Genomic DNA, 287,314 nt, shown 5'->3' on the forward strand with positions numbered 1-287,314 from the left:
CCAGGAATCTTTCTAATTTGCAGACAGATGACTAAAGGATTCCTGCTTTTTACGTGGATCCTCTTCCATGGCTGTACATATGCTGATCTTAATGGAACAGTAACACCAACAAATGAAAGTGTATTAAAGTAATTAATATTTTATGTACTATTGCCCTGCACACAGTTATGTGTTTGCTTCAGAAACCCTACTATAATTTATATAAACAATGTTATATTCACCAGTACAAGGCAACAGTACATTATATTTTAATTACTTTAAAACATTTTCATTTTTTGGAAATGTTTAAAAGCCCTTTAAAGCCCTGCTCAATACTGACGAGCCCCAATACTGATCTGTAGTTAGGATCTAGCCAGCAAAACTTGATTTCCCTTGACTTTAAATACAAATGAAGACAAGGTCTTCTCACTAAAAATGCTTTTCATGTGGATCCATTTTCCTTGCTCTACGTTAGTGATCCCCAACCAGTGGCTCAGGAGCAACACGCTCCTCCCCAACCCCTTGGCTGTTGCTCTCAGTGCCCCCAAACCAGGTAGTTATTTTTGAATTCCTGACTTGGTGGAGTTTTGATTGGATAAAAACAAGATTTACTACCAAATAATGCCTCCTGTAAGTTGAGTGTGCATAAGCCAATCTTAGCCCTTATTTGGCACCTCCATGAACTTTTATGATGTTTGTGTTGCTCTCCAAGTCTTTTTACATTTGACTGTGGCTCACGAGTATGAAAGGTTGGGGAACCCTGCTCTACATGTATCAGAAAACCATGCACTACACTTATTAATCCCAATAAGGCTGAAAATGGTATTTGGGTGTATTTGGGATCTGATCAGAAACTACCCAGTGGATGCCTCTAGCTCTAAATGCTTTTCACGTAAGGCCAATACAAACAGATAGCTACAAATGAGATTTCTGCTTTAGCCAACAATTTATGTTTTTGGGCAGGGTACAAGTTAATTAATAGTCAGACAATTTGCAATACCATAGGTCACCAATAAAATTCAGTCTGACTGAACATTTACTAAAATAATCAAGAATTGCCAGCATTGTACCAGTCTAATAACGGAACCATATTTTTTCGAGACAATTTTTATTTTCCAGCAGCCAAACAGATGCCTAACCACAGAGCTAGACTGAACCTTAATAGCAAGAATGTGTGGTTATAAAAATGAAAACACTTAATTTATTATAGCTTCTTCCACTGGAAAAAATCTTTGTGCTTCATCAGATATACTTAGACTTGTTACAACATATCCTGTAGATTAATTTTGTCCTCATGCATTTATCTTTAGTTACAGTATTGTATTTCATAACCTATTACAATACCAAAGAAACAGATTGTCTTGTATGAGATTACATATATAGAGGCACCCATATTTATATATGGTTACTGTGTTTCAAGAAAGAGCAATGAAACAAAAGGAGATGCATAACATCAGTTTATCTACCAACAATAACGTTTTTAAGATAAATAAACGTTTGACAGGTTTTGTTTATTGACAGGAGACTGGGACACACAGTGGCAGCTGAAACTATATTTTTGCTCCTCTTTATTATCCAAAAATAGGTTTCAAACATAACAGGGTAACAAACAAAAGTTTTTCTTCTGTAAACCCAATTTTACAGATAAGGGGCCCTCACTCAGCCCTTCAGAGAGTCACCTTCTTTCTCACCAGCCGATACACTGTGGGAGCACTCCAAGGCTAAACTTCCATGTGGGCAGTCTTCTCCTTTACAAGCCACAAGTTGGTAAGGATTAAGCCTGCAGAACCAAGCTGTGGTCCTGGCAATCTGTCTCTATAAAAGCTAAATGCATGGGGGTGGACTAAGCCCTCTCACTCAAACCAGCCCCCAGGTCAAGAATGGTATCAGTGCATGGGAGTGCCAGCCTTTGAAAGATATGACCAGAGGTAAATAGATAGGACCACCATACGGTGTTTACCTTGACGTGGTATGGTGGCTTACCAATCTTATGATCATAATTTTGTAACTAAAAACCCCTGTTTTTTGTAAATACATGCAATAGCATAGACAATTTACTTATGAAACAGGGGACCAGGGAATGTACATTGATCAATCCCCCTCTCTTTTTTGTATTCTTGTAGTTAATTTGGCCATATCAGTCGCATTTCCATTGTATTTGTATACTCTATTTAGCCTTGGAGTGCTCCCACAACCCCCTTCTGTGTAACAAAGGTAAAAACTATCCTGTGACCTTGCATTCTTTCTTTTATTCTGAGCCATCTACTTTAACAGAGAATGATTAGTAATAACTTGAACTGTCTACCCAACAGATAAAGCCATAGGGATCTAATGTCCATTTAATGGACCGACACTTACTTTTCACTATGTAATAGTTCTTGTCTGCCTGAGTTCCTGCTGGGGTATACATGGAGATCTTTTCCATTTAATACCTGTGACAAGATAATTCATAATCTGATGCTGGGGGCATTTGTATGTACCATAAATTCTAAAGTTAGGTGTCATTAAGACTTGCCTCTTACACCAAATGTCCTTCAGGAAGCTCTTTCTGCTTCCTTATCCCAATTAACTATATAATTGCACGTGGCACCTTTTGTGAGATCAGACAAGGGGTTACCATAGTGGTAATGTTGGGTACAAATTTCCTATAATGACCCACAATCCCCACAAAATGCTCTGACCGGTTTTTGACACAGACTTTGCCCAGTCTTTTTCAGCCTCAATAGTATGTATTTAGGATTTTATAAGTCTCCATCCAGCATTATTGCACAGCTACCGAGCATCCACCAAACCTATTGCACACGTCTGGGGGTTAGCTTTTAGCCTATGCTACCTTATGTAGTCTAAGCCTGTAGCCTGGACAGATGGGAATACCATTCAGAACTGAAAACTACATCATCATCTAAATATGCCGAAGTATATTCTTTGTGGTGTTTTAAAATATGGTCCATCAATCTTTGTGTTGTTGGTGCACCATGTAAGCCAAAAGGAAGGATAGTATAATGAAGTATAGAAAAGGCTGTTTCACCTTAGCCATGTTTGTTAAGGAAGCTTGCCAATAGCCTTCAGTGAAATATATCTAGCATTGCCCAACCTTTCAGTTAACTCATGTACCCTTGGCATGGGATAGGCGGCAAACTTTAAAATTTCATAAAGTATTTAGGCTGCCATCCGGAATGACGACTATGGCACTAAACCACTTACTGTGGGGTTCCTCTATCACCCCTACAGATATCATTTTTTAACATCCTCAGCAATTGCTTGAGTTGGAGTTTCCAGCACTTGATAGGGTCACAAGCTGACTATTTTAGGAGTATAACAAACCATACATTTAATAAAACCATAAAAGTTAATAAAACTATATATCTCTCCATGAATTTATAAGGTTCACATATGTGGTTTTCTTTTTTTTTTTTTTTATAGTTCATCTCACCTTTGCATAAATCTCAGGGATCCTGCCAGTTTTTGAGAGAAAATGTACTAACATTTATTTTGGCACACTAGTGCAGGTAAACATTTGGAACAACTCTTGAACAATAACATTTGATATAGTATTCCTGAGAAGTATTGCTTCTGGGCATTGGGTTTTGTAATCTAGCACAAGCAGTATAGACTGGTGTCCCCTGGCAGTCTTAGGGAGAGGTCCAACAAGATCTATGACAATCCAATCAAAAAGAACTTCAGTCATAGGCAAAGGAACTAGTGCAATGTGGTTGGGGAGCATTAACTTGGTATTCAGGGCAAAACTTACAATAGTCTTCTACAGCTTAATATAATCCTAGCCAAGAAACCTCCATTTAGTCTCCATTTAATATTTTGTTTTTTTCCATTCCTAAAGGTCCCCCCAAAATATGAGAATAGGTGAGGTCTAGGTTCATTTTTACATGTGACTGAATGGCTGTTCAGCTGTTCTATTACCTCTATCTGTATTTATCTTCATCTGCATCTATATATATATTTACCCTCTACAGTTAGTAATATCTTTACCCTCTACAGTTAGTAAGGAAACAATATTAGCCTTCTAGACTCTTGAATTACTTAATCTATTTCCATACATTTTCAAGAATTAACTAATTTGAGGTCTCTGAATTCCACGCTTTCTCTGGAAATCAGACAAATCTATCTCAGGAGAAGTTTCCTGTGAATCCTCAGCAATGATCTCTAAATAGAAAGTATCAGTGACATTTAGTACTAGCACCACAGCATCAGCTTTTGTCAGGTTTTCCCCTGATATAAGCAGTTACCCACTTTATTTTTGTAGCTTAAATCTCTGATTTTAACCACACCCACTTCATGTTATATAGCCCCATAAGGATGTTCTAAAGATATAAATGAAATTCAAAAGAGGCCAAACAGCCCACAGAGACCCAATTAATAGTAAATATATTTGGCATCTTACAGCAGTCCCTCTGGTTTTTGCCCAAATGTACAAATTGTCAGGCCATTTCAGCTTGGCACCACTGCCACAGCATCTGTGCTCTGTCATTAGGTAAAGAGGCATGTTTAACGTCATGCAGTCTTTTGGACTATATGTAAGTGCTTCAACTTTCCTTTAGAGGTGTGTTTCTCCCCTGTATAAAAGTCTTACCAGTAGCTGTTGTTTTGGCACCCCTAGTGGTTACATTTCTTAGAAAACAAATCCTTGAGAGATTCCTCTGTGGCTGTATAGCAGTGCTGTCCAACTGGCGGCCCGCGGGCCGCATGCGGCCCGCGACCCCCCTCTGTGTGGCCCCCCACCTGTCTGGCTGCTTTGATGGCTTACTCTTGTGTAAGCATTAAATGGTATCAGTACTGTGATTAACTGGCCCCCTGCATTGCTCACACCTCAGATTCAGGCTGTAATCAGGCTGTATTGTTTAAACATGTAATCCCCTGTGTTGTTCACACCTTTTAATCTCTGCATTGTTCTACCCCTGCAGTGTTCACACCTCAGGCTCAGGCTGTTATCACCCCCATTGTTCCCCTGTTCACACATCAGGAGCAGTAGAAACCCACAAATAATCCCTGCACACTACAAAAGGAACATATACTGAGGTGGTACTTCAATTAAAATGTTTTTTAATATATAGTTATTGTGCAGACTGTAGGAGCAGTGCCAGCATTGTGTCACTGTAGGCTGCCTGTGTGTGAGTATGGCACACACAGGCAGGGTAGGGAAGGCAGAGTATGGCACACACAGGCCAAGTATGGCACAAACCAGCCAAGAATGGCACACAGGCAGGGTAGGGAAGGCAGAGTATGGCACACACAGGCAGGGTAGGGCAGGCAGAGTATGGCAGGTTTTTGCTGTACTACAACCATTAATATGGGTATGGTCATGTAATAACATGGGTGTGGTTTCAAGTGGGTGCGGTTTCAAAAAGGGGAGTAGTCAAAACTGGCTTCCATTATCGGCCCTCCACCACGTAGGTCGGAAAAATTCCGGCCCTCGGTACCACAGAAGTTGGACAGCACTGCTGTATAGCATTGTAATTTAACCAGCCAGATTCTGACAATATGATCACAGACCACCCGTTCAACAATCTGAGCTGATGGGAGAACCTATGGTAACATGAATTGGGTCATACAACCTTCAACCTGCTGCCTTGACAGAATCATAATCCCTGGTGTGGACATGTAGTGCTCATTTCCCCCTTGGCATATACTTTATCATCCTGTACCTTTAAATCATGGTAAGCTTTTTGGGATTTGCTCATTAAGAACAAAGCCAGTTACATCTTCCCATTTGTGCTTAGACAGTTTCTCACATTCTGTAGCTACTTTAAATACACTAAAGTAGGCTTCCCCGTCATCTTCCAAGGACAACCGGGATTTTAATTCGCAATTAATCTCTAGCTGTAATTAACTGACCTGCTGTTGGCTCGCAACAGCCAGCACAAACTGTTTTACAGTGTCTTCTATTATTTCCCTTAGAAGAGAAATGTCTTCATAAGAAAGCAAAAAGCCCATCAGTTACAGTCTGGTAAATGAGCAAATCAAGACACATGGAGCTACTGGTAGCAGCTACTTGCTGTGGCTACTCAAACAGGCAATGCTAATAATTTACTGATAATTGTCTCTACGTGTGTTTTAGCAGGCAGTATAAACTCAACATGGTATAAATTCAAATTAAACTCGATCATTGTTGTATTTACAAAATTTCATAGTTTTCATACGAGAATTTGTTGGTGTTGGTGTTCAAAAATAACAAATTTTTCAAGCCCAAAGCATTTTTAAAACTCGAAAAATTAAAGTTTAAAGCACATTCTATTGATTCTTTTTATTTTTCCTAAACAGGAATTGCTCCAGTAGCCATTTTAGGAGCATTGGTGCTCATTCTTAGAAAACAATAATGGATTTAAGTTTCACTTGAAACTGGCTGAAGTAGAACACAATGATGGGAATAACTTCCCTATGAAAATGTGTGAAAATAGAAAACAATGATGGGATTAATTTCCCCAGAAACTGGGTGAAATAGAGAACAATGATGGGATTAACTTCCCCTAGAAAACAATGAAATGATTAACTTCCCCTTTGAAAATGTGCCAAATTTCTTTTGCCAAAAAAACTTCACCAAACGGTAATAAATCTATAATTATGGGAGTTTTTTAATAAAAAAATCACATTTTTGGGGGGGAAATTTCCAAAAAACTCATATTTTTCAAGAAAAATATCAGAAAAATTGAGTACTGGCAAAAACCCATTCATAAGTATCGAAAATATCTAGTAAGTAAAAAAAAAAAAACGACTTTTTCTCAAAATTGTTTAGTAAATGTGACCCTTAAAATTACTAATTCAGTTATTAACATTATTACTATTTTGACAATAGATATGTGTGTATGCACATTTTGCATGACCTGCACTGTTCCAATGGAGGAGTGTTCCCATACCCCTGTCTCAGCAGCAGGTATGTAGCAGTATGTAGCAGGAAATGATGCAAAGGCAGTTCCAGCTCTGCACATTCCCATTCCATTTCATGCTCATATACTGTACATAGTATGAACCTTACTGCCAGCAAATAAAATTCATGCTGTACTAATGACCGTAGAATGAATTAATCTAGAGGGTATAGTGCTGAAGCAAAGCAGCCCTTTCATTGGCCAATTGGTATCAACTGACTGTAGATTGAAAGGGTGGGGGCTACAATATGGAGCTGAGCACTGCTCCTGTATAAACTATAGCAAAAAAAGGGAAAGGAAAAACCATTGGGTGGGGGTGCAATAAGACAGAAACAAAAGGTCATCTGCACTCTGCATCCCCCATAGACTCAATTTAGTAGATCCAAATTTCAGAAAAACCCAGGTCCCCTGAGCATTCTAGGTTACAGGTCCCATAGATAAAAATAAATAATAATATTAACACATAAATTGCCCAAAGTGTTTATTGCAGTGATAGCTAAAATACTTTTTTAAAGTGTAACAGTTACAAAGATCCTCCTTATCGTAATGTTACAACAATGTGAGATATGTTATAGTATTGAAAGGGCTGTATACACTCTTGTTCAACATACATGCAATGGATAGGGCTTGTGCTGAAAAGAATTTTTGCCTATTCTTTTAATCATGAAAATTCAGAGGCATTGAAGCTACTCCATGTTTGATCCTTGCAGATTATTTAAAATACGCTGTAAATATTTTAGTGTATAATGCCATGAGTATTTAGATTATCTCACCACAGAACACGTAGGGTCCAGGTGCACATGACCCAGACCTACAGCAAAAGAAGGATCATTGCACAGATGAAACAGCAGGCACTTATGGATCCCTTAACCAAATATTATAACCTTTTCTTAGCAGGAGTCCATTATGCAGCGGGATTATCTATGCACTGGTAATCTAACTATGTACCTTGCAAGGTCCAAACATGGAGCAGTTTCAGTTTTTTGTTTAGTTAAAAAAAAAACCATTGATGTTTTGTGATTAAAACAAGAGGCAAAACGTATGTTTGACACAAGCCCTATTCATTGCACTCATGCTAAGAAATGGTGGCCCTTTAACAATAAAAAAACACAAAAGAAGATCAAGGAATGTTTGTTTGAAACTATAACCTGATTTAAAAAACGTAAACAAGATACAGTATAACTCCCCTGCATTCATGTATCCTCTCACTGTTAAAGAATTCTTTTAAAATGAGAGCATTACAAAACCTACACATGGCAGTTTCAAGGGCAATCGTTGTGTTTTTTTCCATCAATTCTAGCATTGTTGCATTGTTGCAGTGTTTGCTATCTGCACCTGATTCTTTAGGTACAAATGTGCTGCACTTAGAGACACTGGGCACAAAGGGAACCCTGGAGCTACAGCCTGACTCAGAATATCACTTTCTACATCACAAAAACTACTCCTTTTACATTTGTCCTAATTATCCCACACATATGTTCATTCATTGGATTTAGTTTGAGCACATTTACACAATTCTACACAATTCTGTGTAAAAAATGCATTTAAAAAACTGAAAATAACTGTCTGTACTGAGAAGCTTGGGAACACTTATTTCAAGTTTGTGTTTTATTTCAGAACATTATTTTGTTTTTCCTATCCCACTATCACAATGGCTTTTCGAAGCATAGTAATGAATGGCATTTTATATTTTTCTTTTCTCTTAAGAATGTTTGACCCACCCACTGTAAGTTCTTTGCCTTTCATCCCCCTCATTTCTCAGATCTGAATTCCCAGCTCTCCCCATGCCTTTCCTTTGATTTGATTGTGCTGTGTGTGCTGGTGACGTATATCAAGTTTCTTGAACACAAAATATTTCAGTCAGTCTCATTTCACATAGAGGTTTGCTGTTCTTTTTTTCTTTCACATTAATATTTGTCATTTAGAAGACAGAAGACATGCTGTGACTAAATTCTGTATCTCTATATCAGTATTTAATAAGTAAGATAGGAATTACCGTAACTGAAATTACCACCTCTCTCTTCTCCTAACCCTCCCATCTGTCAATGTAACCATATGAGTCAGTTCCTAAAAAGTTCCAAGTCATAAAAGTTTTCATTTATGACAAGAATTTGTGAAAATAATGTTGGAAGCATATTGATATATTTTTAATTTGGCATATTTGAATATCATTGTTACTTTTTCCTTACTTATCATTATGTGACTGTATTATATTTTGTACTTGAGGGGTTGCTTTTCCCACCAGTTTGTGATTCACAGTTGTTTTCACAATTTGGATTGTTTGTGATATTTCTCTTTCTGCCACAACCGCTATAAAATAATTTTACTGCCTTTTTGTCATTTTTTGGCAATCCCACATTATCTTTCTTTAGTTGTGAATATATTTAGGCTCATTCTTTTACTAAAAAAAACATGAATTATGAACAGACATTCAAGGGTAGCATAATCGGTGACAGGATTTAGTTATCTGATAATGATCAGTGTAATGGAAACAATAATTCATAGTATTACACAAAAGATAAAGAAATGCATGGAAAACAAATAAAAGATTGTTCTGAAATAGAGGTTATTGTTAAACTATATAAGTTAAATATTGGTGTTGTTGACTGGGCCAGGGCAAGCTAGAGGGGTGCCACAGGCAGCCTGCTCTTGCCCCCCCCCCCCCCCCTTGCATGCAGAGAATTGCTTAAACTGCTGGGATTTGAGATCTTCAAGGGCAGAAGAGGTATGGGATCTGTGCCCATTGCCCACTAAGCATGCCACTTTAGCCTACACTTAGTACCGGCCCTGGGGTTAGATAACAAACTAGTAAAGAATTGCAGGCTCTTCTAGTAAAAAACACCAACATTTTGCTTGGCTCCTAGAATATAGGATATTATACAAAACAATGTTAGAAGGGTAACTATAGACTGAGAAATTATCCACAAAATGCTGAGCCTAACAAGGAATATTATTATGCAGGCATTAAATATGAACTGGCAAAGCTGTCATTAAAAAATGCTGGGATAATGTTAGATTATTGCAAGTGTAAGAGCAGAGATAACTAGCAACATGTCATGCCAAGTATCTGAGAACTGAGGCCATGTCACACAACTTGGCAATGGTTTAATAAAATCTAATTAACTAAACCAAAGCAAAGTGCAATATACAGATCAATCCATATTTTAACTCATAATACAGTCTTTTCCCCAGAATTCCCACACAATAGCAGGCCCCTTATAAAAACCTTTGCTGCAACTTAAGCTTTATTACTAATGCAGATGCAAATTAGTGCCTACATAAGGAAATTGTCTTCAAATGGCAGGCAGGGCAAGTTTTTGTTAACAAATGTGTGTGTGAATAATGTTTCTTCTAACAAGTGGCATCGATAAGTATCGAAAGTATTTGCACACCATTCACTAAGTGGGTTGTGTGTGTAGGTGCAACATGCTTTGGGGAACCCTTAAAAAAACAGCTCCTCAATGCAGTTGTTAATTCCAAGGCTTGCTTATGCCCATGCCTCCTGTACTCTGCATTTGGAAACAATTTATCAGAAGTACCTTTGTCAATAGAGTGGGCAAAAATACAATATCAAATGTCCAGAGGCAGGTGCCAATATCAGGAGGAGAGGGCAGTAAGACTTACATGGCACATGTATGTAACAGAGTCCCTTTATTGTAATTGTATTGGACCATTTTAGGTGTTTTCTCAAATTACAGTAGCTGGTTTTATGCACCTTTGGATATACATCATTCATATATATAAGTGTGTTTTTCATCAAGGAATCTGCATTGCTTACAGTAACATTACTTGAAATAGCAGTAATATAATAAACAGGTAATTGATAAACAATGTTTGTTCAGTCCTTAAGGCATGATTCCCTGTTATACATTGATTGCAGTCATCATTGCAGAAAGAACAAGGTGAAACTTGCTGCATTACTTCTGAATTGTAGCTTCTGATTGCCCTTTGTCCTTTTAGAAATACAGACAGTAGAAATGGTTAGATCTTATTTACCACAAGCATATATAATGTGTTCTTTGTGCCCTGACAAATATTTTATCCATTGCAAATAAACTTAAAAATCAGCATTTTGCACTGTATTTATTAACTATATTAATAGATGTTGCTAACTTTGCCAGATATGAAGGTAAATATGTCAACAGCTCACCAAAGTCAGGAGGAGGCCAAAGTGCACTGCCCTGAATCTTCAGCTAGGGGAGCAGAAACAACTGTATGTGTGAGGAGGCACTCAATGAGCAGTCCTCAAGGCAGAGGTGTAAAATTCAAGTAGATTTATTTAATTACCAAAAGCAGAGACAGCCTTACGTGTTTTGTGTTGTCATAACATGGGAATGATCAATTATTAACATCGAAAATTGTGAATTTTTCATTTTGTAGCACAAATAAAAAAAGCATCTGAAAACCTGGAAAACCATGAAGCAAAGAATTGTTCTGATTTGCCTAGGACAGTTCCCATAAACTTCTATATGACCTTGACAGCTTTTAGATGGCGTATTTTACTTTTGGATACGTTTTTATGCATAGTAAATGACCAAAAAATTGTATATGAATCGTGAAAAAAAAATAAAATACAAACGTTATTAAATGCCCCTCCTTGGACATAGGCACTAAATGACTAAGGGGAGATTTATCAACGTTCTTGTTAGTTTTTTTTCCCTACAATTCAAGTTTTTGTGCACTAAAAAACCCCTAATTCAAATTATGTTTCAAAAATTCAAATGTCTGGTGCAAAAACCCCAAAAACTCAAATGTTAAAATTCACCATCTAAAAGCTTATAAGTTGTCATTGGTAGTTGTCTTAGGCAAAATCAAGCCGCATTTGCAAACTTAAATTTTTTTAGTTTTTTATTGAAACGAGTTTTCCTTATTAATATATAAGCAAGCATTCGATATGCAAGTTTATTCAATTTTGAAAAGGCAAACTCGAATTCACAAACTCAAGAACTGATAAATAAGCCCATAAGGGTTATGACAACAGGAAAACCTGCCTCTGCAGTTGGCACTTCAATAAATCTACTTGAATTTTACATGTCTGCCTTAAGGACTGCTGATTGAGTGAATGCACACACACAGGTATGGATACTGCTAACTTTGCTCCAGTAAAGTTCTAGCAACCTGCAACAACCAATCAGCAAGTATCATTTACTGACCTGTTGTTTGAAAGCAAATATTTGATTGGATAAAATGAGTTAACAGACGTACTGCAACTTGTGTGCATGTTATTACATTATCCTATTTTTTTCTCAATCAAAAGAGTGCTCTTGTTGGATGATTTATTCCTGGACAGTTGAGAATAGCCAAACAAGCATTAATACAATATTTATAATATTATAATATAATTAATTTATAATATTATTTATGAGTGCAAAATTTCACTATGGATGACTTTTTTTACTTTTTTTTTACTTTTTACATATAAATATGTAAGAAATTATTTAAGAAATATACAGTATATCTTTGCTAAAATGTCCTCCCATTTACTGAACATTTACAGGAAAAGAAAGTAAAATAAAATCACTACTCTTATTTATATAAATTGAATACATTTCCCCTTATATCTTCCCATGTTGTAAGCATATAATGTTACAACAGTGTTTTCCTGTTGCCTAGTAAAATATGTCAACAGCATGTGAATAAGTGGCCAAAGACACATGTAAAAAGGTGCTATTTCCTCTGGATTTCTCCCTTGTGCAATATTTGAGGTCCATGGAGTCAGGGTTAAATAGGGAAACACGTTCTCTGCTAAGTTAGTCCTGAATACTAGCTGTTGGAGTGTTCTGGAAAGAATGGTAGGGTAAGACACTCCATCCCCTGGGTACAGTCACAGACTGCATATGACTCTCCTAGGGATTGTTTCTAAGGGAAAGCATTTTAAAATTATGAGACGCTCAATTCCCTTTATCAGTGCAGAAAGTAATTTAATAAGGAGTCTTCTGTGGAACCTGAGAAACTGTCTGTGTCTGCAAAAGCTGAGCAAGTAGAACTACATAGATTTGACTAAAGGCAGGAAGATGCTCCAACACTTACAGGAAAAGAAAAACATCTTACTTTTTTACTTACGTTTTGAACTTAAGACTGATGTGTCAGTATGGAACTTACCTGGATCATAGTAATCAATTACGTATACAAAAGCTTCTTGGGTGTATCCAACTTTAAAATCTCTAGTAGCTGGGATGTTTATGCAAACTTCAGTTTGGTTCAGCTAAAGAAGAGAAGAGATTTGATTTTTTTTTATATTTGTGCACGGTAACCACATTAACAATAGTTTTCAATTTTAACTATGTAAACCCCTGTTCCAGTGAAAGGAACTACAGCTGTTGGGCAATAACATACCAAGTGGCATAAAACAAGCAATTGCAGTGGGATAATCTTTTGACAAACTGACAAGTGATATCTGATGTGACAGTACTGTTAGAAAATAAAAAAAGAGTAAGAAATGCATTAACTAACAAAACATTATTCAACTTACAGAGTCAAGGTAAATGTTGATTTTCCCTTCATTATAATCCACTTTTTTGATGGGGTATTTCATTGGAATGCCTTCAGGAACCAAACTGAACCCACTAAGTAAGTCCACTTGCATTAGAACCATCCCAGTCTGGGTAGAGCCATCTCTTGGTATGCTCCTAAAGTGAATTGAATTAAGGATATTAACATAACACGGAGATGCTTAGTTATCAAAAAAATGTTTTTAGAATAAACTCTAAAACTTATCAAACTCAAAAGTTTGCTTATTTGTTAAAAAAATGAATCTAATCAAATATCGGGACTTTGGAAGGACATCAACCAACTAATACAAAAAAAGAAATCCAGAAAATGGAAGGAAGAATGGAAGGCGGCCACCACAAACTTCCAAAATAATAGCCAAAATCCAGTAGATTTCTACGAAGGAAAAACTGACTGCACTCATTCACCACAAAATGGAGACATACGAAAAGATATGGTCCCCATGGACCTCATGAACTGAAAGCCAGCATATTCAACCCACCACGCCACCTAAGAATTGCACTAAGTAACAAGAAGACAATCATACCCAATAATTGATAAACCCTGGAAACAAAGGAAATGTATATTTGCTATAATAAACAGGCGAGAGTCCCTTTTCTCTCCCCTCTCCTCTCCTCTCCATGATACCCTTTCAACTCTATTTCTCTCTGTCTCTTATTTTCTCCGTATACGATTTGTATGTAAATGATTCTTTTATAAAACAGTTAATAAACACAAAGTTTAAAAAAAATGAATCTAATAAAAACTTGATTGAATTAAGCCATAAAGAAAAATCTCGAACGCAAACAAAATAGTTTAAAAAAACTCGAATTACAAAATATTGCTTTAATTTTGCTAGGACAACTCAGCGCTGCGGAATATGTTACAGCGCTGCGGAATATGTTGGCGCTTTATAAATAAATGTTAATGTAACTCCTATTGACTTCTTCATAAGTTGCAAGCTTTTAGATGTTTTTTGAGCTTCATAATTACCAAACTTTTGAGTTTTGGCAACTCTAATTTAAATTCGTTTTAAATTCAGATTTTTTCTTACTTCTAAATGATTTCGAGATTTACAAGTGGGTTTTCACCAGAACTCGATTTTTTCGTTATTATTCCCAGAAATTTTTTTTTAGAAAATAACTCCCATTATTCCTGATTTATTAATGTTTAGTTAACTTTTTTGTAAAATAAAAAATTGACAGGTTTGATCTCTTGAGTCCTATGGAGGCTTAGGGGCACATTTACTAACCCACGAATACGAATTGGAAAAATTCCGATTGGAAAACGAACATTTTGCGACTTTTTCGTATTTTTTGCGATTTTTTCGTTGCCTTTACGACTTTTCGGAAATTGTCGCGACTTTTTGATTACCAATACGATTTGCGCGAAAAAACGCGAGTTTTTCGTAGCCATTACGATTCGCTCGTATCTTGTCGCAACTTTTTCGTATTGAGCACTCGTAAGCGGCAGGCGAAACTTTCAGACTTAGCATGATTTTGGAAGCCTCCCATAGGACTCAATGGCACCCTGCAGCTCCAACCTGGCCCAAGAAAAGTCACCATACTGAAGCTTGAATGAATCCGAATCTTTCGTACTTGGCACGAAAGTTGCGAAAAAGTCGCGACTTTTTGCACAAGTAGTAACGCTATGAAAAAATCGCAACATTTTGTGCAACATTCGGAATGGCTATGAAAAAGTCGCAACAATTTTCCGAAAAATCGGCAAATACCGATCATTACGAAAAAAACGCAATCGGACGCATTCGGCCCGTTCGTGAGTAAGTAAATGTGCCCCTTAGAATAGCAGAGGAATAGAATAGTCAGTGACAGCCTGTCCTAAAAAGGGATCTTAATCTCCTCATTGTTTTCCGTTTCACACCTTTCAAGGGAAAGTTAATGCCATCATTTTTTTCAATTTCACCTAGTTTCAACTGAAAGTTAAACAAATTATTGTTTTCCAAGAATGAGTGCCAATGGCACTCCTAAAATGGCTGCTGGAGCAAATCCTGTTTGGGAAAAATGAAAAGGATTCATGGAAACGAATGCCTGTTTTAACAATCCTTTCAACTGAAAAAATTGGGGATTTTCGGGATGTAAACTCAAAATTTTCGTCCGATCGATAAAAGCACTTTCGTGATATTTTAGAACATCAGAAATTATCGTGGTTACTCCGAATTTTTACCATACTGTGTTTTAAGCCCCCCAAAAAATCGGATTTTAGTAAATGTGCCCCTTAGTGTAAAAAAATTGCAATTGCAAACAGGAATTGAAAAGTTGATAAAACAGTCCCTTATATGCCAACATATTAAAAAAAAAAAAGAATCACAAAAAAATTGATTGCAACAAAACTAAAATATTTAGGGAAAACCTTTAATTGGGTTAAATTTAATTGTGTAGTAAATAAGTCAATCACAAACAAAGATCACATTGTTCCATCGATTGTTGTAAAACTTTAAGATCTTGACTGTTTTAAAAAATTTCAGGAAAAAAACTTGCACACTAACTTGTTTGAATTCTTAGGGAAGACACAATACTGAGTGAAAATATGCACCTGAAGCAAAACGAGAAGAAAATAAAGATGTACTTACCTTGTGCAAATGTTTAAAGAGACAACATTTAAATTATCTTTGTTGTCAAGTACAGTAATACCTAAATCAAAAGCGTCCTGACTTGATATGGATTTGTACCTTCCAGGAACTGAATTTTTTAGATTGTAAATAGTGTGAAACTGAAAAAAAAAAAAATATATAATGAAAAAGAAACAAAACATACCAGTGTATATTATACAGACAAGTCCACTAATATTGCTAAGCACCAGTACCCTGCATTCACCCTATGTGAATGAGAGGTGGGTATCCCTAGGAGTAATTAAGCAGAAGAAAACAAGGAACAATGTTACACGCTACTGCTGAAAGCCAGTAAGCCATCAGTGTATCATAAAATCAAAAGGCAAAAAGGAATCAAACATCTCCAGGCAGCATTTGAAAACTGCAGTGAATTTAATGGCAGTGTCAGCACACTACATGTTTCAGGCAAGTAAGCCATCAGTGCCCTTGCAAATAAAATTTATTTTGATATGAGCACCCAGAAAATGTGTATATATAGAAAGAGAGACGAAAAATGGAAAATGCCATTTTCAAAAAATTCCACAACTGGGGCATTTCTGATGCAGAGAAGTCCACATTATGATAAAAATGTAAATCATACCATTAGCATTTTTGGTAAAGCAATAACACTGTTGGTTCTTATGCACCGGTATCTTGCACAGAGAGACTGTCTGACTGAAAACTGAATGCAGCTGATTTTATTGTTCCATTGTGCAATATGTATCTCTCCACTTTCTCCCAATCTTTCTCTAAAACACTTTTATTTAGAGAAGTGTACCCTCATTTAGTTTAACATAACCTCAGTGTGCTGCTAAAAGCAATACCCTGTGCTACATCTCTTACACTGCTTAACTTGGATCTTGCCCATTCCAACACCTTGGGGCTGATTTACTAACCCACGAATCCGACCCGAATTGGAAAAGTTCCGACTTGAAAACGAACATTTTGCGATTTTTTCGTATGTTTTGCGATTTTTTCGGATTCTGTACGAATTTTTCGTTACCAATACGATTTTTGCGTAAAAACGCGAGTTTTTCGTATCCATTACGAAAGTTGCGTAAAAAGTTGCGCATTTTTCGTAGCGTTAAAACTTACGCGAAAAGTTGCGCATTTTTCGTAGCGTTAAAACTTAACGCTACGAAAAATGCGCAACTTTTCGCGTAAGTTTTAACGCTACGAAAAATGCGCAACTTTTTACGCAACTTTTGTAATGGATAGGAAAACTCGCGTTTTTACGCAAAAATCGTATTGGTAACGAAAAATTCGTAAAGAATCCGAAAAAATCGCAAAACATACGAAAAAATCGCAAAATACCGATCATTACGAAAAAAACGCAATCGGACTCCATTCGACCCGTTCGTGGGTAAGTAAATCAGCCCCCTTGTGTCTCAAACCTTTCTCCTTGTAGATTGTAAGCTCTTTTGGGCAGGGCCCTCTTCGCTTTTTGTATATGTTATTGGTTGCTTTGCATGTAATTATGTATGTCCAATGTATAAACCCACTTATTGTACAGCACTACGGAATATGTTGGCGCTGTAGGTACCCATAGGGTTAAGCTCCCCTATGGTTTTAAACCCTACCTCTTTACATATTCACTGTTACTGGGCAGAGCCCTTTGTATCAGTTTTCAGTTATGTCACTATACCCTATTGGTTTAGTCTGGTTGTTCACACCCCCTGCAGACTGATATAGTGTCTAGCAAGGAGGTGTGACTTCCTCTTTGGCTACCTCTGCTTCCCAGGTGAAGGACCACTGAGCCTGGGAGCAGAACATAGGCCCCAGTCAAGCCATCTATCCCAGATGATACCATTCCCTCTGGAGAAGTCGGGGACAGGGCCCCGTGAACGAGGTTAGGAGGGCATAGCAGATTTGTCATAGCACTCTCTAGGAGGAGTGATATATTGAGCTCTAGTAAGCAAGGGCAGTTTTATAGCCCCACCAAAGGAGACTTAGTTCTGGAAGTATCCCTCCATTCGGCATTGTTGACTCAGTGTAGGGCCACGGAGTAGAGATAGGAGACAGGCTAGAATAAACCCTGATCCCTACTCAACAGGAGGACTCGTACACTAGGGGGCTGATTTACTAACCCACGAATCCGACCCGAATTTGAAAAGTTCCGACTTGAAAACGAACATTTCGCGACTTTTTCGTATGTTTTGCGATTTTTTCGGATTCTTTACGAATTTTTCGTTACCAATACGATTTTTGCGTAAAAACGCGAGTTTTTCGTATCCATTACGAAAGTTGCGTAAAAAGTTGCGCATTTTTCGTAGCGTTAAAACTTACGCGAAAAGTTGCGCATTTTTCGTAGCGTTAAAACTTAAAAGGTGCAAAGTTTTGCGTAAGTTTTAACGCTACGAAAAAAGCGCAACTTTTTGCGCAAGTTTTAACGCTACGAAAAATCGCCAGATTTTACGCAACTTTCGTAATGGCTACGAAAAACTCGCGTTTTTACGCAAAAATCGTATTGGTAACGAAAAATTCGTAAAGAATCCGAAAAAATCGCAAAACATACGAAAAAATCGCAAAATACCGATCATTACGAAAAAAACTCGGACTCATTTCGACCCGTTCGTGGGTAAGTAAATCAGCCCCTAGGGGTTATCAACCTGAGGAACAAGGTTCTATCCAGACTATCTCCAAAGGGGTATCAAGCTGAAAGGTACATTTGCCTTGCCCAGACTCTACCAAGAGGTGGGATAAAACAGGGTGCACCCCCCCTTGTCCTCAGAGTGTACAAGTAACATCCACATCTGCTTGTATCGTGAGTATGTAATCTAACCCTGCATCATTTCGATTGTCTGGGACAATAAACTTAAGAACCTTTCTGGCGTCCATCTTTAATAATCTGCACTACACAGCTACAGTTGTGAGTTGTAGTTGTACTATACCCTTGCTCGGTCAGGTCTCTTCCACCTAAGCGAAGGCCCATCCTGTTTAAGAGAGTCAAATGTAACCCATGCTCTCACCTTAACATTAGCCTGGGTTTTGTCTAAATATAGCCAAACAAGTGTTACAGCGCTTTATAACTACATGTTAATAAATACAATAACAAGAAATGCTGATATCCATGTCATATTAATATTTCAGTTGTGGAAAGCGACAGACAACGTTGATGCTTGTCCATGGGTTGACTGATTATAGTGCTTGTAATTGGTTCTAATCTAAACTGCAAAGAAAGCTCATATGTGTATGCTCAATATAATAATACAATATACAATACAAATGTGCTTTTTCTTTAACAATATATATATATATATATATATATAAATATATATATATATATAATTATATAGCTTTGAAAACTGTCCGTACTGAAATATATATATATTATTATTATTATAAAATTGAATACACAATCCAAACATTGGATACACAACTATGCTGAATAATAGATACTGATTCACAAGAAATGGAGTGCTGGTCCATATAAACATTTTTATAAAAATAATTTGTTATGTATATCGGCATGCAGTAGCATATGAAATATGATGGCATATATATATATATATATATGTATATACATTTTACAGATAAAACATAATATAATAATAATCTGGCAAATATAAACTGCTTATAAACAGTAAGGCATGATGTCATCAGATCAAACCGGTGCTTATTGGTATTACTTGCATGTACAAAGTATAAACTTGTGTTCAATGACTGTACAATAGCACTGAGCATACAACCTTGTGTCTTTACACATGGTCTTATCCATAAATGGGAAAGTACACAGAAGTATATTTTAACTTCCAGATAAAATTATCTGCAATAATGATACATTTCATATGTGTTTAAAATGTCTGATTAAAAAGTTTAAAATGGCAAAATCTAAAAATAACACAGATTTATAAATCTGTTGACCATTCAAAATAGTATTCAGTCATAGTCTAGCAAACAAAACATTGAAAAATTACAATGTTGCAATTTATATAAATTGTGTTTTTGAAAAGTAAACATACAACTGTTAAATATTGGTCATAGAAACAAAAGCAGTAAGACAAACTTAAAAGAAACCATGAATCAATACTGCCATCTGGAGTTTTTTACCTTTGTTGCAAATACAGTAGCAGTGATAAGTATATACATTATGTAGTCCTTGAATTGTCTGTTAAACAATGGTTTGTTAGCTCTAAACAAAAATTATTGAACTGTTATCACACAATATTGTAACATTTGACTAAGAATTTTAGTTAAATAATAATATTTATTATTTAATATTAATATTTATGTATAGCAGCCAAAGTCCATAGACAAAGATCCAAATTAGGTCACTGCCATCTGCTACTAAACAAATTATATCTGTTCCTAAAAGTAACAAACAGAACCATGGACTTAAAACCATATCAGTTAAGGCGAATGTCAACTAGAATGTAATTTAAAACTCATAATTGCACTTATAGTTAAATGTATAGCATTCAGTAATCAGAACAGAAAAATAAATCATATTTTAAAGTAATATGGCAAGAAAGTCTCTGTCTTCTCTAGCAGTTTTTATAGACTTCTATATCATTCTTTGTCCAGCCTAACATTTATTTATGTCTATGCAGAACCAAAAATAGAAGTTGGAAGGATTGTTCATTTCAGGACATTGCATTTGAATCCTATGTTATAAAACATTTTATATGATGATGGACAGGCCTGACCCCCATACATTATTCATCCTATCAGCCAGCACTCAGAACTGACATACACGGTATGGCCACCTTTCTATGCTCTGTCACTGGGCTTCTCTTCAGCTACATTTCTGCTGATGCACCATACACTGGCATATAAGCTACATCGGAAAATTATATTTTCAAATCTGCCTAATCAACAAACAGACCAATATTTGTAGTATATGTATATCTGTTGGGATTATCGCTATACACATACAGAAAATTCTATGTTTATCAGTACTAGTGATGAGTGAAATTTTTCGCTGCATGGATTTTAGCAACTGGTTTGCATCAAAAATTCAGCGAGTGAGAAAAAAAGTTGCGGTCACTTAATAAATGTTGCATGCGTCAAAAAAATTGTGCCTTAGACGCATTTCGCAAATTTTTATGTAGCGACAAAATCTATAGACTGATAATAAGAATATCATTTATCCCTGGGCATATGGTGTGCAGACCTTTTAAGTTTTAGGGGGGCATTTATTAATGCTTGATTTTTTAAATTTAGGTTTATTGTTGCTGGAAACTCAATGACATTTATTTTAGTGAATTTCATTCAGGGAATTGAGTTTAGTCATAGTTTTAAAAATATATAAAAGCACAAAATTTGAATGTTAATAAATCCCCCCCCCCCTAAAGTGGACAGAGCACAAATAATACAGACAAATCTGCGCACAGATGCCCAGAGTGAGTAAGAGGACTGACAGGAAATAAAGCTGAAATATAATATTATTACTATTATTTGCAGTGCAATAAAAATACAAATTCATTAATTTGATTAGATTTTGTCAGGGACTGGAAGTGCCGCAAATATTTAATGTCATCTAAACCAAAGGCAATGAATTGGGGATGGTGAGTAGCCTTTACATAAATTAATTTAATAGAATAGAAGAGTGTCAGCCTGTATTACACTGTGCATTTGATATTGCCTGTACCACTTGCCTCTGAGAAGCCTGAGTAAACCCTGTGGATGGTCAATAAACTCTTTGTTTTGTTGTTTGCAAGAACTTCTGGCACCCTCTGTCTTAATTTTTCTGTAAAGCAATAAGAGGGGTGTAGTTAAACAACACCCTCACCTTTCTCTGCTTCTTAGCGAAGGCCCATTCTGGGTGAGAGAGTCCATGTTTAACTGGTACTAGTCTGGGAAAGTAGTTATTGAACTGGAAAAGAGGTTACAGCTGGATAATATATGCACCTATATACGTAAATATATGTCTAAATATTAACTTCTCTAAAGAAAGAATAATGGTTCTTTAGCATTTGGCTTTTCTAATGCTGCTGCTGAAGAATAGCAGACAGACTGGGAATAACTGTTGGGGGGGAAAAGAGTTTGTGTTACCATTTCCACCACCACGCCCTTATCGTATGTCATATGAGCTTTATTTGATTCCCCAGCTTTCCGCACACTAACAAAATCGTGACATATTCTACATAACTCTTCTTCGCAAATTGTCCATAATAAATGCTTCTATCAGTCTCAGTCATCTCAATAAGCACAGCTCTTTACCCACCTATTTCTTCAAATTCATAATCCCTGATGAGACCAAGATGCAGCAAATGTTTGCATCAGTATTTAGTTAGCACTAAATGAGAGTGTGATAATATGTGTGATAATATGTGTGAGACATCAAGGTACAGATTTATTATGCAGTTTAAAAACCGGTGACAAAATTCGGCACACATCGCCAGGCTCCGTTGCATAAAACGGCATAATTTTTAATACATTTTTTTGCACCACCGTAACTTGCGTAAAATAACTACGTAAAATCTGGCATTTGGATGACAAACTTCTCCATTTATATCACAGGCAGGCCCAGATTTGTGGCGAGGCCCAGGCCTAGGGCGGCACAAACATAGGGGCGGCATGCCGCCCCGTCGCAGGCAAATTTTCAAACTTTGCTCCCATACAGAGCAATGGGGACCTCTCCCTACTGCTCTGTATGGGAGCTTTAACTTTGGCGCTTGTGCATTCGCGCCGTGGGGGGGCAGTTTGCGCATGTGCATTCATGCGGGGGGGCGTCGCCGAATGGGGGCTGCCTTGGGGCGCCACCAGTTGAAATCCGACACTGATTACAGGTATGGGACCCATTATCCAGAATGCTCGGGACCTGGGGTTTTCTGGATAAGGGGTCTTTCCGTAATTTGGATCTCCTACTTTAAGTCTGCTAATAAAATTATTTAAACAGAAATTAAACCCAATAGGATTGTTTTGTCTCCATTAAAGATTCATTATATCTTTGTTGGGATCAAGTACAAACTACTGTTTTATTATTATTGAGAAAAAGAAAATCATTTTTAAAAATGTGAATTATTTGATTAAAATGGAGTCTATGGGAAATGGCCTTTCCGTAATTCTGAACTTTCTGGATAATGGGTTTCCGGATAAGGTGTCCTTTACCTGTACTCAGTTTAGGCGTATTTCATTTTACACAGCATAATAAATAGGCCCCATAGTCATCTGACAGAATCAAAGCAATAGTTAGTGTAAAAACATAGATGTGTTTGACACCTAAAACCCAAAGAACTGATTCAAGGGCCATAGCTTTTCTACAGGCTTAGTGAATATGAGGTTATATAGCTGAAAAATACTTTCCAAATCAAACAGATTTGGAACTAATAATATTGTAGGAGGCCGTATATAACAGTGCAAATACATTTGACTAAAGAATGTACTAATTGGATGCTTCCATTGTAATGTAGGAAAACTTGGATATGTATTAATTAGAAAATAACTGTATAGTCAACCAATATCTATGGACCTTTATGCTGGTACTGACACTAAAAACTATTCTTTCAAATTTTAATGTACATTAAAAGTTGCCTATAGGGCATGTTGATCATTTTTCACTGATAGGGCTGCTTTTGTAAGTAACTGTTACTTGTTCCTAAACCTGACTGTCCCTTCTCAGCCTGTGAGTTATAGCTTCTAATGCTAACGAACTCCTGCTGCTCAAATATGGCAGCCCCCTTATAGAGGGACATGGGGGATCAGATAGGTAATATAAAAGCATCAGGCAAATATTTTTATGGCAAAATTTCCAAGGTCATGAAAAGACACTGTTATGATAGATGTAAAAAGTACTGGTGTCATTATGTCTTTAAAATAAACCATGTTGATGATGTTAAATGGGTTTACATTAATTAATTTATTAATAATAAGTATGTAGTGAGTGATATTCTGAAACAAATAGCAATTGGTCTTTGTTTTTTTACTATTTGTGATTTTTGTTTTACTAATTTTTTGGCCATTGTGGTCAGTGACCCCCTTTTGAAAGTTGAAAAGATTCAGAAGAGAAAAGCATACTTAAGAATACTTAAAAAAACGATTAATAAAGACTAATTGAAAAGTTGCTAAAAACTGGTTATTCTATAACTGAAAGTGAACCACCCCTTTAAACAAGATACATTTTAAACACAATTTAATTTAACCACTGTAATTAGCCAAAACCTCATAAAAATGAAATTCAGTAACTGCTGTTCAAACGGTTGAGTTTTCACTGGTTTATACCCCATGGCGGGTATTAATGATATTTGATGCCAATTTTATTAATTGGGAAAAACAATACCAAGGATATAAAGGGAATTTTTTTAGAAAGGCTGCATCCCTATAAAAATATCTTCTAATAACTGATATTTTATTTTGTTTTTAATTAAAGAAGCCCCTCTCTACCTGTACACCATGGTAATAAATTGCTTCTCATTTGTAGCAACTGTTACGTTCACAAACTGTTGTAATTGGAAATGGCCCTCCCAGGTTTCATAGCACAGATCCATTAGTACAAAATGGCCATGATGAAAATACTACTACAGTATATTCTAATAGTGATGAGTGATTTTTTTCAACAGGCATGGTTTGGCAGGGAAATTCCGAATTTACCATTGGTGAAACTTCACCACTAAAATTTGCTGTCACGTCAAAGAAAGGAGCGGACTTTGTGCGCAAGAAAAAATTCGTACTCCACCTGCGTTTCACATTTTTATTGCAGTTTCGCAATTTTTTTTAGCAATGTAAAAAGGAACAGATTCGCTCATCATTATATACTAACTATGCAATTAATTACTAACCGCACATTATTAAGAGACACAATAATCTCTTACCTGTAAAATGGCAAAACCAGTACCCTCTGCATGTACAGTGAGGTTCATTTGCTGCTGAACAGCAAGCTGTAACAACATTGGTAACCAGCTGTTAGTACTTGTACAGTTTGATAAACTTAGCATTTCTAAATATCTCCTAAATGCTGTGTTTCTTACTTGTTTGGTTTGAAGAAGAATGCGGTTGTTTGAGTCAATTTGAAAGGTTGCAGTAGAATTCAGGGGATGAGAATCCACTGTAATTGCCAGTATTTGTTTGTTTATTGTATACACAGATGCAAATGAAGACATTGCTTGCAGAGCTATAATAGTGTCCTTTCAAAAGCAAAACATGAAAAATATAAGCCACTTTTCATTGACATTGCACATCAGCCCCCGAAATGAGCATCCCCAGGGTACTACTGCAGAATAAAGGCTACATGAACTCCTTCACATACAATAAAAGGTCATCTGCATTATAATTATCAGAACACCAATGTATTCTTTAAACTTATCATTTACATTGTGACTTTGCTTGTAATTTGTTATGTCAGAGCTATAAACCATCTGTACAGATACACACTTTTAAGTATGGATTTACCAAATCGAGGATTCAGTTTGGAATTTGGCCAAATTCTACACTTTTTTACAGGATTACATGCTGCATTTTTGCCCAAAATGTCAGCATAATTGTGGCCATGCACACATTTTTGATCAAGCAGTTGTGTTTGATGTATAAAAATACACACAATTGCACTTGCACATTTTGATAGGTACAGCAAAGAAACTTTTGTGTTGTAAAGATTGTATTGTTTCCAACATTCAAATGGCATCTTCTTGTGAGCAAATTGCTATAGTATGATTGTCACCGTTAACTTACCCCTCATAATTGTGTATGGGGCCATTTTTATTCCAACTTGTTTAGTTTAGGTTTTTTTTTACATATATAAATCCTATAAAGAATAGTAATTACAAATATATTTAATATTAAAATATATGCACTTTTTTTGAAGTTACGGATCAGTGTCCATGAAAAAATTACAGACAACTGTAGTTACTTATTTCTGTGCTGTTCTAGGTCAATGTGCAAATTGCAAATTCTGGCTCATGCTGTGTTCCAACCTTAGGAATGCTGGCTGAACTTCACACTTGTACTGATATCCTGGTTCAAGAATAACAAACCTGAGTAGAGGAAAAACCTCCGAGATGGCTTCGTTGTTGGCTTAACCATTTCATCACTGCCATCCCTTCTGCAATTCGATTCTGAACGACATAGGACAGAAGTGCATAGGCAGAAATCACTATATCTGTAGAACATGGATGTTGGCAACTAGATATTGAGGATCTCCAAAATCTTAATTGCCCTGCAAAAGTGTTTCACAACATAAATTAGAAGCAGATTCTTTCCATTAGAAATATCTTTAAAAAAAATACAGTTTTGCAGTATATAAACATTACGTTACCTAGTAACAAATATTGAAGTACAGTAGAGTAGAAACTTATTAACATTCAGATTTTCATTGTTTTTGAGGTTTTTGAAACCACAACTAAACTAATTTCTACTAAAAGCATGAATGTCATAAAAAATGTGTTTTTTTTTTCCAGAAAAAAATGAATCGTGAAAAAAAAGAAAATGCCCCCTTAATGAAAGGTTTGTCCAGCTGCAGTAACCCCTATTAAAAAGCAAGACATTTGCTTTTAAACAGCTGACCGGTAAATGCTTCCTGCGGATTGGTTGATATAGATGACTAGACCTATAGCAAACTTTGCACTAAGGCTAATGCCACACGGGCATATTCTCGGCAAGCCGAAAAACGTTTGCCAAGAATACACCCCGCTACTGTCAATTCGGCCTACCTTGTGCCTGCACCTGAATGAATGGAATCCGCTTGGGTATTGTTTAAATGCACTGATTAAACAACATATGACATTTTGCTTACAAAATTAACCAAAGATTAAACAAAATTAACCAAAGCACTGGGAAGACTTATGCATATACTAAAGTGTGTTATTCAGTACCACAGGTTTAGCTAACATAAATGGCCCTGTTTTTTTTTCAACATTCCAATAGCCCCAAATATTTCTCTTTAACGGTGAAGACACACAGCGCTAGTAGCAGCAGCTACAAAAACAGACAATACTGATCATTTACTGAAAATTGTCTCTACGTGTGTTTTAGCAGAGGCAATTCTCAGTATTGTCTATGGCAGGGTGTTTTCTGCCATTTTGTAGCTGTGGCAAGTAGTTGCTACTAAGTAACTCTGTGTGTCTTAGCCCTAAGATTACAAGAAACTTTTAAAATCACCTTCTTGCTCCGCTCTCATGTTTAGAAGATCCAACCCTTCTGTTGCTTTGCTTCTTCCAACCAATGAAAGTGCATATGTCACAAGGCTAAGGGTGTAATTGTCTGAAATGATTTCATCCATTTGTGATTCTAAGTAATCTGTTGCAGCTGCCACTTGAGAGGAGTTCTAGAAAAAGAATTATTTCAATGAGTAAATGTGTTTTTATTCCTACATAAAGAGGAATTCATTTCATTTCGGAAGCAAATCTAAACATGTGCTTACTGTTGCAATAATCCTTAGGGTATGCAGTTTTCATAAGATAAAACTCAAAAGAGATCCAATTAATTATTAGCTGTCACTAGTGATGGGCGAAATAATTCTGCAGGAATGGATTTGCGGCACATTTCTGCATTTCACCATTGTTTAGCAAAAGATTGTCGCCTGTGTCAAAAAAATGTTTTAGTGCACATAAAAAAATTGATGCGCGCCAAAAGAAATTGTCACACGCAGTGTTCTTTTGACTTGCACAGCATTTTTGCCATTTTGCTAATTTTTTAGAGCACTTTAGTGTGTTACTGGCACCTTCCTTACTTTCCAGTCACATGTTGTTCACGGGCTCTGACATAATAAGGCACATAAAAATATGTTCCAGACATTGTTCTTAAAGCAAGGACACTACTGGGGGTGATTTATCACAGTTCATATTCAAAATTTTTCCACAATTTGAATTTTTCAGTGCTGAAACTCCCAAAATTCGAATTATGATTCAAAAACTCGAATGTTCAAGGTTTTTTTATTCACTCAAGTTTTTCATATTTGAATTTTTTCATAAATGAGCAAACATTTAAGTTTTTTTTACAATACGAGTTTATTCAAGTAGAAAAAAACCTTTCCAATTCACAAACACAAATATCATTTAAAATGATATAAGCAAGACAGCTCTAATTAGATAAATAAACACAAAGATACAGACAAATACAGTCTCTCTCATCTAGAAGATAAAATGAATGTAAACCCTTTTTGGTGTACTGGGACCATGAAAATGTAACCACTAATTAATCACAAAATTATCTCATACACTACAATGGAATACCCAATGAGAAAACAAGTTTCTGTAAATTGATTCTTATATATTAATATAATGATCATAATGTCAGATTTAATAAAAAAAAAAAAATAAGCTGTTCCTACTTTAAATATATTATACAAATAGAAAAATTATTGAACATCAGGTGTTAGGTGGAAACTACATGTGTAAACTGTTTTTACACATAGATATGTAATGCAGTCTGTTTATATGAAGAGCAAGGTATATTCTTTACCTTTAGTCCTGGGTATTCAATGAGAGCGGCCATGATGTAGGCAGTTAGAGTAATTGCACTGTGATGGCCTCCTTGAATCTGGGAATAAATCACTGTCCCAGGTTCCCAGAATTCACCATTTTTCCGCTGGTGTTTCAAAAGCCATGTTAGTGTATTATGCAGTACCACTGGGTCAACTAGTATAAATGGTCTTGCTTTCAAAAAACATTGCAGAACAAATGCCGAAAGCCTTAACAAAAAGAAAACAAATAATGGTGTGTAACTATGTCATATTTTCTCATTATTTATTTTTGCCAATCAACTTAAAGACTCACAAATTAATAAAAGATTTTCTTTTAAGTTACACAAAACACTATTCCTATTAATTGACTTCCTTAATAGATTAGCAGAATACTGACCATGTGCAATGAAGTGTGGCAGTTCCTACCAAATACATAGAATTAGGCATTGTATGTCAATATATAAAAAAAAGAACGTCAGAACTCATAACGAATTATCCCTCAAATTATAGCTTCAAGCTATTGAGCTACCACCTGGTCTTGAACAGGAAGCAAGAGGAAGACATTGGCTGCAAGAGCAACTATGCACAACAATACGATTTTTTCGCGAGGCGACAAAATAGTCGCTAAAATACTGATCATTACGAAAAAAACGCATTTGGACGCATTCAAATCGTTCGTGCCTTAGTAAATCTGCCCCCTAGTGTCTTCTTCTGAAGTGAGACTGTATAAACATGCATACCTTTATCTACTGTACAGGCATGGGTTTAAATTATAGTTTATATATATATATAAACTAGGAAGGGAAGTTTGAGAACAAATTTCATGTTGGTTTGAAAACCAGGAAGTCACTGAATAAAATCTGCCTGTTGTTGGCTCCACCCAGTTTTTTTAACCTTGGATCACAATTATATAGTAAAAACCGCTGTGCAACGTTTGGGGACCCTGGTTTTAATGGTGTCTGAATGGCAGCAACTTAATTTCCCCACTGGAAGTCAATGAGTGACATATGAGTGGCGGTTGGTGGCGCCGCCCATTTTTTTATAACCTGAAAATGCAGTCCCCTAGTGACCCTGGTGTTAATACTGTGAGGATGGCAGCAGGTTGAATTTCCCCATTGAAAGTCTATAGGTGAAATCTGGTTGGCTGTTTTTGGCCCCACCCAATTTTCTAAACTTGAAACGTAGTCACCCATTGACAAACTGTGCAAAGTTTTGGGACCCTGGAATCAAACATATAAAATTCAATAGGTGAAATATTGAACATTTTTAAAAACCTTGAGTACGTAGTCACCCAGTGACTGACTGTGCAAAGTTAGGGAACCCCGGCATCAAACCAATAAAACTTAATAGGTTAAATCTGATTGGCTGTTTGTTGCTCCGTCAACTTTTTCTAACCTTGAACCACAGTTACCTGGTGCATAACTCTGTGAAGATTTTGGCAGCCCTGGAGTTATTACTGTGAAAATGGCAGCAGGTTGAATTTCTCTATTGAAAGTCAATAGGTCTGATTAGTTGTTGGTGGCCCTGCCCACTTTTTCTAACCTTAAACAACAGTTACCTGTTGACTAACTCTGCAAAGTTTGGGGACCCTGGAATTATTACTATGAGAATGGCAATAGGTTGAATTTCCTCCACTGAAAGTCAAAAGGTCAAAAATCTGAATGGCTGTACATAGCTCCACCTACTTTTGGGCATCCAATAAATATTATATTTTCATTCAGGCTGACCCCATGACTATATTTTTCATGTTTGGGGAGTGTAGCCTCAAAGCTGTAAGATTGGCAGCAGTTTCAATTTCCCCAATAAAGTCAATTGGTGAAATTTGATTGGCTGTTGGTGGCTCCTTCCACTTTGGGTAAGCCAACATATGTCATGGGTGACCCCATAATTATGTTATTCAAGTTTGGGGGGTGTAGCTTCAAAGCTGTAAGAGTGGCAGCAGTTTGAAAATCTTCCCTGTCAAAGTCAATGGAAAAATTGGGGTGTTCGGAGCGGCGCCACAAAAAAACGGGGAACGGGATCACTTAGAAAAGCACAAGCAACCTGCTCCGCTATAGGGTGAAGAAGTGTGGACACTTTGGGTGTTGTACCCCTAAAACTGTAGGAGGAGAAGCATTCAAAAAGTCGAAGAGCAGTATGTTCGGTTTTTCAACCCAACATAATTATAACAGAAAGGGAATAATGCATTACCATGTACTTCCAAAAGGATCCTTATTTCCAAAAGCACTAAATGATCCATCTTCCCTTTGATAGACAAGCTGTCTCTGGTAGCCTAAGGAAAAAGAAAAATATGGCTGATTATGGTCTTTAAATGTGCACTTACTGTATATAGGATCTTTGTTAGACAGCAAGCTTGTTTGGAGAGAGCCCTCTTTACTTCTGGTATCAGTTATTGGTTGGTTTTGTGTGTAAATCTGTAGACTCAATGTAAAAGCCCATTTATTGTACATCACTGCAAAACATATTGGTGCTGTATTATTATTATTAACATTTAGTTATAAAGCACCAACATATTCTGCAGTGCTGTACACATGTGATAAAAATAATTATAATAATTATGTGGGATGCTTGGGAATTGGGAATTCGGATCAACATTGTCTAGATGCATGTGACATGAAAAATTTGTCGACTGCAACTTTTTCATTAAAAAAATTCACTCATCACTAGTAAAGTTCATTGATAACAGCATAGCTATTGAAAAAGGAGCAAGAAGAGGAAGAAATGTGGGAATCTGGTGATGGCTGGGAAAGAGACTTAAGTTTAAACTTAGGGAGAAGTTTTGCAAGGTCAAAAGCAAATTTGTATGTGACTGAAACCATAAGCCCACAGCAAAATGCAGTAGACACATGGGAGAAGTAGTAGGTAAAGGAGTTAGATTTTGCAGAAGTGTATACACAGAAGTGGCAATGAAGATATTTTAATAAAACAAGGACAGACACTTTTATATTCATGTTAAATATAGTATAGACAGCAATATAATTAGACAGTATAAAACAATTAGCAAATTCTGTCATTTTGGGTTTTTCTTTTTTGCTGCCCAGAAACTTTAACAACCACATAGTATTTGCAATACTGCAATAATGGTAGATATTAAAGAATAATTTCAAATAGTGATGAGCGAATCTGTCCCGTTTCGTTTCGCCATCAAATTCACAAAAGGGCAAAAAAATCGCGAAACACATTTGATGCACGATTTTTTTTGCCGCCAGCATCTTTTTTTGTCGCCAGTGCTTTTTTTTGCCGTGACCACGCCCTTACTTTGCTGCAACCATGCCCTTATTTTGATGCGACAGTGCCCAATTTGACGCATGGCAAAAAATTCCGCACACCAAATTTTTTCACAGCAAATTTTTACTGAAGTTTCACGAAACAATGGCGAAATGCGGAAATTCGCTGCGAATCCATGCCTGGTGAAAAAATTCGCTCATCACTAATCTCAAATTGTTTCTTGTAGAAGACGCTGCAGTTGCTTGATAGGGTGCTATAGGTGGTAAGGTTTATATCCAGATTAACAATTAACCAAAAATATCTACTGCCCCCAATCAGGTATAGGAAAATGATTTAACAACAAGTCAAGTGGAAATGAAAAATGTAAATTAAAAACACATTGTCAAGGTATTAATTGATTAGTGGGTAATGGGTAAAATAAAATAATTTATTTTCTACTATTTACACCATAGAGGAGCCAATTTCTGAAGAGCTTTAATAAAACAAGATCCAAGATATTAAACGCAGAAGTTCTAAAGAGAACTTGAGATCTTGATGGGAAATAAAGCACCAGTCTCATAGCACATTTATCTAGGTAGTAGCAGAAGTAGCTAGAGCATTAGGAATAATCAGATGAGATTGATTGTTGTCTGCCAAATTATCAGGGGATAGGAAAATGCCACCATGGTATCCTAATTCACTAGAAAAAATAATTTTTGAGGTAAAAGGAATAACCCTGCATGATGTATACACATTATTCTATTGGCCCTGCTGCCATTTTCTGTATAATAGAACTGAGTGGGTCATCATAAGGTAGTATGGCGCACACAGGCAGGGTATACTTAGGGGCAGATTTACTAATCCACGAACGGTCCGAAGGCGTCAGAATGCGTTTTTTTCGTAATGATCGGTATTTTTTGCGACATTTTCGTTGGCATCGTGACTTTTTCGTATATTTTCCGCTACTTTTTCATATATTTTCCGCGACTGTTTAGTCGCCGTTGCGAAAAAATTGGCTTGGTTTTACAATCGTTTACAATCGCTCAATACAAAAGAATCGCGACGGCGACAAAATAGTCGCGCAAAATACGAAAAAGTTGTGACAAAAAGGCAACGAAATTTTCATTTCCAATCCGAATTTTTCCCTTTCGGGATTCGGATTCGTGGATTAGTAAATGTCCCCCTTAGGGTCTGAGGTGTAAACAATGCAGGTGCTTATAGCCTGGATCTGAGGCATGAACAATGCAGGGGCCAATGTAACCGTGTAACCGTGTTTAAAGCATGCAAGAACTTGAATGAAGATATACCTTCAGATATGGTTCTTTCCACTGAATAACCACAGACGTGGTGACAGGTAAACAACTAGTGCTATAATTGCCAAAAGCTTGCTTAACACTGTCAATGATCCAATTTCAATGTAAGAAAGATTAGTCTAGAAGCAAAATCCCAAAGAACATTGTTTATTGGAAATGTATAGGTGTAAATATCTTTACACCTATACACCTATGTCATTAAAAATTTGTGTGCTGTGGTCAGCTTGCACATGGTCCTCTCTTTAAAAAAGGCTTTACCAGCTTGCATTTATATACTAACTTACCATTTTTAATAAATGAAATAAGTTTATGGGCAACGTCTTCATTCAGTTGCTTTGTTCTGGATAGGTATTCCATAATGAAAATGTTAGGAGCAAATCTTATCATGTTCTGTTCACCACATCCATATGGCATTTGAATTAATGACTTTATGCTTCTAATGGAAAGCCCAAGGTGATCACCTGGGAAAAGAAAACTTCTGTATTTACAACAGCCTATTCCCAGATCACAAGAATTCCCAAGATTGTACCAAAGTTCTTCCCAAACTGCAATTCCACTGTTTCAAATCAATCTGTCAGCTCTTTTACGATTACTTTATAGACTGTTTTAATTATAGGCATCAATAATCTTCCCAAACTTTAAGATAACTACCCAGGACAACACCCTTTTCTCCCAAAATGTTTTATCATGAACAGAGAAAGGTTTATTTAATTTCAGCCACTTCTGTGGTTTAAATGAAAAGGAACATCATTTTGGCATTTTACTGCCAATAGATTAGCCAGATTAGTGCCACCTAGAAAACCATATTTATTCTGTAGAAAGCTAAACCATACCTGAGTAAAGAGCCCTGAAAGCTCCCTCTGTTTGTTTAAGATAGCAGCTGCCATTTTAGTGTGGTTTTAGTAGCTTCCTGCCGCAACTTTAGCTGTTGGTAGCTCAGATAACACATTCTGATAGGAGGGGGAGGGAGTTCTTATGCATTCTTGTGGGTGGGGGAGCAGAAGAAAGGGAAAAAGGAGAGAACTGTGCAGACTCCTGCCTAGGAATAAGGGATTTTTCTGAGAGAGGAAGTCTGATAGCGAAGAAAACACAATGAAATCCTGTGTTTCTTTTGACAGAGTTTCTGTGAGTGCTTATGGCTGTATTTACATACATGATAAAACTGAGTTTTTACCTTTCCTTCTCCTTTAAACAGTGCATTTAATTTGCATTCTATCACTCAGAATTCCACTGACAAGTAAAATATTTTGCTACAATTAAATAATGCTCTTTATTAAATACATATATAGTTAGCACGCCGGTTCAAGTTAGTCAGCATTATAAATTCTCTGGAGTTCATTTACTAACACAGTGTAAACCTGCAACTGGGCAGCAACCTGTGGCACCCATTCAGCCAGCTTCAGGTAAATATTTGATTGGTTACCCGGATTACTGCCTAGGTGCATATTTGCCCAGGGTTAGTAAAAGTGTTTCCTCCCACTATAGTTTCAAAAACTTGAGCAGATCCTCTGTGAATATGGGCAACTATCCAACCAGAGATAGTACTGATTTTAATTTTGTCATGCTTCAATCATTCAATAAATGTATGTTTTAACATCACAATGCAAAAACATCAATTTTAAGGTAAAGAAAAGATTACTGGCCAAATGATAAGCAATAATTCTAAAGATTAGAAAATGCTTCTGTTTTTTCATTACTTTGTCGTACAAACAGGCATCTTTGGAATTTACTAACATAGATGCTAATTTGCATGAGTTCAGCTATGAATACCAGTCTACAATTAGTTTTGAACAGTAATGCTTTGAGCCATATGGTTTATCTAGCAGTTAATTTAGTCATACTTATTCTAGCCAATGTAATACATATCATTTCTGATTCAATTTCAAAAGCTATTGTCACTATTGCTTCTCTGCTATTCATATGTCTGTTCTAGTCTTAATAACAAGAAAAGTGACTAAATTGCTGATTCCAGAGCAGTAGATGAGTATAACAGTTTGTATGTGGTTCAGTCTCCATGCACCTCTCTGTCAGTTTTCTTAAGCTGGCACAGCCACACTGCTTTGGCATCCAAAGGAAAGGGTAACTATCTACACACCTCACATAATCTCACTAGGGTTTTAACCTTGTATAACATTAGTATTGGACATAGACAAGAGGAGAAAATCACAAAAGTAGAGTAACTGAGATTGGAGCAAGGAATATTACTGTTGTCCTTAAACAAATGTCGAATTCACAAAAGCCTTAATTTCATGATTTTTTTTTTAATTTTGTACACCTTGCTGTTAAATTTTTATTTCAAGGTGGAGTATGAAATTACTCAATACAAATCTGAAGCAAAACTTAAGACAATTTGAAATTGGTGAAACTGGTTGAATAACAAATTAGTTGGTAAACAAATAGTTTACACTAATTTAACGACAAATTTATTTTAATGCAACTTATCCCTCAAGGTAACACAGAAAGGCTGAGGAAAGACAAGGATCAGATCTATGGATGACTTTCTAAAATAGTGTGTTGCTGAACATATCACATTTTCCAAAAATACCTCTGCCTTAAGCAGGCACTTATACTGCCTACTCTTGCCTACCCATTCATTCCCCTTCCTACAGTTCCTATCAATTGTGCTGAATGAACACAGCAATGTGGCCCATTAACTGCCTAACTACTGTGGTAAAGGTATGTGCTTGCTAAAACAATAAAATATTGTCTCTGAACATCATTCCACATCACTGAATTGACATATAGAAGACCCATTGCCTACTTAAGCCTCCTGTAGTAAAACAGATTAGTACTGCAGCTATGACCCTTCAACATTTTCATTATCTCATCCATCCATCAGAAATTAAAGTAGAAAAGTGGATGATAACCCCTTCTCTTCACTACCTACCAAAACACTGCATAAGAGGATAATTAATAGAGACCCTTATAATATATAACAAATGAATGGTGAAATAATAGATGCCTGAAGAACCCCAATCATAGGTATTAAATGGAGCTGGGAAAAGGAAGGAATTTAGGAAGCAATTTTTTTACTGTATATACAATATGTATGTATTTATTTATATATATATATGTAGGGACACATAGGGTTAATGTGCCTCTATGGCTTTAAACCCTACCTTTCCTTTTCTTCTTGTTACTGGGCAAGGATTCATTTATCTATTTTGGTATTTAAATATACCTCAGTTATTGGCCCATAGCTAAACTATACCCTACCACACTCCTGCTCCCACCTGACGGCTACTGCCAGACATGGTAAATTCTCAGTCTGTGGATAAACATAGGTTAAGTATCTGCCCCTACTCTCTAAAAAGCTTCTTGATGTACCTGCACCTGGAGCCATTGCTTCTGCCCTGGTTAAGGCATTAAATTTTGACAAAACTGCCAAAATACACTCTGTGTGCATGCACCAGGGCCGCAGGCAGAGAATCCACCATGTCTAGCAGTAGTCCTAGACTTCGATAAACAGATCTATCCCCAGGTCTGTATTTCTGGTGAGGCCACAAAGGACCAGGCCTAGGGTGGCACAATGCCGCACAGCAATTTTGCTCACATACGGAGCAATGGGGACTTCTATGTGAGTTTAAATGGAAGCGCTAATGCACATGTGCGCGGGGGGGGGGGTCGCAAATGGGGGTGGCCTTGGGGCACCCCAACAACAAATCCGGCGCTATCCATTCCTACCATTCAAACTGTTGGGGAAATACTAAAACCAGCATCTTCAAATAAAAAGACTTCAGAAGAATTCTCTCACAAGCATGGCCTCCGACCTAATTTTTTCTGTTTAAATTAGTTTATTAAGTTATTAGTTATAAGTTTATTCCATTAAAAATGGAGTTTATTCCATTAAAAATGGTATGCTTCTGTTTTTGCATTGCTTGTAGTTCCTAAAAGATTTGAGTTAAAGTTCAGTAACAGGTGAAAGGTTGCACGTTAGACATTTTTAGACATAATATTTGTAAAATGGTATATGTTCAGTACAATAAAAACTTCATTATCCCAGGCTGACAGATTTTTCATGTCATTTTTCTCATTCAAAACCATTATAGTAATATTTTATAAAATGCATAATAATAAATAGCCATTGTCAGCATAGTCTAATTCATATTTGAAAAGTAAACAAATGAAGGTGCATGTAAAATATTAATATTTGCTGAATTTGAAGATGCAGTTTCTTTCAGCATCCATTTTGTAATTGCATAGAGCAAATTTTCATCCTTACCAACAACAGTAATAAATGCCTTTTCACTGCCACTTACTACATCAGGAGGGAATGTAAAATTCAAAGTCTGTGAAATAGATTTTGGTTTGTTGCCCATCAGATCCAAAAGGAGTGTCTGTGAATGTGATTGTTGAACTCCTTCTGCCTGTTAAAATAAAGTAATAAATTATATTACTATAAGTCTATAAAAAATACATTTATTAAATAAATGGGCAAAACCAATAGATTACTACTTAACAATAAGCCCTGTGGCTTCTCCAGGCCCTTGTTGGTGACTAAATATGGACAGTCACCAGCATTACTGTTTTTGGACTATATATTACATAAACAATAAACACTGAATTTTTTCATTTAAAGGGACAATATACATCTTTGTTTAGCAAATAATCAGAGCCTGTACTGAATATTGTGGTTTGCCTTATATTTTAATTTAGGGAATTTATATTTTCTTAATTTTTTTATATAAAGACATTAATAAATCACTAATTTGTTTTACTAATTACTGCCAACTCATCCTAAACTGTCAGAGGCTTTCAATAAACTAGATAATTAGCCCTGTACAAAAGTACCCCTACTGTCCATAGTTTCTGTCTACAGTATATATGCCATTAAATATTGTCTCATTCATTTTACATTTCATGTAAAATGATAATTCTTTTACTAGCTAATGCTCACAATTAATTATTATTATATTAAGATATTGTAATTAATGTATTTCCAGTTTTCTGCATACTGTACCAGTTTTCAAGTTACAGTATACATAATATAAATCATTTGGAGCCTTTCAGCTAAGGGTGAAATTAGCTCTCCTTTCCTATGCTTTTTGCTTTTTGCATTTTTATTTTAGTCATGTGGTTATGCCTTTTTCCCCAATTATCTATGCATTGGAGGTGCTGGGACAGATATATAAATGATAATAAAATAGCAGTGACCCTGTAGACTCCCATCTTCTTTACAGGGAAAAATGTAAATGGGCCAAAAACACCCAGGCTTTGAATCCCAAGTTGATGTACTGGTTATGACCAACTCATCTTAGTCTTTCAGGTCCTGCTAGCACTGCTTCTAATGCTTGTGTAATGCTGGAGCAGTAAGGACCAGCATAGAAAGGGTTAGGCATTCAATTTAGAAAGTATTTTTAGAATTTGCATTTGAAGGAAACCCCTCACAATAGGGGGTAATTCACAAATACCCCCTAAAAGACGGTGAAGACGGCCTGTCTGGCTAGGGGACTAGTATGTGTGAAGAGCCAGACAGGGCCAAATGAATCAACAAGGTAACTAAATTATCCTACCTGTGCTACAGTGGAATGGTCTATCTCATTATTTTAAGTTTTTCTTATTTTATAACATTTGCAACCTGTATGTCATTTTGTAATATTAACTGTTTTTATATAATATATGCACTGTCCACTTTGGATTATTAAATATAAAATTGAATAAGTTTGTCTTTGTTGCTCTAAATGAACATTGTTCATTGGCATTGTTGGCTGGAGTGACTGTTAGAGTTCTTAGCTAGAAAGTCTAGGGTGATTTGCCTCTGTTAAGCGTCAGTGTGCAGCAGAGAGTTTAGACTTGGGTGCTTGCGGCCCTTAAACGTGGTGGTGGCAGATTTTATGTTCTGGCATGTTGGGACTGTTTGGGTTTGACCGCACGGGTTAGCAAGAAACTGTATAGTTGATGTGTTAACCCTTACAGCCGCACGCTTGGTCATGTACATATGTGGTGGTGGTTCATGACAGCTTGGTTATGACCATTTTAGTGTTATGCTTTCTTTCCTTGTTTATTTGGTTTCCCTCACAGATGCCTACATTTGCCTCTAGCTGTGTAGCTCTACTCCTATTTAATGCTTCATGAGGGAGCCTGTGACATATTTTAATCTAAAGCCTAGTAGGACTCAAAAAACAGATGGGTTCTCCTAAATCCAACTGTTAAATGCTAAAGATCAGTTCCTGCTAGTATTCCCAAGCTTCCCTTTCTGGTACCCATACATGATGTATGATGAGCTTGGCTTACCTTGGTTACAAGTGCATTTTAAATCTAAAATATATATTCAATATATTTGCAGTTAATGACACTGTGAGCTCAAATTTAAATCTGTACAGAAACTGCATACTTTACTGTTTTTTGCTAGTTGTAAACTACTTGCACAATCGTTTGTATGTATATATAGTTCTTAAAATGTGCAGGGGGGTTTGAGAAAATCTTCACTGATAACATTTATTACAGTGATTTATTCTGTTGTTACCTCTGTTAGGTTGGTGTACAGTGAGGCTACATTCTAAAACTATCCTATTTACCTTGTGTGATTTTCCAAACATATATTTTTCGGAAACCTAGACTCTTTATGTGATTGTTCTCTGAATTAAGTTAAAAAGTAACAACATTATGGGTATTATTTTCTACTTATTCTTTGTGGTATATTACTTATAAAATCAGGTACCGGGAACCAACTACACTGATCACCAAACACTTCCTTGATCTGTAAAACATTTTAGACATCTCAAAGAATATTCTATTAGTTTGTACTATTTGCATTCAAATTGTTGCCATAAGACAAATTTAGACGGTACTGTGAAAGTATGCCTGTTTACCTTAACTTGTAGTTTCTGAGTTACAGCATCTGAAGCAAGAGCGGATATGGCTTTCACAGTAATAGGAATCTCGCCAAGATGAATTGGTTTGATTGGAAAGAAAACAATTTTTCCTTCTTGGCTTGGGACTGACACAGACTGTTGGCTTTCACTTGCATTTACAAATGCTAACTGAATTTCAAAAGCATCACTTTTTTCAAGTGTTACAGACACCTTAGGAAAGAAGAGTGCATATAAATTTTTGAAATGTAGTATAAAATAAGCATTTGAGAATATTTAGAGCAATGCATATCTAAGTGAGACAATCTTTTGTCTTAGATTTTATACAACCATAAGGCAGCCATACAGGGCCACCTGAGTACACACTCCCCCTTGTTGACTCCCAAGCAAAAAAGAAAAGAGCATACAAGGGGCCACACACAGTGAAACTCTGTTTCATAAAATATTGTGGGTACGCATATGGCCAGCTTCAGCAAACCCCCACACCGAATCTCCAATGTTACTAAAATGATGTACTATTTTTTGTGCAACTGAGGGCTATTTATTAATACCATATAAAAGTCACTATTTCTCTGAAGAATACTGTGAAAAACATCTACATGAAACTTAAAGGGCCCGTCCCCAAGTAAACATCTACATGAAACTTAAAGGGCCCTGTCCCCAAGTAAACATCTACATGAAACTTAAAGGGCCCTGTCCCCAAGTAAACATCTACATGAAACTTAAAGGGCCCTGTCCCCAAGTAAAAAAATTATTACACCAATTTCTCTAACATAAGTTACTTAAGACTGGACTTTTCCTTAGTGGACCCATCATGCCTGCAACACATTTCTTTAACAAAAACCAGGCTAATACAGTGTTAAGGCCTAAAATAACCCAAATATTCAACCAATAGCATAGCTTTATGATTATGATACATATATATCTGCATACATATATCCATTATGTTACGTGCAATATATTAACAGCTTTTTACTGTGTGGTTTAGATATCAGATATTATCCAGGGGAAAAGAGTAAATTAACAGCTTTAGAAATATATTCTTAGAAAAGTATGAAGCTTATAGAAATTTTCCCTAGAGATAATGCTAAATTAACAATCACAGTAAGCCCCATGACAATGCTATGGTACCAGGTTAATAAAACCTATTGTAACGGTCAGTTTGGGAAGAAATCTCTCCAGCCTACCGAATGCTCTTGTATTATACTACAACTCACTATACTACAGAATCAAAATTAGGCAACATCATGTTAAGAAGCTTCCCTCAAACTTAATAAGAGAGACACAAGCTAAACTAAAAGAGTGCAGGCTAAAGATGGCCATACATGGGCCGATTGTAGCTGCCGATATCGGTCCCTTGGACCGATTGGGCAGCTTATCGGCCCGTGTAGGGGCAGGAACGAGGGACATGCCTGACCGATATTTGGCCTGAAATCGGCCAGATATCGATTATGAAGGTCAAAAGATTTAGTCGGATCGGGGACTGACTTCCCCATTGCCTCCATTATAATTCGATTGTTTGGCCCCAGGGCCAAACAATCAAATTAGCCTACATGTTTCCCGATATCGCCCACCTGTAGGTGGGGATATCGGGAGAAGATCCGCTCGCTTGGCAACCTCGCTAAGCGAGCAGATCTTTACGTGTATGGGCACCCAAGAGACCCCCCCTCAATGAAACTAACTTGCACATTTCTACACATGCAATACATCAGCTAATCACTCAGAGAAGCAGTAGCACTTTCAATATATAGACATATAATTGATGACTAGAGCAAATAGTGCCCAACATTTTTAATCTCCCAACCTACCTTCAGTATCTTAGTTAATAAATAAGGATAATGTTTATCTTTCCTTGTCTGCCAACCCAACCTTGCTATTATAAACTACTGTCTATACTGAATTCTCAAGTGTGGACAACTTGTCACAAATGTCTTGTAAATTATTGTATCTACTGTAAGAGAATGACTAAAGGTAAGTGTTAAAAGGCAAGTTTTGCCTTTAAGTTCTCCATAGTGGGAGATGTAAGCTCCAGGGAAAGTATTTCTAAAGAAAAAACATTTTCACTGTTCTCTGCTTGCCCTGGAAGCTGAAGTGTTCTGTAAGAAAGGAACAGGCAGACCATTTCATTTGTCCAGTTCAGTTACTGGAGCAGACATTACACAAAAAGGCTGTTCTTTTGAAAGGCATAATTGTATTGAGAAAGTGAGTTTGGTCTCTCTGAACCTTATACAGTGCAGGAAGGTTACCTGGCTGTGGAAGTGCAAGAGTGACCCTAAACCTGTTTGTTTTTGCTGACAGCCTACAAGGAACCCAGTGTAATGAGAGAATGCACCAAATGTGTGAGGGTACTGCCCAGAGAGCAGGAGTTACAGTACTTTCATGGTTTTGCATGCTGAAATAGGCACCGCTGGGTATAAATAAACTGCCTTAAAAGTAATTAAAGTGTCTGTTGTGGATCTTGCAAGCTTATACTACTTACAAAAAGTTAAATAACTAAAAATACTCAGAAATTATACTTTGCACTTCAGTAAACTAGCACCTCATAACTTCATCACATATTCTTCACAATGTTTTACCTCAGTTTCTTTCTGCAAATAGTTGAAGACAATTACTTCCAACACAAATTGTTCTCCTCTGATAACATAACTGGGCAGATTTAAGGAAAGAAAGAATGGCTGAAAGGCTTCCAACTGAAAAGAAAAAAAAAATAAGGTAATTAAACTGGATTTGCAGAAAACTTAAAGGGATTCTGTCGTGGTTTTTATTGTATATGTTTTATTTCTAAATTAAATTACATTGTTTATATGGCATATAATTCACTCACAAATGTATAAATTGTAATATTGGTGTGTAGGCAGCCATCTCAGTGCATTGTGCCTGAGTCTGAGCTTTCAGAAGGAGCCAGCGCTACACATTAGAACTGCTTTCAGGTAACCTATTGTTCCTCCTACTCCCATGTAACTGGATGAGTCCCAAGCCAGACTTGGATTTCTTACTATTGAGTGCTATTCTGATATCTACTGGGAGCTGCTATCTTGCTTAGTTCCCATTGTTCTGCTGATAGGCTGCTATGAGGGGGGTGATATCACTCCAACTTACAGCGCACAGGTCACATGGCTATGGCACCCTGGGAAATGAAGAATATGGCTAGCCCCATGTGAAATTTCAAAATTAAATATAAAATATGTGTTTTTGAAAAACATTTAAATGAAGGATTCGGCTGGAGAAGCTTTATCTAAAACAGTTTTTACCATGACAGCGTTCCTTAAAACAAAGTGACATTTAAAACAAGATATCAGCATTCAAAACAATGTTTCTGACCAGTTATCCAATTTTTAATTTAGTTTATTACAAATACAAACTGCTCACCCAAAAGCCTTTTTATGTAGCCAGGGATAAGAAGGAAATAAGCCTATGATTAAGTGCGCACGCGCACGAAACGCGTTAGGCATTCAACGTTTTAATGAATCAATAAAGGATCGTTTTTAAAGCAAAACCTTGGAATCCGGAGCGCTTGGTGTTCTTCATGTGACAGATAAGAGGGAAATAGACCAACTTTTTTTTTTAAATGTAAAACTATGCATTGATGTCTAAAGAAACCACAACTTTGGCCACCAGGCATGCCACAAACCAGCATAAACAACTTTCATGTGGCCAGCATTCACTTTATTTATATATGCAATTTGTTACATTTGGTAAATATCTGGCAGATGTGTTGATAATAAAAAAATAGCTGTGGAACATAAGCACAAAAGGCACAGTTGTAAACTACTAAACTGTAAGCAATGGTTTCTCATTTAATAATATTTTTTTTAAAATGAAGAGGGTTAATGGCTGTATGGGTAGAATAAAATGATCTTTGTGTAGTGGTGGTGGCAAAACAGAAACATTTATTTAAGGAATGTACAGTAATGCCTCTCTAACAACTTCCTCCCCACTGGAATAGAAGCATAATTATTCTCTGCTTTGATTTCTGAGACCACCAATGACCAATTTTGTCCCTCGTGCTATGGTGGAGAGTTGTGATAACTATATCATCATAAAGACCACTCCTTCCCATGTGCTTTTGGGTAGAAGTAGGAAGTAACTATTTGGAGAATTCCTTAGCAGACCCTTGCTTCCACTTCTTCATGGGGTTGGGAATTCAGGGGTTTGTTGACTCAGAACCTACTTTCTTGGAAAGGCAAGATCTAAGATGTAACTGTCACCCACAAAATATTTGGCTAAGAAAACCTTACAGAAGTTACAAAATATAATATTTATAAAGTAAATTTTAGCTACGCTTTTCTAGCATTTACAGACAAAAGTCTTACAAAAGAGTGCCAACCCAAATAAGTTGCTTTGCTGCCATTTTAATAAAATACATGAAGAATTATAGCAGAGCTGAAGTCCAGCTTCTGGTCTTGGATAGATTTTATGAACTTTGTGTTTTCTGCATTTTAGCTTAACCAAGGATTCACATAATTTACATTTGTTTCTGTTTAATCGTAGACCCTCTATTTTTATTATTACAGTTCTGCAATATACTTGGAACCAGCATGTTGGGCTGGTTGTGCATGCCAGGGGCGGTGGTGGTGCTTGTTTGTTTTAAACCAATGACCTAAAATCATAGTTTTCGCAAGAATGTTTGCGCACTTACAAACAAAAAAAATCACAAAAACCTCTTAAACCACAAATTGAATTTATTACAGTTTGCCTAAGACAGCTCCGATTGACTTCTGTGTGATCTCAACAGCTTTTATATGGCATTGTTTTGTCTTTTTTTGCTTAATAAATCATGTTTTTTTTGTAGTTTTCATGTAATATAAAATTTAACAAACATAAGTAAATGCATCCCACAGTTCAACTTTTACTTTTTGGTTTTACTATTGTAATGTGTTTTTGAGTTTTGGCATTATTGTATAATCAGTAACTAGGTTATCAGTTCCATTTAGTCAAAGGAAAAGATAAACCAATCAGCGCACCAGAGGCCACCCCTTTAGATTAGAGGAACGGAGCTTCCATTTGAAGCAGTGTAGTTGGTTTTTCACGGTGAGGGCAGTGAGGTTGTGGAATGCCCTTCCTAGTAATGTTGTAATGGCAGATTCTGTTGATGCCTTTAAGAGGGCCCTAAATGAGTTCTTCAGGGCTCTCACCTTCCAGGGTTACTTCCACACTCTGGAACACTCAGGCTTCACATTAAGCCTTGCTGACTCCTCTCAGCACTCATCCACCTGGGGAGAACTCCCTCTGCTCCTCGTTGTGGCAGGTGGCACCCCCAGCTCCTTTGGGACTTCCTAACACAGGCAGCCCACCTGCTCTGTGCCCCGCTCTGAGAGTGACCTCCTGAGTCAAGAATCAACCTCCAACTCAACCCCCTGTGTAATCACACAGCCCTTTTATTTTCTGCTCACCTGCAGCCTAATCAGGCAGCTCCCTACAGCTGGCCAACTGAAAATACTAAGTGGAGTATGGAATGGAGCATCTTTCCTACTCTCCCCCCATTCACTCCAGGGACCTGTTGATTTGGCTTTTCCTAAGCCAGTAATATAAACCCAGCATCACCTGTGCAACCAGGCATTTTCCCTGGTGCCCTTTGTATCCCACCATTAACAGTGGTGGAAATACACTAAATAATGATATTTTCCCATTGCATCTCTCACAGTATATATAGTTTAGGTAGTGAATAGATGGGTCGGTATGGGTCTGTGTGTGTACACTGGGGTTTCCTTGGCAGGGTTGAGCTTGATGGACTTTTGGTCTTTTTTTAAACCTTAATTATGTAACTATTTACTATGATACAGCAGGAGGACAATCTTTCATTAAAGTGCAATCATTATACTTGTAACTCTGACTGTACTATGGAAAGTAAAAATCATAGACTGCCATACAAAAAAAAAAAGTTGTCTCTAGAGAGAAGAAATATGAAAAAATTAAGAATCTTACGTCATTATTTCTATGAAACTGTGGGTGTCATTGTTTGCAAGGAACAAGTGAAATATGAATAAAGTAAAGGAACAGCCTTTAAGATTGGCAGTAATTCTAGGGTCCCCACTGTGGACTATGTCAATAGATGCAGCAGACATGTTCCTAACAAATCACATTCAGACATTCTTTGTAAATGAGCCCCAGATACTTTCATCCACTGCTAACTGTGATGCACTCAAAATATTATTTGAAACATAACCAGAATATTATTTTTTTGAAGCAAATCATTTTATTTTACTTTTATTACCTGCTCTGGGGGTGCCAGCATTCCAAATCCGAAATTCTCAGAGATCACATAAGCGCTAGTGATCCAAGTAGTGATGACATCTGGCACCTTCAAGTCAAGTGTCATATGTGTTGTGGATCTAAGAAATGAAAAATCATTTATGCCACACTTGCAATTATAAATGATCTGTTAAGAATAAGAAATGCAAAAAAAGTTTTTATGCTCTTAATTTGTGTTGAGGTTTGGGATTCCAGTGTTACACCCATATAGTATAGAATTGAAAATCTATGCGCAATTGTAGCTCAAGTCAAAGCAATATTTGGAATACTAAATTCTACAATAGAATTTAAAGTAGCAACAGGCATGCAGAAAATCTGACTGTAGGACCTAACCTGTAGTGTGGCAAAGTAAACTTGCACAGATTTTGCTCAACTTCGGTCAATGTTACTAATAAATGTATTACTGGCAACCGGTGGCAACCGTTAGGATACAAGATAAGATTTACATTGTTGGCACTTTGGACATACTGAGCCAGGGCCATTTTGATTGTTCTATTACAGGAGAACTTAAGATTAACTAAAGAAATAGGCTTGAAATATTGTACATTATGTTTTGAGCTTCTGTACCAGCCCAAGGCAACCACAGCCTTTTAGCAAGGAAGATCTGTGCCTCTGAAGATGCCCCAGTAGCTCCCCATCTTCTTTTATGCTTATTCACTGCACATATTCTGTGCTGCTGTCACTTACTGATATTAAGGACAAACTTACAATATACTGTATATATAGAATATGAATGTAACCGTATACGGCTGAATAGTAATTCATATTCACATTACATGGCAGCTCTGAAACCAGTGCACTTAGCAACAGAATTTAATAATTAGCCCTGTAGCATCAGCTTATATTACAGACCAACCTCATATTCTGCTTTATAATTTGCAATTAAACCTAAGCTCAGCTTCTCAACAACTGCTTAGAGCTCACTGAGCCTGTGCACTGTCTGGAATCCAAGATAAAAAGCTCCTGTGACAATTTAAAAGACTTTTGACTAGTGCAATCAGTTTAGTATAAAAAATATATATACTAATATATTTTCCTAAATATTCTAATATATGTAAATTCTCTAACATAATTTATTACTCATGTTACTGTATAAATAAATGCATGGAAGATGCATTACATTGAAATTAATGCAATGTTTGCCTTTTTCAGAGGCTTACACAAAATGTTAATGAATGTTATTAAATGGGAGCTAAAAGTAAATCCTTTCTATTCATAAATTAGCCTCATAGTGTTGCCAATTTAAGTGAAAGAAAACTCTAATTTACTGGGGGTGTAAATTAAATAGTTAACATTTTTCACAGTCCAACAATCCTCTTCAGTGGCCTGTCGCTGGTAATATCCTGCATATTCATGGCAAAAGTGCCTCCAGACCAAGCTATTTCTCTTACCAGTGTTGTAGCTTTTTATAAGGAGTCATCTCAAAGATGATCACATTTAGAGGCATATGATGCACAGGGTAATGAATTGTTCAGGGGACCCAAAATAGGAAAAAAGATGGCTAGTTATAGTTACTATAACCATGTAGGTTTTACCCTGATATTAGCAATATTTATGTTTATAAATGTTGACAACAAATTCTTGTTAAGTTATGCACTTGAAGAAAAGGAATTACTGGTACACCATAGGGCCAGAGAATGTGCATTGGGTAATACTTTGTTTTCTATAGAATTTGAAAAATGCAAATGCTTAAAAGACATGTCATCTATTTATTTAATTAGCCCAAAATAGGTGAAATATCATTTTGGCTCAATCATTTCAAATTACTTCAGGCAAAATAAACCTTGGGTTTACTATGCAAAATTTCAATAATGTCTTCAACGCCCTGGGCCACAATCAATTTGTATTGATGGGATAGCTTACTTTCAAATTAACTTTTAGTATGATGTAGACAGTGGTCTAATATTATTTGCAATTGCTCTGTTTTATTTCTCTGTTCTTTTGAATTGTTAACTTTTTATTGTCGCAGCTCCCAGGCTTGGAATTGTAACTGCTGCATGGTTACTAGGCCTCATTTCCCTTTTAATCAGGCACCAGAGCCTGAAACATATTATTAATAATAAGCATTTCAGTTGCAAGCCAGAGGATGCAGAATTGGAAGGCTAATAATTCACAAAAAATAAAACAAAATATGAAGAACAACTGAAAAGTTATATAGTATATATCCATTTAAAGTTTTATAAAATTTACCAAAATGTTGTTTAAATACACACATCTCCTTTTAATTAGGTTTTTTAACATTAATATTTATCTTAAATTGTCAAACAAATTTTACCCAGTTTTTAAATGTTTCCAAATCCACGTCTCTGGGAAAAGAGATCTTATCCGAGGGCTGCCAAAATTAACAGGAAGTGCCCCTTGTACTGGTATATCGAAGCCTGATTCAAACACTGAAAGAGCAAAAAATAAATAAATAAGATAAATAATCAAAAGTTACATCTGTAGCATTTCTTGGTAATAAAATATTAAAACACAAATAATAAATATCAAAATGTATAAATAAACTCCTAAAAATTCTGTTGTACTGAGGCTTAGGGGCACATTTACTAACCCACGAACGGGTCGAAATGAGTCCGATTGCGTTTTTGTTCGTAATGATCGGTATTTTGCGATTTTTTCGTATTTTTTGCGATTTTTTTCGGCGTCTTTACGAATTTTTCGTTACCAATACGATTTTTGCGTAAAAACGCGAGTTTTTCGTAGCCATTACGAAAGTTGTGTAAAATCTGGCGATTTTTCGTAGCGTTAAAACTTGCGCAAAAAGTTGCGCTTTTTTCGTAGCGTTAAAACTTACGCGAAACTTCGCACCTTTTAAGTTTTAATGCTACGAAAAAGGCGCAACTTTTCGCGTAAGTTTTAACGCTACGGAAAAATCGGGCGATTTTACGCAACTTTCGTAATGGCTACGAAAAACTCGCGTTTTTACGCAAAAATCTTATTGGTAACGAAAAATTCGTAAAGACGCCGAAAAAATCGCAAAAAATACGAAAAAGACGCAAAATGTTCGCTTTCGAGTCGGAACTTTTCCAATTCGGGTCGGATTCGTGGGTTAGTAAATCAGCCCCTTAGATTTAATTAATAAACAGGATGGTCTGTAGAATGGCAGAAATGCTTCTCCACACAAAACAAAATCTGGTAATATAACATGATGGACAGAAGGACTGCCCTTTTTTCAATTAGTCCTTTTTATAAACAATAAAAAGTTATGGATGAGAAGAAGCAAAAAAAAAAAATCATTATTACCCAAAAATTAGACAGACTAATCCTAACCAGTAAAGTAAGCATCAACTATTGGCTATTAAGTGGCACATTAGACTACATGGTGAAATGGAGATATTTTACTAAGTAATTGCTGCTGGTGAAACAGTTCATTTCACTTCAAAACTGTACTGGGCAAAAAAGTCAGCTCATACACTAGCATGAGCACTCATACACTCGTGATGAGCAAAATTATTCGCCAGGCATGTGTTCGCTGTGAAATTCCACATTTTGCCATTGACAGATTTTTTAGCGAAACGGGCACAAAAATTTAGCATGAAAAAAAATTCACAGAGTGAGGAAAAAGTTGTGCTCACGTCAAAAAAGTCAAAGTCTCGTCAAAGAACAGTTGTGGTTGCATCAAAAAAGTCACAGGTGTGTAAAAAAAAAAGGGAACAAAAGCCACGTTTCACAAATTTTTCAGCGTTTTGTGAATCACTACAGCAGACATCTCTGAATGATATATATCTACATTTGAAGTTGAATAAGACAAGTATTGCAACTTAAGGAAAGACAAGTAAACTAGGGATGTCTAGGAACAAAAACATGGCAATAATATAATAAACACAAAGCAACTTACATATATCAAAGTGATCATGAACTTCAATATTGGCATCAGTCATCACTCCAATATTGCACATCTATGAAATGTAAATTATATCATTTAAAATTACATACAAAATTCATATACACATATATTTGTACTGTAGAGTACCACTAGAATACACACTGTATATTGTGTATAGGTATTGGACAGAAATCCTGGTTGCTCCACATTTCACATCTATAGAAGAGAATGGTTAGGCTAAGGTTGCCCTAATAGGTTGTGAATTTAAAGAAATGATTTTCCATAATTATCCATACATCTGCAATGTGTGCAGTAAATTGCAGGAGTTGCGGGAGTTATCCCGGGTTTAGGTAAGGTCAAGCATGGGATCATAAGAACTCGAACACACATCAAATCAAGTAGCAATAAACCTATAATTATGAATAAATATTACTTTTAATTTACATAGCAAGGGAAAAAGTATTACCTCAAAAACCTCAGAGGGGTTAGTGTAATGTTGTATGTGAGAAGTGCTGTAACTTTTCAACTCCTTTAGCACCTATAGCAATACAAGAAAACTTAAATTACAAAATACACTAATATTTAAATAAAAGATATGATATAATATTGATCACAACCACTTAACAATTTAAAAGTTATGAAAATAAGACAAACTATTGTGTTCAAACATTTTTTACCCCTTTACTACCTTACTCTGCAACCAGTTAGCTAAGTCTGAAACTTTGCGATGCATAGAAAATAAACATGCCTGTGTGTACATCTGCAAGTATGTCACTTCCAAAACTTAGTAGGTGCCTTTACTCTAGAAGAGCAATCTGCCTCTTTGGATTCTCATATTATAACATGAATGCATAGTCTGTGAGCTCTAGGAATATTAAGTGGCTTATCTTAGCTTATCTAATATACTATTATTATCTAGTATTCTATTACTATGCACTGAGAAGATGAATAAACATTCAGGCAGCTGCCTTTAAACTGAGAACTCGTAGTTAAGACTGCTTATTACCTGAAAGGCTAACCACAACATACAGACCCAAGCACCCCCCTAGGTCAATCTTCAAAATACAGGAGAAAGTCTTTTGGGTCACCCATTCTAGAATTTGCTCTTGGTTAAGAAACATCTTTTCAATGCATCAAAAAAGACATTGAAATGTTAAGTATTGCATTAAGAAAGCAAGGAGCAAGGGTTAGACTTGTTCCTCACAAGAAATACAATAAGTAAGATTGTCCCACACATTTTGAGGAACAACGGATGAAAGGATATGTCGGTGGCCTAACATTTGTTAGGTAGGGGGTAGAGTTTACACAGCTCTAATTACTTTCAGTAAGAAAAGGAAATGAACAATAAGATACTAAATTTCAGAAAATACGTCAAAACTGCACACAACAGTGTCCCAAAGTCAGTAATGCTCAGACAGAATCCATTTTGATGTTCACAGTTATGTAGCTTTCAGATATACAATAAGTACTTAGTTGACCCATGTAGGGAAGATAAACAATAGCAACTAAATAAATAACCATACATAAATAATACCTGTATCTTATTAAACAGATATATTGTTACACCTTTAAAGGGGGCACATAGTTTTTATTGATGGCTTGGGATGCAACGCTCAATGCTCAACTGCAAATAGGATATTTTGCTGTGTTCTGTACTTACATTTGCTGTAGAAATTTCTTGTCTATCCCCAAGAAGCTTTACTCTTTTGTCTATTACAGAAAGCACAACAAGTGAATTGGGCTCAGCAACATTGACATTAAGAGAAACCATATCGGCTGGCCTTGCCTGAGTTGTATTCCATGAAATATATACCTGTAATGAAACAATACTTATGCTGTGTTTTTTTTCTTTTATTTGTTTACCAAATAGATTATCTAAACCACCAACCACATAAAATTACAGAAAGTATGAGATGCTAAAGCTTGTTTTCATCACACTTCAATTATAAACTAATTTTAATAAATAAAAGATGTACAGTCAATTTTAAACATTTAACCTTGTTTTCAAAGATGGGCTGCACGGAAACTGCTGTGACATCATTTGTAACTGTGCCATCATTAGCTACATGATAAACAATTAAACACACTTCTGGGGTCCATGTATTTTCAGGATTAAGGGTGATATTCTTGGGGTTACCTTTACCTCCAGCCACAATCTGACCTTTGGATACAACCTACAATGACCAAAGAAAAAGGATAAGGATAGTATCTACCAAAATTGTCACCTGAAGACACTGTAATATCGTTAACTACGGTAGTAAGGCTGCACTCGGTGTCAGTGGAGAGCACTGAGGTGGGGGAACATGTGGAACAGAAATATAGTACACATAGAAACAGAGAGAATACAAAGAAGGATATAAATCAATGCAACTTTTGGTGGTGATGTTGTGAGACCTAATTTTTTTTTGCTCTAAAATAGCAATGATGCTGTATGTTTTGTTCTTTGTACTTAATATTCTTAACTTAACATTCTTTATTTATTTCAAGCATAAATGGGGTACAGAAAAGAGAAAGGGGAACGGTAAGGTAATATATGTGTATCTTATTCCATAGGTGCTACAGAGCGTTATACAAAAATAGATATATATTTATTTTTTACAAAGACATACAAAATGTCAGAGATTGATAGGAAAGCACCATAGTGATTATAAGCACCATTATATAACATCTGCCTCACCTTGTTGCATGTTTAAGTGATGGATTCTTTGTTTTTCGTGGTGGGTGGAATCAATCACTTAAACGTTATAGAGCACAGGTTTGGGCTTAAAAACACTGGCAGGAAATATGTCATGCGCCATGTGCCTTTTTAAATATTGTTTTAAGCCTTATTTTAAAGAGTGCATACCATAAAAGTGTTTTAAGCCTAAAAATAAAAGCCATCAAATTATGCATTTTGCATTTAGATATTATTCAGAAGAAAGGAATGTACCAGGTAACTTATATCCTTTAAAGGGAAACTTCCATCTACAGAAAGAGTATAAGGTATTCCAACCTGTAGAAAAAAGAAAACATTTTTTAGCAGTAATAGAATATTTTATTAGTGCAAATCAGGAATGATTTGATCTGAATATTAACATAAAATGTACCTAAAACCTATGTAAAGTTACATGATAGCCAAGTCATATCTTATATAGGCATGTGATTTATTATCTGGAATTGTAGAGAGCTTAGATTTACCCTGGTAAATGCCACCATGCCTTTAAGGCTACTAAAAACATTAGAACAGCCAAAAGAATTGTTTTTATGTATATAAGTTAACCTCAAATACATAGTAATGTTCTGTTCTTACAAAGTGAAAAATAAATTAGTCAAAACTAGGATTTACACAACCAGGGTAAAAGTAAGCCAGGTCTAGTAGCTGCTGTTTGGTTTCAAAAGTTACCTGACAGGTTCTTATAGGTTACAAGACCTGAAGCCAGCACTGCATACGCTAAAATGTTCCATAACATGATAATATTTACTACTGTATTTGCCCTACTATAATACAGCAGAAAACAAAATATTGAGCATCACCTTAGGTATGCAATAAACTAGCGTATGTGAAGCTAATGACTGTTAAATTACTTTCAAAATACATTACATTATTTATATACAACAGTTTGTAAGATCAAGCTTAGTCATTCATTCTATGTATTGTTCTACATTATTAACTGGGAACGCAAACCATACCTTTAAATCTTGATCTGCTTTCTTTATTTGAATATATGTACCATTTAGTGAGCTAAACAGATCATTTATGAAAAGATTATTTTTAGCATCCAAAAATTCAGCCTGGAAAAGATAATAGGATGGATAAACATTGTTATAAAATATTACATAATATGCCTATAATAAAGATATGACAAGTTGGATATTTCATTTTTTTGGGCAAATCCAAGACTTGGTAAAGACCTGATAAAGGCTTTCTGAGTGGAACCAAAACTACATAAAAAAGGATTGCTAAAGATTAACATACTGTATATACTCGAGTATAAGCCTAGTATAAGTTACCCTCGGCTTATACTCGGGTCGGGTGCCATGGGTCCCTCCAGACTAGCACCCTCTGTACTTTGTGTGCAAATTAGGCCACCCACAACCAGACCCTCCAGTGCCTGTTGTTTTTGTTGACCCTCTTCTCCACTTACAGAGCTAGTTTACTATTTTTCTTTTAAATAAATATTTATAAACATATACCCCACTGATGCCTCAATTAATGTAATTTTATTGGTATTTATTTTGATTATTGAAACTTAGCAGTAGCTGCTGCATTTCCCACCCTAGGCTTATACTCGAGTCAATACGTTTTTCCAGTTTTCTTAGGTAAAATTAGGTACCTAGGCTTATATTCGGATCGGCTTATACTCGAGTATATACGGTATATATAATTATATTCCCAATATGCCAGCATTTAGTCATATGCTTCTTATGAGGTGCACAATTAAAAATATGCATAAAAAATTGTAAATGGATCAACACTCTCTTGAGATTAAAAAAACCCATTATATGTTTATTATTACATGGTGAAATGAAGAAAAGGACTGTATGATAACAGATAAGATCAATGTTAGATTCATGATGTCATTTGGTGTATAAATTCACAAATGGGGAGGGTATTTAGTGTGTTTGTTCTATTGCTGAATTTTAAAATATAAGGATTATTAAGGATATTATAAGTCACAGAGGAGTTCCATGACCATATAAAAGCATGAGGCCGACGGCCGAGTGGTTTTATACAGGTCATGGAACTCATATTTAACAACAGGGGGTACTTTATTTATTATAATATACAAGTTTTTGTGAATAATGTGTCAGAAATTACATCACTAAGCTCTGATTATAACTGATGACATCACTAAGCACCATTTATTAAGATATAATTTACAGTTTGGTCCCATAGGGAAATGACCAAACTGTATAATATATATATATATATCTTAGTTTTATATTCTTAGTTTTTAATTTTTGTTTGTATTTATTTTAATTTTAACATGCACATTCTGTGGTAACTACTCTTCTTTACTTTAATAATTGACCTTCCTACATCACTAGAATGAGAGAAAGTTTCAAATAGTTTCTGTTACCTTAATGTATAAATGCATGATATCAGCCAAGAGTGGAATCTCAATACAAATTATACCATTTTTGGGAACAGTATAGCGTGTAAGTTGTATCATTTCTACATTATCTTCAGACTCATTTTCCGTTGCGTTCAGTTCGACAGAGTTGTCTCTAAAATTAAACCTTCTAGTCTGTGTTACTGTCACTGCAACTTCATTATCTCTTTCTTCAGCAGTCAGCTTCCTGCCATCATACCTCACAATCTGCAACTAAAAACATACCAGAGCTAGGCGGACGTAAAAATTCAGCGTACATTAATACATGACAATGAACCCAACTGACATAACAAAAAGGGGTAGTGGAGCTTTTGGGGTGAAGGACTAGGAAGGGAAAGAAGTGAGGCTAGATTTAAGAGGGAAATAACTGGAGCATGCTTAAAGGAGAACTAACCCTTAAAAACAGGTATGGTTATAAATGCAATGTTTTATATATTGAATTTACTAAGCCTAAAGATTACACATCTCTATAATAGATGGTTCATGTATTCAAAGCTGTGCGCAGGGGGCCACAATCTTGGATTTTGCTAGGAGTGTCAGTGAGAAGCTAAGCTTAGGGGTTGCCCCAAATCACCAAGCAGAAAATTAGGTGTGTCTGTCATAAACTGATGCTACAGGGCTGATGATGCTAATTGCATTGGTTTCACACCTGCCACATAATGAAAACCTGAATTAGTTACTAATCAGTACATTGATATTCTATATATACTGTATATTGTGGTCCCTAAGCTCAGGTAACTGACAGCAGTACAAATCCTGTACTGTGAAACAGCAGAAATGAACTACTGAGGCATATATTCCAAGACACAGACCCTTGCTGGGCTTTGACTGGCACAGAACTTTAAATCATAATGTCCAGCACGTTCTACCCTTCTTAATCTTCAGTTCACCTTTAAACAAGAAGCCCAATGGCCATTTAGACTAGCATGTTATAATACTGAAAACTGTTGGGACTGCACACCATATGCGTACTTGACATGATTGGCGCCATTACAGACATATTGTTGTGCTGGTCACCAACGCGTGTTCCTCCCGCCACCTGGGACATTCTCAAGGCACAAGCCATTCACATTACTGCAGCAGTGTCACTCTGTATGGGGTCATGGGAGCACAATTTAATGGATCTTTTGCTTTCTTGTTTTTTGTGCATCCCACCCATAACTGGAGGGTTTAGAGTGGTACGGGGGGGATACATATTCTCTACTGCTTGGTAGATCTGGCCAGTCTTTTTTTTGTTTTTTAGTTTGTGTTGTTCTTTACTAGAACAGAGAGTCTAAATCTGGTGAACCAACAACCAAGCAATGTTACAGGTAATTGTGTACAGGTATGTGTATTTCTTTATATTTTATATCTAGTAATGTCAGTTGAACATAATCTTGTGGGTTTCTACTCTAAAGCAAATCAATCAATACTGTATATACATATTTTACATAAAACATGCCAGCATACCTCTGCAAATTATAGTGTGTGTTCTGCAATATTTCTTCAAGCACATTTAAATTTACTGCATGAAAACAACATAATAAATAACACTTACACGTATTGTGAAGTTCAGCATTGGTTTCAGGACAGTGGGATGGTCCAAAAACTCAATATTATATTCTTTGTCAATTACAAACACACTTGTGGTCACATTCTGTGTAATGCCTGAGAAAAAAGAATTTTGCATTGTATTATTTATTGTTGTACATTTGGATCATATCCATTAATAAAGAATTTGTTACAATTATTTAAATTGCAAATGGTAAACTATTTTGCAGCTGAATACATTTGCTATTCTAAAGAATAACAGATAATTTACCAGTGGCAAATTTTTTTTTTTTGGAGAAACTGACGCAAAAATTCAGAACAACAAAAATTTACAGAGTAAAGACAAAGTTGCAGTCGCATCTAAAGAGTCATGGTCAAGTGAAATAAGTCACAGTCATGTCACAAAAGTTGCAGTCGCATCAAACAGGTCAAGAACATAAAAAAGTTTTGCACTTTTCAGAATTTTTCAAATTTTCCAACTAAACGAAACGCCACAGGTTCTCTCATCACTAGACATGTTAGGGCCGATTCACTGAAGTGCATTAAAACGTGCACTATTTATAGCATGCGGTAAAATTTTTAGCGCGTCTAATTTTTCACGATTCACTAAAAGCATACTTGCGTTAATTTACGCGCGGTACTGCATGCGTTATTTTAGTCGCGAAGACTATTTTAGTGAAGTCTTTGATGGTACATGCGCTAATCAATGCCCCGCATATAAATAGTCGCCGTGTATAAATAGTCGCCGCATATAAATAGTCGCCGCATATAAATAGTAGCCGCATATAAATAGTCGTGCGAATAAACGCACGACATGTTAGCCATACATGCCAATACTTGCGGAAAATTACTGTACTGAAAATACCCATTTCCCTGCAAACTGGAGGCTGCATCACTCTAGGGCCAACACAGACTTGAATAAATCCTACTGCAAAGTCCATATTGTGTTGCCAAAAGCTCATTAACTGTACTTTTCTATAATTACCGCCTGGCCCAAGTAGGTGTTAATTTTCGCATAGACTAATGCGATATTTAACGCGTCTAAGTGCTTGTGAATCATGCATTAGTGTTATTTCTGCACGCTAATTAACGCATGCGTTAAAATTAACGCATGCGTTTGCACGCAAATTAAAGCATGCGATGTGCGACAACGCACGCGGTAATACTGTAGTGAATCGCGTGTTAATTTTTGCGTCTATTTTAATGCAAAAAAGCATGCAATAAAAATTAACGTGCTTTAGTTAATCAGCCATGTTATGTCTCTTCTAATTAAAAGTGGGGAAAAAAAATCAAATTTGTCACCAGGTGGCGCATGGTCTATGGCATTTTCCATTGTGTTTTGTTGGCAAGTCTTTGTGCTATAGCACCGTCTTGTGCAGGATTTAACACTCAACAAAATGGTGTCTGAGACAAAATGTGAAAACTTGCTGCATCTGTATACATGACTATACGTGTATTTTCTAAACCTGTGAAAAATTGCCACAAAAAACTTTGCAAGTAAAAACTACAAGGTTTTAATAGAAGCCAAAGGGAATTATCTTGAACAACTTTATTTATTTAATTTTACAGTGTAGTAAAAATTTAGATTTTTCAGCCTCAGTGAAAATGAATGGAACAATGTGATTGTCACTTTTTAATTAAAAAAAAGTCTCAAGTTTCGCCCTCCCCTTGTTCAATATAACAATATATAGGTATGGAACTTGTTACCCAGAATGCTCGGGGCCTGTGGTTTAAGCCTGCTAAAAATAATTTAAACATTAAAGAAACCCGAGAGTATTGTCTTAATTTCTTCCCATAATTTCTGGATAATGGGTTTCTGGATAAATGATCCTATACCTGTACCACATATTTAATATTTAAATAATAGTAAACAGCAATCTTTTAGAAAAAAATGTGGGATTAGAAATCAAGTGCACATTTGTTTTTGTTCTTTTAAGGCAGAGAAAATGATTTAGTGTAATATTAAATCGTGCTTTGTTTAATAAACTGACTCATTATTAATATACTGTAAATGGGTTTTCACACTTGATATCAATAAGTAATGTTTCCATTATCATTTGTTATACGTTAATTTGCCTAACTGACCTTTCTCATAATGTCCCTACATTTATAAAAACACTGTTACACCTTCTGCCATATTTATTACATTTTAGGATTTAGACTTATGGTCTTTATCTATAATAGACTTACCTGTTAGTGACTCCTTAACATTAACATCAATGTCCACTGGGCCGGTAACCTTATTAGATCCATAATCTGCATTTTTCATAAGCTCTTTCAACTCTACGTTACTGAAGCTGAACCGCGCACATCCGTTTATCTAAAAGTTAATAAAATGCAGGGAGCTTTAACTAATGATTACACATGAAGATGACAGATGCTTACAACACACTTATACTTAATAGATATGAGAAATTGAAGTAAATTCCAATACTGCTCAGAACAACACTCACACACTTGCCATTAATTTTTTTTTTCTAGATCCCTTTTAAGTGAAGGCAGGAGGCAATTTTGATTATCTGTCAGCATAACGCTGTATCACTATAAAAATGGGATATTTTAACACCTGCTGCTCACCAGGTTTAGTGCTGCTACATGTACATCTGCCTGCTTGGCCCTTGCAGGAACAATTAAGGCAAAGTGTCTCTAAGATGATCTCCTACACACACTCACGGGCCACAGGGTTTCTTAACAGGAAAAACAAATGCACTGAAGAACAGAATTTGTCACAGGAATGATACTGCACTGGAAGGATTTCAAACTACCTTTGGCCTTGGAGTCCCTACAGTTTGGTTCTGTATGTGTCCCTTGGGGAATTACCCCACAGTCTTATCTAATTGGTACTAGCTTCCTTGTCTATCTCACTCTGCATATTCCCTACAGAACTGTTTTGTAAATTGCTATAGTATTTTGTAAAAAAAAAGTAGTTCAAGTACTTTTGTATTAGTGTGCTGACTGTTTAATAACATTTAGGATTGATTATTACACCTATTATGTGCTGAGGACTGAGTTCTGTACCAATTATAACGAAGTAGTTTAAGTAATATAAGAGAGCAAGTCTGTTATTTTAACCCTTTACTTAATGTCCACACCAATATGGAATTCCTTCCCAAAGCATTAAATATAGCTCTGAATAATAATAAAAGGCATTAAGTTTGCCCAGTAGCAGTAACCACATTACATAACCCCTATGTGTTCTAAGTTAATGGCTTCCTTTTAACCCCTTTCCAGCTTGCAATACAAAATGCTGTCTGTTTTGTGTTTCAGTTCAGGTCCTTTCCACCATTTATTGGATGTTAGACTGAACTTGGCACTAGTGATCAGATTGCTTTTGACACTTCAAACTAGAGAGCTGCTGATAAAAACTAAATTAGTTAAAAAAAACCCACAAACAATAAAAAATGAAAATCAATTGCAAATTTTTTTAAAATATCACTCCCTACATGGGAAGGTAAACTATAACAAAATTCTACATCCTACACTAATCAAACTTGGATCTAAGGTTATAAAAGTAAGATGATTGCAAAAAAGTTGCAATCAGCCATTTTTTTTCCACTTTCCCCACTGCTCGGGGTAATGTGCATTTCATATGCTCCATTTCAGAGAGAAGATAGATGTGTACTTCGTCTAGAATCAAGCACTTCCTACTTTAGGCAGAACTGGATTTAAAATGGTAAAGAGCGGCAGAAGGCAGAACCCACATCAGGCCATGTGCTGTAAGGCAGGCAGTAAGGAGAGGGCCAGAATGAGCCCCCTGACACTGTGCAAAGAGCAGTACATCCCTGGACACAAGTGCTCTTTAGATGAACACTAAGGGGGGTGCTCTTGCACTTGTGCCCAGGGGACTAGTAAATGACCCTTATATCTGTTAAATTAATTTTTTAGTTAAAAAGAATAAAAGCACTAGTAAGTAGGCAAGTACTCAAAAAGCTAGGCATTTCAGACTTACCACAAAATCTTTGGTAATATTTGTTTTCTTCTTGTAGATTGAATTATGACTTAACATGACTGAAAGTTTTCCTTTTACAGGCATTCCATATGTGTACCTGTAGGATATACAATTAATTAAATAAAGAGAACAGAATACAAAGGCGTAATATGCTACAAAGGGCCAGATTTAATTTAGTGAGAAAAAGGTTGTGAAAAATCATGTGAAAACTTATGGATGAGATTCAATTTCAGATGCATTTCAAATCAGAAAAAACATATCTCATGACTTATCACATGAGAACTGTATTGAAGTCTAGGGGTAAAATCTGAACCTGAATTGGAAGAAAAGTTTTTTCTCCTTGAATTGAATCTCGTCCATGAGTTTTTATGTGGTAAACCATGAAATAAGTTTTTCTTATGGAACTACCTGTAAATCTGGCCCAAATCTTATTGCAATTCAGCAGAAAACATTGCAAAATCTAAGATGGTAGAAATCCCCAGATACACTGTACCTAGAAATGATTCTAATGTAATCCCATTAATCAAAATAAATGTTTTAGTTGTTTTCAAATTGCAGAAGTGCAGTGTTGTACAGCTATGAATAATAATGTTAAAAAATATGGTTGTAATTTGCAGTACACAACCCACTGTAGGTCATTCAGGTGTTTGACTGTACTGTTATACCTGCAACTTACCCATATCATTAGGGGATATTATGTTGGGGTTCAGCTCTTCAACCTGGAACAGAACATCTAAAAGAGCAACCAACTGGCCATGTGGCCCAGTTTAAATATAGCTTTGTAAACTTTCCTGAAACAGGTTGCAGTCACTGATTCTTAACATTAACATAGGCATTAAAGGAGAACTAAAGCTAAAGTTGGATAAAGTTATCAAATTGTACACTTACTTTGCAGTAACTGTACCTTCAAGATGAGGATTTTTAATTGAATGATATAACGTTGTATTCAGGAGAACTTCAAATCTGGGTAAAACTAGATAAATAATTGAGAAATATAAATAATGCTTGTTATACCAAATATATATCTGTAAAGATAGATAGAATACATAAGATAGATAGATAGATGATAGATAGATGATAGATAGATGATAGATAGATGATAGATAGATGATAGATAGATAGATAGATAGATAGAATACATAAGATAGATAGATGATAGATGATAGATAGATAGATAGATAGATGATATATAGATAGATGATATATAGATAGATAGATACAGGGACGGATTTCTCTTCTGGGCGCCCCGAGGGCGCCCCTGTTGGTGCCCCCCCATGCGCATGCGCAAACGCTCGCCCCCGGTGCGCATGCGCGAAAGCAGCCGCGAATGCGCATGCGCTGTTTAAACTCCCAAACGGAGCAGTGGGGAGAGGTCCCAACTGCTCCGTATGGGAGCCAAACTTAAAAATTTTCTTGTGGCGGGGCGGCATGCCACCCCTAAGCTTCTGCCGCCCTAGGCCCGGGCCTTTGTGGCCTCTCCACAAATCCGGGCCTAGATAGATAGATAGATAGATGATAGATAGATAGATAGATAGATACAGTAGATAAGATACTGTAGATAGATAGATAGATAGATAGATAGATAGATAGATAGATAGATAGATGATAGTTAGATAGATAGATAGATAGATAGATGATAGATAGATAGATAGATAGATAGATGATAGATGATAGATAGATAGATAGATAGATAGATAGATAGATAGATAGATAGATAGATAGATAGATAGATAGATAGATAGATAGATAGATAAATCCAGGCTTCAGGTCAGTGTTTGTTTGAATCCTAGATTTAGTATTTGGATTTAGCTGAATGTTAAAGGACCAGTTCACCTTTAACTAGTATTAACTAGTATGTTACAGAATGTCCTATTCCTAACATTTTTTAACTGGTCTTTATTTTTATCTCTTTCCATCTTTCGAATGGGGCAGCCAAAAAAATAATTGCTCTTTAAGGCTACAATTTTATCATTATTGTTACATTTTATTACTTGTCTTTCTATTTAGGCCCTCCTGTATTCATATTTTGGTCTCTCATTCAAATAACTGCCTGATTACTTGGCCAAAGTGGAACATAGCAACTAGATAGTTGCCAAACTGGAGAGCTGCTGAACAAAAAGCTAAATTTAGAAAAAAAAACAAAATAATTAAGCCCATTTGCAAGTTGTCTCAGAATATCACTGTCCAAGTCATTTTAAAAGTTAAATTTAAGGTGAGCTATGATTTTTAGTCATCAGCCAAACAAAATCCAACCCTTAGGGGCTCATTTACTAACCATCGATTTTTTTATTTGAAACTCACAGAGAAAAAATTTTGCAACTTTTCAGAGATTTACTATGTATCTAAAAGGCTAAAAATCCAAATTAGAAAATTTGCCAGATTAAATTTGCCAAATTCATGTAGAAGTCAATGGCAAAGGTCCCTTAACTTTTCTTGAAGTTCTTTCTTTTGTCTCAAAACTTTAGATATTCAAATTGTCACAGCGACAATTCCAAAACGTTGCATTTTTCATTTTTTACAACTTTTCTTTGCAACTTTTTTTTAAAAAATATAAGACATCCCCGAAAACTAATTTAGTCAAATTTGAAAATAAAAAAAATTGAAAAATTATGGAGTTTTAGTGAGGCATTCAGCCGAATCCATACCTCTGGCCGAACCGAATCCAAATCCTAAAAATCATGTAACTTTTGTCACATAAACACGGAAGTTGAAAATTTTTCCCAGATTTAACCTTTCCAAAACCTAATTAGCATATGATAATTTGGATTCAGTTTGGTATTCGGCCGAATGCTTAACTAAGGGTTTGGGGGTTCGGCTTCTATCTTCTAGCTTCTATCTATTTTAACGACATTTCTTAGCTTGACTCCATAATTGGCGAATTGTCTGCTTATGTGTAACACTGTGTAGAACAATAGAAATACACTTTTGGTTTGCAGTAACTAAATTAAATCACTACTGAAAATAATATAGATCGATGAGTCTGACATTATAAATAATGCTGGGAGATGATGAACCCAACATGCAGATATTACTGGCACACATTGGCTCAACTGTATGCAATATTTTAAACTAAAGGAGAAAGAAAGGTAAAAACTAAGTAAGCTTTATCAGAAAGGTCTATGTTAATACAGCCATAAGCACTCACAGTAATGCTGCTCTGAGTCCTCTATCAAAAGAAACACAGGATTTCTTGTCAGCTTTTTTTGTAGTTCTTAGGGTATCTGACTTCCTCTCTCTGAAAAATCCTTCATTCCTGGGGCCAGAGTCTGTGCAGTTCTCTCCTCTCTCCCCTCTCCTGCTCCCCCCTCCCATATGAATTCATAAAACTTAAGCCCCCCCTCCTTTACGAAAGTGTAATCTGAGCTTTAATGGCTAGACTGCAATCAGAAAGCTATGAAGACCAAGCTAACATGGCAGCTGCTATCTTAAACAAACAGAGGGAGCTTCTAGGACTCTTTACTTAGGTATGATAAAGCTTTCTGCAGAATAAATATAGTGTTCTAGGTGGCACTAATGTGGCGAATCTATTGGCAGTAAAATGGCAAAATGACTTTCCTTCTCCTTTAAATTAAATGTTTAAATAATTAAATTAAATTCATTAAAGTAATACATTTAAAGGACTGAATGATTTACAGCTCTGTATGTAAAAAGGAAAGCATTTACTCACAACTGACTCAAAATAGAAAAAATATAGCTGCTTACCTTGTTCCATAACTGTAAATGTTTGATAATGAAGCTGTTGCTGTTAAACATACATTCAAAATATTATTTACTTTGCAAGAATATATGTGCTAAATAACCCCCTTTTCATTCAGTATAAATAAGTGCATGCAGAGACTATATTATACACTCATTACAGTCTTCCACTTCCCTCAGTTTATCATGGTCATCATTTACATTATGCCAACAAGTTACACATTGCTTTAAAGGAGTTGCTCACCTTTAAGTTAACCTTTAATGGGTTATGTAATAAAAGGCACTAAGATTGGAGATAAATATCTCCGGTGATGTTGCCCAAATCAACCAATCAGCAATAAGATTTGAACAGTCACCTACAAGTTAAATATCAAAGCAAAGACCTAATTGGTTGCTACAGGCAACATCTCCGGTGATATTTATCTCCATTCTTAGTAAACACAGCCCAATGTTTGCCCAGGTGCAGTTACCTATAGCACCCAATCAGCAGGTAGCATTTACTGGTCACCTGTTTAAAAGCAAACATCTTATTGGTTGCTGTGGGTTACTGCTCCTGGGCAAACTTAGTGCTTTTTATTACATATAGGGGTTAGTATGTTATAGAATGGCCTATTCCTAAAAATACCAAATGGAGACCTGCTAAACAAAAATTTAAATAACTGAAAAACCCTAAGGGGCAGATTTATTAAGACACGTTCATTCGAACGCTCCGAGCGTATTTTCGCAGAATTTTTCGTGTCTTGCGCGACTTTTTCAACACCCGCACAACTTTTTTGTACGCTTGCACAACTTTTTTGTATGCTTGCGCAAAAAAATTGGATCGGTTTCGATATGAAAATTTCGGATCGCCAATACGATATTATTACGATTTTTTCGTAAACATTTTCGTGATATTTGAGATCTTCAGAAATTTTCATATCCAATCCCAATTTGTCCCATTCGAACTTGCGTTTTCATGAATGTGCCCCTAAGTCTTAATATAAATCTGTTCAGAATTAACACTCAGGGATGGTACTGGCTATTTACGCAACATACCAAGTGGTTCTGACACTGAGAAAAAATCCAAACAGCACTCACATATTCTGCAACATGCAATAGTTATGATGCTTTATTAGGATCTTAGCAGATGTTTCGAAGGCAACCCCCTTCCTCAAGTGCTCTTACAAAATGTGTTAAGGTATTACAATGGTAGAAAATTTACAATACCCCCATTTGACCACCAAGTGAACAAAGTATGTTCCATAGGACAAAGTGCACATTCAACATAACCAAAAAATATACATGTTGCTATATTTCAAAACATGTCAAAATGCATTCAGTAGTCCTTTCTTAATTAAAATATGGGAGGGTCTTGAAGATATGGGAGGGTCTTTTGTATATTGTCTACATTTGAAATACCTGTACCTAATCACATTTTGTAAGAGCACATAAAGAAGGGGGTTGTGTCTGAAACGTGCTGAAATCTTAATAAAGTACCAAAAGTATTGCATTAAAAAGTGTTCAATAATTAAGTACCGATTCATCAAAGTAAATTCACATGCATTACTACTCATATCACATGTGCAAAAATCCTGATTATCGCAAAACATTATTTCAATCACATTGAGGTAATTATCGAATAGAAATAATATTAACATAAGCATAAAATGTGGCGATAATTACTGTGAAACTTAACGCCTCCCAGGAGTAGGTGTTACTAAACAAAATTGCAGCTGGTGATTGTCTGTGGTGACAAGATGGAGTTTGCAGTGGGATTTTTTATGTATGTGATTGCCCTAGAGTGATGCATCCTCCAGTTTTCAGGGAAATGGTCATTTTCAGAACGGTAGTTTCAGAAAGTAATCGTTACGTGCGTAATAGTGTGCGCTAATATTGCGTGCTACGAAATAACGCATAAATATATTGCATGGTTTAAAATAATGCTTACAAATATGTAATTGCCAGATAAATAACAACAATAACATTGCTTCTTAATTCAGACAAGTGTCCTTGTAGTGAATCGATTGTTAATTCTCAAAATATAAGAAGTGATAATATTTTTAATGCATGCTATAAACATCACTCGTTTTTTCGGCCTTTAGTGAATCAGCCGCATAGACTTGTATATGGTTCTGGGTTACAACAATGATCCTATCTGTGATTCTGTTGTCAAGGAGGTTATTTCTATATCTACTGTATTTTCAACAATTAAAATTAAGCATTTTCAAACCAACAGTACCACAAGCCAGGGCCACAAATCACAAATAGGTTAACATGGCCCATTATAATGAAGAGCTTCACTTAACTGGTAATTACCTTCATCAAGACCATCAAATAACTACATTACAACTATTGATTTTCCATATTCGAACTTTTCTGTCACCAATATCCCACTAGTCGGCCCATAAATAGGCAGTTAGCATGAAACCATTTATTCAGGCATTTGGCCTGAACGATTGGCTCTGAAGAAAAGCAAGAGAAAGTTACAACATGGCTAACTTTGCATCTACAGGTATCCAAGGACATTGGCAAAAAAAATCATTTCAGACACACAAGCTGAATAGTATGACATCCCAAAAACTAGCTGGCCATTAAGATTTAACTGTTGCATAACCACATCTGTGCAAATGTAGCCAGCTTTAAATTATTTCCTTTTTGCTTATCCCATTGTAGCTTGAATACTGCTGTTAAATCTTGTTTTCAGCAGGAGCAGGCTGAGACATACTGGCATCAGCTCACTTTTATGTTTGCACCCAAAGGCCCTGTGTCAGCCTGGGTGCAGACACATGTATCCAATATCAGTGTGAAAATGCATACTAAAAAAAATACATACCTATAAAAGCCACATTTAGAGAATTGCGTTTAAAAATTAGGAATGGTAACAAAGGGTGAAATCTTTGTTTTGCAGGTTCATACACAAGCTCTTGTGTGTTATACTCACATGCAACTTCACTTTTATAGTCCAGTCACCTAGGGGAGGGTTATCGCTGAGGTATAAGCTTTGGGATACAACACCTAATTCCATTTCCTCTTCAAGCCATTGTTCAATCAAATTTCCCTGGGGATCCTTACAAAATAAAACAAACATTTTCATGCTTAGTGAGCACATTCTAAGTAATTCTATTCCAACCTGACCTAGGCTAGCATTCTTTAGGGTTTATTTATTTATCTATGGTTTCATTTATTGTGCTTGCAAAATCAGTTTTTATTAAATATTAAATCAATTACACAAAATTAAAATTAATTGTTTTTTGAACTTACCAAAATGTATATATCGACTGTAGATTTGTAAGGCTTCATGTGAAAGGAGAAGGCTAGTATTCGTATCTTGACTTCTTGGCCAGGCTTATAAAAAACACTGTTAGTTTCAATGAAGACAGAGAAACCTTTGGACTTGAACTCTAAGGATGTCTTGTTGAAAAATATCAGGTTTTCCTCAGAATATCCTTTCACGTTTAGTTCATATTTTCCATTGACACTATTTAATGGAAGCTGGTAAAAAAAATTGTATAGATTGAAATTACTCAGTGATTTCATTAAACTACTGTTTGGACATACACATAAATGCCAAGATGACCTTCAGATTATTCTACATTGAATATACTATATCATTAACAGCCTTTTGCCTTTTATTATCTATGTAATCCTAATACTGGAAACAGTAAGATACTGCAAGGGGCATTGATTTAATGAAATGACCATAGCAAGTGATAGAACAAACAGAGATGGAATTCCACTTCCACAGTTACTGGTAATAAACAGGAATTGTGTTTCATTTATAGATATTGTGCCAGTGACATTACTATCTACTAGTATCTGCTAGAGTAGAGACATAACTAGAGAATAATGCACCAAAACATAACATCATTTTAAAACCATTACTAACTAAAAAAAAACAAAGAGCATTGCAGTACTACATAGGGAAGAAGGGTGCGGCAAAGGATACCCAAGTGAATAGATTCAAATTCACATTTTAAACCTAGTGGTAACACTGGTCTAAGCTTTGTCTCATATAAATATAAATATTAGGCATTAATTTCATTGTTTATAACTAAGGCATAGTAAATGAATGACATGAGTCCCAGAATGATAAAGCACTAGCAAAACATTTTTTTGTTTCTTGTTACTTTCCTAAGAATTAAAGGTGCATGCAAACAAAATGATTTCTGTATTGTTAATATCTCTCAAGTCACGAAGATAGGTTTGTTGACATTATAATTGTGACTTACTTGTGGAAGTACCAATGTTCCAAAGCCTCCTATAATAACAGAACAGCGTTTTAATCAAATTATAAATTTATAGAATATTTGTTATTCAACTCAAATTTGGGGTATACATACATAACATTTATATTCTTTCACTATAAGACTACACAGTTCCCATTTATTACATACTAATGTATTGGCCCATATTTAAAAATAATATTTCTTAGATCTCAGTACTATGAAAAAATATGTATACCAGTTTATTAAGTCCCTTATAGACTGGCACTGGGTTAAAATAAATGTATTAAAACAAATTAATGAATGGATTGTATATCCTGGTTCAGATCTGTTGCTGAACTCTAGCACCCAATAGAAGAGAACTGGATTCAACTACTCAAAACAATTGTATCAATCTTGGCAAAGATTGGTCTGAGAATTAACTTAATGAATCATTGGGCATCCAATGATGGGCATTGCCTATCATTAATCAGGCAACTAATATGTATGATCTTTCCAAAGACATGTTTGGAGATATACTTCAATTACTACTGCAAGAAAAAAAATAAAAGAGCACCTAGCATCATGGGCATGATTGGTTTCCAAAACACAAAGTGTTAAAATGTTATTACCTCTTTTGAAGAAGCTTTCTCCCTCAAGCAATGTGTGTTCATCTTTTTGGAGTTGAGCCACTACTTTTACTAAGGGAGGGCTCTCTTGTAGCATTTCAATGCCTAGTGTCAGGTTTACACCTGGCCGTATATCCATGGGAGAAGTAATCAAGAAGATGGGTCTGTGGAATCAAGACAGATAATACCAATTACTAAATAATACTATTGAATGTTTCTTACAAAATATAATACAATTGAACATGTCTTTTATAATATACAGTATATCAATTAAAGGTTTGTCTGTCTTCCTGACACAGACATAAAGCCAATACTAACATGTCATCCTTTAAGCAAGTTATGGAATAATAGTTGTTATTATTCATATAGTGCCAACATACTCCAGAGCACTTTAGAGAGATTATCCATTGTTCATTTCAGTCCCTGCCCCAGTTAAGCTAACAGTCTAGGGTTTCTATCACATTTACACACACCAGAGCCAATTGTAACAGTAACCAATTCACCTGCCTGCATGTTTTTGGAGTATGTATGATTTTCCAATGAGAACATGCCAACCTATTTTGTCATAAACATTTTATGGAGAATAATCCAAATTCTTTTTTTAAATATGTAAATAGTTAAAAAAAATGAAGCAACAAGTGGTGGGACCCTTATTATCAGAGGGAGGTCAGTTGGTTGACGAGAGTAGGGAAAAAGCAGAGATTCTGAACTATTATTTTTCATCTGTATACACAACTAAGGAACCGGCTAATGAAGGCTTTCTTTTTAATAGACCCAATTGTAATATAACTATTGCTAAATGGGTCACTCAGGAGGAAATTCAAAATATAGAGATGTAATATATAGATGTAAACAAATACCAGATGGTAATTATCCCAAGGTACTAAAGGAGCTACACTCTGTGATTGCCAAACCTCTTTGCTTAATTTTTCAGGATTCATTGAGATCTAACATGGTGCCAAGAGACTGGCAAATTGGTCATTTTGCGCCGTTGCTAATATGGAAGTAGTTTTAGGAGAAGTAGAAAAGCTTTTGGAAGGGATAAAATACTTAAATATATTGACATAAGGGATAAGATACTTAAATACATTGAAATCACAATACTGTGATAGTACACACATAGATTGATGTGTAATAGATCTTGCCAAACTAATTTAATTAAAAGAATTATTTCTATTTTTGCTGACGATACTAAATTGGGCAAAACTATAAGTTCCATGCAGGATGCTGCTGCTTTGCAGCGCAATTTGATTAAATTGGAAAACTGGGCAGCAAACTGGAAAATGAGGTTCAGTGTTGATAAGTGCAAAGTTATGCATTTTGGTAGAAATAATATAAATGGCGCTGGGGATTTTGTAGATAACAAATTGTCTAATTCCAGGCAGTGTCATTCCATGGCTACTAAAGCAAATAGAGAGATAGCGGGGGATCTTTTTTCCCCATAAAGAGGATCAATTCACCAGGCCAAACCTTCAGCTTAGAGGAACAAAACTTTCATTTGAAGCAATATATGGAGTACTGTAAGGACAGTACTGGGTGCTGTTCTGATGGCAGATTCTATTAACACCTTTAAAGTGGACCTGTCACCCAGACAGAAAAGGCTGTTCTTTTCAAATTGAACATGAAACCCAAATTCATTTTTATATTAACACATCCAAACCCATTATAAAGGCATTTAAAATTCCCAGCTGTCAATCATATATTGCATGCCCCGCCTCTATGCCTTAGGTTAGCTTTCCATTCAGAACTCACATTCCCCCTCCCTCCTCACCATCTAATTATGAAGCCAGTGCATGCGCATCAGGTCCCCCATTCTGTCACATTCACAAGATTTTGGGGTGGTGCAAAGCTTGCCTTCAGTGTCCACAAAATGGCAGCTGCCTGCTTGATGTGAATTTGGAATTATCTCTTACGGAGACTGGTCCCCTGATGATTTCTTGAATAAAAAAATTTGCAGGAAGGAAAAAGTCATGATCGTGTCAAATAAGTTGTTGTCGCGTCAAAAAAAGTCACCCACTTAAAAGAAGGTGCCCAAATGGAATGGACCTTAATTGGTGCCAAAAACACACAACTCACCAAAATTAACATTGACATCAGCTTTAAAGTACTTTAGTAATCAGATGCAATATTCATTCAACAAAATAGGTAAAGCACCTTCATTTATGATGGTGGATTAAGAGCCATGTATACAGCCTTCTATTGTACAGTGCTGCTCAATGTTACAGATTTATACATTTGCATCAGTAATAATGCTAATAATAATAGTAGCATGAAACTAAAGTACAAGCAGTGCCACAAGGTACTTAGGTGTTTGGAGCTGGAGATGTTTCACTTTTGTTGTGTTGATATGTGACTTTTAGAATCCCTGTGTGTCTAAGACATTTTAGGAACTTGCATTGGATGGATGCCCATTTAAAGGATGGAGGTAAAACACAAGGAAGGCCTATCAGTAAGGTTAACCTTGTGTAGGCTTTGTAATGGCCCCTATGGCTTTAAATCCCTACAGGTTCAGGTCCCTTAGTTGCTGGGCAGAAGGGAATGTATCTAAGTAAGTTCATCTACATATGTGTGCTATTGGCTAGCAGGGAGGGTGACCATTTCCTGCCTCACTTTGGTATAGAGCTGGGAAAGGAGTGGCATCTTCCTCTTTGCTTCCACCTGAGGAACAAGGTGAATGGCTGCTGTGAGCCCGGGGAACGGGCTTAGTTAAAGTCAAGGAACAGGGCCCCGTGAATGAGGCATTAGATAGTGGCAGTGAGGCATTAGATAGTGTAGCTCCGTTTATGTTACACTCTAGAAGTGTAAGGCAGTTGGGGTTGAGCTAGAAAGAGCAGTTCTGAGCTCCTATATAGGACTGGTAGTTTTGGAGGTATCGCTCCCCGGCCATACTGCCTGTAGTGTAGAGATCCAAGTGACTAGGGAATCAGGATAGAGAATTTCCTAAGGGGATCCACTACGGGGTGGGGCAAAGGTGAAGTGATATTCCTGCCAAGTCTGTCCGCAGGGGAGTGTCAGTCTGTATATACACTCTGCATGTGGTGTTGCCTGTACCACTGGCCTCTGAGAAGCTGTATTGTCAGTAAATGCTGTTGATATTCAATAAACACTTGTTATTTTGTTGTTTGCAAGAACCTCTGGCGCCCTCTGTTTTTTTTGTTCTGTATAGCAGCAAGAGAGGTGTAGTTGCACAACACCCTCACCTTCCACTTAGTGAAGGCCATTCTGGGTGAAAAAACATAACCCATGTTCTACTGGTACTAGTCCGGGAAGTAAGCTATTAAGCTGAAATAGAAGTTACACTTGTATGTCTCTTAAGTACATTGTTAAAACACAGTAGTGCAAGACATACCATTGAAGCATCATAGAAGAAAGGTAATTTTAAGGGGTGGTTCACCTTTAAGTTAATTTTTAGTATGTTATAGATTGCCCTATTTCTAGCAACTTGAGATTGGTTTTCATTATTTATTTTTTTTAGAGTTTTTTAATTATTTGCCTTTCTCTTCTGCTTCTTTTCAGATTTCAAATGGGGGTCACTGACCACAGCAGAAAAAAAACTATTGCTTTGTAAGGCTACAATTTAATTATTTTTTTACTTATCTTTCTATGCAGGCCCTCTACTATTCATATTTCCATCTCTTGTTAAAACCACTGCCTGGTTGCTAGGGTAAATAATTCCCTAGCAACCAGATAGCTGCTAAAATACCAAATGGAGAGCTGCTGAACAAAAAGGTAAGTAACTAAAAAAAACATGAAAAAAATGAAGACCAATTGCAAATGTCTCAGAATATCAGTGCCCCAAACCTTATATACCTGTGAGCAACATTCAATTAGAAAAAGTGTTGGGGAGCAACACAAGCATGAAAAAAGTTCTGGGGGTACCAAATAAGAGCTATGATTGGCTATCTGGTAGCCGCTATGTGGACTGGCAGCCTACAAGAGGTTCTGTTTGTCAGTACACCTGATTTTTATGCAACGAAAACTTGCCTCCAAGCCAGGAGTTCAAAAATAAACAGCTGCTTTCAGGCCACAGGGAGCAACATCCAAGGGGTTGAGGAGCAACATGTTGCTCGCGAGCCACTGGTTGGGGATCACTACTATACATCATATAAAAAGTTCATTTAAAGGTGAACTACCCCTTTAAGTAGGCGATATAAAATGCTTCTTGAGCGTCCAGAGCACATTTTAGCCAAATTCCAACAGATGTCCCTCAAAATGTGAAGAAACAGAAATTGCATCCTAATGTTCATGTCATTTCATTGTACTATTATTTCTCTTACAAAAGTTATTTTATGTTATATTATATTTTTTATGGGAATATACTAAATCAAGGATTTAGTCTGAGAATCAACCGAATCCCACGTTTACATGATTTGCATTTGGCATAATACTTAAGAGTTTTGGATTTGGTTCAGCAGAATAGTTATGTGACTTTGCAGCTCTTGGCAATTGTATACAACAATCTTTTATTCATGGGCGATGCAAGTATTTTTTATTGATATCAAAGCAAAATATGCAACTCAGGGTTTGAATTTGGTTCAGTCCTCGGACGAATCTTTAATGAATTTGGTGCATCCCTAATATTTAATAGACACCCCATATTTAAACATGTATTTCTTTCTATATGAGGTGTGAATGATGTGCCTGGGGCATGTTTTTGGCACACAGATATATAGAAACATTAAAAACCATTACAATCCAATGATTTATTGGTGTAGATTTATTCAGTATCTTGGGTTATTTATGAAAGGCCTGCCTTACTTAAAGAAATAAGTAAAATCTAAAGTTTTTTACCGTTACTTTTTCTGCAGGCAGCATACTGTTGTTCTACTGCAAATGGGAAATTTTGCGGAAACCTCTGGTTTAGAGCCAGCAACCAATTTTGCTAAAGTCAGCAATATGCTACCCACCACCCCATCCATGAAATTTGTAGTGATAATTGATATACAATCCAAAGCACTGTATGTAAACATTATAAGTCTGCAAGTTTGTTTTGTATTTTGTAAAGGTAGTTCTGTTACTACACTGTTTCTTACGTGTTACAAATGAAAAGCAGGAAATTACCTACAAAGAACATTTACTGCTTTTATTGTAAATATTTATTTGACTGGTGTAGGTGTTGGCGCTGTTTATAAGGATGGTAGCTCAGTACCCCTAACTAGGAAAGGCCTGTATTTACCCTTTTTGGTGCTACTGGAGAGTGGAAAGAAGTGAATACCATATCAAGAGACAATGTTTACTTAATATGGAATATGGACTGCAGAGAGCATGAAAGACAGGGTTGTTACTTTGCCAAAAAAAAGTATTTTTTGAACAGGCAGTAGTGTTCGCATTTTATAAAGCTTAACCTATTCTTTATTGGATTAATACATTTACTTTACTGCCCTGTTCAAATGTAACATTACTAAACAAAGGAATTGTCTCCTACCCTGCTGCCGCGTATGCAGAACTTGATATGAAGCAAAGAATATGAGGGAATATGATCAGCCCTTCCAGCAGCAGCATCCTTTACTTTCAGGCTCTCTCCACAAACTGTTTCTATGTCCTCCTATTACGCACTGACTAAACAAACTGTATAACCAAGCACAGGAATTAGTGAATCATGCAGCCAGGCTTGTAATGACTCCACTCTTATGATCCCCACCCTCCCCTTTCTAACTGTAATTCGCGCCTGCTTCTGGCTACATTGCAGAGATTGGAAGTATTCTGTGTAACTTCCTGTGGCTGCTGCTGCTGCTGATATACCTGGGTTTTAAAGCAAATTAAGATGGAATAAATATTTCCCAGATAATGTGGGAAGCGTCCTCATGGTATAAAATATGCACCACACCCATAGTCATGAGTTAAGACATGAAACAAGCTCATGCGGAAAATATGCCCTAACCACAAGTAAATTGGAGATGCAGACGTGGTAGAGAATACAGCATGTTACTCAAAGCTTTTCACTTAGCAACAGGAGCACTGTCTGAATTTGTCTCTCTTTATTATATGATTTCCCTTTACAAGAATACTGGGCATAAAATATACTTATGAGTGAATCCTACAGGATTTTTTTTTTCTATTTAACAAGTTAAATCTGCAAGAAGGTGCCATCTGGAAAAAGTCCAAGGAAAAGAGAAGTTAAAATGAACCTTTAGTATGAGGAAGCCATCAGTGCAACTTGCATATAATGTTTATTTTTAATTTCTTGTGGTTTTTTAAATATTTATTTTGCAACCAAGATTCTCTTAGGCGCAATTTTTTTCGCTGAAGCGGAACAGGACAGCTTTTCTTTTGCCCCAATGGCATTATAGGTTTATAAACCTTGATGTATTTTGCTTGCAAACCAACTGTGCCTAATGTTAATAATGGTAAGAACATTATTACAGAATATGAATACACGCTGAAGGAAACAAATTAATTCCTGATCTCCACAGTGTTCCGCTGACCTAAGCCATATACTCAAATAGATTCTCCTTCCCTATAATAGTCATTAGTTGGGGCTTATCAATTATAGCCAGGATTTGCATTAATGTGTTCCAAGGTCCTGACATTAGCTGGCCAAAGAGTTTTACCTACATATTAATAGCAGGAATGGCATATGATAAAATAGAATACACCCTTAAAAATAACAATTAGCATATTGCTTGATATAGAAAGTCACACCTGTACACATAAAATCAAAGAGCTTGACCACAACTACCTGTATATGTTCTATTACATCTTAATAAAGATTTTTGATAACATTGTTCTGATGTCAAATGATCCAAAATACCGGGGAAAACTATGGAATGTTAACAACATAAATTGTTTGTTTTTCATTTATCCATTAAGATCAGATTCTCTAGTAAAACCCCACGACAATATACATACCTACTATCACTAGTGTTTGTAATGAAAAATATGAACACAGTATTGTATGTATGTATATCTTTATTTATAAAGCGCTACTTATGTACGCAGCGCTGTACAGTAGAATACATTGATACAAACAGGGTGTTAATAAGATAATAGATAAATACAAAGTATAATAATAAATACAGATAAATACAGCAGCAATAAGTTAAGAGTCGAGGACACAAGAGGAAGGAGGTCCCTGCCCCGTAGAGCTTACAATCTATATGGGAGGGGTAACTAACAGACACAAATAGGCAAATATAAGTGCTGTAGGTCACAGTGGGTGACATTACAATATAAGTGCCAGTTCCCAGATCAGGTGATGGGCGAGTGCTCCAAAAGGTAGTCTTTAACCTTAGTTTTAAAAAGACTGGGGGAGGATTCTCTCCGGAGGAAATCAGGGAGGGCATTCCAAATGTAGGGGGCAGCCAGGCAGAAAGGTTTAAGGCGGGAAACTGCAGTAGTAGTGGGGGGCGCAACCAAACGATTGCTCTGCGAGGAACGAAGGAGTCGGCCGGGAACATATGGAGACACAAGGGAAGAGATGTAGTGAGGAGCAGAGGAATGGAGGGCCTTGAAGGTTAGGAGAAGAAGTTTGTAGGATATTCTTTGTTTGATAGGAAGCCACGATAAGGCCTTTAGCAGGGGAAGGGCCTGAACTCTCCTGGATGAGAGGAGGAGAATTCTCGCAGCAGTGTTTAATATAGACTGTAGGGGGGAAAGATGGGAGTTAGGGAGGCCGGTTAATAGCAGGTTGCAGTAGTCCAGTCGTGACAGGATGAGAGCATGCATGAGCAGCTTAGCTGTTGCAGTAGAAAGAAAGGGACGAATTTTGGCAATATTGCGTAAGAAAAAGTGACAGGTTTTGACAGGGGTGTTAATGTGGTTAGAAAAGAAGAGACTGGAGTCAAAGATCACCCCCAAACAACGCGCCGAATCGACAGGGTTGATGAGGGTGCCATCAATAGAGATAGAAAAGGGGGGGGTAGGACCAGGCTTAGGCAGAAAGATCATTAGTTCAGTTTTTGTTAGGTTGAGTTTGAGGTGGCGTTGGTTCATCCAGTTAGAGATGGCCAGGAGGCAGTTAGAGATTTGAGTCTCAGTTTCAGCTGTTAATGAAGGGGTCGACAGATAAATTTGGATATCATCAGCATACAGATGGTATTTGAAGCCAAATGAATGGATAAGATCTCCCAAAGACAGCGTGTAGAGGGAGAACAACAATGGCCCAAGTACAGAGCCTTGAGGTACCCCCACATTAAGAGGAACTGGAGATGAGGTTTTATTAGCATAGGAGACAGTGAATGAACGGTTAGAGAGATAAGAAGAGATCCAGGATGCAGCCTGACTGCGGAGACCAATCGAATGCAGAATTTGCATCAGGAGGGAGTGGTCAACCGTATCAAACGCAGCCGATAGATCTAGGAGGATTAGTATGGAAAATTGACCTTTGGCTTTGGAAACCTGAAGATCGTTTGTAACTCTGCACAATGCTGTCTCAGTAGAGTGCGCAGGCCGAAAACCAGATTGCAGGGGGTCTAATAAATTATGGTCATTGAGAAAGTTAGTAATACGGGAGAAGACAATACGCTGTAAGATTTTGGAGGCAAGCGGTAGAAGTGAGACAGGACAGTAGTTAGAGAGACAGGACTGGTCCAGCATGGCCTTTTTTAGGATGGGCTTGACACAGGCCTGTTTGAAGGAAGAGGGGAAGCTTCCAGAGGTCAGTATTGTCATTTACTTGATAGCATGGAACCCAAAATATTACTGATGTCACTAGTTGCAGTTCTTTTAATAATCCTTTGTTCATTTTATCTTTATCCTCCTCATACCAATACTTTTCTGTCCTTATCATAATCCCATTGCAAAAACCTTTCCCACAAGGCCATTACCTATCACTTGAAAGAATCCCACATGAAGCCGATGAACTGATCCATGGGAATTTGTTGAAAAAGCGTTTTAGGATGTTCATAAGTAGTTTACAAAAGTAATTATGAGGAATGGACTTACTCAGTGATGACAATGTAGGTATCCATGTTGCAATCTAACAGCCAGAGAATATACTGCAAAGTATATTGGATACTATAACTGGCAATTATGATGCTGTAATTATAAAGGTTTTAGAGATACAGGGCCTGATTCACTAAAGTGCGATAAAAATTATCGCACGCTTTTTTGCGGTAAAAAAGACGCGATAATTTGCGCGCGATTCACCATAGTATTATCGCGTGCGATAAATCGGCATTTTTGCATGCAGTATTTCTCGCGCTAGTTTTACCACATGCGTTAATTTCCGCGCTGAAAAGTATACGATCGCATAATTCACTATAACTTTTGCGCGCTAAATATCGCATTCGGCTATGCGAAAATTAACACCTACTACAGGCAGGCGAAAAATTAGAAAAGTACAGTAAATGAGTTTTTTGCAATAAAATATGGACTTTGCAGTGTTATTTATTGAAATCTGTGTTTCCCCTAGAGTGACACAGCCGCCAGTTTGCAGCAAAATGTTCATTTTTAATACAGTAATTTTCTGCAAGTATTGGCGTGTATGGCTAACATGGCGTGCGTTCATTTGCGCGAATATTTATATTTGGCTACAAGTGATGAAATGTTTCGCCAGGCATGGATTCACAGCGATTTTTTTGACGTGCGTTGAATTTTTTCGCGGCGGATTTTTTCATGCATTTCGCAAAACAATCTGCCAATGGCAAAACGCATGAAAAAATTCGCCACGCAAAAATTCACCGCACATCCAAAAATTTATACAAGCGTCAAAAAATAATAGTCACGGGCAACAATTTTTTTGCCCGCACAACATTTTTACCGTTTGTGGATCTTTCGAAAGATTTGCTAATTTTTCACTAAAGATAACCAGAACACATTTGCTCATCACTAGTGGCTACTATTTATAAGCATCTACTATTTATATGATACCATTTATATGCTACCATTTATATGTGGCTAAAATTTATATACACCATTTATATGTGGCGACAATTTTTATACACTATTTCTATGCTACCATTCATATGCGGCGACTATTCGCGTGCGTAACTTAGCGCATGTACCGGCAAATACTGCATTGAAATAGTCTTCGCGAGTTAAATAATGCATGTAATGTCGCGCGTAAAAAAGCGCAAGTATGCTTATAGTGAATCGTGCGAAAAGTCGCCAAAATTAAGACGCGGTAAAATTTTTAGCGCACACTAAAAATAGCGCACGTTTTATCGCACTTTAGTGAATCAGGCCCACAGTCTACTATATGTAAGGGACTTTAGAATCAGGGACCTGAGGAGTACTGGTTGCTGTTCCTCCAGACTGAGCCACAGGAGGCAGTGTGCTTTAAGCCAGCCAGTTTATATTAATTTCTTTTCCCCCTGTCTCTGTTCCCTGCTATGCCAATTAAGGGGCTATTTAAGCCTGCCTCTTCCATACACCATGGTGCTGAATCATTAGCGCTTCTGTTTTGTCCAAGCCTTACATTCCTGTATTCCTGAGATCCTGTATTCTGAAGTCCTGAATTCTGTAAATCAGTTCCTGGCTTTCCCCTTGCCCCCTGCTTTCTGACCCCCTAGTTATGACCCTTGGCTTGCTATTTTGGATTAAGCTTGTCTGCCGCCTTTCATGGACTGCTTTTGGTTTGCCGCCTGCCCTGACTAATTGCCTGTACTGGGATTTGCATCTGCCCCTCATTTCAGCCTTCTTTACTTAGAAGGCTTTCTCTAGTGGGAAGGGGATTATGCAAGAACAAGTTAATAGTGCCCCCTTTTTCACAGGACTAGTATTGCCAGAGTAAGATCATTTCCAAAATCAGTTTTAGTGAGATTATAGTCTGCTTTTTTCTTTCTGCATTCCCCAGTTTCTGTCTGTTTAACCAAGTGAACTTCTTCTTAAAACCAAGTTATTGGTTCTTTTCACTTGCAGCAACCTTTTTTTTTATGCTTTTTTTATGCCCAGCACCAAAATCCAACCATGCAGTCCAGACTTGTTTTCATGAGAGTCTTCTTTTACTTTTTTAAATTCTCCCTTACTTAGATAATGACCAGGAATGAAAATTATCCATGCAGACTGTTTGCCCAGTAATTGTTAAGAGTACTCAATATCAGATAAATACAAATATTAATGTAAGAGGTATTTCACCATCACAAAGTTTTATTTTTTCAAAACATAACAGTTGAGTTTTAATATTCAGGCAAAAATATAAATTGTAAGAATCTCTTATTTGTAAAAAATAATTATATATTAAACAAATCTGATGTTGTTGCTGGGGTACACTCTTGCAGGTTATATTACCTTTTATTTATTTGGTGTCTATCTAGAGGTATATAGCTTGAACTCATTTTATAATAAGGAAGGCCTTTAATATAGCCCTACAGCTGTTTGTTATGATACTTAAAGTGAGAAAAAATAGATTTTAAAAAAATGACAATTTCTAATAGAAGAATTAATTTATAATGATTTATCTTATAAGAACCTATCAACAATATGTATTTAGTTTTGATTAATACAGCTCTGCAATTATCTGGCCTGACATAAATCTGGGTTACACTAAACTTGGTATTATAAGATATGATTACTTAAAATTCAGATCATTAGGTGGAGAAAAGTAGCATTAAAAGACTGAACATAAAGCAAGAATACAAAGAATATTTTAAGTAAATCTGTATCTAAATATCATGGCTAGAGAATATACCACATGCAGATCATGCAGAACCAAAGCATGGCAAGTTTTGGTGCAGTAGCGCTGCTATTCGAGACCTGTTCAGTTGTATTCGTAGATGTTGTGACATTGGATATACAATTGTTGCAATTCAGTCCACAGAATTCACAAACTGTGGCTTTACTTAGTTTATCTGAATTGTAAATTCTTGTTGTACGGATTTCTGAAAGTGAAAAAAAAAATGTTATGGAACTTTGGTTTAGTTATATTCTTCTTATATTCTTTCTATGTAGCTTCTCACAAATTGGTTTCTGCAGTAATAAGCAGTTATACTAAAATAGAATCCAGTGTCACTGCTCACCATAGTGAAATCTGAAGGCTCTAGTCCAAGGGCGGGCTATGCAACAAAGTGTGTATTATACTGCTGTTCAATTAAGATACCAGTGTGGTTATTGTGCACAAAAGTATAAAGTTATATAAAAGCAATCGCAATGCATTATTTACCTCCCATTGCATTAATTCTCGCGTAGAAATAATACTAACGCATGATTCACAAATACATATGAAGGGTTAAATGCACTAAATATCGCATTAGTCTGTGCGAAGATTAACACCTACTTGGGGCAGGCGGTACTTAAAGAAAATGTGGTTCGTGAGCTTTTGGCAACACAATATGGACTTTGCAGTGGGATTTATTCAAGTATGTGTTGGCCCTAGGGTGATGCATCCTCCAGTTTGCAGGGAAATGGTCATGTTCAGAACAGTAGTTTTCCGAAAGTAATGGTTATGTGCGTAAAATCGTGCACTAATATAGCACACGGCAAAATATATTGTGCGCAACGGGAAATAACGCAAGAAAAACGCTCATTGCGAGTTAAATAACTTAAAGAACATTGCATCTTAATTATGATGCCTGTCCTTTTAGTGAATTGAGCGTTAAGTCGCAAAAAATAAGAAGCGATAAAATTTTTAACGCATGCTATAAATAGCGCTCGTTTTATTGACTTTAAGTCAACCGGTCCCAAAGTCTTTAGTTAGTATCTAATGAGTAACAATCCTTGACAAAATGGAAAATCTTCCTTTATATCTACTTTATTACATATAAATGAGGTGGGGGTCTCCTCCCTAGAAAAGAAATTCAATTGAGTGATCGGTGAAATTTGAGAGTTGTTGAGTGAGATTGGTGTTTATTTAGAGTTCATTCTATTGATTTATATTCACAAATGTAATCTGATGGCACATACCTGGATTATAATAATCTAAGATTGTGATTAGTGCTGGTTGGGAACCTACAACCATCGATGTACGAACCATAGGAACAGCTACACAATTCTCAATTGCGTTCATCTAAAGAAAATGCAAATACATATACAGTATTTTATGAAACATATCATATATAATATACATATCAAATATAAATTCAATGTAGCTTCTGTCATTTTTATTTTACACTTCTCAGTGACAAACTTGTCCTTTATTTTAGCCTAGTCATGCTGATGGGGGCATTGCTTTAGGAAATGTAATTCTGGGTAATGCAGTTTGGCCTGAATCTAGATGCACATTGGGTGTGGAAAAAGTGCAATAATGACATTTTAAAATATCTGGTTCTTCAAAGTATTTAAGCACTTTACCCTTATCCATTAAACAACTTCTATCTGGGGGCCAGTCCAAAGAAACTGCACTGCAAAGCATACTAATATCTGTAAGGGCAAATTGTCGGGTATGACCTAAACATACAGACAGCATAAGAATGGAGGAATAGTTGCTCCCCTTCCCATGGCAAGTGTCTACTTCTATATCAAGGATAAAGGAATATGTTCCTTTTAATAACTTTAACAAAAATATATATTTTTTGGTCTATAGTATTAGACCAACATTGTTCAGGAACAAGGAATATGTATATACTGTATCTATATATTTATATTTAAAAGGGACACAGTTTTTATTTATATATTTCATCTCCTTTTACAACTCACAGAGTCGAAGTACAGGAACACTTTCTCATCTTTTGTTTCCACTAGTTTAAGAGGGTCATTTAAATTTATACCAACGGGGTCCAGTTTGAATCCACTAAGCATATCAACCTCCCAAAGAATCATGCCGGGTTCTTTCTCTGGGCCTTGATAGCTTGAAAAGAAAAGTCATATTGTTCTTAAATAGTTAAAACCACTCAGGCTGAAAAGCAGTATGACAAAATAACTAGAAAAACTTGTCTTTTACACACATTATTTAAGATATATATCGGTAAAACGATTAAAATGTTGTATAAAGCTTATAATGGTGTGGAGTTTGTTTTCTTGTCTCTTTATTAGAAAAAACAGTATAATATTCTGGTGCTTTTTTTCCAAACAAAGATAGTTAATTTGGGTTGACAGAAGACACCTATCAATCAAATTCAGACAGTCCCATTTAAGAAATGAGGCAAGGCAAGAACGTTATTTGTAAATGTAATTGCAGTGAAAAGAAGTATTTGTTTATTCCTTTCAGTTCTCTGTAATCACTTCTCTAGATGTCTCTAGATGTCAGTTCTTCACCACGTCTGCCAATCAGCTGCATTTGCTACAATGTTTCAGGAGTCAGAGCCAGGAGTGCAGAGAATGTAAACAGTCAAACAACTGCTGTTACTACTTCCAGTAACTCTAAAACACTGTAAATGTACATTGAAAGTTACTAAGAATCATACTTTCTTCATTCAAAACTGTTTTTGGGCGGACATCCTCTTTAAAGTAAGGAAGGCTGTACATGTTTTAGCCTGGACTTGAGGACCCGGATGAAACACAGACGGTGGTGAGTTATATTTCACTGTGTGACTATCCATTGGAAGTTGGGGTTAGATGTACTTGGTGATGGGCCTGGGGTATATACACCCGGGTCAATACAGTTGTCAAGTACTTTTTTTGGATCACTGCATTATTTAATTTTGTACACATACATTCCAGCTCAACACGTGAATATTTATTGCTTATTATTCCTCCCCCCCCTATTCTTCCCCATTTTTTGATGTACATGTTTTAGCACCGAGTATTGCAATCACATATATATATATCTCACACACCAAGGTACACGCATATAAACCTGCACAGTTGTGCAGCGGAGTTGACAGGTGCCATCTTTTTCTACTTTGGATGGTCATCTGCCACTTTGCCAATACCTGAATAACTTGCAGCTGCAAGCACAGTTGAAGTTGCTCACTGACCTAGCTGTAACAGTACATGCTCCTGCAGGTTTAGTGTCACAGAACTAACAGAAGAGGAGCTGTAATGGGAGAAGATGGCTCCTGTGAAGTCTGCTGCATAACTCTGCACGTTTGGGGACACTTTTCAGTATATTAGACATTGCAGGGAGGGAGCTTTGAGTGGATGGCAGAGAGAGCAGTTACAGAGATAAGTTAGGGAGAGGGTTTAGTTCTCTTTTAAATATTTCCAAAAATATATTTGGGCATAAACAGTGGCAGCCAGAAGAGAAAGGAAAGATACTCTGCATAAGGTATGATTAATGTGTAATGAAGGCAAGGCTTCATACTTTCTGATCATACTTTCTCATGAACATGTAAAACCCCTGGCTGGTGATCTTTCCCTTGTCCTGCATTACCCAAATAGATATTTTAGTTAGTGCTTTCCCCTTTTCTCCTTCCCAGTGCCACCCCACAGGGCAGATACAGTCCATTATAATATAATTTACTACTTTCTATCTTTTTTCTAATTTTGTTCATTTTTTGATTTATATTATTTATCGAATACATCATTTTAAAAGTCCCTTTACTGCAAAGTATTTACAACTTTTTACAAGCTAAAGTTTTTCACTAACCAGCTCCTACACCTTGAGAGTTGTATAACTTTTAGGGGCTGATTTACTAAGACACGATTTCGAATCCGAATTGGAAAAATTCCGATTGGAAACGAACATTTTGCGACTTTTTCGTATTTTTTGCGATTTTTTCAGCGTCTTTATGATTTTTGCGTAAAAACGCGAGTTTTTCGGCGTCTTTACGATTTTTGCGTAAAAACGCGAGTTTTTCAGCATCTTTACGAAAGTTGCGCAAAGTCACGATTTTTTCGTAGTGTTAACACTTGCGCGCAAAGTCGTGCCTTTTTCGTAGCGTTAAAACTTAAAAGGCGCGACGTTTTGCGCAAGTTTTAACGCTACGAAAAAATCGCGACTTTGCGCAACTTTCGTAATGACGCCGAAAAACTCGCGTTTTTACGCAAAAATCGTAAAGACGCTGAAAAACTCGCATTTTTACGCAAAAATCATAAAGACGCCAAAAAAAATCGCAAAATTACCGATCATTACGAAAAAAACGCAATCGGACGCATTCGGCCCGTTCGTGGGTTAGTAAATGTGCCCCTTAGAGTATAAACATCGTGCAAAACAATGTATAGGAAGGCCTACACTACTCGCTCTCTATAAGAGAAAGACACATAAATGCTATTGATAACAAAGATCATAAGTCACCTACAGGCAGACATTTTGCTATGCACTTGGAAAAAAGGCTCTATTGAGTGTAAAGGTAATAGAATGAGTGTGGGTTCCTTAAAAGAGAAGGAAAGCCTAAGTCACTTGGGGGTGCCAAAATGTTAGGCACCCCCAAGTGACTTAAATCGCTTACTTTTTACCCAGGGCTAATGCCCCTGTTAAGAGAGAACAGCACCAGCCCGGGGTACCTGCAAGCACATCCTTCTTCTGCATTGGCACGTTGCGCATGCGCAACAGAGTGAAACGCTGAACCTTAACAAGAAAGCTTTTGGCTTTTCACTTCCAGGGAATTCGCTGCAGGAGAAACGTGGAAGAAGGAAGCGCTCACTACAGCTACCTGGGCTGGTGCAGTTTTCTCCTAATAGGGGCATCAGCCCAGGGTACAATGTAAGCGATGTAAGTCACTTGGGGGTGCCTAACATTTTGGAAAATTTGATATATGTGATACATTACTCCCCTTATTTAGTCTACACTTGTCAGAGACAAGTGTACTATGGGCCTTAAAACTACATGTCTGTACTTATGTTACGTATAAAGTGTTTGTCCCAGAGTGCCACACTGTCCCCCCTTTTGCAGTGTTGCTTTTACTTAGAGGACTGCTGCGCACACGTGTGGACTAAAGTCTGAGGGTGAGTTTGGAGTGGCTTGACACTTTGTTGCAGATTTACTAAAACTAACTTTTCTATTTTTTTTTTGTTTTTAAAATTCGAATGAACTCATTTCTGAGAATGTCTGACATTTACTAAAACGACTGAACTGAAAATGGCCCCCTTTGTGTGTATATATCCTAATTTTTTTAATGCCTATAATGCAAATGATGTGCCAATGGATGATAAACAGTGTTGTCCATACCTCCTGCATTAGGGCAAGTAGTAAAGGCTTCTTTGCTGATACCACCACTATTGATTCATAACTTGTGCAGGTAAAGGATGTGTAAGGGGAGGGAAAGGGCACACTTATGTGTTTCCACCCACCCCTCATGAGTTTAGAAATGCAAAAGCAGTGCTGTATTTATGGAAGTAAGCGAAGATCCATGAGTTACATTCTGGGGTATGCACACACATATGCTGCCTGTCTTTTACACTTTACATCCTGCCACGCTATCTATAAATGATAACATATGCATTCTAAGCAACTTCTGGTGTTCACGTGTGGGCAGTTATATAACTAGTTTGCTGGATTTGGGGTTTTGCTAAAGTAGATTAAAAAGCCCTGTAGATGGAAAACTCAGGCTTGGAATATTATGACTATTGGGAAAAATTGCAAATGAGAAAAAGCGTGTTTTGACTGCTTTTAACCCTGCAACAAACATTTTCCAAATAATGAGAAATGATTGTATGATTGTGTAAAAAGAAAAAGGCACCAAATCCTGCATTTTGGGAACTTGGATTTAGCATAAGGCTTAGGGTTCATACTTGGATAATGTACAAATTAAAGTTTGGGTTTTGGCCACACCTGTTGGGGAGAATTTATTACTCAGAATGTAAGTTTTTGCAAAATGCAAAAAATTATTTGACCATTCAGTTATTCATTAACTAATGCAAAGATGCTACCAAACACATTGTGCAATGCTAAATAAAATACATTATAAATGAAGTTGTTAAATTAACACACAAATACAGTATTTATTTGATTGAGATTGGACAGCTGTAATTTGTTTTACCTTGAGCATACATTGACTGATATCCGGTTATGGCTATCGCTGTCATCTACTGTTGCACTCAGCTTAAATACCTCTGAAGGAACTGCTTCTCCTTTACTGTTGTAAACAACATTTAGCTGTAATACAAATACAAATGTAAATGTAATACAAATAATCATTTTCTATGAATACCAGATAAACAACATCAGTTTTCAATACAGTTTTTATTACTATATATATACATTCATATAAATATAAATTTTATGTCTTTATAATGGTTATGGTGGTGTTGGGTTTACAGAGAATGCAACGTTTTTTAATACACAGTACTACCTACATGACAAGATCAGTATAAGCCTTTGGATTGAGAGCATTCTTGTGGGCTTTCAGTTTCCTTCATTGTAGAGCAAACAACCACATTAAAGAAAGAAACAAAATGAGAGAGAGCAAAAAGTAGGAAATGGAGGAAAAGTAGTTAACTGACTTGTGCGTTTATGTACAGTACAATAAAGGGAATTATACCCCTAAACATTGCAAGTCTCTATAAAAATGTATTGCAAAAAACAGCCAATATGTAAAACACTAGTTCATCTAAATAAACAATTTTCATAAAACTATACTTTTCTAGTAGTATATGCCAGTGAATAATCCTAAAAAGAAAATTGTCATTTAAAGTGGCTTGCACTATTCTCTGTGTTTACATACAACCCAACATCACACATACATGCTCAGTTACAACCGCCAATCAATGGACAAAGCTCTGTCTTTTACTCCCACACTTCTTCCTGTTACAGTTAGAGCTGTATTTCCTGTTAGGCGATCACTGAGGGAGCACACAGCCCACCTCAAAATGGTGGCTAAAGGTAAAACATGTAAAAGGGCAATATTAAGTGATATATACTGTATATACAGTATATAGTAGAAAAAGCACAGCACACAAGGTTTTTTTTTTTAAAATAGTCCAACATTTCAAGCACAAACAGTGCTCTTATTCAGGGACAAAGCACCAAAGAAGAGCACTTTTTGTGCTCGAGACATTTTCATTTTTGCGCTGCCCTTTTACATTATATATTTATATATATATGCCACAAACAGATAGAGAGACTGCCGGCACTCACGAAAATAGTATTAAAGTTGCCTAGGTGCAGAGTTCAAAAAAGTACACAGGGAGAAAAACGGAAGCCGCACTCGCAGGGCTTATGAAAAACGAAAAATTTGTTTTATTGCCAAGAAAGGGTGAACTAACGTTTCGGCTGCAACACCAGCCTTTGTCAAAGTCACTTTGACAAAGGCTGGTGTTGCAGCCGAAACGTTAGTTCACCCTTTCTTGGCAATAAAACAAATTTTTCGTTTTTCATAAGCCCTGCGAGTGCGGCTTCCGTTTTTCTCCCTAGCCGAAACGTTAGTTCACCCTTTCTTGGCAATAAAACAAATTTTTCGTTTTTCATAAGCCCTGTGAGTGCGGCTTCCGTTTTTCTCCCTTTATATATATATGCCAATACGGTAAATAATTTATTATGATATAAATCATTGTTAGTTGATAACAGTACGGTTTTCTGTACTGCACTACAGAAAATGTTTCCCTTTTACATCCTTTCCCTTGATCCACCATTTAGTGATGGGCTGTGTACTCCCTCAGAGATGACCAGACATAATAACTGTAGTAGGAAGTAGTGTGGAAGCAAAAGACAGAATTCTGTCTATTAATTGGCTGAGGTGGCCTAGCATGTATGTGTGCCTTGGCTTGTTTGTGTGCACTGTGAATCCAATGATCCCAGGAGGCGGCCCTTAATTCTTTAATTTAGGATTGCTCAACAGCACATATTACTAAAAAATGTATATTTTTATAAAAATGGTTTATTTTGATGATGCAGGGTTTTACATATGAGCTGTTTTATGCAAAATATTTTTATAGAGACCTACATTGCCACATGCTGACCAGCTGTTCAGTTTTATTTGAGAGGGGGTTTTAATGAGTTGGAAACTGACTATAGGAGAAATTTGTTGAACTGCCCCTTATCAGATGTTCATTTTTATATTGACCAAAAAAGCTCATTTTACTTGATCTCTTTTGTGGATGAAAATCTTTTCTTTCTTTTTTTCGTACTTCTGCTGGCTAGCCATTTGGGGTCCTGACCATTGCTCTGCAGGGACCTATCATAAAGCTTCTGTTTACTGCCCCAGCAGGTATACTGCCTGACAACAGAAACCACTCCCCACCAAGTGGGAACTCTATACCTCCAATTAAGCTCCCTACTTTGGCCCTCTCCATATGGTGTTAGCATCTACAGCACCCTACTAGCCTGTATGTAGTATGCCTTCTGCCCAGGACTCTAGTGAACCTCTCTGGTCTGTTGGGATTTTCAGGCTGGATCCTTTTTAAACTTTCCACAATTCTTAAACAGCACTCTGCTCCTTGTCAATTGATCTGAATTGTTGCAGGAAAAACGTAACAAGATGGCATCCATCATATCTAGACTGAGTGTCCACCTAACACCAACTGGATGGCACACACCTACTAGAGAATTGAGAGCATGTGACACCCAATACATACTCCATACATCTGTCAGAGTTACAAAGGGTCCCCTTTATTGGAAATAAAAGCAGCTACCAGTAGGGCAGAAACATTGTACCAGCCCAAGGTGACCACAACCCTTTAGCAGAGAGGATTTGTGCCTCCAAACATGCCCCAGTAGCTCCCCATCTTCTTTTCAGCTGCTTCCCTGTGTGATTCGTAATTCATTCAGATTCACATTATACTGCAGATCTAAAACCAGGGCATTTGCATCAGACAGACAACCCTCATTTTCTGCTTGATAATTTGCAACAACCTCTCAGCTTCTCAACAGCTGCTCAGACCACACTGAGCATGTGCACTGTCCCTGACAGTTCCGGGGGGGGGGGGGCAGAATCCAAGATGGGGAGCTCCTATGACAACTGTAACAACCTATATCATTACTACTGTAGAGATTCTGAAACTTTAAGCCAGTGAAGTCAGTTTATAATATAAAATGTGGCATTTTTAGTCATATTCATTTTTAGGGTTTAGTTCTACTTTAAGGCATCAACTATATACTGGGTACTATAACAGGAGCAGTAACTGTCACTAACTAAAACCTTGTTCACCGGTTACCTGCTCTCCTACTTCACTAACAGGTTTGTTACCTTAGGGCACAATCTTCTTTATTGGGGGCTTCTGGCTTCTGTTCCAAACTCTCGGGCAGCATCTCCCCTGGTAACAGGTGGCATCCAAAAGAGCCATGTGCTCCCTCCCATTAAATAACTATGAACAGGGACTTGTCAGAATACCCTTGAGCCAAAAGAGAATAGTTCTCTTCCAAAGTGCATGGGTAGGTAGGTGCATAGATGCATAGGCAGGAGTATAGATAGCCCACTACATATTTATTGCTCATTGTGACTTAAGTGAAGCCACTTTGCTGTTATTTCATGAAGATCAAAAGGAAAGAGAAGCTGGAATGTAAATTTACTGGAGTGATAAATTCTTATTTTAATGGTTTTTGTAATATTCATATTAATATCAACTCTTGATAATTTTAGACATAAAATAAAACCAGAAGAGTAGCAGGAAATCCAGAATTTAAATAGAATTGTGGAGGGGATATTTTAATGGTAGGTCATCTTAATGACTAAAAGACTTTGTACAACAGTACTTATTTTCAGATTGTCTGGGTTCACTCATGCTAGCCTTCTGCCCATGTTTATTGTTTTACTGCCCAACCTGATCTTTACTTTTTTCTGTTGTTGTGCATTTATCTTTCAGTTTTATTGCAAAGTTCAAATTTCTGGCTCTGCTGGCCTCTGTAGACCTTGACAAACCAACCAACAGCTTACTATGAATCTTGTCATAGTGTTAAAATAAAGGGGAAGTTGTAGAAACAAATGTCTTTGTCGTGACATATTTGCTGTGGTCGTCAAATGATCAGAAACACACCTGCAAAAGAGCTGCTCCTTCTCCAGCTGCAGAAACAACCAGTTCCAATGGCTCGAGTGCATAAATCTACGATTGACAGAAAGCAAGAATTAGCTTGTGTTAAAAAGGGTGTGTCAGATTACAAAATGTTATAATAAGAAAGTACATTATTTTACCTGCTGACTTTGTACAACCAGAAGATTTTCATTTGTGATGTTAAATGTATTTGGTACAATAGATCCTGAATCAGTAACTGACACAGTCAGAGAAGTATTGTTAGAAGTTGGAACCAATGTCATAAACTTGGTTAAAGCCTGGAGAGCCATAATGGTATCCTACAGAAATACACATATGGAACTTTACAGCATTATCAGCTTTACACCATTAAATGCATGGCACAAAATGTCATGTAATGTAAAAAAATTAATTAGTAATGATTGCTCTCATTTATAAGAAATGTAATGCGCTCTCTCTCTCTGTAAGCTATTACCTGGGTAGAAGAATATCCCCCAAGGTGATTTCTGTGCTGGCTCAGCCAATTCATGATAGGAACGCCTTCCGCAATCCTGTTTTGCTGGCAGTGGGAGAGCAGTGCATAAGCAGCTGTCTCAATATCTGCAGAAAGGGGCTGCCAGTCGTTTGATGGGTCAATTCCAGAAGACCAATACCTTTGCAACCCTAAAGGAATACAAATCACTGTAAAGTTAAGGGGCCCATTTACTAAGGTTTATTGAGTATATTTTTTTATGTTTCGTTTTTGAATTATGTATGTGTTTTTACATACATATACATACAGTATACTATTTTACATACATACTTATACATACAGTATACTATTTTTTCTCGGAGTATTCTCTCAAAAAATTTGTATAACTTTTTAAAAACCAGGACTGCTTGAGATTTATAAAACTTTATGTGACTTTTTTTTAAAAAACAAAAAACAAAAAATACCCCTGGTTTAAACTGCAGAGAAACACTGGAGTCCTATGGAAGGCTTTTAATGTTTAAATGTTTAGATTTTTATTGTAAAAAAAACACAAAGAAATTGAATAGTCATTGATTGCCTGTCCTTAAACATTTTCTAGGGGAAGTTAAGCACATTTTTCAAACACACATTTTCAAGGGAAGTTAAACACATATTTCACACACATTTTTAAGGGCATTATTGTTTTCTTTTTCTATTTCACACACTTACAAGGGAGACTTAAACACATTATTGTTTTCTATATTAAATACTTTCAAGGGCAACTTAAACACATTTTTTCTTGCAAGCTTTTAAAGTTTAACTTAAAGGGATACTGCCATTATTTTTATGGTGTACTTTTTTGTTTCTAAATTACACTGTTTACATAGCAAATAATTCACTCTACCATTTAAAATTTTATTCATGGACCAACAAATGTATTTTTTTAATTGTAATATTGGTCTGTAGGTGCCATCTCAGTGCATTGTGCCTGAGTCTGAGCTTTCAGAAGGAGCCAGTGCTACACATTAGAACTGCTTTCAGGTAACCTATTGTTTCTCCTACTCCCATGTAACAGGAGGAGTCCCAAGCCAGACTTGGATTTCTTACTATTGGATTATTCTGATATCTACTGGGAGCTGCTATCTTGCTACCTTCCCATTGTTCTGCTGATCGGCTGCTGGTGGAGGGGGGGCATCACTCCAACTTGCAGCTCAGCAGTAAAGTGTGACTGACGTTTATCAGAGCACAGATCACATGGTTTTGGCACCCTGGGAAATGAAGAATATGGCTAGCCCCATGTGAAATTTAAAAATTAAATATGAAAAAATCAATGCAGGATTCTGCTGGAGAAGCTCTATTAACTGATGAAGTATTCCTTCAAACACATTGTTTTCCAAAATGTAAGTGAGGGAAAATGCGCACCAGTGCTTCTAAAATGGCCACTGAAGGACTTCCTGCTTGCAAAATATAAAGAGGATTTATGAAAACGAACGTCCAGTTAAATGTCCCAATTTTTTTTGAGAATCGGCAATATATTCTTGAAACTTTCATAAAAATTTTGCCAAAATTCTCTTATTTTTCGAGTCACACATTTCAGATAAAAATAAAACAATTCAAAACTTTCATAGATCAACTTACAATTATTGTGACTATTAATAAATACATTTTTTTAAATCAAAAAACTTTCAGGAGTTTATGTTAATTTCTAAAAACAAAAAATCTGATTTTTAGTAAATCTGCCCCTTAGTTTATTGTAACTTTTTCATGTTGACATACGTTTTAAAGTACCTACCAGTACTGTTTGCCCTTGAGTTAAGTTGAGTGAGTGCTGCTGCTGCCTTGGAGCTATTGGCCACTGATAAAGCATAGGCCACAATTGATAAAGTGTAGTTACTGGTAATACCTTCTTCTGTCTTGTTCTCAAGGTATTGTATTGTTTTATTCATTCTGTATGCAACATTCTCCAAAAAGAAATTATGACTTATGAGTAAAGTGGTAAAATAGACAACATTACTTAATACATTAATAGATATACCTGCAGTATTAGATAAATGTACATTCTGGATAGTGGTTGGGGTATTGATATAATCAAACATGATAAAGCCCACCCAAGGCCCAAAAAGGCTGCTTAGGTCATAAAACAAACTTTTGGTTTAGGCTGGCCAAGGCCTATAAGTCACCTTTCATGGGTGTATGCATCCCTGAATGACACATAAGTGATAACAATATTAAGGGTTTGTTTGCTATTTCTAATCCCATGCCAGGCAATCTGTGGAGTCTGGCAAATGCCAAAGGGGCCGCTGTAATTTGCCATACACAGTCACTACTGAATGGGCTGTTGCTGGCTCTGTGTAGTTGAAATACCAGGGCCTATTTTGAGATCCCTGTCCAGCCCTGTTAACTTAGTTGGGTACAAAAATGTAGTGTAGTAGTGTTAGAGTAATCTGTTTAAATAATATGACTGCCCTAAAGATAACTAATGTGATCTCAGTGGTGCTTAGCCAGTAGTTTGATGGAGTACTCTATGGGACATAGTAAGTCTGGTCAGACTTGCTTTGCTTTTTTTAGACCACCTCTTCTTTCTGTGCTGACTGAAGAGCAGTTTCTAAAACATCAGAATTGCGGATCTACTTAAAACAGACAAAATGTTTGAAAAGCAAAGGTCTCTGCAGAGTTCATTGTGCCCCTCTGCATTCAAATATACAGCGATTCACACCGATACTTTCTAACCATTGTGCCTGTACTTTCTAACCACTAATGCTAGGAATCCTTCAGGGTTTCCCAGTTCAGTCTACTATAAATCTGCTCCTGAATATGAATCATTTTTTCCTTTGTGTATATTAGTATTTATTTTGGGGTTTGCAAAACTGTATAGGCATTTAGAGAATCATATTCCACTGCATATCTATCTTAGTATAGAAAACATTTGCATTCCAACTGTTGGGTTACTAGATATTGTGCAAATACTGTAATTTGCTTTACATTAACAAAATGGTTTAAGTCTGTTAAATTCGATCAATCACTGCAGACATTTGATTGGTGTAGCTAAATCTTTGTTTTAGTGGTGGTAAACTTCTGTTAGCCTTTTCTTATTAAGCATTCACTATTCACCCTCTGTATTTCAGGAAATGAAGTGGGTGGGACCTGGGGTAACACAAGCACACAAATATGCAGAAAAACAAAGATGCACACAGCCACTTATAATTCGATTTTTAAACAGAAAAAACATTATTTTGGATACATGCAAATACCACATCCTCCAAACCAGAGTTGGAAAAATACCAATACAGATCCTAACCCTTTAGTTGTACAGAGCCATAAAATCTCATAATTGCTGTCAGCTAAACACTGCAGACTCTGTCAAGCACATAACAGATCAGATTGATGTAGAACAAATCAATGTTTGTTATTTAATACTGATGGAATAAACATGAAAAAAATAACAATTACCCTTTCTATGAGATTTGATAACATAGATCTGTTGTTCTTTTAAAGGATCTAAGATAACACATCCCTGAATGCTCAGGTCAAGCAACATTCTTAGATCAATCTTTGATACATCTGCCTCTTATTTCTGACGTTATGGGCCCTATACAGCTATTGTTGCCATAGTAATGGGCTAGAGGAATCTTGGTTTACACTAGAACAGCATGGACCAGGTGAAGATTACAGTTTACACCATCTAGGAAGTGCAGGTAAAGATTTGTAATAAAAATAGAAGTTTCACAAGAACTGCATGATGTCTAAACTTCATAATTTTACATTATTGCAAAAGGTTTAAGTTTTACTTACTTTGTTGCTTTCATCTTCCAGCAAAGCTATCAGTATGTATGCATTGTGGGCAATGACACCATTTGATCCAACCTGAAGGCGAGTTTTTAGAATTTGTTCAGATTCTTGGAAAATGCCCGTTTCTTCATTCAGGTTAAAAAATAACCATTTTTTTGTTCTAGATAATACGTCTTCGCTTATGCTAATAAATTGACGAGCTTGGAGTAAACATCTTAGAACAAATGCAGAAAGCCTAGAAATATGATTTTCAACATGTTAAAGAGACTAATGTAAAAAAAATATAGATCACAACATCACTGTTTTAAATCAGCAGTAGGTATGGATATCATTTTAGTCATGCCATTAGAAAATAAGCACATGTTTAAATGAGCTATTTACCTGTTTGTAGTGAATAATTTCTGTGATTGCAATCAAGGATGAGTTTTTTGGGTTTTTTTTTACTGATACAGAAAAATTGCCCATTGACTACAATGCATTTGGCGCGAGAAAAAAAATGTGGTGGAAAAAAACACCCATTGACTCCAATGCAAAATTAATTTTTTGTTGCAAAGCAAAGTGGTTCACTTTCACGCATCACTACTTGTAAAGCATGGCATTTATTCATGTGTAAGGAAAACAAGAAAAGTTTATATACTTTGATACATGAGTATTTTGGATAAACTAAAAGCTTACCAAGTACTCGCAGGAAAATCCGTGCTTCCAAAAGCACTGAATGAACCATAATATGTCTGGTAGTTTAATTCTGTTTGATAACCTTCATTCAAAATATTAAAAATTAAATAATTAGCATTACCATAATAATAATAACAATAATATTATATAGGCATGGGTGAGTCTACAATTATCTTACCATTATTCCACCATTATGAATTGCTTTATTGTCATTTTATAATTAAGGTAGGGGTTTAAGGATTAATTTTCCAACAGGGGTTTCAGAATAAATCAGTAGAACTAGAAGGCCCTTCTACCAAGAGCTTCTATACAATATAATACATTATAAAGTGGTATCTCTAAAGCTCGAACAAGAATGTGAGGTTCTTGAAGACTTCTTAAGAGCAAGACTTATTGCACACAGCATTTTTCAATCCCCTATGCAGGCTCAGCGGGAGAGGCCTGCGCCGATGCAGCCCTCACCCAATTGGACTTTCAAACCTGGATACAGTAAATTAGTTTAATTCCCCCCCTCTCTTAGCAGAAGTGGAATAAGCTTGATACAGTTGTTGATAGATTGTGGCTCACAGCTGCTGTCCAGCAATTTTCTACAGTACCTATTAAATATTCATAAATTCCTGCAAATGCACACTAACCTTTTTCCATGAAACGAATGGCTTTTGTTCTAAAATCTTCAGTTATCTGCTTACTTGCTATTAAATATTGTAAAATATAAATGACTGGAGCAAAGTGAATCATGTTTTGTTCTCCACAACCAGTGGGCAATTGAATCAGTGATTCAAGACCTTTAATTGATGGTGCAAGGAAGTTTCCTGTTGGAATATTGAAAACCAAGACATTTAACTAGAGGTACATTTACACTTCTGTAAATGAATGATTTGAACAATTAGGGGGCAGATTTATGAAAATGTGAGTTTAGAGTTTAATTGATAAAAACTCATCCACGTTCTGTTCATTCCTATGGGATATTAGAAGCGTATTTATCAAATGGTGAGTTCTAATGAATGAATGAATAGAACATGGGTGAGTTTATATCTATTAAACTCACATTTTCATAAATATGCCACAGATCATAAGACAATGGCAGACAATGAATGAAACCAAGTACTTTTATATGCTGACTATGGGGGTGATCAAATTTATTTTGGCCTGCTACAATTAAGCAACAAAATTAGCTATTTTACCACAAATTTGTGCTATTATTTCACTGTTTTGTTGTGTCTTATCTATGCTAAATTAATAGTTAAAAATTCTTAAAGGAGAAGGAAAGGCTAAGTCACTTGGGGGTGCCAAAATGTTAGGCACCCCCAAGTGACTTACATGACCTACCTTGTACCCCAGGCTGGTGCCCCCGTTAGGAGAAAACAGCACCAGCCCGGGGCACCTGTTGACACCGCTTCCTCCTTCCTTTGCGCACTGCTGCCGAAATCCGTGGGCCGGCGCATGCGAGGAGGAAGCAGGTAGCGCCGGCAGCTGCCCCGGGCTGGTGCTGTTCTCTCCGTACGGGGGCACCAGCCCGAGGTACAAGGTAGGCGTTCTAAGTCACTTGGGGGTGCCTAACATTTTGGCACCCCCAAGTGACTTAACCTTTCCTTCTCCTTTAAATTTAATGGGAACGTATTGTTGACAGAAAAAAATGTATCTTCAGGTCTTTTCTGCAGCTACCTTTAAAATAGTAAATCCAGAAGTTGATTGTGGAAAAGACCTGCTAAAGGGAGTTAAGCACTAATAAAAAAAAGACACAGTGTCATTGTTTTACAGGTATTAGCACTTAACGTCAGTCAACATCAGTTAATTTCCAGGTTTACTGGAAGTGGTGGCAGGAAAGACCTTTAAAGGGGCGTTCTTAATTAAATCTATTGATATTTTTTTTAACTATTAAATGTTATTAGATTGAATTTTTCAATGTATGTTTATTAGCTAATTTATGGAATTTTTAGCTATTACGGTAATTATCACTGCTAGTGTACCAAAAAATAAGAGTGATATTAAGGTTCATTTGTTGTATTGTCTCAGGTACAGTATTACATTGCTTAGTTGACAATACACTTTACATAGCTGTGCATGGAACCGTAAAACAATTCATACCAGTAATGCTGAGAGATGCTTGTTTGGTGTCGACTACCACATCAACAGGAAAAGTGAATGATAATTTTTTTCCATCAGTTCCATTTAAAATAACGCTGCTGGAATAAAAGTGCTGTATGCCTTCAGCCTGAAGTAAAACAAGAAGACAGAGTTTAAAAATTTTTAAAAATATTTATATATATATACATACACAACATATTGTTTATTTATACAGCTGCGTCACATTTCTATGTACAGGTGTTGCTGTGTAACTAATAACCCTACCATTAGGGTTGGCACCTTTCTTCAGAAAAAATACCAGCTAGGACATTTGGAGCAGGGCGAGTCAGTTAAGGGAGGGGCTGTGATGCAAAAAAGTAGTAAATGTTTTGTTCTGTGAAAAATAATAGCAATTTACAAAAATGAAACCCATGAAAACACAAGAAAAGTACTTGGAATGTAAAAGATAACAAAAATCAAAATCACTGAAGTGATAGTGCTTTTCAGCATATAACAATACTCAGGGACAAAGATGGCGGCAATATTGACTCTAGTTGTCTTTTAACATAAGGGTAGTAATGCTTTAATTACTACCCTTATGCTTTAATTATATATACATTTTGTTTGTGTGATCAACAGTTATGTCACCTGACAAAAGTCATACCAGAAACTCACTGCTCATCTACACTTATTTCTAACTAACAGATATAAATCAATATAAGGTAGTTATTTACAAAATATTTAAAAATTAGAATCCATCAGGAATTCCCAGTGGTCTGGGAATTAAAATTTGAACTGAGAATTCCTGAGGGATTCAAAGTGGTTTGAATTATGTCAGGGATAGTGATGAGCGAATCTGTCCTGTTTCGCTTCAGCGGAAAATTTTTGGACGCGCGACTATTCTTTTGACTCGTGACTATTCTTGTGATAATATTTGGACACGCGGCGAATTTTTCCGCAGCAAATTTTTTCATCCGTTTTGCAAAACAATCTGCCAATGGCAAAACGCGGAAATTTGCCGCGAATCCATGCCTGCCGAAACATTTCGCCCATCACTAGTCAGGGATATTAATGTGAAAAATATTTTCACATTAAGGTATTTTTCAGAATTGTAACTATTTTTACAGGTGGAAAAAATACCAGTAATTCATAAATTAACCTTTAACCACCCATATGCAATAAAAAGCAGTAAGTTTGCAAAGGTGCAGTAACCCACAGGAACCAATAAGATGCTTGCTTTTAAACAAGTGGACGCTGCCTGCTGATTGGTTGCTATGGGTTACTGCACTTTGGCAAACTTTAAAAAGGAAAGCATTTTACTCAGAGAATAGTAATTTACAAAAATAAATTGTTTGTTTTTCAATTATTTTTATTTGCATTTTATCGTGTACATAGAGGATATTGAATTAAAACAGTTATATAATGAACAGCATATATCCGTAAGAGAAAAGTGAAAGAAGAAAACACATCTGGTGAAGAGTAGGACTGAAGAGTGAAAAGACAGAGAAAAGACAGTTTACTCACAACTAAACTATGGTTTGATGTATTATGGTTTATGTATGACCTGTATAAAGTTCCCATTGACCTTTTGTAGTGCATGGTGGCTGTTATTTTAAAAAAATTGGTCTAAAATGCAAGAGTAGATGAGGTCTCAGTATTTGGAAAAGAGTAGGTATACCAAGGTTCCCATAGTGTCATGAATTTCTCATGTTTATCCGTACGTATACTGGTTAGCTTAAATAAATTGTTTTTTTTTTTTTTAAATCCATTGTTATGTTTGTTCTCTGTTACCTACCTTTACTAATACTGTTTGGGTTGCAGAATCTGAAAATCCCAGAGCGTTGGCTTGTACAGTGAGAGACATCTCACCAAGTTTCTTAGGATTTATAGGAAATAGCACCTCCTTTGATCCATTACTTTGTATGAAGACACTTCTTTGTCCTGGTACACTATTTGTATTGTTATCTGGAATAATTATTTCAAAGGAGCTACTAGGTTCCAACATCACGGTCACCTAAAATATAAACGGGCTATTACTGAAAATATAAATTTGTTTTTGAATAACTATCATGAGCTACTTAGATACGCAGCACTGTACAATTTTACAACATAGAAATGTATACGCAGGGCAGGACAAGCATTATAATAAATAATATATATAGAGAGAGAGATTAAAGGAACAGTAACACCAAAAAATGAAAGTGTTTTAAAGTAATTAAAATATAATGTACAGTTGCCCTGCATGGGTAAAACTGGTGTGTTTGCTTCAGGAACCTTACTATAGTTTATATAAATAAGCTGCTGTGTAGCCATGGGGGCAACCATTCAAGCTGGAAAAAAGGAGAAAAGACACAGGTTATATAGGAGATAACACATAAGACACCATTGTATTGTACATGTTTTATCTATTAAATGCTATATAACCTGTGCTATTTTCTCATTTTGAATGGCTGCCCCCATGGTTATACAATAGGGCTTTTATATAAACTCTAGTAGTGTTTCTTAAGCAAACACACAACTTTTACCAGTGCAGGGCAGCAGTGCATTATAGTTTCTTTTCTTTAATATATTTCTATTTTTTTTTGTGTGTTACTGTTCCTTTAAGTGCCTTGTGGTAAGATACAAAGTAGGAGAGAAGTATTTGTTCCATAGAGCTAACAATCTGATACACATCTTTCAATAAAGAAAAGTGGAACAAAAGAGTGGTTGCATTTTTACATTTACATACCTGCCAACATTTGAAAAATGTAAAGAGGGACAAAATTAAATGCTGCGCGTAGAGCAGCGAAATTTTCTTGACTATGCCCATTATTATGACCACACCCCCATTTTCCAAAATTTGTCAGGTAATGTAAAATTTTAATACATTTCTGGGGGTATTGGGGTCTTGTTTTATGTGTTATTACAGTTTTGCCAATGAAGGTGAAATTGCCCTTTAAGCTGCAAGTCTCAGTTCCCCCAAGGGAGCTGTTTATCTTATTAGTTACAATTGTATTTAAGTGCAGGTGTTGAGTATTCTGGACTCTCTGCCAAAAGCCTACTTATCTAATTAAGTCTGAGAAACTTTGTATCTTTTTTGGCTTTTAGTGCAGGAGATCAAAGGAAAATGAAGGACTTTTCAATAAGAATCCAGGACAGTGGGCTGAGCTGTTAAAATTGGGACTGCACCACGAAAATCGGGACAGTTGGTAGGTATGTATTTATGATGTCTTGGGTGGGTCTCTATCATTTCTACACCATATAGTTGGGTTTTGGTGCCATTTTAGGTATAAGGGCGGGTTACTCTGAAGACCCACTAATGTAAGTGGATCTGTATATGGTGGATTTGTGGATTGTATGATAGCCAGGCACCTTTTGCTGCTGGTAAACATAAGTGCAATTTACTATTTTTATTATTTTTGAATCCCAAATATTTAGTAATTTAACAATTACCACCATGTAAAAAGGAAATTATGATATAAATCAGGGGTCCTCAAACTTTTTAAACATGGGGCAACCCTCCCCCTCAAACTATGGCCCGATCCCTGCTGCGTTCTCCTGCTCCCCGTGGCTCTGTGCTCCCTCGCTCCTCGCAGCGTCCTCTGGTTCCCTGCTCTCCGTCTCCCTGCTCCCCCCGCTGCGTCTGCACACAGGTAGTAGCCATGGGTGAGGACGCAACGGGGGCCGGGTAAATTACCTTGGGGGTCGGACCTGGCCCCCGGGCCATAGTTTGAGGATCTCTGATATAAATAGGCACTTTTGTAATTTGCTTGCACATAAAAAAATGAGGTAAAGGTGGAGCATGTACCTGAAAGTCTGTTGCTATGTAGGCCTCCAGGGTAACTTTTAAAATGAAATTTTCGCCTCTGATTACAGTCCTGGGAGCATTCAGGGTCAGAAGAAGAGGTTGGAAAACTTCAAGCTGCAGAAAATAAGATAGTAACAATAACAGCGATGAAAAGTACAAACAAATATTGATACAGCCAAATAAATGCTTCCAGTGTACTCTAGACTGTGTCTTTTTACCCAGTCTATGATACAGTAAAAAATAGCTGAAAAGTTTTAAACATTTTTTCTTAAATGTCGAATATGTTAAAAAAATATATTGTGCAATATTTATGTCAGTTCTGAGCAATAAAAGACTAATCTCTTATATTTTCCTGTATGTCTATAAGGAGGCAAAATAAAGATTTTTGTAATGTAAAAAGTTGGGCAATGTTAGGTTCGGGCAGCAGGTAGTACCAACCCCTAAGGTTGGCCTGCGGGAGAATGTCCCTACAAGGCCTATATAAGGAAGTGCACCAGTCTGGCACTAAGAACATCTTTGAGGCAGGACTGAAGACCATTGTGGCCAAACCAAGTTTGAGATTAAATCCTTTGGGGCTAGTAAGTGAATAGCAGTTGGGTGTGAGTTCAATTTAGGAGTGAAGGTGTTGGCCCAATGAGAAATTAGTATTTGGGGTAGGGCCCCAGGCGACTGTGCGCAAGGTAGGGAATTGAAACATTCAGGTGTAGGTTAGAGGAGAACCTATGGGTAAAGCTAGTGCACTGTATGTGGGACACCACAGAGAAATAGTGATGAGCGAATCTGTTCCGTTTCGCTTCGCCGAAAAATTCGCGAATCTTTGAAAAGATCCGCGAAACGGCGAAAAATTCGCGAAGCGGCGAAAATGTCGTGCGACAAAAAAAATTGTCGCCCGCGGCTATTATTTTGTCGCGCACGGCTCTTGTTTCGTCGCACGGCTCTTGTTTCGTCGCGCGGCTCTTGTTTCGTCGCCCGCGGCTCTTGTTTCGTCGCGCGGCTCTTGTTTCGTCGCCCGCGGCTCTTGTTTCGTCGCGCGGCTCTTGTTTCGTCGCGCGGCTCTTGTTTCGTCGCGCGCGACTATTCTTTTTTGACGCCGCGACAATTTTTGGACGTGCGGCGAATTTTTCCGCGGCGAAATTTTTCATCCGTTTCGCGAAACAATCCGCCAATGGCGAAACGCGGAAATTCGCCGCGAATCCATGCCTGGCGAAACTTTTCGCCCATCACTACAGAGAAACAGAGGAGGAAGCAGAGGAGGCCCCTGTATGGTTAACAGCACTCTGCCTGTGGTTTCTACAGGGGCCTTGGAGGCTTCTGGAATGGAAAGCTGTGTGAGCAACAGAGAGAGAATCTGCTGAAGTATTGTTACTATGTAACTGAGATCTTTGAGTCACCAACCAATGCCCTGGTCTGTAACCTGCCTCCCTGCAAGAACCTGCTCAATAAAAAGTGTTCCCAGTTCATAGAATCACCGTGTATCATGCCTGTTTCTTACAGTAAAGCCCGTCCACATACATCTTACTATAAAGGTTGTCTGCCAGACACAGGTAGCCCGTTACAGGTCTACTTAAAATGTGGTAGAGATTTGACTTTAGGCCTGACTATAAAGGGTCACTTGCTTAGTATTTCACACACCTTCCACACAGTTTAGACTAGAGTGATAGTACCCCAAAGACCAACTAACACCCAAAAAATTTAAACAAAAGCTTCACACACACAGCTGCCACCACTCTCATACTTCACACTGTTGATGAGAGATGCCAATCACTCTAGTAGTAAAATGGTTAATGTAACTGAGACATACACTCTTCCTAGCAGCAGTCAAATGGTTAATCAGCATAGAGAGGGCTAAGGCACACAGTAACACACTTTCAAGCTGGGGTTCATTTAGAGCATCAAGGACACAACTTATTACATTTTATATTAAATAAAATAAAAAGTATAACAGTGCATATGTACAAAAAGATATAAAAAAAAAAACATACTCTTACTCAAAGATATAGGGCCTGATTCACTAAAGTGCGGTAAAAATTATCGCACGCTTTTTTGCGTTAAATTTGTCGCGATAAATAGCGCGCGATTCACCATTGTATTATCGCGTGCGATAAGTCGCCATATCGCATGCGTTATTTGTCGCGCGACCGCATGCGCTAGTTTTAACGCATGCGATAATTTCCGCGCTGAAAAGAATACGATCGCATGATATCACTTAGGCACGCTAAATATCGCATTAGGCTATGCGAAAATTAACACCTAGTACAGGCAGCCGAAAAATTATAGAAAAGTACAGTAAATTAGTTTTTGGAAATAAAATATGGACTTACAGTGTTATTTATTCAAGTATGTGTCTTTTTACTCAATTTCACTAAAGTCTTGGCATGTATGGAATTTTGCTACTAATACACAGTACTATAGCGGTAAAAATTTAGTCGCCAAAATATACAGTACAACAGCAGTGAATATTTTGTCGCGATATTATACAGTACTATGGGGTAAATATTTAGTCGCCAAAATATACAGTACAATAGCGGTGAATATTTTGTCGCGATATTATACAGTACAATAGCGGTGAATATTTTGTCGCGATATTATACAGTACAATAGCGGTGAATATTTTGTCACGATATTATACAGTACAATAGCGGTGAATCTTTAGTCGCGATATTATACAGTACTATAGCGGTGAATCTTTAGTCGCCAAAATATACAGTACTATAGAGGTAAATCTTTAGTCGCACAAAATACATTACTAGGTATAATAATTATAGAAAAGTACAGTAAATGAGCTTTTGCCAATAAAATATGGACTTTGCAGTGTTATTTATTCAAGTATGTGTTTCCCCTAGAGTGACGCAGCCGCCAGTTTGCAGGGAAATGGGCATTTTTAATACAGTAATTTTACGAAACATGGCGTGCGTTCATTTGCGCAACTATTTATATGCGGCTACAAATGATGAAATGTTTCGCTAGGCATGGATTTGCAGCGAATTTTTGGACGTGTGGCGATTTTTTTCCGCGGCAATTTTTTTCATGCGTTTTGCCATTGGCGGATGGTTTTGCGAAACGCATGAAAAAATTTGCTGCGGAAAAATTCGCCACACGTCAAAGAATTCACTGCGAATCCATGCCTAGCGAAACATTTCATCACTTGTAGCCGCATATAAATAGTTGCGCAAATGAACGCACGCCATGTTAGCCATACACGCCAATATATATTTTTATTGGTTTTTGGGGGTTTTTTTGCAAATAAACATTTATACAGCACCTCTCTAGAACTCTGTGCTCTCCCAGGGCAAAATGTCGCCAGTTTTATGCTGCCGGTCGTCGCTTGCGTAACGTCGCGACAATTAGCGCATGCGATAAATAGCATGCATGCGGAAAATACCGCTCATGCTATTTATCGCGACAAACATATTGCATGAAATACCGTGCGTAAAATTGCGCAAGTATGCTTATAGTGAATTGTGCGAAAAGTCGCGAAAATTAAGACGCGATAAAATTTTTAACACATGCTATAAATAGCGCACGTTTTATCACACTTTAGTCAATCGGGCCCATAGAATTTTCCTGGTCCTGGAGACAAGGGAGAAACAAAGAGGATAAACTCCCAACTGAAACTGATCCTCCAAACTTCATACAATTTTTAATCAGAAGAGCTGACTATTTATCAGAAATTTCAGGGACATCGGGTAACTCTACACTCCCCCCTCAGGAATGCAAGGGGCATGGCCTAGCAGACATAGCTTAAGTTTTTATAACCTCCTGTGATAATGTACTGGACCAAGAATATAATGACAATAACTCCCTATAAGAACATAGGAGAGAAATTATATTATATTCATGGGTCATAGTTTCTCCTACTAATTCCATACAGACCAAACATAATGACTGTGTGACCTCCCCCTGCATGGGTTTTCAAGAACGATGTTCAAATTGTGGTGTTTAAGCTAGACAGGAAGGAGTGTAACAAATGTGCCTTACCGGCACGGCGGGGGCACCCGCCACGCCGCCGTCAGCGGGGACGCCCGCCGCGCCATCCTCTTCCTGTGCCGGCTTCCTCCTAGTGCGCGCCACGTGCGCACCGCTGTAACTTATAGGCGCGTTCGTGCTGACGTGATGACGTCAGCGCACAATGGCGCGAAGTTGACGGCGGCGCGGCAGGCGTCCCCGCCGTGCCGGTAAGGCACATTTTGTTACAAGGAGCACATGATATTTACTATAGTTTACATAGTGTATACCACACACTGGTCTACCACATTCAAGTTATTCTACCTGAATCAAGTAGCCCAATGACCCGTAGGGAAACGTAGGGAAGCAGGGGCATGACGGAGCCGTAGGGCAGACATAGCCACTCCCAGTTGTAGGTGATTGGTGGATTTGTAGTGCAGGTATAAATATTGGAAACCGTTCCCGCTCCTCAATCCATTTTAGGCAGCATAGTAAAACGCCCACCCTCCCTCCCTATAGAGGTGGAGGCAACGAGTGTTTGTTGGCGGGGTGATTGAGTTGGGGGAAAACAATGGTTGGGTTAGGAAGGGAGTTTGATAGTTGATTGGGGCTGGCATGCCTGGAACCTCAGGGGTAAGTAAGTGGATCAGGAGGTGAGTTTTGTTGGGTAGGGGGTTCCGGGCTAGAAGGGCAGCTGGCAGCGCCAGTTGCGCTGCGCAGTTATTGGCTTGTTACGGTTTATGGTTATTCATAGTTGGTTGTTTGTTATACAAACATTTGTATTGTGTTCATAAGATGTTTTGTATCATATTTGTTCTTTATGATATGTCTTAAATTAAAACTTTGGTTGTTATTAATAAATGTTCTGCGGCCATTTTATCCCAAGAATTGGTGCCCCTGTGTTTATTGGGGATGGTAAGTAAAAGAGGTAAAGGGGTTAGGGTTGGGAGAAAGGCGGGTTAAGATCTGACGTCGCTCACGTCATGTTCACTGTCATTGCTGACTGTTTTCACACTGCAAACTGAAATGCCCATTACACTTTTTAAGACCTGCTTGAAGGTAATGTTTTTTGCACAAACTACACAACTCAATCTTTTCTCTGAGACGATGTGGTATAGATTCCCTTTTTTTGTACTTTACGTTACAGCACTGTAACCAGGAAAAATATATATTTGAGGTATGGAACCTGTTATCCAGAATGCTCGGATAAGGGATCTTTCTGTAATTTGGATCTCTGCACTTTATGTAATATTTAGATGATTTTATAGTAGGCTTAAACAAAACAGGATTGTTTTGGCTAAAATAAGGATTAATTATATCTTAGTTGAGTTCAAGTACAAGGTACAGTTTTATTATTACAGAGAAAAGGGAAACTAGCAGTTAGGCAGGTTATATATACTGTAGGCATTAAGGTTGAACTTGATGGACGTGTGTCTTTTTTCAACCTAACTTACTATGTTACTGTGAAGAATTTGAACCCTGCATGGTTTGTTCAGTGGCTGTGCAGGTAACTGTCAACCACAGGAGACTGAGCTCCTGGTGTGCCATTATTACTCTGGGAGTTCCTTGTAGCCTTATTCTCCCACCTTTTGCCAGGTTTTGGCAGTTATTAATTTTGTTCCCTTTAAAAGGTCCCTCTCCCATTTGGTCCTGGCTGGATCATTTTGTAAATCTTGTTCATTTGTGGGTTGTTCCTGAACTTGTATACTGTTTTGTTCCTGACCTTATGATGCAAGTGCTGTTCCTGAGTTCTTGGTAATCTGTGTTCCTGTACCTTGAGTTTCTAGTAAAATTTTGTGCTCAAGATTCTTTGTTCCTGTTTCCTGGTAACCTGTAACCCCTAACCTGCTTGATACCTAGACATGGGGCTCCAAACTAATGGTGTGAACCCATACCGCCATGACCTCCCTGACAGTTACGGTGTTTCATATTTTGAATTATTTGAATACAATTAAGTCTATGATAGATTGGAATTTGGAACTTTCTGGATAATGGGTTTAGGGATAATTGATCCCATACTTGTATAGCTAAATTCAGAGTGCAACAAAAAAATGGGATTGCCATGGATGAGTAAGGGAATTCTAATATGGAATCCATGTAGCATAGAAAACAACAAAGCACTGGTTTGGCTCAAATAGAAAGATACAGTTTTAAGGGTTCTTCCCGAAATGCATCAGACTGTATCCCAGCAGCTAACTACGTTTTTATATTTAATGGAATAATGAACACTTTTTTTAGAGAAAGGAGTGTGGCCTTTTTCCTTTTTTTCATAGAAAGATACAGTGACAAACAGATTAACAAAGATAGTTACAGGGAGATATTACAATACCTCAGGATATTGCTCTGACACTCCCAAACCAAGTCCTTCCGATATCACAAAAGCACTGGCCACCCAAGTCATAACTTTATGAGGTAAAGTTACTTGCAGGCTAGAATTTACTCCAGAGCTGCAACCAAAAACCAAAAAATAATAATAATAGTCGTAATTATAAACATAATTATATGTAGTATATTTTGCATATTTTATTTTCCATTCAGTCTCTCTGCTATTCTTCCAGTCTGTCATTCTAACCACTGCCTGGTTGCTATGTTTTGTAATCCTCTATCCACTAATGGAGCAATGTGATAAAAGTCTTAAGTTTGCCACGTTTTGTAATACACAGCAACCAAACAGATGTTTGCTTTCAAACTGAAGCATTTTGTAATCTTAAATTTAGCATTATTGTAATCTTGAACATATCTCTGTACTGAACTCAAAAGTGTTCATACACACACACATACACAAATATAAAATGAAAGTTACAAGAGACATCTATGTATCAGTATGCATAAGTAACTTATATTTTTTAACACAGTAAAGAAATCTGTTTTGGTATTCTGTGAGTACTGGTAAGTGCTGGCTAATAAGTGCTGTATAAATAAATAAATAAAAAAATACCTGATATGGGTTTCTAACCAGATCCAGGTCTCAGGAATAAGAGGTCGCAAATTCACAGGCTGGTTTATTGGATCATTATTTGGATCATTACTATGTAATTCTTATAACAAAAAAATGATTATACAATTAAAAATAATAAATAAAAGTCAGCATGCATGATAGTAAATATTGTTTTAACTGTAATGCTAAAGGTAAAAGTTTGTGAGGACTGCCAAGTAGGGATGTAGCGAACCTCAAAAAAAATGTTCGCGAACCCGTTCGCGAACTTTCGCCGAAAAGTGCGAACGTTCACGAACTTTGCGAACCCCATAGACTTCAATGGGAAGGCGAACTTTAAAACCTAGAAAAGCCATTTCTGGCCAGAAAACTGATTTTAAAGTTGATTAAAGGGTGCCACGACCTGGACAGTGACATGCCGGAGGGGGATCAAGGGCAAAAATGTCTCTCAAAAATACGTTGTTGACACAGTGTTGCGTTTTGTGCTGTAAAGGGCACAAATCACACTACATTCCTAAACTTGTGTAATAAACTGCTTTAAAACGTCCGGCGTCTACATGCCAATCAAGTCGTGTAAAGGTTACGGCCGGTTTACACGCAAAGACAAAACGATGCGTTTACTGCAACGAAAAAAAACGTTTTTACTAGTTGAATATTTCTGTAGTGGTGTGTTTAGCAGTCACCGTGCTTGTGCGCACGTGCATGGTCAGGCAGAGGTAATTCAATGTACAGTGACGTGAACCAAAAAACACTGATTCTGCAGTGTGGGCCCAGTTTTGTCCTACTTTATTGATCACCTGTGGTGACCATAAAAGATACGATTTTGCCGCTGTTGCAGAACCCTGAAAAATCAGGAATGTGTACATTCCTGAAAAATTATGGGTTTTTTTGTTGCAGCCACTGAAGCACAGAGGAGAGGACAGAAAAAATATGTTAGATAAATGTTGAAAAAGTTTGTATTTTTGTTGTCGCAGCCACTGAAGCCCAGAGGACAGAAAAAATATGTTAGATAAATGGTATCACAACAATTCCCATGGCAGAACCTTTAAAAAAATGAAGATAGCGTGCCAAGCACAGAAGACAGAAAAAATGTTAGATAAATGGTATCACAACCATGCCCCAGACAGAACCTTTAAAAAAACTAAGATTGCGTACCAAGCACAGAAGACAGAAAAAATATGTTAGATAAATGGTATCACAACCATGCCCCAGGCAGAACCTTTCAAAAAACGAAGATAGCATACCAAGCACAGAAGACAGAAAAAATATGTTAGATAAATGGTATCACAACCATGCCCCAGGCAGAACCTTTGAAAAAACGAAGATAGCATACCAAGCACAGAAGACAGAAAAAATATGTTAGATAAATGGTATCACAACCATGCCCATGGCAGAACCTTTCAAAAAATGAAGATAGCGTGCCAAGCACAGAAGACAGAAAAAATATGTTAGATAAATGGTATCACAACCATGCCCCAGACAGAACCTTTAAGAAAACTAAGATTGCGTACCAAGCACAGAAGACAGAAAAAATATGTTAGATAAATGGTATCATAACCATGCCCCAGGCAAAACCTTTCAAAAAACTAAAATAGCGTAACAAGCACAGAAGACAGAAAAATTCAGGATTTACCTGTCCAAAAAGTTAAAATGAAACCAGTAGGATTTGCACCCTAGTTTGTACGGTGGTGGAGGAGGACGCTAAAGGACAGCTGTTTGTGGTGTCAAGCGGCGTGCAGAGAAGGACAGCTGCATGGGCAGTCAGAACAAGTCTTCCGGCGTGCAGTAACCCTCCGAGATCCATGCCTCATTCATTTTAATAAAGGTCAGGTAATCAACACTTTTGTGACCTAGGCGAGTTCTCTTCTCAGTTACAATCCCTCCTGCTGCACTGAAGGTCCTTTCTGAAAGGACACTTGAGGCGGGGCAAGACAACAGGTTTATGGCAAATTGTGACAGCTCTGGCCACAGATCAAGCCTGTGCACCCAGTAGTCCAGGGGTTCATCGCTCCTCAGAGTGTCAATATCTGCAGTTAATGCCAGGTAGTCCGCTACCTGCCGGTCGAGGCGTTCTCTGAGGGTGGATCCAGAAGGGTCCTGGCGCTGCCTTGGACTGAAAAAACTTTGCATGTCTGACGTTACAGAGTGGCCAAAGTGCATTGTCCTTGCAGGCTGGTTTGGAAATGCAGCATCCTTTCGGACTTGTGGTACGTTGGTAACATTTCTGCCACTTTATGCTTGTAACGAGGGTCTAGTAGCGTTGCCACCCAGTACAGGTCCTTCTCCTTAAGCCTCTTGATACGGGGGTCCTTCAACAGGCATGACAGCATGAAAGACTTCATTCTCACAAGGTTGGATGCAGAGGTATCCATCTCCCCTTCCTCGTTATCAAGGACTACGTCCTCATCCACCACCGTCTCCTCCCCCCAGCCACGTACAAGACCAGGGCTCCCCAAAAGGTGACCACAAGCCCCCCGGGAAGCCTGCTCCTGTTGGTCTTCCGCCTCCACAAAGCCACCTTCCTCCTCTGACTCCACTTCTGACACCTCTCCCTGCGTTGCAGCAGGTGCCTGGGAACGTTCTGGTTATTCCGCCCAGAAATCATGCTCTTGGTCACGCTGGTCTACAGTGTCATCTGTCACTCGTCACACGGCACGCTCCAGAAAAAAAGCAAAGGGTATTAGGTCGCTGATGGTGCCTTCGGTGCGACTAACCATATTTGTGACCTCGTCAAAAGGGCGCATCAGCCTGCAGGCGTCGCGCATAAGCACCCAGTAACGGTGGAAAAAAATCCCCAGCTCTGCAGATCCAGTCCTACCACCCAGTTCAAATAGGTATTCATTGACGGCTCTTTGTTGTTGCAGCAGACGTTCAAACATCGTTAGCGTGGAATTCCAGCGAGTCTGGCTGTCGCAAATTAAACGCCTGACTGGCAAGTTGTGCCGCCGCTGAATGTCAGCAAGGCGTGCCATGGCTGTGTAGGAACGTCTGAAATGGCCAGACACCTTCCTGGACTGCCTGAGAATGTCCTGCAATCCTGGGTACTTCGAGACAAACCGTTGGACTATCAAATTTAAAACATGTGCCATGCAGGGCACATGTGTTAAATTGCCCAGTCTCAGTGCTGCCAACAGATTGCTTCCGTTGTCACACACCACTTTTCCAATTTTCAGTTGGTGTGGGGTCAGCCACCGATCGGCCTGTGAGTGCAGAGATGACAGGAGTGCAGATCCGGTATGGTTTCTGCTTTCCAGGCACGTCATGCCCAAGACAGCATGACAACAGCGTACCTGGCACGTCGAATAGCCTATGTGGAGCTGGGGGTGCACAGGTGTGGAGGAGGACACAGCAGCAGAGGAGGAAGAAGCCGAGGAAGAAGCCAAGTTAGAAGATGAGTTAGAAGACGACTTAGAAGACGAGTTAGAGAGCAAAGGAGGAGTAGAGGTGGTGGCAGACCCGCATGCAACCCGTGGCGGTGACACCAACTCCACTGTTGTTGAACCACGCATTCCCTGCTTCCCAGCCATCACCAGGTTCACCCAGTGGGCAGTGTAGGTGACATACCTGCCCTGACCATGCTTGGAGGACCATGTGTCAGTAGTCATATGGACCTTTGCCCCAACACTAAATGACAGAGATGCAGAGACTTGGCTCTGCACATGCTGGTACAGGTGTGGTATTCCCTTCTGTGAAAAAAAATTGCGGCTGGGTACCTTCCACTGCGGTGTCCTAATTGCTACAAATTGGTGGAAAGCCTCAGAGTCCACCAGCTGGTATGGTAAAAGCTGTCGGGCTAAGAGTGCAGACAATCCAGCTGTCAGACGCCGGGCAAGGGGATGACTCGGAGGCATTGGTTTCTTACGCTCAAACATGGCCCTCACAGAAACTTGGCTGGGGGCAGATGAGCAGGAACTGGTGGTCAAGGTGGAAGGCAGAGTGGAGGGTGGTTGAGACGGGTCAAGGACAGCAGAGGTAGAGCAGTAAGATGCTGGAGCAGAAGGAGGGTGGCTTAGAGTTTGGCTGCTGCCTTTGAGGTGTTGCTCCCATAGTGCTTTGTGTTTGGCGTTCATGTGCCTTCGCATAGCAGTTGTACCTAAGTGGGTGTTGGGCTTCCCAAGACTCAGTTTCTGACTGCACTCATTGCAAATTACAGCGCTTTTGTCAGAGGCACACACATTAAAAAAATGCCACACTGCTGAGCCTTTTGATGTGGGCTTTCTAGCAATAACAGTAGAAGTTGGCGGGTGCGTTGGCTGGCTGACCACAGGTGCCAATTCATGTTGTTGCCCTACTGTTCCCTGGGAGCTGTCCCTGCTTCTTCTAAGTCTTATTCTCCTCCTGCCTCTCTGACTCTCCGTCTCTCCATCTGAACTATCCTCCTCTTGCTCTCTTCTTGTGGGCACCCACAAAATATCAATCTCCTCATCATCATTCTCCTCAGATGCATCAATTTCTTCTGACAGCTCACAGAAGACAGCAGCAGCGGGGACCTCATCACACCTTATGTCCATCTCTGTTGTGTTGCCTGCCTGAATTATGATATCTGGTGTAACGTCCTCATCTCCTTCATCTTCTTCTGGCAATAATGGTTGCGCATCACTCAGTTCAACAAACTCATGAGTAAATAACTCCTCTGACTCCAGTGAAGAAGGGGCGGCGGTGGTGGAGGAAGTGATACGTGGGGTGCCCATAGCAGAGGAGGATGAGGATGTTGTGGCAAAGTTAGAAACGGTAGAGGATGGGGTGTGCTGTGTAAGCCAGTCAACTACCTCTTCAGCATTTTGGGAGTTCAGGGTAAGTGCCTTCGGAAAACTGGGCAATTTCCTAGGGCCACAGGATATCATAGCAGCACGGCCCCTAGTGCCTCTGCGTGGCGGCCTGCCTTTGCCTGGCATTTTTTTATTTTTACAAAACAACAACAACTTGGGTGATGTTTCTGGACACGGAACTATTATTGTTATTTTTAGACAGAATGTGCAAAAGCTCACACAGCTAGGTGGCACTTGGTTGAAAAAGACAGTGGCAACAACAAGGCCTGCAATGGCAAAGTATACAGTAGTGGATATAGTATTGCCGGTGGAAAAACGTCACTCGCGTGATGTTTCTGGACACGGAATTACTATTGTTATTTTTAGACAGAATGTGCAAAAGCTCACACAGCTAGGTGGCACTTGGTTGAAAAAGACAGTGGCAACAACAAGGCCTGCAATGGCAAAGTATACAGTAGTGCAGTGGTTCCCAACCTTTTTTGCACCACGGACCGGTTTCAAGCAAGACAATTTTTCCAAGGACCGGGGATGGGGGGTGCGGTGCAACTAGTGCTAGTTAAATTTTATATTATGCACTTTACTATTAATATTATTATTACATACAGCTTAATAAAGTACTTTGGTCCTTGTCGTAATCAGTAGAAATCTTCCTGGGCTTTGCATAGCTATTGTCATGGCTGTGTAACGCATCAGGGAGTTGGCATCACAAGTAATTGGGAGCAGAGGTGGCCCGGTTCAGCACAGCCCACGGCCCGGCACCGGTCCCCGGACCGGTGGTTGGGGACCCCTGCAGTAGTGGATATAGTATTGCTGGTGGAAAAACGTCACTCAGGTGATGTTTCTGGACACGGAATTACTATTGTTATTTTTAGACAGAATGTGCAAAAGCTCACACAGCTAGGTGGCACTTGGTTGAAAAAGACAGTGGCAACAAGGCCTGCAATGGCAAAGTATACAGTAGTGGATATAGGTATTGCCGGTGGAAAAACGTCACTCGCGTGATGTTTCTGGACACGGAATTACTATTGTTATTTTTAGACAGAATGTGCAAAAGCTCACACAGCTAGGTGGCACTTGGTTGAAAAAGACAGTGGCAACAACAAGGCCTGCAATGGCAAAGTATACAGTAGTGGATATAGTATTGCTGGTGGAAAAACGTCACTCAGGTGATGTTTCTGGACACGGAATTACTATTGTTATTTTTAGACAGAATGTCTAAATAAATATCTAAATATCTATATCTAATATATATATCTAATATCTAATAAGATAAATGAAAAAGTTTGCATAAAATTGAAAGATTCATTTAAGTGTGCCTAATAAATTAAAAATAAATAAATAAATAAACAATGACAACCTGAATACGCAATTTTGAGTTTTAGGTTAGTCAAAGGCAAACAGTTTCTATAACTGTTGTTCACAATCATAAAACAATAATTGCTGTAGCAAAGACAATTCAGTCCAATGCTATTAGAGGCCAGCCATACAGATAACCTTAAAAATATCTAAATGCTCACGTAGTCCATAGCTGTAGGGATCGCCAATGTTGCCATCAGAATATGGGGAGTAAGAATTCTGTGAGAGAAAAGTCACAAGTTTAGAGTATTCATGAGAGTGAAACTTGCCTTGCAAGTGCAGGAGAAATAATAAATTACCTCCTACAGTGTGCATAGCTGAAAGAAATGTTTTTTTTTTAAAATATTCCTTAGATCATCTATGACCATCAAAATTTGATTGGTTTATACTTGTATATTTTAAAAAAATTGTATATTGAAATAATAATAATAAACTAGAAAGGGAAGTTTAAGAACAAATGTCATGTTGGTTTGAAAAACATGTGAAATCACTGAATGAAATCTGATTGGCTGTTGGCAGCCCTGCCCACTTTTACTAACCTTGAACTGCAGTACACCAGTGACTAAATCTGCAAAGTGTGAGGACCCTGCCATTAATGCTGTGATAAAGGCAGCAGTTTAAATATAAATCAATGCAACTCAATTGGTGAAAGCTGATTGGCTGTTGGTGGATCCGCCCACTTTTTCTAACCTTTAACCTTAGCCTCCTAGTGACCAACTGTGAAAAGCTTGGGGACACTGGAATTACATATGTAAGAATGGCAGCAGTTTAAATCTCCCAATTAAAATCAATGAGATAAATTTGATTGTCTGTTGATGGCTCCAAGCACTTATTTTAACTTAAATTATTGTTATTCAGTGACTAACTCTGCAAAGTCTGGGGAGCCTGGCGTGAATAATATGAGAATGGCAGCATTTTAATTTTAAACCAGAAGAATTCAATGGTCACTTTGTAACTAACTCTGAAAAGTTTGGGAACCTTATTAATATTTAAGGAATGGCAGCAGTTTAAATCTAAACCAATGAAAGTCTATCAGTGAAATCTGATTGGCTGTTCTTGGCTCCTCCCACTTTTCTAAACATGAAATGTAGTCACCCAGTGACAAACTGTGCAAAGTTTGTGGATCCTGACATTAAACATGTTAGAATGGCAGCAGTTAAAATTTCCCCACTTAAATCAATAAAAGAAATGTGATTGGCCGTTAGTGGCTCCACCCACTTTTTCTAACCTTGCATATGTAGTCACCCAGTGACTGACTGTGCAAAGTTTGGGAACCCTGGCATTAAACCTAGTGCCCAACTGTGAAGAGTTTGGGGACCCTGGTGTTAATACTATGAGAATGGCAGCAGGTTGAATTTCCACATTTAAATTCAATAGGAAAAATCTGATTGGCTGTCAGTGGCTCTGCCCATTTTTTCTACCCTTGAACTGCAGTTACTCAGTGACTAACTCTGCAAAGTTTGGGGACCCTGGTGTTAATACTGTGAGAATAGCAGCAGGTTTAATTTCCCCATGGAAAGTTAATAGGTAAAATCTGATTGGCTGTTCATAGCTCCACCCACTTTTGGGCATCCAACAAATATCATCTTTTTATTCAGGGTGACTCCATGACTATGTGAGTTTGGTGAGTGTAGCCAAATTAAGCAACTTAAATTTCACCATTGGAAGTCAATGGGTGAAGTGTGATTGGCTGTTACTGGCTCCTCCCACCTTGAATAAAATTTTGCTGTTTTCTTCAGGTTGACCCTATGATTATGTTATTCAAGTTTGGGGAGTGAAGCTTCAGAGCTGTAAGAGTGGCAGCAGTTTGAAAATCTTCCCTGTCAAAGTCAATGGAAAAATTGGGGTGTTCGGAGAGTGGAAGATAAGCTGAAGTGAAAGAACAGTCTGTGGGGTTTTTCAAACCAACATAATAAAACTTAATAAAGAAATAGAAATATTTTACATTATATTTTGTGCTGGTTGTACCAACCAAGAGACATGGTTAGAGGATTAAGGAATTTGAGGATTTTTATTTTGCATTTAGTGTTTTGTTCATGTGGGCTTAAACCTCACAGACCTGAAACAATTAATAAAAATACAAGAAAACCCCAAAAAACAGTTTCTTCCCATACAGTACATGTCCCCAACCTAGAAACATACATTTTATTTTGCCAAAAATTGCTTCCAAAAGGATTTACCATGGATGTTATTCTCCTTCAAAATAAAGAGTTTGCTGCTGGTTCAGGGTCTACTGACTTCAACTCACTCAAAACTCATTCATTCTAATGGATCATGTGCAGACACAGGGCATGGAGCAATTGTATTGATGTCACCCAGTTCTGACTATATACTGTACAAGCTTTATTTGTGCAAAAGCAAGAATAGGGGGCACTATGGCACTTATTGATTTTGGAACTTTCCTTCTCCTTTAAAGGGGATCTAACTTAATATAAACCTCCTCCTAGGGAGCTTCTCATGGTGAGCTTCTCTGAGCATGTTTGCAATTTACATTCAATTTCTTTTTGTTCTTCTTTTTTTTTTATAGAAGCAGTTTTAGATTTTTTATATACTTCCAGGATTCAGTTAACCCTAGGGGTGCTAATGCTGAGTCAACAGACTGGCAATAGAAGTCTATCCACCATAACAAAGGTTTCTGTTTTCAGCATTTTCACTGTTTTGCACTGTGTTTGTGCATAAGCTTAAAATGTGAGCAGGGAACACATATATGGTTTTCCTTCTTATCCCCCCAAACCATCAACAAAAAGTAATTCACATTCCAGATGTGCATAATGGCACGCTGTATTTAAAAAGTTGTCTAGAATGTTACTTTACCAAGTTTTGTAGTTACTGTAAGCAAAGTACAAATAAATCCTGAGAAGGCTTACTGCATGAAATGGTCTGATACATGCATGCAGTATATGAAAACATATGAAACGAAAAAAATCTTACCCCTGAATATATATTCTCCACCTAGAAAACATAATGAAAATATTAATAATGGAACTTAAAGGGATCTTGTCACAGGAAAACATCTGCACTGAAATGCATTTTCAAGAGAGAACAGTTGCATTGTGAAGTGGCTGGCTCTTTCTGAAAGCTCAGAATCAGGCACAAAGCACTGAGATCGCTGCCTACAGCGCCGGATTTCAAATCCGGGCGCCCCTAGGCCGCCCCCTATTTTCCCCTGCGCATGCGCGAACAAACCACCTCCCCCCGCGCCGACGCAAGCACGCATGCGCAGACATTTAAACTCCCATAAGGAGTGCTGGGGAGAAGTCCCCAGCGCTCCGTGTGGGAGCAAAATGTCAGAATTTTTGTGCGGCGGGGGCGGCATGCCGCCCCTAAGTTTCTGCCGCCCTAGGCCCGGGCCTTTGTGGCCTCGTAACAAATCCGGGCCTGGCTGCCTACACACCAATATTACGTTATTATATTAGTAACAACAAAAGAATAGTGCTGGAGCAGCACTAATAACTGAAGTGTTCCAAAAAAAAGCATGTTTTCCTGTGACATAAAAAAATATGCCCCACAAATGGACAACTGTAAAATTATTTCACCTAGACACTGCTAAGTTAACAACCCATATATATTTAGATAACCACTTAACATTACAGCTATGGTATACAATAGAAATTGGGAGCAATTTGCATTTTTGCTTCTCTCCTTATCTCTATCAACAGTTCCTTATGTAAAATCAAACATTTACACTGTGTATTAATATTTTTTGGATGAAAAACATGATTTTTGGGAATCAGCTTCGTGAGTCAAGATTCAATTAAATATCTTTAGGTCAAGGCAAGGTCTTGCTGTTACAAAAAAAAAAAAAAGGTCAGTTTATGATGTTTATTTACATGCAATTCTGAAAAATGTAGAAAAAAAAATCTTAAAATTAGGGATGAATGAATCTGAATTCATGAAATGCAGCCACGTTTTTTACAAGATCACACCTTTTTTATTCGACCACCCCCATTTTTTTTTTACACAACCACAACTTTTTTGACAGGACCGCAACTTTTTCGTAGTGAAATTTAGTGGCAGTTTCACAAAAAATTTCAAGTGAATTTCGCAGTGAATCCTCGCCTGGTGAAAAATTCTCTCATCACTATTCAAGATACACACACAATACACATTCTGTACACAAACACCTATACATTAGTAAAACCTAAATATAATTACTTACTTTGGCAGCTAGACTGTTTGTATTTCCTGACAGTTTGTCATTTATATCAGCCACTTTCAGGCCCACAATAGCAGGAGTTTTAGTGATATTGCTGATTGTCAGAGACACATATTCTGAAGGCTTTGCTTTGCTTTTACTCCATGACAAAGCAACCTATATATGCAAACCAAAATAAGAATAAAAACATGAAGACTGTAAAATTAGAAAACCTAAATGGAGAGCTGATAAAGACATTTTCAAATCTTAAAATATAAGGGTAAGAGTCCACTCCAAAAAGATCGATTCGTTTTCTGAAGTCACGCTAAGTTGCGTGCAGGAGGAAACTTTGCACGACTTTGGATTACCGAAGCAACCCAAAAGGGCTTTCCACCAGAAAATTCTATTGTTGCTAGTGGAAAGAATTTTCGGAGTGGTTAGTCATCGGTGATAGCAGAGATCTATCGCGGGGGCGATACCCTAATGCAGTCAAACACCAACTGCAAGTGAGCTAACAATCCAGTAACACAAGTACCAGTCTAAACACAGTGACATCTGGTCTAAAAGGTTGTGGTCCCTGACATTTACCCATATTTAGTGCATAAAACTACTTTCATTGGAAGTACTTGCTTTAAAATGTGTTCCTTGCACTTCCCTATAATTGTGCTTGACAGTCCTTTCTGCCTTCTATTCCAAATCGAACCCTGCTGCACGTATTGATGCAGGGGAACCTTGGAGCTACCACCATCATTTGACCAGACAGTAGCTCCAGGATCCCCTTTTTGCCCAGCATCAATAGGTGCAGCACACTTGCACCTAATGAATTGGTGCAGATATCCTTCACATGGTGGACACCAGAAATTATACCACATCAACTTCTGCGTAGTTGCGTCTGATTAGGACAAATGCATGCGCAGTTGTGGTAATTTTGCCAAATCGCCCACAATTGTGGTAGTGCAATTGAATCAAGAGAATCACCCCTTTGGGACCACAATGACAATGAGTTCTGGAAAAATGCTTCACTGTGCTAAAGAAACATGGCGCTTGTGCTCAACATTCCACTTTGCTCACTGCACTTGCAGATGTAAATGAGCCCTGTACTAATGGTCCAGACTTGGGTATTACAAATAACAGATAAGCTACTTACAATGGCTTTATATCATAAAAGACTAAAAAGCTGCTATAAGGCTAATGGCACACAAACCTGTTTCTCAGCCTGTGTAGAAATGGAGGTGGAGAAAAGGCCGATCTGTGCCAAACTGCTACAATTCACTTATTCCTTTAAGCGCATGGACAGACAAAGCTTCGGCCTTTGTGCACACACAGAGCAGATTTTGGTATGAAAATCCATGGTTTGGGGGTTTTCAAGCCAAAATTCTATCCATGTGTGTGCACAGGCCGACATCTTGCCTGTCAGTGAACTTACAGAGGGGAGCAAATGAGAGCAGATGCATTTAGATCAGCTTTTAATCAGCCCTTGTTTCTTCACAGTTGGTGAAACAGACTTTGGTGTCATTAGTCTGAAAGGTAAAAAGGCACAGAGTTCTCAAAAATAAAATCTAGAAAATTGTGACAAAAGTACAGTTCAGGAGCTACTAAATTGGCTGCAGTCTGTTGCACAAATTTTCTTATTCTTTAAGTGTATTTGCATCAACACCTGCTTCTTGCACTTCTGTATAGTTGCACCTAGCTCTGCAGCCCTCCTTCTGCCTCCTGAATTTCAAACATGGTTGTGTCTATTGACACAAGGGATCCCAGTGGCCTGTATCAATTGCTGCAGCACAGTTGCACTGAAAGAATAGGGCACATGTCACTCCAAAGCTACAGGCAACTGCAATTATGATGGACTCATGAAACAAAAAACACTGCATTGTGGGTGAAAAAAAGTTGTTCAAGTAGCTCAAAATTTCACTGAGCCCACTGCACTTGCAGTTGTAAATGAACCCCCAAGTTTCTCTAAGTTTTGATAGTTTTGTGTAAAATGACATCAGTGGCTTACTACATCCGCATAGGTAAAACTGCTTTGCAGAAATTATCAGTTACAGCCACAAAATATTTAATTAATAAATACAGGTATGGGATCCATTATCCAGAATGCTCGGGACCTGCGTTTTTCTGGATAAGGGGTCTTTCTGTAATTCAGATCTCCTACTTTAAGTCTATTAAAAAATCATTTAGACGTTAAATACACCCAATAGCATTGTTTTGCCTTCAATAAGGATTAATTATATCTTGGTTAGGATTAAGTACAAGCTAAGTTTTCTTATTACAGAGAAAAATCTAATAATTTTCAAAAATGTGAATTATTTGATTAGAATGGAGTCTATGGGAGATAGCCTTTCTGTAATTCAGAATTTTCTGGATAGTGGGTTTCCGGATAAGGGGTCCGATATCTGTACTAACCACAAAGAATTTAAAGAAACTATTTCATTTTTGTATTAACACCTAAAGTAATCAAAAGAGAGCAGTGCAAAACAAAAGAAAATTTACCATTTGATGAGGTGTTGCACACAAATGTGATTATACAAATCTACTTACATTTGTGGGATTTGTTAATATGTTATGGTTGAATTAACAAGAATTACAATAATCCCGTACCTTGTTGCCCGTGATGTGAAATATCTTAGTATTAAACCCAATATCACTACCAAAACGTTCATCAGGATTAATAAAATAAGCAGTGACTTGCACAGAGGGAAGCCATGAGGTTTCAGCAGTGAGAGTAAATGAAGAGTTGCTCGTCTTTCCAGCGGCAACGATTACTCCTCCACCACTTACCTATAAGAAAATATATTTGTGAAATGAAAAACTCCTAAATCTTTTAAAATTTAACTTGAGCACCAGAGTTAGTTAGTTTTAATAATTGTAAAATAAAAATGGTGTTATAATTACTAAACATATGAGAAGCTTTTACAATATTAAAGCTTTTACAATATTGCCACTACAACAAGCTTTCTAAGATTAATAAGCTTTTCAGATTGCAATTTGAATTCCATTTAATGCTATCAATCTCTATAGCCAAAAACTAAATAAACTGAGCATCAGCAATAAGATTTTCTTTTAATAACACAATACCAAATATCTGGGCATTCGGGATAAATGTACTTTTATTTGGGCCGATTACCAAAACATCATCTAAACAGTGCAAAACTAGTTTAGAATCAGATGAAACTGCCCACTCAAGGAATTGGGCGAAGGCTTTAAATAATGTCAGGACAATGAACAGCACACCTAGGGGCACATTCACTAATCCACGAACGGTCCGAAGGCGTCCGAATGCATTTTTTTCGTAATGATCTGTATTTTTGCGACTTTTTCGTCGCTGTCGCGACTTTTGTGTATTTTCCGCAACTTTTTTGTCGCCGTCGCGACTTTTTCGTATATTTCCCGCGGCTTTTTCATCGCCATCGCGAGAAAAACGGATTGGTTTTTCCGCCGTTTTCAATCGTGCAAAGTACGATAAAGTCGCGACGGCAACGAAAAAGTTGCAACGGCGCCGAAAAGACGCCGACATTTTCGTTTCCAATCCGAATTTTTCTCATTCGGGATTCGGATTCGTGGATTAGTAAATGTGCCCCCTAGTATAGTAACACTGTCCCATGAAATGAAAACCTAATAAATGGTGGCAATCTGGGTGGATGGGTAAAAGCCGAAAGGCTTATTCTGTATCAAATGAGCTATAAGACATTACATTTTACATTACATTAACATTTATTTATAGAGCGCCAACATATTCCGCAGCGCTGTACAATAAGTGGGTTTCATACATTGGACATACAGAGTAACATATAAAGCAATCAATAACCGATATAAGAGGTGAAGAGAGCCCTGCCCAAAAGAGCTTACAATCTACAAGGAGAAAGGGTTGAGACACAAGGTGTGGGAATGGGCATGACCAGAGTTGTGAGAGGTGTGGCACAGGGTATTGCTAAACTAGATTAGGGTAAGCTTCTCTGAATAAATGTGTTTTTAGAGATCTCTTGAAGGCAGAGAGATTGGGAGAAAGTCTGACAGTTTGTGGGAATTAATTCCAGAGAAGGGGGGCAGCCCTTGCAAAGTTTTGAATGTGAGCGTGTGAGGAGGGAATGAGAGAGGAGTTGAGGAGCAGGTCAGTAGAGGAGCATAGCAAGCGGGTTGGATGGTACCTAGAGATAAGTTCAGAGATGTAGGGTGGGGCAGAGTTATGAATTGCTTTAAATGTGAGAGTCATTAGTTTGAATTTTATCCTGGATGGTAGGGGAAGCCAGTGCAGGGATTGGCAGAGTGGCATGGCAGAGGAGGAGCGGTTGGAGAGGTGTATGAGCCTGGCAGCAGTATTCATTATCGACTGGAGAGGGGACAGTCTTTGGAGGGGAAGGCCAATTAATAGGGAGTTACCCCCAAGGCACCGGGCCTGGGAAGATGGGGTGATGGTAGAATTGTTAACCGTTATAGATACCTCGGGAACAATGTGGGCGTTGGATGGGGGAAAGAGAACCAGTTCGGTTTTAGAGAGGTTTAATTTAAGGTAACGTTGGGACATCCAAGTGGAGATAGCGGACAGGCAGGAAGAGACGCGAGTTAGAAGCTCTGGGTTGAGATCAGGAGAGGAAAGATAGATCTAAGTATTGTCAACATAGAGGTGGTACTGAAAGCCAAAAGAACTGATTAATTTGCCAAGTAAGGAGGTATAGAGAGAAAATAGTAAGGGGCCCAGGACAGAGCCTTGAGGAACCCCGACAGAAAGAGGCAAGGGAGAAGATGATTCACTATTGTAAGAGACACTGAAGGATCGATCTGAGAGATAAGATGAAAACCAGGATAAGGCAGTGTCACAAAGGCCAAGAGAGTGGAGAGTCTGGAGGAGAAGAGGGTGATCCACAGTGTCAAAAGCAGCAGAGAGATCGAGAAGTATTAGTAACGAGTAGTGTTTTTTGGCTTTAGCCGATAGGAGGTAATTTGTTAGTCGGGTTAGAGCAGTTTCGGTGGATTGTTGTTGTCTAAAACCAGATTGTAGGGGATCCAGGAGGTTATTGTCAGAGAGGAATAGCGTCAGTCGGTTGTATACTAGGCGCTCAAGCAGTTTGGAGATGAATGGGAGCAGAGAGATAGGTCGGAGGTTAGTAGGATTGGAGGGATCAAGGGAGGGTTTTTTCAGAATAGGGGTTACAAGTGCATGTTTCAGTTGGGAGGGAAAGATTCCAGTAGAGAGCGAGAGATTAAATAGATGAGTTAAGGATTTGATAAGACAGGGGTTGGCATTGTGTAGAAGTTTGGTAAGAATGGGATCAAGCGGGCAGGTAGTAAGGTGAGAGGAAGCCAACAGTTTTGAGACTTCCTCTTCAGTCACTGGGGAGAAGGAGCCAAGAAGAGACTGGGTAGCATGTAGGGAGGGAGGGGAATGGTTATGGGGATGAAGTTGTGCAATGTCACTTCGGATGGTGTCAATTTTATTTTTAAAGTGCTCGGCAATAGCTTGAGCAGTGACTGAAGCACACGGAGGGGGCGGAGGAGGGGACAGCAGAGAGTTAAAGGTAGAGAAGAATTGTGCAGGTTTTTTAGAGAGTGAGTTAATAAGTGCAGTGAAGTAGGTTTGTTTAGCTTGGCAGAGGGTGGTGTTGTAGGAGAGCAGAGCAGATTTGTAGCTGCAGAAATCTGTGGTTTGGGCCTCACGCGTTTAGTCTTGACAGGAGCAAGCTCATTAAGGGCATAGCCCCAAATCTATACCATCATTTACAGACAGGCCTTTCAGCAAATATAAATGATAAATAAGATGGAATTACTTGTCTCTTTCTTGGATAACAACTCCAAAAAGAAAATTCTGAAATTTCTGAAATGGCGGATCCCTAAAAGGGCCATCAGTTCAACATAAAGCACATTCTGTCATTCGTATTCAGCATAACTTTAGGGTGTTTTTACACAGATTTCAAGTTGTGAAATGAAAATTTAAACATATATTTAAATGTTATCCGAAACCCAAATGTAAACCTTCAATTACTAGACTGGCCTTCACTTGGTTTGGATAAACCCTTAGGTACAGTAACATTTTTAGTATTTTCGCTAGGGATTTAACTTAACTGCATGTTTATTGTTTGCCTTGTTTGGTAAAAATGTATTGATATACAGACTGCTGTCTGCTGAATATACTGCATTCAAGTTTGCAGTTTCTTGTTATCTTTCATCTTTTTATTTAATTTGTTCTGTGTGCCATACATTTTAGAAGGCCATTTGGTTTGTAGTTTAGAGATAAGCATTCCCATTCATAAATTGATATTTACTTACTTACCTCAAAAGATGTGAGCTGTTATTGCTGCAAAATGTGCCAGTACAGGTATGTGACCTGTTATCCAGAATGCTCGGGACCTGGGATTTTCCAGATAAGGGATCTTTCCATAATTTGGATCTCCATAACTTAAGTCTACTAATAAATCATTTAAATATGTAATAAACCCAATAGGCTTGTTTCGCCCCCAATAAGGGTTAATTATATCTTAGTTGGAATCAAGTACAAGGTTCTGTTTTATTATTACAGGGAAAAAGGAAATCATTTTTAAAAATTAGAATTATTTGCTTATAATGGAGTCTATGGGAGATGTCCTTTCTATAATTCAGAACTTTCTGGATAACGTGTTTCCGGATACGGGATCCCATACCTGTACTAAAAGTGCGAGGACAAAGTAATGTACATACACTCATTTTTAGTTTTATTGTTCTAAACTAAACATATCAAAGAAAATAAAACTGCACAGAATTCAGAAAAATTTGAGAAATAGTCAAGGGTCTAGGTACTTTAAAAGGTACTCTATATTGGTATTTCTTATAATAAACTGTGTTACAATTAACTTGAAAAAGACAAAGAATACACCTAAATATATAAATAAAACATAAATATAAATGTACCTTAAAAATTTTAAGTATATTTATCAAAGGCATAGTCCAATGAAACCAAGTGCACTGTGCAATACAAGTGTTTAGGCTGAAATATTACATACCACATAATACACATACTGAACTTCTGGGACAGTTCCAACACTTATGGTAAATGGAATTCCAGTCTGTGTGGTAAAAAATAATTGTTGATTAAATATTATGCCCACATTTATCTATATAACATGCATAATCTATTTGCAAAGGAGCCTGACACTACAAAGAATGTTTATCTTTACCTGTACAGGTGTGTCTGGCCCTTTAATGTTAACTGCAGGGTTCCAATACCAGGTGTCTGGTGTGAACACGGTCCATTGATGAGTAGAGTCTTTATAAGTGGCCTAGAAACAAAATCAGTAGACTTTCAATTTTCTCTTGTTTTAATTAGCAAGTTTTTACTTTCATTGTCCCCCACTGCACAAACGCACCCTCCATAAATCACCCTGAAATATTTAAAGGGGAAGTTCAATTTAAAATTACATGTTAGTATATTGACATCACATTCGGTGTGTTTTACTTTTATAATTTTAAATTGCTTGCAGTTTTGTTGTACAGGTGTCACATCTGCCCTAAATTGCCCCAAAAAAACAGGTAGAAGATTGAAAATCAGAGTTGAATATAAATAACAGGAACAATAAAAAATAAGAATAACAATAAAGCTCAAGCATCACAGTTGCTGGGGTCAGCATTTTAAGTTGCAGGCTGCAAACGGATACTGGGGCATATTTATTAACATTGGAGACACACATAACCGATGATGTTGCCCATAGAAAACAAATCAGCAATTAGATTTGAACGGTCACCTACAAGTTAGAAAGCAAAAATCTGATTGGTTGCTATGGACAACATCACTGATGATGTTTGTCTCCAATGTTAATAAACACACCCCTAAAGACTGTAAGCTTTTTTCAAACTCCTAGCATTTGTGTAATTTGTGTTATAAATGTTATTTATAACAACTGTACCCCCTGTTTTTGTATACATCTTGTAAAGTACTGCATGTTATATAAATAGTAAAATAGATAGACTGTGCAAAATAAAAATGTTTTCAATATAGTTAGTTAGGCAAAAATGTAATCTATAAGGGCTGGAATGAGCAGATGTGTAACATAATGGCCAGAACTCTACTTCTTCCTTTACAGCTCTCTAAGCTGTTAGCAGTCAGTAACCAATCAATGACTTGAGGGGGGGGACATATGGGACATAACGGTTCAGTTTGTTTGCATTTGAATCTGACCTGCATGCTCACAAACTAACTGAACAGTTATGTCCCATGTGCCCCACCCCCTAAAGTCACTGACTAACTAAGAGGTTAGAGAGCTCAAAGTAGTAGTAGTATTCTGGCTATTATGTTAGACATCTGCCCACTCCAGCCTTTATAGATTACATTTTTGCCTAACTAACTATATTGCAAATATTTTTTATTTTGTGCAAGCTATCCATTTTACCCAGTTTCATTTTTACACTGAACTGTTCCTTTAAAGGTTTTTGCAGCTGTAACCCACCCAGGATTTATATGATCTTTAAAAAAAAAATCCTCTGTATTCTTATATCCCGAATAACAAATGTAATAAACACTGACTTCTTATGCTTTAAAATTATAAAACATAGTAAATCCTCTTGAAAACATAATGGTCATAATGAATCAATACAAACTACTAAAATCAACCTGCTCCTCAAGGGCAACAATTATAGTTTGTGCCTCTTCCTGGGCCCACCTAACACTCGCAACACTTGCAAGAGCCCAAAACCAGTGCAGGGTGCAGTTAGGAGGGAATGCCGGCATAAGATCAGGCCTCCCCCTGTAGTTGTGTAGTCTGATGTAGGGATGTAGCGAACTGTTCGCCGGCGAACTAATTCGCGCGAACATCGGGTGTTCGCAAGTCCGCAAATGCGCGAACTTTTGGCGATGTTCGCCATTTGGGTTCGCCTTAGCTGCCGCCAAATTTTGACCTCTCACCCCAGACCAGCAGATACATGTCAGCCAATCAGGCAGCTCTCCCTCCTGGGCCACCCCCCCCCCCTTGGACCACTCCCTTCCATATATAAACCGAAGCCCAGCAGCCATTTTACATTCTGCCTGTGTGTGTTTGAAGAGATAGTGTAGGGAGAGAGCTGTGTATTGATTTGAGGGAGAGTTTAAGTAGGTTTTCTGGCTAGTAATCTACTACTGCTCTGTATTTGTGTGGGGATAGGAGCTGTGCATTGATGTGAGGCAGAGTTTAAGTAGGATTTCTGGATAATAATCTACTTTCTACTGCTCTGTATTTGTGTGGGGATAGGAGCTGTGCATTGATTTGAGGGAGAATTTAAGTAGGATTTCTGGCTAGTAATCTACTTTCTACTGCTCTGTATTTGTGTGGGGATAGGAGCTGTGCATTGATGTGAGGCAGAGTTTAAGTAGGATTTCTGGATAGTAATCTACTTTCTACTGCTCTGTATTTGTGTGGGGATAGGAGCTGTGCATTGATTTGAGGGAGAGTTTAAGTAGGATTTCTGGCTAGTAATCTACTTTCTACTGCTCTGTATTTGTGTGGGGATAGGAGCTGTGCATTGATGTGAGGCAGAGTTTAAGTAGGATTTCTGGCTAGTAATCTACTTTCTACTGCTCTGTATTTGTGTGGGGATAGGAGCTGTGCATTGATGTGAGGCAGAGTTTAAGTAGGATTTCTGGATAGTAATCTACTTTCTACTGCTCTGTATTTGTGTGGGGATAGGAGCTGTGCATTGATTTGAGGGAGAGTTTAAGTAGGATTTCTGGCTAGTAATCTACTTTCTACTGCTCTGTATTTGTGTGGGGATAGGAGCTGTGCATTGATTTGAGGCAGAGTTTAAGTAGGATTTCTGGATAGTAATTACTTTCTACTGCTCTGTATTTGTGTGGGGAGAGAGCTGTGTATTGATTTGAGGGAGAGTTTAAGTAGGTTTTCTGGCTAGTAATCTACTTTCTACTGCTCTGTATTTTTTTGTCTAAATAACAATTTGTCTAAATAACAATAATAATTCCGTGTCCAGAAACATCACCTGAGTGACGGTTTTCCACCAGCAATAATATATTCCATATCCACTACTGTATACGTTGCCCTTGCAGGCCTTGTTGCCCGGTGTCTGCAACCAAGTGCCACCTAGCTGTGTGATCTTTTTCACAATTTGTCTAAATAACAATAATAATTCCGTGTCCAGAAACATCACCTGAGTGACGGTTTTCCACCAGCAATAATATATTCCGTATCCACTACTGTATACGTTGCCCTTGCAGGCCTTGTTGCCCGGTGTCTGCAACCAAGTGCCACCTAGCTGTGTGATCTTTTTCACAATTTGTCTAAATAACAATAATAATTCCGTGTCCTGAAACATCACCCAAGTTGTTGTTGTTTTGTAAAAATAAAAAAAATGCCAGGCAAAGGCAGGCCGCCACGCAGAGGCACTAGGGGCCGTGCTGCTATGATATCCTGTGGCCCTAGGAAATTGCCCAGTGTTCCGAAGGCACTTACCCTGAACTCCCAAAATGCTGAAGAGGTAGTTGACACAGCACACCCCATCCTCTACCGTTTCTAACTTTGCCACAACATCCTCATCCTCCTCTGCTATGGACACCCCACCTACCACTTCCTCCACCACCGCCGCCCCTTCTTCACTGGAGTCAGAGGAGTTATTTACTCATGAGTTTGTTGAAATGAGTGATGCGCAACCATTATTGCCAGAAGAAGATGAAGGAGATGAGGACGTTACACCAGATATAACTCAGGCAGGCAACACAACAGAGATGGACATAAGGTGTGATGAGGTCCCCACTGCTGCTGCCTTCTGTGAGCTGTCAGAAGAAATTGATGCATCTGAGGAGAATGATGATGAGGAGATTGATGTTTTGTGGGTGCCCACAAGAAGAGAGCAAGAGGAGGATAGTTCAGATGGAGAGACGGAGAGTCAGAGAGGCAGGAGGAGAATAAGACTTAGAAGAAGCAGGGACAGCTCGCAGGGAACAGTAGGGCAACAACTTGAATCGGCACCTGTGGTCAGCCAGCCAAGCACCCGCCAGCTTCTACTGTTACCGCTAGAAAGCCCGCATCAAAAGGCTCAGCAGTGTGGCATTTTTTTAATGTTTGTGCCTCTGACAAAAGCGCTGTAATTTGCAATGAGTGCAGTCAGAAACTGAGTCTTGGGAAGCCCAACACCCACATAGGTACAACTGCTATGCGAAGGCACATGAACGCCAAACACAAAGCACTATGGGAGCAACACCTCAAAGGCAGCAGCCAAACTCAAAGCCACCCTCCTTCTGGTCCAGCATCTTACTGCTCTACCTCTGCTGTCCTTGACCCATCTCAACCACCCTCCACTCCGCCTTCCACCTTGACCACAAGTTCTTGCTCATCTGCCCCCAGCCAAGTTTCTTTGAGGGCCATATTTGAGCGTAAAAAGCCAATGCCTCCGAGTCACCCCCTTGCCCGGCGTCTGACAGCTGGCTTGTCTGCGCTCTTAGCCCGCCAGCTTTTACCATACCAGCTGGTGGACTCTGAGGCCTTCCACAAATTTGTAGCAATTGGGACACCGCAGTGGAAGGTACCCAGCCGCAATTTTTTTTCCCAGAAGGGAATACCACACCTGTACCAGCATGTGCAGAGCCAAGTCACCGAATCTCTGTCATTTAGTGTTGGGGCAAAGGTCCATATGACTACTGACACATGGTCCTCCAAGCATGGTCAGGGCAGGTATGTCACCTACACTGCCCACTGGGTGAATCTGGTTATGGCTGGGAAGCAGGGAATGCGTGGTTCAACAACAGTGGAGTTGGTGTCACCGCCACGGGTTGCATGCGGGTCTGCCACCACCTCTACTCCTCCTTTGCTCTCTAACTCGTCTTCTAAGTCATCTTCTAACTCGTCTTCTAACTTGGCTTCTTCCTCGGCTTCTTCCTCCTCTGCTGCTGTGTCCTCCTCCACACCTGTGCACCCCCAGCTTCCCATAGGCTATTCGACGTGCCAGGTACGCCGTTGTCATGCTGTCTTGGGCATGACGTGCCTGGAAAGCAAAAACCATACTGGATCTGCACTCCTGTCATCTCTGCACTCACAGGCCGATCGGTGGCTGACCCCACACCAACTGAAAATTGGAAAAGTGGTGTGTGACAACGGAAGCAATCTGTTGGCAGCACTTAGACTGGGCAATTTAACACATGTGCCCTGCATGGCACATGTTCTAAATTTAATAGTCCAACAGTTTGTCTCAAAGTACCCAGGATTGCAGGACATTCTCAGGCAGTCCAGGAAGGTGTCTGGCCATTTCAGACGTTCCTACACAGCCATGGCACGCCTTGCTGACATTCAGCGGCGGCACAACTTGCCAGTCAGGCGTTTAATTTGTGACAGCCAGACTCACTGGAATTCAACGCTCCTCATGTTTGAACGTCTGCTGCAACAACAAAGAGCCATTAACGAATATCTATTTGAACTGGGTGGTAGGACTGGATCTGCAGAGCTGGGGATTTTTTTCCCCCATTACTGGGTGCTTATACGTGATGCCTGCAGGCTCATGCGCCCCTTTTGATGAGGTCACAAATATGGTTAGTCGCACTGAAGGCACCATCAGCGACCTAGTACCCTTTGTGTTCTTCCTGGAGCGTGCCATGCAACGAGTGACAGATGAGGCCGTAGACCAGCGTGACCAGGAGCAGGAAGAGCATGATTTCTGGGCGGAATCACCAGAACGTTCCCAGGCACCTGCTGCAACGCAGGGAGAGCTGTCAGAAGTGGAGTCAGAGGAGGAAGGTGGCTTTGTGGAGGCGGAAGACCAACAGGAGCAGGCTTCCCGGGGGGCTTGTGGTCACCTTTTGGGGAGCCCTGGTCTTGTACGTGGCTGGGGGGAGGAGACGGTGGTGGATGAGGACGTAGTCCTTGATAACGAGGAAGGGGAGATGGATACCTCTGCATCCAACCTTGTGAGAATGGGGTCTTTCATGCTGTCATGCCTGTTGAAGGACCCCCGTATCAAGAGGCTTAAGGAGAAGGACCTGTACTGGGTGGCAACGCTACTAGACCCTCGTTACAAGCATAAAGTGGCAGAAATGTTACCAACGTACCACAAGTCCGAAAGGATGCTGCATTTCCAAACCAGCCTGCAAAACATGTTGTACAATGCTTTTAAGGGTGATGTCACTCCACATTCCAGGGGCAGGGCTGCCGGTAATCCTCCCACGAGCACACCTGCAAGGACAATGCACTTTGGCCACTCTGTAACATCAGACATGCAAAGTTTTTTCAGTCCAAGGCAGCGCCAGAACCCTTCTGGATCCACCCTCAGAGAACGCCTCGACCGGCAGGTAGCGGACTACCTGGCATTAACTGCAGATATCGACACTCTGAGGAGCGATGAACCCCTTGACTACTGGGTGCGCAGGCTTGATCTGTGGCCAGAGCTGTCACAATTTGCCATAAACCTCTTGTCTTGCCCCGCCTCAAGTGTCCTCTCAGAAAGGACCTTCAGTGCAGCAGGAGGGATTGTAACTGAGAAGAGAACTCGCCTAGGTCACAAAAGTGTGGATTACCTGACCTTTATTAAAATGAATGAGGCATGGATCTCGGAGGGTTACTGCACGCCGGAAGACTTGTTCTGACTGCCCATGCAGCTGTCCTTCTCTGCAAGTCGCTTGACACCACTCACAGCTGTCCTTTAGCGTCCTCCTCCTCCACCGTACAAACTAGGGTGCAAATCCTACTGGTTTGAGGCATGAATCTCAGAGGGTTACTGCACGCTGGAAGACTTGTTCTGACTGCCCATGCAGCTGTCCTTCTCTGCAAGTCGCTTGACACCACTCACAGCTGTCCTTTAGCGTCCTCTTCCGCCACCGTACAAACTAGGGTGCAAAACCTACTGGTTTGAGGCATGGATCTCAGAGGGTTACTGCACGCCGGAAGACTTGTTCTGACTCCCCATGCAGCTGACCTTCTCTGCACGCCGCATGACTCCACACACAGCTGTCCTTTAGCGTCCTCCTTTTTGAACAGGTAAATCCTGAGTTTTTCTGGCCTCTGTGCTTCAGTGGCTGCGACAACAAAAAACAAATATTTTCAACATTTATCTAACATATATTTGTCCAAGCTTTTACATTCCCTATCTGATCCCCCATGTCCCTCTATGAGGGGGTGGCCATATTTGTGCAGTAGATGTCTGTTAGCATTAGAAGCTGTAACTGACAGGCTGAGAAGGGACAGTCAGGCTGGCGTTGGAGTTTTCCAATGTGCAGCTATCGAAATTCGAGTCGCTGTTAAAACATGGTTGATCAGTGCTTGGTACGCTATCTTAGTATATTTTAAAGGTTCTGCCTGCGGTATGGTTGTGATACCATGTATCTAACATATTTTTTCTGTCCTCTGTGCTTCAGTGCCTGCGACAAAAAAACGACTATTTTCAGCATTTATATGCCATATTTTTTCTGGCCTGATTTTTCAGGGTTCTGCAACAGCGGCAAAATTGTATCTTTTATGGTCACCGCAGGTGATCAATAAAGTAGTCCAAAACTGGGCCCGCACTGCAGAATCAGTGTTTTTTGGTTCACTTCACTGACATTGAATTACCTCTGCCTGACCGTGCACGTGCGCACAAGCACGGTGACTGCTAAACACACCACTACAGAAATATTCCCACCGACAGGACGAACGTCCTGGAGGTGACAAGCAACTAGTAAAAACTATTATTCGCTCACTTGACGGTATCATTAAAGCTTTTTGCGTTTTTTTCGTTGCAGTAAACGCTGCGTTTTGTCTTTGCGTGTGAACCGGCCCTAACCTTTACACGACTTGATTGGCATGTAGACGCCGGACGTTTTAAAGCAGTTTATTACACAAGTTTAGGAATGTAGTGTGATTTGTGCCCTTTACAGCACAAAACGCAACGCTGTGTCAAAAACGTATTTTTCAGAGACATTTTTGCCCTTGATCCCCCTCCGGCATGTCACTGTCCAGGTCGTGGCACCCTTTAAACAACTTTAAAATCAGTTTTCTGGGCAGAAATGGCTTTTCTAGGTTTTAAAGTTCGCCTTCCCATTGAAGTCTATGGGGTTCGCAAAGTTCGCGAACGTTCGCACTTTTTGGCGGAAGTTCGCGAACGGGTTCGCGAACTTTTTTTGCGAGGTTCGCTACATCTCTAGTCTGCTGTAGTTACACCACTGCAAAAGCTTGTGCTGATGTTGGTATGATCGAAAAACTTTTCACTACTATGTGCAAAACCAGCTACAAAATGTCACTGTAAGTATTCATATTGCCCTTTCTTTATACGCACCGTCATATAAAGAACATAAGAATGGCTAGAATGAAATGAATAATCATAAAATGGAATTTGAATGTTTAGAATTCCAGATGCTGAAATGCTGTAAGTCCTTGTAATTGGAAGGTAGTTGCCAAATGTAATTAAAACATTTGTATTCATTTCTTCTTGTGTTAAAGGCAAATCATCTGATCTTTGGATCTGGATCTGAAAAGAGAAAAGTAAATTCTTTTCACAAGTTATAAATACATTTACTTTAAAGTAACGGGTTTCCATCTGCTAAACTGACAAATGGGAGAAAGTTCAGCAGGTTTTGTTACTGGACTGGCATTCTGAGTTTAAAAGAAAATGTTCCTATTTTCGGGCAAATGAATGATTTTGACTTTGAATAGTATTTTTGTCACCTTCTAAACAAAAAATATTTAAAACTGTAGAAATTGAATGCAGGAATCCGTATGTTAAAAAACAACACTTTTGCAAATAGATTTTATTTCACAAATATAAAACATAGTAACAAATTGCAAAACAGCAATTGTGGCATGTGCAAATGTTTGAACACCCTTCCGCTTGTCCAGTGAGAAACACAATTTTCAAGGTCCCTGATCCTAATGACCTCATTCGGCCTTATTAGCCATTATGGAGCACATTTATCAAAGGCTGAATGAGAAAAATTCTTATTTTTTTCTAATTTATAGAACTTTTCGGAATTCATTCAAGCTTCAGTATCGTGACTTTCCTTGGGCCAGGTTGGAGCTGCAGAGTGCCATTGTGTCCTATGGGAGGCTTCCAAAAACACGCACTGAAGGTTCAAAGTCAGAAAGGTTTTCATAACTTTCGGATTGCACCACAATATTTTCTTACGACCACAATGCAATCAGAAATTATTATGGTTAGTCCGAATTTTTTCAAACCGTGCTTTTAAACATCCAAAATTTGGACTTTGATAATTGTGCCCCTAGGTTATCGCTTTTTGACAATTACAGAGCACAAAAAAATATTTGACACCCTAAATTCGACTGTTCACTTAGGCTTATGCCACACTTGGTAGATTCTTGGCCTGCTGAATCAGTGCTCTTCTGCATCTGCACCTGGAGCCAATGTATCGGCCTGGGTGCAGGCACATGGAGCAGGTTTTGGCTCTGAAATACATGAATATGCATTTATTCACTGAAATCATCTGTGTGCCTGCACCTTGGGCCAACGCAGTGGCTCCAGTTGCAGACAGAGAGGAGCGCTGATTCAAAAATAGGAGCTGATTATCCACAGGCCTAGAATATGCCACATGGGGGATCACCTAAGAAACTGAGTGAAGATCTGAAACTGAAGTCTACAAAGCAGGAGAAAGCTATAAAGAATTGCAAAATGCACTCGCATTTTCTACTGTCTCTAATGTTATTAAGAAATGGCAGTTAAGGGAAGATCTGGAAGGCCAAGAAAACTGCTAATTTGCTAGACATAAAGGTAAAGGGAACTCCCATTTATGACTGAAAAGGACCCACAGGAAGGTTGTGGTGTTGCACATTCCACACTGCAGCGTTACTTCTACATACAGTACATGATCAAAAGTCATCATGTGCTACTTGAAGAAAAGCAGGTTCTGGAATGGAATTGTCAAATGTTGACAACTGCAGAGCGCAATAAATCTCAAACTTTTTGCAGTTACTGAACAACCATGGGCTTCTTTAAGCAACTGAGAGATCGATCTGAAAATTAAACTAATTAATTTCCCCTGAATTTAACATTATTCAAAATCCATGGCTAGACCTTAAATGTCCAAGACGGCTGAAGAAGATCCCAGTTCTGTGGAAGTTCTGTGAAAGGAAGAGTGTTCTGTGCCAAAGGGATTGTTAATCAATACTGACGTACTAGATTGGCCAAACGTTTGCACATGCCACATTTACTATTTTCTTTGTCCTATATTGTACATTTTGTGTAAAATACTTTTATAACACACTGTTTCCTATGGTAGTAGTTGTTTGCTACTGTACTTTTCACTTACAAAATTAATTAAATGCTTTAGAACATGAATTTTACATTTCTCAGGGGATGGTGTCAAAATGGTACAGGTATAGGACCCATTATTCAGAATGCTCGGGACCAAAGGTATTCTGGATAAGGGGTCTTTCCGTAATTTGGATCTCCATACCTAAAGTCTACTAAAAAATCAATAAACCATTAATTAAACCCAATGGGATTGTTTTGCATCCAATAAGGATTATTTATACCTTAGTTGGGATCAATTACAAGGTACTATTTTATTATTCTAGAGGAAAAGGGAAATCCATTTTAAAATTCTGAATAATTTGATTAAAATGGAGTCTATGGGAGACAGGCTTTCCGTAATTCGGAGCTTTCTGGATAACGGGTTTCCGGATAAGGGATCCCATACCTGTATACACTTTGAGAAAAGTCAAATCTGGAAAAAAAATTGCTACTTGCCTGCACGGGATTATGGGAAAACATAAAATCCTGGTATGTAAAATCTGGGCTCTACTGTATATCATTTGAAAAGGGACGCCAAAACATTTGCTTTCAACTGTATATGCACATTTTCCAGCCTGCTACTATGTTAATATATTGTCAAAGGGCATTAGGGCCACAAAAAAAATCTTATGATTTTTGACATTTGACAATCTCAGAATTATGAGATTAAAAATCAATATTTGAGTTTTAAAGTAAAAATTTTGACTTTTTAGAATTATGACATTAACCCCCATAGGTAATAAAAAGCGCTAAGTTTGCCCAGGAGCAGTAACCCATAGAAACCAATAAGATGTTTGCTTTTAAACAGGTGATCAGTAAATTCTACCTGCTTTATAGTTATAAAGGCAACCAAATGCACCACACATTACACAATCTGATTGCCAGATATTGGTGTGTAAAAAAACGTTTTATCTTTTTATTTATCAAACTGTGTATGAATTTATGCCATAAAAGAGTTTTCTGTGTACATTTCTGTCATAAAACCAGCAGCTGCTGTTTTTTATTGCAGGAATCTGCTTGCCATTGAAATTTCCCCATTGACTTGAATGGGCTGCACCATAAATATAATGGTGTAAAATAACCACATAAAATACAGCCATTATGTGGCATAAAACAAAATACACAGTTTCATAAATTTGGCATTTATTTTACACCACTTTTTACACCAGGGGGCAGATATACTACTGTTTGTATTTCTTTTTTTGTGATTCATTTGTTCTTTTTTGGAGGGGGTTACTCTAAAAAGTATAAAAATGCAAATTTTTGTTGTCATTTATTATATGTCAAAGCCACAAAAACCACACATGTAAATAGATGCCATCTAAAAGCTGTTGAGGTGATGTAGAAGTCAATGGGAGTTTTCCTAGGCAAATTCTAATAATCTTTATTTAATTCATGGTTTTAGAGGTTCTAAGTCCACACATTTTTTTTTACAAAAATGTAAAACTTTAAATAAAATGTTTTTCTTGTGCTTTTCAGTTTCATTTCACATTTAAATTCGTTCATGCTTTTTCAATTTTGAATCTTTTAATAAATGATTAGACATTCCTGGTTTTAGTGGAAATGAGTTTATTCGATGTTTCAAAAACCTCTAAAACCATGATAACCACATAGGGGCCGATTAAGTCCGAAAAAACGAGTGATAGTTATAGTATGCGTTAAAAATATTATCACTTCTTATATTTTGAGAATTAACGATCGATTCACTAAAAGGACACTTGCCGGAATTAAGAAGCGATGTTATTGTCGTTATTTATCTGGCGATGAAAGATTTTTAAGTGATATTTTTAAGCGATATTATTTACCCCCAAGTGACTTTAATCACTTACCTTGTACTCCGGGGCTGGTGCCCCTGTTAAGAGAGAACAGCACCAGCCCGGGGTAGCAGCGAGCAATTCCTTCTTCCGCGTTGGCACGCTTGCGCATGCGCAGTAGAGTGAAAAGGCGAACTTTAACAAGAAAGTCGGCTTTTCACTCTAATGCGCATGCACCGGCCCAGGGATTTTTGGCACCCCCAAGTGACTTAGCCTTTCCTTCTCCTTTAAAGCATGCAATATATTTATGCGATATTTCGTAGCACGCGATATAACCACACGCTATTACGCACGTAACTGTTACGTTCCACGTACCATGTGACTTCCGCCATTTTGAGCAGTTCTGCTGTGAGTCGCGAGATGGAGAACGTGGAAAGTGCAGCTGTGCAATCAATGCCTGGGGAGCTTAAAAAAAAAACCACCCTTGGCAAGGCAAGCAATGGAGAGGAGGGATAATAGCGATATTGAAGACAGCATTGGCGGTAGTAAAATGCTGGAAAAAATGAAGGATCAGCAAGGTAGAGCAAAGACATGAGGGCTCACAGGTGCCAAAAGCCAAACAACACACTACAAAACAGCAGCAGAGGCCAAAATCCACAAAACTCACAATTGCAAGCAGAAAGGAGATTTAGGCCAAACCACCAAAGATGCACGTGAAGGGACACTTCAAATACCTATTCCCCTTACTGAGAGCAGTCAGATTTCTGGTGTTAGTAAATATGACACAACAGAAACTCCAAAGAAACAAAAAAACACATGTGCAAATATGCCAAATTCTGCACCTTCACATCTGTCCAACACTGACAGTGAGGAAGAGAGGCCTGGCTACATTAGCAGCCCACAATTCTCTGATTTTGAAGGTACAGATAAAGATTATCATCCAGAGGAAGCAAGTGAAGTGGAAAGTGAGGAACTTCACACCTACTCCTCACCCAAACAAAGCAAGAAACAACAGCATGAGAGCAGACTTAGAAATCTGAAATTTTCTGAATTTGAAAATGAGGCTCTTATAAAGAAATTAGTGCCATTTTATGACCGAATCATTGGAAAAATATGCCGCTAAAACTGCTACCGCTGTGAAAAATAAATACTGGAACGACATAGCTGACCATGTCAACAGTGTTGCGTTCTGTCTAAGAAGTGTGCAGAATTGCAAAAAAAGATATCAAGACATAAAAAGGGTCCTGAAGAAAAAATGTTATGTATGAATATATGTATGTACGTACATACGCACGCCTATCATTATCTGCACTACTTATGTACCAAAGGCTGTAGAGTACAACAACAAATTAAGACAGTAAATAGGGGGGTCATTAACATAATATTTGCCAAAATTGTTAATGCCCTGTACTCTCCTTTATGAAGGAGGATCATTCTGGAGGCACTGTTTAATACAGAATATAAGGGAGAGGGATGGGCGTTAGTGAGGCCACTTAGTAGCAAGTTGCAGTAGTTTATTAGGTTTATTGTCAGAGCAATATCAGGAAATGCTCATGCCTCTTATCCATGGAGACTGCGTGACTGGTGTCGCTGGCGTATTTGAATCGGACAGAAATGTCAGCAAAGGTAGGTCTAATGACATAAATACAAGTGTATTTTCGCTTGCAGAGAAACTTAATATTAATGGAATACAATATTTTTTTGTTTTTGTAAAACAAATCCTACCGCCTGTCAGAAGCAAAGGCAGATAATCCTCACTTTCTAGCATTCCTGGTAATATTATTTCCTAATTTTGTAGGACATGTGTTTTGTGTTAGGCTTGTGCAATGGCATAATAGTGAATTGTGTCCATGTATAATGCAGGTGTTTCAATTACAGAAGTGCAGTGTATTGCTAATAAGATAGGTGTGTTATTGGACAAGTGTGTCTTGCTGGGTTAGGTGCAGTCAGTTCATCTTGTACTTTTGGACAGTCAATCTTTTCAACTTTTTTTGCCCTTGCACTCTGTATGGCAAAACATTATACCTTTTTTGCTCATTTGGAATGAATCAAAGTCCACAAATACATTTTTTACATTAACTTTGTAATGTTGTAAAATAAATGAAAAACATTATTGTCCATGAAGTTTTCATGTCACGATGAACATCATTCAAATCATTGAACTTGAAATTTTCTTTTTTTAAATCAAGGTGAAAAAGGTCACTCGGCTGTACAATCAGCAAGTCAGCTCCGCACACAACACCGACAGTCTCCTGAAATGCAAAAAAGGTTTATTGCTGATGATAATGCAGTGTGCTGAAATTTTAAGTGATTATGCTGTATCTAGTATAAATAAATCAACGACAGTCAGGTACAACAAGCCTCATACGAATTGGGTCATCGAGGTCCTCAGCCACAAACACAGGCAATCCATGCTAGATTGTGCAGTACAGCGCAGGCTACTACAATTTGTGCCACTTTACTGGGGCTGTACATGAGACTTCCTCCCGCCTTGTCCAGGCATCAGAAGCGGCTTTTTAGAACCCCAAAAATTCGCTCAATAACAGACTGCGCTCTGACATATGCTTCATTAAAAGCACATTCGGCCCTGGGTATCGGGCTCATTAGCCACCTAGCAAAAAGGTAGCCAGCATCTCCTGAAATAAAATAAGATGGAATAAGTTGCTGAAATCAAATAAGCTGCTTCCAGTCTCCCATTGTCAAAAGAGAGCCCGCTTGCAACAGATGTGACAGTGTGAGACTGATAGCTGACACTACAAATAGCTTTGACTCTCCCACTGTCAAAAGAGGGCCTGCTTGCAATTGCAAACCATGCTTATGGCAGGCAGACCCTGGTTTGACAGTGGGAAACAGAATGCAAATTTAGGAAACTTGTGCTAGACATGACACAAATACTTACCTAAAAGCCACCCATGAGGCATTTGTCTGCTTTGAAAATCAGCTTAAAGTCCGGACTGCTTCAGAATGTAATCATCGTGTGAGGAGCCTGGAAATCTGGACACAATGCTCCTGATATTCATGCTAGCATCACAGACGACTTGGATATTTAGTGAATGGTAACTTTTTCTGTTGTGGAAAATATGCTCCTTGTCTAGGGGGGGATTTAATGCCATGTGGGTGCAATCTATGGCACCTAACACGTTGGGGATGCCACTCACACCATAGAACTGTTTCACTCATTTCTGTTGGTGGGAAAGTAGATATAATTGCCAGACACTGAACGTATTGCATCTAGGACCTGGCCAAGGCAGCGTGAAAATGTCAGCTGCGACATTCCACCATAGATCCCTCCAACTTCCTGAAAACTTCCCGTGGCAAAAAAGGGGGAAGCACAAAAATTTGACTATGCCAGGAACAGCATGGCTTCTGCGCATTAGTGGTTGAAGATAAGGCTCCAGTACCTTCATACAGGCTATAGATTGCTGTTCTATTTAACCTATAGCGCCTCACTATTTCCTCCTCTGATAATCCCTCTAGAGTTGATCTTTCCCTGAAAACTCTAGGATGCATCACTCTACGACGTTCACATACTTGATCCTCTTCTTCACAAGCCAACAAAAATCCGACTGCAAACTCCATGTTGTCTTGCCAAACGCTCACGAACCGCAATGTTTTTTGAGTACCGCCTACCCCAAGTTAATATTAGCAAAGATTACCGCGATATTTCACACGTTTAACGCTTCATATGTGTTTGTGAATTATGTGTTAGTATTATTTCTATTATATAATTACTGCAATGCGATGGAAATAACGCTTTGCGGTAATCGGATTTTAGCGCATGCGATATGAGTAGTAATGCATGCGAACTGACTTTGATGAATCGTTACATAATTAGTGAACACTTTTTAACGCATAAAACTATGCGTTATGCGTTAACGACCTTTAGTAAATTGGCCCCATAGTGTAAATATTTTTAGAAAGCATGATAACTTTGAAAAGTCAAAATTATGAGTTTAGAAGTCAAAGTGTAAACTTTTAAAGAACTATATAAATCTGTATTAAAACATGTACCTATAATACTGTACTGTATGTTTCCTGTCAAGCATTTCTGCCTTTTCTTCAAAGAATTATAGGATCTATGTCTTTTTGTTAACCTACCTTTGCTGTGATAGCTTGATTAGGAAATGAATAGTCTAGTTGACCAACAACAAAAATTCTGTACTGAGAAGTTGCTCTCTGAATATACCATGAAGCAGTCACTGTTTTGCCTTGAAAAAAAATGAATAACATATTCTTTAGATGTCATTTTTCATATAGTTTTATGTGTACAGTGTTTTTCCTTTACTACTAATTCCTGCTAACATTGGCCCTACTGTGTTTTCTTAATTAAAATTCCTATCATCCTCTGATATTTGTCAGTTGGAATAATTTATTGGAAGGAAAGCTGCAACCTAACAAAAACTGAACTAATGATCTTTCCGCCTAAGCCTGGTCCTACTCCCCCCTTTTCTATCTCTATTGAAGGCACCCTCATCAACTCTGTCAATTCCATGCATTGTTTGGGGGTGATCTTTGACTCCAGTCTCTCCTTCTCTGACCATACTAACACCACTGTCAAAACCTGTCACTTTTTCTTACGCAATATCGCCAAAATCCGTCCCTTTCTTTCTACTGTAACAGCTAGGCTGCTCATGCACGCGCTCATCCTATCCCGACTTGACTACTGTAACCTGATGCTAACCGGCCTCCCTAACTCCCATCTTTCCTCCCTACAGTCTATATTAAACACCGCTGCCAGAATTCTCCTCCTCTCATCCAGGAGAGTTCAGGCCCTTCCCCTGCTAAAGGCCTTATCGTGGCTTCCTGTTAAAAAAAGAATAGTTTACAAACTCCTTCTCTTAACCTTCAAAGCCCTCCATTCCTCTGCTCCTCACTACATATCTTCCCTTGTGTCTCCGTACATTCCTGGCCGACTCCTTTGTTCCTCGCAGAGCAACCGTTTGGTTGCGCCCCCAACTACTACTGCTGTTTCCCGCCTTAAACCCTTCTGCCTTGCTGCCCCTTACATTTGGAATTCCCTCCCTGATTTCCTCCAGAGAGAATCCTCCCTCAGTCTTTTTAAAACCAAACTAAAAGACTACCTTTTGGAGCACTCACCCAGCACCTGATCTGGAAACTGGCACTTATACTGTAATGTCACCCACTGTGACCTATAGCACTTACATTTGCCCATTTGTGTCTGTTAGTTACCCCTCCCATATAGATTGTAAGCTCTACGGGGCAGGGACCTCCTTCATCTTGTGTTTCTGACTCTTATTGCAACTGTACCTTGTATTTATTTGTATTTATTGTTGTACTTTGTATTTATCCATTATCTTTAACCCCCTGTTTTGTATTAATGAATTCTACTGTACAGCGCTGCGTACATAAGTAGCGCTTTATAAATAAAGATATACATACATACAATGGATAATGTAATAACTATGTAATGTAATAACCAATCCCTTCATGGTTCCCCGGGACATAAACTTCAAGAAAAAACAAGTAAAATGCTGTGTAAGTGAGAAAAAAAAGAAGATGCAGGCACTACAGATCTGCCCTCTCTACTCAATTTTGTGAGGTATGCTAAATTCTGGGGGAGGCTATTGCCTTGAAGCTATTTGGGCTGCTCTTGCCTGTCCCTACGTCACTGCCCCCTGCAGCCAGTTAGATCAACGCTGCGTTAGTCAAGGAGTATGGCCCAGGCATGTCCTGTGCTGAAGAGTGTTATTCACTGCTGATCTCTGCATCTGCACTTAAGGTAAACATCTAACTATTTAGATTATTCAAATCATTTTTCTGCAGGAAAGTATTTGGAAAAGTATTTCTTTTGCAAAGTCTTACCAATACTATGCAAATGGTGAACATCCCCTTTAATGTGCCCACAGTAAAAACAAAAGAGAATGTGCATTTTATTTTATTACCCAAAGTCTTACCCGTCTTTTCCTCTGTCACTGAAGCTGTTAAAATCAACCTTTGCCAAAATGGACACTTAAAGGCTTCAGAGTAGGAGAAACTGAAGTTTACAGATCCATATATCTATTCAAAAAGAAAATTGTAATACTTGTTATCAAGCTCATATTTTATTGGAAATATTAGTCACTAGCATAAAGTATGGCTTACACAAGCTGGGCAGAATCATTCAACCCCTTGCTCACATTGTTCTATGTTTATGTTATGTATCATAGGTCCCTCTGCTTTCCATACAATCTGTGCACCCACAGCTATGAAAATCAGAGGGACATCAAGTTCCATTCATCTTGTCAACAGAAAACAAGATTAGGGAGTCAGCCTGGGTGGGGTGGGGAAATGGTCCATGCAAGTCAGATGAAGGTTATCATGGTTCCTCTCAATCTATTTATGTCTCTACATATAGGGGCTGATTTACTTACCCACGAACGGGTCGAATGGAGTCCGATTGCGTTTTTTTCGTAATGATCGGTACTTTGCGAATTTTTCGTATGTTTTGCGATTTTTTCGGATTCTGTACGAATTTTTCGGATCCAATACGATTTTTGCGTAAAAACGCGAGTTTTCCTATCCATTACGAAAGTTGCGTAAAAAGTTGCGCATTTTGCGTAGCGTTAAAACTTACGCGAAAAGTTGCGCATTTTTCGTAGCGTTAAGTTTTAACGCTACGAAAAATGCGCAACTTTTCACGTAAGTTTTAACGCTACGCAAAATGCGCAACTTTTTACGCAACTTTCGTAATGGATACGAAAAACTCGCGTTTTTACGCAAAATTCGTATTGGATCCGAAAAATTCGTACAGAATCCGAAAAAATCGCAAAACATACGAAAAAGTCGCAAAATATTCGTTTTCAAGTCGGAACTTTTCCAATTCGGGTCGGATTCGTGGGTTAGTAAATCAGCCCCATAGTTTCCCATAAGTAATAGAAGCACAGCCATCATTTCACAGGGCAGACACAGCAATTTTCTGGTGATGTAAATTATTATCTTTAAGCCAAAGCTTATGGTGTTAGTTGAGCTAGTTCCATTAGATAAAACCACAATGAGGGACCTAGTCACTGCTAAAGATTAATTAATTTAATAACAAATATTTGATCAGCACTATGTATGCTTGTGGGCCCTGAATATGAGATGCAAAAGTAAAAGGCTCCAAATTATTGTTGTGTGTGACATTTGTCTAAATGCAGTCTGTTTAACATTAAATATTAAATTACATATAAGAGTACATGGAACAATCAGGAACAGATACAGGAACAATCACAGATCTTAAATAGGGAAATATATACAATTTATTTATCTGGTTAAATAATCAGGATAAATAAATTAAAAAATCAAATATAAGAGCATCATTTGCAGAAAAGTAAGAAAGAATGCTTACCTCAAATATTTTATTCACATCAGTGAGATCTTCAGGATAAGAATCATAATAATATATGTTATAAGTATCAAAATTTAGTGAAAGTGTTACAGTTCCTTTAACAGGTCTTCCATTGCTGTAGCTAAAATAATTAAAAAAAAAAAAGTCACAAGAAAATATTTGACACACTATGCATCCTTATTACAGTTTCATGCTCTAGCAACTGGGCTGATCCATATTTAATACAATATAATGCGAAAACTTTGTGATTTTATTCTGTATATACAGTACATTGTGAGCCAGTCCCTAACCTTAGGTAACTGACAGCAGGATGGAGCATGTGCTATTAATGACTTTAAAAGAAGACAGGGAGCTACTAGGGAATATTTGGAGGCACAGAACTTCACGGTTAAAGGGCTGAATTCTGCTACATTGTATGTTGAGTCAGATGCAGAAAATATAGTCAAATACCACTTTCAGTCAGAGCTGTATTTAGGTCTGGTGCCACCCTAAGCACTGAACCAAAATGCGCCCTCTATGTTGCAGAGTGACATCATGCACAGCTGGTGGCGTGTGATGTCACTTCCATTGGAGTGAGGTCACACAACACAGTGCATGGACCCCTAACCCCACAGTTCTGTCAGCAGAGGCTCTGGGCACAGGGCCTTGGATGCCTATATATAAATACAGCCCTGCTTTCAGTGGCAATTACATTTACACACTAAAAATGTTTAATTCATGTAAATCTGAAATTTGCTTAGAATAGTAGAATTACATTTTACATTCAAGGGAAGACGAACTTACTTTGCAAAAACTTTCCCAACAAAGTCTTGTTTGCTTTGTTTATAGTAGTATGAAGGAGCCACTATTGTTACATCAAAATCAGGAGGCTCTAAACCAAAATTAGAAAACGTTTTAAAGGACAGGGAAAGTGTAAATGCAAGTTTAGATCCAGTGAAAGTCGTACCTTAAACCGATTTCATAGGGCTTTTAATTTACATTCCTTTTGATAAGGCCTAGCTGAACTTAGCCTAACCCCAGGGAGTTTAGTATCTTTTCTTTTAGAACTGGTGTGTCAACCAAAGCGGTTAGATGTGCCGCCACATATGATGTGATTAAGAAATGGTGGGATTTTTAGAATAACAGGTGCCCTTGGATGTAATGAATTGGCCAAAACTGCAAGTTCACCTGAGGTCTTAGTAGTTCATATGGGTGGGATCAATTTGGGCAGGCATTTTCAACAAGAGTTGATTAGAATCATGAGGTTATTCCAGGTTTTTTTCTAGGACTAAGATTGTTTTTTCAAAGATCACAGGGAGTTTGTTGCGGATAGCTGGGTGTCAGTAGAATGGACTAGGAAGGTGATAAACAAGCAGATGGCTAAGGCTAACGCCATCTCAGCATGCAGAAAAACGCTTGCCAAGAATACGCTCCAACACTTAAAAATCCTCCTACCTGTGCCTGCACCTGAGCATATTCAATGCTTTTGGGTGCAGGCACAGGTAAGAGGATTTTCAAGCGTAGAAGCGTATTCTCTGCAAGTGTTTTCAGGCTTGCTGAGAATACACTAGATGTAGCATTAGCCTAAAATGACATTTAACATTGGGGCCTGGATCTCTGATATCTGATAGCTAAATTAGGGCAGATTGTGTGCATCTGCACATTGTCATAGTAAGAACTAATATGTTCTTGTTGGGTATTCAGGAGGAGATTGAGACTTGACTATGTTGTTGAGTGGCACCTGCACTGCTTGAGGTGTCAAGTGGTTTGGGTGGTGGCAGAAATGATTGTCATTCGGGAAAAGGTCCCTCTCTTGGCAACCTCGCCAAGCGAGCAGATCTTAGCGTGTATGGCCACCTTTAGTCTTCCTTTAAGTGCAATCCCACACTCGTTGAGAAAGAAGATTAAAATATGGCCGAAAAACAGAAGGGATCCGCAGGCTTGTGTGTAAACTATTACTTCTTTCTATAATGTATCCATCTATATTGCTGTAGAGCTCCAATACATATTCCTGATCTCAAATAAGTCTCATAACAAATGAGAGAAGCAGAAACCTTATCTGCTGGTTAGGGGAAAATATGGAATTACTATTTTCCTCAACTTGCTTCAGGAACAGACCTATTTGTACTATAAAGTCATACACAGAGCATTTCACTCAAAACATATTTATATGCAAATTTCATAATGATAGCTAATTTTTCCAAACAAATTTTTTCAAACAGACATGGGACCTGTTATCCAGAATGCTTAAGACCTGGGGATTTCCAGAAAAGGGGTCTTTTCGTAATTTGGATCTCAATACTTTAAGTCTACTAAAAAATTCATTTAAACATTAAATAAACTCAAAAGGGCTGTTAGTTATATCTTACTTGGGATCAAGTACAAAGTAGTGTTTTATTATTACAGAGAAAAAGGATATAATTTTTTTTAAAATGTGAATTATTTGCTTAAAATGGACTCAATGGGGGATGGCCTTCCCGTAATGTTGAGGTTTCTGGATAACAGATCTTATACTCGTAGTGTTAACTTACCATTTTGAACAACAACAATAGATTCATAGCTTTCATAACCCTATAAAGAAAGAGGGAAAAAAATGAAAAACTGGTGAATAAAAAGCAATGTTTACTCAAATTCTTTTGGTGAAAAAGACTTGAATGTTATTAAATCAGTCCCCAAAGTTAATGTAGAAAATTTAGTAACTTTACTTACATTTGGTCCAGCACTTATAGACAAGGAGCCAAGAGCTGACTTGGCAGGTAGTAAAACCTCAGTTGAAAAAACTCCTAATTCAGTGTTCTGATTTAGTATTTGTTTTATAATGTCATAACTTGAATCCTGTTATTGGTAGAGGAAGCATAATATAAATCACATTTTCAAGGATACCTTAATTATCTTTTCCACTAAGTGACAGATTTATCAAATATAAAATGGGGTATCTATTCAATTCTTATGGGAATTTTGATCAAATGGAACAGACTATTCCATTGATTTGATCAATCAACCAAAACTAGTACTTAATATTGTCCAAGTCTTCTAGGGTTTTGATACCTCCAAACCTAAATGATCAACTGGTCTTAGATAACTTATATCATAGTAGGCTGTGTTGTTTTTCCATTCTGGTTTAGTTTTGGTTTGTGGTTGATTTTAGTTGAATTACTGATACTAATTGATCTAGTGATTTGCTGTGGATTATTTAAAACTGATCTCTCCATAACCATAAATAACAAATCTACTCTTATGCATTTTGTATAATTTTCATTTACAAAATCCCTGCTCTGATTCAAATTGAAGCAAGTTTAGCAGTATTCATTTGGGTTGTATTTGTAGCATAGTGGAACACCTGGGCAGGTTTCATTTGCTCTAAGAAATTCCAAGGTGCTAAGTGATCTGTCATGCAATAGAAATCTCACTAAACTTAGTTATGGCAAGTCATGAATGCTAAGACGTGCCTAGCTATTGCAAACATGCAAAATTAAATTTTTGAAAGTGATAATAATTCTCCTGACCATAAGATGGAGCTATCACAAAATGTATTAATTGAAAGCCCTGATAGGTGATATCTCAGCTTTGTAATGTAAGGAATTACCATTTAGTCTCTGTAAAAGATTTTGTACAGTCTGGTAAACATGTAGGTAAAGCACTCTTTTTTGTCCTTTACATATTGCCCTGTACTCCCTGAGCCCAAAGTTTTGCTCTACCGCATGTACAGGGGATGTAAATAGGCACTCTTTAATCCCCTTTTCCGGGTCAACAATAAAAGGCCACTTTAACTTTTACAAAAATAAAGTAAAAAAAAATGTAATTTTTTTTTTTTCAAAGTTACTGCACTTTAAAGGTACAACTTTTTTTTACCTATTTTCATGACTGCAGCTTTTACCTTTTCCAAAAAGTTAAAAAAATGTACACATATGTATTAACATATAGCCAAAGGTTTGCTGCAATCCATTAACCAGATTAATAATTACATATTATATCAATCTAGTGCATTTATAGTGTATAGTTTGTGAATCATTTGAAAATTTGAATATTTCTGCATAAATATAATCTAATAGGGGATCTGCCTTTCATGCAAGTCCTAAAACATGATCCTGAGAATGCAAATAGACTAGTAAGCCACAAATATATTGTTCTTTTGTTCATTTAGGAAAATTATCCATAATTCCATATTTTTGTGTGACAAAAGTATGTGAACCTCTAGGATGTTCAGTTCATTTGGAAAAGTGTTTAATGAAAAAGGTGTTTTAATCAATGGAAATGAGTTTTTCTATAGAGTTTGCACTCCACAAGTTCACTGTCAGATCATGTACAAATGGAGGTAAATTTAAGAACCCAGGCTACTATCTAAGGAAGTATAGGCCTCTTTTGCACTGGTGATTGTCAGTGTTCATCACTGTTCATGGGTTTAAACTCGGGAGGACAACAATATTGGACATGGCAGGGAGAAAGTTTGTTAAAAACCACATTAATAAGTCAGAAGGATATTGGAATATATGTTATGTAAACAAATAAGACCAAAAGAGAACTTAACTGGCATGAATAAAAACTTATATGTTTGGCGAAAGGCAAACACTACATTCCTGCATAGAAACCTAATGCTATCAGCGAAACATAGTGGTAACAGTATCATAGTTTGGGACTTCTTTTCTGCCTCTTACCAGGACAGCTTGGCATCATTAATGGAACTAAAAATCAGGGTATCTGTCCTCAAAAAAAAAAGTCGGTCATGCAATTTGATCTACCAAAGAATGATTACGTTTTTAAATCCTTCAGAAAGATTAAATGACTTCAAACAGGAGTTCATTCAAAGAAGTCTACAAATATCCTGATACTGTTCTGTAAGGAGAATTAGGCTAAAATTACTCCAAACCAATGTGCAGACCTGATCAATAGTCACCAGATACTTTTAATAAATGAAAAAGCATCATCAAATTTTGGACACATTAATTGCACGTGTGTTATCTGGTTTTAGGATATGCACAAAAGAGGTTAACATTTTTGGTTATATTTATTCAGAAATGTAAAAGAATTCACAAACTATTAAGCATCACTGTAGAATGCTGAAAACTGGTGTCTGCTTTGTTACTGTAGGTTGCATGAATAGGCCAAATATTCCCCTGTAATATTTTTACAAGCATTTTCTTCTACACTATTTTCTAATTCTACTTTTTTTTTTTAAAACAAAAGGAATTCTGGGACTGAATTCCAAACTCTTAAAAAAATCCCATTTACATGGGTTTATCCTATAGGCTACAGCTCACCCACTGGGTTTGAAGCTGTAGCCTATAGGATAAACCCATGTAAATGGGATTTTTTTAAGAGTTTGGAATTCACTCCCAGAATTCCTTTTGTTTGCTTTTTTCTGTATGAGGCAGTCTCCTCAACCTTATTTATTTGTTTGTAGAACCACATGGTGACTCTACCTAAGCTGATCAGAAAACCCTACACTATACTGATGAGCCCCCAAGAAGCGCGAAACCAGTCTGTAGTTGGGAATCTGATCAGCTATTGTCCTGGCTTCAGCTTCAAACCCAGTGGGTGAGCTTTAGCCTATAGGATAAACCCATGTAAATGGGATTTTTTTAAGAGTTTGGAATTCACTCCCAGAATTCCTTTTGTTTGCTTTTGTCTGTATGAGGCAGTCTCCTCAACCTAATTTATTTGTTTTTACTTTTTTTTTCAAATGGAAAAGAACTTCCATGAATATAGGTGTCTAGTGTAACTTACCTAGCACTCTTTTTATGTATGTTTAATTAGTAGATACTACTGGACTATTATTCAAAACTATAATGTTATGATACAGACATAGGACTTGTTATCCAGAATGCTTGGGATCTGGGATTTTCCAGATAAGGGATTTTTCTGTATTGTGCATCTCCATACATTAAGTCTGCTAAAAAATAATTTAAACATTAATTAAACCCAATAGGATTGTTTTGCCGCCAATAAAGATTAATTATATCGTAGTTGGGATCAAGGACCAGTTACTTTTTTATTATTATTGAGAAAAAGGAAATTGTTTTTAAAAATGTAAATTATTTGCTTAAAATAGAGTCTATACAATGTGAGCTTTCTGGCTAACAAGTTTCCATGTAACAGATACCATACCTGTATATGTACAGTATAGAGATTTAATAGCTATGCAGCTATGTACAATAGAACCAAGTTCCTCATACCCTTATATATATATTTATAGGTCCTTTGTATGGTGTCAAGTCAGTATATACAGTGATAATTCTAATCTTGACTGTTTCCTGAGGTCTGTAATTTTTCTTGTCCGTTTCAATGAATGTTTTTGTTTGAATTTGTTTTATAGTCAGGCCAAAATTATTTGAAAAAATCAATTCATTTCCAGCTGATCCATTTACAAATAAAAAATAGTTGGAAGAATCCAATGGAGTCTACAATGAAAAAAGGGAAAATTAGTACAGGAATGTGTTGCCTGATACATATTTAAGAAAACCCATGCCATCTTCAACCACCTTTTTTTGTACAGTTATTAACTATTTTACTTACTGCAGGTATAGACATAATTCCAATGGAATCTGAAGAAATATAGAATGAAAATAATTATTGTACAGTTACAGTATGTATGTGAGGAAAAATTATTGTTGATAATGTATAATTAACTCCACTCAAACACAACTTCAGCTTTTTAAAAAGTAAAAAAATATGTAGCCTTTTCATGGTTTGTAGTGTAATAATATGGTTTGGAACAGTTACCTAAGCCTGGTCCCCTGTTCTCCAGCATATAAAATGTTATTTAATTATACTTTTTGACGGAACAGATTACAGTGATGGCTATATTATGGGTTTTTGTATTGTGAGGGGCCGGAGTTCCCCTTTAATACATCATACCTAGTAACTGCAGAAGGTAAATTAACCATTAGACCTTTATAAGTAATTCTAAGAAGAATGTCTTGATGCAAGGAATATTTCTCCCTACAGAAAAAATGAACACGAGTTCAATATTTGTAATTTAGCTGAGTATTTTATTTGGTGGGTGCTGGTGCCCAGTAAAAGTGAACAAACAAGATTTTCAGTGGAAAAGCCTGGCCAGACGCACAGTGCATATACTGTAGTCTTTTTCTGTTTTATTGGAGGCATTTTCTTTACAGGTAAATGTTTTCCTCATAGACAACTTCCTTTGGGTACATGTTTATTGTTATTTTTGTTGGCTTACATGTCCACCCTGGAATATATATTTGCCTATGTGCCATGAATGACAGTCGATTTTAATGCATGATTCTGTGATCTGGTACAAATTTGCTGCAATTTGAGGACAAATATTGTCATATATTAAACATATTTTCCCCTGTAGGTAACTACATCCATACTGTTATTCCCATGTAGTACTTTCACCCTTGTTCTAGGCTGGATTATTCAACTGGCCAGCAAAAGTTTCTCTGTGTAGCTGCTCCTGTGAGTGCAGCAGATTTAAAATTATCACAGAGAATGCCGAGTGTTATGAGAGTCAGCAGGACGGGGAATACACTGGAGATACAGGCACAGTATGATAGTTGAGACAGAGAAGAGACTAGGTGCAGGTGCAGGTCAGACACAAGAGGGCAAGGCAGTTAACCAAGGAACTGGCAGAAACAGAAATTTAGATCACTAATGCGATGCCAGACAGGCCAAGATTCAGAAACAACAGAAACTATCTGGATTACATGAACATCATTACTACTCTTGGCAGGAAACCTTGAGCACTACAAGAGAAACTGTTTTCCTAGGCAATAAGCTGGCAGGGAAAGGAACTTTAAAAAGCCTCTCGTAGAAGTGTTACTCCTTAAACTGAATACTGGTTCATTATGTTATATTAACCTCTCTAACACACCATCTTAGAGGGTATGACACCCACCCCCATAATCCAAATATCAACTATCAATTTTTGACACTTCCAGTTACTCTGATAGGTGTCTAAAAAAGTGATAGTGGAAATCTGAGTTAAGATCTGAGAATTATGAATGGGAGAGTTCTGTAAAAAGTAAGCCATGCTAGGGAGATCTCAATAGAGATAAGCAGATTTCTCTGTCATAAGGGGGCAAGGTCTGAAACGTTGCAAGTAGAAGCACAGTATAATACAGAGGGAAAATGTCTGACTATTTATGTCAGAGTAAGAGTTCAGAGAAAACATTATTTGATATCAGGAGGCAAACGTATTGGAGGGTGTTCACTAATGTTAACCAAAACTAATAGGAGGTTTTTTAATCAGGTATGCCCTAGAATTGAATCCACAATTAAAGCACTGATTATTTTTTATTACACTAAGTTCCTTAACTCTTTTACTGCCAATGACGTATGGCATACGTCGTGGCAGTAAAAGGGCTTAAATGCCAACGACGTGTCCCATACGTCGTTGGCATTTAAGCGCAGCTCTCTGCAGCGGCAGCATGTGCCACCGCTGCAGAGAGCTTCTATCCATGACAGCCCCCTGGGCAACGTGCCAGGGGGGCTGTCATGAGGGTCCTGCGAGACGATCGCTCGCAGGACCCTCCAGGAAGCAGCAGACGCGATCGCATCGCCGGCGAACTGAAGAGGAGGCGATCGGGTCTTCAGGACAGGTAAGGACTTTTTTTTTTTTATGCATTTACACACTTACACACACACTTACATACATTTACACACACTTACAGCACACATTTTAGCAGTTTTTTTTTTTTCATTTTTCACACTTTTATACACTTATTTACACTCATATACACACTTACACACTATAACACAACTTTTACACATGTACACACATGTATACACAAACACTTTGGGGGTTTTTTTTTTTTTTCCTTTTGCCACTTTGTTTTTAGTTTCTTTTACCTAAAAACTGTTTATTTTGACAGCGTGACTATTGGATCAGATATTCTGACCACTAATTACACTGTCATGTGACTTATTTTATCCCTGTATAAGTGTTCCTAATCTGTTTTTAGCGTAGCTTTGCCAGGTGTAACTTTGGTGTACAAAAATAACTTTGCCTATTTTGAATTCATCAGAATGTGTACTTTCCAAAAATATATGGTTTCCTGGGGGTCTCTGTATAGTTAGGGGGGGGTTACTGCACATAATACGCTGTCAGGGGGCTCTGTGTGCAAAAGCTGAGCTGGCAGGCGAGAAATCCTTATGCGCTATTTTCATTTTGGGGTCAGTACATACCGCAGACTTTGGTATATCTATGCATATTGGGCATCAAACTGTTCAGTAGACCTCTGGTGTTCCTATTTGGGGTGACTTGCCTTTGTACGCAAGAAATTGTGTGAGATAAATGCGGCAAATTGCAACATTTTTAGTCAATTTTCTGAAATGTCATAAAAACCAATATATTTAGGAAAGCTTTTCAGATTGGTACTTTGGTGTAGAAAGGACTCTTTACCCTTGTTGGATTTGTCAGAATGTGTACTTTCCAAAAATATATGGTTTTGTGGGGGTCTCTGTATAGTTAGGGGAAGTTTCGGCACATAATACACTGACAGGGGGCTCTGTGTGCAAAAGCTGAGCTGGCAGGCGAGAAATCCTTATGCGCTATTTTCATTTTGGGGTCAGTACATACCGCAGACTTTGGTATATCTATGCATATTGGGCATCAAACTGTTCAGTAGGCCTCTGGTGTTACTATATGGGGTGACTTGCCTTTGTACGCAAGAAATTGTGTAAGATAAATGCGGCAAATTGCAACATTTTTAGGCGATTTTCTGAAATGTCATGTCTGTGTGCAAAAGCTGAGCTGGCAGGAGAGAAATCCTTATGCGCTACTTTCATTTTGGGGTCAGTACATACCGCAGGCTTTGGTATATCTATGCATATTGGGCATCAAACTGTTCAGTAGACCATAGGTGTTCCTATTTGGGGTGATTTGCCTTTATCTGATCTTTATCAAGAAATTGTGAGAGATAAATGCGGCAATTTGCAACATTTTTATGCGATTTTCTAAATGTCATATAAATCTGCAAACTTAGGAAAGCTTTACAGCTTGGTACTTTGGAGCAAAAATAAATGTTTACCTATTATAGATTCGGGGGGATGTGTACTTTCCAAAAATATATGGCTTTCTGGGGTGAGTGTACTTTTTTTTTAGCATTATCCCACATAAAGGATGTAAATGTGTTGATTTTGCAGGAGCTGAAATGTTTGATACATCATATGGGGGTATGTTCCCATTGGGGCCCCTACATGCCACATACTTAGGTAAACCTATACATATTGGGCATCAAACTGTTCAGTGGACCCCTGGCGTTCAAATTTAGGGTGTTTTATCTTGGTACCTAACACTATGTAGAAGATAAGATGCTGCGAAGTGGAAGCTTTGAGGGGATTTTTGGAAATGTCATCAAAATTGCTAACTTTAGAAAAGCTGTGTGGCTTAGTACTTTGGAGTAGAAAGACATGGGTACCCATTTTAGATTTGGGGGAATGTGTACTTTCCAAAAATATATGACTTTCTGGGGTGAGCATACTTTTTACTAGTTTTATCCCACATAAATTATGTAAATGTGTTGATTTTGCTGGAGCTGAAATAACAGAAATGATTGATCATATGGGGGTATGTTCACATTGGGGCCCCTACATGCCACATACTTTGGTAAAACCATACATATTGGGCATCAAACTGTTCAGTGGACTCCTGGCGTTCAAATTTATGGTGTTTTATCTTAGTACCTAACACTATGTGGGAGATAAGATGCTGCGAAGTGGAAGCTTTGAGGGGATTTTTGGAAATGTCATCAAAATTGCTAACTTTAGAAAAGCTGTGTGGCTTGGAACTTTGGAGTAGAAAGACATGGGTACCCATTTTAGATTTGGGGGAATGTGTACTTTCCAAAAATATATGACTTTCTGGGGTGAGCGTACTTTTTACTAGTTTTATCCCACATATAATGATGTAAATGTGTTGATTTTGCAGGAGCTGAAATGACAGAAATGACAGTACATATGGGGGTATGTTCACATTGGGGCCCCTACATGCCACATACTTAGCTAAACCTATACATATTGGGCATCAAACTGTTCAGTGGACCCCTGGCGTTCATATTTAGGGTGTTTTATTTGGTTACTTTATGACCTGTAGGAGATAAGATACTATAGACTGGAAGCTTTGAAGCAATTTTTAAAAAAAATCACAAATTTTGATAAAAACCAATAACTTTAGGAAAGCATTGCAACTTGATAGTTTGTAGTAGACAGACAGTTGTGCCTATTCTGTATTCCCCAGAATCTGTTCTTTCCAAAAATGTACAATTTTCTGGGATAAACCTTCTGTTAGTGGAAATTTTGTCCTTGAAATCTAAAGTATGCAGCTTTCCGGAGCAGTGCTTTGGAAATTTGGTAGTGTACTGCTGGGAGTTTTTGACCTATACAAGTGACAAATCTCCATAAAACTATATATATTTGGTATTGGCACGTTCAGGAGACATGGGACTTTCCAAATCAGTTGTATATTCATGCATAAAATATTTTTTGTTTCTAGTATGTGTGTTTATATTATGGAAAATTAGAATTTTTTTTTGCATTTTTAGACATTTAGAAGCCTATATCTTGTTACAGAATTAGAATTACACAAAAATTCTACCATATTTTGAAAGCTTAGGTTGTTCTAAAAAAAACTATATATTGTTTTCCTGGGTAAACTAAAAGTCCCCCCGAGGAAAGGCCCCTAAAGTGAAACATTGGAAAATGTTCAAAAACTTTCTGGCAACACAAGTTCCGCTTTGACCAAAACAGCTGGCAGTAAAAGGGTTAAAGAACATGTCAACTCCAAAAATAATGTTTTGCCTAATAAAAGAAAACTTAATTCTAAGCAACTTTGCAATATGCATTCATTACATATTTGTAACAGTTTGTGAGTTATTTGTATATATAATTGCTATTAAAAGCAGTGTTTGTCTGTCCTTTATAATAATAATAAAACAGACCTGACTTGCTGGAGGAGACTGGCTTTTGCACTATTGTTTAAAAAATAACAACCAGGAGTTCAGTAAATGCTGCTTTCTATAGCAATCACATTTACAAATAAGTTTGAAAGCACTAATCATTTTTAATAAATTGATATTGGCATGTTGATTAGAATTATGTTTTCTTTTATTAGGAAAAAATTTATTTTGAGGTTGACATGTCCTTTAAATGCACTTAATAAAACCATCCTGTAAGTGAGAGCTTGCGGGAGGTGATTGTTTTAACAGTCTGGAAAAATATCAGTGTAAGAAAGATGCATTTAGTGGATATGATTTCCATGTTGGTAATCTATTCTGGCCAGATACATTTACTTACCTTTCTGAAAAACTTGTGTTGCTTGAACTACAGTTACATCTTGGTGTAAAATTCCAGCAGTGACATTGATTTCAGAATAACTGCTCCCAAACCAGTGAACACTAAGTGTTGTATTGATTCCAGAGGATACAATATTAGGGGCTGAAATATAGTATGAAGCACTTTAATAGAAAAAGAGAAACTGTGTTACTATCCGTTGCTCAGCACTTGTCACATTCTCTACAGTTTACGTAAGATTGTCAGAGCATTTCTGGCATAGAAAGGAAAAGGCTGAGAGCAAAGTTACTTCTGAAATATCATGCAAGCAGTGCAGTTACATACAGAAATCAGTAAAGTCATAGATGTAATGGTTTACCATTGATACTGGAACCTGACCTTTCAATTGTAATTTTTTTTAAGATAGTATGCATGTTAGACAAATGGTAAAGCACTAGTAAAACTAGTGTAAGAGGTTTTTGGAACTGGGGGTACCTAAGATGACTAATACCCTAGCTGATATACTTTAAACCTGGTCAAATTAGGTTTAACTCCTGGCAACTCACGGCAAAGCATGTGTTATATGTGACTCTTCTCACTCACTTAACTGTTGGAGAAAGGGTAACCACACTGTATCTCCATAATAAAACAGAGTCGTTAAATAAATCTTGGCACCAGTGGTTCTTTAAAACAGATTAAATCTTTATTAGGCAAATGCATACACTTTGGAAATGGTGGGTGCTGACTTTGATGGTATAATCTGAACTCAGTAAATACTTCAAACGCTTTCTAAACCAGTTGTTACTCACACAATCTCACATGTAGCATTGCCTGCTTTGGTGAACACTCCCCAGCGCTAGGCAAAGCTCACAATGGTCCCACACCCCGAGAAACTTTCTATCCCTGAGCCTAACCACTTAATTCTCTATACCTGCAGCACCAGTCTGCTCATTGGGGCCTTTGACTGCTATACTAACTTCCCTTATCCTGCCCTCTCACTCCTAGGGGCACATTTACTAACCCACGAAGGGGCCGAATGCGTCCGATTGCGTTTTTTTTTGTAATGATCGGTAATTTTGCGATTTTTTTTCGTATTTTTTGCGTTTTTTTCGTATTTTTTGCGATTTTTTCGGCGTCTTTACGATTTTTGCGAAAAAACGCAAGTTTTTCGTAGCCATTACGAAAGTTGCGCAAAGTCGCGATTTTTTCGTAGCGTTAAAACTTGCGCGAAACGTTGCGCCTTTTAAGTTTTAACGCTACGAAAAAGGCGCGACTTTGCGCGCAAGTGTTAACGCTACGAAAAAATCGCGACTTTGCGCAACTTTCGTAATGGCTACGGAAAACTCGAGTTTTTTCGCAAAAATCGTAAAGACGCCGAAAAAAATCGCAAAAAATACGAAAAAGTCGCAAAAAATACGAAAAAGTCGCAAAATGTTTGTTTCCAATCGGAATTTTTCCAATTCGGATTCGAAATCGTGTCTTAGTAAATCAGCCCCCTAGAGTAAGCTGTTACAAAACTATCCTTGAACCTGTACTTCACCTACTGAAACCTCTGTCCCAGGCTCCCAAAACACCACTGGCTGAGAGACTAAAGAGACAGAGCACATGGTGCCTGGGTGGTCCCTAATATTTTGGCCATTTTCTCAAAGGGTTCAAAACAATCTGTGTGCCTTAGTCCTGGCTTTTGTACCACTAAAACTCATTGGGATGCAGTGTTGTCTACCTGCTATGTGCTTCTGAGTTCACTCATGTTGTTTCTGATAATATTATTCATGAACTTGAAAAAATAAATATATTTTTGTCCCCTCTTTGTGCAAAATAGTTATACAGTATATAAGTAAATATAATACATATAGATATATATACAGTATATGGTAAAAGAACATTGTTATACCTGGTGGGTATAGCAACAACCTTTAAATAACATTGGTTATACAGTATTGTGATACAATTCTCAAGCCTGAATAGTAACCCTGTCCTAATGTGCAAAATCAGATAATATATTGACAATGCAGTACTGTAGATGAAAATACTAGGGTTGCAATATCTAGAAAGCAATGTTAAAATGTATATCTTAATCTTTTGTTATATAAAGCAGAACAATATTAAGGAGATAATATCATCAGATTGTAAAATTGCAGGGATTATATACAAGATGATTGGCACTTAAGAGAAAACATTGTGAACATTTCTATTGATAGCCTATTCTGATTTCTTATTAGGTTTATAACACAACTTGATAATGGCCAGCTAGAAGCTAAAGGTTTGTCACAATTTGTTTTTTGAGTACCAAAGACACAGTGCAGTATGCCTATAGAAATAAACAATAAGGCAGCTGAATTACATCAAGCAAAATAATAACACACTGTTAACACAATTTTACATTCAATGAGATTTGGTTTCCCTTAACTTACCGAGCATCAGAAAAGTGGAATATTAAAAGTGAGAGGCAGATACATCTCAGAAGCAGATGATCCAGCAGGTACATCCTGGCTTCCTATGGAACCACAGAAGTTTGGATGTCCAGGAACTGTATTGCCGTTAGACCTTTGGAAAGGACTTATTATTTGCAGTGATGCAATCATTTTAATTTGATTTAATGAGAAGAATGTGGCCACACCTTGTTAGGAATCTAGTTATTCCTGATAAAGCAGTTATAGTTATACCATATTAGTCAGGGCTCTCCAACTGGAGACCCATGGGCCGATTGAGGCCCTCCAAAGGATTTTTATGACCCCCGGTCTGCTTAAAATCTTTATAGACTTTACTGTGTGACATCACCCTTTTATTTTAATCCAGCTCTCAAACATGCTATATGAGAAAAGCTGAATATATTTGGGCATCACTGATGTATGTATGCATATCTTTATTTATAAAGCGCTACTTCTGTACACAGAGCTGTACAGTAGAATACATTAATACAAACAGGGAGTTAAGATAATAATAGATAAATACAAAGTATAACAATAAATACAGATAGATACAAGATAAACACAGTTGCAATAAGTTAAGAGTCAAAGAGGCTGGAGGTCCCTACCCCGTAGAGCTTACAATCTAGATGGGAGGGACACAAATAGTCAAGTGCTGTAGGTTACAGTGGGTAACACTGCAATGTAAGTGCTAGTTCCCAGATCAGTGCTGTGTGAGTGCTCCAAGAGGTAGTCTTTAAGTTTAGTTAAGGGGCAGCAAGGCAGAAAGGTTTAAGGAAGGAAACGGCAGTAGTAGTGGGGGGCACAACCAATCGCCTGCTCTGTGAGGAACGGAGGTGTCGGCCAGGAACGTATGGAGACACAAGAGAAGAGATGTAGTGAGGAGCAGAGGAATGGAGAGCTTTGAAGGTTAAGAGAAGGAGTTTGTAAGATATTCTTTGTTTAATAGGAAGCCACGATAAGGACTTTAGCAGGGGAAGGACCTGAACTCTCCTGGATGAGAGAAGCAAAATTCTGGCAGCAGTATTTAATACCGACTGACGGAGGGAGAGATGGGATTTAGAGAGGCTGGTTAGTAGCAGGTTACAGTAGTCAAGCTGTTGCAGTAGAAAGAAAGGGACGGATTTTGGCAATATTGTGTAAGAAAACGTGACAGGTTTTGACAGTGGTGTTAATATGGTCAAAGAAGAAGAAGAGTCAGGAGTCAAAGATCATCCCCAAACAACGCACCGAATCGACAGGGTTGATGAGCGTGCCATCGATACAGATAGTAAAGAGGGACGGGGTAGGACCAGGCTTAGGTGGAAAGATCATTAGTTCAGTTTTTGTTAGGTTCAGTTTGAGGTGGCGTTGGTTCATTCAGTTGGAGATACATAGGAGTCGGTGATGTAAGTTATGTAGCTGATGTAAGTAATACTTTTGTGTGAAACTTAACATAACTATAGTGGTGTGATAGTTTTATTGACTAAAATGATAATCACAGCAAGTGTTAATAATATTTCAGTTCTTTTTTCAAGCTGATTACAAAGAAGCTATGTTGATAATATACATAAGCATAAGCTAGGGTACAAGCATAGTAATACATACTGTATAATCAGGGGGCTATGCAGAAAAGACAGTTTAAATTACAAATATAATAAGGAACAAAATAGATACAATAGCAACAATTACAGTTATGGGGCACAGACAATTCCTTATATAGGTAATTTTCCATAAACCCATGCCCTATGTTAAGTCCTGTCTCCGGACTCTTAACCACAAAATGAAGGCTCTGAAATTCCCCTTTTCAGCGGATGAAACACAAGGAAAACTATGAGAGTCATTACTCTGTAACATCCAATATCTATCAGATTATATTCATTATATTTTAGTCTGGATGAAAATCATTATAACAAAAAATAATACTCGTGGAGCTTTTGCATGCAGGCTTTCTTTCTAGGTCAGACTAGTTAATATATCCAGCTAGCTAGCATTAAGTAATTTATGCAAATATCTGCAAACCAAATTATATTTATATAATACATATTGAAATAGCACATAATTTAGAGATCTCCTGAGCCTTTTAAGTTCCGGGGCCCTCAGCAATGGAAGGAGCTACTGTTCCAGTATTTGAGTACCTGATACTATGAAATCGCCACTGATACAATAAATTGTAAAGGACTGATCCCATTACTTATCACTGTAATATTCTGGTTAGAAAGCTGGCAAATTGTTTATGTGTTCCATTTACAACAATTGTCTGCTATCTGTCAGACAGACAGTTTGCTATTCCCCTGCCTCAAATGGCCTACACATTATATACTTGTACATAGTGGATTGTGTCTATGAAATGCTTCAAAGTTTAGCACTACACAAGCAGGCCCAAAATTTTTACATTTTGCTCCCATATGGAGCAATGGGGACCTCTCTCCACTTCAAATGTATGCGTATGCCGGGGGGGAAGGTGTCTGGGTGTTCACGCATTCACGCTCGGGGAGGTGGGGGGGGCGACCAACAGGGGCAGCCTCGGGGCACCCCAAACACAAATCCGGCGCTGTACACAAGGGAAGAGATAGTTAACCTCACATTCAAAAGACTCAAAAGGGGTGGTACTATAAATAGGTGACAAAGGGCAAAAATTGCAAGATGATAAAGTAAGTGATATGTGAGAAACGCCAGTGTTTGGGAATACAATCATTTGTCAAGAGCATTGACTTTTTCTTATACTTTTCTGGACTAGGCAGGTCTAAATTTCCCCTGTGAATTTGTCTAATGGCAGATCATCACTTACTCTTTAGTACAGAGTGTGACATGCCATCTGCCTGTACACAAAGTTTTTATGGCAAATTAGCTATAGTAGGCAGAGGATCTGGAGCACAGAGACAGGAATGCCACGACTTTTAGAAAAAACACAGGTTTATTTCAGACAAATGTTTCCCAACATAAAGGTCACAGGAACATAGTTCTATCGCATTTCAACAATACTTAGTCAAGACTAAGTTTAACTTAGTCCAGTTTAACTTTCACGCTCTGGAACCTTTCAGGGTATAATCCCAAACTTCATATTTGATGCATGGAAGGCCCATGCTACTCTCCTTCATCCACTTTAGGGATCCATTCATCTGGCTTTTCCTTAGCTGGCAAAAGAACTCCATCTTTCTTGCTGCAAGACCAGGCATTTTTGCTGGAGTTAACACTGGTGAAAATACACCTAATGATGATCCTATCCATCGCATCTCTTACAACAGTTACACTGTTACATTGTTAAGTTAGGCTGAAAATATCTATACTAATTGCCTGAGATATTACGCTTGATTAAGAAATCATCCAAGCAACTCTTAAAGGCAATGATAAAATCAGCAGGGCATTTCCCAACCTCACTGCCCTCACCATGAAGAACCACCTACGCTGCTTCAATTGAAAATTCTATTGCTCTAATCTAAAGGGGTGGCCTCTGGTGCACTGATCAATTTTATGGGAAAAGATCCCCTGCTATCAGTCTATAATGGCCTCTTATGTACTTGTAAACTGTAATCATGCAAGCATCTTTTTTGCAAAGAAAACAACCCAAACCTTGACAATCTACCCTCATAGGTTATAGCTTCTATCTCTTTTACAAGTTTAGTTGCAGTCTCTAAACTCTCTCAAGCTCCATTAATATCCTTCTTAAGGACTGGAGCCCAAAACTGCACCGCATACTCAAGGTGAGGCCTTACCAGTGACCTATAAAGAAGCAAAAGCAGTAGTCAAGTACCCTATCCCTTATTACCCCTTCCAAAAGCTTTCCTACCACTGATGTCAGACATAGTTTTCATAGCTTTTTGAACAGTGGCATCACATGAGCAATTTTTCAATCTCTCGGCACCATGCCAGACTTTAATGAATCACTGAATTAAGCTTGTTTAGTACCCTGGAATGAATATCATCTGGTCCTGGACCTTTTACATTTACATGTTCAAGTCTTTTTTGAATTTCCTCATGAGTGACCCATGCGTCTGTAGTTATATTACTGGACTTGTGGACTTGGGTCTACTAAAAAGGAAACCTTCCTTAGACGGTTCTTCATTTGTGTAGACAGATAAAAAAATAACAATTCAGAATCTCTGCTTTTTCACTGCTCTCATCAACTAACTGACCTCCCTCTGATAATAAGGGTCCCACCTCTTCTTGCTTTATTTTTTTATTTTTTAAATATAATTCTGATTCATTTTACTTCTTGCTGCAAAATCCTTTCCCATCTCTATTTTAGCTTGCCAGATAGCTTTGTTGTAAGCTTGATGCTTTAGCTAAAGTATCTTTATAAATATATATATACAGATTCAATAATGTTAGATATTTTTGATCAGCTACTCAGGGATGTCAGACCAACAGTAGTCACTTCTATTACACAATTACCACAACCTTTCAATCATTATATGCTGTGTTAACTATTGTTGAGAGTAACAGTTGGGACTCTTCTTCTTTTTGCTCCATCAATGGTATTTCCTGCCCACCAAGCCTGCTTCCTAGCTTGTGTTGAAGAAAGGAGCACACACCCATAACTATTATATGTAATGATACAATTATATGTTCTTTTAGCATGACAGCTTGTTGGCATAATCACATCCATTAAAGGTCAACTACTTTTCCTGCCCTGTCATGCACAATTAGTGCCAGGATTAGCTACTCAAGTTTTTCAATCTGAAATTTTCCATATTTAAAACCCAGTTATTAATCAATAGTAAAACCAATCATTACTAATAATTATGTATGACTATATAGCAATATATGGCAGTATGGCTGAATGACTGACAATGATATTTTCATATATTTGTAACTTTGTAATGAGCTAAATGGGGCTAAATGAACGCACAATTCATGCAAAGTGCAATTTCGAGGGCAATCCCCCATGTTTTTTTCCCACAATGCCATGTTTTTTTTCTCAGAATTCCAGCATTATTGTGGTCACAATAATTGGCATATTTACGCTGCGCCTACCACAATTGTGTCTAATTCACCAAAATTGTGCATTTTGTGCCAATATGGATGCAATTGCACAGAAGTCTGGCTGCTGTCAGCAGTGACGCCTGCTCCTGATTCTTTAGGGCCAAGTGTGCTGCTCCTGGAACAACTGCTTGGTCATGAGATGGCAGTAGCACCAGGGTTCCCATTCCTCAATAGCCGCAGCAGTGCTCAATTCAGAGTAGAAGGCAGGAAGGATTGTGCTGTGCCCAGGGCAATTATACAGGAATGCAAAGTGCACATTTTAATGCCAGTACCTTTAATAAAATTGGTATATGCATAACTGACTGCAAGGGAAATTGCAGGGATTGCAACTGTACTTGCAAATGTAAATGATCCCTACAGTATTTTACTAAAACAAGTGATATAAAAAATCCAAATGCATAGTTTGGTTAATATGCCCCATTAAATTTACAAGAATATGAAGGCCTTAGGCATAGTTGCATCATGATGCTTAAAACCAGGCAGTTTGCTCACATCACTGTGCATATACCTACACAGATTCCAAAACTACACAAGCAGAAAGTTAAGTAAAAATACAGTGACCTGAATTTTAATAGTTCAAACTGTTCTTAGGCCGTTATTTGCTATTCTAATGAGGGAGTGTCCAGTATTAAAGATCTACTTTAATACACATAATTGCTGCTTTCAGCTGTAAAATACACCCTTTTTTCATTCCATATATATTTTAACTAATTTTGTTATCATGTTGCACCTTCCCTTAATGCAAAGGTCTTCAACGTCTTTTACTGGTGAGTCACATTCAAACGTAATAAAAAAAAAAGCTGGAAAGCAACACACAAGCATAAAGAAAGTTCCTAGGGGTGCCAAACATGGGATCTGATGGACTATTTTGTAGCCCCTATGTGGACTGGCAGCCTACAGGGGGTTCTGTTTGTCAGTACATCTGGCAAGAAATTAGGTGTTTCTTTGAAAGAGGACTCAGCAGCATTGTCTTGCTTTTCAGTACAAAGTCCAGTGAGGTGCTATACAGACATGAATGTAATTTATGTGGGGTGCCCATGTAGGTAATATAAATTGAAAGTTTAAAAAAAAAAACGTTAATTGGTATTACTTACATGGACACTCCAACACGGGGAGGCTTATTTATCAGAATTCAAATTAGTGATTTTTTTGAGTTTTTTTTTCTATTCAAATAAACTTGAATTTTTACCAAACTCAAATGCTTCCATATTTCTAAAACAAAAATTAAATTGAATAAAACTGTCAAAGGATCTACAAACTCTCAAAAATTTCAAAAAACCCAGAAAGAAAAAAATGCTTGTATTATGCTTAGGATGCCTGTTGTTATTGACTTCTACAAAATGGCATTAGGTAAGATATATTTATATATACTTATATATTAGGTAAGATATATTTTTCATAAAAAGAGAGGACTAACATAATCATGGTTAAAGTTTCTAGTTAAACTATTGTCTATTATTAAATAAAAATTATTTTAAAAAATTATTGTAAAAATTAATTACTGAATCAGATGCCTGACACTGTTTTCTATAAAAAAAAAAGTTGACTGCAAATTCTGACTCTGGAAAGTAATAATAGGTGGATCACTGAGAAGATTAGACAATTACTGTTGCTAGCAAAACCAGTTAGGTCAGTGATTCCAAATAAATAAATAAATAAATAAATGTGTTTTTTTTTAATCTGCTATGTTGATTCTCCTCAAAATTCAGTTTTCCACAGAATATTGTTTTTCCTCTGCTTATTCTGGTACAATAGTTAATAGCAAACTAAAGAATGAGTCTTGCTTGCATCATCATTCTGACTGGTAAGAATCCTACTAAGAACCAGTCAGTAAACCACATGCACCCACCCTAACCCTAAAAATGCTGCCATTGAAGGGCCCACATCCAACCCATACCCACATCTTCACTCCATACACTACTTCTATGTGATCCTCTGGTTCCAAGACAGGGAATTTTCAGCAGCAGAGGGGCAGTGTACTTCCAAGTCCAACCCACACCCAGTGGTCGCCCAAATATCAAATTTTAACCTGAACCTGCACGCACATCATTACCTACCTAAGAAACTTTAGGTGGAGATTCAACAGTTTAGTGTATGGAATTAATATGGGGTTTTTTTGTGCTTAGCAGTTGCCCTGTCATAGTAAATAAGGCCCCAGAAATGTACTGACTTTAGTACATTTAGGGCACTGATATTTGGAACTTTTTTGTGTATAAAGCCACTTCTGAGATTAATGGCAACAAAGTGGAGAGACTACAAAAGAAATCTGTCATGGCAGGTTTTTCTCTGAGATCGGCAATAAACCCAACTTGCATGTATCACAATATGATTCACCATCTATAACTAAGTAAATTCTGGTACAATAGTTAATAGCAACCTAGTGCCATTTTTGCATATAGGTGCATCACCAGATAACTTTAAAAGTCAATTTCAGTCTAGAAATGATTCCATATTATTGGAGAGAGTGCAACTTCACGTTCTCCACTAGTGATCCTACAACCCTTTTCACATAGTTCTGAGCACTGGAAAGGTGCATTCAGTGGCAACATCAGATGTGCTGCCCCAGCCTACAGGGCTAGAAGCTCTTCTGCCTTCATCTAGCACACATGCTCTCTTGTATTTTAAGTGACTACCAAGTTGTTTTCCAAAACATTGTTATTTATAAAACTGCATTTTACACCCAAGAGAATGCTGGGTCAGCCAACCGAACAGGAGCAGCAGAATTCCAAAAGCAGGAAACGTGTAAATCCACTATAACTTGTAGATTTTATTGTGCCTTTAAAATGAGCTTCATTCAGTAGTCTTTAAATTACAGTGTGAAGCTGATTTTAATGAATGATAACAACAGTAAGTAATTAAGCCCCAGAATCCATTTTGGGATTGAGAGAAATAACTTAAAAATGGCATCACTTTGTCACCCATTTAAGGAGTCAGGAACTTTAAATTACAGTGTGACAAAGGAAATGAAAAAAATGACTTTCCATTTCCATTTATTTCAGTTGTATATTTGTACATATGAGCTAGAAATTAAAGTTTCAAGCTCAATTTTTACCATGTTTGGTTTGCATAGCAATAAATATGCTGATTATCCATTTTCTGTAGCAATTATACTGGCACATCTCTAGTTACTATGCAAATTGTCAGTTTTCTGTCGCAATGTATTATAATATAGCTGTCATAGTTTGGTCTGACTACCAAAATAAGCCGTAGAAAAAGCATCACTGTCAACCTCAATTGGTTGCTGCGGACAGTGACCCTAACAACCAGACAGCATTTCCAGTTGGAGGTCAGACTCCTTGTAAATATTGTCCTGGCTGAAAACATAATAGATATTTACTTCAAGATTAATTCAGGAAAAGTTTCTGTTCCATAGCACTTATACTTGATGAACAGTCAGTTGTCTCAATGCTCCAGCCAACTACAGGCTGCAGAGTTGGTCACTGGAGCTAAGCATATACCTACTGGAGATCACATTTTCAAAGTAATAAATTTGTGTTCCCATCTTTTAATTCTGTCTCAACTAGTGCCTTGCCACTTATTTGGGTTAATATCCCATGGGAATGTTAGAAAAGTTGAGAATTAATTATGATGTCCACGTTACTGCTATACACTGCTATATAAATAAAATGTTCATACATACATGCAATTGTGTCCAACTTTATCCATCACTGACAACACACACACATCCATTTGTTAGATATAGGTATGATTTAGAGCAGTGGTCCCCAACCTTTTTTGCATCAAGTAAGACAGTTTTTCCAAGGACCAGGGGTGGGTGTGGTGGTGCAAATAGTGCATAGTATATAATTCAATTATTACATATATAATGTATATGTAATTATTACATTTTATATTATGCACTTTATTTTTATTATTATTACATTATAAAATATGATACAACTCATCATAATACATAATCAGTGCGAGACCTGAGCTTGTTTCCCTGCAAATAGATGCACCCGGCCCCCTTGCTCTTCTTACTCCCACCTAAGTAGTGACATCCCCTGCTGCTTAGTATGGACCTTTAAGTACTTTGGTCCTTGTCGCAATCAGTAGAAAGCTTCCTGGGCATCGCATAGCTGTTATCATGGCTGTGTAATACATCAGGGAGTTGGAATCACAGGTAATTGGGACCAGAGGAGGCCCGGTTCAGCACAGCCCACGGCCCGGCACTGGTCCCCGGCCCGGTGGTTGGGGACCCCTGATTTAGAGTTTTTACACTGTTAGGCGGTGGTGTAACTATGTGGCAAAGACATATACTCTTTGACATTTTGTCAGGCCAATGCCATATAAAGTACCAAGTGTAATCAGTATGCTGCAAGATAGTATTGTCTGCAAAACACTATGCAACCAGCAACCCCCATGCCATATTACACTTAGCACAAACTTTTCTACCACCCAACACAAAGTTATTTCTATGCACGCAGTGCTTTATGTACTGCTATGCACACAATGCTCAGTGGAGTTATTGCTGTGGACACAATACTCAATGGAGGTACTGCTATGGACACAATGCTCTATGTAGGTACTGCTATGCACACAATGCTTAGTGTAGTTATTACTGTGGACACAATACTCAATGTTGGTACTGCTATAGGCACAATGCTCTATGTAGGTACTGCTATGGGTACAATGCTCTATGTCAGTGCTGTCCAAGTGCTGCATGCGGCCCGCGACCCCCCTCTGTGTGGGCACCCCACCTTTCTGGCAGCTTTGATGTCTTACCTTTGTGTAAACTTTAAATGGTATCAGTACAGTGCATGGTTGACACCTCATATTCAGGCTGTAATCCCCCTGTATTGTTTAAACATGTAATTCCCTGTGTTGTTCACACCTTTTAATCTCTGAATTGTTCACCCACTGCACTGTTCACACCTCAGGCTCAGGCTGTAATCACTCACATTGTTCTCCTGTTCACACTTTAGACTGTAGGAGGAGAAACCCACATATAAACCATGCACAGTATAAAAAAACATATAATGAGGTGGTACTGCAATTAAAAAGTTTTTTAATATAGCTATAGTGCAGACTGTAGTAGCAGTGCCAGCATTGTTTCACTGTATGCTGCCAGTGTGTGCCATACTCTGCCTGCCCTATGCTGCCTGTGTGTGCCATACACACAGGCAGCATAGGGCAGGTAGAGTACAGAGAGACACACAGGAAGCATAGGGCAGGCAGAGTATGGCACACACAGGCAGCATAGGGCAGACAGAGTATGGAACACACAGGCAGGGTAGGGCAGGCAGAGTATGGCACACACAGGCAGCATAGGGCAGGCAGAGTATGGCACACACAGGCAGGGTAGGGAAGGCAGAGTATGGCAGGTTTTTGCTGTACTACCACCATTAATATGGGTATGGTCATGTGATAACACGGGTGTGGTTTCAAGTGGGTATGATTTAAAAAATGGGAGTGGTCATAAAAATGGCTTCCATTATCGGCCCTCCACCATGTAGGCCAGGAAAATTCCGGCCCTTGGTACCACAGAAGTTGGACAGCACTGTTCTACATTATTAACTGGGGACACACACCATACCTTTAAATCTTGATCTGCTTTCTTTATTTGAATATACTGTATATGTTCTATTACATCTTAATAAAGAATTTTGATAACATTGTTCTGATGTCAAATGATCCAAAATACCGGGGACAACTATGGAATGTTAACAACATAAATTGTTTGTTTTTCATTTATCCATTAAGATCAGATTCTCTAGTAAAACCCCACTACAATATACATACCTACTATCACTAGTGTTTGTAATGAAAAATATAAACACAGCCTTGTCATTTACTTGATAGCATGGAACCCAAAATATCACTGATGTCACTAGTTGCAGTTCTTTTAATAATCGTTTGTTCATGTTATCTTTATCCACCCCATACCAATACTTTTCTGACCTTATCATAATCCCATTGCAAAAACCGTTCCCACAAGGCCATTACCTATAACTTGAAAGAAACCCACATGAAGCTGATGAACTGATCCATGGGAATTTGTTGAAAAAGAGTTTTAGGATGTTCATAAGTAGTTTACAAAAAGTAATTATGAGGAATGGACTTCCTCAGTGGTGACAATGTAGGTATCCATGTTGCAATCTAACAGCCAGATAATATACTGCAGAGTATATTGGATACTATAACCAATATACAGTCTACTATATGTAAGGGACTTCCTGGTTTAGAACCAGGGACCTGAGGAGTACTGCTTGCTTTTCCTCCAGACTGAGCCACAGGAGGCAGTGTGCTTTATGCCTGCCAGTTTATATCAATCGCTTTTCCCCCTGTCTCTGTTCCCTGCTATGCCAATTAAGGGGCTATTTAAGCCTGCCTCTTCCATACACCATGGTGCTGAATCATTAGCTCTTTTGTTTTGTCCAAGCCTTAAATTCCTGTATTCCTGAGATCCTGTATTCTGAAGTCCTGAATTCTGTAAATCAGTTCCTGGCTTTCCCCTTGCCCCCTGCTTTCTGACCCCCTAGTTATGACCCTTGGCCTGCTATTTTGGATTAAGCTTGTCTGCCGCCTCCATGTTTCATGGACGGCTTTTGGTTTGCCGCCTGCCCTGACTAATTGCCTGTACTAGGATTTGCATCTGCCCCTCATTTCAGCCTTCTTTACTTAGAAGGCTTTCTCTAGTGGGAAGGGGATTATGCAAGAACGAGTTAATAGTGCCCCCTTTTCACAAGACTAGTATTGCCAGGGTAAGATCATTTCCAAAATCAATTTTAGTGAGATTATAGTCTGCTTTTTTCTTTCTGCATTCCCCAGTTTCCGTCTGTTTAACCAAGTGACCTTCTTCTTAAAACCATAAAGTTAGTGAGAAAAAATAGATTTAAAAAAAATGACAATTTCTAATAGAAGAATTAATTTATAATGATTTATCTAATAAGAACCTATCAACAATATGTAATTAGTTTTGATTAATACAGCTCTGCAATTATCTGGCCTGATATAAAGCTGGGTTACACTAAACTTGTTGTTATAAGATATGATTACTTAAAATTCAGATCATTAGGAGGAGAAAAGTAGCATTAAAAGGCTGAACATAAAGCAAGAATACAAAGAATATTTTAAGTAAAACTGTATCTAAATATCATGGCTAGAGAATATTCCACATGCAGATCACGCAGAACCAAAGCATGGCAAGTTTTGGTGCAGTAGCGCTGCTATTCGAGACCTGTTCAGTTGTATTCGTAGATGTTGTGACATTGGATATACAATTGTTGCAATTCAGTCCACAGAATTCACAAACTGTGGCTTTACTTAGTTTATCTGAATTGTAAATTCTTGTTGTACGGATTTCTGAAATTGAAAAAAAAAATGTTATGGAACTTTGGTTTAGTTTATATTCTTCTTATATTCTTTCTATGTAGCTTCTCACAAATTGGTTTTTGCAGTAATAAGCAGTTATACTAAAATAGAATCCAGTGTCACTGCTCACCATAGTGAAATCTGAAGGCTCTAGTCCAAGGGCGGGCTATGCAACAAAGTGTGTATTATACTGTTGCTCAATAAAGATACCAGTGTGGTTATAGTGCACAAAAGTATAAAGTTATATAAAGGCAAATGCAATGCATTATTTACCTCGCATTGCGTTAATTTTTGCATAGAAATAATACTAACACATGATTCACAAACACATATGAAGCTTTAAACACGCTCAATATCATATTAGTCTGTGCAAAGATTAACACCTACTTGGGGCAAGTGGTACTTAAAGAAAATTGTGGTTCGTGAGCTTTTGGCAACACAATATGGACTTTGCAGTGGGATTTTTTCAAGTATGTGTTGGCCCTAGAATAATGCATCCTCCAGTTTTAAGGGAAATGGTCATTTTCAGAACAGTGGTTTTCCGAAAGTAATGGTTACATGTGTAAAATCGTGCGCTAATGTAGCACGTGGCAAAATATATTGCGCGCAGCGGGAAATAACACAAGAAAAACTCTCATTGCGAGTTAAATAACTTAAAGAACATTGCATCTTAATTATGACGCCTGTCCTTTTAGTGAATCGAGCGTTAAGTCGCAAAAAATAAGAAGCGATAAAATTGTTAATGCATGCTATAAATAGCGCTCGTTTTATCGACCTTTAGTGAATCGGCCACAAAGACTTTAGTTAGTATCTAATGAGTAACAATCCTTGACAAAATGGAATATCTTCTTTATAGATAAAATAGAATATCTTGATACAAAATTTGTTTTCCTCCTCATATTTTTTTTACTTTATTACATATAAATGAGGTGGGGGTCTCCTCCCTAGTAAAGAAATTAGATTAGGTGGGGGGTCTTCTCCCTAGAAAAGAAATTCAATTGAGTGATCGGTGAAATTTGAGAGTTGTTGAGTGAGATTGGTGTTTATTTAGAGTTCATTCTATTGATTTATATTCACAAATGTAATCTGATGGCACTTACCTGGATTATAATAATCTAAGATTGTGATTAGTGCTGCTTGGGAACCTACAACCATCGATGTACGAACCATAGGAACAGCTACACAATTCTCAATTGCGTTCATCTAAAGAAAATGCAAATACATATACAGTATTTTATGAAACATATCATATATAATATACATATCAAATATAAATTCAATGTAGCTTCTGTCATTTTTATTTTACACTTTAAGGAGTCTCAGGGACAAACTTGTCCTTTATTTTAGCCTAGTCATGCTGATGCGGGCAGGGCTTTAGGAAATGTAATTCTGGGTAATGCAGTTTGGCCTGAATCTAGATGCACATTGGGTGTGGAAACAAAAAATATCTGTTTTTTCAAAGTATTTAAGTACTTTACCCTTATCCATTAAACAACTTCTATCTGGGGGCCAGTCCAAAGAAACTGTATTGCAAAGCATACTAATATTTTTGTAAGGGCAAATTGTCGGATATGACCTAAACATACAGACAGGATAAGAATGGAGGAATAGTTGCTCCCCTTCCCATGGCAAGTGTCTACTTCTATATCAAGGATAAAGGAATATGTTCCTTTTAATAACTATAACAAAAAAAATATATATATATATTTTGGTCTATAGTAGTGATGGGCGAAATGTTTCGCCAGGCATGGATTCGCGGCGAATCTCCGCATTTCGCCATTGGCGTGTTTCTTGAAACGGATAAAAAAATTTGCCGCAGAAAAATTTGTCGCCGGCGTCAAAAAAGAATAGTCGCGGACGCCAAAAGAATAGCCATGCAACAAAATAATAGCTGCAGGCAACAAAATAATAACCGTGCGACAAAATAATAGCCGCGGGTGACAAAATAATAACCGTGCCACAAAATAATAGCGGCGGGCGACAAAAGAATAGTCGCGGGTAACAATTTTTTTTTTGCCGCACAACATTTTCGCCATTTTGCGGATCTTTTCAAAGATTTGCGAATTTTTCGGCAAAGCGAAACGGAACAGATTTGCTCATCACTAGTCTATACTATTAGACCAACATTGTTCAGGAACAAGGAATATGTATATACAGTATTTATATTTAAAAGGGACACAGTTTTTATTTATATATTTCATCTCCTTTTACAACTCACAGAGTCGAAGTACAGGAACACTTTCTCATCTTTTGTTTCCACTAGTTTAAGAGGGTCATTTAAATTTCTACCAACGGGGTCCAGTTTGAATCCACTAAGTATATCAACCTCCCAAAGAATCATGCCGGTTTCTTTCTCTGGGCCTTGATAGCTTGAAAAGAAAAGTCATATTGTTCATAAATAGTTAAAACCACACAGGCTGAAAAGCAATATGGCAAAATAACTAGAAAAACTTGTCTTTTACATACATTATTTAAGAAAACACATATAATATATATTGGTTAAACAATTAAAATGTTGTATAAAGCTTATAATGGTGTGGAGTTTGTTTTCTTGTCTCTTTATTAGAAAAAACAGTTTAATATTCTGGTGCTTCCACCCTTTTTTTCCAAACAAATGTAGGGACCCATAGGGTTAAGCTCCCTATGGTGTTATCCCTATCTTTTCCTTATCTGTGCTGTTATAGGGCAGAGCCCTCTACACTCAGATTACAGTTATTAGGCTACCCCCTATAGGTTTAGCCAGGTTGACCACTCCCCTTGGCAGACTATATAGTGTCTTGCACAAGGAAGTGTCTTCCTCTTTGGCTGCTGTTGTCCTAAGGCTGCATGTCACTGAGCCTGAGGCATTCGGCCCCAGTAAGGAGAACCTGCCAATTTGTAAGTCGGGGACAGGGCCCCGTGAATGAGATCAAGCCAGCACAGTCAGTTTATGTAATAGCACCCTCTAGGAGTGGTGAGCATAGATAGCTTATTTAGTAAGGGCAGCACTAGCCCCATCAAAGGAGACTGTAAGGGTTTAGTCTAACCCAGGCTTTGTATGCCTTGCTGTAGGGACCACAGTTAAGACGCAGGATTCAGGCAGTTCCTTACCCTGAACCATAGTTGGCTGGAGGGGATCCGTTCCAGTAAAGGGCATCCATTCCTAGCATACAGCTAATACTCTGCATATCCTCCAAGTGGGCTATACTGTTTCCTTAAGTGTCACATCTGCTGCTGTTCTTTGTGACCAAGTTTTATACTGCTGTGACTGTGAGTATATACCCTGCTGCACTATTCCATATGTGCCTTGTCCAATAAAGTATTATCCAGTTAACTGCAAGAGCTCCTGGCGTCCTATCACTTATTATATTGCACAACACCAGTGTGAGTTGTAGTTCAGCAACACCATATAGCCCCTGACATAGCTCCCATATAGCGGAGGCCCATTCCTGGGAAAGGGGGTTGCTGTAACACGTGCTCTAATTGTCCAACTAGCCTGGTATAATACCCCTATTAAGCCAAACAAGTGTTACACAAACATAGTTGATTTGAGTTGACAGAAGACACCTATCAATCAAATTCAGACAGTCCCATTTAAGAAATGAGGCAAGGCAAGAACATTATTTGTAAATGTAATTGCAGTGGAAAGAAGTATTTGTTTATTCCTTTCAGTTCTCTGTAATCACTTCTCTAGATGTCTCTAGATGTCAGTTCTTCACCACGTCTGCCAATCAGCTGCATGTGCAGAGAATGTAAACAGTCAAACAACTGCTGTTACTACTTCCAGTAACTCTAAAACACTGTAAATGTACATTGAAAGTTGCTAAGAATCATACTTTCTTCATTATGCATAAAACTGTTTTTGGGCGGACATCCTCTTTAAAGTAAGGAAGGCTGTACATGTTTTAGCCTGGACCTGAGGACCCAGACAAAACACAGACGGTGGTGAGTTATATTTCACTGTGTGACTATCCATTGGAAGTTGGGGTTAGATGTACTTGGTGATGGGCCTGGGGTATATACTGTCAAAACAGTTGTCAAGTACTTTTTTTTGGATCACTGCATTATTTAATTATTTAATTTTGTACACATACATTCCAGCTCAACACATGAATATTTATTGCTTATTATTCCCCCCCCCATTCTTCCCCCTTTTTGACATGTTTTAGCACCGAGTATTGTAATCACATATTTATACTGTATATATATATATATCTCACACACAAAGGTACACGCATATAAACTTGCACAGTTGTGCAGCGGAGTTGGCAGGTGCCATCTTTTTCCACTTTGGATGGTCATCTGCCACTTTGCCAATACCTGAATAACTTGCAGCTGCAAGCGCAGTTGAAGTTGCTCACTGACCTAGCTTTAACTGTACATGCTCCTGCAGGTTTAGTGTCACAGAACTAACAGAAGAGGAGCTGTAATGGGAGAAGATGGCTCCTGTGAAGTCTGCTGCATAACTTTGCACGTTTGGGGACACTTTTCAGTATATTAGACATTGCAGGGAGGGAGCTTTGAGTGGATGGCAGAGAGAGCAGTTACAGAGATAAGTTAGGGAGAGGGTTTAGTTCTATTTTAAATATTTCCAAAAATATATTTGGCATAAAGAGTGGCAGCCAGAAGGGAAAGGAAAGATACTCTGCATAAGGTATGATTAATGTGTAATGAGCGCTTCCTTCTTCTGCGTTGGCGTGCTGCGCATGCGCATTAGAGTGAAAAGTTTAACAAGAAAGTCGGCTTTTCACTCTACTGCGCATGCACCGGCCCAGGGAATTCGCCACAGGAGAAACGTGGAAGAAGGAAGCGCTCACTACAGCTACCTGGGCTGGTGTGGTTTTCTCCTAAAAGGGGCACCAGCCCGGGGTACAAGGTAAGCGATTTAAGTCACTTGGGGGTGCCTAACATTTTGGCACCCCCAAGTGACTTAGCCTTTCCTCCTCCTTTAAAGAAAATGTAATATATGTGATACATTACTCCCCCTATTTAGTCTACACTTGTCAGAGACAAGTGTTCTATGGGCCTTAAAACTACATATGTCTGTACTTATGTTACATATAAAGTGTTTGTCCCAGAGTGCCACACTGTACCCCTTTTTGCAGTGTTGCTTTTACTTAGAGGACTGATGTGCACACGTGTGGACTAAAGTTTGAGGGTAAGTTTGGAGTGGCTTGACACTTTGTTGCAGATTTACTAAAATTAACTTTTCTAAAAAAAAATTCAAATTCCAATAAACTCATTTTCAAGAATGTCTGACATTTACTAAAACGTCTGAACTGAAAAAGTATGTGTGGAAAAAAGTTCTGTGACTTTTTCGAATTGTCACACAAAAAACAACTCTACTTTTTTTGAATTGTCACACTAAAACACAGCTTAAAAAATCCTCTAACAATTTGGAGCAAAGAAAGATCTTCCAGGAAAAGGAAGGGACTTTTGCCATTGACTTCTACAAGATCTACAAGTTTAGATGGTGAATTGTCGGATTCAGATTTTTAGCAGTTTTTCCCGCATAGTAAATCTCGGAAAAGTCACAAGTTTTCTTGCGACTTTTGCAGCTAAAAAATCTGAATAGATAAAAAAAAAAAAAAACATCCATTAGTAAATGGCCCCCTTTGTGTGTATATATCCTAATTTTTTTAATGCCCATAATGCAGGTGATGTGCCAATGGGTGAAAAACAGTGTTGTCCGTACCTCCTGCATTAGGGCAAGAAGTAAAGGCTCCTTTGCTGATACCACCAGTATCGATTCATACCTTGTGCAGGTAAAGGATGTGTAAGGGGAGGGAAAGGGCACACTTATGTGCTTCCACCCACCCCTCATGAGTTTAGAAATGCAAAAGCAGTGCTGTATTTATGGAAGTAAGCGAAGATCCATGAGTTACATTCTGGGGTATGCACACACAGATGCTACCTGTCTTTTACACTTTACATCCTGCCACGGCATCTATAAATGATCACATATGCATTCTAAGCAACTTCTGGTGTTCACATGTGGGCAGTTAAATAACTAGTTTGCTGGATTTGGGGTTTTGCTAAAGTAAAGATTAAAAAAGTAAGATTAAAAAGCCCTGTAGATGGGAAACTCAGGCTTGGAATATTATGACTATTGTGAAAAATTGCAAATAAGAAAAAGTGTGTTTTGACTGCTTTTAACCCTGCAACAAACATTTTCCAAATAATGAGAAAACAAATCTATATCTATCAATAGTAAAAAATAACTGTAATACAATTATGGGGTACATTAAAGAAATAAATGTGATTGTATGATTGTGTAAAAAATAAAAAGGCACCAAATCCTGCATTTTGGGAACTTGGATTTAGCATAAGGCTTAGGGCTCATACTTGGATAATGTACAAATTAAAGTTTGGGTTTTGGCCACACCTGTTGGGGAGAATTTATTTTTCAGAATGTAAGTTTTTGCAAAATGCAAAAAATTTTTTGACCATTCAGTTATTTATTGACTAATGCAAAGATGCTACCAAACACTTAGTGCAATGCTAAATAAAATACATTATAAATGAAGTTGTTAAATTAACACACAAATACAGTATTTATTTGATTGAGATTGGACAGCTGTAATTTGTTTTACCTTGAGCATACATTGACTGATATCCGGTTATGGCTATCACTGTCATCTACTGTTGCACTCAGCTTAAATACCTCTGAAGGAACTGCTTCACCTTTACTGTTGTAAACAACATTTAGCTGTAATACAAATGTTAATGTAATACAAATAATCATTTTCTGTGAATATCAGATAAACTACATCAGTTTTCAATACAGTTTTTATTATATGTGCATTCATATAAATATACATTTTCATAAAACTATACTTTTCTAGTAGTATGTGCCAGTGAATAATCCTAAAAGGAAAATTGCCATTTAAAGTGGCTTGCACATGTGTTTACATACAACCCAAGATCACACATACATGCTCAGTTACAACCGCCAATCAATGGACAAAGCTCTTTCTTTTACTCCAACACTTCTTTAAATGAGCATCAAATGCACAAATAAAAAAATGTGTAAGAGCTCTTGTAGAATGAAAAGCCACATGATGATCAACTGTTGATGTGGATGAAAAACTGTCTTTCTTTTTTACGTACTTCTGCTGGCTAGCCATTTGTTGTCCTGACCACTGCTCTGCAAAGACCTATCATAAAACTTCTGTTTACTGCCCCAGCAGAAATGCTGCTGATGAGAAACCACTCCCCACCAAGTGGGAACTCTATACCTCCAATTAAGCTCTCTACTTGGGCTTTTCAGGCTGGATACTTTTTAAACTTTCCACAATTCTTAAATAGCACTCTGCTCCTTGTCATCTGAATTGTTGTAAGAAAAGTGGAAAAACTTAACAAGATGGCATCCATCGTATCTAGACTGAGTGCCCACCTAACACCAACTGGATGGCACACACCTAAAGTAACACTAAAAAGCTGATTAGTCATTTATTTAGATTCACATTACATGACAGAGCTAAAACCAGGGCGTTTGAATCAGAATTAAATAAATAGCCTTGTGGCATCAGCGTATATGACAGTCAACCCTCATTTTCTGCTTGATAATTTGCAATGAACGCTAAGCTCAGCTTCTCAACGGCTGCTCAGACCACACTAAGCATGTGCACTGTCCTGGACAGTTCCGGGGAGGTGGGGGGATAGAATCCAACATGGGGAGCTCCTGTGACAACTGTAAAGTGACCAGTGACCCGTAACAAAGTGTAGGGAACCAAGGGGCATGACAGAGCCGTAGGGGTAAGCCACTCCCAGTTAGCAGGGGATCGGCTGTTTTGAATGTGGCAGGCAAGTGGTATAAAAAGGTGGATTGGAGTTTCCCGCTTCCTGATCCATCTTAGGCAGTACAGGAAAACGCCCACCCTCCCTCCCTATAAAGGGTGAGTTGGTATTGAAGTTTTTATGGCGGGATGGTTGAGTCCGGGAACCAATGGTTGCAAAGTGATTGGTGGTTGGCACGCTTGGCACCTCAGGGGTAAGGAGGTGTATCAGGAAGTGAATTTGTTGAGGAGTAGATGGTTCCGGGCTAGGATGGCAGCTGGCAGCACTAATCGTATTGCGCAGTTATTGGATTGTTGTGGTTGTTTGTTATACAAATGTTCAAGTTATGTTTATCATATGTTCATGATATGTTTAGCATATTTTCATGTTATGTTTTGATATGTTTATCGTATGTTCATGTTATGCCATTTTGCTTATAGTATGTTTTAAATTAAAACGTCAGATGTTAATAAATGTTCTGCGGCCCTTTTCATCTAAAACCGGTGTCTGTGTAATTTGTTTGGGATTTGAGGGATAGGAAGGGTGGTGTGGTAGGTTGTTAAGAGGCGGGGCAAGTCCCAACGGTGCGCCTGTCATGACCTATATCATTACTATTATAGAGATGCTGAAACTTTAAGCTAGTGCAGTCAGTTTATAATACAAAATATGGCATTTCTAGTCATATTCAATTTTAGAGTTTAGTTCTTTAGGCATCAACAATATATTGTGTACTATAACTGGAGCTGTAACTGTGACTAACTAAAAAACCTTGTTCACCGATTACCTGCTCCCCTACTTCACTAACAGGTTGTTTCCCTTAAAGGAACAGTAACACCAAAAAATGAAAGAGCTTTAAAGTAATAAAAATATAATGCACTGTTGCCCTGCACTGATAAAACTGGTGTGTTTGCTACAGTAACACTACTATAATTTATATAATAAGCTGCTGTGTAGCCACGGGGGCAGCCATTCAAGCTGGAAAAAAGGAGAAAAGGCACAGGTTACATAGCAGATAACAGATAAGTTCTGTAGAATACAATAGTGTTTTATCTGTTATCTGCTATGTGCCTGTGCCTTTTCTCCTTTGAATGGCTGCCTCCATGGCTACATAGCAGCTTATTTATATAAATTATAGTAGACTTTCTGAAGTAAACACACAACTTTTACCAGTGCAGGGCAGCAGCACATTATATTTTAGTTACTTTTATACACTTTCATTTTTTGGTGTTACTGTTCCTTTAAGGCACAATCTTCTTTACTGGCTTCTGTTCCAAGCTCTCAGGCAGCATCTCCCCTGGTGGCATCCAAAGAGAAAGAGCCATGTGCTCCCTCCCATTAAATAACTATGAATAGGGACTTGTCAGAATACCCTTGAGCCAATAGAGAATAGTTCTCTTCCAAAGTGCTTGGGTAGGTAGGTGCATAGATGCATTGGTAGGTGTATAGATAGCCCACTACATATTTATGGGTCATTGTGACTTCAGTGAAGCCACTCTGCTGTTATTGCATGAAAATCAAAAGAAAAGAAAAGCTGGAATGTAAATTTACTGGAGTGATAAATCCTTATTTTAATGGTTTTTGTACTATTCATATTAATGTCAACTCTTGATAATTTTAGACATAGCATATTAATGCCAATAAAACCAGCAGAGTAGAAGGAAATTCAGAATTTAAATAGAATTTTGGAGGGGATATTTTAATGGTAGGTCATCTTACTAAGTTAACATATACAGTACTTATTCTCAGATTGTCTGGGTTCACTCATGCTAGCCTGCTGGCCATGTTTATTGCTTTACTGCCCAACCTGATCTTTACTTTTTTCTGTTGTTGTGCATTTATCTTTCAGCTTTCCTTCAAAGTTCAAATTTCTGGCTCTGCTGGCCTTTGTAGACCTTGACAAACCAACCAACAGCTTACTGTGAATCTTGTCATAGTGTTAAAATAAAGGGGAAGTTATAGAAACAAATTTCTTTGTCGTGACATATACAGTATTTGCTGTGGTCGTCAAATGATCAGAAACACACCTGCAAAAGAGCTGCTCCTTCGCCAGCTGCAGAAACAACCAGTTCCAATGGCTCGAGTGCATAAATCTACGATTGACAGAAAGCAAGCATTAGCTTGTGTTAAAAAGGGTGTGTCAGATTACAAAATATTATAATAAGAAAGTACATTATTTTACCTGCTGACTTTGTACAACCAGAAGATTTTCATTTGTGATGTTAAATGTATTTGGTACAATAGATCCTGAATCAGTAACTGACACAGTCAGAGAAGTATTGTTAGAAGTTGGAACCAATGTCATAAACTTGGTTAAAGCCAGGAGAGCCATAACGGTATCCTACAGAAATACACATATGGAACTTTATAGCATTATCAGCTTTACACCATTAAATGCAAGGCACAAAATGTCAAGTAAGCCACAGATAGCAGCCCAGCTTGGAGGAGAGGCAGCATGACCCAGGCTCAGCCCATGCCTGAGCCCAATAGGTGGGTTTAATTTAATGGGAAGGGTTGATACTGGGGGGAGGATTAGGTGTCCATTTTAGCTTGAGGAGAGGTCAGCTTTTCACCATTTTATGGTAGCAAGTAAGAAAGCAAAGTTCCCCACCTGCCCTCCCTAGATGGGGGTGGTATCCATGGTTTTATTGGTTGTTTTCTTAGTTGTCACAAATGTGGCCAATGAGGGCTGGGGTACACGAGTTTCTAGTTAGTTAGTGGGAATATGAGAAAATTGAAGGATATTTGTCACAGCGGTGGACGGGCCCTTGTCAGTCTGCCGGGAAAATATTTGTGCTAGTAAAAGAGGCTTATCTTGGTGGGATGGTTTAACCCCTAAGGTAGGTGGCCATTATTTTAAAAGGTAATGGCAGGGGGCTCCAGGTAAGGCAGAGTCTTTTTATAAAGTGAGGTAAAAAACAATACCAAAAAAGTCCTCAGCGCTAGCAAATGATTAAATGTCCAGTCTTACTTGAACCGTGTAACAAAATTGAATGTGTAAACGTTTTCTTTACTGCAGCTCCGTCTTAAGACAACCCCTTTGACTGGGTCCCGAAGTAAGCTCAACAAAATAGACAGATCCGGAGAACATAGAATAGGGAACAAAAGAAAACAATAATAGTGTAGTAACGTTTATATATTGTGACAGTATTAAAAACCGTTTAGAATTCCCTGTGTACAATAAATTAATATTAACACCAAGGGGCTGATTTACTTACCCACGAACGGGTCGAATGGAGTCCGATTGCGTTTTTTTCGTAATGATCGGTATTTTGCGATTTTTTCGTATGTTTTGCGATTTTTTCGGATTCTTTACGAATTTTTCGGATCCAATACGATTTTTGCGTAAAAACGCGAGTTTTCCTATCCATTACGAAAGTTGCGTAAAAAGTTGCGCATTTTGCGTAGCGTTAAAACTTACGCGAAAAATGCGCAACTTTTCGCGTAAGTTTTAACGCTACGCAAAATGCGCAACTTTTTACGCAACTTTCGTAATGGATACGAAAAACTCGCGTTTTTACGCAAAAATCGTATTGGGTCCGAAAAATTCGTACAGAATCCGAAAAAATCGCAAAACATACGAAAAAGTCGCAAAATATTCGTTTTCAAGTTGGAACTTTTCCAATTCGGGTCGGATTCGTGGGTTAGTAAATCAGCCCCCAAGTGTGGTGAGCAGTTAGCGGTATCACACTTGGTGTTAATATTAATTTATTGTACACAGGGAATTCTAAACGGTTTTTAATACTGTCACAATATATAAACGTTACTACACTATTATTGTTTTTCTTTTGTTCCCTATTCTATGCGCTCCGGATCTGTCTATTTTGTTGAGAGTCTTTTTATAAGTACGGTTGGCGGATATCCTCTGGGCTAAGATGCTTTACGGCTGGAGGATGATGCTTCAGGTAAGGAAGGGCAGACTGACAGGGTTTCATGTTATATGGATGTTATAAGTTATACTGTATATTTATACAATATATAAAAAAAAAATAGACGCGGGCGACAAAAAAATGTCAATGTTTCGCAAATTTTCTTGCCGTTTTGCAAATTTTATGGCAAAGCAAAACGGGACAGATTCGCTCATCAGTAATTATAAATGATGTAATGTGAAGATGAACACTGTATATCATTAAATTGTCATGTTTGGATTGTTTTGCTGAAAACTAATAAAGCTGTGGCCAGTATCATTCCAAGATGATAGTGTCACGCATTTTATTTATAGAGAGTTTAGCGTGAGGATGCAGTGGATGATGCCATGGTCATGTAATGTAAAAAAATTAATTAGTAATGATTGTTCTCTTTTATAATAAATGTAACGCACTCTCTTTGTGTAAGCTATTACCTGGGTAGAAGAATATCCCCCAAGGTGATTCCTGTGCTGGCTCAGCCAATTCATGATAGGAACGCCTTCAGCAATCCTGTTTTGCTGGCAGTGGGAGAGCAGTGCATAAGCAGCTGTCTCAATATCTGCAGAAAGGGGCTGCCAGTCGTTTGATAGGTCAATTCCAGAAGACCAATACCTTTGCAACCCTAAAGGAATACAAATCACTGTAATGTTATGGGGCCCATTTTCTATTTTTTTTAATGTTTCGTTTTTGATTTATGTATGTGTTTTTGGCAGTATACCATTGTATACTGCCATAGATACATATAAATACAGTATATAATTTTACATACATACAGTATACTATTTTACATACATACAATATATTACTTTTTTCTCAGAGTATTCTCTTGAAAAACTTTTAGAACTTTTTTAAAAACCAGGACCGTTTGAGATTTATAAAACTTTGTGTGACTTTTTTAAAGAAAGAACAAAAAACCCCAGGTTTAAACTGCAGAGAACCATTGAGTCCTATGGAAGGCTTTTAATGTTCAAATGTTTAGATTTTTATTGTAAAAAACCCACAAAGAAATTGAATAGTCATTGATAGCCTGTCCTTAAACATTTTCCAGGGGAAGTTAAGCACATTTTTCAAACACCCAATATCAAGGGGAAGTTAAACACATATTTCACACATTTTTAACACATTAAACACATTATTGTTTTCTTTTTCTATTTCACACACTTTCAAGAGAGACTTAACCACATTATTGTTTTCTATTTCACACACTTTCAAGGGCAACTTAAACACATTTTTCTCGCAAGCTTTCAAGTAGAACATAAAGGGATACTGTCATTTTTATGGTGTACTTTTTATTTCTAAATTGCACTGTTTATATAGCAAATAATTCATTTACAATTATATTTTTGAACCCACAAATGTATTTTTTTAACTGTAACATTGGTGTGTAGGCAGCCATTTCACTGCATTGGCTGAGCTTGCAGAAGGAGCGAGCGCTACACATTAGAACTGTTTTCAGGTAACCTATTGTTTCTCCTACTCCCATGTAACTGGAGGAGTCCCAAGCCGGACTTGGATTTCTTACTATTGGGTGATATCACTCCAACTTGCAGCTCAGCAGTAAAGTGTGACTGCAGTTTATCAGAGCACAGATCACATGGTTGTGGCACCCAGGAAAATGAAGAATATGGCTAGCCCCATGTGAAATTTAAAAATGAAATAAAAAAATCTGTTTCAATGCAGGATTCTGCTGGAGAAGCTCTATTATTTGATGAAGTATTCTTCAAACACATTGTTTTCCAAAATGCAAGTGAGGGAAAATGAGCACCAGTGCTTCTAAAATGGCCGCTGCAGGACATCCTGTTTGGAAAATATAGGATTCATGGAAACGAATGTCCAGTTAAATGTGACAATTTTTTTTTATAATCGGCAATATATTCTGGAAACTTTCATAAAATTTTTCGAGTCACACATTTCGGATAAAAATAAAGCAAAATTCAAAACTTTCATAGATAGACTTACAAATTATTGTGACTATTAATAAATACATTTTTTTTTAATCAAAAAACTTTCAAGAGTTTATTTAAATTTCTACAAACAAAAAAATCTGATTTTTAGTAAATCTGACCACTAGTTTATTGTAACTTTTTCATATTGACATAAGTTTTAAACTACCTACCAGTACTGTTTGCCCTTGAGTTAAGCTGAGTGAGTGCTGCTGTTGCCTTGGAGCTATTGGCCACTGATAAAGCATAGGCCACAATTGATAAAGTGTAGTTACTGGTAATACCTTCTTCTGTCTTGTTCTCAAGGTATTGTATTGTTTTATTCATTCTGTATGTAACATTCTCCAAAAAGAAAATATGACTTATGAGTAAAGTGGTAAAATAGATAACACTGACATACATTAATAGATATACCTGCAGTATTAGATAAATGTACATTCTGGATAGTGGTTGAGGTATTGATATAATAAAAAATGATAAAGCCCACCAGACACACAAAAAGGCTGCTTAGATCATAAAACAAACTTTTGGTTCAGGCTGGTCAATATGCATCCCTGAATGACACATAAGTGATGACAATATTAAGTGTTTGGTTGCTATTTTTGATCCCATGCCTGGCAATCTGTGGATTCTGGCAAATGCCAAAGGGGCAGCTGTAATTTGCAATACACAGTTACTACTGAGTGGGCTGTTGCTAGCTCTGTGTTCTTGAAATAACAGGGCCTATTTTGAGATCCCTGTCCAGCCCTGTTCACTTAGTTGGGTACAAAAATGTAGTGCAGTAGTGTTAGGGGGAGATTTATTAAGACCCGAACGGGTCCGAACGCGGCGAGCGGATTCGCGCCCGATTTTTTCGCGCGGGCGCACGAAAAAGTCGTGCGAAAAGTCGTGCGCCCGTGCGAAAAATTCGGAAAGACTGCCGCTGTCTGCAATGGTTTGGTACGAAAATTACGTGACTTTTGGATCGCCAATACGATTTTTTCGTGACTAATACGATTTTTTCATAAGCATTTTCGGGATATTTGCGATCTTCAAAAATTTTCGTTTCCAATCCGAATTTTTCCCATTCGGGATTCGAACTCGGGTTTTGATAAATCTGCCCCTTAGAGTTATCTGTTTAAATAATATGACTGCCCAAAAGGTAACTAATGTGATCTCAGTGGTGCTTAGCCAGTAGTTTAATGGAGTACTCTATGGGACATAATAAGTAGTCTGGTCAAACTTGCTTTGCTTTTCTTAGACCAGCTCTTCTTTCTGTGCTGACCGAAGAGCAGTTTCTAAAAAATCTGAATTGTATTAGTATTGTATTAGTATTTATTTTGGGGTTTGTAAAACTGTATAGGCATTTAGAGAATCATATTCCACTGCATATCTATCTTAGTATAGGAAATATTTGCATTCCAACTTTTGGGTTACTAGATATTGTGCAAAAACTGTAATTTGCTTTACATTAACAAAATGGTTTAAGTCTGTTAAATTCAAACAATCACTGCAGACATTTGATTGGTGTAGCTAAATCTTTGTTTTAGTGGTGGTAAACTTCTATTAGCCTTTTCTTATTAAGCATTCACTATTCACCCTCTGTATTTCAGGAAATGAAGTGGGTGGGACCTGGGGTAACACAAGCACACAAATATGCAGAAAAACAAAGATGCACACAGCCACTTATAATTCGATTTTAAACAGAAAAAACATTATTTTGGATACATGCAAATACCACATCCTCCAAACCAGAGTTGGAAAAATACCAATACAGATCCTAACCCTTTAGTTGTACAGAGCCATAAATCCTCATAATTGCTGTCAGCTAAACACTGCGGACTCTGTAAAGCACATAACAGATCAGATTGATGTAGAACAAATCAATGTTTGTTATTTAATACTGATGGAATAAACATGAAAAAATAACAATTACCCTTTCTATGAGATTTTATAACATAGATCTGTTGTTCTTTTAAAGGATCTAAGATAACCAGTCCCTGAATGCTCAGGTCAAGCAACATTCTTAGATCAATCTTTGATACATCTGCCTCTTATTCCTGATGTTATGGGCCCTATACAGCTAATGTTGCCATAGTAATGGGCTAGAGGAATCTTGGTTTACACTAGAACAGCATGGACCAGGTGAAGATTACAGTTTACACCCTCGAGGAAACACAAAGATTTGTAATAAAAATAGATATTTCACAAGAACAACATGATGTCTAATCGTCATAATTTTACATGATTGCAAAAGGTTTAATTTTTACTTACATTGTTACCTTCATCTTCCAACATAGCTATCAGTATGTATGCATTGTGGGCAATGACACCATTTGATCCACCCTGAAGGCGAGTATTTAAAATTTGTCCAGGTTCTTTGAAAATGCCTGTTTTTTCATCCAGGTTCTGAAATAACCATTCCTTTGTTCTATATAATACTTCTTCGCTTATGCTAATAAATTGACGAGCTTGGAGTAAACATCTTAGAACAAATGCAGAAAGCCTAGAAATATGATTTTCAACATGTTAAAGAGACTAATATATACTAAATATATATCACAACATCACTGTTGGACATCATTTTAGTCATGCCATTAAAAAATAAGCACATCTGTTTAAATGAGCTATTTACCTGTTTGTAGTGAATGATTTCTGTGATTGCAATCAAGGATGAGTTTTTTTTACTGATACAGAAAAATTGCCCATTTACTACAATGCATTTGACGAGAGAAAAAAAATGTGGTGAAAAAAACAACCATTAACTCCAAAGCAAAGTGTTGTGAATTTTTTGTTGCAAAGCAAAGTGGTGCACTTTCACGCATCCCTACTTGTAATGCATCGCATTTATTCATGTGTAAGGAAAACAAGAAAAGTTTATACTTTGAAACTAAAAGCTTACCAAGTACTCTTAGAATAATCCCTGCTTCCAAAAGCACTGAATGAACCACCAGATCTCCAGTAATTTAATTCTGTTTGGTAACCTTCATTCAAAATATTAAAAATTAAATAATTAGCATGACCATAATAATAACAATAATATTCTGTAGGCATGGGTGAGTCTACAATTATTTTAGGATTATTCCACCATTATGAAGGGCTTTATTGTCATTTTATAATGAAGGGAGGGGTTAAAGGATTAATTTTAAAACAGGGGTTTCAGAATAAATCAGTAGAATAATAACTCAGTCCCCAAATCTTCAGCGCATGGGGTAGCATTTGGTAAGGTAACCAAACAAGATGACTTTGCAGAGCCGAATCGGGTTGATTCAAATTTTTGGTCCCCAGGCCAACAATTGGTTCATAACAGGGGCCTATGCAGGCCCAGCGGGAGAGGCCTACGCCTGCGCCTCACCCAATTGGCCTTCACAGCTGCTGTCCAGCAATTTTCTACAGTATGTATTTAATATTCATGAATTCCTGCAAACAAACACTAACCTTTTTCCATGAAACGAATGGCTTTTGTTCTAAAATCTTCAGTTATCTGGTTAGTTGCTATTAAATATTGTAAACTATAAATGACTGGAGCAAAGTGAATCATGTTTTGTTCTCCACAACCAGTGGGCAACTGAATCAGTGATTCAAGACCTTTAATTGATGGTGCAAGGAAGTTTCCTGTTGGAATATTGAAAACCAACACATTTAACTAGAGGTACATTTATAAAAACACTTCTGTAAATGAATGATTTGAAAAATTAGGGGCCAGATTTATGAAAATGTGAGTTTAGAATTTAATTGATAAAAACTTACCCATGTTCTGTTCATTCCTACTGGATATTTAGAAGTGTATTTAGCAAATGGTGAGTTCTAACTTTTACCAATTGATAAAATCCCATAGGAATGAATAGAACATGGGTGAGTTTTAATCTATTAAACTCTAAACTCACATTTTCATAAATCTGCCATAGATCATAGGACACTGGCAGACAACAAACGAAACCAAGTACTTATATACGCTGTATATAGTACTTTAATATCACTATTTTGTTGTGTCTTATCTATGATAAATTAATAGTTAAAAATTCTGAAATTTAATTGGAACGTATGTTGACAGAAAAAAAAAATGTAGTTTCAGAGGTCTTTTCTGCAGCTACCTTATAAATAGTAAATCCAGAAGTTGATCGAGGAACAGACCTGCTAGAGGGAGTTAAGCACTAATAAAAAAAAGACACAGATCACTGAAAACCGTGTCATTGTTTTACAGGTATTAGCACTTAACATCAGTCAACATCAGTTAATTTCCAGGTTTACTCTTTTGAAGGTGGTGGCAGGAAAGACCTATTAATATTAATTAACCTATATAAATCTATTGATTTTTTTAACTATTAAATATTATTGGATTAAACTTTCAATGTATGTTTATTAGCTGATTTATTGATTTTTTAGCTATTAATTATCACTGCTAGTGTACCAAAAAAATAAAAGTGATATTAAAGGTTTTGGTTGCAAACACAGGAATAAAAGTTTGTACAAGTTATTCAGTTGTAGTATTATCTCAGGTACAGTATTACATTGCTTAGTTGACAATACACTTTACATAGCTGTGCATGGAACCGTAAAACAATTCATACCAGTAATGCTGAGAGATGCTTGTTTGGTGTCGACTACCACATCAACAGGAAAAGTGAATGATAATTTTTTTGCATGAGCTCCAGCTTTTAAAATAACACTGCTGGAATAAACGTGCTGTATGCCTTCAGCCTGAAGTAAAACAAGAAGACAGAGTTTAAATATATGTAAAAATATTTCTATATACATACACAATATATTGTTTATTCATACAGCTGTGTCACATTTCTATGTACAGGTGTTGCTGTGTAACTAATAACCCTACCACTAGGGTTGGCACCTTTCTTCAGAAAAAATACCAGCTAGGACATAGGGGAGGGGGGCGAGTCAGTTAGGGGAGGCTGTGATGTAAAATGGGCAGGGTTAGGAGAATAATGGGGGCAGTGGGGGAAGGAGGGGGGAAATGCAGAAGACAACCCTACCAGGTGGAAAACCTACCTGCCACTAACACAAAAAAATACACATACTGGTTTATGACTTGAAAACTCTATTGAATTTTGTAGAGTTTGTATTTCTCCCTGTGGTTTCCTTCAACATTAAAAAGAGACTTAATCTAAGGGGCCTTAGACCATATGCTTCATTGACTCTTTAATGTGCTGCCTAAAATGTGGCAGTGTAATCTAAGTAAAGGATTTTAAGTAGTAAATGTTTTGTTTTGTGGAATAAGGGCACTTTACAATAAGGAAACCCATGAAAACACAAGGAAAATACTTGAAACTGATAGTGCTTTTCAGCATATAACAATACTGAATTCTATTTTTTCCCAGCTCCCAGGAATTACTTGCTGGACAAGTATGAAGAACAGTACAAAACATTATATACTACCCATGCAATCACCCAAAGTGGTGCAATAAATACCTGGGCTCAGGGACAAAGATGGTGGAAATATTGACTCTAGTTGTCCTTTAACATAAGGGTAGTAATGCTAACCACTGTCCATCTACATTTTGTTTGTGTGATCAACAGTTATGTCACCTGACATTATAAGTCATACCAGAAGGTATGGTGGTTAAGTGGTTATTTATAAAACAAAAATTAAAAAAAGAATCCATCAGGAATTCCCAGTGGTTTGAAAATTAATATTTGAACTGGGAATTCCCGAGGGATTCAAAATAGTTTGAATTATATCAGGGATATTAATGTCAAAAATATTTTCCTATTAACGTATTTTTCAGAATTGTAACTATTGTTACAGCTGGAAAAAATACCAGTAATTCAAAAAATTACCTGTAACCACCCATGTGCAAAAAAAGCAGTAAGTTTGCCCAGGTGCAGTAACCCACAGCAACCAATAAGATGCTTGCTTTTAAACAGATGGCCAGTAGATGCTATGTGCTGATTGGTTGCTATGGGTTACTGCCCCTGGGCAAACTTAGCATTACATTACACCATAGGTGCTTAAAAAAGGAAAGCATTTTACTCAGAAAGTAGTAAGGTACAAAAATAAATTATTTTATTTTTACTTGCATTTTATTGTGTACATAGAGGATATTGAATTAAAACAGTTATATAATGAACAGCATATATCCGTAAGAGAAAACTGAAAGAAGAGAAGAAAGTTACTTCCACATCTGGTGAATAGTAGGACCGAAGAGTGAAAAGACATTTTACCATGTATTATGGTTTATGTATGACCTGTATAAAGTTCCCATTGACCTTTTGTAGTGCATGGTGGCTGTTATTTTAAAAAAAATTGATCTAAAATGCAAGAGTAGATGAGGTCTCAGTATTCGGAAAAGAGTAGGTATACCAAGGTTCCCATAGTGTCATGAATTTCTTATGTTTATCCGTACGTATACTGGTTAGCCTAAATGAATAGATTTTTTATAAAAATTCATTGTTATGTTTGTTCTCTGTTACCTACCTTTACTAATACTGTTTGGGTTGCAGAATCTGAAAATCCCAGAGCGTTGGCTTGTACAGTGAGAGACATCTCACCAAGTTTCGTAGGATTTATAGGAAATAGCACCTCCTTTGATCCATTACTTTGTATGAAGACACTTCTTTGTCCTGGTACACTATTTGTATTGTTATCTGGAATAATTATTTCAAAGGAGCTACTAGGTTCCAATTTCAAGGTCGCCTAAAATATAAATGGGCTATTACTGAAAATATAAATTTGTGTTTGAATAACGGTTATACAATTTATAGAGAGCTACTTGGATATGCAGCACTGTACAATTTTACAATGTAGAAATGTATACACAGGGAAGGACAAGCATTATAATAAATAATATATATACAGAGATTAAAGGAACAGTAACACCAAAAAATGAAATTGTTTTAAAGTAATTAAAATATAATTTACTGCTGCCCTGCATTGGTAAAACTGGTGTGTTTGCTTCAGGAACCTTACTATAGTTTATATAAATAAGCTGCTGGGTAACCATGGGGCCACCATTCAAGCTGGAAAAAAGAAGAAAAGGCACAGGTTACATAGTAGATAAGACACCATTGTATTCTACGTGGTTTATCTGTTAAATGCTATACAACTGTAGGGATCCTAAGATTTGGGCCCCTTAAGGTGGCCATACACGTGGCGATCTGACGATGTTTCGTACGACCATCGGTCGCACGAAACATCGTAAGATCCGCCACACACCATTCAGGGCTGAATTGGCAGGTAAGGAGGTAGAAACAATAGGATTTCTACCTCCTTCTGCCGATTCAGCTCTGAAGGGAGAATTTTGGTCAGGCGCCTTCTATGGCGCCCGATCAAAATTTTCAAACTTGTCCGATCGGCGAGTCGTCCGATATCGGCAGCTTCCTGCGATATCGGTCGACTCGCCGACATGCCATACACGCACCGATTATCGTACGAAACGAGGTTTCGTACGATAATATCGGTGCGTGTATGGCCACCTTTAGGTGGGTTCCCCTGTAGACAGGCACCAGAGGGTGGCCTTTTTGGGTTATGGACTCCTAAAGGTGGTCCTGGCTGTGTGTATGAAAAGGGAGTTTCTCTGCAGTTCCAGCAGCAATGTGGTGTGGTGCAATATAAAATGGGATGGCACACATGCTGTGCAAGGTTTTAGTCCTGGAACCCAACCTCATGGGATGAGGCTAGCTACAGGCTCTAGTTCTCTAGCTTAGGAGTTCATGTTACAGTTCACTCTAGGAGTGAAAGACAGGTAGAGAGTTTAGAAAGAGCAGTTGGAAGTCCCTCCAGGTGGTATCGAGGTTAAGACCTCCCGGCATTCATCGCCGGAGTTCAGGGATATTAAGTGGCCAACTCAAGTGGTACCAAGGGACCACACAGTGGAGATTTCCTAAGCAATGGGTACTGTGGAGAGCCCTCAGGGAGTGTTGTCTGGTGGGAGTACTGGGGAGAGCCTGAAGAGAGGGTCTTCCGGCATGAGGTGGGAGGTCCCAAAGAGGGTATTCTGGCGGGAGCACCAGGGGTAGGCCTGAATGAGAGGATCTCCCAGAGGAAGTAAGGGGAGAATACCTGAACTGCCTATCATACTCCTGGATACCCTGTGTGCATTCAATAAGCAAGTTATTTGGTTATTCAGCACATCCAGTCTCCTGGTCTATTCCTCACAGAGTGGATCCTCAAATACCTGGTAAGCAGCTACGCCAAGGAGGGCAATGTACTGGAGTTGCAGGGAGTCCCTGCCCAAGGAGGACTGTACAGAGTTTCCCAGGGAAGGGTGTTACAGTCAACCTGTCCCTACCCTGGGTGGAGGCATGCCAATATATAAAGTATACATGTATGTTAGAAATAAAGCCATAGCCAAAAGTGGGCTACATAACGTTGTTATGTCTGAATCTTTCTGTGTATGCTTATGGTAAGGAGTACATATTCATCCTGCAGTGGAGGCAACTTTATTCACTGTACAGTTCCTGTTTCCTTTCGCTGCTCCTTCTTCATTCCATAGTTCTCACTTCCTGATTCCTGCCCACCTTCCCAGCCTGCCTCTCTGCCTTAAAGGTACACTGTAACTTAAACATGCAAACATTACAAACCTGTGCCATTTTCTCCTTTTAAATGGCTGCCCCCAGTGTTATACAACAGGGTTTTTATATAAACTATAGTAGGGGTTCTGAAGCAAACACACAAATGTTACCAGTGCAGGGCAACAGTACATTATAGTTTATTTTCTTTAATATATTCTTTAATATATTTTCAGCTAAATTTTCATGACCATGCCCAATATTATGACCAAACCCCCTTAATACCACTACCATTTTACAAAGTTTTGGGGTCTTGTTTTATGTGTTATTATAGTTTGGCTAATGAAGCTGAAATTGCCCTTTAAGCTGCAAGTCTCAGTTCCCCCAAGAGACCTGTTTATCCTATTATTTAGAATTGTATTTAAGTGCAGGTGTTGAGTATTCTGGACTCTCTGCCAAAAGCCTACTTATCTAATTAAGTTTGACAAACTTTGTATCTTTTTTGGCTTTCAGTGCAGGAGATCAAAGGGAAATGAGGGACTTTTCAATAAGAATCTGGGACAGTGGGATGAGCTTTTCATGGGGCAGTCCAGATTTTAACAGCTCAGCCCACTGTCCCCAATTCTTATTAAAAAATGTCACCATTTAGTTGGGTTGTGGTGCCATTTTAGGTATAAGGGCAGTTTACTCTAAAGACCCACAAATGTAAGTGGATCTGTATATGATGGATTTGTATGATAGCCAGGCACCTTTTGCTGCAATTTAATATTTTTATTATTTTTAAATCCAAAATATTTAGTAATTTAACAATTACTACCATGTAAAAAGGAAATTATGATATACAGTAAATAGTCACTTTTGTAATTTGCTTGTACATAAAAAAATAAGGTAAAGGTGGAGCACGTACCTGAAAGTCTGTTGCTATGTAGGTCTCCAGGGTAACTTTTAAAATAAAATTTTCACCTCTGATTACAGTCCTGGGAGCATTCAGGGTCAGAAGAAGAGGCTGGAAAGCTTCAAGCTGCAAAAAATAATATAGCATCAACAGAAATGAAAATAAATATTGATACAGCCAAATAACTGCTTCCAGTATACCCTAGACTGTGTCTAGCACAGTCTATGATACAGTAAAAAATAGCTGAAAAGCTTTAAAAAATATTTTTAAAATATTGAATATGAGAAAAAATATATTGTGCAATATTTATGTCAGTTGTGAGCGACAAAAAGACTGATATCTTAGGCCTAAATTGAACATTACATGCTAAATAGTTATAAGATCCCGGTAACGTACTTAGGGTTTCTCTGTGTTTTTATTCCCTTTTATTTTATTTACTGTTTTGCATGTATATTTCTCTTTTGTAACATCTTTTTAAAATTGCACTGTTTACCCTTGTAATATTAAATATAAAATTTAATAAGTTCTGTCCTTTGGCTCTATATCGATTCCACGTACCTTGTATGACTGCTCAGGCCTAGAGGTGTATTAGCTAGTGGACTGTCAGTAGGAAAGTGTGTATGTAAATTAACCATGGCTGCTGGTGTGTGTATGGAAGTAGTAGAACTATCCCTCACTGCAGTAGGAAAGTTTGTGTATGATACATTTGTGTAATTAGGTTTCTATCGCCTGTTAATGATAGATGGTGGCAGCGAATAGTTATTTGGGGCGGTGGTTTCTTTGGGGGTGCTGGATGTTAGTCTAACCTGTGTAAAAGGTGACTGAGTGTAACCCCCTTGTACCCCGTCCCGGTGTCAGGCACGTCTGTGAGTGGCTTTTCCCTGACAATAGCATTTTTTCTTTTTTTTTGTACTTCAAGCTCTAAATCTTGTTCCAGAAGTGGAAATACACAGAAACGCAGGCAGATTTGGAAAGCTCAGGTTCTCCTAAAAAAAACAATATATAGTTTGCCAACCTAAACTTAACCCTGCCCCTAGTAAAAGCCCCTAAATTGAGAGCGCACAGAATGTTTACAAAACGTCTGGCACTGAGGGGAACCGAAATGTCAAATTCTGCTGGCACTTACGGGCTCTGGCACACGGGGAGATAAGTTGCAGGCCTCGCGAGGCAACTTCGGCGATTTGCCTAAATTGCCTGCGCAGCGTGTGCCATCCCACCGGCGACTTACATTTTGGCTGGTAGGATGGTAGTTCGGGGAGATTAGTTGCCCGTGACAAGGGAGATTTTTCGCGGGTGACTAATCTCCCCATGTGCCAGAGCCCTAAAGGGTTAAGCTACACAGGAAAGAGCACACGATAATTATTATAGTTTGCATAGTATATACAACACACAGATCTACCACATGCAAGTTATTCTACCTGAATCATGCTCACTGTCATTGCTGACTGTTTTCACACTGCAAACTGAAATGCCCATTACACTTTTTAAAGACCTGCTTGAAGGTAGTGATTTTTGCACAAACAACACAACTCAATCTTTTCTCTGAGATGATGTGTTATAGGTTCCCTTTTTTTGTACTTTACATTACAGCACTGTAACAAGGAAAAAGATATATTACAGGTATGGAACCTTATATCCAGAATGCTCAGTACCTAGAATTTTCCAGATAAGGGATCTTTCTGTAATTTAGATCTCTGTACATTAAGCCTACTAAAAAATCATCTAAATATTATATAAACAAAATAGGATTGTTTTGCCTAAAATAAGGATGAATTATATCTTAGTTGAGTTCAAGTACAAGGTACAGTTTTATTATTACAGAGAAAAAGAAAACTAGCAGTTATGCAGGTTTTATATACTGTAGGCATTAAGGTTGAACTTGATGGACATGTCTTTTTTCAACCTAACTTACTATGTTACGGTAAAGAATTTGAACCCTGCATGGCTTGCTCAGTGGCTGTGCAGGTAACTTATGGGATCGGCCATGGATGAGTAAGGGAATGTTAGTGTGAAATTGATGTAGCATAAAAACAACAATGCACTGGTTTGGCTTGGCACAAATAGAAAAATACAGTTTTAAGGGTTCTTCCCGAATCCCAGCAGCTAACTATGTTTTTATATTTAATGGAATAAAGAAGAAAAGAGTGCAAAACAGATTAACACAGATAGTTACAGGGAGATACTACAATACCTCAGGATATTGCTCTGACACTCCCAGACCAAGTCCTTCTGATATCACAAAGGCACTGGCCACCCAAGTCATAAATTTATGAGGTACAGTTACTTGCAGGCTAGAATTTGCTCCAGAGCTGCAAAAGAAAAAACAAAAAATAATAATAATAGTCATTGTAATTATAAACATAATTATATGTAGTATATTTTGCATATTTTATTTTGTACAGGTATGGGACCCGTTATCCAGAATGCGCGGGACCTGGGGTATGCCAGCTAAGGGGTCTTTCCATAATTCAGATCTCCTACCTTAAGTCTGCTCAAAAAATTATTTAAACAGTAATTAAACCCAATAGGATTGTTTGGGCTTCAATAAGGATTAATTAGATCTTAGCTGGGATCAAGTACAAGGTACTGTTTTATTATTACAGAGAATAGGGAAACCATTTATAAAATTGTAAATTATTTGATTAAAATGAAGTCTGTGGGAGATGGCCTTTCCGTAATTTGAAACTTTCTGGATAATGGGTTTCCGGATAAGGGGTCCAATACCTGTATTACTAAACCTTCCATTCAGTCTGTCTGTTATTCTTTCAGTCTGTCTAGCCACTGCCTGGTTGCTATGTTTTGTAATCCTCCATCCACTAATGGAGTAATGTGATAAAAGTCTTAAGTTTGTCCACGTCTAGTAATATGCAGCAACCAAATAGATGTTTGCTTTCAAACTGAAGCATTTTGTAATCTTACATTTAGTATTTATTGTCATCTTGAACATATCTCTGTACTGAACTCAAAAGTGTTCACAGACTCACACATACACAGATATAAAATGAAAGTTACAAGAGACATCTATGTATCAGTATGCATAAGTAACTTATATTTTTTAACACAGTAAATAAATCTGTTTTGGTATTCTGTGAGTACTGGTAAGTGTTGGTGAATACAGTAAGTGCTGTATAAATATATATATAAATACGTTCAAAATAAATATAAATATAAATATATTTGTAGATTGTATATATTTTGTAGATTGTAAGCTCTTTTGGGCAGGGCCCTCTTCACCTCTTGTATCGGTTATTGATTGCTTTATATGTTACTCTGTATGTACAAACCCACTTATTGTACAGCGCTGCGGAATATGTTGGCGCTTTATAAATAAATGTTAATAATATATATATAGATATATATACATACCTCCCAACTGTCCCGCTTTATGCGGGACAGTCCCGATTTTTGCACCCTGTTCCGCAGTCCCGGATTAAATTGTAAATGTCCCGCGTTGCCTGAAGTTCCCCGCTTTTAAAAGTCCCCTGCTCTCTGCTCTTTTCCCCCTTGATGTTACACTCGTCTCTCGAAAGGGAGCACCACAGCTTCTGCGCCGCTCAGTCCAATTCTAACATTTAGGTGAATGCGATACAGAAGCTGCGGTGCTCCCGAGAGACGAGAGTGTGACGTCACGGTGAAGAGAGCAGAGAGTGGGGAAATTTATTGTGAGCGCTTGTCTCTGGTCAGGCTCAATTCTCCTGCTCCAGCTATTGCTTTTTAGTGTTTATGCCTCACGATGTAAATATTTCTTCAAGCACTGCAAACTTCTTATCTTGAACGCCATGATTTGGAAAGGAGGAGGATGTGGGGGGAACAAAGCCGAGATTGATAGAATGTTAAAAAAGCTTAATGAAGGTGCTTGAAGAAAGATTTACACAACTGAAAGGGTGCCAATGTTGTTGCTAGGCAACCCCAAACAAACATTAAAGTGACTAGAAAAGCATAAAATCAACAAATAAACACCATCCAATGTGTATAAAAAGTATATATACAAAACAAAAGTTAACATTGACAGAATGTCCAGAGCTACTGGGTGATTGATAGTACAGATCACATTAAGTGGCATATAGCGATCGCCAAACTTCATTGAAAGGTGCAACAAAAGGAAAAGCCCCGTGTTTTTTGGCCACCCCTAATACTGGATAGAAGCCACGTGCCCATATATCGACCCCAAAGGCACAGAACACTGAGCACACTGTATAAAAGGTTGCGTCGTCGTTGCTAGGCAACCAACCACATAGGGGTGAGCGGACAGCATCTGTCCGGGTGCATTTGGCAATACGTATGCGCACAGATCGCTTGTGTGGAGTAATTCAGCCATATAAACTTAGGGACACAGTGCCAGCAGCGAGTACCCAGGTCCCCGATGGGGTGTACCTGGTACCGCCAAGTTAGAACACTTATTATTTAGAGCCCACCCAAATCAGGATAAGGTGCACGTAGGCTGGGACAACACTCCCTCAGGATGTACCCACTGAGTTCCTTCTGCACCTATTAGAACTCACACTAACTAGGATTTTTTTTCGTTTTGAGAAACATTTTTTCCTGCAAGTATCGGGCACCGCCACGGGCAGTGCCCTGGCACCGTCCTATGCAAACCTCTACATGGCTGAATTTGAATCCACGTACCTACTTCCACTACTCCACAAGTCCATCCTGGTATACTTTTGCTACATCGATGATTTGTTCCTGATCTGGACTGAAAGTGAGGAATCTTTAATTTCCTTCCACCAGCACCTTAACAGCCTATCAAACTTACACATTGACTTTTTGGATCTTAATATTTTCAAGCAAACGGTGGAGTGGGGACCAGACTTTTTCGCAAACCAACAGACCGCAACTCCATTCTACATGCCTCCAGTCATCATCCTCCGGCTACAATTAAGGGCATCCCATATTCCCAATTCCTTAGGGTCATTAGAAACAATAGCTCAATTGATACAGCTAAAATACAGCTACAAGAGATGTTCGACAGGTTTCTGGAACGGGGTTACAAGGAAAATATCTAAAAGGCCCTTAACCACAATCAAGACTCCTTGCTTAGCAAAGAACGCACACAGAAAAAACAACCAGCACCATTAATTTTCACCACCACCTTTTCATCCACCTCCCAGACACTGGGAGAAAGCATTAACAAAAACTGGCCCATGATTAACCAGGACAAATCACTATCCCTTCACCAGGCCCACAAGCCCTTGATTGGCTACAAGAGGGGCAACAGTCTAAGAGACCTGTTAATCAAAACTGACTTCAAAAGGCAAGACGATAAACAAAAGGACTGACTTTCTTCATATAAAAAACTCGGGTGTTACAAATTCCTGGACTGTGTCACCTGTAGGTGCCTGCTAAGTGTCCCGGACTTTCCACACCCACATACGGCAAAAGGAATAAAATTCTCCATAGACTTGGTTGTCTCTCCACTTTTGTGGTGTATATTATCACCTGCCCCTGCGGTCTTTATTACGTGGCCAAAACAGTCACCACTCTGAGAGAACGCATTTATATGGCTGAATTACTCCACACAAGCGCTCTGTGCGCATACGTATTGCCAAATGCACCCGGACCAGTTAGATCAGCTCAGCTCCAACCAGGAAAGTAGAAAAGGAAGTACCCTTCCATACATGCAATGTTGCCTCAGCATAGGCCAACTGTTTAAGACATAGGAGACAGGTAGTATCTCAACCCTGTTTCACAGTTGGCTGTAGGACTCTCAAGCTAGGGGTTATCAACCTGAGGACTGAGGTATCTATCTTGACTGCTTCTAAAGGGGTGCCAAGCTGACCAGGTGCATTTACCCTGCCCACCCCAAAGAGGTGGGATAAACCGGTGTGCATCATCTCTTGTTGTCCTCAGAGTCCTATAATATACCATTTGCATTGTGAGTATATTTGATTTACCCTGCATCATCATTTGTCTCTGACAATAAACTTGTACTATAGTTCAACTGCAAGAACCTTCTGGCGTCCATCTTTGCTAATCTGCACTACTCACAGCTACAGTGAGTTGTAGTCCCACTACACCCTTGCTCCGCAGGTCTCTTCCATATAGCGAAGACTCATGCTGTCTAAGAGAGTCGCATGTACCCCATGCTCTAAACCATATGTGTCAAACTCAAGGCCTGCAGGCCACATCCGGCCCGGTGTGTAATTATATCCGGCCTGCAAGATCATTTTATTTATTATTGTTATTAATGGCCCGGCGATATGAAGCACTGGTAACACAATAAACTACAGGTCCCATAATGCAGCGCTTCAGCTGCCTTGCCGAACACTTCCCGCATTAATCAAGTCTAGCTTATGATGCTGCAAGTTATTGCGAAGCTAGCCCTCACGATGCCGAAGAGAAAAGTTGATTCTAAAAACAGAGCCTTTAAAAACCGATGGGAGGCTGAGTATATGTTTACTGACATTGCCGGTAAACCCCTGTGTCTCATTTGTGGAGCTAATGTGGCTGTAATTAAAGAATTTAATTTAAGACGGCACTATGAGACAAAACATCAGGATAACCTGAAAGACCTGAATGCAGAGCAGAAGATACAGAAAGTAGAAGAGTTAAAGAAGAATCTGACACTTCAGCAAACGATTTTTACCCGTGCAAAATCAGAAAGTGAAGCTGCTGTGAAAGCAAGTTTTATCGTGGCAGAGGAGATTGCCAAATCAGCCAGGCCATTTACCAAGGGAGAATTTCTGAAGAGCTGCATGATCAAGGTGTTTGACGTCTTATGTCCAGACAAAAAGCAGATGCTGGCAAATGTAAGCCTGAGTAGAAATTCGATTTTTTGATCGAGTTTGTGAGATGGCCACTGATTTAAGAACACAGTTGAGTGAAAGAAGCAAAGACTTTATTGCATACTCTCTTGCTGTGGATGAAAGTACTGACATGACTGATACTGCACAGCTGGCCATCTTAATCCGTGGAGTGGACTCCAATTTGCGCATTACAGAGGAAATAATGGACATTAAATCGATGCACGGGACAACGAGTGGAAAAGACATTTTTGAAAATGTATGTCAAAGTATAACTGACATGAAACTGCCCTGGGACAAATTTATTGCACTTACAACTGATGGAGCACCATCTATATGTAGTGAAAAAAGTGGACTAGTGGGAAGGATGCGAGTAAAGATGCAGGAGGAGAACTGTACTGGTGAGTTAACGGCATATCACTGCATCATACACCAGGAAGCACTATGTGGCAAAGTCCTGAAGATGGACAATGTAATGAGCACTTTAACACAAACTGTAAACTCCGAGCTAAAGGTTTAAAACACCGGCAATTTCAGTCCTTTATGCGGGAGATAGATTCAGAGTTTGCTGACATTCATTATCATACAGAGGTGCATTGGCTAAGTCGGGGAAAAGTTCTCAACAGAGTTTTTGAGCTCAGCAACGAAATCTGTCAGTTGATGGACAGTAAAGGAAAAGACTCCACCAATTTTAGGGATAAAAAGTGGAAATGCGAGTTGGCATTACAACTGACATAACAGCTCATCTCAACACCTTAAACCTCCAGCTCCAGGGATGTGACCGCATGATCACTGACATGTATGACGCAGTGAAGGCATTTCAAGTGAAGCTGCTTTTATGGGAGACACAAATGTACCAGTACAACTTGCCCCACTTTCCCTGTTGCCAAGTAATGTTGAACCAAGTCGGCACAACGGTGTTCCCAAATATGCACTTTGCTGATAAACTGAGCGCACTGCGCACGGCGCTTTGGCGACTTTGAAGAACAAAAAAAGAATTTTGAGTTGCTTCGCAACCCATTTGCCGTCGATGTGGAAACTGCACCTGTGCAGATTCAGATGGAGCTAATTGAGCTGCAGTGTAATGGTACACTGAAGGCAAAGTACGACACTGCAGGGCCTGCACAGTTTATTCACTCCATTCCCGCAGAAATGCCCCAGCTCCGTCTACATGCAGCTCGAACCTTGTGCATGTTTGGTAGCACATATCTGTGTGAGAAGCTCCTCTCAGTGATGAAGACTAACAAAACAGCACACAGGAGACATCTCACTGATGAGCACCTGCAGTCCATCCTGAGAATCTCCACACAGAACCTCACACCAAACATAAACAACTTGTTCGTTTGCCAGGCGTCCAGCTCTGATAAAATGACATAAGAGCAAAGACAACTGAATTTTAGTGTGTTCAATAAATGTTTATCCTGTTCGGCCCGCGACCTAAAGTGTGTTTTGGATTTTGGCCCCTGTGCAATTGACACCCTTGCTCTAAACCATAAACCATACTAGCGTGGGTTTTAACTATTTCATAGCCAAATAGGGGTTACATATATATATATATATATATATAAATTCCCAACGTTTCGTTCACACTTAATGACCTTTCTCAAGGGAACACTTAAATGTTTGTTTCAATAAGTCCTGTTGAGTGCAATGCTCTCTATCTTATATATATACAAAAATATAGAAAATGCCCGTGCTCACAAGGATTGTGTATATAAAAATGGGGGCATGGAGGCCTTTAAGGTTAAAGCTTGTTTATATACTGGTTCTGATTTTATTTTTCATGGGAGTAGGAGAAACAATAGGTTACCTGAAAGCAGTTCTAATATGTAGCGCTGGCTCCTTCTGAAAGCTCAGACTCAGGCACAGTGCACTGAGATGGCTACCTACACACCAATATTACAGCTTATATATTTGTTGGTTGAAGAATAAAATTTTAAATGGTAGAGTGAATTATTTGTAAACAGTGTAATTTAGAAATAAAAACTACATCATGAAAATCAAGACAGAATCCCTTTAATTAGACCTATTCACTTTAGATTTGTGTCTGGTGATTTGGACAATGTCAACATAAAAAATGCAATTATTATTTAACATTATTAAAATGCAATAAGAAAAATACCTGATATGGGTTTTTAACCAGATCCAGGTCTCAGAAATATGAGGTTGATAATTCACAGGCTGGTTTATTGGATCATTATTTTGAAATTCACTATATATTTCTTATAACAAAAAAAAATTATAAAATTGAAAATAATAAATAAAAGTCAGCATGCATGAAAGTAAATCTTATACACAAATAAAATATATATTGTTTTAACTGTAATGCTGAAGGTAATGCTATTTGCCTTTCCCTATAGATCCCATTTTCTTTTTTTGTTCATTTAGAGCACATTGGGTGGCAATGTTTTGGCGTTGCATTGGTCAGTACTTCTGTTATAGATCACCATCTGCCTAGGCAGTTCCTTTTCTAGCACTAGGCAACAGGTCACACAGGCTTAAAGACAATTTATGGGACCTATATGTATAAAAAAACAACTGTTTAGACAAATGGTGCTCTGTAACAGGAGTACTGGTCAATGCAAAGTGTTTACTTATTCCAGAGGTCAATTGCCATATAAACCAATATAATATGATGATAATAAGCAACAGTATCTGCTATTTTTATTTCTTGCTGCTCATGTAATTTATCAGTTGTGTCTTCTGAAATAAAGGCTACCCAGGGAGATATTCTGTCATGTATATGTATAGCCACAATTCTCATAACATCCAGGAAATGCTTCCTGAGAAAACAATGGAGAAATTCCCCCAATTTTCCTATAATGTATATTGTAGATAAAACAGTATTCTCGGACATATTATTGGAAGATATTGACCATAAGTGCCAGTAAGTTTGCATGAAACTGAAAGATTCATTTAAGTGTGCCTAATAAATTAAAAATAAATAAATAAACAATGACAACCTGAATACGCAATTTTGAGTTTTAGGTTAGTCAAAGGCAAACAGTTTCTGTAACTGTTGTTCACAATCATAAAACAATATTTTTTGTAGTAAAGACAATTCATTCTCATGCTATTAGAAGCCAGCCATCCAGATAAGCTTAAAAATATCTAAATGCTCACCTAGTCTGTAGTTGGAATAGCTGATGTAGCCATCAGAATGGTGGGAGTAATAACTCTGGGAGAGAAAGGTCACAATATTAGAGGATTCATTTTGCTGAGAGTGAAACTTGCCTTGCAAGTGCAGGAGCAATAATAAATATGCTCCAACAGTGTGCATAGCTGAAAGAGATGTTTTTTCAAAACATTCCTTAGATCATCTATGACCATCAAAATTTGATTGGTTTATATTTGTATATTTTAAAAAAATGTATATTGAAATAATAATAATAATAATAATAAACAAGAAAGGGAAGAGCAAACTTCATGTTGGTTTGAAAAACATGTGAAGTCACTGAATGAAATCTGATTGGCTGTTGGCAGCCCTGCCCACTTTTACTAACCTTGAACTGCAGTACACCAGTGAATAAATCTGCAAAGTGCGGGGATCCTGCCAATAATGCTGTGAGAAAGGCAGCAGTTTAAATATAAACCAATGCAACTCAATTGGTGAAATCTGATTGGCTGTTGGTGGATCTGCCTACTTTTTCTAACCTTTAACCTTAGCCCCCTAGTGACCAACTATGAAAAGTTTAAACCAAAAGAATTCAATAGTCACCCTGTAACTAACTCTGCAAAGTTTAGGAACCTTAATAATATTTAAGGAATGGCAGCAGTTTAAATTTAAACCAATGAAAGTCTATAGGTAAAATCTGATTGGCTGTTCTAAAAGTCTGAGGACCCTGACATTAAATGTGTGAGAATGGCAGCAGTTAAAATTTCCCCACTTAAATCAATGAAAGAAATCTGATTGGCTGTTAGTGGCTCCACCCACTTTTTCTAACCTTAAATATGTAGTCACCCAGTGACTGACTGTGCAAAGTTTGGGAACCCTGGCATTAAACCAATAAAATTCAATAGGTGAAATCTGATTGGCTGTTGGTAGCTCCACCTTCTATGTCAAACCTATAACTGCAGTCCCCTAGTGACCAACTGTGAAGAGTTTGTGGACCCTGATGTTAACCCAGTCCCTAAGCTGCTACATATTTGTTGCAGTTGTAACATATTAATGTGGCTTGTAACCACCGAATGTGAAACAGTATCAATCTAAACAAACACAAGTTTTCTGATTTTAACCTTTCCAGCTTTTCCCTTGTATGTTCTTTTAACCTACTTTTAGAGTGATTTAAATAAAAATGGATTTTATTGTTCCTTCGATGGTGTGCCTTGATTAAGTGTGTGTTCTTTGTTTCCATTAAAATATTGTGAGAATGGCAGCAGGATGAATTTCCCCATAGAAAGTCAATAGGTAAAATCTGATTGGCTGTTCATAGCTTCACCTCCTTTTGGGCATCCAACAAATATCATCTTTTTATTCAGGTTGACTCCATGACTATGTGAGTTTGGTAAGTGTAGCCTCAAAGCTGTGTCAGCAAGTTCAATTTAACCATTGGAAGCCAATGGGTGAAGTGTAATTGGCTGTTACTGGCTCCACCCACCTTGAATAGTCCAACAAAGTTTGCTGTTTTCTTCGGGATGACCCTATGATTATGTTATTCAAGTTTGGGGAGTGAAGCTTCAAAGCTGTAAGAGTGGCAGCAGTTTGAAAATCTTCCCTATTAAAGTCAATGGAAAAATTGGGGTGTTTGGAGCAGCGCCACAAAAAGACGGGGGTGTGGGATCTCTTAGAAAAGCACAAGCAACCTGCTTTTTCTAAGAAGAAGAAAAAGCAGAAGAATAAGCTGAAGTGGGGGAACAGTCTGTGGGGTTTTTCAAACAAATAAAACTCAATAAACAAATAGAAATATTATAAATTATATTTTGTGTTGGTTGTACCATACTTTTTCGCACTTAACGCACGATTCACTAAAAGGATACTTGCGCTAATTTAGAAGCGATGCTGTTTGCGTTATTTAAGTTGCGAGGACTATTTTCATGCGGACGTATTGGACGCAACGCACGCTAATCAACGCAGTGCGCACAAATAGTCGCCACTTGCGAAAAAACACACGCCATATTAGCCATACACTCCATTACTTCCGTAAAACTACTTTTATGAAAATGACCATTTCCCTGCAAACTGGAGGCTACATCACTCTAGGGCCAACACAGACTTGAATAAATCCCACTGCAAAGTCCTTATTGTGTTGCCAAAAGCTCATGAACTGTACTTTTCTATAATTACTGCCTGCCCCAAGTAGGTGTTAATTTTAAAGGGGCACATTTACTTACTCACGAACGGGCCGAATGCGTCCGATTGCGTTTTTTTCGTAATGATCGGTATTTGGCGATTTTTCGGAAAATTGTCGCAACTTTTTCGTTGCCATTCCGAATGTTGCGCAAAATCGGGCGTTTTTTTTCGTAGCGTTACTACTTGCGCGAAAAGTCGTGACTTTTTCGTAGCCTTCGCGCCGAGTACGAAAGATTCGGATTCATTCAAGCTTCAGTATGGTGACTTTCCTTGGGCCAGGTTGGAGCTGCAGGGTGCCATTGAGTCCTATGGGAGGCTTCCAAAATCATGCTAAGTCTGAAAGTTTCGCCCACCGCTTACGAGCGCTCAATACGAAAAAGTCGCAACAAGATACGAGCGCATTGTAATGGCTACGAAAAACTCTGGTTTTTTTGCGCAAATCGTATTGGTAACGAAAAAGTCGCGACAATTTCCGAAAAGTCGTAAAGGCGCCGAAAAAATCGCAAAAAATATGAAAAAGTCGCAAAATGTTCGTTTTCCAATTGGAATTTTTCCAATTCGGATTCGGATTCAGATTCGTGGGTTAGTAAACGTGCCCCTAAGTGTTCGTGAATCATGCGTTAGTATTATTTCTGCGCGCAAATTAATGCATTCATGTGCGCAAAATATAACGCATGTGATATGCGACTTAACGCATGCGATAATACTTTAGCGAATTGTGCGGTTTTTTTAACGCAGAAAAACATGCGATAATGCTTATTGACCTTTAGTGAATCAACCCTACGGTCAAAACTGGTTTATTCTAATGGATCATGTGCAGACACAGGGCATGGAGCAATTGTATTGATCTCACCCAGTTCTGACTATATACTGTACAAGCTTTATTTGTGCAAAAGCAAGAATAGGGGGCACTATGGCACTTATTGATTTTGGAACTTTCTAAAATAATATAAACCTCCCCCTAGGGAGCTTCTCATGGTGAGCTTCTCTGAGCATGTTTGCAACTTACATTCAATTTCTTTTTTTCCTTTTTTAATAGAAGCAGTTTTAGAATGTTTATATACTTCCAGGATTCAGTTAACCCTAGGGATGCTAATTCTGAGTCAACAGCCTGGCAATAGAAGTCTATCCACCATAACAAAGATACTAAAGCTGAAGGAGCATTACTGTTTTCAGCATTTTCACTGTTTTGAATCAGTTTTGTTGTGCATGAGTTAATCTGTGCATGTGTTTGTGCATAAGCTTAAAATGTGTGCAGGCAACACATTTATGGTTTTCCTTCTTATCCCCCCAAACCATTAAAAAAGCAATTCACATTCCAGATGTGCATAATGGCACGCTGTATTTAAAATAACAAGTTGTCTAGAAAACTAACTCTCTGAGTTGACTAAGTGAGGAGATGCATGGCTGCAGGGGGACAGACTATACCATTTAGTTAGTTTTCAATTATCCCTCCCCTTGGGTTCACCTGGGTCTAATGATGTGCAGCTGTGTGGGGCCAAGATGTTAAATAGCCCCATTCCCCGGAAGTGCCACCGCACTTGGTGTGGGACACACAGAGGGCAACTTTTCTAGGTGTTAGGTGTTATCTAGGTGTGAGTCTACTCCTCTAGGCTTGCAAATAGATCAAGCAACAAAGGAAAACATATTGGAGGGTCAATTTGTTGATACATTTTCTTCAGTATTATTGACAAAAAATTGATAACCCCTTTAAAAAGCCAGGAGAAGATTCATAAAAGTTAACGGTTCCACATACTATTGGTAACTGGATACAGGGCTTTGCAGCGTATGCTAGCATGATTTGTGAGAAGTATCCTGAAAAAGGTTCCTCTTTATTTTGTTACCTTGATTTAATTTGGAGTGCATACAAGATTTATGGAGGTGGTTGTTGGTTAAAATATGATGAACAGTTTAGGTGCAGAATGGCAGCTCGTTCATTCATGCGTTGGGATTGCCAACATATGATTTTTTGGTTACTTTCCACATTCCAGCTTTCAGACAGGAGCCAGTGCTGCACTTAGCGGGTCATCAGCAGTTAACAAAAAGGGACAGTGTTGGCTCTTTAATGAGAGCCACTGCAGGTGGTTCTCCTCTTGTAAGTACCGCCACGAATGTTCATTCTGTGGTGGAGCACACCCAGCTGTCTGATGTTTTAAAAAAGCAAAAGCAGCTGTGCAAAAACAAGCACCCAATCAAACAAAAGGTAAGGAGCCCGATGAGCATCCAAAGGATGCAGCCATGGTTAAACAAATATCACAATAACAGAGAAGCCCTTATTTGGAGTTCTGGTTTTGAGATAGGATTTTGGACACCATTTGTTCCCTCTGACAATCCAGCAGATAATTTAAAATCTGTTTTAAAATTTAAGCAGGTTGTATCTGATAAGCTGGTGAAAGAGATCTCTTTGGGTAGGGTAGCAGGCCCCTTTGACCTCCTTTTTATAATCTTAGAGTCTCCCCTTTAGGGGTAGTTCCAAAAAAGGAGGAAGAAAAATACCATCTCATACATCACCTTTCCTACCCAAAGGGTAGTTCTGTCAATGATGGAATTGACAAAGGTGAATCACAAGTGCATTATGTTTCTTTTGATAGGGCTTTAGAATTGCTTCGCAACGCTGGCAGAGGGGCACTTTTAGCAAAATCAGATGTTGAGTCAGCTTTTTGTCTCCTACCTACTTACCCTGATTGTTTCCATTTATTAGGAATAAAATTTGCTAATCTTTATTTTGTAGATATGTGCCTACCAATGGGGTGTTCAATTTCATGTTATTATTTTGAATTATTTAGTAATTTATTACAATGGGTGGTCACCCAGGTCAAATGCGATGCTGCACTACTACGATGATTTTCTCTTTGTAGGTCCAGCTAATTCACATGAGTATGCACGTTTACTCCATTTGTTTATGGAAGTGATGAAAAATTTTGGCGTGCCCATTGCAAAAGATAAAACAGAGGGAACTCAGGAGGTCATTGTTTTTCTTGGTATTGAAATAGATTCACAGGAAATGGTTTTTAGGCTTCCACTTGAGAAGCTGGAATCATTGTATCTATCCCTTGACAGAGCATTAATGGCCAAAAAACTAACTTTAAAACAAATTCAATCCTTATTGGGTAATTTGACTTTTGCGAGTAGTTTTGCGAGCTTATCTATGTCAACAAAAGGAGTTAAGTATTCTAACCATTATATTCGTATGACAAAACATATAAAGGAGGATTTAAAAATATGACAAACATTTTTGGCTGAATATAATGGTCAGTCCTGTTGGCTGATCAGCAAAAAATCTAATTTGGAATTAGAATTGTTTACTGATGCTGCTGGCAGTAAGGGTATGGGAGCTCGGCTCAATGGCCTTATTTTTGGAGTGATACTGGCCTCATACGTAATTTAACTTGCTTGGAATTATTTCCGATTGCAGTGGCGTCACATATTTGGGGTGAGTTACTTGCTAATCAGTGAGTCATTTTCTGGTGTGATAATGCCAGTTTAGTGCAAGTTATTAACAATTAAACTTCTTCTTCACCCCCAGTACTTAATTTATTATGGACATTAGTTCTTCAGTGTCTCCGGATGAACATCTGGTTTAGAACACAACATGTCCCGGGTGTGCAAAATACAATTGCTGATGCTCTTTCCTGTTTTCAGTACGGGGAATTCAGACGTCTGGCTCCTTCAGCCAAGATGGAAGGAAAGAAGGTCACTGCTTACTTGTGGACTCTCGTTTCCGAAAGTTAATCCTAGTAGATCATAGTAGCAGGTTGGTGGCCAAATGAACATAAATCTATGATTCGGAATTATAAACCCCCAGAAAAAGGAAAGGAAAAGGAACCAGGCAAAAAACTTGGGAAAGAGAAAAGAGAGAAAAGGGAAACAACATTGGCCAAACACTTTTTTGAGTGTGGCCATCAGATTAAAGCATGGGAGGGTCAAGATACTAAGAAAATTTTATTACAAAAGGAATGCTATTGGATTTGGGCTTTAAAAACTAAACACCCTAGGGGTCTAAACGAAGAGTGTATTTTGTCTCCTATTATTGGCAAGATTGAATAGTTACTAAGTGACAATAATAGGTGTCAAGTGCACAGAGAATTTTTGGGTGGGATGTTTGTGTAACTGTGACATACATATGAACTTGTTTTTTTAAAAACTTTTTTTAAAACTTTTTTACAGTTTAATATTATTGGAATGAAGTCTTTTTCATGAAGGTTTCACTTATGGACATTGCTCTGATTTATTATTATCATGGTGTTATTATGAATCATGCATTTGTACACTTTGAAATGACTTTTACAGATTGTTTAAAGGTTAAATTTGCTAATTGCACAATTGCATATGCAAATGGAGTGTGAGACTATTTAATCATGTTCCCTGCACTGGTTTGTATGCCTGACGAAGGGGTACGTCCCCGAAACATTGCTGCTATTTTTGAATAAACATGCAGGGGCTAAGCCCCGCTTGCATTACACTTGTTGTGCCGGTCAACTATTTTTTGCTGGACTGTGCTGGGAGTGTCGACTCTCTGGGCTGTGCACCGAGTAAGAATTGTTGGAGGAGGTAAGGGTGTGCTGGGTGAACTTTCTCAGGTGGCAATCCAACCATTTCAAGACATATATTCGGCCCCATTTAATGTAAATTGTTCAGTATATAACTTATTTTTATTTCTGTTTAATTTCATTTAAACAGGTATCTCACCTACAAATGTTTGGATTCTGGGTCACTCTTATGTTAAATGGGCTGCTAAGCGAGCTGGTATCCGCCCCTATGGTCGCCAACTTGGCTTACCACTGGAAAAAGTACATATTAGATGGAGAGGCATTCCTGACCTTCAATGGTCTCAGATTATTCTGGAGGTGATGCAGCTTAAGGCTAATGCCAGACAAGGCATAGGGCGTATATTTTCGGCAAGCGGAAAAACGCTTGCCGAAAATACCGCCCTACGCCTCCTACTTGTGCCTGCACCCGAATGAATGGAATACCCTCGGGTGCAGGCACATGTAGCGGAAATACGCATAAAAACATGAGACTTTCAAACTTGCGCGTTTCTAAAATACTAATCATCCACGCAGGTGGAAATGATATTGGCAGTGTGCATAATGTTGATTTGATGTATACCCTGAAACAGGATTTGGTGCGTTGCTGCGCTTTAATTGATGGATTAGTTATAGCATGGTCAGAGGTCATATCTAGACAATACTGGCTGGGAGCTAGAGATCATAAATGTCACGGTCGGCACCCAATGCCAGAACAAATGCTAAGCACCCTGGTCTAGGCTCGTGCTTCGCCAGTAGTGTGACTGCCTTTGGCTTCGGGAGGAGCCCTCAGCTACTCAGATGCCACCTGGACTTAAACGAGAGGTGCAGGGCAGGAGTTCTGGCCAGCAATGGGGCACGACAGTATAAAAAGTCTTAAGGCCAACGGTCACGGTACAGACAGGAGTTAGAAGATACGAAGTCAGACAGACCGGGTCGAGGCAGGCGGAAATCGAGGAACGTCAGGCAGGCAAGGGTCACACCGGGTAATCAGTCAGAAGGATTAAGCAGAATCAGTAGTCAAAAACAGGCACGGGTCAGGATACAGGTATTCAGAATAGTCAAAGCCAGGCAGGGTCAAAACAGGAATCACGGGCAAAGAAGCATTCCAGAAAACCCCTTTAAATACCCCTTAAATTTTTCAAATTTGGCGCCATTGCGCGCTGACGTCACGCGGCAGCGTGCCTGCGCCTTTAAATAGCCGATGTGCGCGGCGCGCGCGCATTAGGAAGGAGCCGGCTAGAGGAGCGGCTCGGCAGGCGTCCCTGCCGATGGTGCGGCGGGCGTCCCCGCCGCACCAAAGGTAATTTTATTACAATAAAGCTTTGGATAGAGCACGCAAAAAATTAAACGTGGTGGTATCAGCATTTGTTGATAGAATTTGGGGTGTAGTTATCAGGCACAGTGAGATGGAAAAGGATAATCGCCCTTTGTTAAGGAGGGATGGAGTACACCTCAACCCAATAGGTTTAGATACCCTTAATATGGAATTTCAAACGGGTGTTGAACAAGCATTGGCCGTGCTGGGGCGGCGGCCCTTTTTCAGTGGGTCTTATGCACAGCCTAATGAAATATAGAGAAAGTGGTGAGTTAAGCTGAGCACGTTTAGCTGCCTATGGCTTTGAACCTGGTGACTGGGGACAATCATGCCAGCTGCGTGTGCAGCTGTTGGCATAATGTTATTACGTGTATTGTTAAAATTATTAATAAAGCTGTGGCCCAATTTTCATCCAAAAAGTAGTCATGTCCTTTTTGGGATTGTTTGTTGGGGATTCAAGGTAAGGTATCCCTTATTGGCAGCCATGTAATTTTACCAAGTTCTGTAGTTACTGTAAGCAAAGTACAAACAAATCCTGAGATTTCACTGCATGAAATGGTCTGATACATGCATGCACTATATGAAAACATATGAAATGTAAAAATCTTACCAGAAAATATCTATTCTCCACCTAGAAAACATAATGAAAATATTAATAATGAAACGTAAAGGGATCTTGTCACAGAAAAACATGTTTTTGAAAAAACGCATCTACACCAGAATTCTGCACTGAAATGCATTTTCAAGAGAGCAAACAGATTTATTTCTACCTTATTTTAAAAATGTGATGTGGGGACATAATCTTAGTTTCCCAAGTGCCCTCAGCCATGTGACTTTCACAAAGCACAAAGCACTGAGATGGCTGCCTACACACCAATATTATGTTATTATTTTAGTAACAACAAAGGAATAGTGCTGGAGCAGCACTAATAACTGAAGGATTCTAAAAAAAAAAAAAAAAAAAAGCATGTTTTCTCGTGACACAATCCATTTAAGTATTGGAAGAACTTGGTTATAAGGAATAACATATGCCCCACAAATGGATAACTGTAAAATTATGTCACCTAGACACTGCTAAGTTAACAACCCATGTATATTTAGATAACCACTTCACATTATAGCTATGGTATACAATAGAAATTGGGAGAAATTTGCATTTTTGCTTCTCTCCTTATCTCTATCAACAGTTCCTTATGTAAAATCAAACATTTACACTGTGTATTCATTTTTTGGATGAAAAACATGTTTTTTTGGGAATCAGCTTTGTGAGTCAAGATTCAATTAAACATCTTTAGCTCTAGGCAAGGTCTTGCTGTTACAAAAAAAGGTTAATTTATGGTGTTTATTTACATGCAATTCTAAAAAATGTAAAAAAAAAATTCTTAAAGGAAAAGTAACACTAAAATTTTTGAAGTAAAAAAATCTATTCTACCCTGCACCAATAATTGCCCTATCCTACACACCATTTATTATGTTAAATGCTTTATCAGAAAATACCTGCTAAAACTTGGCTTCTGGTCATTTGAAATAGGGCGATACGGCGATGCAGAAGAAGCAGAATCCACCACAAATTTTAGTGTTACTTTTCCTTTAAAATTAGTGATGAGTGAATCTGAATTCAGGAATGCAGCCACCACATGTGCGTTTTTTACAAGATCACACCTTTTTGATGCGACCACCCTTTTTTGTAGTGAAATTTAGTGGCAGTTTCGCGAAAAAATTCACCAATGTCCTTGCCTGGCGAAAAATTCTCTCATTACTATTCAAGATACACAGACAATACACATTCTATACACAAACACCTATACATTAGTAAAACCTAAATATAATTACTTACTTTGGCAGCTAGACTGTTTGTATTTCCTGACAGTTTGTCATTTATATCAGCCACTTTCAGGCCCACAATAGCAGGAGTTTTAGTGATATTGCTGATTGTCAGAGATACATGTTCTGAAGGCTTTGCTTTGCTTTTACTCCATGACAAAGCAACCTATATATGCAAACCAAAATAAGAATAAGACTGTAATGGAGAGCTGATAAAGACATTTTTAAAATCTTAAAATATAAGGGTAAGAGCCCACAGAGCAAGTTTGTTTTCCGCTCCAGAAAGGCTCTCCACCAGCAGCAATAGTCACCAGTGGAAAGCCCTTCACATTGTTTTGTTTTCCGAAGTCGCACTAAGTTGCGTGCAGTTGAAAACTTTGCACGACTTCGGATTACCGAAGCAATGCTTTCCACCGGCGAATTCTATTGTTACTGGGGGAAAGAATTTTCGGAGTGGTTAGTCATCGGCGATAGCAGAGATCTATCATGGGAGGGCGACTCCTTGGGTTCTTACCCTAAAGCAGTCAAACACCAACTGCAAGTGAACTAACAATGCAGTAACACAAGTACCAGTCTAAACACAGTGACATCTGGTCTCGTTTTTTTAAAGGTAAAAGGATAAAAGGTAAAAGATAAAAGGCTAAAAGCTTGTGGTCCCTGAAATTTACCCATATTTAGTTGTGTGTAAAACCGCTTTGATTGGAGTTACTTACATCAAAATGTGTTCCTTGCACTTCCCTATAATTGTGCTTGACAGTCCTGGATGCAGACGCAGGGGAACCTTGGAGCTACCACCACCATCTGACCAGACAGTAGCTCCAGGATTCCCTTCTTGCCCAGCATCAATAGGTGCAGCACACTTGCAGCTAAAGAATTGGCACAGATATCCTTCACATGGTGGACACCAGAAATAATACCACACCAACTTCTGCGTAGTTGCATCTGATTAGGACAAATGTGTGTGCAGTTGTGGTAATTTTGCCAAATCGCCCACAATTGTGGTAGTGCAATTGCATCAAGAGAATCACCCCTTTGGGACCACAATGACAATGAGTAAATGCTTCACTCTGCGAAAGAAACATGGTGCTTGTGCTCAACATTGCACTTTGCTCACTGCACTTGCAGATGTAAATGAGCCCTGTACTAATGGTCCAGACTTGGGTATTACAAATAACAGATAAGCTACTTACATAAAAGACTAAAAAGCTGCTATAAGGCTAATGGCACACAAACCTGTTTCTCAGCCTGTGTAGAAATGGAGGTGGAGAAAAGGCCGATCTGTGCCAAACTGCTACAATTCACTTATTCCTTCAAGCGCATGGACAGACAAAGCTTCGGCCTTTGTGCACACACAGAGCAGATTTTGGTATGAAAATCCATGGTTTGGGGGTTTTCAAGCCAAAATTCTATCCATGTGTGTGCACAGGCCGACATCTTGCCTGTCAGTGAACTTACAGAGGGGAGCAAATCAGAGCAGATGCTTTTAGATCAGCTTTTAATCAGCCCTTTTTTCTTCACAGTTGGTGAAACAGACTTTGGTGTCATTAGTCTGAAAGGTAAAAATGCACAGAGTTCTCAAAAATAAAATCTAGAAAATTGCAACAAAAGCACAGTTCAGGAGCTACTAAATTGGCTGCAGTCTGTTGCACAAATTTTCTTATTCTCTAAGTGTATTTGCATCAACACCTGGTTCTTGCACTTCTGTATGGTTGTGCCTAGCTCTGCTGCCTGCTTCCTGAATTTCACATGGTTGTGTCTATTGGCACAAGGGAACCCTGTAGCCGCCTCGTTTGGATGTGGGGCTCCACGGTTCCCACAGTGGCCTGTATCAATTGCTGCAGCACAACTGCACTGAAAGAATAGGGCACATGTCACTCCAAAGCTACAGGCGACTGCAATTATGATGGACTCATGGAACAAAAAAACACTGCATTGTGGGTGAAAAAAATCAAGTTGCTCAAGTAGCTCAAAAAATTGCACTGAGCCCATTGCACTTGCAGTTGTAAATGAGCCCCCAAGTTTCTCTAAGTTTTGATAGACTGCATAAAATGATGTCACTGGCTTACTACGTCCGCATAGTTAAAACGGCTTTGCAGAAATATTCAGCTACAGCCACAAAATATTTAATTAATAGATACAGGTATGGGACCCATTATCCAGAATGCTCGGGACCTGGCTTTTTCTGGATAAGGGGTCTTTTCGTAATTCGGATCTCCAACCTTAAAAAATCATTTAGACATTAAATAAATCCAATACGATTTTTTGCCTCCAATAAGAATTAATTATTTCTTGGTTAGGATCAAGTACAAGGTATTGTTTTATTAATACAGAGAAAAAGCAAATCATTTTCAAAAATGTGAATTATTTGATTAAAATGGAGTCTATGGGAGATGGCCTTTCTGTAATTTGGAACTTGCTGGATAATGGGTTTCCGGATAAGGGGTCCGATACCTGTACTAACCACAAAGAATTTAAATAAACTATTTCATTTTTGACATTTGATGAGGTGTTGCACATAAATAATGTGTGATTATAAAAAACTACTTAAATTTGTGGGATTTGTTAATATGTTATGATTGAATTAACAAGAACTAAAATAATCCCGTACCTTAACCTTGTTGCCCTTGATGTAAAATATCTTAGTAGAAAGGCCAATGTCATTACCAAAACTGGTTTTAGGATTAACAAAATAAGACGTGACTTCCACAGAGGGAAGCCATGAGGTTTCAGCAGTGAGAGTAAATGAGGAGTTGCTCGTCTTTCCAGCTGCTACGATTACTCCTCCCCCCATTACCTATGAGAAAATATATTTGTGAAATGAAAAACGCTTAAATCTTTTTAAATTTAACTTGAGCACTAGAGTTACCTTCATCTGGCAGATTACATTTACAGTATGGTTAGTTTTAATAATAATACAAAAGGAAAATGTAAAATCCTCCAACATACCCATCTTTTACTTACAAGTTTCCTAAATCTATAGCCTGCACAATGTGTACCAACTCATTACAGCAACTTCCATAAAGCTAAAACAAAGTTTTTTTTCTTTAAAGGAGAAGGAAAGGTGGAATCATTGTCTAAACTCAATAAAACATCAGCAATGGTGTTATAATAACCAAACGTATGAGAAGCTTTCACAATATTAAATCTTAAGGCTCTTAGAACAACGTGTGATAATTTATTCACTGTTCTAGATTTACCTGGTAGGTTGCTTAGTACTGTACTTGAACAGCAATTTCTGCCAAGCCCTGGGCCAGGCTGCAATACTCCTGTAACCAGAGCAGAGCAGAGCACCCTAAATCCACTGAAGCTGCTGTTTTAGTGCACTTAGTGATTACCTTGCTCTCTATAAACTTTTCCTGTACACATGTCCTGCCATTGGTCCCAAATGAGAAGGTCCCTTTTTATTTCCTTTGGAATTGTAATGTTCCTTATTGGATTAGTAATGCTAAAAGTTAGAGCTATCATCCTTTTATCAAAATCCTTCCCCACTGGGATAACCCTGGTGGCAAAGTTCAAATGCCCATTAAAGGACTGTAGATGCTTCAGGGTTAACATTTTGGATTCCCTTGCCATTACCACAAGCTTTCTAAGGTTAATAAGCTTTTCAGATGGCAATTTAAATTCCATTTAATACTATCCATCTCTATAGCCAAAAACTAAATAGACTACGCAGTGGCAATAAGATTTTCTTTTAGTAACAGAATACCAAATATCTGGGCATTCGCACTCAAGGAATTGGGCGTAGGCTTCAAAATAATGTCAGGACAATGAACAGCACACCTAGGGGCACATTTACTAATCCACGAATGTCCGAAAAGCGTCCGAATGCGTTTATTTCCGTAATGATCGGTATTTTGCGATTTTTTCGTTAATTGTCGTGACTTTTTCTTAGCCGTTACGACTTTTTCGTAAATTGTCATGACTTTTTCGTAGCGTTACGACTTGCGCGAATTGTCGCAACTTTTTCATAGCCATCGCGCCGAGTACGAAAGTTTCGGATTCATTCAAGCTTCAGTATAGTGACTTTCCTTGGGCCAGGTTGGAGCTGCAGATTGCCATTGAGTCCTATGGGAGGCTTCCAAAATCATGCAAAGTCTGAAAGTTTTGCCCGCCGTTTACGAGCGCTCAATACGAAAAAGTTGCGACAATATACGAGCAAATCGTAACGGCTACGAAAAAGTCGCAACAATCCGCGCAAGTCGTAACGGCTACGAAAAAGTCGTTACGACGAAAAAATCGCAAAATACTGATCATTACGGAAAAAACCGCATTCGGGCACTTTTTGGACATTCGTGGATTAGTAAATGTGCCCCTAGGTGTGCTGTTCATTGTCCTGACATTATTTTGACGTCCTGACGTATTTTTTCAAAATACGAAAAAGTCGCAAAATGTTCGTTTCCAATCCGAATTTTTGCCATTCGGATTCGGATTTGTGGATTAGTAAATCAGCCCCTTAGTATAGTAACACTGTCCCATGAAATGAAAACCTAATAAATGGTGGTAATCTGGGTGTATGGGTGAAAGCTGAAAGGCTGATTCTGTATCAAATGAGCTATAAGACACAGAGCATAGCTCCAGATCTATACCATCATTTACATACAGGCCTTTTAGCAAATATAAATTATAAATAAGGTGGAATTACTTGTCTCTTTCTTGGAGAACAACTCCAAAAAGGATATTCTGAGATTTCTGAAATGGCAGATCCCTAAAAGGGCCATCAATTCAATATGAAGCACATTCTGTAATTCGTATTCAGCATAACTTTGGGTGTTTATACACAAATTTAAAGTTGTCAAAAATAAATGGAAATTTAAATGTATATTTAAATGTTATCCGGAACACAAATGTATACCTTCAATTACTAGACTGGCCTTCACTTGGTTTGGATAAACCCTTAGGTACAGTAACATTTTTAGTATTTCACTAGGGATTTAACTTAACTGCATGTTTATTGTTTTCCTTGTTTGGTAAAAATGTATTGATATACAAACTGCTGTCTGCTGAATATACTGCACTCAATCTTTCGTTATCTTTCATCTTTTTATTTAATTTGTTCTGTGTGCCATACATTTTAGAAGCCCATTTGGTTTGTAGTTTAGGGATAAGCATTCCCATCCGTAATTTGATATTTACTTACACCAAAAAATGTGAGCTGTTATAGCTGCAAAATTTGCCAGTACTAAAAGTGTGAGGACTGAATTTTTCTCAAGATTTTTTCAAACACAAAATAATGAACATACACTCATTTTTAGATTTAGTGTTTTAAAGTAAGCATATCAAAGAAAATAAAATGGCACAAAATTCAGAAAAATTGGAGAAATAGTCAAGGGTCTAGGTACTTTAAAAGGTACTCTATATTGGTATTTCTTATAATAAACTGTGTTACAATTAACTTGAAAAAGACAAAGAATGCACCTATTATAACCTTAAAGATATAAGGTATATTTATTATACTTATTAAAGTGCAACTGTGCAATACAAGTGTTTATCTGAAATATTACATACCACATAATACACATTCTGAACTTCTGGGACAGTTCCAACACTTATGGTAAATGGAATTCCAGTCTGTGTGATATAAAATAATTGTTGATTAAATATTATGCCCAAATGTATCTATATCACATGCATAATCTATTTGCAAAGGAGCCTGACACTACAAAGAATGTTTAGCTTTACCTGCATAGGTGTGTCTGGCACTTTCATGTAAATTGAAGGGTTCCAATACCAGAAGTAAGGAGTGTACATGTGCCAGCTTTGAGTAGAGCCTTTATAAGTGGCCTAGAAACAAAATCAGTAGACTTTCAATTTTCTCTTGTTTTAATTAGCAAGTTTTTACTGCACACTGCACAAACGCATATTTAAAGGGGCAGTTCAACTTAAAATTACAAGTTAGTATATTGACATCACATTTGGTGTGTTTTACTTTTGTAATTTTAAATTGCTTGCAGTTTTGTTGTACAGATGTCACATCTGCCCTAAATTGCCCAAACAAGTAGGTAGATGTTTGGAAATCAGGGTTGAATATAAATAAAAGGAACAATAAAAAATAAGAATAACAATAAAGCTCAAGCATCACAGTTGCTGGGGTCAGCATTTTCAGTTACAGGCTGCAAACAGATACTGAGGCATATTTATTAACATTGGAGACATGCATAACCGATGATGTTGCCCATAGCAGCCAATCAGCAATTAGATTTTAATGGTCACCTACAAGTTAGAAAACAAAAGCAAAGATCTGATTGGTTACTATGGACAACATCACCAATGATGTTTGTCTCCAATGTTAATAAACACACCCCTTAAGACTGTAAGCTTGTTTTCAAACTCCTAGCATTTGTGTAATTTATTTATAACAACTGTACCCCCTGTTTTTGTCTACATCTTGTAAAGCACTGCATGTTATATTAATAAATAAATAGAATAAAGTACAACAGGCAGAAAAGGAACACAAATATTTCAAAAAGCATATTAAATAAATAATAAAGGCCAGATGAAAAATTGCTTTGAATATGTCCATCTACAGATAAAGCTGTATTTAAAGGTGCCCCTTTAAAGGAACAGTTCTGTGTGAAAATGAAACATCTGCCCACTCCAGCCTTTAAAAATTACCTTTTTGCCTAACTAACTATATTGCAAATATTTTTTATTTTGCGCAGTCTATCCATTTTACCCAGTTTAATTTTTATGCAGAACTGTTCCTTTAAAGGTTTTGCAAATATAACCCAGGATTTATATGATCTTTACAAAAAAAATCCTCTGTATTCTTATATCCCGAATAACAAATGTAATAGACACTGATTTCTTATGCTTTAAAATAATAAAATTTAGTAAATCCTCTTGAAAACCTAATGGCCACAGATATTGAATCAATGCAAACTTCTAAAATCAACCTTCTCCTCAAGGGCAATAATTACTGTTTGTACCCCTTTAAAGTTTCACTCTGTTATTTGCCTTTGTTATGCAGACTCTAATTCTAGATTCTGACAAGTGCTTATAATTACAAGTGTAGCATGGTGGATTTTCTACTGATTTTATAATAATTTACAATATATACATCTGCTTTGACATATGAATCAAATCTTAGGTTTGAGTCCAGTAAAAGCAGATTTTGGGACAGCTATTGTCCAGTGTTCAAGGTGCAGTGTCTTTGTTCTATATATATTGCTGGGTAAATAGTAAACACAGGTATTGTTACCCAGCAAATATCCTTGGAATAAACAAACAGACAGCTGATAAACAATGTACTCTATGTACAACTTATTTGAGAAACAAATAAGGCCTGCTACAAAGTTAGTAAATTGTCTAGTTGAGAGGTTTTGTTCATGACAAAAGTCAGCACTTGGTGTTGGGGGTTTTGCTAACAACTGGTATAAAAGGGAGCCTCCACCATGTGTCGGTAGCTTCGCCTAGGACTCCTGAACGAGTGCCGGGACTTTTGGATCATCGCTTGGTTATCGGGAACCTGACGGTCTTGCACCAAAGGTTGTGGGGCTCCCCGATTGTGCTGAATTGTGCAGAACTGGCTATACTTGTAACTATAATCATACAAAGTTAAGTAAATCTATTTAATTCTATTATTACTTGTGTGCATGTAAGTTATTGCTCACTAACTGTCTATCAGAAAGTTTAATCATTGATCCTGCATATATATTAATATTTGTTATTAATGTCAATTAATACAAATTATTAATATTAATAAAGGTTCACCCCCTTTATTACAACAAGGTAGTAGCTGGGACTAATCTTAACAATCGTATTTCTCTATTTATTCTATTTGCCATTGGTATGCAGACTTCGGTAACACTGTGCAGAGTTTACCTGGACTGCAGCATGCCACAGGCATACACAAATGGAGCAGGATAACTAGGGTTCTGAAAACTCAGTGGCATAAGATGACCTTCCTGGGCTCACCTAACACTTGCAAGAGCCCAAAACCAGTGCAGGGTGCAGTTAGGCTTGAACTGATGTTGGTATGATCAAAAACAGGATGCTTGTTTTTCACTACAATGTGCAAAACAGCTACAAAATGTCACTGTAAGTATTTATATTGCCCTTTCTTTATACACACCTTAATAGCAACAGTAGAATCAGAGTTATATGTTAGATAATCAGAAAATGGAATTTCAATATTTATAATTCCAGATTCTGACATGCTGTAATTCCTTGTATTTATAAGATAGTCGCTGTAGAGTTTACTAATTGTAATTAAAACGTTTGTATTCATTTCTTCTTGTGTTAAAGGCAAATCATCTGGTCTTTGGATCTGGATCTGGATCTGAAAAGAGAAAAGTAAATTATTTTCACAAATTATTAAGTAACGTGTTTCCATCTGCTAAACTGACAAATAGAAGAAAGTTCAGCAGGTTTTGTTATTAGATTGGCATTCTGAGTTTAAAAGAAAATATTTCTCTTTTCTGGCAAACAAATGATTTTGACTTTGAATAGTATTTTGTTCACCTTCTAAACAAAAAAAATATTTAAAACTGTAGAAATTGAATGCAGAAATCTGTGTGTTAAAAAACAACACTTTTGTAAATAATTCACAAATTTAAAACATAGTAACAAATTGCAAAACAGCAATTGTGGCATGTGCAAATGTTTGGACGCCATTCCACTTGTCCAGTGAGAAACACAATTTTTCAAGGTCCCTGATCCTAATGATCTCATTAGGCCTTAATAGCCATTAAGTGTTACGGCTTTTTGACAATTACAGAGCACAATAAAATTGTTGAAACCCTAAATTCGAACATTCACTCAGGCTTATGCCACACTTGGTGGATGCTAGGCCTGCTTGAATCAGTGCTCTTCTGTGTCTGCACCTGGAGCCAATGTGTCGGCCTGGGTGCAGGTACATGGAGCAGGTTTTGGCTCTGAAATACACGAATATGCATTTAGGCACTGAAATCAGCTGTGTGCCTGCACCTGGGCCAATGCAGTGGCTCCACTTGCAGACAGAGAGGAGCGCTGATTCAAAAATAGGAGCTGATTATCCACAGGACTGGATATGCTATGTGGCATCAGCCAATCATGGGCTCACCTAAGCAACTGAGTGAAGACTTGAAACTGAAGTCTACAAAGCAGGAGAAACAATTGCAAAACATGCTTACAATTTCTACTGTCTGTAAAGTTATTAAGAAATGGCAGTTAAGGGAAGATCTGGAAGGCTAAGAAAACTGCTAATTTGCTAGACAGAAGGGTAAAGGCAACTCCCTTATATGACTGCAAAGGACCCACAGGAAGGTTGTGGTGTTGCACATTCCACACTGCAGTGCTACTTCCACATACATGATCAAAAGTGATCACGAGCTACTTAAGGAAAAGCGGGTTGAAGGATTTGGAATGGAATTGTCGAATGTTGACAACTGCAGAGCGTAATAAATCTCAAACTTTGGGCAGTTACTGAACAACCATGGGCTTCTTTAAGCAACTGAGAGATGGATCTGAAAATTAAACTAATTAATGGCCCCTGAATTTAACATTAGTCAAAATCCATGGGTAGACCTTAAATGTCCAAGACAGCTGAAGAAGATCCCAGTTCTGTGGAAGTTCTGTGAAAGGAAGAGTGTTCTGTGCCAAAGGAATTGTTAATCAGTACTGACGTACTAGATTGGCCAAACGTTTGCACATGCCACATTTACTATTTTCTTTGTCCTATATTGTACATTTTGTGTAAAATACTTTTATAACACACTGTTTCCTATGGTAGTAGTTGTTTGCTACTGTACTTTTCACTTACAAAATTAATTAAATGCTTTAGAACATGAATTTTACATTTCTCAGGGGATGGTGTCAAAATGGTACAGTATACACTTTGAGAAAAGTCAAATCTGGAAAAAAAAATGCTACTTGCCTGTACGGGATTATGGGAAAACATAAAATCCTGGTATGTAAAATCTGGGCTCTACTGTATATCATTTGAAAAGGGGCGCCAAAACATTTGCTTTCAACTGTATATGCACATTTTCCAGCCTGCTACTATGTTAATATATTGTCAAAGGGCATTAGGGCCACAAAAAAAATCTCAATCGCAATTTCTACTGTCTCTAATGTTATTAAGAAATGGCAGTTAAGGGAAGATCTGGAAGGCCAAGAAAACTATTAATTTGCTAGACATAAAGGTAAAGGCAACTCCCATTTATGACTGAAAAGGACCTACAGGAAGGTTGTGGTGTTGCACATTCCACACTGCAGTGTTACTTCTACATACAGTACATGATCAAAAGTCATCATGAGGTACTTGAAGAAAAGCAGGTTCTGGAACGGAATTGTCAAATGTTGACAACTGCAGAGCGTAATAAATTTTAAACTTTGGGCAGTTACTGAACAACCATGGGCTTCTTTAAGCAACTGAGAGAGGATCTGACAATTAAACTAATTAATGGCCCCTGAATTTTACATTAGTCAAAATCCATGGGTAGACCTTAAATGTCCAAGACGGCTGAAGAAGATCCCAGTTCTGTGGGAGTTCTGTGAAAGAAAGAGTTGGCTAAAATTCCTACAACAAAAATTAAAAGTCTATTTGCTGAATACAAAAGGTGGTTACAAGCTGTGTTCTGTGACAAAGGGATTTGCGTTTTAAAGTAAAAATTTTGACTTTTTAGAATTACACAGAAATACACAGTTTCAATAATTTGGCATTTATTTTACACCACTTTTTACACCAGGGGCGACATACTACTGTTTGTATTTCTTTTTTTTTTCTAGTCATTTGGTTTATTTTGAGGAGGGGGGTTGCTCTAATAAGTGTAAAAATGCTAAATTTTTTTGTCATTTATTAGATGTCAAAGCCACAAGAAACGCAACTTTAAATAGATGTTGAGGTGATGTAGAAGTCAATGGGAGTTGTCCTAGGCAAATTCTAATAATCTTTATTTAATTCATGGTTTAAACGTTCTAAGGTTTTTTTTTTACTTTGTAAGTCCACAAATTTTTTTTTTACAAAAATGTAAAACCTTTAAAAAAAGGTTTTTCTTGTGCTTTTCATTTCACATTTTAATTTGTTCATGCTTTTTCAATTTTCAATCTTTTAATAAATTATTAGACATTCCTGGTTTTAGTGGAAATGAGTTTATTAGTGGTTTCAAAAACCTCTAAAACCATGATAACCACATAGTGTAAATATTTTTATAGCATCATAAAAAGACCCCTAACAGTCAAATTTTGACTTTGAAAAGTCAAAATTATGAGTATAGAATTCAAAGTGTAAAGTCATCATTTTAACCATTAAAATTTAACTCATCAGATTTTTTTTTAGTTGCCACAGTACTCATTAGTACTTTAAACAACTATATAAATCTGTATTAAAACATGAACCTATAATACTGTACTGTACATTTCCGGTCAAGCATTCCTGCCTTTTCTTCAAAGAATTATAAGATTTTTTTATTAACCTACCTTTGCTGTGACATTTTGAATAGGAATTGAAAGGTCTGGTTGACCAACGACAAACATTCTGTACTCAGAAGTTGCTCTCTCAATATACCATAAAGCAGTCACTGTTTTGCCTTGAAAATGAATGAAAAAAAATGAATAACATATTCTTTAGATGTCATTTTTTAATTTAGTTTTATGTGTGCAGTGTTTTTCCATTACAGGTATCGGACCCCTTATCCGGAAACCCATTATCCAGAAAGTTCCGAATTACGGAAAGGCCATCTCCCATAGACTCCATTTTAATAAAATAATTCACATTTTAAAAAATGATTTCCTTTTTCTCTGTAATAATAAAACAGTACCTTGTACTTGATCCCAACTAAGGTATAATTAATGCTTATTGGAGCCAAAACAATCCTATTGGGTTTAATTACTTTATTACTTTATTTTTTTTAGCAGACTAAAGGTAGGAGATCCAAATTACGGAAAGACCCCTTATCTGGAAAACCCCAGGTCCCAAGCATTCTGGATAACAGGTCCCATACCTGTACTACAAATTCCTGCTAATATTAAATGATTGTTACCGCAGTATAAATGGTCTGGCTCTGGGATTGAATGCAATATAGGTGGCCTGATCCTTTGCATTGAAATCCAAACTATTTAGATGTATAGGGCTCCAGTATTTTCCCACATTGTCATTATGACAATTTCCCACAATGTCATTATAGTGCCAAGTGCCAGAAGTGAAATAGTCCAGACACTGGAAATGTTTGCCACAACTTGTAGACAATTTTCTACCATACACACTTGAAATTGCATTCATTTTGACATATTAGCCATATTTCAGGCTGGTGCAACTCCCCGCACAGCCACAGTGACTGGAATTATGGGACACTGCACTAGTGTTAACGGGGATGTTCACCTTTGGAAAGTCCAACCAAAGTGGAAGAACTTTGCAAAAGAAGTGCTTTCCCAAATACATTACTGTAGATAAAAATATTGTCTGCATAAGTTGTAATACAAGTAATTAAAATTGGAACTTTTTGTAAGGTGGCCTTAGTATAACCTGGAGAAAAGGGTTGTGACCCCCCCTCCTTCACTTTGTAAATGCAGTAAGTTGAAAGATTGTAAGCAAATAACAATCTTCTGTAAAGAACTGCATGACTTTATGCACTACTGTGTATACCCGTCCCCAAGGGTGTCCACAGAAAAATTTCCAACGGGGCAAAGTCACTGAGCAAAAACAACTTGTTTTTCTAGACAAAACCTTTATACAATGAATAAGTATCAAGTTTGTAGGAAATTCATTTACTGGCAAAGCCCACAGAGCCCCTCACAACTCATAAAATTGTATAACTAGGGGAGCTGTTTAAGAAGAGAGTATAAATCATGAAAGTGCGCAGTACTACGAAAATCTTTTGGCCATGTGCACTTTGTGAACACACATCTAAATCCCACACCCATTTTAACCCCAGTATAATTACTACAAAAAATAGGCAACCTGCACATTAACCCAATATGTGCCAATATAATTACTAAATAAAATAGATAACGGACATTTTAACCCCAGAACTGCCAGTGTAATTACTATCGAAATTGTATCATCTGTATATTGACCCCAGATTTGCCAGTATAATTACTATATGAAATGGATAAGCAGCATATAAAATACAGACATGTCACTATAATCACTGTAGAAAGATCATAAAAATGGCCAGTGAGTGCACCACTAACTTTAGACTGATATCTACTGTGGCAAGACAAAAGTCAAAGGATCATGCACCTGCTTTTCAGAATTAACATTGCCTAGTGCCTTTTGGGTCTTAAGATGAGCCTGACCATGCTGTACTCAAGTAGGGAGGGCGGAGCTGTAATGCCTGGAACTTCTTTCCGCTTCAGCTGTTTAGACTACTCATTTTCTCTAGAAGTTTAACTTCTGGTAGATCTGCATTGGACAGGCAGAAGGTTGAACTTCCCTTCCAGCCTATCCAATCCCTTCATGGCTCTACCGGGACTTAAACTTCAAGAGAAAACAAGTAAAAAGCTGTGTAAAGGATTTTGTGAGGTATGCTAAATTCTGGGGGGGGGCTCCCTTGACGCTATTTGCGACTGCCCATGCCTGTCTCGTTACTGCCCCCTGCAGCCAGTTAGATCTCTGCTGCATTAGTCAAGGAGTGTGGCCTGGGCATGTCCTGTGCTGAAGAGTGTTATTCACTGCTGATCTCTGCATCTGCACTTAAGGTTAGCATCTAACTATCACAGTAGCACAGTAAAAAGAAAAGAGAATGTGTATTTTATGTTATTACCCAAAGTCTTACCTGTCTTTTCCTCTGTCACTAAAGCTGTTAAGATAAACCTTTGCCAAAATGAACACTTAAAGGCTTCATAGTAGGATAAATTGAAGTTTTCAGATCCATATATCTTTATTCAAAAAGAAAAAACAATATTGTAATTGTAATACTTGTTATCAAGCTCATATTTTATTGGAAATATTAGTCACTAGCTAACAGAGCATAAAGTATGACTTACACAAGCTGGGCAGAATCATTCAACCCCTTGCTCACATTGTTCTATGTTTATGTCATGTATTATAGGTCCCTCTGCTTTCCATACAATCTGTTCACCCACAACTATGAAAATCACAGGGACATCAAGTTCCATTCATCTTGTCAGCAGAAAACAAGATTAGGGAGTCAGCCTGGGTGGGGAGGGGAAATGGTCCATGCAAATCAGACTGAAGACTAACATGGTTCCTCTCAGTCTACTTATGTCTCTACATATAGTTTCCCATGAGTAATAAACAGTAAGAAACAGTGTAAGTAAGTAAGTAAGAAACAGTGATTTTCTGGTGATGTAAATTATTATCTTTAAGCCAAAGCTTATGGTGTAACTAGAGCTAGTTCCATTAGATAAAACCTATCTAACAAATTTCAAGTTTCATAACAAATATTTGATCAGCACTATGTATGTTTTTGGGCCCTGAATATGAGATGCAAAAATAAAAGGCTCCAAATTATTGTTGTGTGTGACATTTGTCTAAATGCAGACTGTTTAACATTAGAAATAAAAATCACACATAAGAGTACATGGAACAATCAGGAACAGATACAGGAACAATCACAGATCTTAAATATGAAATTGTAAAATATATACAATTTATTTATTTATCTGGTTCAATAATCAGGATAAATAAAATTAAAAAATCAATATAAGAACATAATTTGCAGAAAAATAAGAAAGAATGCTTACCTCAAATGTTTTATTCATACAAATGAGATCTTCAGGATAATATTGAAAATAATAATAATAATCATAATAATAATTCGAATAATAAGTATTCAACTTTAGTGAAAGTGTTACAGTTCCTTTAACAGGTCTTCCACTGCTGTAGCTAAAATAATTTAAAAAAAAAAGTCACAAGAAAATATTTGACTCACTATGCACCCTTATTACAGTTTCATGCTCTAGCAACTGGGCTGATCCATATTTAATACAATATAATGCTAAAGCTTTGTGATTTTATTCTGTATATACAGTACATTGTGAGCCAGTCCCTAACCTCAGGTAAATGACAGCAGGATGGAGCATGTGCTATTAATGACTTTAATAGAAAACAGGGAGCTGCTAAGGAATATTTGGAGGCACAGATCTTCAAGGGCTGAATTCTGCTACATTGTACATTGAGTCAGATGCAGAAAATATAGTCAAAGAGATACCACTTTCAGTCAGAGCTGTATTTAGGTCTGGTGCCGACCCTCTATGGTGCCGACCCTCTATGTTGCAGAGTCACAGCTGGTTGCATTAACCGCAGTGCATGAACCCCTAACCCCCCCCCCCCCCAGCTCTGTCATCAGAGACTATGGGGATTTTTTTTGTAAAGAAAAATCTTACGTATAGGCACCTTAGGGCCACCCCCCAATATATATATATATATATATATACAGCCCTGCTTTCAGTGGCAATTACATTTACACACTGAAAATGTTTAATTAATATATATATCTGAAATTTGCTTAGCAGAATTAGATTTTACATTCTATGGATGACGAACTTACGTTGCAAAAACTTTCCCAAAAAAGTCTTCTTTGCTTGGTTTATAGTAGTATGAAGGAGCCACTATTGTTACATAAAAATCAGGAGGCTCTAAAACAAAATTAGAAAACAATCAAGACATTTTAAAGGACAGGGAAAGTGTAAATGCAAGTTTAGCTCCAGTGAACGTCGTACCTTAAACCTCTTTCATAGTGCTTTTAACTCACATTCGTTTTGATAAGGCCTAGCTGAACTTGGCCTAACCCCAGGGAGTTTAGTACCTTTTCTTTTAGAACTAGTGTGTCAACCAAAGCGGCTATGTGTGACTCAACAGATGATGTGAACACTTAAAAATCCTCCTACCTGTGCCTGCACCTGAGCGTATTCAATGCTTTTGGGTGCAGGCACAGGTAAGAGGATTTTCAAGCATAGAAGTGTATTCTCGGCAAGGGTTTTTCAGCTTGCTGAGAATACGCAACATGTGGCATTAGCCTAAAATGACATTGGGGCTTGGATCTCATATTTGATAGCTAAATTAGGGCAAATAGTGTGCATCTGCACATTGTAGGAACTAATATGTTCTTGTTGGGTATCCAGGAGGAGATTGAGACTTGACTATGTTGTTGAGTGGCACCTGCACTGCTTGAGGTGTTAAGTGGTTTGGGTGGTGGCAGAAATGATTGTCATTTGGGAAAAGATCTGCTCACTTGGCGTGTATGGCCACCTTTAGTATTCCTTTAAGATGAAGAAGTGCAATCCCACACTCATCCATCTATATTGCTGTAGAGCTCCAATACATATTCCTGATCTCAAATAAGTCTCATAAGAAATTAGAGAAGCAGAAACCTTATCTGTTGGTTAGGGGAAAATATGGCATTACTATTTTTCTCAACTTGCTTCAGGAACAGACCTATTTGTACTATAAAGTCACACACAGAGCATTTTATCAAAACATATTTATTTGCAAATTTCATAATGATAGCTAATTTTTCAAACAGATATGGGACCTGTTATCCAGAATGCTTGAGACCTGGGGATTTCCAGAAAATTGGTAATTCCGTAATTTGGATCTCCATACTTAAAGTCTACTAAAAAAATCATTTAAACATTAAATAAACTCAACAGGGCTGTTAGTCATATCTTAGTTGGGATCAAGTACAAAGTAGTGTTTTATTATTACAGAGAAAAAGGATTTAATTTTTTTAAAATGTGAATTATTTGCTGAAAATGAACTCTATGGGAGATGGCCTTCCCGTAATATTGAGGTTTCTGAATAACGGGTTTCTTGATAACAGATCCTTTACTTGTAGTGTTAACTTACCATTTTGAACAACAATAATAGATTCATAGGTTTCATAACCCTATGAAGAAAGAGGAAAAAAATGGTGAATAAAAAGCATTGCCTTTATAACATCAAAAAAGACAATGTTTACTCAAATTCTTTTGGTGAAAAAGACTTGAATGTTATTAAATCAGTCCCCAAAGTTAATGTAGAAAATTAAGGAACTTTACTTACATTTGGTCCAGCACTTATAGACAAGGAGCCAAGAGCCGAGTTAGCAGGTAGTAAAACCTCAGTTGAAAAAACTCCTAATTCAGTTGTCTGATTTAGTATTTGTTTTATAATGTTAGAACTTGAATCCTGTTATTGGTAGAGGAAAATAATATTAATCACACTTTTAAGGATACTTTAATTATCTTTTCCACTAAGTGACAGATTTATCAAAGATCAAATGGGGTATCTATTCAATTCTCATGGGAATTTTGATCAAATGGAACAGACTATTCCATTGATTTGATCAATCAACCAAAACTAGTACTTAATATTGTCAAAGTCTTCTGGGGTTTTGATACCTCCAAACCTAAATGATCAACTGGTCTTAGATAACTTATATCACATAGTAGGCTGTGTTGTTTTTCCATTTTGGTTTGGTTTTGGTTTGAGGTTGATTTTAGTTGAATTACTGATACTAATTGATCTAGTGATTTGCTGTGGATTATTTAAAACTGATCTCTCAATAACCATAAATAACAAATCTACTCTTATGCATTTTGTATAATTTTCATTTACAAAATTCCTGCTCTGATTCAAATTGAAGCAAGTTTAGCAGTATTCATTTGGGTTTTATTTGTAGCATAGTGGAACACCTGGGCAGGTTTCATTTGCTCTAAGAAATTCCAAGGTGCTAAGTGATCTGTCATGCAATAGAAATCTCACTAAACTTAGTTATGGCAAGTCATGAATGCTTAGAAGTGCCTAGCTATTGCAAACATGCAAAATTAAATTTTTGAAAGTGATAATAATTCTCCTGACCATAAGATGGAGCTATCACAAAATGTATTGATTGAATGCCCTGATAGGTGATATCTCAGCTTTGTAATGTAAGGAATTACCATTTAGTCTCTGTAAAAGATTTTGTACAGTCTGGTAAACATGTAGGTAAAGCACTCTTTTTTGTCCTTTACATATTGCCCTGTACTCCCTGAGCCCAAAGTTTTGCTCTACCTGCATGTACAGGGGATGCAAATAGGTGGATCCCAGGAATGCCTAGGAATGCCCCTAGCATACAGATGTGCAAGCAAGGCAGTTTAGGAAGATAGTTGTAGAGACGCTTGGGTACTCTTTAATCCCCTATTCCGGAACAACAACAAAAAGGCCACTTTAACTTTTACAAAAATAAAGTTAAAAAAAAATTTAATTTTTTTTTCAAAGCTACTGCACTTTAAAGGTACAACTCTTTTTACCTGTTTTCATTACTTCAGAATTTACCTTTTCCAAAAAGTTAAAAAATGTACACATATGTATTAACATATAGCCAAAGGTTTGCTGCAATCCGTTAACCAGATTAATAATTACATATTATATTAATTTAGTGCATTTGTTGTGTATAGTTTGTGAATCATTTGAAAATGTCAATATTTCTGCATAAATATAATCTAATAGAAGATCTGCCTTTCATGCAAGTCCTAAAACATGATCCTGAGAATGCAAATAGACTAGTAAGCCACAAATATAATATTTAGGAAAATGATCCATAATTCCATATTTTTGTGTGACAAAAGCGTGTGAACCTCTAGGATGTTCAGTTCATTTGGAAAAGTGTTTAATGAAAAAGGTGTTTCAATCAATGGAAAAGTGTTTTTCTATAGAGTTTGCACTCCACAAGTTCATTGTCAGATCATGTACAAATGGAGGTTAATTTAAAATCCCAGGCTACTATCTAAGGAACTAAATGCCTCTTTTGTTATGTAAACAAATAAGACCAAAAGAGAACTTTACTGGCATGAATAAAAACTGATATGTTTGGCGAAAGGCAAACACTACATTCCTGCATAGGAACCTAATGCTATCAGTGAAACATATTGGTAACAGTATCATAGTTTGGGACTTCTTTTCTGCCTCTTACCAGGAAAGCTTGGCATCATTAATGGAACTAAAAATCAGGGTATCTGTCCTCAAAAAAAAATGGGTCATGCAATTTTGGGTCATGCAATTTGATCTACCAAAGAATGATTACGTTTTTAAATCCTTCAGAAAGATTAAAGACTTCAAACACGAGTTCATTCAAAGAAGTCTACAAATATCCTGATGCTGTTCTGTAAGGAGAATTAGGCTAAAATTACTCCAAGCCAATGTGCAGACCGGATCAATAGTCACCAGATACTTTTAGTTGCAGTTATTGCTGCGGCAAAGGGTACCCTATTCCCTTAATAAATAAATTAAAAAGCATCATAAAATGTTGAACACTAGAGATGTACCGAACCTCACAAAAAAAGTTCGCGAAACCCGTTTGCGAACTTCCGCCAAAAAGTGCGAACGTTCGCGAACTTTGCAACCTAGAAAAGCCATTTCTGGACAGAAAACTGATTTTAAAGTTGTTTAAAGGGTGCCACGACCTGGACAGTGGCATGCCGGAGGGGGATCAAGGGCAAAAATTTCTGACACAGCATTGCGTTTTGTGCTGTAAAGGGCACAAATCACACTACATTCTTAAACTTGTGTAATAAACTGCTTTAAAACGTCCGGCGTCTACATGCCAATCAAGTCGTGTAAAGGTTACAGCCAGTTCACACGCAAAGACAAAACGCTTTAAAAAAAAAAAAGCCAAAAAGCTTTAATGATACCGTCAAGTGAGCGAATAATAGTTTTTACTAGTTGCTTGTCACCTCCAGGACGTTCGTCCTGTCGGTGGGAATATTTCTGTAGTGGTGTGTTTAGCAGTCACCGTGCTTGTGCGCACGTGCACAGTCAGGCAGAGGTAATTCAATGTACAGTGAAGTGAACCAAAAAACACTGATTCTGCAGTGTGGGCCCAGTTTTGGCCTACTTTATTGATCACCCGCGGTGACCATAAAAGATATGATTTTGCCCCTGTTGCAGAACCCTGAAAAATCAGGAATGTGTACATTCCTGAAAAATTATGTTTTTTTTGTCTGAAGCACAGAGGACAGAAAAAATATGTTAGATAAATGTTGAAAAACTTAGTTTTTTTGTTGTCGCAGCCACTGAAGCACAGAGGACAGAAAAAATATGTTAGATAATGTTGAAAAACTTTCTTTTTTTGTTGTCGCAGCCACTGAAGCACAGAGGACAGAAAAAATATGTTAGATAAATGATATCACAACCATTTCCCAGGCAATATAGCGTACCAAACACTGATCAACCATGTTTTAACAGCAACTCGAATTTCGATAGCTGCACATTGGAAAACTTCAACGCCAGCCTGTCTGTCCCTTCTCAGCCTGTCAGTTATAGCTTCTAATGCTAAAAGCCTAATGCTGCACAAATATGGCCGCCCCCTCATAGAAGGACATGGGGGATCAGATAGGGAATGTAAAAGCTTGGACAAATATATGTTAGATAGATAAATGTTGAAAAACTTTCTTTTTTTGTTGTCGCAGCCACTGAAGCACAGAGGACAGAAAAAATATGTTAGATAAATGATATCACAACCATTTCCCAGGCAATATAGCGTACCAAACACTGATCAACCATGTTTTAACAGCAACTCGAATTTCGATAGCTGCACATTGGAAAACTTCAACGCCAGCCTGTCTGTCCCTTCTCAGCCTGTCAGTTATAGCTTCTAATGCTAAAAGCCTAATGCTGCACAAATATGGCCGCCCCCTCATAGAAGGACATGGGGGATCAGATAGGGAATGTAAAAGCTTGGACAAATATATGTTAGATAGATAAATGTTGAAAAACTTTCTTTTTTTGTTGTCGCAGCCACTGAAGCACAGAGGACAGAAAAAATATGTTAGATAAATGTTGAAAAACTTTCTTTTTTTGTTGTCGCAGCCACTGAAGCACAGAGGACAGAAAAAATATGTTAGATAAATGTTGAAAAACTTTCTTTTTTTGTTGTCGCAGCCACTGAAGCACAGAGGACAGAAAAAATATGTTAGATAAATGATATCACAACCATTTCCCAGGCAAACCCTTTAAAAAAAGTAATATAGCGTACCAAGCACTGATCAACCATGATGATTTCGATAGCTGCACATTGGAAAACTCCAACCCCCCTACCTTAGCTGAGGTCAAACAAAGACGAGTAGAATTTAACAAGGTTTTTGAGGCTGGCATTGCCAGACTAGCTAATAGACTCCCCACTTTCTCAAAATGTGGACGCCCTGGGAACTGTACGCTAATGAAGGCTGAAACCCTATTGTAGCGTTGAAATATAACTACCTAATATGTGTCTTACCAACTACCTTTTTTCATCTTATCTTGAACTGAGACATCATGGAATGCACCACCGTGAAAACCTATATACAACCTTAATAACCTTACCATGCTGCACTGTTATTACATACATGTTTGCATTTATTACTGTCATTGTACAATTACCATTGTCGAAATCTAATAAAAAATGTTACAAAAAAAAGAAAATATTTGTTTTTTTGTTGTCGCAGCCACTGAAGCACAGAGGCCAGAAGAACTCAAGATTTACCTGTCCAAAAAGTTTGGCTTAAAATGAAACCAGTAGGATTTGCACCCTAGTTTGTACGGTGGCGGAGGAAGACGCTAAAGGACAGCTGTGTGTGGAGTCATGCGGCGTGCAGAGAAGGACAGCTGCATGGGGAGTCAGAACAAGTCTTCCAGCGTGCAGTAACCCTCCGACATCCATGCCTCATTCATTTTAATAAATGTAAGGTAATCCACACTTTTGTGACCTAGGCGAGTTCTCTTCTCAGTTACAATCCCTCCTGCTGTACTGAAGGTCCTTTCTGAGAGGACACTTGAGGCAGGGCAAGACAAGAGGTTTATGGCAAATTGTGACAGCTCTGGGCACAGATCAAGCCTGCGCACCCAGTAGTCCAGGGGTTCATCGCTCCTCAGAGTGTCGATATCTGCAGTTAATGCCAGGTAGCCCGTTACCTGCCGGTCGAGGCGTTCTCTGAGGGTGGATCCAGAAGGGTCCTGGCGCTGCCTTGGACTGAAAAAACATAGCATGTCTGACATTACAGAGTAGCCAAAGTGCATTGTCCTTGCAGGTGTGCTCATGGGAGGATTACTGGCACCTCTGCCCCTGGAATGTGGAGTGACATCACCCTTAAAAGCATTGTACAACATGTTTTGCAGGCTGGTTTGGAAATGCTGCATCCTTTCGGACTTGTGGTACGTTGGTAACATTTCTGCCACTTTATGCTTGTAACGAGGGTCTAGTAGTGTTGCCACCCAGTACAGGTCCTTCTCCTTAAGCCTCTTGATACGGGGGTCTTTCAACAGGCATGACAGCATGAAAGACCCCATTCTCACAAGGTTGGATGCAGAGGTATCCATCTCCCCTTCCTCGTTATCAAGGACTACGTCATCCACCACGGTCTCCTCCCCCCAGCCACGTACAAGACCAGGGGTCCCCAAAAGGTGACCACAAGCCCCCCGGGAAGCCTGCTCCTGTTGGTCTTCCGCCTCCACAAAGCCACCTTCCTCCTCTGACTCCACTTCTGACACCTCTCCCTGCGTTGCAGCAGGTGCCTGGGCTCGTTCTGGTGATTCCGCCCAGAAATCATGCTCTTCCTGCTCCTGGGCACGCTGGTCTACGGCCTCATCTGTCACTCTTCGCACGGCACGCTCCAGGAAGAAAGCAAAGGGTATTAGGTCGCTGATGGTGCCTTCGGTGTGACTAACCATAATTGTGACCTCGTCAAAAGGGCGCATGAGCCTGCAGGTGTCGCGCATAAGCACCCAGTAACAGGGGAAAAAAATCCCCAGCTCTGCATATCCAGTCCTACCACCCAGTTCAAACAGGTATACGTTGATGGCTCTTTGTTGTTGCAGCAGACGTTCAAACATCTTTAGCGTGGAATTCCAGCGAGTCTGGCTGTCGCAAATTAAACGCCTGACTGGCAAGTTGTGCCGCCGCTGAATGTCAGCAAGGCGTGCCATGGCTGTGTAGGAACGTCTGAAATGGCCAGACACCTTCCTGGACTGCCTGAGAATGTCCTGCAATCCTGGGTACTTCGAGACAAACCGTTGGACTATCAAATTTAGAACATGTGCCATGCAGGGCTGATGTGTTAAATTGCCCAGTCTCAGTGCTGCCAACAGATTGCTTCCGTTGTCACACACCACTTTTCCGATCTTCAGTTGGTGTGGGGTCAGCCACCGATCGGCCTGTGAGTGCAGAGATGACAGGAGTGCAGATCCGGTATGGTTTTTGCTTTCCAGGCATGTCATGCCCAAGACAGCACGACAACGGCGTACCTGGCACGTCGAATAGCCTATGGGGAGCTGGGGGTGCACCGGTTTGAAGGAGGACATAGCAGCAGAGGAGGAAGAAGCCGAGGAAGAAGCCGAGGTAGAGAGCGAAAGAGGAGTAGAGGTGGTGGCAGACCCGCATGCAACCCGTGGCGGTGACACCAACTCCACTGTTGTTGAGCCACGCATTCCCTGCTTCCCAACCATCACCAGGTTCACCCAGTGGGCAGTGTAGGTGACATACCTGCCCTGACCATGCTTGGAGGACCATGTGTCAGTAGTCATATGGACCTTTGCCCCAACACTAAATGACAGAGATGCGGTAACTTGGCTCTGCACATGCTGGTACAGGTGTGGTATTCCCTTCTGTGAAAAAAAATTGCGGCTGGGTACCTTCCCTCACAGAAACTTAGCAGAGGTAGAGCAGTAAGATGCTGGACCAGAAGGAGGGTGGCTTAGAGTTTGGCTGCTGCCTTTGAGGTGTTGCTCCCATAGTGCTTTGTGTTTGGCGTTCATGTGCCTTCGCATAGCAGTTGTACCTAAGTGGGTGTTGGGCTTCCCAAGACTCAGTTTCTGACTGCACTCATTGCAAATTACAGCGCTTTTGTCAGAGGCACACACATTAAAAAAATGCCACACTGCTGAGCCTTTTGATGTGGGCTTTCTAGCGGTAACAGTAGAAGTTGGCGGGTGCGTTGGCTGGCTGACCACAGGTGCCCTACATGTTGTTGCCCTACTGTTCCCTGCGAGCTGTCCCTGCTTCTTCTAAGTCTTATTCTCCTCCTGCCTCTCTGACTCTCTGTCTCTCCATCTGAACTATCCTCCTCTTGCTCTCTTCTTGTGGGCACCCACAAAACATCAATCTCCTCATCATCATTCTCCTCAGATGCATCAATTTCTTCTGACAGCTCACAGAAGACAGCAGCAGCGGGGACCTCATCACACCTTATGTCCATCTCTGTTGTGTTGCCTGCCTGAATTATGATATCTGGTGTAACGTCCTCATCTCCTTCATCTTCTTCTGGCAATAATGGTTGCGCATCACTCAGTTCAACAAACTCATGTGAAAACAACTCCTCTGACTCATCCAGTGAAGAAGGGGCGGCGGTGGTGAAGAAAGTGGTACGTGGGGTGCCCATAGCAGAGGAGGATGAGGATGTTGTGGCAAAGTTAGAAACGGTAGAGGATGGGGTGTGCTGTGTAAGCCAGTCAACTACCTCTTCAGCATTTTTGGAGTTCAGGGTAAGTGCCTTCCTAGGGGCCACAGGATATCATAGCAGCATGGCCCCTAGTGCCTCTGCGTGGCGGCCTGCCTTTGCCTGGCATTTTTTTTATTTTTACAAAACAACAACAGCAACTTGGGTGATGTTTCTGGACACGGAATTATTATTGTTATTTTTAGACAGAATGTGAAAAAGCTCACACAGCTAGGTGGCACTTGGTTGAAGAAGACACTGGCAACAAGGCCTGCAATGGCAAAGTATACAGTAGTAGATATAGTATTGCTGGTGGAAAAACATCACTCAGGTGATGTTTCTAGACACGGAATTATTATTGTTATTTTTAGATAGAATGGGAAAAAGCTCACACAGCTAGGTGGCACTTGGCTGAAGAAGACAGTGGGCAACAAGGCCTGCAACGGCAAAGTATACAGTAGTGGGTATAGTATTGCTGGTGGAAAAACGTCACTCAGGTGATGTTTCTGGACACGGAATTATTATTGTTATTTAGACAGAATGTGAAAAAGCTCACACAGCTATGTGGCACTTGGTTGAAAAAGACACTGGCAACAAGGCCTGCAATGGCAAAGTATACAGTAGTGGATATAGTATTGCTGGTGGAAAAACGTCACTCAGGTGATGTTTCTGGACACGGAATTATTATTGTTATTTTTAGACAGAATGTGAAAAAGCTCACACAGCTAGGTGGCACTTGGTTGAAGAAGACACTGGCAACAAGGCCTGCAATGGCAAAGTATACAGTAGTAGATATAGTATTGCTGGTGGAAAAACGTCACTCAGGTGATGTTTCTAGACACGGAATTATTATTGTTATTTTTAGACAGAATGTGAAAAAGCTCACACAGCTAGGTGGCACTTGGTTGAAGAAGACAGTGGCCAACAAGGCCTGCAATGGCAAAGTATACAGTAGTGGATATAGTATTGCTGGTGGAAAAACGTCACTCAGGTGATGTTTCTGGACACGGAATTATTATTGTTATTTTTAGACAGAATGTGAAAAAGCTCACACAGCTAGGTGGCACTTGGTTGAAAAAGACACTGGCAACAAGGCCTGCAATGGCAAAGTATACAGTAGTGGATATAGAATTGCTGGTGGAAAAACGTCACTCAGGTGATGTTTCTGGACACGGAATTATTATTGTTATTTTTAGACAGAATGTCTAAATAAATATCTAAATATCTATATCTAATATATATATATATATATATATCTAATATATATATCTAATATCTAAATATCTAAATAATAAGATAAATAAAAAAAAAAATAATAATAAAACAAAAGTGATCTCTGGTTGGTGCTGGTGGTGAACTACTAGGAGCAGCACACCAGTCCCCAACACAGCTAGACTAATAGCACTGGGCTCTATAAATTACAGTAGCAAAGTAAAAAAACACAAATAAAAAAAAAATGATGTGTTAAACGGTGGTTAGTGCTTAGTGCACTACTCGGAGCAGCACATCTGTCTCCAACACACACAGGCGGAGCTGCAGTACACAATGAAAAGAAGACTAGAGTATCAGTAATCAGAAAATAAAAGCAGTCCTTACAAGGACTATTGGGTTACAGCAGATGATCAGCACAGGACAGCTGCCCACAGCAGCTACATACAGAGCAGTAGAAAGTAGATTACTAGTCAGACTAAGCAAAGCTCCCTATGCTAATACAGAGCTCCCTATGCTAATACAGAGCAGTAGAAAGTAGATTACTAGTCAGCAAAGCTACCTAAACTGTCCCTCAAATCCCTGCACAGCTCTCTCCCTATGCTATCTCTTCAAGCACACACAGGCAGAATGTAAAATGGCTGCTGGGCTTCGGTTTATATATGGAAGGGAGTGGTCCAGGGGGGTGGGGTGGTCCAGGAGGGAGAGCTGCCTGATTGGCTGCCATGTATCTGCTGGCTCTGGGGTGAGAGGTCAAAATTTGGCGCCAGCTAAGGCAAACCCAAATTGCGAACATACGCGGAAAGTTCGCGAACTTGCGAACACCCGATGTTCGCGCGAATTAGTTCGCCGGCGAACAGTTCGCTACATCCCTATTGGACACATTAATTGCATGTGTGTTATCTAGTTTTAGGATATGCACAAAAGAGGTTAACATTTTTGGCTAAATTTATTCAGAAATGTAAAAGAATTCACAAACTATTAAGCATCGCTGTAGAATGCTGAAAACTGGTGTCTGCTTTGTTACTGTAGGTTGCATGAATAGGCCAAATATTCCCCTGTAATATTTTTACAAGCATTTTTTTCTACACTATTTTCTTATTCTACTTTTTTTTTCAGATGGAAAAGAACTTCCATGAATATAGGTGTCTAGTGTAACTTACCTAGCACTCTTTTAGGTTTTATGTATGTTTAATTAGTAGATACTACTGGACTATTATTCAAAACTATAATGTTATGATACAGACATAGGACCTGTTATCCAGAATGCTTGTGATCTGGGGTTTTCCCCAATAAGGATTAATTATATCATAGTTCGGATCAAGGACCAGTTATTTTTTTATTATTACTGAGAAACAGGAAATTGTTTTTAAAAATGTAAATTATTTGCTTAAAATATACAATCTATACAATGTGAGCTTTCTGGCTAACAAGTTTCCATGTAACAGATACCATACCTGTATATGTACAGTATAGAGATTTAATAGCTATGCAGCTATATACAATAGAACCAAGTCACTCATACCGTTATATATATATTTATAGGTCCTTTGTATGGTGTCAAGTCATTATATACAGTTATAATTCTAATCTTGACTGTTTCCTGAGGTCTGTAATTTTTCTTGTCCGTTTCAATGAATGTATTTGTTTGAATTTGTTTTATAGTCAGGTCAAAAATGTTTGAAAAAATCGATTCATTTCCAGCTGATCCATTTACAAATAAAAAATAACCATAGTCGGAAGAATCCAATGGAGTCTACAATGAAAAAAGGGAAAATTAGTACAGGAATGTGTTGCCTGATACATATTTAGGAAAACCCATGCCATCTTTTATACTTCTTAACTGCTGCTTTAGTTCTTTCAAAAGCATTAGCATGGTACAGAACACACACTGTAAAATGTTGTCTAGGCACCCCCTAAACACAGAGGGAAAAGAAAATTGCAATGTAACATTTGTTTTAGGTCAACTGTGGATCATGTTTATAGGCCAGCTGCAGAAACCATATATTTTCAAGCATATTCGCAATTCCAGATCATTCTTGAGAGTATAGGTCATATCCACAAACCACAGAATGAGCTACATGTCTTTTTAGTATAGTGAATTATGTTTTCCTACCCCAACCACCATTTTTTACAGTTATTAGCTATTGTACTTACTGCAGGTATAGACATAATTCCAATGGAATCTGAAGAAATATAGAATTAAAAGAATTATTGTACAGTTACAGTATGTATGTGATGAAAAATTATTGTTGATAATATATAATTAACTCCACTCAAACACAACTTCAGCTTTTTAAAAAGTAACCTTAATTTTAAGTAAAATTAATTAAAAAAAATATGTAGCCTTTTCATGGTTTGTAGTGTAATAATATGGTTTGGAACAGTTACCTAAGCCTGGCCCCCTGTTCTCCAGCATATAAAATGTTATTTAATTATACTTTTTGACGGAACAGATTACAGTGATGGGTATATTATGGGTTTTTGTATTGTGTAGCTGAGAACAGAGAATGCCGAGTGTTATGAGAGTCAGTAGGACGGGGAATACACTGGAGATACAGGCACAGTATGATGGTTGAGTAGAGACTAGGTGCAGGTCGGGTCAGACACAGGAGGGCAAGGCAGTTAACCAAGGAACTGGCAGAAACAGAGTCAGATCACTAATGCGATACCAGACAGGCCAAGATTCAGAAACAACAGAAACTATCTGGATTACATGAACATCATTACTACTCTTGGCAGGAAACCTTGAGCACTACAAGAACCTGTTTGCCCAGGCAATAAGCTGGCAGGGAAAGGAACTTTAAAAAGCCTCCCGTAGAAGTGTTTCTCCTTAAATTGAATACTGGCTCATTATGTGCTATTAACCTCTCTATCACACCCTCTTAGAGCGTATGACACCCATCCCCATAATCCATCCACCAAATATCCATTTTTGACACTTCCAGTTACTCTGATAGGTGTCTAAAGAGTGATAGTGGAAATCTGAGTTAAGATCTGAGCCAAGAATGAGAATTAATAGGAGAGTTATGAAAGAAGTTAGCCATGTTAGAGAGATCTGAATAGAGATAAGCAGATTTCTGTGTCAAGGGGGCAAGGTCTGAAACAGTGCTAGTAGAAGCACAGTCTGATACAGAGGGAAAATGTCTGACTATTTATGTCAGAGTAAGAGTTCAGAGAAACGATTATTTGACATCAGGAGGCAAACGTGTTGGAGGGTGTTCACTAATGTTGGCCAAAACTAAGAGGAGGTTTTTTAATCAGGTATGCCCTAGAATTGAATCCACAATTAAAGCACTGATTATTTTCTTATTTATTTTTTATTACACTAACTTCCTTAAAGAACATGTCAACCCCAAAATTAATGTTTTGCCTAATAAAAGAAAACTTAATTCTAAGCAACTTTGCAATATTCATTCATTACATATTTGTAACAGTTTGTGAGTTATTTGTATATACTGTATAATTGCTATTAAAAGCAGTGTTTGTCTGTCCTTTCTATTCCCTGCACTGATGGCTCTGACTGTTGAAACAATGTAATGTAACAGACCTGACTCGCTGGGGGAGACTGGCTTTTGCAACACTGTTTTAAAGGTAACAACCAGGAGTTCAGAAAATGCTGCTTTCTATAGCAATTACATTTACAAATAACTTTTAAAGCACTAATCATATTTAATAAATTGACATTGGAAAGTTGCTTAGAATTATGTTTTCTTTTATTGGGAAAAAAAATTATTTTGAGGTTGACATGTCCTTTAAATGCACTTAATAAAACCATCCTGTAAGTGTGTGCTTGCAGGAGGTGATTGTTTCAAGAGTCTGGAAAAATATCAGTGTAAGAAAGATGCATTTAGTGGATATGATTTCCATGTTGGTAATCTATTCTGGCCAGATACATTTACTTACCATTCTGAAAAACTTGTGTTGCTTGAGCTACAGTTACATCTTGGTGTAAAATTCCAGCAGTGACATTGATTTCAGAATAACTGCTCCCAAACCAGTGAACACAAAGTGTTGTATTGATTCCAGAGTATATAATACTAGGAGTTGAAATATAGTATGAAGCACTTTAATAGAAAAAGAGAAACTGTGTTACTATCGATGCTCAGCACTTGTCACATTCTCTACAGTTTACGTAAAATTGTCAGAGCATTTCTGGCATAGAAAGGAAAAGGCTGAGAGCAAAGTTACTTCTGTAATATCATGCAAGCAGTGCAGTTACATACAGAAATCAGTAAAGTCATAGTCATCTGAAAGGTAGTGGTTTACCATTGATACTGGAACCTGAGCTTTCATGGGTAATTATTTTTAAAATAGTATGGGCCTGATTCACTAAAGCGCGATAAAATTTATCGCACGCTTTTTTGCATTAAAATAGACGTGATAATTAGCGCGCGATTCACCATAGTATTATCTTGTGCGTTAAGTCGCCATATCGCATGCGTTATTTTTCACGCGACCGCATGCCCTAGTTTTAACGCATGCGTTAATTTCCGCGCTGAAAAGAATACGATCGCATGATTCACAATCACTTAGGACTTAGCAGTGTTATTTATTCAAGTATGTGTCCAAATTTTACTAAAATCTTGGCATGTATGGAATTTCGCTACTATAGCGGTAAATATTTAGTCGCCATAATATACAGTACTATAGTGGTAAATATTTAGTCGGGATAATATACAGTACTATAGCGGTAAATCTTTAGTCGCGATAATATACAGTACTATAGCGGTAAATCTTTAGTCGCGATAATATACAGTACTATAGCGGTAAATATTTAGTTGCCATAATATACAGTACTATAGCGGTAAATATTTAGTCGCCATAATATACAGTACTGTAGCGGTAAATATTTAGTCGCACAAAATACATTACTAGGTATAATAATTATAGAAAAGTACAGTAAATAAGCTTTTGCCAATAAAATATGGACTTTGCAGTGTTATTTATTCAAGTATGTGTTTCCCCTAGAGTAACGCAGCCGCCAGTTTGCAGGGAAATGGTCATTTTTAATACAGTAATTTTCCACAAGTATTGGCGTGTATGGCTAACATGGTGTGCGTTCATTCGCAAGACTATTTATATGCTGCTACAAGTGATGAAATGTTTCGCCAGGCATGGATTCGCAGCAAATTTTTGGCCGCGCGGCCAATTTTTCCGCGGCAAATTTTTTCATGCGTTTCGCAAAACAATCTGCCAATGGCAAAACGCATGAAAAAATTTGCCACGCAAAAATTCACCGCACATCCAAAAATTTACACAAGCGTCAAAAAATAATAGTCGCGGGCAACAATTTTTTTGCCCGCACAACATTTTTGCCGTTTCATGGATCTTTCGAAAGATTTGCTAATTTTTCACCAAAGATAACCAGAACACATTTGCTCATCACTAGTGGCTACTATTTATAAGCATCTACTATTTATATGCGCCATTTATATGCAGCAACAATTTATATACACTATTTCTAAGCTACTATTCATATGCGGCGACTATTCGTGTGCGTTATTTAGCGCATGTACCGTCAAATACCGCTTGAAAATGGTCATCCCGAGTTAAATAACGCATGCAATATCGCGCGTAAAATAGCGCAAGTATGCTTATAGTGAATCGTGGGAAAAGTCGCGAAAATTAAGACGCGATAAAATTTTTACCGCACGCTATAAATAGCACACGTTTTATCGCACTTTAGTGAATCGGCCCATATGCATGTTAGACAAATGGTAAAGCACTAGTAAAACTAGTGTAAAGGGTTTTTAGAACTGGGGGTACCTAAGATGACTAATAACCTAGCTGATATACTTTAAGTGCCCATACATGGGCTGATAGGTCCCTTGGACCGATTCGGCAGCTAATCAGCCCATGTATGGGCACTTCCGACGGGTCTGCCCGACTGATATCTGGCCTGAAATCGGCCAGATCTCGATCGGGCAGGTTAGAAAATCTAGTCGGATCGGGGACCGCATTGGCTCGTTGATGCCTCCCTTGGTGAACACTTTTTGTCCCTTCTTTGTGCAAAATAGTTATACAGTATATAAGTAAATATAATACATATACATAGAGATATATATACAGTATATGGTAAAAGAACATTGTTATACCTGGTGGGTATAGCAACAGTCTTTAAATAACATTGGTTATACAGTATTGTGATACAATTCTCAAGCCTGAATAGTAACCCTGTCCTAATGTGCAAAATCAGATAATATATTGACAATGCAGTACTGTGCATGACAATACTAGGGCTGCAATATCTAGAAAGTAGTGTTAAAATGTGTATCTTAATCTTTTGTTATATAAAGCAGAATAATATTAAGGAGATAATATCATCAGATTGTAAAATTGCAGGGATTATATATAAGATGATTGGCACTTAAGAGAAAACATTGTGAACATTTCTATTGATAGCCTATTCTGATTTCTTATTAGGTTTATAACTTGATAATGGCCAGATAGCAGCTAAAGGTTTGTCACAATTTGTTTTTTGAGTACCAAAGACACAGTGCAGTATGCCTATAGAAATAATCAATAAGGCAGCTGAATTACATCAAGCAAACTAATAACACACTGTTAACACAATGTTACATTCAATGAGATTTGGTTTCCCTTAACTTACCGAGCGTCAGAAAAGTGGAATATTAAAAGTGAGAGGCAGATACATCTCAGAAGCAGATGACCCAGCAGGTACATCCTGGCTTCCTATGGAACCACAGAAGTTTGGATGTCCAGGCTCTGTATTGCTGTTAGACCTTTGAAAAGGACTTATTATTTGCAGGGATGCAATCATTTTAATTTGATTTAATGAGAATTCCTTCTCAGGAGAATGTGGCCACACCTTGTTAGGAATCTAGTTATTCCTGATAAAGCAGTTATAGAGTTATACCAAATTAGTCAGGGCTTAAGAGAAGGAGTTTGTAAGATATTCTTTGTTTAATGGGAAGCCACGATAAGGACTTTAGCAGGGAAAGGGCCTGAACTCTCCTGAATGAGAGGAGCAAAATTCTGGCTGCAGTATTTAATACCGACTGATGGAGGGAGAGATGGGATTTAGAGAGGCCGGTTAGTAGCAGGTTACAGTAGTCAAGTCGGGATAGGATGAGAGCTTGCATTAACAGCCTAGCTGTTGCGGTAGAAAGAAGAGGACAAATTTTGGCAATATTGCGTAAGAAAACGTGACAGGTTTTGACAGTGGTGTTAATGTGGTCAGAGAAGGAGAGACAGGAGTCAAAGATCCCCTCCAAACAACGTGCCGAATCGACAGGGTTGATGAGCGTGCCATCGACAGAGATGGTAAAGGGGGACGGGGTAGGACCAGGCTTAGGCGGAAAGATCATTAGTTCAGTTTTTGTTAGGTTCAGTTTGAGGTGGCGCTGGTTCATCCAATTGGAGATTAATAGGAGGCAGTGATGTAAGTTATGTAGCTGATGTAAGTAATACTTTTGTGTGAAACTTAACACAACTATAGTGGTGTGATAGTTTTTTTGACTAAAATGATAATCACAGCAAGTTTTAATAATATTTCAGTTCTTTTTTTAAGCTGATTACAAAGAAGCTATGTTGATAATATACATAAGCATAAGCTAGGGTACAAGCATAGTAATACATACTGTATAATCAGGGGGGCTATGCAGAAAAGACAGTTTAAATTACAACTGTAATAAGGAACAAAATAGATACAATAGCAACAATTACAGTTATGGGGCAAAATAGTTTAAATCAGCTGAGATTGATTCCACAGATTTTTGTTCTTTTAATTGGCACAGACAATTCCTTATATAGGTAATTTTCCATAAACCCATGCCCTATGTTAAGTCCTGTCTCCGGACTCTTAACCACAAAATGAAGGCTCTGAAATTCCACTTTTCATCGGATGAAACACAAGGAAAACTATGAGAGTCATTACTCTGTAACATCCAATATCTATAAGATTATATTCATTATATTTTAGTCATGATGAAAGTCATTATAACAACAGAAAAAAATAATACTCAGTCTCTTGACCAGCACGTGAAGCTTTTGCATGCAGGCTTTGTTTCTAGGTCAGACTAGTTAATATATCCAGCTAGTTAGCATTAAGTAATGTATGCAAATATATGCAAACCAAATTATATTTATATAATACATATTGAAATAGCACATCATTTAGAGATCTACTTAGCCTTTTAAGTTCCGGGGCCCTCAGCAATGGAAGGAGCTACTGTTCCAGTATTTGAGTCCCTGATACTATGAAATCGCCACTGATACAATAAATTGTAAAGGACTGATCCCATTACTTATCACTGTGATATTCTGGTTAGAAAACTGGCAATTTTTTATGTGTTCCATTTATAACAATTGTCTGCTATCTGTCTGTTTGCTATTCCCCTGCCTCAAATGGCCTAATTTTATACCCTACTGTATCACTGTATCACTGTATCACTGTATCACTCCAACAACAAATATATTATGTCGCCAGCCTTTACTGATAATTTTCTACTAAGGCCCTTACAGATAATAATGCAGATGGCATTAAAAGTTACCAGTGGGTAATAATAGAGCTTGAAAGGTTAGGAGGTAATAAAGGGATTAGGAGGTAACAAAAAGATTGTTACTTAAGTAGTTTGTAACTTGGGTACAATTAATATTAATTTCCTTTCATGACCCAATTTTTTTTACTCACACAAGGTACACATGATATACTTGTACATCGTGAATTGTGTCTATGAAATGCTTCAAAGTTTAGCACTACATACATAGTAACATAGTAACATAGTAAGTTGGGTTGAAAAAAGACATGTCCATCAAGTTCAACCATAATGCCTATATATAACCTGCCTAACTACTAGTTGATCCAGAGGAAGGCAAAAAACCCCATCTGAAGCCTCTCTAATTTGCCGCAGAGGGGAAAAAATTCCTTCCTGACTCCAAGATGGCAATCGGACCAGTCCCTGGATCAACTAGTACTAAGAGCTATCTCCCATAACCCTGTATTCCCTCACTTGTACTGAGAGCTATCTCCCATAACCCTGTATTCCCTCACTTGCTAAGAATCCATCCAGCCCCTTCTTAAAGTTATATAATGTATCAGCCAGCACGACTGATTCGGGGAGGGAATTCCAGAACTTCACAGCTCTCACAGTAAAAAAACCTTTCCGAATATTTAAATGGAACCTCCCTTCTTCTAAACGAAGTGGGTGCCCTCGTGTCCGTTGGAAGGACCTACTGGTAAATAAAACATTAGAGAGGTTATTATATGATCCCTTTATATATTTATACATAGTTATCATGTCACCTCTTAAGCGTCTCTTCTCCAGTGTAAACAGACCCAACTTGGCCAGTCTTTCTTCATAACTGAGACTTTCCATACCCTTTACCAGCTTAGTTGCCCTTCTCTGGACCCTCTCTAACTCAATAATGTCCCGTTTGAGCACTGGAGACCAAAACTGAACAGCATATTCTAGATGGGGCCTTACCAGCGCTCTGTAAAGGGGAAGAATAACCCCCTCCTCCCGTGAATCTATACCCCTTTTAATACAGCTCAAAACCTTGTTTGCCCTTGCAGCTGCTGCCTGGCATTGCTTGCTACAGCCAAATGTATTATCTACAAGGACTCCAAGGTCCTTCTCCATTATGGATTTGCCTAGTGCAGTCCCATTAAGGGTATACGGGGCTTGCATATTTTTACATCCCAGGTGCATGACCTTACATTTATCCACATTAAATCTAATCTGCCACTTAGCTGCCCAGATTGCCAGTTGGTCAAGATCCTGCTGCAGGGATGTCACATCCTGGATAGAATTGACTGGTCTGCAGAGTTTTGTGTCATCTGCAAACACTGATACATTACTCATAATACCCTCCCCTAAGTCATTTATGAACAAATTAAACAAAAGTGGACCCAGTACAGAACCCTGAGGGACCCCACTGAGGACCTTATTCCAAGTAGAGAATGTACCATTAACAACCACCCTCTGTACCCGATCCTGTAGCCAGTTTTCTATCCATGTGCAAATGACTTCACTAAGACCAATAGACCTTAGCTTAGAAAGCAGTCGTTTGTGGGGAACGGTATCAAATGCTTTGGCAAAATCCAAATAGATGATATCTACTGCATCCCCACTATCCAGCTTCTTACTTACCTCATCATAAAAAGCAATTAAATTGGTCTGACATGACCTGTACTTCATAAAGCCATGCTGATTACTGCTCATAATGGCATTCTCCACTACATAATTTTGAATGTGATCCCTTAACAAGCCTTCAAATAACTTGCCCACCACGGATGTCAAACTTACAGGCCTATAATTGCCAGGCTGAGATCTTACTCCCTTTTTAAATATGGGAATGACATTCGCCTTCTTCCAATCCCTAGGTACCATACCTGATGAAAGAGAGTCTGAGAATATCAGAAACTAGGGCCACTGCAATTCTGCCCCTAGCTCTCTCAGTACCCGAGGGTGTATTCCATCTGGCCCAGGTGCCTTGTTTACATTTATCGTGTGTAACCCTTTAAGCACCATATCCTGTGCCAGCCACTGTGTAGTTGGAGCTGAGGCAACAGTGAAGCTATTGGGTGGGACTTGGCCCACTGGCTCCTCTACTGTATACACAGAAGAAAAGAACTGGTTAAGCACATCTGCCTTTTCTGTATCCGCTGTAACCATATTGTTATTATAACTCAATGGGGCCACACCCTCAACCTGCATCTTTTTACTATTAATATACTTAAAAAACTTTTTGGGGTTAGTCTTGGCCTCGGCCGCGATGCGCTCCTCATTTTCTATCTTTGCATTCCGGGAAGAGATAGTTAACCTCACATTCAAAAGACTCCCAAGGGTGTGCATAATGTACAAAGTAATGAATGCCAGTACACTTTAACCACTTGCAAAGGGGTGGTACTATAAAAAGGTGACAAAGTGCAAAAATTGCAAGATGATAAAGTAAGTGATATATGAGAAACACCAGTGTTTTGGAATACAGTCATTTGTCAAGAGCATTGACTTTTTCTTATACTTTTCTGGACTAGGCAGGTCTAAATTTCCCCTATGAATTTGTCTAATGGCAGATCATCACTTACTCTTTAGTACATAGTTTGACATGCCATCTCCCTGTACACAAAGTTTTCATGGCAAATTAGCTATAGTAGGCAGAGGATCTGGAGCACAGAGACAGGAATGCCATATATTTTAGAAAAAACACAGGTTTATTTCAGGCAAACTCTTCCCAACATTAAGGTCACAGGAACATAGTTCTGTCGCATTTCAACAACACTTAGGGGCTGATTTACTTACCCACGAACGGGTCGAATGGAGTCCGATTGCGTTTTTTTCGTAATGATCGGTACTTTGCGATTTTTTCGTATGTTTTGCGATTTTTTCGTATTCTTTACGAATTTTTCGGATCCAATACGATTTTTGCGTAAAAACGCGAGTTTTCCTATCCATTACGAAAGTTGCGTAAAAAGTTGCGCATTTTGCGTAGCGTTAAAACTTACGCGAAAAGTTGCGCATTTTTCGCGTAAGTTTTAACGCTACGCAAAATGCGCAACTTTTTACGCAACTTTCGTAATGGATACGAAAAACTCGCGTTTTTACGCAAAAATCGTATTGGATCCGAAAAATTCGTACAGAATCCGAAAAAATCGCAAAACATACGAAAAAGTCGCAAAATATTCATTTTCAAGTCGGAACTTTTCCAATTCGGGTCGGATTCGTGGGTTAGTAAATCAGCCCCTTAGTCAAGACTGTCCCCTCTCGGGAACCATCCAGTGTAACTTTCACACTCTGGAACCATTCAGGGTATAATCCCAAACTTCATATTTGCTGCATGGAAGGCCCATGCTACTCTCCTTCGTCCACTTCAGGGATCCATTCATCTGGCTTTTCCTTAGCTGACAAAAGAACTCCATCTTTCTTGCTGCAAGACCAGGCATTTTTGCTGGAGTTAATTGTAAATCACCTTCAACACTGGTGAAAATACACCTAATGATGATCCTATCCATCGCATCTCTTACAATAGTTACACAGTTACATAGTTAAGTTAGGTTGAAAATAGACCAAAGTCCATCAAGTTCAACCCCTCCAAGTGAACCCCAGTGCACATATACACACATATACTTATATGTATCTATACACTCACATATCTAAATTTAATATACCAATATCTATACTAATTGTAGATTTTAGTATCACAATTGCCTTAGATATTACGCTTGATCCAAATCATCCAAGCAACTCTTAAAGGCAATGATAAAATCAGCAGGGCATTTCCCAGCCTCATTGCCCTCACCATGAAGAATCACCTACGCTGCTTCAATTGAAAGTTCTGTTGCTCTAAACTAAAGGGGTGGCCTCTGGTGCACTGATCAATTTTATGGGAAAAGATCCCCTGCTATCTGTCTATAATGGCCTCTTATGTACTTGCAGATGTAAATGATCCCTACAGTATAAAAAAATCCAAATAGATAGTTTGGTTAATATGCCCCATTAAATTTACAAGAATATGAAGGCCTTGGGCATAGTTGCATCATGATTCTTAAAACCAGGCAGTTTGCTCACATCACTGTGCATATACCTACACAGATGCCAAAACTACACAAGCAGAAAGTTAAGTAAAAATACAGTGACCTGAATTTTAATAGTTCAAACTGTTCTTAGGCCGTTATTTGCTATTCTAATGAGGGAGTGTCCAGTATTAAAGATCTACTTTAATACACATAATTGCTGCTTTCAGCAGTAAAATACACCCATTTTTCATTCCTTACATATTTTAACTAATTTTGTTATCATGTTGCACCTTCCCTTAATGCAAAGGTCTTCAACCTCTTTTACTGGTGAGGCCACATTCAAACGTAATAAAAAAAAGCTGGAAAGCAACACAAGCATAAAGAAAGTTCCTAGGGGTGCCAAACATGGGATCTGATGGACTATTTTGTAGCCCCTATGTGGACTGGCAGCCTACAGGGGGTTCTGTTTGTCAGTACATCTGGCAAGAAATTATGTGTTTCTTTCGAAAGAGGACTCCGAGCAGCATTGTCTTGCTTTTCAGTACTCCAGTGAGGTGCTATACAGACCTGAATGTAATTTATGTGGAGTGCCCATGTAGGTAATATAAATTGAAAGTTTAAAAAAAAAAACGTAAATTGGTATTACTTACATGGACACTCCAACACGGGGAGGCTTATTTATCAGAATTCAAATGAGTGCTTTTTTGAGTTTTTTTCTATTCAAATAAATTGAATATTTTTACCAAACTCCTGCTGCTGCATAGGGCAGGTAGAGTATGGCACACACAGGCAGCATAGGGCAGGCAGAGTATAGCACACACAGGCGCGGGCAGGTAGAGTATGGCACACACAGGCAGCATAGGGCAGGCAGAGTATGGCACACACAGGCGCGGGCAGGTAGAGTATGGCACACACAGGCAGGGTAGGGCAGGCAGAGTATGGCACACACAGGCAGCATAGGGCAGGTAGAGTATGGCACACACAGGCAGGGTAGGGCAGACAGTGTATGGAACACACAGGCAGGGTAGGGCAGGAAAAGTATGGCACACACAGGCAGCATAGGGCAGGCAGAGTATGGCACACATAGGCAGGGTAGGGAAGGCAGAGTATGGCACACACAGGCAGGGTAGGGAAGGCAGAGTATGGCAGGTTTTTGCTGTACTGCCACCATTAATATGGGTATAGTCATGTAATAACACGGGTGTGGTTTCAAGTGGGTATGGTTTAAAAAATGGGAGTGGTCAAAAATGGCTTCCATTATTGTCCCTCCACCATGTAGGCCAGAAAAATTCCGGCCCTCGGTACCACAGAAGTTGGACAGCACTGTTCTACATTATTAACTGGGAACACACACCATACCTTTAAATCTTGATCTGCTTTCTTTATTTGAATATATGTACCATTTAGTGAGCTAAATAGATCATTTATGAAAAGATTATTTTTGGCATCCAAAAATTCAGCCTGGAAAAGATAATAGGATGGATAAACATTGTTATAAAATATTACATAATATGCCTATAATAAAGATATGACAAGTTGGATATTTCATTTTTTTGGGCAAATCCAAGACTTGGTAAAGACCTGATAAAGGCTTTCTGAGTGGAACCAAAACTAAATAAAAAAGGATTGCTAAAAATTAACATATATATAATTATATTCCCAATATGCCAGCATTTAGTCATATGCTTCTTATGAGGTGCACAATTAAAAATATGCATAAAAAATTGTAAATGGAACAACAAAAAAATTACATGGTGAAATGAAGATAAGGACTGTATGATAACAGATAAGATCAATGTTAGATTCATGACGTCATTTGGCATATAAATTCACAAATGGGGAGGGTATTTAGTGTGTTTGTTCTATTGCTGAATCCTTGAGAAAGGCTCCCCCGATTTTAAAATATAAGGATATCAGCACAGAGGCGTTCCGTGACCATATAAAAGCACAAGGCCGAAGGCCAACAGAGGGTACTTTATTTATTATAATATACAAGTTTTAGTGAATAATGTGTCAGAAATTACATCACTAAGCTCCGATTATAACTGATGATATCACTAAGCACCATTTATTAAGATATAATTTGCAGTTTGGTCCCAAAGGGAAATGACCAAACTGTATAATATATATATATATATATATATGTAGCCCACTTTTTAAACGGTTGTGGCACTACCTGCTATTTTACGTGTACTTGGCGCTACAGGAGTCCTGAGCCCCCGCTTACTATGGGGGTTTACAGGGATTTCTCCCCTAAATGGCGTGCCTCCACCCAGGGATGATGTTGTGGAACTATAATCCACCCCCTGGGAACTTGATAGGTTTCTATGCCCCTCTGGGGACCCACGTACTCCTGGTGTAATACACTCCCTCTTGGAGTTATTCCTTACCAGCTAGGTAGTGGTCCTCTAGGCTTGGCAGATATTCACAGCAGACACCGGGTTGTAAGTGAAATAGATGCAACGGTTTATTAGGCAGGTTCCTCTCCAGGAGTGGCACATATTATGTATACACAGTGCAGGGCATATCTCCTTACTACTCATTGATACTCTTTTTCTGTTGGACTACTCCACGGTACTCACGCCACGTGCTCCCCTCTAGGTGACCTTCCCAGTACTCGCGTCAGGAGGCACCCCCTCTTAGAGCCCTCCCCTGTACTCACGCTAGAAGCCTCACCACAGGGACCCACACCGGCACTCACGCTAAGCATCCTCAAATCCGAGATCCTGGACTAGTGGTGACCTGGTGCACCTTCCCTAGCCACTTGTGGCCCTGCACTCCAGCAGATGTAACGCTGGGAGGTCTTAACCTCACTACCACTCCTGGAGGGGTCAATTCTGCCCATTCTAACCTATGGTGTACTACATATCACTCCTGGAGCGATCTATTACCAAACTTCTAACTAAGCTGTGGTACTCCTGCCTGGAGCAGTCCCCAAAATGTCTGCCTAACAGCACATGGCTGCTTCCCTTATATGGGCCTATGCACCACCCTGTGGCCATAACCCGAACTACAGGTATACTCCCTGTTAACTATTTAGCACCCAGTCATCCCAGTGTCCCTGTTAACTATCACCACCCTGTGGCCTGTCCTAAGGGTGTCTGTCCTAAGGGCCCCTAAACCCCTACATATATATATATATATATATATATATATATATATATATAATTCTTAGTTTTTCTTTTTCGTTTGTATTTATTTTAATTTTAACATGCACATTCTGTGGTAACTACTCTTCTTTACTTTAATAATTGACCTTCCTACATCACAAGAATAAGAGAAAGTTTCAAATAGTTTCTGTTACCTTAATGTATAAATGCATGATATCGGCCAAGAGTGGAATCTCAATACAAATTATACCATTTTTGGGAACAGTAGAGCGCATAAGTTGTATAATTCTTGTATATTCTACATCATCTTCAGACCCATTTTCAGTTGCGTTCAGTTCAACAGAGTTGTCTCTAAAATGCAACCTTCTAGTCTGTGTTACTGTCACTGCAACTTCATTATCTCTTTCTTCAGCAGTCAGCTTCCTGCCATCATACCTCACAATCTGCAACTAAAAACATACCAGAGCTAGGCGGATGTAAAAATTCAGCGTACATTAATACATGACAATGAACCCAACTGACATAACAAAAGAGGGTAGTGGAACTTTTCGGGTGAAGGACTAGGAAGGAAAGAAGTGAGGCTAGGTTTCAGAGGGAAATTACTGGAGATGCTTAAAGGAGAACTAACCCTTAAAAACAAATATGGCTATAAATGCAATGTTTTATATATTGAACTTACTCAATAAGCCTAAAGGTTACACATCTCTATAACAGTAATGGTCCATGCATTCAAAGCTGTGCGCAGGGGGCCACAATCCTGGATTTTGCTAGGAGTGTCAGTGAGAAGCTAAGCTTAGGGGTTGTCCCAAATCATCAAGCAGAAAATTAGGTGTGTCTGTCATAAACTGATGCTACAGGGCTGATAATACTAATTGCATTGGTTTCAGAGCTGCCACATAATGAAAACCTGAATTAGTTACTAATCAGTACATTGATATTCTATATATACTGTATATTGTGGTCCCTAAGCTCAGGTAACTGACAGCAGCACAAATCCTGTACTGTGAAACAGCAATAATGAACTACTGAGGCATATATTCCAAGACACAGACCCTTGCTGGGCTTCGGCTGGTACAGAACTTTAAAACATAATGTCCAGCACGTTCTACCCTTCTTAATCTTTAGTTCACCTTTAAACAAGAAGCCCAGAGGCCATTTAGACTAGCATGTTATAATACTGAAAACTGTTTGGACTACATACCATATGCGTACTTGACACGATTGGCGCCATTACAGACATATTGTTGTGCTGGTCACCAACGCGTGTTCCTCCCGCCACCTGGGACATTCTCAAGGCACAAGCCATTCACATTACTGCAGCAGTGTCACTCTGTATGGGGTCATGGGTGGGTCACGGGTGGGTCTTTTGCTTTCTTGTTTTTTGTGCATTTAGACCAGCATCCCACCCATCACTGGAGGGTTTAGAGTGGTACGGGGAGGATATATATTCTCTACTGCTTGGTAGATGTGGCCAGTCTTTAAATAATGTATATCCAGTTTGTGTTGTTCTGTACCAGAACAGAGAGTCTAAATCTGGTGAACCAACAACCAAGCAATGTTACAGGTAAGTGTGTACAGGTATGTGTATTTCTTTATATTTCATATCTAGTAATGTCAGTTGAACATAATCTTGTGGGTTTCTTCTCTAAAGCAAATCAATCAATACTGTATATACATATTTTACATAAAACATGCCAGCATATCTCTGCAAATCATAGTGTATTTTCTGCAATATTTCTTCAAGCACATTTAAATTTACTCCATGAAAACAACATAATAAATAACACTTACACGTATTGTGAAGTTCAGGATTGGTTTCAGGACAGTCGGATGGTCCAAAAACTCAATATTATATTCTTTGTCAATTACAAACACACTTGTGGTCACATTCTGTGTAATGCCTGAGAAAAAAAAAATTGCATTTTATGATTTATTGTTGTACATTTGGATCATATCCATTAATAAAGAGTTAGTTACAATTATTTAAATTGCAAATGGTAAACTATTTTGCAGCTGAATAAATTTGCTATTCTAAAGTATAACAGATCATTTACTAATTGAACTGTAAATGATTGTATTCTTTTTTGCCCTCATTCATGATTTGCTGGTTTCATAAGGGTGCTAATTGTGTCACTATACTGCTAACTTTTCAGTTTTGTGTATAGGCACAACACCCAATGTGTGCCCTACAAGTAAAAACTTTAATTCCAGGGTTCCCTTATGTCCATGTACACTGTGATTTGTGCACAAGCAAAAAACGTACATCCAGCCTTTTATTACAAAGCACGAGCATAGAGGATTGTGTATAAATTAATGCAGTTGTGTCTTTTGTGTTAATTAATGAGCACTGTAGTGACATTTACAAACTATAGACACATATACAGTGATTAAAAATACATAAGCGTTATCGCACTTTAGTGAATCAGCCCCAATGTCCCTACATTTATAAAAACACAGTTTCAACTTATGCCATATTTATTAGGATTACATTTTAGGATTTAGACATATGATCTTTATTCATAATAGACTTACCTGTTGGTGGCTCCTTAACATTAACATTAATTAACATCTTATCTTATTAGATCCATAATCTGCATTTTTCATAAGCTCTTTCAACTCTACGTTACTGAAGCTGAACCGTGCACATCCGTTCTAAATCTCATATCTAAAAGTTAATAAAATGCAGGGAGCTTTAACTGATGACTACACATGAAGATGACAGAGGCTTACAACACACTTGTACTTAATAGATTTGTTGCTCAGGACAACACTCAACACTTGCCATTAACTTAATTTTTTTGTTATTCTAGATCCCTTTTAAGTGAAGGCAGGAGGCAATTTTGATTATCTGTCAGCATAACGCTGTATCACTATAAAAATGGGATATTTTAACACCTGCTGCTCACCAGGTTGAGTGCTGCTACATGTACATCTGCCTGCTTGGCCCTTGCAAGAACAATCAAGGCAAAGTGTCTCTAAGATGATCTCCTACACACACTCACGGGCCACAGGGTTTCTTAACAGAAATAACAAATGCACTGAAGAACAGAATTTGTCACAGGAAAAGATACTGCACTGGAAGGATTTCAAACTACCTTTGGCCTTGGATTCCCTACAGTCTGGTTCTGTATGTGTCCCTTGGGGAACTGCCGTACAGTCTTATATAATTGGTACTAGCTTCCCTGTCTATCTCACAGTTGTAGAATGACTATGACAGTAGCTATCCTATCACTTATTATAAGCCCTTATTGATAGGATTTCTCTGGTTCCACTAAGGTATTCAGTGTACTTTAGGATCCAAACCTCTGCTTACTAAGCCCTCCTTCCCAAGACCTTAGCAAAGATGAACTCTGAATATTCCCTACAGAACTGTTTTGTAAATTGCTATACTATTTTGGAAAATAAATGTAGTGCAAGTATTAAGCAGTCAACATATTAGTGTGTTGACTGCTTAATAATGACATTTAGGATTGATTATTACACCTATTATGTGCTGAGGACTGAGTTCTGTACCCATTATAATGAAGTAGTGTAAGTAATATAACAGAGCAGAGGGTTGATTCGCTAAAGGTTGATAAAACGTGCGTTATTTATAGCATGCGCTAAAAAAATGTTCGCGTCTAATTTTTCGCGAATTAACGCAAGATTCACTAAAAGCATACTTGCGTTAATTTACACGTGATGCTGCTTGCGTTATTTTAGTCACGAAGACTATTTTCGTGCGGTATTTGACGGAATGTGCGCTAATCAACGCCCCGCATACAAATAATCGATGCATGCGAAAAAACGCACGCCATGTTAGCCATACATGCCATTACTTTCGGAAAATTACTGTACTGAAAATGACCATTTCCCTGCAAACTGGAGGATGCATCACTCTAGGGCCAACACATACTTGAATAAATAACACTGCAAAGTCCATATTGTGTTGCCACAACATTAACTGTACTTTTCTATAATTACCGTCTGCCATTAAGTAGGTGTTAATTTTCGCACAGACAAATGCGATATTTAGTGTGTCTAAGTGTTTGTGAATCATGCGTTAGTGTTATTTGACACTTTAAGCTGGAGAGCTGCTGAACAAAACTAAATACACAGAAAGAGGTTGTGGGAGCACTCCAAGGCTAAATAAAGTATACAAATACAATGGAAGTGCGACTGATCTGGCCAAATTAACTACAAACATACAAAAAGAAAAAGGGATTGATCAATGCACATTCCCTGGTCCCCTGTTTCATAAGTAAATTGTCTATGTTAGTTTTATGCTAGTGCGTATATTGACAAAAAACAGGGGTTTTTAGTTACAAAATTATGATCATAAGATTGGTAAGCCACCATACCACGTCAAGGTAAACCTCGTATGGTGGTCCTATCTATTTACCTTTGGTCATATTTTTCAAAGGCTGGCACTCCCGTGCACTGTTGCCATTCATGACCTGGGGGCTGGTTTGAATCAGAGGGCTTAGTCACTCCCATGCCTTTTGCTTATATAGAGAGAGATTGTATGAACAAAACTAAATTAGTTAATAAAAAAGACCACAAATAATAAAAAATGAAAATCAATTGCAAATTTTCTTAAAATATCACTCATTTACAATGCCCCACACAGTGTGCAAATGCATAAAAAGTTGCAATCAGCCATTTTATTATCCACTTTCCCCACTGCTCGGGGTAATGTGCATTTCATGTGCTCCATTTCAGAGAGCAGATAGATGTGGACTTCATCTAGAATCAAGCACTTCCTACTTTAGGCAGAACTGGATTTAAAATGGCAAGGAGCGGCAGAAGGCAGAGCCAACATCGGGCCATGTGCTGTAAGGCCAGAATGAGCCCCCTGAAACTGCTTTTTGCACAGAACACTGGATTTTTGACCTGTGCAAAGAGTTGTACATATCTGGACACAAGTGCTCTTTAGATGAACACCTCTTAGTGTTGCATCTCTTAGGGGGGAGAATTACAAAGACCCGAACGCTCCGAGCCTATTCTCGCCAATTTTGTTCATGCGAAAAATTCGGAAAGGCTCTGCCGCTGTTTGCAATGGTTCAGTACGAAAATTCTGTGACTTTCGGATCGCCAATACGATATTATTGTGACTAATACGATTTTTTCATAAGCATTTTTATGATATTTGCGATCTTCAGAAATTTTCGTTTCCAATCCGAATTTTTCCCATTCAGGATTCAAACTCGTGTTTTGATAAATCTGCCCCTTAGTGTCTGTGCACTTGTGCCCAGGGGACTAATAAATTACCCTTATATCTGTTATGTCTCAAAATTATTATTTTTTTTTTTGTTAAAAACATTTTTTGGTTACTACTAGTAAGTAGGCAAGTGCACAAAAAGCTAGGCATTTCAGATTTACCACAAAATCTTTGGTATAATTTGTTTTCTTCTTGTAGATTGAATTATGACTTAACATGACTTAAAGTGTGGGGTGTGTGGCCAACTGCTCAACGGGATGGACACGTAGCTCTGGGGCTCTGCTGCAGACATGTGGAATAAGAGTAAGAGACAAAGATCGCAGTCAAAATGGGCAAACATGGTAAAATGAAAGACCTAATGAAGGATGATACTAAGGCACATAAACTTTTTGACGCCGTCCGATAACGAGGAAGAGAGGTGCGCAATGAGGCCTAGCATGACAGAGGCAAGCAGGAACGAACCTGATTCCGACGGTGACTCTTCCGTATCTGAAAGAAATACAATTACTTACTTAAAATCCCCCCTACCAGCGAGAGAGACCTGAACTGAAGTTTCTACCCTTAAGGCTAAGAGAAAAAGTCTGCGACAGGTCCCAGACAAAAATGGGGACCATATGGAAGCCATGGAACGGGGCTGACTCTGGTAACTTTATTGGGTAATGAATCATTTGACATCGGTTGCTCCTTTTCTTTCGTTAACTAGTTTGATATGCAATATAACTTTGCTACCTTAGCCCAAGGCCGCGATCCCTCGGTTTGAGTTAAAAGAAACATCTTTGCCCACAAAGGCTATGCAGAAACCCTGAAGGGCATACCCCCCCGGTAAAAAATGGGCCTACTACAATGCCCGCCTCCAGTGAGAAGGCGAATGGCACTGGTCCCATCCATATTGAAGCTTACTATAATGCAGAAATATGCTGTTCAAGGTCCAGCCGGAACCAATCCGGCCAAGTTACAGACTTACTATATGATACCTATGGTTGTTGCAATTGATATACTTGTATATAGCTACTGGCACACACTTTCTCTCCCCCTCTACTGGCAGTTTCGATGTGGCATTTTTATTACTATATTATGGTGTAAGCTAATATGGTGTATTAATACTTACCACAATATACATTCTTTGAATGTGAATGGTTTGAATACCCCTGAGAAAAGAAAACAATTAGTGAACATTATGCGGAAACAGAAAGGTGACATTGTTATCCTACAAGAAACACATTTCAGAAAGGAAGCCCCCACAATGCATAAGCTAGGCACCTACTCTCAGTGGTTCTTTAGCAATAATACTTTACAGAAAACTAGAGGGGTAGCTATAGCTATCAGAAATACAATTGATTTCAAATTACAAGCAATAATGTCAGACCAAAATGGGAGATATTTAATAATTAAAGGATTATTCTTTCTTTACCATTGGAAGCATTTACGTACCCAATTTAAAACAGGGAAAGTTTTTCACACATCTAACTGAATGATAATCCACTGATGACACTGATCGTAAAGCAGAAATTCACTCTACTATTGAGGACTATAAAAATAATGTACTCACTGACCCTACTTCCCATCAAACTAAATGGTTAGCCTTAAAATGTCTAATCAGGAGAATACTAATTAAGCATGGATCCCGGTTAAAGAAACAAAAACAAGCTAATTTAGAAAGGCTATACGCGGATTAATTAGAAGCACAACACCAAATGAGACTAGATAGTAATAGCTTAAAGGCCCTCACCAACAAAAGACTAGAGCTAAAACAGTATCTTAAAATCCAAACAAAATTTGCTATGAGAAGATTAAAGCAAAAATATTATGAATTTGGGAATAAGTCAGGGAAAATCCTAGCCAGATCGTTAAAAGGTAGGCAAGCAAACCAATATATACATAAAATCAAAAATCTAAAAGATGAAATACAAGTCCTCCCTGAGAAAATAGCACTAATATTCAAAAACTATTATGAAAGCCTTTATAATATACCACAAATGACCAAACAGGATATACTCTCTGCCAAGACTAAGGAATATTTATCAAAATACCCCCTCCCTAAACTAGATGCCTTAACCCTAAAAAATCTATGTGCACCCTTCCAAGCCCAGGAAATAATGGATGCAGTCAAACAAACACAACCACATAAAGCCCCGGGACCAGATGGATTTACGGATCAATTCTATAAGCAGTTCCCTCCCTTACCCCTTTATTTTTAAATTTCATTAAGGAAATAGGTCCTGCCCAGCCACTCAGTAAGGAATTTCTCTCTGCCCATATTTCGGTTATACACAAGCAAGGTAAAGAACCCACCAGTTGTGGAAGCTACAGACCCATATCATTGTTAAACACCGATCTGAAGCTCTACACAAAAATTATAGCCATGAGACTTAATCTCCTCTTACCCTTTCTGATACATAGGGACCAGGTGGGTTTTGTAAAAGGGAGAGAGGGCAAAGAGAATACTATGAAAATCCTACATCTAATTGCCCTAGCTCAAAAACAACATACGCCTTCTCTGCTTCTCTCAACGGATGCAGAGAAAGTGTTCGACAGAGTAAATTGGACTTTTCTGAAACATATGCTAGAGGGCTTAGGTGTCACTAATACTTTCTGAGATAAAATAATGGCCCTTTACTCAGAACCCACGACCCAAATAAAAATTAATGGTATTAGATCTGACTCTTTCCATATAAGGAATGGGACAAGGCAGGGCTGCCCACTATCCCCTCTATTATATGTCCTATGTATGGAACATCTATTAGTAGCACTACGGGCAAACCAAGACATCACAGGACTAACGGTGGGATTACAGGAATATAAAGCTGCTGTTTTTGCAGATGACCTTATGCTGTTTGTAACAAAACCACATATTTCTATACCTAACATTATGAAGGAAATACAACTGTATGGGGAAATCTCCAATTATAAGATTAATATGTCTAAATCAGAGGCACTGCCAATTTTCCTACCCAAACAGATGGAAACACTGTTGAAAACAAACTTTTCATTCAAATGGCAAAGGGATGAACTTAGATATTTGGGAATATTTGTCCCACAAAACTTAAACAATATCTACCAATTTAATTACAAACCCCTGCTTCTTACAGTAGAGAAATTACTCCAGGACTGGGACCTTAAACACTTCACCTGGACTGACAGGATCAGTATAATTAAAATGTCGGTGCTACCCAAGATTTTATACCTCTTTTAGACACTCCCTATCTGCATACCAAAAAGCTTCTTTCAGACTCTGGAAACCATTATCACTCAGTTTATCTGGTGCAAGAAACATCCCAGACTACGAAAATCCATCCTATATTTGCCCAAAAATCTTGGCGGCCTAGGTCTACCAGACCTTACCTCATACTACCAAGCTACCTTATTGACCAAGTTGACTGAACATTCACAAACTGCTATAATTAAGCAATGGAAAACACTAGAAAACCACTGGACAACACTTCCATTTCAAAATACTCTTTGGAACAAAGAAACTCATCCTAAACTATATATCGGTAATAATCCTCAGATCCAAGCCCAAGTCACATTTTGGAGACGTTTTAACTCCAACTGTCAACTCTCACCATACCCCTCTCCGCTGACTCCACTAAGTCTCAAACCGAAATACCCCCCTGGTCTAACAGACAATGGCCTAGCTCTAGCCTTCGGATTACAAAATCTTCAACTGCAACATATACTGGAATCACCGGAGAAACCATCTATGATAAAAGTAAACGCACCACAATGGAACAATAGAGACCATTGGAGATACATGCAATTAAACACTTTCTGAACAAAAATCCCAACCTACAACAAGCAAACAGGACCCCCACCGAATTTGAAAAACTATGCGATTCCAAAACAATCATCTGATTTCACGGCTTTACAAATTGATAACATTAAATAAATACCCGAACTTACCTTATTTCACAGGTGCCTGGAATGAAGAACTGCAATTGAACCTACAAGAGGAAGATTGGAGAAAATTTTTTAGGCTTATAGCAAAATGCTCCATTAGCAACAGGTATCAGGAAAACTCCTATAAAATCCTCTCAAAATGGTACAGAACCCCCTCCCAACTCTAACAAATGTGCTTACTATTGGATGATAGGTGATGGAGATGTAATGCTGCTCAGGGATCCATGTCCCACATTTGGTTTTATTGTCCTATATTGTCTCATTTTTGGAATACTGTACAAATAACCTGCCAGGAGATTCTGGGTTGCCGGGTAACACTCCCCAACTAATACTCTTACATTACACAGACTTACCTGAACATATTTTTAAATATAGTCTCTAACTACAAATGCTGCTAGCAGCAAAGATCCTAATCCATAGACATTGGAGGGACACTAATCCGCCCACTATAGAAGAATGGATCATAAATATAAATGACATATATACAATGGAAGAAATTACCTCTACAGTACATGAGAAACAACAGGAGTTCATTTTGACCTGGCAAGCCTGGGTATCCTACCTATGCACCCATAATAAATTGTAACGTGATAATAACGATATGACAATGCCACACAGAAACACCTAATACTTACCATATAAGTGCCAGCCAGTTTAAGCCTCAGGGCTCGCTCTCTCCTCTTCTTTTTTTCTTCTTTCCTTCATGGCCTTGCCATTTCCTCCCCATAGGTTGTCTATGACTTCTCCAGGTGTTCTTTTTCTATATCTTTATCTCTCTTTACTTCAATGATACTTAAGATCACAATATGACTGATTGTGTAAGCATTCAAATAAATGAAACTGTAACTGTTGACAAGTTATGCCAATAAAGATCTTGTTGAAATACAAAAAAAAAAAACATAACTGAAAGTTTTCCTTTTACAGGCATTCCATAAGTGTACCTGTAGGATATACAATTAAATAAATAAAGTGTACGGAATACAAAGGTGTAATACCTTACAAAGGGCCAGATTCAATTTAGTGAGAAAAAGGTTTATCACGTGAAAATGTTTGGATAAGATTTAAATTCAGATGCAATTCAATTCAGAAAAACATTTTTCACGACTTATCACATGAAAACTCTATTGAAGTCTAGGGGTAAAAAATGAACCTGAATTGGAAGTTTTTTCTCCTTGAATTGAATCTCGTCCATGAGTTTTCATGTGATAAACCACAAGATAAGTTTTTCTTATGGAACTAAATCTGGCTCAAAGTCTGATAGCAATTCAGCAGAAAGAATTGCTTAATCTAAAATTAATCAAAATTAATGTTTTGGTTGTTTTAAAATTGAAGAAGTGCAGTGTTGTACAGGTATGAATAACTGAGAAAAATAGAGACACCCACACAGACATGTATAGAGGCACCCACACAGACTTGTATAGAGGTACTCACACAGACATACACAGAGGCACCCACACAGACATGTATAGAGGTATCCACACAGACATGTATAGAGGCACCCACACAGACATACACAGAGGCACCCACACAGACATACACAGAGGCACCCACACAGACATGTATAGAGGCACCCACACAGACATGTATAGAGGCACCCACACCGACATGTATAGAGGCACCCACACAGACATACACAGAGGCACCCACACAGACATACACAGAGGCACCCACACAGACATGTATAGAGGCACCCACACAGACATACACAGAGGCACCCACACAGACATGTATAGAGGCACCCACACAGACATGTATAGAGGAACTCACACAGACATGTATAGAGGCACCCACACAGACATGTATAGAGGCACCCACACAGACATGTATAGAGGAACTCACACAGACATGTATAGAGGCACCCACACAGACATGTATAGAGGCACCCACACAGACATGTATAGAGGCACCCACACAGACATACACAGAGGCACCCACACAGACATACACAGAGGCACCCACACAGACATGTATAGAGGCACCCACACAGACATGTATAGAGGAACTCACACAGACATGTATAGAGGCACCCACACAGACATGTATAGAGGCACCCACACAGACATGTATAGAGGCACCCACACAGACATGTATAGAGGTACCCACACAGACATGTATAGAGGCACCCACACAGACATGTAGAGAGGTACCCACACAGACATGTATAGCGGCACCCACACAGACATGTATAGAGGCACCCACACAGACATGTATAGAGGTACCCACACAGACATGTATAGAGGCACCCACACAGACATGTATAGAGGTACCCACACAGACATGTATAGAGGCACCCACACAGACATGTATAGAGGCACCCACACAGGCATGTATAGAGGCAGATACGAATAGATAAGATAGATGATAGATAGATAGATAGATAGATAGATAGATAGATAGATAGATAGATAGATAGATAGATGATAGATACCTGTAGATAGATAGATAGATAGATAGATAGATAGATAGATAGATAGATAGATAGATAGATAGATAGATAGATAGATGATAGATAGATGATAGATAGATAGATAGATAGATAGATAGATAGATAGATAGATAGATAGATAGATAGATAGATAAATTCAGACTTCAGGTCAGGATTTGACTGAATCCCAGATTCAGTATTTGTTTTTACCTGAATCTTAAAGACCAGTTCACCTGGTTAGTATATTATAATATGTCTTATCACTAGCAATTGCTCTTTAAGGCTACAATTTTTTCTTTATTGTTACTTTTTATTACTTGTCTTCACATTTAGGCCCTCCTGTATTCATATTTCAGTCTCTCATTCAAATTACTGCCTGGTTTCTTGGCCAAAGTTGAGCTGCTGAACAAAAAGCTAAATTTAAAAATAACACAAAAAAAATAAAAATTAAGCCCATTTGCAAATTGTTTCAGAATATCACTGTCTAAGTCATATTAAAAGTTAATTTAAAGGTGAACTATGCTTTTAAGTCTTCAGCCAATCAAAATCTAACCCTTGGGGGCTTATTTACTAACCTTAGATTTTTTATTTTAAACTTGCAGAGAAAAACGTTGCAACTGTTCCAAGATTTACTATGTATCTAAATAGCTAGAAATCTGAATTCAACTATTTCCCAAATTAAACTTGCCAAGTTCATGTAGAAGTCAATGGCAAAGGTCCCTCCCTTTCCTTGAAGTTCTTTCTTTTGTCTAACAAAACATTATGGAATTTTAGTAAATCTGCCCCTTGAAGTTTTTTTTTCTTTTTTGCAAATTAGGATTGGAATTAGGGCTGGAATCAGATGTAATTAACAAATAGGATTTTCCATAATCAACTATTACTTCCTAAAAGGCTCAATATAAAAAGAAAACACATTCTAAAAATCTTGAATTTCAGTGTCCACCAAACCCATGTTACAGCTTCTATCTATTTTAAGTACTTTTCTTAGCTTGACTCCATTATTGGTGACTTGTGTGCTTATGTGTAACACTGTGTAGAACAATAGATATACAATTTTGATTTGCAGTAACTAAATTAAATCACTGCTGAAAATAATATAGATCAATGAGTCTGACATTATAAATAATTCTGGGAGATGATTAACCCAACATGCAGATATTAATGGCACTTACTGGTACAACCATATGCAATATTTTAAATTAAAGGAGAAGGAAAAGTAAAAACTAAGTAAGCTTTATCAGAAAGGTCTATGTAAATACAGCCATAAACACTCACAGAAATGCTGCCTCTATCAAAAGAAACACAGAATTTCTTGTCTCCTTTTTTGTAAACATGTTGTTCAGGTGTCTGACTTCCTCTCTCAGAAAAATCCTTCATTCCTGTGGCCAGAGTCTGCACAGTTCTCTCCTCTCTGCCCTCTCCTGCTCCCCCCATAAGAATTCATAACCCCCCCCACCCTTAGGAATGTGTGATCTGAGCTATAACGGCTAGACTGCAGACAGGAAGCTATTTAAAATGGCAGCTGCTATCTTAAACAAATGGAGAAAGCTTGTAGGGCTCTTTACTCAGGTATGGTAATGCTTTCTGCAGAATAAATATAGTGTTCTAGGTGGCACTTATGTGGCAAATCTGTTGGCAGTAAAATGCAAAAATGACTTTCGTTCTCTTTTATTTTAAATGTTTAAACAATTAAATTAAGTAATACATTTAAAGGATTACACACCTATGTATGTAAATAAGGGAAAACATTTACTCACAACATCTTGTTACACTTCATGAACTATGATATGAATCTCTAAAAAAACTGACTCAAAATAGAAAAAATATAGCTGCTTACCTTGTTCCATAACTGTAAATGTTTGATAATGAAGCTGTTGCTGTTAAACATACATTCAAAAATATTATTTACTTTGCAAGAGTAAATGTGCTAAATAACCCCCTTTTCATTCTGTATAAATAAGTGCATGCAGAGACTATATTATACACTCATTACAGTCTTCCACTTCCCTCAGTTTATCATGGTCATCATTTACATTATGCCAACAAGTTACACATTGCTTTAAAGGAGTTGTTCACCTTTAAGTTAACTTTTAGAGAGTTATGCAATAAAAGGCACTAAGTTTGCCCAGGTGCAGTAAGCTATAGCAACCACTCAGCAGGTAGCGTTTACTAGTTACCTGTTTAAAAGCAAACATCTTATAGGTTGCTATGGGTTACTGCTCCTAGGCAAACTTAGTGCCTTTTATTACATATAGGGGTTAGCATGTTATAGAATGGCATATTCCTAAAAATACCAAATGGAGACCTGCTAAACATAAAGCTAAATAACAACAGAATTAACACCCACGGATGGTACTGGCTATTCACGCAATATACCAAGTAGTTCTGACACTGATAAAAAATCAAACAGCACTCACATATTATGCAACATGCACTAGTTATGGTGCTTTATTAATATCTTAACAGATGTTTCAAAGGCAACTCCTTCTTCAAGTGCTCTTACAAAAAGTGATTAGGCAGAGTTAAACAAGGGTAAGAAATTTACAAGACCTTCATGTGACCATCAAGTGAACAAAGTATGTTACATAGGACAAAGTGCACATTCAACATAACCAAAAAATATACATGTTGCCATGTTTTAAAACATGTCAAAATGCATTCAGTAGTTCTTTCTTTATTAAAATATGGGAGGGTCTTTTTGTCTACATTTGAAATACCTGTAAACAATCACATTTTGTAAGAGAACATCCAGAAGGGGGTAGTGCCTGAAACGTGCTGAAATCTTAATAATAAAGCACCAAAAGTATTGCACATTGCAGAATATGTGTTCCTTTTTGTATTGTGTCTTACTGGATATTTACAGTCCTTATATAAGCAGTGGGAGTACCAAATAGAGCACCACCTGGATGTATATTCAGTACAAACCAGCTACACATAAAATGCATTTTTTTTCTGGCCTTGAAACATACACCTCCAGGCCTGCATGGCGATCTCCAGACCTTCTCTTAACCCAAAGTTGAATATATCAGTGCCCACCTCAGTAAGGTGCACTCCATCTCTCTCAAAATAATGCTCCCTGGATTCGAGTAGCTTGTGATGAATCACAACACCACCCTGTAGGCGAACAAACTTAAGCATCGCCGCATTCACCTTAACCCTTGATCTCGCCATTGCCATTTGAGATCCCCATGTTTCCAATAAAGCCTGGGAATCATCAAGGACCAAACCAGGATTAGGTGTGGGGCCCTTTCTTTTAACTTTAACAAGCCCCATTTTATAGCCTGTATTAGCTATTTTATGGGGATTAAACCCAAATCATTCCCACCCACATGCAAAATCAGTATGTCTGGAATTCCCCACCACTGGAATTTACTTTCCAACCGGGGAAGAACCTGACCCAAACACATACCTCTATAACCGAACCAATGCACATTTGCCTCTTGACTCCTGGTTGACAGGTACCTTCCCCCAGACCTCCTGTTCGCTCTTTGCTCAGCCAAATACCCAAATGGAACAGGGGACCAGACCTGAAATGAACAAAAGTTTATCATGAACATAAAATTGCAACGAAAATGATTCCCCCCCTTTTTTTTTATACCAATTGGGGACGCACATATAACCTAAAGTGACTGGATTCCCATTTCCCAATTCTTTGTATGGATGCCTCACTAAAGCCACATCGGGCTGCTCCGTAGCTGCCCCGATCCTGAAACAATGAGAAGCATACTTGTAACCCTCAGGGTTGCAACTATTTGCTATAAGCTATTTGACACCTTACGAGTAGGTGTCACTTTATCTTTAGTTCATCCTATCTGTAAATAGTTTGAGAGACCAACATCCCCTGTTTCTTGGGAAAGAATGGTTTCTTCCAGATTTCTAGAGAAGAGGAAGAGGATTTTGACTTCCTGGTTGTCTTGGTAGCTACAGGGTCGGTTACAGACAGCCGTTGGGAGAGTGAGAGAATTGTTTACCTGCATAGAGGGTAAGACCCCCAAGGAATCCTCTCTTAGTTTTAGTAAGTATTAGCCAGCCTGTGTTATAGGAGTGGGTCAGCACCCACTTAGTGTCAGTCAGGGTAGCTGAGCAGTCCAAAGCTCCAACAGGAGGTCAGTGGGTTAGTTCCCTGGTTGTACACAGGTTGATGCCTGGCAACCCAGAATAGGGGCCTCAGTGATAAGGAGGGTGTTACTTATAGAGAGGATTCCCATTCTACCGGCAGTGTCCGTCAGCAGGCCTGGCTGGGTGAGACCATAGAGCATTGCTCATATTCTTTGTTAAAATATTATATTGCATTGTTTCCTGCTATTATATAACTTTGCCTGATTGTTTATATTATTGCATTCACTGTCACCACTGTAATACTTGAACAGTGTAGTGAGATGTTACTTTTCAGTTGCTGCATAAATAAATATACTTTCTAAAGAATTCCTGGCGCCATTACTCTTCATCTTAATTTACACCACAACCTTTCTGATAATCCTCTCACTACAAAGAGAGAGAGAGCCCAGCCCTGAGTGAAAACCACTGGTGTGGCCTTATACTGTTATAATAGTGCTACATCAACTGGCGCCCAACGTGGGGCCTAATTACTAATTTGTACATGATAAATTAAATCCAGTATCCTGTGCCTGGATGTAATTATTATTGTGGTGAAAAAAAATATATATATAATTACATTACAATATTATTACTCGTGCGGGGTTTGGAATTCTTCCTCGCACCTGCAGTGACTGCAACAGTGCAAGTTAAATCTTAGTTTTGTAATGATGGAACACGAAGCAAACGTATCACCTGTAGGCATCCCTACTACAGTCACCCCTGACGGAGACAGTGTGGGACGGTCTGTAATTTCTCAAGGGCATGCCCTAGGTGGACCCTCCCATAGCATGGGTACATTGCAGAGTGACTCGCAGGCAAAGTTAACTGAGCCCTCTGTAGCTACCCCTGCTGAGGCTGAGAATATTGCATTAACCATTGGTAAAGCCCTAGCAGATTCTCTTAAACAGGCTTGGGAGGCTGGTCCCTATAAAAGATTTAAACAGTTCTCTGGCAGTAAACCTGTACCAGCAGGTGAGGAGGACTATGACACCTGGAAAGCCCAAGCAGAGCAAATCTCACAAGACTGGTCATGCTCTGATATGGAAATGAGGAAACGCATTACTGAAAGTTTGAAAGGGCCTGCTAGTGACCTGATATATTCCCTTCGAATGAGTAATCCTGCTGCCACTGCTAGTGATTACTTTACTGCCCTAGAAAATGCTTTTGGTAGTCTGGAGACTGGAGAGGATTTATATTTTCAACTCCGATTATGCCAGCAGAAGTCTGGGGAGAAATTGTCAGATTATCTGTACCGCCTTGAAAAAATTGCTGCAGAAATGTAAACGCCATAAAGGCCTTGAGGGCAAAAGTGAGAACCGCACCCGATTAGAACAAGTAATCCGAGGGGCTGTTTATGAGGAACTCCTTATCTTGCAACTAAAAGTAAAGGACAGATTAGAGAATCCCCCTGATTTTCCCCAGCTACTCAGAGAGGTTAGGGAGGAGGAATCAAAGCGGAGTGCAAGGGAGCAGAGTAAAGTCAGTGTTAATCAAGCAAATATTTCCCTTGCTCACAAAACTGTTGGTGAGCGTGACACCAAGCTCTATGAGCAAATTGACTATTTGAGCAAGAAAATGGAGGAATTGTTGGCTGCCCAGGCTAAAGGGAAATATCCACAGATTCCCAGGCCCCAACATCTGGTTAATCAGACCAGGAGGCCTAGAGGGAATAGATTTTGCTTCCGGTGCGGAGAAGATGGCCATACTGCCCCTATATGTGACAACCCTAGGAATGAAAGCAAGGTGGCCCAGAGAAAGAAAGAGCAGTCGTTAAACTCAAAAGGGCCTCAGTAGGGAGGCGTACTGAGGTACCAGGTACTGCAATTACTAGCCTCACCTCTTTAACCACTGCTCAATCATGCCTTAATTTAAGAGCTAGAGCAAACCTTCCAACAGATTTGATTGGGCCCAGCATTACTGCCATTGTCAATATTGAGAACGTTCAATGTAAGGCATTAATTGACAGTGGATCACAAGTGACCATCATCACTAGAGAATTTTTTCAGGCTTGTTTGTCACATTTGGAACTTTATCCATTGGAAGACTTAACCCTCTGGGGTTTAAGTAATTCTAGCTACCCATATGATGGCTATGTGAAAGTCACCCTCTCACTGGTAGATAAAAATGGTAGTGAACCTGTTGTACAGACTGTGCCAGCGTTAATCTGTCCAAAGCCATGTATATCTAATGACACTCCCGTGATAATTGGCACTAACAGCCGAATGTTTTCTGTTGTCCACAGTTGTGGGCAGAAGTCACAAAAAAAAAGAAAATGCCCTCTCAGGGAGGAGCCCCCTCTCCTGCTGCCCTCTTGCTCCAATTCTGAGAGAGGTGGGGATGAAGCCATAGGACTGGTGGTAAAGACTTCAAAAACCCCAATTATTGTACCGGCAGGGGAAGACAGGGAGATCCAAGGGAGAGTAGTAGCCTGTAAATTTAGTCCCTATACTACTGTGATGATGGAGTCATCAGATGAAGATCACATCCCCAATGGATTGCTGGTGATCCGCAAAGTAATGACACCTGGTGAACCATACAAAAAGGGACTTACTGTGAAAGTGAAAAATATTACTGCACATCCAGTATCTGTTACTAAAGGGACGGTGCTTGCCCGTTTGTATGAAGTGGATGCTGTATCCCCCACTAATTCTGAATCAACCCAGGCAGTGCTGGTGGACTCAGAGTCATTTAATTTTGGTGATTCTCCAATACCAGAATATTGGAAAAAGAGACTGAGAAATTTATTGTGTGCACGCCCAAATGTGTTTTCTACCCAAGAATGGGATGTAGGGTGTGCTAAAGGAGTGGAGCATCATATTCGCCTTTCTGATGATACCCCTTTTAGGGAAAGGTCTAGACGGATAGCTCCAGCTGACATTGAAGATGTTAGAGAGCACTTGAAGATGCTGTTGCAAGCAGGCATTATTTCAGAATCTAAAAGCCCTTATGCATCACCCATAGTGGTGGTGAGAAAGAAAAACGGCCAAGTCCGCATGTGTGTGGACTATCGAACTCTGAATAAGAGGACAATACCTGATCAATATACAGTACCCAGAGTAGAGGATGCTCTGGCTTCCCTTACTGGTAGTAGGTGGTTCTCTGTCCTGGACCTTAGAAGTGGGTACTATCAGATCCCCATGAGCGAATCTGAAAAAGAGAAGACAGCCTTCATCTGTCCCCTGGGGTTCTATCAATTTGAAAGGATGCCTCAAGGAATATCTGGGGCCCCGGCTACCTTCCAACGTCTAATGGAAAAGGCAGTAGGGGACATGAATTTGTTAGAAGTGCTAGTCTATCTAGATGACCTCATAATATTTGGTCGAACACTTGAAGAGCACGAAGAAAGACTTATAAAAGTCCTAGACAGACTGGAAGCTAATGGATTAAAATTATCATTAGATAAGTGTCAGTTCTGTCAGAGCCAAGTAAAGTATATTGGTCATATTGTATCTGCCCATGGGGTGTCTACTGATCCGGCTAAAGTTGAAGCCCTTTGCAACTGGCCAGTACCAAAAGATCTCAAGGCCTTGAGGTCCTTCCTTGGATTTTGTGGTTATTATCGAAGATTTGTGAAAGATTATGCAGCTATCACTCGCCCCCTTACTGAATTAACGAAAGGATCGTCTACAAATTTTAAAACCGCCAAAGGCAGAAAGCCCTCTTCTTCTAGAGAGTATTTAAAAGCCAGTGAGCCTCTTGGAAACAGATGGACTGTGGAATGCGATTCAGCTTTTAAAAATATAATTGATCGCCTAACTTCAGCGCCTGTTCTAGCTTTTGCTGACTCTACAAAGCCCTACGAATTACATGTAGATGCTAGTCTGCAAGGACTAGGGGCAGTACTATACCAGGAGCATGATGGGAAACTACGACCTGTGGCTTATGCCAGTCGTAGAGTGACTGAAACAGAGAGACGTTACCCAGCTCATAAGTTGGAATTTCTTGCTTTAAAATGGGCTGTTGTAGACAAATTTCATGATTATCTTTACGGGGTCAAGTTTTGTGTCAAGACTGATAACAACCCCTTAACTTATGTAAAAACTACAGCTCGATTGGATGCTACAGGACAAAGGTGGATTGCTGCTTTGGCTGCCTATGATTTCAGTCTAGTGTATCGTCCAGGGTGCACCAATGGGGATGCGGATGCCTTATCCAGACTGTATCATCCGGAGACGAGTGATGATTCTGAGTGGATGGAAATACCAACTCCGGCTGTAAAGGCCACTTGCAAGGCTGTCCACGTTACGCCCAGCACCTATAGAGAGAGCCCCAATAGGTATGCTGACTGTCTGGGATTATCTGATGCTGCCATCCCTAAGGCCTATGCTTATTTGGCCACTCTAAACACATTTGAATTATTCCAGCTAACTACTACTGACATCAGGAGATCCCAGCTAGGCGACCCTGAAATTCAGCCAGTTATGGAGGCTTTAGAAAGAGACCAGAAACCATGCTCTGTAAGTACTTACTCTCAGAAGGTTAGATTACTCTTTAGGGAATGGGATAGGCTAACTCTTCAAAATGGAGTGTTATATCGGGTTACACAGACCAAGAGTGGACAGACCAGGAAACAGCTAGTGATACCTGAGATGTACCATAATATGATAATGACTGCTTTACATAATGATCACGGGCACCTGGGGACCGAAAAGACCTTTGAACTTATAAAAGAGAGATTTTATTGGGTTAAAATGTTAGCTTCTATAGAATATCACTGTAAGAGTTGTGCCAGGTGCGTAAAGAGGAAATCCCTACCACAAAAGGCAGCATATCTAACAAACATTGCTACTGATGCTCCTATGCAGCTGGTGTGTATGGACTTTTTATCACTAGAGAATGACCGCAAGAATTTTTCCAGCATTTTAGTAGTTACAGACCATTTTACCCGCTATGCCCAGGCCTACCCTACCAAAGATCAGAAGGCCAGTACTGTAGCTAAAATTTTGCTTAAAGACTTCTTCTTGCATTATGGCTTACCTGTTCGCATACACACAGATCAAGGTAGAGATTTTGAGAGTCGACTTATAAAAGAAATGCTTAGCTTACTAGGCATTAGAAAGTCCAGGACCACTCCTTACCATCCTCAGGGTGACCCCCAACCTGAGAGGTTTAATCGTACCTTGCTGGACATGTTAGGTACCTTACGTTCTGCTCAAAAATCCAGGTGGAGTGAGCATGTTGAATTCTTAGTGCATGCTTATAACTGTACCAAAAATGAAGCCACTGGATATTCACCTTATTATCTGATGTTTGGAAGAGAAGCCAGGCTCCCTATTGATTTGTGTTTTGGGGTGTCTGCTGATGAAACCACTATAGATAGCTATCTACAGTATACTCAGCAACTAAAAATGGAACTCAGAAAGGCCTATCATTTGGCCCAAGAAGCTGCTGGCCATAAAAATAGAATTAATAAACGGCAACATGACCAAAGAGTGAGAGAAAATGATTTGCAGCCAGGTGACAGAGTTCTGATAAGGAACTTGGGGTTAACCGGGAAACATAAACTTGCTGACAGATGGTGTCCTAACCCCTACATTATTGCTGAGAAGCTTGATAATCTACCAGTATACAAACTTAAACCTGAAAGGGGTGGGGGCATGTTTAAAACACTCCACCGAAATCATCTGTTGCCAATAGGATATCTGGAAGGAGATCAAAGAGCATCTGTGGTGGATTCCCCTAACAGGCACAAGAGGTTAAGACGTCATACCAGGCAGAGGGCTGCAGTGCAATCTACCTCTTCTGAGTCTGAACTTGATCCACCAGTTTATGTTGCCAATGTAGCATCTGATATAGAAAGCAGCAATGAGAATGATATGTGGTGGCCAAGTCTTCAAGATGCCTCCCCTGTTTTAGAGGCTCTGCAACCTCCAAATAGCTGCTCATCACCTCCTAATTTGCAGAGTGTTATACCTCTGAATCCAGAAGCAGGACCCTTTCAACCTGAACTTTTGTCTGAGTCCTACCTGAACCCTTCATTGGTTAAAGATGCCTCCCCTTTAATTGAGGTAGATGAGGCAGATGATCAAGTTGTTAACACTGATGTGACTTTTGCTCGGGAGGATGTACCAGAGCTTGATGCTTCATCCCAAAAGGAGTGTGATACTATTCAAGATACTATCCAAGAGGCTCTTGTTCAAGAGTCGGGGGCAGAGCTTACTCAACCTTGTATGCCACATGATGGGGACATTGTTCCCACTCCACGTCGCTCAGCTAGAGTGAATAAGCCTGTGCAAAAGCTCACTTATGATGTACTTGGAACTTCAACTACTGTGCCTCTTCAGGTTGTGTCTAAATAAGTGAATGCTGTGACCTTTAGGGTCTTTAGGATTAACTGATATATTTGTCCTGTATAATTATTATTGTGGCTTTAAAATCCACAAATACCCAGAAGCTGATGTATTCTTTGTTGAAACATATGTGGGTTACTGCTATGCACTCTCTGTGTTTACTAGTCCTTGCCGAGGACGTCAAGGGTCTTTTGCTGGGGAAGAGTGTAACCCTCAGGGTTGCAACTATTTGCTATAAGCTATTTGACACCTTACGAGTAGGTGTCACTTTATCTTTAGTTCATCCTATCTGTAAATAGTTTGAGAGACCAACATCCCCTGTTTCTTGGGAAAGAATGGTTTCTTCCAGATTTCTAGAGAAGAGGAAGAGGATTTTGACTTCCTGGTTGTCTTGGTAGCTACAGGGTCGGTTACAGACAGCCGTTGGGAGAGTGAGAGAATTGTTTACCTGCATAGAGGGTAAGACCCCCAAGGAATCCTCTCTTAGTTTTAGTAAGTATTAGCCAGCCTGTGTTATAGGAGTGGGTCAGCACCCACTTAGTGTCAGTCAGGGTAGCTGAGCAGTCCAAAGCTCCAACAGGAGGTCAGTGGGTTAGTTCCCTGGTTGTACACAGGTTGATGCCTGGCAACCCAGAATAGGGGCCTCAGTGATAAGGAGGGTGTTACTTATAGAGAGGATTCCCATTCTACCGGCAGTGTCCGTCAGCAGGCCTGGCTGGGTGAGACCATAGAGCATTGCTCATATTCTTTGTTAAAATATTATATTGCATTGTTTCCTGCTATTATATAACTTTGCCTGATTGTTTATATTATTGCATTCACTGTCACCACTGTAATACTTGAACAGTGTAGTGAGATGTTACTTTTCAGTTGCTGCATAAATAAATATACTTTCTAAAGAATTCCTGGCGCCATTACTCTTCATCTTAATTTACACCACAACCTTTCTGATAATCCTCTCACTACAAAGAGAGAGAGAGCCCAGCCCTGAGTGAAAACCACTGGTGTGGCCTTATACTGTTATAATAGTGCTACATACTCCTTCACCTGCAGGCCCAATCCAAATAGACATTTCCTGAAAACTGCTGTAAATTGAAACCATGACAGCCATGACCCAACCTCATGCACCAATAGCGGCCCTCCGATTTCCCTGTGCACTTCCATAAAGTTGCAGAAACATTTCACCGGGCAAGTAACGCAGCCCACTACTTGGTATAGATATATTGACAAGCCTCTTCCTGATTTTTATGTTTTTGAATCATATATTGTGACGTGCAAGCAACCATTCGCTACAAACACATTTTCCATCTGAATGCCCCCCCGACCTCCTAGATGGGCTCACCAGTTCGCCCAATCAAAAAGTTCCATAGAAAGCCAGCGAAAAGGCTAGCTGGAAAAGCTTTAACTCATATATAGAAGTACACACCTTTACCAACTGCTCAAATAACTGCCCTAAAATGCTAAAGGTTACTGGCCTCCTCTCCTATCCCTTTTTTGCTGCACCTCTCCTCAATCCTTTTAGCACTATGAAACTTTTTGTAACATCCTTCCACCATTTTAGCTTGAACAAAATGACAGGGCCGCTAATGCCTTACCAATCCTAGCCTTTGAGTTGCCCTCAGTCCACATGTTAGCAATGAACCATAGCAACACATCCTCCCTCCCCTCATCGCCAATAGGCGTGGATACATGCCTTTCCAGGTCCGCCCATTGATGCCATACCCTGTTATATACCTCCCATGTGGCTGGGGCTAGTGAATTCCTCACCCATCCAGCCAATTGCCGAATGGAATCCCCCACAACTCCTCTGAAAACCGAGAAGGCTCCCGCTCTGCCCCGGGTGCCAATTGCCGAAAATAGTCCAGCTGAAAGCGAGAAAGGGAATAAGCTGTCCCATTAGATTACCCCAGTACATGACAAGGCCTAAACTAAATATTATATTCCAAACACTTCAAAACCATAAATCTCAGGAGGTTAATTACCAGGCGGGAGCTGGCCATGATGTTATTAATTGCCTGAACCACTGACATGTTGTCAGAATAAGAAGTCACTTTTTTATTCGCTAAATCCATACCCCCCCCCCCCCCCCAGGTTACAATAGCAACAACTATTGGGAATAATTCTAGACAAGCAAGATATTTTGTCAGCCCTGTTTCCCCCCATTCACTTGGCCATCGCCCCATACACCACTTTCCCCTGCAAAAGGCCCCATATTGCTCCAGCTGCATCTGTGAACAATTCCAAGCCGCTTTAGACTGATTCTCCTCTTGTCTTTCACTACCAGCACCCCGAAACGACTGAATACCCTTAGCAAGGCTAGCAATGTAACAAGACATTCGCTGGAATTAGGCCCCGTAACGCAAAATAAATCATCCAAATAATGGAAAACTGACCAGGTTCCAGCTTCCTCCCTAACCACCCACTCCAGGAAAGAACTGAAATCTTCAATATGCGCACATGAAATAGAGCAGCCCATGGGCAAACATCTATCAATGTACACACTACCTTCAAACTGACAACCCAAAAGGTGCAGGCAGTCAGGGTGCACCGCCAATAGGCGAAAAGCTGATTCTATATCAACTTTTGCCATCAAAGCCCCTGAGCCGTAATTCCTCACTAATTTCACTGCATCATCAAAAGAAGCATCACACCAGACACCCTTGCCAAGTTTTGGTCTATGTCATCGTTTACAGATGAACCCCTTGGATGGAAAAGATGGTGAATAAGGTGAAATTTACCTGCCTCTTTTTTGGTTAAGAGGCATAGGTGGCTCTGAAGGGGCCCCCCATTCTACCCATCTGAACCTCCTTATTAATTTTATCCCTTACCACTTCGGGGTGTTCCCATGCTAACCGTAAATTCTTGCACTCTGTTCCCACCCTACCCTCCTGAAACAGAATTTTGAAACCAAATAAAAAAAACCTCCCTAATTAACCTGGCACTATCGCTATCTGGGTACCTCATCAACCATGTCAGGATCGCATTTACTTTGACCGGGCTCCCCTTGCCTGTCGCTGCATTGGCTTGCCGAGTGATTGGATCCCCCACAATCTGAGCACTCATGCTTAAATTTGCAGCCCTGCCCCCACTTGCACTGACCATCATTAAACTGCCAGCAGATCCCCTTCTTTTGCAAGCCGTAGGTTGTGGCGGAACCCGGTCCGCCTGCGCCTGAAAGAAAGAGGGAGTGCCCTAAACTCCCTAAATTAGCAGTTGGCTGTGCCTTTTGTGCTGTCATTACCCTCATCCATAAACTTATGTCCTTATGGTCCCATCGTAATGAGGACCTCACTGACATCCTTTGGCGAAACTGTTCATCGTACCTAAGCCAGGCAGTTCCCCCATATACTCTGTAGGCCAGAACAGTTCCCAGGGTATTTTTCCCCTATTACGCTTGCCATAATGGCAAATGCCTATAGCCAGTTTCCAAACATTCTTGGAATCAGCCTATATCTCCTACTATCTTCATCCTCTTCCTTACGATGTTCCTTCTCTTTTTCTCACTTCTCAATATTAAAACGCTCCAACGGGAGCAGAGTAAATATATCAATATTCTCCCTCTTCCATATCTTTTCCCTAACCTCTGGTTTCAAATGAGCCCCCAATGGGCCTTCAAAACAAATATATGTGCTGCCCTTGGCAGTATCAGAAACCCGAAGAGTTTTTGTTGTTTCATTCTTGCCTTTATCTTTTTCTTTATCCTGCCCCCCATTCTTACCTACTACTGAGTCCTTTTCACCACCCTGCTGGGGAAACACCGATGCATTCTCACTATCCTCCTCTGGCGTTGGTGTTCCTGGTGCTGCTCTGGGTTCCCACACAGCAACTGAGCCAGCCCGCCCTTTTGATACATTACCCTACCATTTACTGAATAATTCCTTCAAACCCACCATAAAAAATGCCATGTCTCCCTCCAAACCCCCTTCTTTTCCATTACCTGTACCCATTCTGGAATACCCACCATGATCCCCAGTGAATGATGTTCCTGATGCTCCTTGCAAACCAACTTCAGCCTGCTGTAATGTCCTCCTTTCACCATGAGCTACCTCATGTATGGTGCTGCTGCTGCTGCCTAAATCCTGGCACTGTTCCTCCTGTCTGCTGCTGCTCCTCTCTCCCAAGGTGTCACCTCTCATCTGTGGAGGTATAAGAACAGAGGAGACCCCGCCAGCCCCCCCCCCCCCCACCAGGAGGTGCTGCCATATTCATCCTCATATCGTTTCTCTCCTCCTCAGTACAGCTCCTTACTGAGCTGACCGCTCTCTGCTCACCTCTGCCCTCAATGTCCCTAGACAGGATCTGTTCTTCTGGCAGGGATGCGCACTGTATCCCTGCACTGCCTCTTGAGCCTCTCTGCCTCATTCCCAGATCTCCTTCCTGGCCGCCCGCGCCGTCTTCTTCCCGTCCATCTTGCGTTATCTGCCTGTGTGTGGCCCCCAGTCTGCCTGACCTCGCGCTCCCCTTCTGTCTCTTCTTACCGCACCCATGGTTGGACCTCCCGGTGGGCCTGCTGCACCCGTCCAGCTGTACCTCAATCCGTACTGAGGGCTCCTTCTGCTCTGCGGTCTGCCATCTTGAGAAGGGCTCAGCTGCTCTGGTGGCCACATCCTCCGTGCCCATGCCGCCCCTTCCTGTCCGGGTGCTGCGATGTCAGCCAGCAGGGTGCGAACCCATTCTTCTCCTCTTTCCTCCGCCTGAGCCATGATGCTCTTCAGTAGATCCTGCAGGGCCGCCATGGTATCGACTAGTTCCTTCTCCCACAAAATGGCTGCTGTTCCTTTTCAGTCACCGCACCACAACTCAGTTGGCTCCACACCCCTCCTACGTCACCACCCCTCTAAACATAACCCCATATCAACTGAACGCAGGCCGTCCCGCCCTGTCATGAGCCCTGCTGCTGCATACTTCATCCTTGGGCTTACTTTCTAAGTAATTCTATTCCAACCTGACCTAGGCTAGCATTCTTTAGGGTTTATTTATTTAGCTATGGTTTCATTTATTGTGCTTGCAAAATCAGTTTTTATTAAATATTAAATCAATTACACAAAATTAAAATGTATTGTTTTTTGAACTTACCAAAATGTATATATCGACTGTAGATTTGTAAGGCTTCATGTGAAAGGAGAAGGCTAGTATTTGTATCTTGACTTCTTGGCCAGATATATAGAAACATTAAAACCCTTTACAATCCTATGATTTATTTTGGGTTATTTATGAAAGGCCTGTCTTACTTAAAGGACAATGAAATGTTAATATAAATTAAAAGTAAGTCTAAAGGCATTCTTTTTAAGTACTTACTGCATATCTAAATTCCCAGATCCCTGCTTGCTTCTCTGAGATATGGTGCTGGCAGCCTACAGCAGTGTGAAGACTACAGTGACATCACTGAAATCTCTCTGCCCTTCCTGTAGGTGCCAGCGGCAGCCTTCCTATTCTCTGAGCATGTGTGTAACTTGATCCTGTCTCCTGTTCTGAGCTACACATGCCCACCAGCCAATCAGAAGCGGATCTGGCAGAGGGGAGGGGGGGTGGGAATGAAACACATGTGCTGTATGAAGCAAGGAGGAAAAGGAAGGGAGAATACCTTTTTAGAGATGGCTGCCTGTTCTAGAAAATGTGAAGTAAGTGTGACTGAGTAAATATTTCATTAGGTGAGCCAAAAGTGTGGTGTTTTTACTAAACAATAGGAGGACTATTGGGCAGTATGCTTTTTAAATTTTGACTTGCATTCTCCTTTACGGAAATAAGTAAAATCTAAAGTTTTTTACCCTTGCTTTTTCAGCAGGCAGCATACTGTTGTTCTACTGCAAATGGGAAATTTTGCAGAAACCTCTGGTTTAGAGCCTGCAGCCAATTTTACCGCAATATGCTACCCACCAACCCATCCATGAAATTTGTTGTGAATTGGTATACAATCCAAAGCACTCTATGTAAACATAATAAGTCTGCAAGTTTGTTTTTTTAAAGGTAGTTCTGTTACTACACTGTTTCTTAAGTGTTACAAATAAAAAGCAGGAAATTACCTACAAAGAACATTTACTGCTTTTATTGTAAATATTTATTTGACTGGTGCAGTTGTTGGCGCTGTTTATAAGGATGGTAGTTTAGTACTCCTAACTAGTAAAAGCCTGTATTTACCCTTAATGGTGCTACTGGAGAGGGGGAAGAAGTGAATACCATATCAAGAGACAACGTTTACTTGGAGAAATATGGACTGCAGAGAGCATGAAAGACAGGAACCTCGCGGGAGAACAGTCGGCTCAATAGGTTTGCTATTTCTTTCCAAATGGGTTGAATTATGGGACAGTCCCAAAGAATGTGTTGTAAGGAGCCATGTAGTCCGCAGCTTCTCCAGCAGGTTGGAGAGTGGTCTGGAAAGAGTTTATGTAGTTTTTAGGGGGTATGATACCAGAACATCAAGATTTTGTAGATGTGCTCTTTTTGTCTAGCACATGTTGACATTTTTCTTGCATTATCCCAGATGTTTGTTCAGTCTGTTTCAGATAATGGCTGAGCAAATATCGAGTCCCATTTGTTCATATATTTATGCCGAGCTTGAGGGCCTTCAAGTGGAGTTGTGAGGATATTATAAGGTGCAGAAATCAGGCCTTTTTATGGGAGACCCCTTCTTGCTATAGTTTCAAATGCAGTTGGGTAAAGCCCTTGCAAAGGTTGTGTTTGGTAAAAGGAAGTGTCGCAATTGGAGGTATTTAAATAGCTTAAGGTTGAGTCGTGGGGCTTTGTGTTTTAAGGTATGGAGTGGAGGCACTGTATAATTCTGGGGTTCTAGCATGTCTCTCACGGTATGTAAATTCAGTCCAGTCCATCTGTTGTAGAAAGGGGGATCCATGCCTGGGGAGAAGTTAGGGTTCCTTAGGTAGATTGTATTACCCGATAGATCAGAGATTAGATTGTGTTTATGTTTAAGGTTAGTCCAGATTGTAAGTGAAAGGCGAGTTGATGATAGCATGCTTGGGGATAGATGTAGTTTCTCTGTTTTAGACCAGATTATTGAGGGCAGCTTCATAGTAGTTTTGTAAATTGGGCACACCCAACCCACCTCGCCTTGTCTCTGTCATGATTACTGCTTTGGAGATTCTATATCTACGGGAATTTCATATAAATTTGTGAAATGAAGCCTGCATATGTTTTACTATGCTGACTGATATTGACACTGGTAATGTTTCAAATAAATAAATAAAGAAATGTAGGCAATATTGTCATTTTTAGAGCTGCTATTCTCCCAAACCATGAGATTGGGTATTTTGCCCATTCTGCTAGGTTAGTTTTAGTTTTACGTATAAGGGGTTTGAAATTGAGGTCAAATATCTGGCCATAAATTGTGGGGATATGGGTCCCTAAATAAGTGATTGAGTCTGTTTTCCACTTATAGTTAAAATGTGCCTTAAGTATTTCTAGTGCTTTTTGAGGAATGTTTAGTGGCAAAGCTTCTGATTTGTTCAGGTTTAATTTGTATCCAGAGAATGCACTATATTGAGATAGGGTTTGGTGCAAATTTGGAAGTGAGATCATGGGATTGGTTAGGATCAATAAAAATCATCAGCGAATAGGGCCACTTTATGGTGGTCTGATTGTCCTAGTACTCCCTTAATATCAGGATGGGATCTGATTGCATATAATAGGGGCGATAGAGGGCAGCCTTGGCGAATGCCATTTGATATTGAGATGGGTTTCCCGGATTGGCCTGGTAACTTTAGATAGGTTGTAGGGGTACTATAAAGATTTTGCAGGGCAGAAAGATAGAGGCCTGTAAAGTTTAGGTGTTTTAGTAGCGTAAATAGGTATAGCCAATTAAATCTATCAAAAGCCTTTTCGGCATCAAGACAGGATTAAAGATGGGTTTTTTGCCTTTGAAGTATTTCAATGAGGTCAACTGCAAATCTAGTATTGTCCCCTGCTTGGCAGCCCTGGATAAACCCAACTTGGTCTCTGTGTATGAGTTTAGGTAAAATGGGGGCTAAGCGGTTGGCTAAGATCTTGGAGAAAAGTTTAAGATCAGAATTTAGAAGGGCATTGGGTAGGGTCTTTGCCTTCTTTTAATAGTAGGGAGAGATGAGACATCAGAGAAGTATTTGGGATTGGTGTGCCTTGTAGAAATTGGTTGAATAATTTTAATAGATAGGGTGACAGTATATGGTGATAAAGTTTGTAATACTTGTATGGAAAACCATCTGGCCCTGGTGTTTTTCCATTGGGCATTTGTTTAAGGGTGAAGGCAAGCTCTTCTGAATCTATTTCCTTATTGAGAATGCGTAAGTCGTTTTCTGTGAGTTTGGGTAGGTTTAAATCTTTAAGAAAGTCATTTATGAGAGTTGTTTGATTATTTTGATTTAAGGTGTATTTGGAGAGATTGTATAACTTGTGATAAAAATCATGAAATTGGGCTCCTATCTGGTCAGGATTATAGGTTAAATGGCCCGATGGGAGTTGGATAGTGTTGATTGTAGAGTTTTCTGGTCTCGTAGTGTTTTAGCTAACAGTGTATGCTGCTTCTCAGCTTTTTCATAATATGTTTGCTTTGTCCAGATAATAGCCTTTTCTACTGCTTTATGTTTAAGTGCTGTTAGTTCTTTCCTGGTTTGTATAATCTGGGTTAAGAGATTGTCTGTATCTTTAGTTGTGTATTGGGTTTCTAGGTTTTTTTTTTTTTATTTAGAGTGGTATATTGAGCTTTAGCTATTTTCTTTCTCTAAGAGGTCAGTGCTATAGGATGGCCTCTAATAGTTGCTTTGTGCGCTTCCCATAGTGTAGCTAATGAATTGACTGAGCCTTCATTAAGTTGGCTTCATTAAGTTTTGCTTTTGTGGATTTACTGTATATGCTTCCGAATCATGTAATAAAGTTTCTCCCAGTGCGCTTCTCTAGGGAGCTGTTTGGTGAGATCTATAGTAAGTAGCTGTGGGGCATGGTCTGACCATGTCAGTGGCAGTATGTTTGTGGAGAATTGTAGCCGTAAACAGGGATAGGAGATAAAGAAGTAGTCTATACGTGAGTGATTCTTATATACTGGAGAAGAAAAAGTATATTGGCTATCTTTAGGATGTGTAATACACCATGCATCAAATAGAGAGGCCTGTCTCATAGTCTGTCTAAACATTGTTGACAGGGTATGGGCCATACGGTCCTTAGATGGGGATTACCTGTCAGTGATTTGAGAGTAAGTTAAATGGAAATCGCCTCCCATGATTATAAAAGGGGTAGTGAAGGTATGCAGTTTAGATATTACTTTCCTTAAGAAACGAATCTGTTTCTTATTAGGAGAGTAGACATTGATAAGTAGAATTGGAACATCAGCATAATTACCTATTATGATTAAATAGTGACCTTTTGGGTCCTAGAGGGCCTGATCAACTGTGAGTGGGGAATCTTTGTGAACAAGGATAGCTACACCTGCCTTTTTATATGGGCCTGAAGTGTAGTATGCAGATTTTCTTTTTGCCCATGATGTACCCTCACTGTTAAGGGACCCGTTCTTAAGTTTGAAAGCTTTTTGTAGCTTAAGTGCAGGTTTAATAGGATTAGATGAACGGAGCTCTCAAGTAGTGCGACTGGTCTCCACCATGTCTAGGCTCCACCCCCCATGTTCTATTACATCTTAATAAAGATTTTGATAACATTGTTCTGATGTCAAATGATCCAAAATACCGGGAATGTAATTTTAACAACATAAATTAGTTGTTTTTCATTTATCCATTAAGATCAGATTCTCTAGTAAAACCCCACTACAATATACATACCTACTATCACTAGTGTTTGTAATGAAAAATATAAACACAGCCTTGTCATTTACTTGATAGCATGGAACCCAAAATATCACTGATGTCACTAGTTGCAGTTCTTTTAATAATCCTTTTTTCATTTTATCTTTATCCTCCTCATACCAATACTTTTCTGTCCTTATCATAATCCCATTGCAAAAACCTTTCCCACAAGGCCATTACCTATAACTTGAAAGAATCCCTCATGAAGCTGATGAACTGATCCATGGGAATTTGTTGAAAAAGCGTTTTAGGATGTTCATAAGTAGTTTACAAAAAGTAATTATGAGGAATGGAATTCCTCAGTGGTGACAATGTAACAGCCAGATAATATACTGCAAAGTATATTGGATACTATAACCAATATACAGTCTACTATATGTAGGGGACTTCCTGGTTTAGAATCAGGGACCTGAGGAGTACTGGTTGCT

General features: G+C 38.3%; 4 protein-coding genes across 4 annotated transcripts; all 4 read right to left on the minus strand.

The window, feature by feature from the left end:
* Window positions 1-7,321: 7,321 nt before the first annotated feature.
* On the minus strand, window positions 7,322-74,392 carry cd109 (CD109 molecule). Its single transcript, XM_031902588.1, has 33 exons — window positions 74,205-74,392; window positions 68,783-68,943; window positions 68,178-68,206; window positions 67,210-67,440; window positions 66,890-67,015; window positions 63,976-64,015; window positions 61,162-61,246; window positions 60,274-60,370; window positions 58,515-58,644; window positions 56,332-56,441; window positions 54,762-55,007; window positions 53,371-53,472; window positions 52,631-52,693; window positions 51,699-51,875; window positions 51,362-51,514; window positions 50,168-50,239; window positions 49,714-49,774; window positions 48,151-48,265; window positions 45,838-45,955; window positions 42,200-42,313; window positions 39,624-39,836; window positions 37,034-37,178; window positions 33,096-33,272; window positions 30,482-30,563; window positions 28,291-28,519; window positions 26,989-27,154; window positions 25,866-26,047; window positions 24,864-25,019; window positions 24,708-24,773; window positions 15,937-16,076; window positions 13,330-13,486; window positions 12,960-13,062; window positions 7,322-10,810 (listed from the first exon to the last, which is right to left on the minus strand). The coding sequence occupies exons 1-33, from the start codon at window positions 74,279-74,281 to the stop codon at window positions 10,632-10,634; spliced, it is 4,302 nt and encodes a 1,433-aa protein (XP_031758448.1). The 5' UTR covers window positions 74,282-74,392; the 3' UTR covers window positions 7,322-10,631.
* A 5,397-nt stretch (window positions 74,393-79,789) lies between these two features.
* LOC108647609 (CD109 antigen) lies at window positions 79,790-159,271 on the minus strand. Its single transcript, XM_031902902.1, has 33 exons — window positions 159,145-159,271; window positions 156,755-156,915; window positions 151,013-151,041; window positions 150,673-150,897; window positions 147,209-147,334; window positions 147,031-147,070; window positions 145,304-145,391; window positions 144,521-144,641; window positions 143,109-143,211; window positions 141,292-141,401; window positions 133,472-133,663; window positions 125,434-125,535; window positions 125,260-125,322; window positions 120,887-121,066; window positions 118,313-118,465; window positions 117,085-117,105; window positions 114,315-114,372; window positions 108,032-108,131; window positions 107,423-107,540; window positions 101,149-101,262; window positions 99,157-99,375; window positions 97,383-97,509; window positions 95,930-96,106; window positions 95,295-95,376; window positions 94,623-94,854; window positions 92,623-92,791; window positions 90,855-91,042; window positions 90,541-90,699; window positions 90,386-90,451; window positions 86,455-86,570; window positions 82,292-82,442; window positions 81,560-81,662; window positions 79,790-80,538 (listed from the first exon to the last, which is right to left on the minus strand). Exons 1-33 carry the CDS (start codon window positions 159,216-159,218, stop codon window positions 80,336-80,338), a joined length of 4,170 nt encoding a protein of 1,389 aa, XP_031758762.1. The 5' UTR covers window positions 159,219-159,271; the 3' UTR covers window positions 79,790-80,335.
* Window positions 159,272-169,661: 10,390 nt separating this feature from the next.
* On the minus strand, window positions 169,662-222,356 carry LOC108647630 (CD109 antigen-like). Its single transcript, XM_018094078.2, has 23 exons — window positions 222,157-222,356; window positions 219,765-219,866; window positions 219,591-219,653; window positions 216,694-216,879; window positions 214,099-214,251; window positions 212,872-212,892; window positions 204,251-204,305; window positions 203,250-203,349; window positions 196,576-196,693; window positions 194,397-194,510; window positions 191,457-191,675; window positions 189,595-189,724; window positions 188,462-188,638; window positions 187,926-188,007; window positions 187,298-187,529; window positions 185,218-185,386; window positions 183,536-183,723; window positions 181,376-181,534; window positions 181,221-181,286; window positions 178,011-178,126; window positions 173,657-173,807; window positions 172,539-172,641; window positions 169,662-171,429 (listed from the first exon to the last, which is right to left on the minus strand). Exons 1-23 carry the CDS (start codon window positions 222,310-222,312, stop codon window positions 171,227-171,229), a joined length of 3,063 nt encoding a protein of 1,020 aa, XP_017949567.2. The 5' UTR covers window positions 222,313-222,356; the 3' UTR covers window positions 169,662-171,226.
* Window positions 222,357-240,935: 18,579 nt separating this feature from the next.
* On the minus strand, window positions 240,936-246,367 carry LOC116410941 (CD109 antigen-like). Its single transcript, XM_031902634.1, has 4 exons — window positions 246,217-246,367; window positions 243,510-243,670; window positions 241,761-241,789; window positions 240,936-241,359 (listed from the first exon to the last, which is right to left on the minus strand). Exons 1-4 carry the CDS (start codon window positions 246,288-246,290, stop codon window positions 241,123-241,125), a joined length of 501 nt encoding a protein of 166 aa, XP_031758494.1. The 5' UTR covers window positions 246,291-246,367; the 3' UTR covers window positions 240,936-241,122.
* Window positions 246,368-287,314: the final 40,947 nt, after the last annotated feature.

Source organism: Xenopus tropicalis, chromosome 5 (assembly GCF_000004195.4).
Source record: "Xenopus tropicalis strain Nigerian chromosome 5, UCB_Xtro_10.0, whole genome shotgun sequence".
In the NCBI taxonomy this organism is placed as follows: Eukaryota; Metazoa; Chordata; class Amphibia; order Anura; family Pipidae; genus Xenopus; species Xenopus tropicalis.

Coding starts and splice junctions, on each gene's coding strand:
- cd109 (XM_031902588.1), bottom strand. CDS start 74,281: ATGCTGCTGCTGGAAGGGCTGATCATATTCCCTCATATTCTTTGCTTC. Junction 37,179..39,623: donor CTCAGAAACTACAAGTTAAG/GTAAACAGGCAT, acceptor TTATTTTAACAG/GCAGAAGGAGTTCAACAATC. Junction 27,155..28,290: donor TTGAATACCCAGGACTAAAG/GTAAAGAATATA, acceptor TTCTTTTTCTAG/AACTCCTCTCAAGTGGCAGC.
- LOC108647609 (XM_031902902.1), bottom strand. CDS start 159,218: ATGTACCTGCTGGATCATCTGCTTCTGAGATGTATCTGCCTCTCACTT. Junction 144,642..145,303: donor GTTGGGAAAGTTTTTGCAAA/GTAAGTTCGTCT, acceptor TAATTATTTTAG/CTACAGCAATGGAAGACCTG. Junction 117,106..118,312: donor CAAACAGTCTAGCTGCCAAA/GTAAGTAATTAT, acceptor TATGTTTTCTAG/GTGGAGAATATATATTCAGG.
- LOC108647630 (XM_018094078.2), bottom strand. CDS start 222,312: ATGAATACAAACGTTTTAATTACAATTAGTAAACTCTACAGCGACTAT. Junction 196,694..203,249: donor TGGTTAAAAACCCATATCAG/GTATTTTTCTTA, acceptor TTTCTTTTGCAG/CTCTGGAGCAAATTCTAGCC. Junction 188,008..188,461: donor CATTCGTTTCATGGAAAAAG/GTTAGTGTTTGT, acceptor TTTTGAATGAAG/GTTACCAAACAGAATTAAAT.
- LOC116410941 (XM_031902634.1), bottom strand. CDS start 246,290: ATGTACCTGCTGGGTCATCTGCTTCTGAGATGTATCTGCCTCTCACTT. Junction 243,671..246,216: donor TTCCACTTTTCTGACGCTCG/GTAAGTTAAGGG, acceptor TTTCTATTAAAG/TGCTTCATACTATATTTCAA. Junction 241,360..241,760: donor GAATTATGTCTATACCTGCA/GTAAGTACAATA, acceptor TTTTCATTGTAG/ACTCCATTGGATTCTTCCGA.